The 288358-nt window shown below is 37.7% G+C and overlaps 12 protein-coding genes and 1 non-coding gene across 13 annotated transcripts; 4 read left to right on the top strand and 9 right to left on the bottom strand.

Moving 5' to 3' along the window:
* Positions 1-20049: 20049 nt before the first annotated feature.
* LOC134798251 (uncharacterized) lies at positions 20050-23617 on the bottom strand. Its single transcript, XM_063770643.1, has one exon. It carries the CDS (start codon positions 23197-23199, stop codon positions 20050-20052), a length of 3150 nt encoding a protein of 1049 aa, XP_063626713.1. The 5' UTR covers positions 23200-23617.
* Positions 23618-31017: 7400 nt separating this feature from the next.
* LOC134792128 (uncharacterized) lies at positions 31018-46384 on the bottom strand. The gene is made up of 7 exons (XM_063763341.1): positions 46244-46384; positions 38656-40074; positions 38421-38574; positions 37775-38036; positions 37260-37383; positions 37014-37174; positions 31018-31307 (listed from the first exon to the last, which is right to left on the bottom strand). The coding sequence occupies exons 1-7, from the start codon at positions 46302-46304 to the stop codon at positions 31086-31088; spliced, it is 2403 nt and encodes an 800-aa protein (XP_063619411.1). The 5' UTR covers positions 46305-46384; the 3' UTR covers positions 31018-31085.
* Positions 33519-33622, top strand: LOC134798678 (U6 spliceosomal RNA). The gene has a single exon (XR_010145248.1). It is a non-coding gene; the product is annotated as a U6 spliceosomal RNA (small nuclear RNA).
* Positions 46385-51512: 5128 nt separating the features above from the next.
* LOC134796875 (transport and Golgi organization protein 1) lies at positions 51513-74073 on the top strand. The gene is made up of 13 exons (XM_063769082.1): positions 51513-51720; positions 51792-53750; positions 53980-54179; positions 55657-55948; positions 56503-56699; positions 58618-58749; positions 60110-60258; positions 60502-60603; positions 61768-61979; positions 62398-62551; positions 63269-63451; positions 71837-71952; positions 72781-74073. Exons 1-13 carry the CDS (start codon positions 51624-51626, stop codon positions 72822-72824), a joined length of 3837 nt encoding a protein of 1278 aa, XP_063625152.1. The 5' UTR covers positions 51513-51623; the 3' UTR covers positions 72825-74073.
* Positions 73932-103453, bottom strand: LOC134796851 (xanthine dehydrogenase). The gene is made up of 8 exons (XM_063769064.1): positions 103308-103453; positions 80877-81031; positions 77101-79285; positions 76673-76981; positions 76242-76579; positions 75289-76093; positions 74972-75139; positions 73932-74556 (listed from the first exon to the last, which is right to left on the bottom strand). The coding sequence occupies exons 1-8, from the start codon at positions 103380-103382 to the stop codon at positions 74506-74508; spliced, it is 4086 nt and encodes a 1361-aa protein (XP_063625134.1). The 5' UTR covers positions 103383-103453; the 3' UTR covers positions 73932-74505.
* Positions 103454-107767: 4314 nt separating this feature from the next.
* Positions 107768-118208, bottom strand: LOC134796863 (xanthine dehydrogenase-like). Its single transcript, XM_063769072.1, has 8 exons — positions 118050-118208; positions 113954-114108; positions 111213-113343; positions 110813-111121; positions 110231-110568; positions 109344-110148; positions 108325-108492; positions 107768-107964 (listed from the first exon to the last, which is right to left on the bottom strand). Exons 1-8 carry the CDS (start codon positions 118119-118121, stop codon positions 107914-107916), a joined length of 4029 nt encoding a protein of 1342 aa, XP_063625142.1. The 5' UTR covers positions 118122-118208; the 3' UTR covers positions 107768-107913.
* Positions 118209-120184: 1976 nt separating this feature from the next.
* On the bottom strand, positions 120185-121342 carry LOC134801468 (cytochrome c oxidase assembly protein COX20, mitochondrial). Its single transcript, XM_063774107.1, has 2 exons — positions 121188-121342; positions 120185-120590 (listed from the first exon to the last, which is right to left on the bottom strand). Exons 1-2 carry the CDS (start codon positions 121236-121238, stop codon positions 120276-120278), a joined length of 366 nt encoding a protein of 121 aa, XP_063630177.1. The 5' UTR covers positions 121239-121342; the 3' UTR covers positions 120185-120275.
* Positions 121343-136404: 15062 nt separating this feature from the next.
* Positions 136405-148790, top strand: LOC134792117 (polycomb protein Sfmbt-like). The gene is made up of 11 exons (XM_063763313.1): positions 136405-136757; positions 137102-137319; positions 138346-138576; positions 139125-139297; positions 140615-140753; positions 141522-141859; positions 142244-142381; positions 143377-143578; positions 144026-144206; positions 144767-145158; positions 146445-148790. The coding sequence occupies exons 1-11, from the start codon at positions 136643-136645 to the stop codon at positions 146817-146819; spliced, it is 2502 nt and encodes an 833-aa protein (XP_063619383.1). The 5' UTR covers positions 136405-136642; the 3' UTR covers positions 146820-148790.
* LOC134792121 (protein fuzzy homolog) lies at positions 148782-155504 on the bottom strand. Its single transcript, XM_063763327.1, has 8 exons — positions 155350-155504; positions 155084-155205; positions 152746-153019; positions 151376-151573; positions 150807-151006; positions 150176-150351; positions 149681-149813; positions 148782-148931 (listed from the first exon to the last, which is right to left on the bottom strand). The coding sequence occupies exons 1-8, from the start codon at positions 155425-155427 to the stop codon at positions 148874-148876; spliced, it is 1239 nt and encodes a 412-aa protein (XP_063619397.1). The 5' UTR covers positions 155428-155504; the 3' UTR covers positions 148782-148873.
* An 18436-nt stretch (positions 155505-173940) lies between these two features.
* On the bottom strand, positions 173941-179784 carry LOC134797977 (sodium/hydrogen exchanger 9B2-like). Its single transcript, XM_063770316.1, has 11 exons — positions 179702-179784; positions 178941-178977; positions 178681-178823; positions 178323-178554; positions 177940-178109; positions 177431-177645; positions 177129-177300; positions 176860-177014; positions 176223-176387; positions 175846-176023; positions 173941-174165 (listed from the first exon to the last, which is right to left on the bottom strand). Exons 1-11 carry the CDS (start codon positions 179718-179720, stop codon positions 174101-174103), a joined length of 1551 nt encoding a protein of 516 aa, XP_063626386.1. The 5' UTR covers positions 179721-179784; the 3' UTR covers positions 173941-174100.
* A 7511-nt stretch (positions 179785-187295) lies between these two features.
* Positions 187296-280901, top strand: LOC134797654 (phospholipase A1 1-like). Its single transcript, XM_063769999.1, has 8 exons — positions 187296-187646; positions 219110-219224; positions 220003-220148; positions 222286-222379; positions 222991-223142; positions 274439-274630; positions 274863-275040; positions 280755-280901. Exons 1-8 carry the CDS (start codon positions 187577-187579, stop codon positions 280810-280812), a joined length of 1005 nt encoding a protein of 334 aa, XP_063626069.1. The 5' UTR covers positions 187296-187576; the 3' UTR covers positions 280813-280901.
* On the bottom strand, positions 223727-239959 carry LOC134792108 (aldehyde dehydrogenase X, mitochondrial-like). Its single transcript, XM_063763299.1, has 11 exons — positions 239780-239959; positions 239471-239575; positions 238796-239063; positions 238241-238357; positions 234779-234966; positions 234027-234129; positions 225618-225799; positions 225087-225251; positions 224598-224755; positions 224217-224291; positions 223727-223923 (listed from the first exon to the last, which is right to left on the bottom strand). Exons 1-11 carry the CDS (start codon positions 239807-239809, stop codon positions 223848-223850), a joined length of 1467 nt encoding a protein of 488 aa, XP_063619369.1. The 5' UTR covers positions 239810-239959; the 3' UTR covers positions 223727-223847.
* Positions 248372-268608, bottom strand: LOC134797387 (aldehyde dehydrogenase X, mitochondrial-like). Its single transcript, XM_063769611.1, has 11 exons — positions 268476-268608; positions 264138-264242; positions 263683-263950; positions 263461-263577; positions 263039-263226; positions 254881-254983; positions 254378-254559; positions 250583-250744; positions 250325-250482; positions 249522-249596; positions 248372-248577 (listed from the first exon to the last, which is right to left on the bottom strand). Exons 1-11 carry the CDS (start codon positions 268503-268505, stop codon positions 248502-248504), a joined length of 1464 nt encoding a protein of 487 aa, XP_063625681.1. The 5' UTR covers positions 268506-268608; the 3' UTR covers positions 248372-248501.
* Positions 280902-288358: the final 7457 nt, after the last annotated feature.

Below are 288358 nucleotides of genomic sequence, written 5' to 3'. Positions count from 1 at the left end.
CGCTGGCACTGAATGTGTTAGAGTTACTATTAAAATAAGCTTTCAATAAATGTTAGCCATAGCAAAGAGAAATATAATATTTTAAACTTTCGCGTTTTGAACACATACCCAACTAACATTAGGCGCTAAATATAAGGGTTAAAAGAGATCTACATAAGCGTTTGTTTACTCCTGAGGTTATATTGATGTTCTAAAAATAGGAGTTATAGCTGGCTATAACTCCCTAATACCCCCGGATTGGGCACATTTTTTATCACCTTGGGTTGTAAAATGGCGCTACAATAGAGTTATAGGATGAAATAAGAGGTAGAAGAGCGCTAAAGTAGTGCTGTAATAGCGTTGATTAAGTACTTAGGATTTAAAAGGGTGTCGAATAAGCGACTACTAACTATTTAAGTAGTAGTGTAGCGCCATATAGATGATACTTTCAGCTTTAGATGGTATATTAGCATTTAAAGTCAATATTTGTAACACTCAAGAAGGTAATTGCACATGTTTTCCTTAGCCCTGTCTGCTTTGGTTGCACATGTTTCCATTTTGTATTATTATTCGTAAGCTTGCACTGTGACAGCTTGAAGTGAAATGTAATGGCGGATAAATAAAAGCAAATAATTATTTTAGTTCACTGATGCCAGCGTTATCTGCGGATTTATGATGGCGAAATTAATTACACTGTCAATAACTATATGTATTACTAACAAAATTTTAAAGGGCCTCTGATCCTTTGCATATTTATATGAATATAATATTTTTTTATTTTTGGTCCACCGTATTTAATTTTCGAAAAATTACACAATATACGTGAAGTCCGGTTTTAAATATAACAATACTATCATTATGTCAATATTTTTATTAAGTATTTACGTTCTAATTAATAGTTTTTGTTTTGCTTATTGATTCATCGGTCATCTTAACATGGCGCTATAGGCTTAGGTTTTAAGTACGACTCTAATAACAGTATAAGATGTACTTAGGTATTGAACAACGCTCGTCTGCGACTACATGATATATAAAAGTGACTCATAACTTCTCTTTTCGACTGTAAATGATACAAGAGAGTTAAGTAGCGATTGCGAGTAACAGAGCTATAAAAGACTTTTTATCGCCTGTTTAGAACCTCAAGTGAAAATTGCAGCTACTTATTACTCATATAGATCTTAAGGTGGTAGAGTTCACTTTGAGCTATAACACTAGCTGCTTAAGATGCATTATAGCGGCCAAAACGGCTACTGTCGATCTTAAAGCTATACATGGACCTCTTAAAGACCTTGATGTCACCAGAGCCTGTAAGCTTAGAATATATAGCTTTTCTACAGCCGTTTTATGTCTTTAGGTGATAAAATAAGTGCTAAGTGTCGCCTAATTGTTTGTTGGGTATTAACTCACATTTATAGACGGGTCTAACGCGAATTGTATTCAATTACCTTTATTTACCGACGTTATGCGTAGTGGGTGGTTTGAAAATGTGATGTCTACCCCAAACTTTTCCGTACACTTTTCGTCGGGTAGTTGCACAAATCTCTGTTTTGACATTTTGCTGGGACATCAGTCAGCCGCGACCACGACCAGTGAAACCTGTGTCGAAACGTCGGTAAGCAAAGATAAATAGTTCCGTTTTATGTTTTCTGGCCGTAGAAGAGAAATTTTCCTTTCGATACAAATTGTCTACGCAATATTTTCATCGTGTCTGAATAGAGCCTTACTAGGTATGTGCGAGACCCTTGTTATGATAACGTTGCTAATTTCGCCTTACCTCTCTCCTTGTTCAATGTTGCCGTTAAGAGGATCCGTTGATAATATGTACTTTAACTGGCTGTATAAATACGTGCTTGTTGTTAGTTAAATTTTAGCCATTAGGAAGGTTTAGCAATTTCAGTTTTCAAACTTAAGCTCTGGTACTAAATATATGACATTTTTTAATATCATTCTATCAATAGGCTTAGGAACTATTAAAACCATATACTTAGGTCTAGGGTAAAACTGGAACAATTACCCTAGTTTCGCGAATGAAACACATGTTATTTTCTTTATTTATCGAGAGACTCTGCAACTACAACTAAGTTGACCGTGTTGCATGTCTCTGTGCAATTGCATGGGACGGCTAGGTGCGATCTAAGTTTTTGCGGGATAAATATCCTCTTTCTCGACGGGGCATCTATCCTAAACGTAATTTACATGGATTAGGCATCTATCCCATATAGGGGATAGTTGTCCCAAAATTTTGAGGTCCGCAATAATCGCCAATACTCTGGAAATATCAAAGATAATGTTTATTCCTTTCATAAAATTGAAGATAATAAACCTAAGTACCTACCCGTTTTACAAATAAGGCATCTTGCTTTTTGTCCTAAGAGATAACAAGTAATTTCAAAAAGTGGGGCATCTATCCCACTTTTACCCTACAGTCCCATAAAGCTGTGAAAAAAACAATCTTCTACGGCGTTCTATTCTTATAGCGTTATTCATAAAAGTGTGTTAAATCTAACAAACTGTTGATAATATGTATTTATTATGTTTGTTAGGAAGGGGCAAAATTGACTAAAGGTTTGTAAGAGGTTTTTAAGTTTTATGAAACCCACCCTGGGTATGTTCTGTAAAACGTTAGCTCTGTATGGTGTATTAGTTGCAGAATACAGCAGAGGATTTAGAGGAATTAGAATCACGCAATTTAAAGTTTCAATTTGATACGGTTCCGCGGGAGAAGATGACAGAGACTTAGTGTGGACTCGGCCACGGCGCCCGACTCCTCCAAGTTTGCCTAATTAGTCGCTAATACAAACAAACGCACAGATAGCATCACTGGAAGTGAATATTAATTCTATTTTTGTATACTAAACGTATATTTGCAACACCATTGCATTTTTTCTCAAAAATAAATGAACATTTTACTTTTATGAGAAACATTTTACTTGATTTTACTGAAGATTTTAAACAACTTATAATACTCTGAATTGTTAAACTTAAACTTTATAATACTATGTATTTTAATTCAAGGAAACAGTGTAAGAAAATTAATAAATTAAGAGATTTAAAATTTAATATTTAAATGATCGAGACATCGAAAACAACGCATTTCAATGAGAATAGGTAATGCTAATGAGATAAGGTAAGATGGGGTAAGACGAACATAGTTTATTTGGCTCGGGTCAAGACAAACAGTATGAGGATTTTATACAAGTGTTTGTATTGCCCCGGTGATAGTCTTAGCCCACCTTATATAGTTAGTTTATTTATCAAACTCTTTTTTGATCACACTTGCTCGAAAAAGATTTTATTTCAGGCAGGTGTAGTGAAGGACAAAGGCCTGTTCCCGCGGGCAGCAGGGAAGCTGGTATTTCGATCCCTGTTTAAAAACCAGTTTGATAAATATCCCCAACCGTCATGCAAGCTATTGAATGTAACTACTGTTTTCATCCCGTCACACGGCGAGTCGTGTAAATAAAACCACACTGCCTCTTCTCTTTGACGCTATATGTGCTCTGTTTTGGAATACGAACACGAACATGTCGCGTTCAGTTCACGCCCCTCCTCCGAGTGGGAACCAATATTGCCTTTAGAAACTTCTAAATGAATTTCAGTTATGAACTTGGTTGTCTATCTATTCCATGCAATGTATGATGTGAACTTGATTGTAACTTAGCTTCGTTGTGTGTTATATTCAGAACCCCTAGTGTTCATTCGATTCGTGACGTCACGTACGAGTTTGCGTTAAGTCTCATTTTGTATGGGATCTTGAATAGCGGGACGTTTTGGAAACTCAAAATCCCATACAAAATGAGACAACCCAAACGCGTACGTCATGTCACACTATCTAATGCAATTTACACTAGGGTAAGTAAGTACTGAATCTAATTAGTAAACATACCTATTTAATATACGAAAAGGAGTAAAAAAAATCATAAGACATATAGATTGTCGTGAAAATTAAAAAGACCCTGATTTTATTAATTAGGTTAAGTTGGATTAATATACATAATATCTTATTCACATTAAAAATAAAATATACATACATGGATTACTATATATTTAATTATCCCCGGGTCCTCGCGCCCCGCGCGGGGGCACAGCCGGGATTGACGCCAGGATGATGATGACTATATATTTAATTACAGTAATCCATCTATGTATTTTTTAAACTTGCGATATTTGACATTTTATACAATAGGAAGCTATGATAAATATAATTTCCCCATTTCTTCAACTACCTACTTAGAAATCACTTATAACACACATAATCGAAAAATATTAAATGTGCGTAGCATATTGTGCGAATATATTACGAAAAAATCGAAGAAGGAAATGGAAGTAATATCGGAAGACATGTTCTCGCGCCAGGGCTGAGATCCGGTCATATTCTTATATTTATACAGAAATTGACATCAGGAAATTATTCCCTTGCCGTAATATGAGCGTGGAATCTTTGTTATGACTCATTGCGAGAAAACGTTTTTGCACACATTTACTAAGCTTCACTCCGTTTATATTAAATTTGAATCTTGTAACTTTTTAAATCTTGTAACTTAAATTAAAACTACTTTCCAGTGTCTGATTGAGTTGAAATATGGCGTACTTCCGTAATTTCGATGACAATTCAATAGAATGTGAACATGGCGGTATTCTCATGATGTAGTCGGAAGGTAGCCAAAGGGATGGATATTAGTCATAGAAAAACAAAACACAGTCATTCAGTAAAGGCTAATTAGAAAAACCTCGAGAAGTACTTAATAGACAGGCAACAGAGATGATACAGTTTGCAATAAAATTGCATGTCCAAAAATATTTTAGGCACGTATGTACTCAAACAATATTATTCAGTGCTCATGATTTACAGAACGTGCTTATCACTACACCTTATTCAAACAAAGTCCCCCGCCGCGTCTGTATGTTTGTGTGTTTGTATGTTTGTTAGCAATAAGCTCATAAAATATTGAACGGATTTTCATGCGGTTTTCACCTATCAATAAAGTAAATAAAAATATAAAAATTGATTCAATAGAGTGATTCTTGAGGAAGGTGTAAGGCCGATTTCAAGATATTTCGCAAAATCTTTGCAAATGTTGCAAACGTAACAGTAGGCAAGCAAAATCAAAGAAATGTGGTTTGCTCTCAAGGCTCCCCGGCAGTATGTACGGTATGTTATCTTTGATAACGAAGGGAAGTCTGCTGTTTTAGGTGATACTTTATCTCACTTTGTAAAAGTTTCGCAGCCAACAAGATTAAATGCAAAGTTTAAATGAATTCTAGGATCGCGAACATTTTTGGCATTAAAATAAATCTCGAAATGAGAAACTGTTTCAGATAACTGTGGCTGTCTGATGTTTTTAATAAAACTTTGTTAATACGAACTCGTGAAGCACAATTTATGTTTTTCTAGATTAATATCATCCAAGGTAAGTTTAGAAACGTTTCAAACACAATTTAAATTGCATATACTTACCATTTTCACCAAGTTTTTAAGTATATTAAATACAACATATTACCCGTCATAGCGGAAACACGTTGTGTGAACTTTTGTAAGTCGATAGTCGGCTTTTTGCCTTTTTTTCCCGGTGACAAAACCGAACAATGCCAAATATAATTTCCCTTGTGGTTTTATGTACAGTTTCATCCTGTTTTGAAAGTATTTCATACATAAAACTTGCAGTTTTTGTAAATAAAAATACACAATGACAGAAGTTTGTTTACTTTTTACAAGACAGGTGTCAAAGGTTTGATTGTCATATAAAATTGATAATGTTCTTCGAGCAACACCGGCTTCCGACACATCGGAAGGGAGGGGCCCAAGCGATATCTCACCGTACAAATCTTTCTGCCATTTTTCGCGGGGGGAAAGGTGCACGCAGTCGCACTTCTCACACAATTACATACAAAATCCCATCAAAATCCAATCTGTAATGACGACACAAATACATAGAAAATGACACACGTCAAAGACAAATCTTGCAAACCTCGATCTCTTTTTGTGTACGGACGAGTGACAAGTGTCACAACACGCACACTAACACATTTTTGTTGAAGTATGTTATTGTATTCTGAGAGATGAGAAGTCGGATTTGTCGCTCGACCGATCCGCAATTTGTACTGAGCGAGCAAAATCGATAAATCCAACAATTACATGAGACTAAAATATAATAATTGTGTTTGAATGTAATTAAACGTATGATATGTAAAAAAAATATTACATGTGAAATGTAACACTTTCTTTTTGTAAATTTGATGTCCCCGACCTCTTTTTATAACAAAAAACCGAGCAAACAGGCATTTTTGTGCAGCAGAGTTCACGCGCGCGTCTGGACTCGGTCTAGTGAAAAATCCAAGTGCAACTAGTTTTATTACCCGCGCTAGATTAGATTGACGCGCTAATCTTGTACCTCGGCAGAGGGGAAATAGTGCGAATGCCGCCTCCCTTCCGTGTTGCTCGAAGATAATGTTAGATCAAAGAGTAGTATAATATATATGTGTTAGATCCCGTGTCTATCACGACTCCTCTCTTTCCGCACAAACTCTAGTAAGTTTTATGTTTATATTTATTTACACACCTAGATTATTTTTCCTACCAATCTACCATTAGCCCAGGTTGAAAGAAAAGTACCTTAAAAACCCAATTAATGGATGGGGAATCAATTATGGTTAACAATATTAAAACTCCTCGAATAAGGAGTTATTAGACATTGGCAACTTTTTAATTCAGTCAAAAGAGCTGCTAAAATTTGAAGTTTTGTAATTTCTCCTATTTCAATATTGACAAGGCAAAAGATGCCATTTTGTCAGCTTTGGCGTCCATAATTGGGTAAAAGTTTTCATCTTGTCAATTATGTTTAAACCGATTGCAGGCTTTTTCATTTAAAACATTACAAATAATATATAGAGAATAAACCGTACGTATAGTGGTAAACCTTGAAAAGGTGACGGTAAAGTTTCAAACATATGTAACCTACCCACTACAAACTTCTTCTTAAACTGTCCTTGGTTGACGTTCATGATAAAGATTTGTTAGACAATAGGCCTGATGACAAATTTTGAAAACCCTTATAATATTGTCGGTACACTTGTATTAGTTCCGAAAAACACTATATTTCAGTTATACTCATAAGATTTAACATAGATAATTGCATTTTATTATAGCTAGTTTAAACTTCGCGCGAAAACGCCTCGCATGCCATTTGTGACGTCATCATTTAGTTGGTGGCATGGTCTAATAAAACATGGTCTTCTATTCCCAGAGTGATACGGGCCTACGTCACAATAACATTGCCACTTTATTTCAACATAACATGTTACATGGGTACATTATACCTATGGTTAATACGTTAAAATATTTCTTTATAATTTTATAATTTTCATTTATATGTATTTTATCTTAAATTTTACAATAACACGTCATTTTTAATTATTCGTTAGCAATATCTTCCGATTCACAAAAGAAATTTCAGACGTTCGGGTAATTCTGTTTACATTACTGGCAACACAGGATAGCGCTGTCACATTTGACAATTCGGATCTAGATAACTTCATGCCCTGACCGTCATCCTTGTCGAACGCGTGTTAATTGTTATTTCCTTCTCGCTCAGTGTCAGCAGTCGCAGTGTTTTCCAAACTTTTCACGTCGTAAGCTTGGTAATTAATGTGTAACTGTGAATTAGTTTTTCAAACGTTTGTCTTGTATAGACAAATAAAGTTTAATTTAACACATTAGATTTGTTTTATTTTACTATGTTTCTACATGAATAACTTAAAATTAATGCCGTTAAAATAATTTTCACCGTTGGTTAAAATTCTCCCACATTTTAAAGTTTGAGAACCTGTAAACAGCATGATGACGTAGGCCCGTGTCAGTTAGGTCATACGCGAATCTCGGAATAGAGTACCAGGCGGAGTATATTATTATACCATGGTTGGTGGTAGGGTGGTAGACATTGTTTACATACTTACAGTTACGAATTTCCCTTGAATCCGAATGTGTTAATTCAGCACCATATATTACGATTAGGGATGATAAATACATTACAAAAATTTATCACAATAACTCATTTTACACAAAAACTCTCACACGGTTGCAGTTTAACATGAATTATTTAGATACATGTAAATTTTGAGTGAAAATCACCGAGCACCGGTTTTACTTTTTCATTTTTCATTTTTTCTAGTTTAGACAGCCAACATGGCAATGGTAGTTCCATTCAGCCAAATAATTAAAAAAGTTTGTTGTTGAAATATCGTATTATTTAGCATTTTATTTAAATAATAACAAATAGATATCTACTTTATATCGTGTAATAATATTTTTTGGACGTAATAAATGTTTAGTGGCGAAATATTTTTTTTTTGCACCTTTCGAACTCTTTGGTGAGGACGTATAGATTTCGGTCAATGAGGTTGTCTATGTTGCTCTAAGAAATATGTTATGGATTGATGACGTCACTGTTTAGAACGCTTCTGATTGGCGTTTCAGTTTATTTATTTAATCGTATGGCATAGTATGATAAACAGAAAACAAACAGTTATAAATGCAGATTAAGTCCAATCAGCCACTTGGTGGCCTCGTCATTAAGGACGATCAGGTCTTCAGGAGGTCCGTTGGCATAGCGCGTTATGGGGCAATCCTCTATAATGTGCTGAATTGTTTGTACAGTCTCGCCACAAATGCAAGCCGGGGATTCCACCCATCCACAGCGGTGTTTGTAGTAAGCACAACGACCATGGCCAGTGCGAAGTCTGTTAAGATTGCACCAGTGCCGTCTTGGGAGGTCAGATCCTTTAATTATGGCACCTGGGGTGATTCCGGAGCCCAGCTTTCCCGCCATCAATGAGTTCCACGACTGTGACCACTCACGCTTCAGGTTGAAACAACTATCGACAAGGCCCTTAAAGATACTGTAAGAGGCAGTCCTAGATTTTAAGCGACAGTTGGCTGGGTTCAGAAACTCCGTATGAATTGGTAGGGCTGGGTTCTTTTGGATCCTTGCCGCTTCTCGCATCAGGGCCCCTTTCCTTCTCAAGTCTGGCGGAGCGATCCGAGAAAGCACTGGAAGCCAGTGGGAAGGGGTTGAGAGTAGCGTACCGGAGATGAGTCTCATGGCCCTATTCAGCTCAGCGTCTACTCTGGTGGCGTGGGCACTCCCCAACCATGCCGGTGCGCAATATTCAGCCGTGGAGTACACCAATGACAGAGCAGAAGTTCTCAGGACATCGGCACTTGCTCCCCAAGAAGTCCCGCTTAATTTCTGAAGAATGTTGTTTCGGGTCTGGAGTTTGCGAGCTGTGCCGGTAAGATGTTGTTTATATGTAAGGGATCGATCAAGAGTGACTCCCAGGTATTTTGGGGAAGAATTATGTTTTAGTGTGGATCCTTCAAAATGCACCTTAAGCTCCTGCGTGGCATGTTGATTGGCCAGATGGAAACAGGATACCTCTGTTTTGCTAGTGCTGGGTGTTAGTCGCCATATCCTGAAGTATTTAGCTAGCACCTCCATATCGCCGGTTAGTGAAACCTCTAAGTTTTTAAAGTTTTTGTGCTGATTCACGAGGCAAATATCGTCAGCATATATAAACTTCCTGGCAGTGGTATTTGGGAGGTCGTGGATGTACAGGTTAAACAAAATGGGTGCCAGTACTGGGCGTTTCAGTAAAAATGGCCGATTGGAGAATTTTGCACTTTTATTTTATTGAATATATGAATAATCCTTCAGTTTATACTGAGATCGGGCCATTTTTTAGAATCATATTAACATATATGTTTCCTTGAAACTATTATTTCCATGATTTTTTATTACTTGCAACAGGCCTATTTTTACAAAAGCACGTAGCGAATTTTCACATCGCATTTTATCACGATCGCAAATTTCATTAATCGTCTTTTTTAATGCAGCGATTTTTCATGTAGCGTTTTTCAATGCTCGTATATTTTGCCAGTTGATCATTATATGACAAGCTAATATTTCCAGTAACTTTTTTTTTTAAACTTTAATTGCCATACTGATTTTTTTAGTATAAGTAAAGAGTCTAACGTATTACGAAACTTTCTTTTCAAAAAATATTTCCTTTACGACTTAACTAGACGGAGCCCCGCTGTAGCGGGGCTCCTATTTCAGGGCGGTTTGCCCTTCGGGCATCTGAAGCTACCTAACGAACCTAACCTACCTATTGATTTAGTTTAGTGTGACGTTCGTGAAAATAGTACACTTTGGGGGGAAAAGCCTAGGTAGATAGATACTGGAAATATTTGCTTGTGATATAATGATCAACTGGTAAAATATACGAGCATTGAAAAACGCTACATGAAAAATCGCTGCATTAAAAAATACGATTAATGAAATTTGCGATCTTGATAAAATGCGATGTGAAAATTCGCTACTCGGAAAATATGCTTTTGTGAAAATTGTCTAACAAATCAGTCACCCGCGACACATCTCCCAGTGGACTTTGAACCCTAAACCGGTCCATAAACGAGTTGGCTATATGCACCGGCTCGCAAACGCCATCCACACTTGCAGGGAGACCGGATTTAGGACCTATTTTACCTGTGCGTGTACATTGTGCGTTATAGCGGCAACAGAAATACATAATCTGTGAAAATTTCAACTGTCTAGCTATCACGGTTCATGAGATACAGCCTGTTGACAGACAGACGGACAGTGGAGTCTTAGTATTAGGATCCGTTTTTACTCTTTGGGTACGGAACCCTAAAAAGTAACTATTTCGTATATGTTAGTGTTTTTGGTTTCCAGCTCTGATAAAAATTAAAGTGTAAAGTACGGTTTCGTTTCGAAATACATACTTAATGCCTCGACGACTAAACTATAAAAAAATAGGATTGTTTTTTCTTTTTAATAATTTATGACACCTTTACGTGACTTCAACGAACTTTACATGTTTTGGCCAAAAAACTCAAACTTTATACATTCATAAACATCTGCCAATCTAACAAACCGTTGAAAACCGTTTGTTCCTTTCCACCATTTTGTTATTTCTGTACGTTAGAGAGACCCAAAATTTAAAAGAGGCTTGTAAGAGGTTGCTAAGTTTTATGAATAAGGGGGTTAGAATGTAACGCCTGATGGTTGTTACATGCCACGAAACCCTACCGTTGCGAGTCCGATTGGCTGGTGTTATATCCACATAACCTACTCACTGCTACGAAGGACAGAGTGAGTGATTACCTACCGTATCGTGTAAATTAAAGTACATACGAAAATTAACCCTTTTAATTTTTCGCTTTTAGCGCTGAAAGGAAAGGGAATAAGTCCAGTGCGAATAATAATTTATTCACAATGAAGTTAAAAATATAGATGCCAAAAATTGACACGCTGTTCCCAGTGCGATCATAAACCGCAAAAGTTCGCTGTGTTATAAAAAGTTAATACTTGGCACAGAGCAGCCAATGCAGGGTTGGATTGCGCTTACTTGCTACATTATAAACAAGCCTGTCTGTGACATCCCTTCCTTTATGGCCCTCTCTCGCGGCCAGCATGCATAATTAAATCTCTGCGGTCAAATTAGCAATTTGGACCCCCGACAATAGGATATAATTATAGTTCGGGCTACAAGGACGGTTTTCGCCCGGAAAAAATAAATCTTTCATTAAAGCTTCTAATGAACCCGAGGTTTCTGCGAGAACAAAAGCTATTTCCAGCACACACGCTTCCATTAAAATGTTTTTGAATGTTATGAAAATATTACTTTAGAGTTAGCTAGCGAACAAATTCTTTTGAAAGTTTTACTGATTGTGAGTCTAATAGATTATATAGATGAAGGGATCTTTTGCACGTGCATATTTATGTGTTATATTTAGACATACGATACGGCGCGATTCGGGAAATGAATTAGAGATTCACTTTTGCCGTGGAACATACATATCTTTACTATTTCATATCTAGTGAATCTCTAATTCATTCCAGAATCGAGCCGTTAAACTGTTGAGACTTGGTAATTAGAACGTTGTCAATATCTTAAACTATTAAAATGGATCACTCACGTTTTTTTTAAGCCAAAGATTACTCGACATATTTCGCTCCATAACGAGAAGCTTCATCAGGAGCCACACGCATTGGCGGTCCGACGCAAACTGCACCCTGCAGCTTTCCCGTGAACCTGAATATAAACGTGAAGGACCCGTTGTTATATAAGTAATTATAATTATAATTCGGAAGTATTGTTATTAAAATTGTAGACTTCCACTAATTGTAAGAAAGGGTTTGTACACGGACGACGACGCGGGTGGAGCCTAGTAAAACACAAGCGTATAAATAGTTCATAGTTGCAGTTATTCTGAAACTTTAAACAGTTGGAAAGTTTCGTTTTACTTTTAAAGCAATTTTTTTTTATTCTAGTCTGAAATGTTCGCTCAGTAGGTTCCGGCAAACTTTCCAAAAGTTACAAAAATTATCACGATGCACACCTTCCGTTCCACATCGATTCAATCGATTCGAATTTCTTGATAATAGCATCGGTAAGTACACATAATTTTTCATGGCAGTCATTGGCTTCTCCTGATAAGCGAACCTGTCCAAACACAATTTTATTATGAAAAGCCAGACCAATATATTTGGAATAGATAGGTGGATATACGATAGATGCGCATCAAACATTTTATGACTTAGAAACGAAGACAAAAGTACAGATTTATACTAAAGATATAAAACGTACTCGTTTTCTAGATCTTAATTCGGTAAATCTACTGTTTTATTTTGATTTATTGTTTCCTTGTAGTTATTTTTTTTTTTACGTAAAATATTAATTTCTATTATACATTTTTTTATATCCATCATAACATAACAATATTAGTAAGGTACTAATTTATTTAAGAAATATATGTACATAAATACAAACTCTTTATTGTATAAAAGAAACATAAAACACAGACATTATTGAAAACATATAAAACACAATTTATTACATAAATAAATTAAAATTAAATATAAATAAAAAGCCTTTTATTCTTGAACATTACATTTTTCATAATAATAATATATTTGATTAAATTTTGAAATGAATTATTCAAGAACCCCGTGTTCACAGGTGAAGGCCTCTTCCAAAGCCCTCCATGTATCTCGGTCCTTGGCGACTTGTATCCAATTTATTATAATTATACATATTTTAACCATAGCGCGACTTTTCACAAAACCGAATTTTTGATACTATAAGAGTTAGGAACGAAAACCAATTTCAGACAAATTGTAACAGCTTCTTACTATTATAATATTTAAAGTTTAAAGAAGGATGGGGCAGGGGCTTTGGCTTTATTTATTCATTAAATTTCGAAACTATAATGCTAATATCCACTATATCCAGAGGGGAAAATAGGTTTGCATAGAGACGCGGTCACTTGACGTCGTCTCCTCTTAATATACCTACATGGCAAGGAACTACACTGTATTATATTTTTGTAACATGTTTGAAAAACCGGGCAAGAGCATGTCGTGTCGAGGCATGTCGTGTCGAGTTATGCTCGGTTTAGGGTTTTGTTATTGTTCGACTGTCATAATAGGCATATGTACTTGAAAGAGGGTTATTTATTGTTAATACTTTTATGTACATAACAAGCTAAAGCACTTACGTATTTTTAGTACCATTTTTAAACTTTTAACACTGTCAATCATTTATGTTTCTAAATTTGTTCTCGAGAAGCAATTTGACTGAGATAGGGTTCTATGGATGGCATAGCTGCATTATTACCGAAAAGAATAGCTGCATTATTACTGAAAATCGTAGTTCAAGACCAAAAAAAACTACGATAAAGTTGCAACTGCAATAAATTGTTTGTAAAATAGTAAATTCCTTTTTTTAAATAAACACGCTAAGATAATTTATTTATTGGTAATTTTACTCCTACGATTTAAAAAAGTACTTTAATTTACTTATTTTTACATAAATACAAGACGCGCTAATACTTACTTAAATATCCGTGATTTTTGGTTTCAAAGCTGGTATTGTGCTTGTATCACTTCAGATATTCAAAACATTTGGTGCAATAATTTACAAATAATTACGAACAAACTCTGATGTGTTTTTTCTTACATACTTACATATTAGATCGCAGAATAATAGTGTGTAGCTATAATATAATATAGTAGAGTACTACTCTGTCATTGAAGAACGCAACGTTATAGTATTTATAGCTCGTTAGAATTGTATCAATGTTAGTTGATTGTTGGAAATAAAGTGCAGTCGGCGACAAAAGTTGTATAGTTTTTAACAAAATCTTTTTTATCAATGCCAATATAAAACGAGGATATTAGAAAAAGGTTGGCGAAACTTGAAATGTTTACTTGACAGTGACATAAGTGACATTGACAGTTTTGACAGTGACGAATCTGTCGTAGTTTTTTAGGGTTCCGTACCTCAAAAGGAAAAAACGGGACCCTTATAGGATCACTCGTGCGTCTGTTTGTCTGTCCGTCTGTCACAGCCTATTTTCTCGGAAACTACTGGACCAATTAAGTTGAAATTTGGTACACATATGTAAATTAGTGACCCAAAGATGGATATGTTTTTTTTATAATTTTAAAATACATAGGTTCGACGTTATTTAAGAAAATAGCCAAAAAATGACCATTCCCCCCCTTTTATCTCCGAAACTACTGGGTCTAACATTTTGAAAAAAATACACAAAATAGTTCTTAACCTCTAGATAACAGGAAAACCTATTAGAAATGTGCAGTCAAGCGTGAGTCGGACTTATGTACGGAACCCTAGAAACGCGAGTCCGACTCGCACTTGGCCGGTTTTTTTGGTCTTGAACTACGATTGTCAGTATACACCTAACTTCAAATTTGCATGGCCACTTTATGAATGAATTCATTCATAATGTGCTCGCTGTACGCCAAACTTTATTCGCAACTTCCGAGCGCTTACGCATCGTAAATATGAATATACCAACTTCGGCATGTCATGATTTGAATTTTAGATTGCCTATGAAGCAACACTCGATAATGTGTATATAGGGAAATGCAGTAGGTAGGTAACCGAGTGGCGTGTGCCTCACTGATAATGGTTTTAGGGTGATATCCAATTTGGTAGCGTGGCAATCCTATAAGATTTAAACTCAATGTACTTATAGCGTAAACCTCAATACGTGGAGAATTTCGTTTATTGAGAATGAGAGGTTTAGGTCCAACATAAGATGTACTCCATCCAAAATATAGAATATTATAACTTTTAGGTACGTCATTCTATGAAAATTTTCAGCAATTTGGGTACAAACGATTGCGATTTTTTTGGCTTAGTCCGAAGAAAGAGGACTTTTATAATTTAGTTGAATGCGTGAAATATCGGATAGAAAATTTTTACATGCTTATTAAAATTTCTGTTAAATCTAAAGAGCTGGCGTTATTTAGCCCGTGAGCATAACCCATAAATTGCGACCGTGTAAAAGGACAATGGATACGAAATTAATGTGGACTGTTTTGTATAGAAACGTGAAAAAAAAACCTTATGCACCTTCGATTGCCTTGGAGGCTTGTTAAATAGAGCATTAATTTATTGCCAACCGGATAGACATTGTTAAATCGTCAACAAGATCCATTTTCTACAACAGGCCAAAACATTGTAGATTTTCACTATGGCTGATGGAGGCATTTTTAGACAATGTTTTTTGTTTTCATCATCAATTCATCATCTCTAGCCTGTATACGTCCCACTATTGGTGACTTGTCTTCTCTGAGAAAATGGGATATAGTTCCCAAGATAGAAACACCGCTAACCCTACGAAAACCCACAAATCTTATTTGATTAAAAGCATCTCGCGTTGAAACTAAGAAGTTTGGGAAATGTGACGCTGTATCACGGCTTCAAAGCAGCTTAATGAACCCAAACACCGGCACTGCACCTTATACGTTCGTTTAAGCTGATTAGCTACCCTCCTATAAAGCAAATCAATATCTTGCAAATAATTACGATGCTAGCGCCACCCTGGTTACCAGTACAATTTGACACTGGGTGAACGGTTTAACCGCTTAACCCCGGGGTCAGTGGGATGGTGCAAGTGGCGCTAAGGAGGGAAAACCATTTATAATTAGGAGGCGATTTTCTTATTGATACTGACTATACACTAATCATTGCACTCTGGGCTCTCTTATGAGCAATGCTGCCTTGAGTGTAATGAAATGGTCAATAAAGCACTCCTGTGTCAAAAGGTATAAGTATATTCTACATACTAACACATATATTTATATATTATTAACATAGTTACACTATAAGCTACAAAACATTTTTCCTATGCATGTAGGAAATAACTTTAAACGACTTGTATTAAACCGCACAAACACAAGACAGCCGTAAGATTACAAGTAAACACGTTGCCGCAAACCAGTTTACTAATTAACTAGTGTAGTTATAGGAGCCACCTATTAAACTTTGACGAACTGGTTAATCAGAAGGCCATGAATGGGGACCGTAATCCCGGATTGTCTCATCAAGCTGAGCCATGCGTTTAATTAATATTAAATACTTTATGCATGCTGAATAATCCTATTAAACATCGCTTAATACATTAATTGCTGCTGCTGCTTTTACGAAATTTTAATATTAAGCGGATTCGCATGTTTAATGGTGTTGTTCGTAATATAGGTATGTGGTAGGTAATCCTTAAATTTAGCTACCTGTTTGGTTATAATTTCGCTGTATTGTGATGAACTTTCGTCTACCAAAGTTACTCGTATCACAGAATAAATAATAGTACTAGAGGTAGTTAGGTACAGAAGATTCACTCTCTAACAAAACGCGTCTGGCCGCGTAGCCAAGATGCCAATCGCTTTACGCTCCGTTAGCGATCGAAACGCAACTGTCACTGTCACACTAATATGGAAGAGTGATAGAGAGACATAATGCTTTTCGTTGTCGAAGCGATAGTGATTGTAAGCTTGGCTAGGCCGGCTGTTACGATTAGGACAGATATGACCGCTAGGTGGCGACAGCGCCACGCGCGGCTTTTGGCTAGCCACCAAAATTGGTGTGGGACGGATGTACATACTTGTAGCTACCTGTTGCAAAGCGACGAAATCGCGGAGTGAGCCACGCCTGCTCGTATGGCATTATGTACGGAGCAGTATAGCGCCATCTGCATCGCTGTTAAATTTGAAGCGCATACGTGTGTCTACAATTTTATTTATTATTTTATCTACATCAATAGGCAACATAACCTCCCTATAATATACAAAAAACGGGGAACTAGGCGCGAAGGCGTGAACAATCTGCGAGATCGACGCCACACTCGCGTTCGCGGCTTCGCGTCGCGATTCGGGCACGAGTGTGGAGGGCCCTAATAAAAATATGGTATCTTTATATGGAATGCATACAGAGTTACTGCGTTTTAACTTTGAGTAGCAGTGTGAGATACGAGATTTTTTAAAGTAGTGCCGATATTATATGTATTATGTAAATATATCATGATATATTAAGGTTATTACCGTCTACTCATCCATAAGCTTAGGTTTGGTGAGTTGGAGAGGACATTCAATGCGCATTCCTCTCACAATACGCTACGGTCACGGGTCTGAGTGGTATCAAAATTCCTCTTCGAGGGGAAGGTAAATAGAATTACGGCTGGCCTTCGTTTCATATCGCATGCTTGTGATGTGAAACTTAATAATAAATTCCTTTGTGGTAAAGGAACAAAAAATTAAAATTCCTTTCGTGTGCAAGGGTTTCCCTCTGCGCAGTTTTGTCATTTCGTTCAGAGGGATCTCGCGTGTCGTACGCAATCCCTTGGCTGGGTATACAAAATACTTGATTAGCATTACGCACGTTCCCCATCTCACTTGTCAAAGTTGTGCTTTACCTACATAATGAATATTATCAGACTTGGGACATGTCGTTATGAATGTACAGGTACCCACATCTAACAAACCATGAGTAGGCACAGAGTTAATTAATAGAGGATAAAGCAGGCACGGGTATTATTATGTACATCGTCATTTATAAAGTCCAAATTAAATAGACGTCTTTGTTTTCTGTACCCACCTATGTGTCCATATTGGGTTGCATACAAGTTTAAGTCATATCTTTGATGCGCATAACAACTTGTGTCATAACCATCATTGCGCATACAAATGAAAAGCCATATTATATTGTGTCATACATTTATAGCCATAATATTTGATGACATACTCAGCAGTTTTTATATATTTTTTGTGCATATAGGTTTTGATTATAATGAATCAAATGTCATACCAGCTAAAAGCATATTTATCGATACTTATAAGGTTTTTACGTATAACGTTTTGTTGCATAATAATTTACAACCATAATGATTTGCATAAATAATTTAAGAAAATAATTTTAGCCTCTCTACAACTCCTCGAAAAAACCTTTTCCCTAATCTCCGACCAAACACTTAATTCGACGGAGCCCCGCTCACGCGGGGCTCCTATTTCTGCGTAGTTTGCCCTTCGGGCATCTAAAGAAACGTAACGAACCTAACCTACCTACTATGATTAGTTTCTTTTATAAAACCGTTTCTGCTACTAAACCCGGCTCCTATCCTTCGTAGGTTGCTCACAACCATACATATTTATTATTAATGCTTTGTAACATTATGAAAAAAAAAACATATTGTGACAACTAAACATATGACTTAATTTATGTCTATATTAATACTATGCACTGCAATACTTCGAACGAAAAATACTTATGGATATCAAGCAGCTGACTTAAAATTTTATGCAAATTAAATTATTGACTATAAAAAGTATGACATAACTCATTTATGACAAAAACTCAGTTATGCTCAGGAATAATTCTGACTAAAGATTTTTATGACTTACAATTTTATGCATAAAGTGTTATGACAATTAAAAATATGACAAAAGTTGTTATGCGACCAGAGGGAGTCCCCCCACCTATTTATCTCTATACATTCCTCTTATATTAATATTTTGTATTAATTAACTACATTTCCACGGAACCAACAGGAGGACGAACATAACGTCAAAGCCTAGCAGCGAAAACTAACACCATGTCAAATTTCATGTATTTAATCAAAATGTCGTTTTAAAAAAGGATAACGTAACATTGATTGTATGGCGGCGGCTCGGTCCTGTGACTCTTAATAAAATTGTTCTAAAGTTAATCAACAACTCTTTGTAGTTTTAGGCCATGCAAACAGCCCACACGGGGCCGAGATTACTCTTTACTTATTCTTCTTACCTCGGGGCTGTTTCTTTAAAAGTTTAATTCCGGCTCAGTGAACCGTACTAGTTTCTGCATTTTACTCGCTTTTATGAACAGTCAGTTTCTAGAGACTAAATAATGGGCACACACAAGCGTAAAAAGTCGAATAGCAAATATAGAATTTTAGAGAAAAGCTTTTTATGACGTCTATGTCGTCCATTTGCGATTCTCAGTAACTATTTGGTAAGTATGGCCAACAGTAAAAGTTTCTTAGAAAATATTAAAGTAATTTGTCTTGTAGGTACACAGTATTTTTTATACACTTCTTTGACTGTATGAGACTTAGTTATTGGCAAAGACTGAAGTTTTACTCAGGTCGATCTACAATTTCTGTAAACCGTAGACAAAAGTATCTACAACGAATTCCCCGTTTCAAATACGGTTAAAAATAAACCTATGTCACCATCATTTTAGAAGTTTCCTCGGTTCCTCGTGGAACACAAATGTTCCTTAAAATTAAATTATTTTATCTTATTTTATTAATTATTTTGGAAAAGAGCTGATACTCTTTAGCTAAAACATAGGTTCGATGCTTTGAGTATTTAGTCTGTCTCCAGTTACTAAATACTCAAAGCATCTGAAAAGGTCGTGAACTTGATTCGCAATAAAAACGAGGAAATCTTGCAAAATATAGGTGTAATTTTTCCGAATGACATTAGTGACAGTAAAAACAGTAAAATATAGAAAAAGGTATAAAAAGTATATCGATATCAAAGGAGGCCGTCATCTATACTCCCCACCCTAGTGCGCAAACTAGCACTAATCAGCTAAGGGTACAGGAGCCACGCGCGCCACAGACCGGCGCAGCACGCCGGTAGCGGTGCTGATGTCGACTACCCTGATGCGACCGTCTTTTCCAGGCAGGATACTTTTTATTAGGCCTCATGGCCACACGTTTCGAGGCGAGTCAGGGTCAACGACAAGCACTAGGTCACCGACACCCAGTGGCTTCTGCTCCTGTTGCCACTTCTTTCTCGGTAACAGAAGCGGGAGGAACTCCTTCATCCACCGCTTCCAGTACATGTCGGCCAATCGCTGCGCTATTCGCCATTGCTTCCTTAAGGCTAAGTCTGAATCGTCAAATACGCCATGTATTGGCAACCTGGATGAAGAGCCTACAAGAAAGTGGTTGGGCGTAAGCGCGTCAGAGGAGCCCGGCTCTACCGACACGTGTGTTAGTGGTCGACCGTTGACAATACCTTCTACTTCCGCTAGTAGAGTGCTGAGAGTTTCGTCTCGGGGCGCTCGTTCTTTTAAAATGACACGAAGAGATCGCTTTACGGTCCGAATCAAGCGCTCCCACGCCCCACCCCAATGGGGGCTGGCGGGCGGAATAAAAGTCCAGCGAACTTGATTGTTAAGAGCTTCGGCTCTAAGTGATTCTTCGTCGAGCTCCTGTATGGATCTTCGCAATTCGACGTCTGCTCCGCGTAGGTTCGTGCCGTTGTCGGAATAAATATGCGACGGCCACCCACGTCGAGACGCCATTCGTCGAAGCGCCATAATCAATGAGTCAGTAGTAAGTGTGTGAACGACTTCTATGTGGACTGCACGAACGGTTAGGCAAGTAAACAAAACGCCGTAACGTTTTTCTCGACGTCTGCCTACTGTGACTTCCATGGGCCCAAACAGATCGATCCCGCAAAAGGTGAAGGCACGTTGATGATGCGCCATGCGCGCTTGAGGTAAGTCACCCATCCGAGGCACCTGTGGGGTAACCTTTCTTAACCTGCAGAGCATGCAACGAGACGCAACATTTTTGACGGTAGGTCGCAAGTGAATTATCCAAAATTCTTGTTTTAAATCATTTACTACCGCTTCTTGGTGTCCGTGGGCAGCCTTCACATGATAGTGTTTGACCAAAAGCTTGGCAGTAGGATGCCGTCCATCAAGAATAATGGGCCTTTTCACTTCCTGAGGTACGTCAGAAACAGCATCAATGCGGCCGCTCACGCGTAAAACATTGTTCTCATCCAAGTATGGAGATAGATTTCTCAGCCGACTATCGCGTGGCAAGTCTTTTCCTGCCTTTACTGCTTGTATGTCACTGGCAAAGGAATCTTCTTGAGCTTGCCGCAGGATTAACTGCTTTACTTGTTCCACCAGGGCGTAGTCGTCAAGTGCGATACCTCTGCATTTATTTGTAAACTTGAGAACACAAGCGGTAGATCGCATAAATCGTAGCCACGAGGAGAAGCGCTCAGGGTCAGGAACCGGGAAACATGTACGTGAGTTTTGTACTACGGTCATGCAAGCTTCAGCGCCGACTTCATTTTCGGGTTCCAGGACGTTCGCTGGCCAGCAAGTCTCATCGCTGTACAAAAACTCGGGTCCCTTGAACCACTCATTAAGAAAGGACTGATAGTTGAACGTTTCTCTTGTAGCAATGTCCGCCACGTTCAGTCCTGTTGGCACATATCTCCATTCAGAGGCTTGTGACAGGTCGTCGATCTCGCCTAATCTATTAGCCTCGAAAGTCTTGTATCGACGAGTGTTGTTGCCAATCCAGTGTACCGTACTTGAATCGCACCAAAAGTATCGCCGTGTGACGTGCAAACGATGTGCCTTCGCTATTGAGTCAGCGAGTCGAGCTGCTAGCAACGCAGCTTGAAGTTCCAATCGCGGCACAGTTTGAGGTTTCACCGAAGATACTCGGCTTTTGCTAGCAACAAACGCGACACATATCTGATCTTTACTCTTCCAACGCCAGTACGCAACCGCTGACATTGCCTTTAGTGAGGCGTCACTGAATAAATGCAGTTCTAAGTCACTGTAGCATTGCTCGGTCACGGCATGAAAAGAAGAGCCTGGTAAAGTTGTGGTCAACTCATCTCCCATCTTACACCTGGCAGCGCATGACTGGTACCATCTTGGCAGGCGAATTTCTCCAATAACCTTCAATAATTCCAACCAACTGCACCATTTTTTATACAATTCATCTGGAATAATATCGTCCCAGTCGATATGGAGACGCCAGGTGTCCTGCAGCATAACTTTGCCTTGTGTAGTGAAAGGTGACAAGAACCCAAAAATGTCAAAAATTGACATAATAACACGCAACATGACCCTCTTCGTAGGTCTTTGTTCGCCTTTGATAACGTTGTCGGGAATGCGCTTGAATGACACATCGAACCCCAGTTCATCCTTGGCAGGGTACCAAATCAGTCCAAGAGTGCGCTCACCTTCATCATGTTCGTCCAGTCCAAACCTCACAGCTGTATTACCTAAAATATCCTTAGGTATAGTGTCGAGCACATTTGCGCTATTACACGTCCAGTTGCGGATTTCGAAACCTCCCGCACTGTGAATATCGCGAATATTCTTTACCATACTGATAGCGGTAGCTTCATCCGGCAGACTATCAATATAGTCGTCCATATAGTGCTGGCGGTGTATAGCAGAGACGGCAGCTGGAAGCGTAGACTCGAACCTGCTAGCGTTCTTGTTCTTAATGTACTGGGCAATAAAGGGCGAGCAGTTCGCGCCGAAAATAAGCGACGTCATCGCGTACGTCTTCACTGGGCCTGTGGGGTTCCTACTTCTCCACAGGAATCTGAGGGCATTCTGGTCTACGGGATTAATTTTAATTCTCAAAAACATATCTTTTATGTCATCGGTTACGGCTACCCTATCCTCTCGAAAACGAACCATAATGCCGAACAAGGAAACGAGTAAATCCGGACCCGTGAGAAGAAAGTCATTTAGAGACTTGCCTTGACTTTTAGCTGCTGCGTCATAAACCAAACGCAGCTTCTTCTTGTTCGGATTGTCAACTCCGAAATGTGGCAAGTACCATGTATTAGGCGTGAGTGACGTGTCGGCCATTTCCCGTGCGAAATTGTTTTCAAACAAATGGTTGACACGTTCCTCGTACCTGAGTCCATAAGCTTTATCAGCTAGCATTTTCTTTTCTACACCCTGTAGCCGCTTAAATGCGCTAGGGTAACTATCGGGTAAGCTGACGTACAGATCTTTCCACGGAAGACCCACTGACCACCTGCCATTGGTGAGCACTGCAGACTTCTCTAACATTTCCTGCGCTTTCACATCGTCAGCATTCTCTCTAGGCTTACCTGCAACTCCCAAAGAGTCGATCGCAAACGAGCGGCGTACCTCGTCGTGTAGCTCACGCAGTGCGTGCGCGACGGCGTCTTCCTCAGGCACCACGCAGAGGTTGAGCGTGGCGTGCGCTGATCGCGAGGAGCGTGCAGCCCGCGACGCGCGCGGCACATGTACCGGCCCATGAACACACCAACCTAAGGGGGTGCGTGTAGCTGACGGTTCGTTATCAGGCCCTAAGCATACTTCTAAAGGTACAAGTAAATTATAATTGTCCTGACCTATTAACAACTCTGGCTTAGAAATCTTAGCAAAGGGAAGTTGAGTCTTAAGTTTTTTCAAATGCTCATACTTGTCGCAGTCTACTAAGTTAACATTTTGTACAGGTATACTTAATTGTTGAACGCTACGTACATTTAAACCATGTGTACTACCACTAGCACTAGAAATACGTAAAGTCAGTACAGTTGCTTCGTGCACAACCTCGTCGTCTTTCCAGGCGCCACACACGCGCATGGATTCGTTGCGGCCGGTGAGGCCGGCGCGCGCTGCTAACTCAGAGCTGAACAACGAAACTGAAGACCCGTCGTCCAAAAAGGCAGTCGTACTAAACACGCCGTTCGGTCCGTGAATGTTGACAGGAACTACTTTCAATAGTACGCGCTTTTCAGTATTTATAGAGCACGTCGCAGCTTCTGTTACAGACGATGACTGTATTGTAGAACTCGATGGTGACTCCGTGACTGAGGTTGACTCGGGCTGCGGCAAGGCGCTGACGTTAACGTCAACCGGGCGCGAAGTTGAAGCTTTGCCATCTTTGTTGATGTCTACGTAGTGCAATAGACTGTGGTGTGCTCCTCCGCATTCATCCTTGTCGCACGCAGGCGCAGAACAAGTCTCACGATCGTGGCGTTGCGATATGCATTTGTAGCAAAGTCCGTACTTCTTAACGTGGCGCCATCTGTCTTTACGTAAAGCGCGTTTAAACTTCTTACAGTCAGGCAACTTATGACATTGAGTGCGGCAAAAGAGGCACTTATCGTCCTTCCCTTCGTCGTCGCGTTGGTCAGTTTGCAATAAAATTGCTTGCGCTTTCGGTGCAACTTTAGTAGTAGTATCGTGTTGCTTTTGTTTATTCTGCTCAGGGCGATAACTTTGCAGATGAACGTTGGCGGTCGTGGTAATCTTGAGAGCTTCCATGTTGAGAAAGTCGGACATAATATTCAAACGTGACTTTGCTCCGTCCTTGATTAGTGGATAGCTATAGTCCGACCACTTTGAAACGAGTACTGGAGGTAGTTTCGATATTAACAATGGGACAATGCTAAGCCCTTGCACGTACTCCTCGCGCCCCACTGCCTTCACAGACTCGACGAAGTTTTGAACTTTGACAGAAAAATTGACAATATCTTTCTGGTACTCTTGGGACATGGTCTGAAGCTTCTTAATGTCATGAATGAGTCTGCTTATAATACACTCGGGGTCGCCGTGACGAAGTTCAAGTGTCGCCATAATACGATCAGGAGAGGCGGCGGTCATAAGCAGGGCTGACACGGTTTCTTTGGCTTGTCCTTGCAGACACTTACGTAATCTCCATAAGTTTTCCTTCGGGGTAAATTTACAAACGTCAGTTGACTCCTCAAACGCTTGTTTAAATTGCAGCCATTCGAGCGGATCGCCGGAATATTTCGGTAAATCTCGCGGCGTACATATGCGGCTCAAAATATTGGCATGTGCCTTATCTTTAGTGGAGGCGATCGTCAAATTCTTTACTGCGGCTGCGAGTAGCTTGATAGTACCATTAGAGTCGGCGAGGGGAGGTGCCGGCTGGTTGCGGTCGCCCAGGTTATCATCTTCCTCGGGGGCGGGCTGCAACGGATCAAGTTCTCGCGCGCTACGCTCCATCCAGACTTCAACATTTTGACGAGTGCTCTTACTGGCGTCGCTAATGCGGGAACTGTGACGTGAGCTTTTACTACTCTGGTGTGAACTGTATTTTTCTGACTTTAGGTTGGCTAAGTTCAGCCTCATACTTCAAATCTAACAACTCGTTAGCAATCTTGGCCTTTTCTTTAGCGCGCTCATATTCTAACCTTTTCCGTATGGCAGACGAGGATTTAGATACCATGCTGTGCGCTGGCAGCGGGTGCGGCACGTCGGTGTGCGCCGAGGTTTCCATGTGGCTGCTGCCAGCAACGAACGTCGTGTCTGGCTGGTCGAATAGTCGTTGAGTGCGAGGGCGAAGACTTGGACATCTTATTACCTCAGGTTTTGCATCGCGCTCTGCGCGTGTTAGACTTCTTGTTCTTATGGGAGTGCGAAACATCTCGTAGCTCGAAACTTACTTAGTGCGCGGTTCAAACATAACACTAGGACCGGCTCGAAGACCAATGAAAAGGTCGTGAACTTGATTCGCAATAAAAACGAGGAAATCTTGCAAAATATAGGTGTAATTTTTCTGAATGACATTAGTGACAGTAAAAACAGTAAAATATAGAAAAAGGTATAAAAAGTATATCGATATCAAAGGAGGCCGTCATCTATAGCATCGAACCTATGTTTTAGTAACTGGAGACGTCATGGCTGTTATTTTCTGTACAAAAAAGTCTGCCGATTTTTGCGGGGGAGGGGCACGTCAAATGTATGGCTATTTGTACATGATTTGTACGTAAAGTACAAACAGTCATGTCAGATAAACGTCAGTCCATACAAAAGTTTCCACAGTTGTGCAAGGTTTTCGGCAGAGGGGTAAGCTCTTAAAGGCGACTCCGGTTATTAAATGCTCTAAGGTTCGATGCCACAACAGACAGACAGACAGACATAAATACATTGGCGTCAACCATGTAACACCCCTCTTTTTGCGTCGGAGGTTAAAAACTTAGGGCCACTTACACCAATCCAGGGTTAGCCACTAACTCGGAGTTAACCGTTAACACGGGGTTAAATTGTACTGGTAACTCCGAGTTTAGACCAAGTGGCCCTTACTTGTTTAACAAACAACGAAGAGGATACAGCCTGGCAAAAAAGAGTAGAAATTAAAAAGTGGCAACACTGTAGTGTCGTGCCCTTCAAATCAATTTATATAAGAGAACGGGACGACACTACAGTGTTGCCACTTTTTAATTTCTACTCTTTTTTGCCAGGCTGTAAATCGCCAAACGTGAAATTCATATATACTCGTAAAAAACTCGTATCTCGTAACTTGTGTGTTGCTCATTGCGGGCTGAATTATTTTGTATGGTTAATTTTTTAATTAACCACCGTTTAATGGTTTGCCAGTATTGAATTTTCACACTATATACATACCTACTTTCAAACAAATTTTTAATTTAATATATGGTACAAAGTTCCTTCATGGATAGAACAAAATATTTTCCTTTGTTAATAAAGATCAAAACGTCCAAAACAATTGGGGATCTCCTCAAGCTAAACAAATTATCTCCGTCGTGCCTAAGATGTAGATAATGTGTGGGATGCGCTCTTGGATATTGTCGGATTTCGTGCGTATTAGCCATATTAGCTTGTTATCATTAATAGCAGCGGTAAATTGATGCACAACGACCTCATATAATAGACGTGGCACCATTAATGAAACATACCTAATCCTCAATTCCTGTAAAATAAGTATTTAACATCAGTTTTCAACCGATTTCAATATATTTAATTACACAAACGGGTCTACCGCGATATAATTTCATTGTTTTTACCTTTAATTCCGACGTTTCAGCAGATGGGCAGTCCAGTTGCCCCCGTAATTGCCAACATATGGATGGAACACTTTGAAGAGTTGGCATTACGTTCCGGACCGTCTGTAATTACAATGTGGAAGAGATATGTAGATGACGTGTTCTGCATTTTAAAGGGCAACGCCGACACAGTGGAGCATTTCGTCGGCCATTTAAACTCCATCCACCCAAAGGTAAAGTTTACATTTGAGATGGAGTGCGATAGATCCTTACCCTTTCTGGATGTAAAGTTAAGAGTGAAACCAGATGGAACCCTGGCACACTCCGTGTACAGGAAGCCCACACACACTGACAGGTACCTACAAGCATCTTCCCACCATCATCCGAGGCATCTACAATCCGTGGTCACATCTCTGGTTAACAGAGCACGAGACTTATGTGACGCGGAACACATAGATAATGAGTTAGCCCATGTTCAGGAAGTGCTAAAGAAAAATGGGTACTTGCAGAAAATCCCACGCACGACTAGAAAAAAAGAAAGACATCCGGAGGTTAGTAGGCAACCAGCCTTTTTGCCGTATGTGAAAGGGATAACGGACAAAGTTGGATCAGTACTGAAGAAATTCTCCATTAAGACTGTATACACGCCGTTATCTAAAGTAGCAAGTCTTTTACGCAGCCCAAAGGATGTCATTCCGTACCAGAATCCGGGTGTCTACAAGATAGAATGCAGTTGTGGAAGTGCGTACATTGGCCAAACTAAGCGCAGCGTTCAAGAGAGGGTGAAGGAACACATAGCAGCTGTTAAAAATCGCCATGTAAACAAATCCGCAATAGCTGAGCACTTGCTGACAACAGGAACGAATCACTGGATTGAGCTACATAAACCCAAAGTCCTCTCCAACGAGCGACACTATTATCCGCGGATCGTGAGAGAGGCGATTGAAATTAAAAAACACCCTAAAAATTTCAATCGTGAGGACGGGTACAAATTATCGTCTACTTGGGGACCAGTGATTCAAATGTTGAAACCAGCGGATATATCTTCGGACCAGTGTACGGATACTGTGAGTGTTGCGTGTCGTGCCGTGGACAATAAACATTAAACTTTAACGGGTAGCTGCAATTTCTTTGTCTACCCCGAACATTTTTATAAACTAATTTCGGGTAGTTTAGTGGTGTTTTATTAATATCTCCGTTGACATTTGTTGGGACGTCAGTCTTTCCGTGACCACAGCTGGTGCAACTCAGCTGAAACGTCGGAATTAAAGGTAAAAACAATGAAATTATATCGCGGTAGACCCGTTTGTGTAATTAAATATGTGTACAAAACGCGAGAGTTTAAAGTGTTATATTGCAAACCGATTTCAATATATCATAAAAACGTGAAACCGACTTCAAAAAGGATGAAATAAAATATTATCCTTTTTTATGTCTATGCGTTATCAACTGATATGTTTGAAGTCGGTGCCAAGCCAAATTTTAAAGCATGCCATGACTTTGGTGCGATTCGATAAGGATTTACCTACGTTGGATTGCCTTACACGACGACAATGAACGTACTTTCTGTAGGTACAGTCGACGTTAAAAATATGTTTACACTTTTCGCCTTATTACAAAGGAGTAAGGTGCAAAAGTGTAAACATATCATTGACATCGACTGGACCTAAGGACACACCTCAGAACACACGATCAAACCTTCTTGGCGCAGTCCGTACCATATTTGTCGGCACATTAAAGTAAATATAAATGCATTTTTTTTCGAATTTTTTAAAGAGCATTTCTTACTAATGCTCGAACAGTCTATAGCACGCAAGTGTGGGATTGGGACTGAGTTATTTCCCGTCCCTTATCCAGAGGACTACATTTCTAAATATAAAACAATTCAAGGAATTTACCTTCTTGCCAAATTTCACCTAAAGCGGTTCAGTTGTTTAGCCATGAAAAGGCGACAAAGAGGCAGACAGAATTCTTTACACATTTATAATAGTTATTAGTACATTCTAATGGGATTTATAGCCATAAAGCTGATTATTTTTGACTGGTATTGTTACTACTTGGCTTGGCACCGACTTCAAACATATCAGTTGGTAACGCATAGAAATAAAAAGGATAATATTTTATTTCATCCTTTTTGAAGTCGGTTTCATTTTTTTGTAAAAAGATTTTATTTTACCATTTTTAGTTTTAACGCATTGTTAAGAGCGCGACGCATGAATGAAAAACAAGATCATTTTTAACACTAAATTCGTGTACCTATTACTTTAGTAAATATGTAATCAGGAATTTTCTTGAGTCCGTCTGGGAAATTATAATTCCTGTCAACTAAATCCATCCGCCCGCCCCGCCACTGACCCAATCCCTTAGCCCCCCGATCACTCAACCTCACAGCAGATCAACCCCTGATCCAGGAACCCCTCGATCCTGAACCAGCAACCCTTCAACCGCCATTCCCCGACCCCTTAATCCCTGACCCCTTAACTCCTAACCCTGACCCCCGATCAGTAGCCTTACCAGCTTACCACGAGTTTGACATTGATATATTCGCTAGCATGTGAGTAACTTACTTCCTATGCATCTCGCTCGTACTAACCTTAGTGTGAGCGAGATGCATACAAAGTTACATTTAGATGCATAAGACGTTAGCGAATATGTCAATGTCAAACTCGTGGTAAGGCTACAGTTGCAGTACATCAAATTGGTGGTTTTCGGAAGCAAATGCTCGAGTTACTTTAGAAAACCCCGAAATTACTTAACACGTGCCTTTAAAAATTGAGGAGTTCCCTCAATTCCTCGTGGATACCATCATCAGACCAGAACCAAAAATAATACGGAAACACCTTGGAGATAACTTCTTCCAAACAAAAAAAGAATTACTCAAATCGGATCACAGGTGCCGGAGTAATCGCTGAACATACTTACATTTAAAGAAATCATCATCATTATCATCAAAATAATCATCATCATCAGGTCTACTTCATCAAATTGGTGGTTTTCGGGAGAAAATGCTCGAGTTGCTTAAGAAAACGCCCAAAACACCATGCATGTGCCTTTAAAAATTGAGAAGTTCCCTCAATTCCTCATAGATCCCATCATCAGAACAGAACCAAATTAAAATGGGACCAACTCGGAGGTAACTCCTTTCAAACAAAAAAAGAATTACTCAAATCGGACTACGGATGTCGGAGTAATCGGTGAACGTACACGGAAAAAAAAATAGCCACTACCGAATACAGAACCTCCTCCTTCTATGAAATTGAAGTCGGTTAAAAAGGAGGAGGTTCTCAATTTGGTTCTATGTTTTTGTCTCGTCTCATTAATTTTTCGTTTATATATTTCTTATTTCGTATCATTCTGTATTCGTCACTCGTTCTTTATTCGTCTTGTTCGCTGTTTGACGAACAGGCCTATTCGGATTTCGAGATAATCACAAGATCTTGAGACGATTTAGAGATCAACTAGATCTACATTAGATATCGACTAGATGTGACTTAAAATTGGATATCTAAGTCATAACTTGTCGAAATCGTTCAAGAAGACCTCCAGAATCGCGGAAACGTCAAATTTGACATATCTATCTTACAAATATCTTTAAATTATCCGTATCATAACTTGTTGAAGTCTAGTAGAAATCTAATTAATTTTCCGAATCGAGCCGATTATCTGCTTTGGTCAAAGTCTGTAACATGTCTCTCTCTTACGTGTCGTATTCGTTTTGTAAAAATGCTCTAAATTATTTCTTTAATGTTTTGTGATTGGTGCCGTTACTATGCACTCTATTAGGAATTTATAGTAGGTAGGTATTTAAATCGTGGGTTTTAAATTAATGAACAAAACATTGGTTAACTATTAGTAGGTACTTATCTAATCACCTTGTTACGCGCGCCACGGTAAAATTTATCGCAGTCTATGTTTCTGCCTGATTCATTGCATCTTCTTCTGTCAGTTCTATGATTTATTTGATTACTTTGATTACCGCGACATTCTGAGTATTCTGATTTGAATCCGCACACAATTTTAGTCTCCATGTGCCATAGGTGATTGAAACCGCCAGCCAGATTGATAAAATATTCTCAGTTAACTCAGTTACGAACAAAAACTGAACTACAGTCAAAGGATATATTTAATTCAAAAATTTATACACCTACCTATCAAATAAACAATCAAAAAGTTCTAATCTTCAAAAAAGAAGTATCTGACGTGTTTGGTGCCGGCATCGAAGTAGTCGTTATGCGGCAGATCAAGTGAAGAAAGTGTGGCCTTGAAGTAGTGCCTCGTGAAGTGGATGGCGTCCTGCGGGCGCAGCGACAGCAGGGCTTGCAGGTAGTCGCGCACAGCGTTGGTGAGCGCACTGGACTCGGACGTGTAGCGAGCGCCCTCTGATGACCGCGCGCTCTAAATACATATACATTATCTTTCTTATGACTATTATAGTATTTTATACAATCCTGATATAATAGAGAGTTTTTCAGTCGAGTACCGTGTTTAGACAATGAAGCTTGCTGAGTTGTCTAAGTAAGGTACGAGATTGAAAAGCTTGATTATATCACTATTAATTGTAGGTATACAATACTTTTTCTATGCATATAAAAATAATACTTTAAACTAGTAGAATCATACAAAAAAACAAAACCAAAAGCTAAGATACGCGAGCAGCCGCGATATCTTCATACTGGTACGCGCCCCGGCGGGCTGGTCAACGACACCTTCTCGTAACTCATGAGGCCCTGGTACTTGCTCCGCGCTAAATTCAATTTTTAGACAGTTGTTTTCTCGATTTCGGCCACCGTAGCCTATGGAGACTAACAAGCAACGCTAAGTGGTTTTCGTAGTCTATGGATGTTGCTATAAGGGTGTCACATGCGCGTTTCTGACTTATGAATCAATTGTTTCTACGATACAACCTAAAATATATAATTATTTTGAGCTATGGTTTTGTTTCGTCCTATCGCGGCGAGCTGTGATTGGTCAATTTCATTATAGTTGACTAAACTGTATCGAAATGAATATTATAGTTGAGTTGGGAGCCCATACATTAAAAATACCCAATTGCAGTTTGGTATAAGAAATCTTAATTCAAGAATTACAGTCGACGAGTAGAAAAACAATATTAGTTAACACGAGCCATCGTGATTCCTGAGAATAAATTTATCTTCTTCATAGTTTCCGATTTTCTCATACTGCACTACACCTATTTGGCAACACCACAATAAACTGATGTTTATAGGTACCTATACTACCTATAGCACAGCGCTATGAAATTTTGACTAGTGATCGGTAACACTACCAACGTTTAATTCCAGGGCAACGTGGTAGAGTTAAAAGCAAACAGGAAAGTAAAAATTTTGATAGAGGTGGATAATTAAGGTTCATTTAAAGGATATTAACCTTAATTAATACTCGTAATTTCAGCTGAATTTTACTTTACAGATTCTTTTAACTCAAGAACGCCGTCGTGAAATTAAAAGTTGTTACCGATCACTAATTAATGACTATGATGATATTACCAAATCTGCAATGAAATATAATATGTTAATTGCAGATTTAGCTTCGGCGCATCCCACACGGTCTGAAAAAATAAAAACCGGATTGACATGTACAATGTAGGTACATGATCAATTGATCATTTCTTAAAAATTACCCACACATTGTGAATTCAATGGCATGATGCAATAATTTGTGTTTAAAGCATGATACAGTTTTTAAGAAATTATCAGGTAAATATCATTTCAGAATCGCCCTGCCATCCCTTTTCACCCAGGTCATAGACAAAGCCCCGGTTGACTGTTGGTACAGACAAAGTACAGATAGTACACCATAGACAAAATCTGAATAATTATATTCTGTAACTGTAGCAATTACGGTTTTTAAACTTCAAACCGAGTGGGATATGCCTTAGATAGACGGACTTTAGCTATTTACTGGACTGCGATTAGACCAATATAGGAGGGCTATGTGTTTGACATGTGTTGTGTTCATTTGTACGTACTTACGTACATATATCCGTCCGTCCCTGTATCATCAATCTCATCATAACTACTAAACCAATTAATTTAATAGGAAATAAGTTAGCCTTTTTTTGCGTTCCTCTAATTTGTCCATGTGTGTGTGTGTGTGTGTGTGTGTGTGTGTGTGTGTGTGTGTGTGTGTGTGTGTGTGTGTGCGTGTGTGTGCGTGTGTGCGTGTGCGTGTGCGTGTGCGTGTGCGTGTGCGTGTGCGTGTGCGTGTGCGTGTGCGTGTGCGTGTGCGTGTGCGTGCGCGTGCGCGTGCGCGTGCGCGTGCGCGTGCGCGTGCGCGTGCGCGTGCGCGTGCGCGTGTGCGTGTGCGTGTGCGTGCGTGTGTGTGTGTGTGTGTGTGTGTGTGTGTGTGTGTGTGTGTGTGTGTGTGTAATAACAGTTGACATTATAATACTTAAATGGTGATGTGTGGAGGCATACCCTTCAGTTTTTAAGGTAGAAGCTTATAGACGTGTAGGTTTGATCTGATAAATAACGTGTACCCGCTTAGTAGTCGACGAAGGCCGGCTTCGCGGGGCTTCTATTTCCGCTCTGAGGGACACAATCAAACCTACATCGCTAATGGTGCATTTATTTATGTGGAAAGTGAGTACTTCGTCAGTACATACACTTAAATCTGACTAGACATAGAGAGAGATAAGCATGGCACTGCGCAAAAATGACTTGCAAAATCGTGAAGTATTTCACTCTTTATCTACCTACTCATTTCTCTCCAACTAGATCTTGATTTTGGAAAAAAAGATTAGTTAAAATGTAGGTAGGTATTTAACTAAATAACTTAGCCCTTACTTACAGCTTAAAAGGTTAAGGAAAATAACTTTTGCATGTAGTTGCTACTCGTATATGTGCTTGTGTTATTCTGGATTTAAATAACTCGATTATTAATTCTATACCCAACTACATACACGAGGGTCAATTTTTAAACCTACCTACATAAATAGTACACTTGTAAACGTTTCAAATAAAATCGGAAGCCTGTGACTTGGAAGGACATTAACGATACGGGAATCTTTAGATTGATTCATTGACGAAGACGCGTGCTTTGGTTCATATTGTCAAATTATATAAGTTAACTGTAGAGTTAAAGTTTAGTGTTGGCAAATCTGCGCGTCACCGTGAATGACACTTTCTAAAAGTGCCTGTTAAAGCCTGCGTAAAACCTTTCACCTTGTCGAGCCAGGAACCTGCAACTAAGGGAATATTACCCATAAACTCAGGGTATTTGATTTGAATGATATTCTTAAACCTACGTTACCTCGACTCCGACTCGAATTAAATCTGGCGGACTTCTGGCGTACTCTCAGTTCGGTTAACGATAACAAAGCGTTCAAAATGCCTTTGTATTGTACTACGTATGGGTACTTATCAATTTGTAGAAATAAATAATTAAGTTTTCCAATATTTAAAACACGAAATATAAATAAATAAGGCTAAACTTATGCATATAAATAAAATACCTATGCGATGAGCTACGGTTTGAATTAATAAGTACCTTATTCTTAATAATTTGCACACTGCAAAGAAGAAACTGAATTTTCAGAACTAAGCAATTTCCCTGAAATGGTTTACATAAATTAAGCAATTTTTTGTGTATTTTCCCCATTCCTTTTTGTGTAATATTATTATGTATGTTTATCCTATAAATTTGTATGTATTTGTATCCTTTATCTTTCTGGTACCTTGTAGTACATTTTACTGCATTTGTCACCCTATTTTCACTTTCTCCTCTCATCTACTCAAAGGTTAACTGGAAGAGAAGTACCCAATATTAACTTAGTGTGTGGTGTGTCGTGATAGTGATATAATGAATATTTAAAATATTCGTCTACTTAAAGGTCCTGTCCTTGCTATATTCCTGCAATAGACTAGACAAAAAAATTCAAAATCGCTCTCCTTCTTGATGCGACTGGCAAATCATATTACTTTTAAGCAACCGGGTTTTTTAACCTAATTAGACCCCGCTGAATCCGAATTTGCCGGTTGCTCGATCGAAATCTTGACCAGAAGTGAGATATTTGACATTAAAGGTCCCTTTTTTTAGTTTTTCGTAAATAACTTAAACGGTGGCGCATAGCAAAAAATGTTCTATTACATAAGTAATCTGCATAAAATTGCCTACAAGAAAGATTCAGTACAATTTTTCGCTAGGCTCAAAATTCAAAGAGATATTAACGCGGGAAATTTAATTATAATCACTTCTAAGGTCCCTTTTTTAGTTTTTCGTAAATAACTCATAAATGGTGGCCAATATCAAAAAATGTTGTTAAACGTTTATAATCTAAGTACACAAAATTTTGAACAAAAAAGATTGTGTACACTTTTCGTACCCGGACCCGGGTATGTCCTTAAACTACGTCCAAGACCACCGGTGGACGGGCAACAGCGTCCCTCAAATTCGGTGTACTCGACTGCGATCGCCAACCCGCCTGCCAAATTGCACTGGCATGATCCCGTGCATGGCCCTTTCAGGCTGACCAGGGGCGATTGGCCTATTCTCACGAACTCGCTGAAAAGCCGCTGTTATCAATCGAGCATTGTGTGGATGTCGTCAATTTGGGAAGTGTCTCCTATAAAGCCTTAAGCCTTGAGCTGCAGTTCCACGTGTATCAAAAACTCTCGAGTATTGTAACCCATTTTAGAGAAAAGCTAATACCAGTTTTTCTAATATTTTTTGATTCGTTTTGACAGCCCGACGTGTTGACGACTTTTGAAATTGTCATGTCAAAGTTGACAAAAAAACTCTTTAATTAATGTATTAAAACCTCCATACATGAACCCAATGATAAGGACGACAATAATTTTACGATATTAGTTGTCTCAGTTTTTTACCCTCGTACCACGACATGCCTTGTACCCTTCGAGCAACACGGAAGGGAGGCGGCATTCGCACTATTTCCCCTCTGCCGAGGTACAAGATTAGCGCGTCAATCTAATCTAGCGCGGGTAATAAAACTAGTTGCACTTGGATTTTTCACTAGACTGAGTCCAGACGCGCGCGTGAACACTGCTGCACAAAAATGCCTGTTTGCTCGGTTTTTTGTTATAAAAAGAGGTCGGGGACATCAAATTTACAAAAAGAAAGTGTTACATTTCACATGTAATATTTTTTTTTACATATCATACGTTTAATTACATTCAAACACAATAATTATATTTTAGTCTCATGTAATTGTTGGATTTATCGATTTTGCTCGCTCAGTACAAATTGCGGATCGGTCGAGCGACAAATCCGACTTCTCATCTCTCAGAATACAATAACATACTTCAACGAAAATGTGTTAGTGTGCGTGTTGTGACACTTGTCACTCGTCCGTACACAAAAAGAGATCGAGGTTTGCAAGATTTGTCTTTGACGTGTGTCATTTTCTATGTATTTGTGTCGTCATTACAGATTGGATTTTGTATGTAAGTGTGTGAGAAGTGCGACTGTGTGCACCTTTCCCCCCGCGAAAAATGGCAGAAAGATTTGTACGGTGAGATATCGCTTGGGCCCCTCCCTTCCGATGTGTCGGAAGCCGGTGTTGCTCGAAGCTTGTACCACGTGCGTTAGCGATATGAGTAACGACAATTACGCAGTACACCCACTACATTGCGTGTGCGAATTTTGGAAATTTAATTGAGCAGTTAATTTACATAATTATGATATTTCATATATTGTTGCAATGAATATTTGAATATGTCCGGTGAAGAAAGTTTGAACGGAGCATTTTTCCGTAAAAAGATATTAACGATTTAAGACTTTAGGTATTTACTTATATCCTATTATTATTATTCTTTGGAAATTTATACAATACTTTTTATTTATTGATACTTTATCTTACTGTAAAGTTTTTTCTGGCAGAGGAATTACTGCGGGGTCCACTACCTTTATTTCCTACACTATAGTAGGTACATTCTATTACGTTGTAATGAGCCTGAAATAGACATTGTAGGTTTGCAAATTGAGAGTTCTGAAGCGGAATGCACTAGAACAATTTCTGCATGCATAATTTAACTTTCCCGCAAACCGTAAAACTGAAGCTAGTTACCGATTATTTAAACTGTTAAAAGCCAGCATTCTAGCTTCCAACGAGCTTTTTCTTACCTTAAAGTCTAGGTAATCTGACAAAAGCTGTAAGTCTTCACGCCAATGTTTACGCAGAGGATTGTGCTCCTCAATTAAATCCTTTTCTGGCGTAGTTTTTAAAAGCGGATTAATGTGAACGATGTAATTAGTATCCGCCCACTCATGGCAAATTAAATAACCTAAAAGAGCAAATCAATTAAACTAATTATATCAAAAAGACGCTTTGCCTTCGAAGTAATATTATTCTGTCGATTTCCTATTTACCTCTGAGAGAGAGCACCGTCAATGTCTGATGAACAACACCAGACGCCTCAATGATATGCCGTTCGACTTTACAAACGAACATCGTCTTGCCATTGACGATGGCCTGACTCACGCCATGGCAAACCTGCGAACATTGCCATTATAATAGTACATATGTAGTGCATAATTGCATTCCATCGTATTTTCTCGGAAACGTTCGTATTGTCATGCTGCTTCAGTCAACCTCATTACTTTTTGTACCGAGACTGACTGGAATAGCAAAACACGATGCAAAATAACTATGCACTTCATCTGTAGGTACATTAATTACTACAAATACTACATTATTATGAACACAAGGCCGGTAATTACTAATCCGGCCGAAGTACGTACAGTGTTTTTTTTTTTTTCATAAAAATATGTCGAAATACACCCTGAAAACCAAAAATAACCTACATCTATTCAAAGTAATATTTTCACGCTTATTCGGGAAAATATTATTAAAATGGAAAAAACACACAAATCAAAAATCTTACGTATATGCTTTCGCAAACCACGCCATCGATCAACACAGTGTCAGTTTTTATTTTACCCCTATATCGGGCAAGCGCAAAGTATCTCAATAGGACAATGTTAGCGCCTTCAAGCAAGAACGAATGGGCGTCTTCAAAGCTGTGATAGAACCGCTTAACGACGTGTCGGTCTCCACAAATTTTTGTTATCTTATTATAGTATCCGGTATCACATATCGCCATGTAACTCTTGCGTTCCTTTATCGTATCCTTCTTTTGAATGTGTCTGTAATAAATGTATTTAATTACGAGCCAGCTAATGAAAAAAACGAACTAAAACAATAAACAAATCCAGATTGAGACAGTCGCATCACTATGTAATCACTATCTATCAAACTTAATAGTTATATTATAAACTAGATGACCCGGCGCACTTCGGTTCACCTATATCTATAATCTTTTTTTATACAGTCTTAATTTTTTCCTTCATTAGAACCTTTTCCTGACGATAACCAAGTAAAATAGATATTGAAGTATTGATTTATATATATATATAGATTACAGGTTACAGACCTTTATCAATAGGAATGAGATTATGAACCAGGCAGCTGGAGTAGTACTTTTGGTATATTTTTTACTACCAGCAGTGAAGCAACCACTTAAAACTCACTCTGTCCTATTCTCCTCCATGGTGTGCAGATTGCAATCCAAAATGCCGACTAGCTTAGTTCCAGCTTTAGCTCCTTCTTTTGAGAAATGCGAAGTAACTTGTACCAGAAATTTATCCTTGCTTTCGCCAAGACATTCGACGCCAATGCTCATACCTGGTTATAAAAATTTAATGAATAATATGTAAAATTACACATTAAAAGCCTATATTTTAACTAATAACGACATATACTTACCCCCGAGAGTACTGCAGCAATCTATAGATGGCTTTCTAACATGCTTCTTGTATTCCGGAGCATCAATTTCAATATCAGCAGCACTCGTTTCAGTTCCTCGTTTTTCTTCATATAATCCCAAAATTTTCAATTTTTCTTTCTTTTCTTCTTTATGTGATATTTTATCATGTCTTCCATATTCATAATCAAAGTATGTATGACGGGGATCCACGTCATGGCACCATCTATAATTATGTTTCCCAGCTCTAGTCTTCTTTAACTTTAATGGTGAAAGATCTATCGATTTCGGGTGGCATGTGCAATCTATAGAATTTGTTTCTGTACATGTACATTCTAATAGCTTCTTTGTCTGGATGTCACAAATACAAGGAGATGTGCACTCACAAACAGAAAAGCATTTACAATTTTCAGGATTCTCGCAGGTGCACTGAGTGGGCTTAGGTTCGGGATAACATTTACAGATCCCATCTGGTTCCGCATCACAAGTACATATCTGTGGAACAGGGCAGCTACAAATTGATTTCGATTCTTGTGTTTCACATTTAGGGGGTTCACCGTCTTCTGACTCACAAACGCACGTTTTTCGAATATCACAAACACAAACTATATCACATGAACAAGTTTGACCCTTTAAACAAAGACAACGCTTTTTTGGCATTGGTTTTTGGCAATCGCATGGTATTGTTTCATGTTTCGCTGCATAATATTCTGGTTCAGCTCCTTCGAAGCTACCAAAACTTTCATCATCGACGCTTTGTCCTGGTTTATGCTTGCATGTGCATACTGGATAAGGATCCAATCTTGTAGGATCGCAAACACAGGGAATAACATTGTCGCATGGACAATCCGGTCTAACTTTATCATCCGGATTACACACGCAGGTTTTACTAGGTTTACAAGAGCACTCTGGTTTTGGGTCACCTTCGTGGCATGTACAGATTCTTTCTAAATTGGCACAAGTGCATTCACGTAATACTTTTGCACCGCAACTGCACGGTATCTTCGTAATACATTTGCATTCCATCGTTTTTGGATCTTGTTTACAAACACAAAACTCTATGCCTTGGCGTACATCAGTATTTATTTGTGGCATTCCATCCGGACCCATAATGACACTTGCTTTACTGTTTGTAGGTGGTAAAGGCTTGGAACAGTCCGGAAAAAAAAACGTGTGAAAATCATGTTCGTCGTCGTCTGATTGTGATTTTTTATCAGATTCCACCTCTACTCTGTCCTCAATTTCGTATTCGTGTTCCGGTTTTTTTAAATTGGTCTTCTCTGGCTCGCTCTCAGTAGTTGAGTGACAAGACCATTCAGAATCAGAATCATCTTCAGCTTGATCTTCAGCTTGACCCTCAAAATGACCACATCCTATTAGAAGCGTCTCGCCAAAACATATTTTTTCCTTTATCGAGTCATCTGTAACCGTAGAAAGTAGGATCGTATAGAAGTGGTATACGCGTGCCTCCGTGAGGTACAAAACATACGCAAATGCGACACTGTGATTGGTCGAATTCATTTGTTGCCCACCATAATCCATACTAAATAAATGGTGGGGAACAAATAAAATGTGAGACTGTGACAAGGACGAACAATAAATATCTCTTTCGCTGCTACTCCTACTGAAAGATACATAAGACTATCCTGTTCGGTAACTTCTCCCTACCATCATGCCAGATCCAGTTTTAATACTAGATTCATGTCTGTAACATCAGTTCAAATGAAACCAATAGCCAAACCACAGTTGTACCTTGAATCTACCCCCGCCTATTAGGGTGGAGCGTCGTTGTATGGAAAAAAATTAAAATTTGATTATCAATGTGGAACCGGTACCAAAAGTTGCAGTTTGTCATGTAGATTATAGTGATTATATCAAGTTTCAAAATCAACACTACTTTTAGCCCTCTACTCAGCCACTAAAGAAATTAATAAAGGTAAAATTTTCATAAATTATTAAAATATACTATTTCACTAATATGTGTACATTTTATTGAAATTATATAATGCTTAATAAGCGTATAATAAGTTATTACCACAATTTTAGTGCATTTTTCAATATTTATGAAATAATATAATTTCAAAATTTCATATTAAACAGCAATTTCATGCAAAACAAGGAAAATGCTACAGTGTAAAAAAAATATATGGGTTATTTTTTTTAGACATTCTTGTGTCAAAGTAACGATGTTATTGATTACGAAAAGTATCATTTTACTGCAAAAAAAGGGTTACTTATATGTTTAACCCTTTATAAGGCAGAGACGATTTGGAAACCACTTAGTTAATAAACATTTACGGAGAAGAACATCCTCTTTATTATTTAACTATAATGGTATTATATAGCGAATATATCAGGCTTTCTTTCCTCGTTCATACTTTTTCGGTCAATATTTAATTTTTGTGTAATTAATTAATCTATAGTATGTGGTCAATTTATGCACTATGCCTGTCAAGGGAAGCAAGCTATCGTCATTGTTTCCATTATACTATTAAAAATATACACGTCGCTGTATCTAATAATTTGAATTATAGCTCTTGCAATTCACGATGGCGAGTAGCGAGACTCTTATTGGTATGATGACAAGGTCTAATTTTGATAAATCCACGCTCCATCGTGAATTGCAAGAGCTTATAATTTTTTCAGTGATATTCGTATATTAATCCTACCCACTACAAGATACACAATAATGTTCGATTTACCGTATGTAGTCAATTAAACGCCAGTCTGTACAGAGCACCTTATGTTTGTTATGTCAATGTCAATGAATAGGGGTATTGGAAACAGATCATCTGAAAACTCAAGTGCACTAACAGGCTGAGTGCATATATTGACCACATGTTTTTCTTAATGATTTCGTTTTTTTTTTGGCGTAGATGTGTTCCCCAGTGCATTAGAAACATGGTAGTGTATTTAACTTTCACGTAGCATATCTGTATAAATGGGGCCTTATAAAGGGTTAAATAAGCGTCAAATTTCGCCCTTCGGCGTCGCTTACGCCCTTTTTGGGTCATGTTCAGACGTATGTTAGGCATATATATGTCGCAGTCGGATCGTATAATCCGCCGTATTACATTACGGCTAGCCGTTTTCAAAAACAGGGGCGTTTTGAAATGCGGCGGTTTAACGATTAGCCGGATTGAATGCGGCTGAATGAGAATCCGCCGGAATGTATTCGGCGCCATACGTTCTGTGTTGACGAAGGCTAGCCGTAATGTAATACAGCGAGTCATTAGCCGCCGCTTTGACAGTTTTTAGTTCCCATTTTTAACACCCGTGGCGCTGCCTGACAAACGCTGGGGTGTCCATCAAATCTGGAGTTCGTCGGACTGTTTCTTTTCAAAAAACATTTCTTTCGCAACTTAACTAGACGGAGCCCCGCTTCGCGGGGCTTTCGCGGGGCTCCTATTTCTGAGCGGTTTGCCCTTCGGGCATCTGAAGCTACCTAACGAACCTAACCTACCTACCTATTGATTTAGTGAGACGTCCGTGAAAACATTACACTTTGGGGAAAAAAGCGTAGGTTAGGTTCGTTAGGTAGCTTCAGATGCCCGAAGGGCAAACCGCCCAGAAATAGGAGCCCCGCTTGCGGGGCTCCGTCTATTTAAGTTGTGAAGGAAATGTTTTGGAAAAGAAACACATGTAGTGCGGTGGGACCATGGTAAAAATAAACTAAATTGCAAACATTGTCAAACTCCGGTTACGTAGGCGACCGAAAGAACTGGTCACTCTACAATCTAAAATAGTAGTACGATGCGGCTAAACGTTGGCCGCCTTATTGAAGAACGTATCGCAATGACAATCCGGCTAATCGTCGAACCGCCGCATTTCAAAACGCCCCTGTTTTTGATAACGGCTAGCCGTAATGTAATACGGCGGATTATACGATCTGACTACGACATATATACTTATACTAGTATTATTTTTATTATCTTATCATGTTCAAAATAGTTTTCACGATTCTGTTATGGATTGTAAACTCCAATTTGTGCACAATATCCGGGTTTAAGGGCATTTTCCATAAAACCCCTATTTACGTGGTTTTACCGAGTCATAAAAATATACGTTATAAACAAAAATAAGTATAGGAATCGAGTATATCTGTAAGAAAAAGATGTTATTTAATGAATAAAACTTGTTATCAAAAAAATAAGCATAAATTAAATTTATTAAAAATATACATATATTGCTATATATAATCGAAGAGTAGAGGGCTAAAAGTATATACCAATATTTTTTTTATTATTTTTCCCTTAAATAATAAAAAAATAGACATCCTTTTAGAGGGGTTCCATTGCTATAGATGGTCAAGCAAATCTTGTCAGTAGAAAAAGGCGCGAAATTCAAATTTTCTATGGGACGATATCCTTTCGCGCCTACATTTTTCAAATTTGCCGCCTTTTTCTACTGACAAGATCTGCTTGACCCAGTATATATTCAAGAATTTTGGATTTCGCTCCACCCTACCGCCTATGTGTAAAATAAATAATATAAAATGCGCGGTGCCATCATCGCTAGTCTCATTCGTTCGTTTATTTCTTATTTCGTATCATTCTATATTCGTCACTGGATTTTTACTGTTCCTGTTCGCTTTTTGACATCATCTTCATTGAAATTCTGTAACTTGTTTCTCTCTTATTATCTCTTATTCGTTTTTCGTCACGGTCTTCCTTGGTCTTAATCGTTGTTTGTCTCCCTCGATTTTCGTAACATTCGCAGGTTATCTTTAGTCACATTCGTTTTTCGTCACTCTCTTTTTTGCCCTTTATTGGAATTCGTCTAGTTCTTTTCTGGGCACATTTGCTACTCGTCCCGTTCGCTCTTTGCACTTTTTCGTGATAGTCATCATTGTTATATATTCACTTCATCAAAAAATTGTTGTTGGAGACCCTTATTCGTTTTAAAAGATCTATCCAACGATACCCCACACCATTAAAATTAAATGAAAAATAAAACCTTTCGTAGGAGGAGGTACCTACCCTAAAAAGTTTCGTAATTTTTAGTGTACTGTTCTGTCGCCATGCATGACTAATGTAATTTATATGAAAACGTGTATAGTGACGTCACGGGCAACTCACCTATAATACTTTTTATTTTTCAATCCGATTTATTAAATATAAATTGTGGATAAAAATAACTGCTTTCTATGTTTTTCTAATAATTATCTGGTGTTTAATTTCGTGAACGGTGAGAAATAATTTATTTTAAGTAGGTAGAGGAAAGTACCCAATTCTAGGGATTTACAGGGCAAGCTATGCTGGCGCCATCTGCTAAAATACTTCGACCGGCCAACCCCATTGTGATCCTCCTTCCTTTTTGCCTGGTTTAGATGCGTGGCAAGCCTCAGAGACGCAGTTATGCGTTAGAGGGAGCAAGCGATATTGCTATCTCATTGCACCGCGTAGCTGCGTCCCTTTTAATAAAATAACGAATGAGACAAGCGATGATTACACCAAATGCGCCTGTTAAATTGGCTTGATTTTTATTGAGTCGATCTATCCAATTTTTAGGGTTCCGTACCTCTAAAGGAAAAAACGGAACCCTTATAGGATCACTCGTGCGTCTGTCTGTCCGTCCGTCTGTCCGTCTGTCACAGCCTATTTGCTCCAAAACTACTGGACCAATTAAGTTGAAATTTGGTACACATATGCAAGTCTGTGACCCAAAGACGGACATGTAATGAAAACAAAAGAATTTTGAACATAGAGGGAACTTTTGGGGGGGAAATGAGAAAATTAAAAAACAAAGTTTTGCAAACCATATCGTGTTACATATTAAATGAAAGGGCTTATTTTGAGGATCTCAAATATATTTTTTTTTATAATCGAACGAGCGAGCGAAGCGAACGAAGTTCTTACATTCGACTTGGGACTCGCGGCTGGCTAGGGGCACGTCCCGGCATTTCGATGTTTTTAAGCTGAACTATCAGAGGATAGTTTGATACTCAAGAACTTTAGTAAATTTGTTCTAATTTAAATTATATTAGGTAAACATGTAGTTGAGGGCATTATATTTTAGTCATTAAATTATGAGCAGGCTCGATCACGGTGTTATGGAGCTAGAAGAGCCTAAAAGGCCCAAAAGCTATTTGTGAGGGGTCTTGCTATTTTGGTCAACTCCTTTGCAAGAAAATATGAGTGGCCATCATAGTTTAGATACCTACATTGGTAGGGTAGGTGGATCGTTGTCTGGTCAATTGTGGTGGGTACGCCAGGAAATAGGCGTATCAGCCATCTTGAATTTAAAATTTTTTATTCAATCGTGTCTAAAATGAAATAGACGTCTATGAATCTACACAATATAGTTTATAGCGAACCGCGAGTTCTCCGTTCGGGGCGAACTACTAGTTTTATATTAAAAAGTTTAGAAGTTATTTAAGAAAATTGGCAAAAAATGCCCTTAACTCCGATACTACTGGCTCTAAACTTTTGAAAAAAATACACAAAATAGTTCTTCACCTCTAGATGACAGGAAAACCTATTAGAAATCTACAGTCAAGCGTGAGTCGGATTTAAGGAAAAAAACGCGGTTGTGCTGTTTTAGGGACACAGCCGTAATGGTTTGTGTGTGTGGTGTGAAACATGGTGTAGAGAGCTATTGCGAAGGCCGAAGGCCGAGCTACGCGTATGGCCGAAGGCCCGAAGTGTCTCGCGGAGGCTTTTTGAAACGCGCGGCCGAAGGCCGAGTTGCGGGAGGTTAGTGCTCAAACACAGAACAAAATTAGTACCTACTTCAAGCGTCTGAAACTCATCTGAGACTCAACAGGTGAGTCGGACTTAAGATTAAAAATTGCGGGTAGGCTGTATTAGAGCCACGACCGCAATTGTTTACGTGAAACGTGGTGTGGATAGCTAGTGCGAAGGTCGAAGGCCAAGCTCTGCGTGGGGCCAAAAGGCCTGAAGCATCCGAGAGAGGTGCGCCTCCACGCAAGGTCGAAGGATGAGCTGTAGGAGGTTAGTGCTCAAACATAGAACAAATAATTGGTTTAAGTAGCTAAATGAGAAGACCGAACTGCCGTGTCAGACGTATATCTGTTATCTTGAAATAACAGAGATACGCTTAACCAACGCAAAAAGAATATACGCACTATGCTTAACATAATACTTGAGCAAAATTTTGGTTAAATTAGAACAGATTTACTAAAGTTATTGCGTAACTAACTATCCTCTGACAGCTCATTTAAAAAACATGGAAATGCTTGGCCGTGCCCCTAGCCAGCCGTGTGTTGTAAGTAAGTTGAATGTAAGAACTTCGCTTTGCTCGCTCGTTCGAAAATGAGTGCAGTACCTACGGAACCCTTGGGACGCGAGTTCGACTCGCTCTTGACCGGTTTTTTATGAGGTCCTAGGAGGTAGGTAAGAAGTATCATTACATTTCCCTGGTACAACTACAAATGTAGGTAGTACGGTGCTTACAGACTGGGCTTGGACTGGGACTGAAGCTGGGAGTATGTTGTTTGGTGTATGTTGTATGTGCTGGGTGTATTACACTACAAATTGAAGAAAAATCTTTAATAGCAATGTATAGGTAATTATAGGTACCTTACCTATATAGTAAAAACTTTTAAACATTCTATTAAAATAATCTTACCTATCTCAAAATGAAATTGCTTGGATAAATCAATTAAAGATACTTTAGCGCCAGCAGACATTTTTTGATTTTTGTTTATTTTGTTGTTTTTTTATGATATAGGTACATGACAGACAATCATGTCCACCTATGTCCACGAACGAACTCCACGATGAAATGAAGTAAGCTAGGTATTCTAAAAGCCGTAACAGACTATCGCACCGGACCGCGACCTTGGTGCGGTCAAATATCTATTTCTCTCTCTAACTTATAGCTGTGTCCTTAACGCACTTACGGCGACCACCTTACACACTATCGATACGTGCGCCGCACCGCACCAACGTGGCGGCGCGGTGCGATACTCTGTTATAGCTTTAAAGCCGGAAACACATTATTAAGGCCCCATACGAGCGCTTTTTCAACGCGCGTTAAAAAAGCGCTCACTCTCTCATTAAGTAAAATGTGAGACGCAAATACACATTGGACCAAGAAATTGGACAGGTGAAACACCAACCTTAGCCAGAAATGAGCCAGCAATATTCTAAAAAATAAACGGACGTACGGCGGTCCACGGACCACCTTCCACTCTTATAGTAGGAGATCCCACATATATGGTCGAACTTCACCAATCTGTCTGACGGATGAAACTATGAAAATATGAAAGAAAATATGTTTCAGAATATAAATAAATAGGGTTGCCTAAAGAAATATGGTCAAGGCTATTTTGAATAAATTTTTGAAAAAAAAAATTTTTTCGGCTAATATCACCGATTTGTCTGACGAACGAAATAAGTTTCAATGGAAAGTATACAACTTGTACAACATAAATCAACTAGGTTGCCTATCTTTTTCCGGTTACTATTGGGTGGTTGCCGTGTTTAAAGATGTGATTTTATATCGACAATTGCACTCATCTGTCATCAAATACGGCTTTTTACAAAACATTTTTTGATAAAGAGAATATTTTAGGAAATAATCGCCTCGAAAGAAACAAAATGTACGTGAGGATTCTTTTTTTCGAGTCAACCCTATGCCCCCCCCCACATCTAGCGTCTTTCGAGCGTCGGCGTCTACAACTCTATGGCCGCTGCTCGACGCAACGTCGACGCAACTGCGCAGCGACGTCATTTTCCATAGCGCTTACCAGACGTCGACGCTCGAAAGACGCTAGACGTGGGGGGGCCCTATGGTGTGGGATGTTGTTGGAAACGTCTTTCAAAATGAATAGGGGTTTTAGAAGAACATTTTTTGATAAAGTGAATATTTTCGGAAATAATCGCTTTGAAAGAAACAAAATGTGTGTGACAATTTTTTTATCGTTTCAACGTTATAGTGTGGGGTGTCGTTAGACAAGCCTTTCAAAATAAATAGGGGTCTTTCAACAACATTTCTTGATAAAGTGAATCATTTCGGAAATAATCGTTTAGAAAGAAAAAAAAAAGGTTTTTCCTTCTAACTTTTGAACCATCTGCTTAAAAAGTTCAATCAAATAAAATTAAAACAAACTTGATCAGTTAAGCCGTTTATGAGTTATCGCTAAAAGTCTTCCCTTCTTATTTTAATTAAAAGCCTGGCAACCCTTATTTGTGACCGGATTTTCGCAGACAACCCTATACCATTGTATTTGCAATAAAATTAAAGCCTGACCAGGAATATATGATCATTGTCAAGAGGGCGATATTATTCTCATTTATATGGCAACAGTTCAGTATAGTCTGAACAATGTGGATTGGCAACTCGTTATTTTGACTTACATACTTTTATTCACTCTAATCATAATCAGAATCCAAATATTCGGTGTTCACATTTTTTTATTGTCGGTTTTTACCGTATACAATTCATGTATTTTCTTACGCGTCACACATAGGTCAAAATTACCTTACATAGGATCTGCTATCTTGAACAAAATTGGTCGTCTCCAAAGCCCATAGCAAAGAGAATAGAGTGTATAGAGAATTATTGTCATAGTAAATTTTGTAATCTCTGTAAATTGATTGCCATCTATCGACACAAGATTGAAACTAAAAATGAAAATGTATGTTATGTATATCTTTGCCCATAGTAAATATTTTTCAATTTTTATATCCTCGCTTGTATAACATAACACTACAGTAACCAAGTCGTAATAACCAGACTATAATGACATTTTGATTTGTTTACCTGTCAGCTCTGATGTTAATTTGGAAATGTTTCGTAGCGAAATAGTTTAATTTCCCGAACGGTTATTTTCCAGCAGTTTATTATTTACAATGTTTTGCTCTTGATTATGCATAGTTTTGGACATTTTTTGTCATTTATTGTTTAATATTCAACACTGAAGTATTATTCAAGTAAACCGCCACAATGACACTGACAACAGTGACAACCTATCATTAAAATTATTGCCAGTGTAAGAAATTAGTTCCAATGAAATTCCGCAACATGGCGCATGATCATATATTCCTGGTCAGGCTTTACCATCATTTTGATGTATAATTCAAGCGTCAGACAGATGAGTCCAATTATCGATATAAAATCACCTCTTTAAACACGCCAACCAGATAATAGGGACCGGAAAAAGATAGTGTCACGTGAGTTTTCCTAGCCCAGCAGGGGCTTTGCCCAGAGGAAACTCACGGACAATTAAAGTTACTGAATTAACCAATCTAAATCTTAACCAAAAACTCAAGCAGGTGCCTACACTTATTTCCATCAACTATTCAGGGGTTTCTAAAGGATGTCAAAATGAAATGTTAGTTTTGTGACACATAATTTATTTCTATTCTCACACTGAGGAAGTTGTTCTACAAGTAAATCATTTATTAAGCTAGCATTAAGCACCTTATTCTATAATGTCAGACGATAGAGCCGGGTCGTGCCAAAAATGGTTCTACAATGATTTACAAGCAGACCTATCTAAATTTGTTAGTACCTAATTTATCATTTGCCATCACATATGATTCTACTAAATTCTTTAACTTTAAATTTGGAAAATGCTTCAAGGATGGAAGGAAATCGTACACCAACCTCATAACAATATCGCACCGCGGAGCACCACAGAAAGCCTAAGGCCTCAGCTTGAAGGTGTCGTCTCCTCCACCCAGCAGAAAAGCGAAATTCTCATGGCGAACAGCTCACCATACGCACTTGAAGTTTGATGGATATGGACGGACTTCCATACTCCGAAATAACAGCAACATAACAGTAGCGTGACATAACATAACATAACATAACATAACACCCAGTCAGCTGAAAGAAACATTTCAACATTAACAACTAGAAACATGTGGTATCTTAACCTTTCAAAGGACATTATTATATTCTGAGTTTCTTACCAGCTGGAAATTCCTAGAGTGGATTCATCTCACAGCTCTAACTATCCCATCCCACCACATTGTTTCGCCAGCAGACTGGAAACAAAACGAATGGTCAAATAAGCAGGGACAAAGATTCAACAAGGAGTCAAACCTGAAGACAGTTAAATATTATCATATTCTACTTACTGTCTGTGGCAAAATAACTTCTGCATGAGCTTCCTAGCTCATGGATGCAGCGGCTGCTGCCTAACCAAGACTCGGATCGATGCTACCAGAGCATGATGTATTTAGCTTCACTTTCTAACTTAAAAGATGCCCATCCAGGGCAAAAGCCAACCAGGAAATGATCTCAACCTAACTGTCCATGGGATAACACAATCAAAATAATAGTAACTAATGAAAATCTTGGAATAATTTTTGTATGTAACTCCAACATATAGAAATAAATCATATTTAATTATCTAAACATATTTCCACATTTTTTTGTATTTAAAAATTAAGTTTTGATTTAAATATTTAATTAATACTATTCCATCAATTTAGGATTTAATTTGAAGTAGCAACACCATCAGATTTAATTAGTTTCTAAGTGGCCAAATGGTTGTCATTTGTTTTGTTGCTACATCAATGACTTCCTTGCCATAAAACAAAACTATACTATATTCGAAACAATCCTAAAAACGTTAAACTGAATTATACATGCAAAGTGCAGTGTCACAATAGGCAACCTAGTTGATTTATGTTGTACAAGTTGTATACTTTCCATTGAAACTTATTTCGTTCGTCAGACAAATCGGTGAAATTTACCGAAAAAAAATTTTTTTCAAAAATTTATTAAAAATAGCCTTGACCATATTTCTTTAGGCAACCCTATTTATTTATGTTCTGGAACATATTTTCTTTCATAGTTTCATCCGCCAGACAGATTGGTGAAGGTCGACCATATGTGGGATCTCCTACTATTAGAGCATTTAGTAACTGGAGACGTCATAGCTGTCATTTTCTGTACGAAACAGTCTGCCGACTTTTGCGGGGGAGGGGAGGACGTCAAATGTATTGTTATTTCTACATGATTTTAACGTACAAATAGCCATGTCAGACCATACAAAAGTTTGCACAGTTGGCAAGTTTTTCGGCAGAGGGGTAAGCTCTTAAAGGCGACTCCAGTTATTAAATGCTCCCCAAGCTTCCACTCGATCGAACAAGCCTCGGACAGGACCAAGGTTTTGATCGGTACGCCCGTCTGTTCGAGCTTTCAGAAAATTCCATGCTGGGCTTGCGTTTAAATATTGCTACTGTCCTAAACATGTATGACATCAGTAATATTGTAATTGTTATGCTAATATTGTTACTTTCAGGCCCCATTCGCACGACAGCTTAAAAAGCGTTGCGTTAAAACCCGACGTTGGCGCTTTTTTATCGTTTCCAATATTTGTGTTCATATGAACGCTTAAAAATCACTTGTGAGTCGTACTGCCACGTACGCATCTCAGCAAAGCCATACTTTATTTGCTATTACGACGTATTATTTGAATATAGCTTGAATATTTCAGGAATTTGTAAGCATAAGTTGACATTTTTAAGGTGAAACTAATAATAATCTTGACGATTGACACCAAAAATTGACACTTGACAGCCAACTGACAGCAGCGCCGGCGCTTTTTCAACGCTTGTGAGAACAGATACACGGATTTCCGTATGGTCTATTCAATTTGACGCCAACGCTCAACGCCGAAAATCGAACAGTGCTCGATAAAAAAGCGCCGCGCTTAAAAACCGCCTTCGTGTGAATACATACATGGTTATCCATTTGTGTCATTCAAACGCTTTTTTAACGCGCGTTGAAAAAGCTGCCGTGCGAACGGGGCCTCACAGCTGCAACTACGAATTCCATACTTTTATTAAAAACATTGTGTAATAATTATTTTAATTCGTACATCTCTGACATGTAACGGATTACATTTCATAACCTTCTAAACAGGCTTTCTTGTTGCAATAACAAAACGATCGAACGACTTGACAGATGATGTGGCTAAACATCTTGTGAATTTTTATACGAATAAAATAAAATAATTGAATTAAATGTTCGCGTAGTATGATGCAAAATGATTTTATTAAGATCTCTATTATTTATGTTATTTATTTCTTTGCACCATTGTAGATACCCAGATAAAGTGTACTGTGTTAACAAGGAATGTAGCGGTAAGACTTGTATGAAAGTGACTTTTTTCCATAAATCTGTAACTTTCTTCTCATTGTTTGTTATTTTTCAGAACCGATATCTAAAGCTAAAACCCTCTTGGCTTATAACAGCCCTGATGTGGACCTGATTTCATTTCGAGCGAATTCTGACGCTGTCATTTACATGAAGTCAGCTGGTACAAACCCTGACTTATGGTATGCTAATATAAATGGAAAACTTGGATTTGTCAACAAGCAATTTTTAAGAGAAAATAAAGTATATGTTAAGAACCCAATAGAAATTGTTCCTGTGCAGAAAAATGCAGATGTTCAGCCAGATAAAGTTCAACAAGCACATGAAGTTATTGAGGGCACTACTATATACACCACAGCATCTACAATCAGTTCTGAACAGCCTGATGTCACCACAGAGCTACCTGCAGTTGTTCCTCAACAAGATATCACTCCTGCCTTAAATACTGGTGAAGGTGTTCCTGACCCAAATAAAATAGGCATTGAAGACACTCCTAACCAAAGTAGTAATGATAATTTGTCTGACCAAAGTGCAAAGACTGATTCCTTACAAGAAAATGAACCTGGTGTGGATCTTCCAAGTAGTGAATCAGTGCAGGTGCAAGCCGAGAATAATTTGTCTGCTAGTATAGAACTTAATCAAAATGTTCAGCCCTCCACCGAAAGCAGTACACAACAACCAGTTGATAATACCATTGTGAATGTCCAAAATCCCGAGCTTCCAGAAGCTGCAGAAATTCTTCCCCAACCACAGCAGCTGGTGTCAAGTGCTACTAGCAATACAGTAAATTCTGATAAGATTGTAGACATGACAGACAAAGTTGATTACCTACAGCAAGGTTTAAGCCAGCCTGAGTCTATGGAAAATATGGAACCAAATGTGTCAACCCCAACCAATGGTAATGTTGAAAACACTACTCCACAATCATATGAATTTTCTGAACAAAGTACCACAACGGAAAGTGTAAATATAGATTCTAATACACAACAACCACCGCAACCATCAACTGATGGTGTAAATAATCAATATCCGCAACCTCCACATGTACCTGTACCACCGGAATATAATAATGGTGCTTTTGGCAGCAATAACCAAAATTATGATTACAAGGCTAACCAACAGTATTATCAAGGTAATTTAGGCCAACAACAGTATGGTAACCCTACTACTTTTTCAGAGGGATCAACTGAAACAGCATCAAATGCTGAAGTGCAATATGATCAGGGAAATAGTGCAAGCACGCCGGAAGCTACAACAGTTGCTCCGGTGCACCAAGAAGCTACAACAGTTGCTCCGGTGCACCAAGAAGCCTCAAGCCCGGATCCAACCCCTCAGCCTCCAGGGGCAGAATCAACTGCAAGTAACACTTATCAAAGTTCTTCAGAACAGCTTCTTGTTCAAGACAGTACAGGCAGTTCAAATAATTATCCTAGTTCAACTGAGAGCACATATGTTCCACCAAACCCAGAATCAGCTTCTCAGTATGCTGACCATGCTAGTTCTGAAACAAATACACCACAACAACAAGAATTGAGTACAGAATCTTATTCTAGCTCCGAATTAACCACCCAAGGGAGTCCAGAGACTACAGAATCAACTTTAATTACCACTGAAACCAATCCCGCTAGCATAGAAACATCCACAGATAATAATTACTATGCTAGTTCTGAGGCTACTAGTCAAGAACCATTACCTACAACAGAAGCTGAAAGTCTGGTGACTACCACGGAAACTCCAATGGTGGACTATTTGAAATCAACAGAACCACCTGTAGATCCCAATACAGTATCAATACCAGATACAGAGACATCCAGCACAGGATTTATCTCAGGTTTATTCACGAGTATATTAGATCTATGGCCATCTAAAGCGGAAACTTCAGGAGAAGAAAGTATTTTTAATCCTGATTCGGCTAATGAGGCAGAAGAAACATTCTCTTACTTCAATTACTTTCTTTCAACTTATAACTCTGTTCTGGGAGCCAAATCTCAATCAAATGCACTTTATGCATCTTCTGGTGAGTAATGTTTTGAGCATGTTTAGACTTATCTCTTAAATCCAATAGCCACACTTCATGATGAGATTCAGTTTAAATCACAATTATTATCTTATCTACTTATAATAAATGTATTAGATAAATAAATATCTTTTACCACATTAATAAAATTGTAATCATACCTACATAAAAAAATTGTGGAAATAATTAAAATTTATGGAAGTTGAATGTCACTTGTTCTATTTTACAGGCAACACATGTTTTACTGATGAATATTGTGATGGCACATCTAAGGAGCAAAACAATCGTTTCGTGACTTTCCTTGTCACTACGGCTAGTTCTGTCCTGCTCTTCATACTGGGATTTTACTACATAGATGGCCGTAGACGGGATGGCAAACTTATTGGCACAATCAACACATTGCAGAGAGATTTACTTTTCTCAACTAAGGTAGCATTATTTTTTGTTTTAAATTAATCCAATTGTTATAAATTGATAATGAAATGTTGAAAGTCAATAGTATAATTACAAATTAGCTCTATTGACTAAAGCGTCACGCGTACCGGAAATATAGATCTTTTCCCCAAAATCATTAATTCCGCGTAGCAAATTTTCCATTCGCATTTTTTCCCACCCGAATTTCTACCCATACCCTTTTTTGTCATTTGCTTATATCTCTACAGTTTTATTTCTTAGGTTAAATTTTTCTCATAATTAATACTTTCCAAGTCGTTTTATTCGCATTATTTTTATTTCTTAGGCGATAATATTACCATGGTCCCACCGCACTGTTTCTTTCCAAAAAACATTTAGTTTACAACTTAGCAAGACAGGAGCCCCGCAAACGGGGCTCCTATTTCTGGGCGGTTTGTCCTTCGGGCATCTGAAGCTACCTAACGAACCTAACCTACCTACACTTTTTTCCCCAAAGTGTAATGTTTTCATGGACTTCACACTAAATTAATAGGTTAGGTAGGTTAGGTTCGTTAGGTAGCTTCAGATGCCCGAAGGTATTAATTATAAGACAATTATAGCGTAAGAAATAACAATGTTGCGATAGTTTGAGAATAGAGAAACAAGCGAACGACAAAAAAACGGTTTGGGTAGAAATTCGGGTGGGAAAAAATGCGAATGGAAAATTCGCTACGCGGAATTAACGATTTTGGGGAAAAGATCTATCTATACACTCGTAAAAACCATGCGTACGCTTTTACATTAACCTCCTGAGACTAAATGTACTTTACAATGTACTTTACAATGTACATATTCGTGCAATCTAATTTGAACCTTTCATGAACCAAATAAAGTAGCATTTCTTTTGTTTCATTGCTTTTTAAAACAAACGAAATTCGTTCTCATTTACTTATAGAATAGGGTTCAAATAAAAAAAATGAAAACTTTAATGGTGAGTCTTACGAGGTTAACGCTCCTGTACATTGCAAATTTACCATATACTTGTAATGCTTTTCGCGTCATAATACGCTATGCGAGATGCCCTGTATTTGCACTGTGGCCTAAGGGGCCTCGGCCGCAATATCTGAACATTTCAATAAGCACATCAAGGTGTCCACACCAACGCAATTAGCCCTTCAAGGTGTCCACACCCACGCAGATAAGATACATAATAATATAAGATATTACAGAATGAGCTGTATATTATATTGGTTTATCTGTTACCTTTTCACGGCTAAGCTATTGACAGATTTTAATGAAACTAGGCATGTAGGAGTTGTATCACGGATATAATATGTATAGATGGTCAAGCAGATTTTGTCAGTAGAAAAAGGCGGCAAATTTGAAAAATGTAGGCGCGAAGGGATATCGTCTCATAGAAAATTTGATTTTCGCGCCTTTTTCTACTGACAAGATTTGCTTGACCATCTATATATGTATACTTTATTACATAAAAAAATACATTAACTTTCAGGAATGTGAGATTCTAAAAGAGGAGCTTACTTCTACAAAAACGAAACTAGCTGGCATCGAAGATAATTCTTTCGGCATGGATGACATGGTACAATCATTAAAAGAAGAGATACAAGAATTAAAAGCCCAAAATGAAAGGCTTCGAAAATCGTTGGACGACAATGAGAAACTATTACGGGTCTCGGAAAACACGGCCATGGAGCTGCAAAATACTCTAAGTGAAGTAGAGAATACTCTTAGTGAGCTCTTAGGGGAGAGAGCTAATTCTGAAGAGCATATAGCAGATTTAAATAGTAAGTTTCGTCATGCGTCCTGTAAGGTGCGTCCAAATCTGAGACCCTACCGCAAGCCACGTTCGACAAATTGCCTCTCTGTCGCACTTAAGTAAATTCGTACGTAAGCGTGATAGGGACGCAACACGTCGAACGTGGTTCGCGGTAGGCCCTCTGATCTGGCGAAAGCTGACGCATTCGCCAGATCCTGGACACACCGTCATACTCAACAGCGCTACGTGAAGGAGGGTTATGTGTTCATGTATGTATGTATGTATGTCTGTTCTCTGTTGCTAATATGTGAGCCGATTTTGATGATTCTTACGTAAATCGATTTGTCTTAATTATGCGAATGTCACTTATGACATGCCGATAAAAATTAAACAATAATGGCGACAATCAGAGGCCACATAATGAAAAAGAAAATAATGAATATCGACATACTAAGTACGACATAACATTATTTAATGTTCAGCTATTGCTGTCGGGTTTATATATTTACTTGTTTCTAAAGTTAAAGGAATTATGATGTACCGTCTGCCTGTTTGTTGATCAAATTATATATTATATTTTAGACAGAATCCAGGCTTTTGAAGAAGAATTAATGTCAGTTAGTCGAGAGAGGGACAATTTCCAGCTAAAATATGTGTCTGCTGAGGCAGCTCTAGATGAGTCCAGGAAACAAAAGAAGCAGCTAGAAGAACTCAACACATTGTTGGCCGAGGCCAACAATACAATACAACTGCAAAGTCACGAACTAACTGCTCTGAAAGTGAGTAATAAATTTATCTCATTCTTGCAATTTTTAACTTGATAATAGCTAATGGTTAGCTGGAAGAGACTGCTTAGGAATTATTTTTAACCTGTCAATTAACCTGAGTTTCGTTACCACTGTATATTGTACTATTGCTGCTAACGATTTATTTAATAATAATAATGATAAGGCACCCTGCTGAAGGATTTGGGACTAGGTTGCCGGCTTCGGAGAGAGGGTGAAGTTATTTCTCACCTTCTGTACATGGATGACCTCAAATTATTTGCATCAAATACCCAAGGCTTGTTGGAGCTACTGAAAACCACCGAAGTCTTCAGTAGTGCCATCAACATGGAGTTTGGTGTCGATAAATGTGCGGTTATGCATGTACAGCGGGGGAAGGTTGTAAATTCAACAAATTTACAACTTTCTGAGACAATGTCTTTCAGGTCTATCTCTGAATCAGAGACCTATAAATACCTTGGTATGTCACAGTCGTTGGGTATTGAGGACGAGGGTATTAGACGGTCGGTGAAGGAGCGCTTTTTCAGTCGGCTCACAAAAGTCCTTAACAGTCTTTTGTCAGGAGGCAACAAAGTGCGCGCCTTCAACGCCTGGGTAATGCCTCTTCTCACATACTCCTTTGGCATACTAAGGTGGACTCAGACCGAGCTGGACGCACTGGATCGGAGGGTCCGATCACTGCTCACCACACATCGCATGCTACACCCACGCTCGTCAGTTATGAGATTGTACATCCCACGGAAGTGTGGAGGCCGAGGCTTCCTAAACGCCAAGGATCTCCACAACCGCGAGGTGTACAATCTCAGGAATTATTTCCTTAACAACGAGTGTGGGATGCATCGTGATGTGGTGGCAGTAGACAGGAACCTCACGCCGCTCTCCTTGGCAAACGAGAACTGGCGCAAACCTGTGGTACTAAGTACTGCGGATCGCAAGGCGGCATGGGAGAGTAAGGCGCTACACGGGCGGTTCTACAAGGCCCTCACGGGACCCGATGTGGACCTGCTCGCGTCGGTGAACTGGTTACGATTCGGGGACCTCTTCGGAGAAACCGAGGGTTTTGCCTGTGCAATTGCGGACGAAGTGATGATGACGAACAACTATCGGAAATATATGCTGAAGGACGGTACGGTCGACATTTGTCGGGCATGCCGCCGTCCCGGAGAGTCACTCAGGCATATCATTTCCGGTTGTTCTCATCTTGCTAACGGTGAGTACTTGCACAGACATAATCTCGTAGCCAGGATTATTCACCAGCAACTTGCTCTTCTATACGGCCTTGTGGACCGCGAAGTACCGTACTACAAGTACTTACCTGCGCCTGTTCTCGAGAATGGTCGTGCCACGCTCTATTGGGATCGATCTATCATCACTGACAGGACTATTGTCGCCAATAAGCCTGACATCGTGCTGATAGACCGATCGCAGCGCCGGGTCGTGCTCGCCGACGTCACCATCCCCCATGATGAGAATCTCGTGAAGGCCGAGAAGGACAAGTCCAGCAAGTACCTAGACTTAGCTCATGAGATTACCGCCATGTGGGATGTTGACTCGACGATCATTGTTCCGATAGTCGTGTCAGCGAACGGTCTCATAGCGAAGAGTCTCGACCAACACCTAGAGAGACTCTCGCTGGGTGGTTGGATCAAGGGTCAGATGCAGAAGGCGGTAATTTTGGACACGGCGCGTATAGTACGTCGGTTCCTCACTCTGCGGCCCTGACCACCGGCAGCTTGGGCCCTGCCCCGCTGCCGGCGGCACCCTAGGTTAGGTTTTTTTATAATGTGTTTATATGTATTTTTTATTGTTTTGTAAGTGTTTTTATATTTTACTTTTATATTCATATTATAAAAATACCTAACTTAAGACGAAAAATAAATAAAGATAATGATAATTTTAATTTTGATTCCAGGATGTAATCAAAGAACTGAAGAGTGGATCCAAATCCAACGTTGATGCCGCATCTCTAATAGATCACACTGAAATAAAGGCCAAGCTATCGAAAGCTTTGGAAGAGAAACATACTTTAGAAAGCAAATATGAAGTAAGTATGTTTAAGTGACGATACAATAGTTACCTAGTAACTTAGTAGTTATTTATCTAAAAAGATCATGACCTCGTTTTAGTAGATAATGTAAGTAACTCATCTCTTATCATTTAAACGACGTCTAGTTTTATTGTGGACGTGTTTATGTCATGTACATATGCTTAATATTTATTATTCATATGATCTACAACAAAGAATAGGTAACTCCAAAGATATTGTTTAATGGTACTGACACGTGTTTCTGATACGGTCACGGGATAATGTTCGGTAAATTGTCACAAGTGTGGACCCACCTTAATGTTTGTTTTATCGGAAATAAACCATCTGTTTAAATTTAAACGTAACGACAAAAATACTTCGTTATTACATTAACCTTTGTTGTTATTAAAATTACCTACGTATTACAATTAAATGATATCCAGTATAATCAATGTATAAGGCGGGTTGCATCACGAACAATCAACGAACTAAGCAACGTTAAATATGGCAGGAGCAGAGGGCATACCGCGATCCCTGAAGTTCGCAAATTGCGAGCATCTTTCTCATTTACTCCAGTTAAGGCGCAACTAGAGTGACAGAGCTCTGCAGAGGAAGATGCCCGCAATTTGCGAACTTCGGTGTTCGCGGTAAGCTCTCAGCTGCCATGCTATAGAGAAATGTCAAATACTTCATACAAGCAAAGCTTAAGGAACTGTAGTAACTTGATGACTTTTACTATTCACAAAGCATTAATCATCAATGAAAATAACCAGGTTACGGAGAAATCCCTTTCAGAACTTCGACTAGCGATGCTACAAAATGGTTACACCATTATTATAAAGTTTGCTATATAGAAAATCCGATCTTTTGAATAAATCGGCGTGGATAAAAGCCATAAATTATGTAACGGCCTTGAAGTCCATACGCTACAGTGTGCGCTACGGTAACTATGTAGGAACATAGAGAAAAAAATACATAGATTGCTCACTCCATACATCAGTTTTGGTACCAAAAAGACTATTATTTTCATAGTCGACATCTAGCATCGAGTAGCGGAATTATCAGTAGGTACTTTAAGTAGCAGTAGTAGTAGTAGTACTGTCAAGTGACAATAGATGTAGCACCGACCGGAAAGTCTAACGCTCAAGAACATAAGACTTTCCGGTGGGTGCTACATCTATTGTCACAGTACAGGACAGTACTACTACTGCTACTTAAAGTACTGATAATTCCGCTACTCGATGCTAGATATCGACTATGAAAATAATAGTCTTTTCGGTACCAAAACGGATGTATGGAGTGAGCACTCTTGTCTTATTATATTTCTCTATGGTAGGAACGACCAAGAAAACCGGTATTTATAATTTTGTGTATCTAGATCGAACGTAAAGAACGGACACGTCTGTCAGAAGAGTTGCAAACCACGCAGAAGTCGCTGGCCTCTACGAGCCAGCAAGCCACAGAGGCCTCGACCCGGCTTGAGGTGCTCGGCAAATACTTCCAGGAGAGAGAAAGTGAATTGATGAAGTAAGTTTTGTACTTAGACTTATTTAACCACTCACGTCCCACCGACGTGGCTATATCTGGTCAGCAAAGGCAAAATTCATTCTTAATTTTAAATTCGAATGTCGGTTTTGGCTCGGACTCGGAAACCCCTAGGAGTTAAGGGGTTAAGTGTCGAATTATTATTAAGACAATTTATGGAATTCGCTTAAAGCGCTTTTTTGAGAACTTTTATATTATTCAAAAGTTTTCTTTATTTTATTTCAGAGAGCTTAGTGCCAAAGAATCTCTGTATCTCAGCAAACAAGGCGAGTCGGTGAGCACGGTGGAGAAAATCGAACTAATGCAGCAGGAGGTTCAGAGATACAAGTACGTATATATATGTATATAGTATAAATTGTAATACGGGTACCTATAGAAATATGTCGTATTTGTAACAATGAAGTAGGTAGGTAATTAATTACCTAAGTCCGGAAAACGATTGCAACCATAGTTTTTAGGGTTCCGTACCCAAAGGGTAAACGGGACCCTATTACTAAGACTCCGCTGTCCGTCCGTCCGTCCGTCCGTCTGTCTGTCACCAGGCTGTATCTCACGAACCGTGAGAGCTAGACAGTTGAAATTTTCACAGATGATGTATTTCTGTTGCCGCTATAACAACAAATACTAAAAACAGAATAAAATAAAAATTTAAGTGGGGCTCCCATACAACAAACGTGATTTTTGACCGAAGTTAAGCAACGTCGGGCAGGGTCAGTACTTGGATGGGTGACCGTTTTTTTTTTTGGCGTTTTTTGCATTATGGTACGGAACCCTTCGTGCGCGAGTCCGACTCGCACTTGCCCGGTTTTTTTACTACAGAAAACTGAAATGATAAAGTCAAAGAATGAGCCGCGTCATGAAAACTGTAGTTGCGTGAGCGCCATCTAATTGTGAATGGGCTGTTTTCCACGACATTTTTTTTATTTGAACGGTTAAATAATGTCTGGTGTGTGAGTTTTTAATACCTACGGTCAGCAGCAGGAGCACTTAAAATTGAGAAATATGAAAATACGCGAAATTATTGTAATGATTATGAGAGCAAGGCCGTAAGCGGATCGTTTCGAACATTTCGTTTACTTAAAATACTTAGATACTATTGTCATTGTCACTGAATGTATCTGTATATACTTGTACAATATGGTGTTCTTAAGCATGCTTGGAAATAGCCGCATTAGGTATCAGTTCGGCCTGGCAACTACCATATCCTCGTGCAATCATGTACACGGCGTCAAATAGATAGTGACGGCCAAAGTCGCCAAATAAATCGTGACGCACCTTCGTTACCATAGAAATAAGGATGCGGAGGATATATTTGGCTAATTTGGCCGTCACTATCAATTTGGGGCCGACTGTACCGGTATATTCCCATTTGTCCCCGCCCCACGTGACCGCCGCCATACGTGAGGCCGGAACTTAAGCGCCTATTCCCATCTGTGGCCGGCGCGGCAGGGACATATAGGAATAGACCACTGTACCTAATATTGCGTTTAGGGAGAAATGCGACTTGCTGACGCTGGAGCTGGCGGAGCAGGAGTCGGCGCGGCTGGCGGCGGTGGGCGCGCTGGAGGGCAAGGCGCACGCGGCGTGGCTGGAGGCGCGCGCGGCGCGGCGCGAGGCCGACGCGGCGCGCGACGACGCGCAGGCGCTGCGCCGCAAGCTGGCCTCGCTCACCAGCGCCGAGGGCGCGGCCTCGCCGCACCACCGTCAGTACTACTCGCTTCTCACGCTACATTCATCTTACTTTAGGACTAGTTCGCAATGGAATCTGTGTATAACCAGAACAGATGGTATAATTATTAATCTTATGTATTATGAGCAAAGATACTTAAAGAGTCTATGGACGAATTGTGTATTTTACACACCGTAGCAGCATGTGGGATGTGGGACCGCATAATGTATTTATATCGACAACGAGGGTTTACCCATTCCCCCCGCCTGGGTATTTGGTGATGGGACGAGAAATATGTAACTCCTGTCATTCCTTTCAAACATTAATCCGAAGTGAATCACCCCGAATATTTTTTCTATTATCGGTGGCCATTACCGTAAAAAAGTTTTAAACTAGTGAGACTGTAACTCTTTAGAATCCTATATACCTAATGATTTTGTAAATTTTTGCAGAAATGTCTTCGCCGCTGGACAGCATGAACACCGAGCCCGGGTTGGGCGTGGTGCCGCCGCCGCTGCCGCCACTAGCCTTCCTGCCGCCGCCGCTGCTGCCGCCGCTGCCGCGTCCGCCGCCGCTCGGCCGCCTGCCCTCCCCGCACCAGCCTAGGTGTGTATTATGTAAACAATAGACTTGAACGCGAAAAGCGATGAGGCCACTGGCGTTCACCTAAGCGCGGACGTCACCGTCTGACTGTTAGGGCCGCCATACACGGACTGCTTTGAGCAGTCAGTGCCAACAGCTTCAAGCGGTCGCCGTTGGGTGATCTGCAGTTTCAATACAAAATCGTCATTCGCAATACACGAACCGCTCAAGCAGTTGCAACTGCTTCGGGCGGTTGGCTGCGCGGTGAAATTTCATCATGCGGTCAAGCTGCAAAAGCAGTCCGTGTATGTTGATCACTGGGTTACTGCTCGAGCAGTCCGTGTATGGTGGCTCTTAGTCTTTCCCACACTAGCCTGAGAGCTTATGACTTTAAATTCTAGCTTTACCAAGTAGTAAGCATCGTTTTAAGGACAGCGCTATCTAGTGTATTTGGTCGATCGTTTGAATTCATTGTACTCTGCAGTTAGCAATGTATCGAAATTGCATGCAAGTTCTCGCGCCGTGTAAATTCATCTTAAAGCTATTTAAATAACTACAATAAAATATTCAAACAATTTTTCAATTATCGAATTTAAACTGTTGTGACTCTACGCTGCTTGCACTGTTAGTGCTTGAGAAAGGAGACCTAGGCGCTCCGAAACATGTCGCGCGAGTGACTAAAAACAAGTGAGTCTAAACCGTAAAATTATTCAATTTTTCAATTGTTTTTTTTTTGTACAGATACGACCGGCGCTATTCGCCAGAGAGCCGGTACTCGCCAGAAAGCCGATATTCGCCCGAAAGCCGGTATTCGCCCCAGAGTCGGTATTCGCCGGAGCGCATGAGGCCTTCGGAAAGGAAATATTCGCCCAACAACCGCCGCAAGGTTTACTCGCCGAGGTCTAGGCGACGGTCCAGAGATAGGTAAGGAATTATTTGTATACGTAGTAGATAAGTATGTACAAACAGCAACACCCTAACTGTACATCGGTGGACCTTATTACATAAGGCGTAAGGTCCACTGATGTACATACAGTTAACAGTGTAGACGATGGTACTAATTTCCGACTTGCTTATTAAGCACTTGCTAGTACTTGAAAATGACTGAGGACGTGAGGACATTCGCCAGAGAGTAATAAATCTATAGATTATCTGACTGACAAAAAAAAAACTACAACTCTGACATTTTATCTCGGTTTTATGTCCTCCTTACCTACTACTACTTTTATACATTTTTGACTATTTAACTCTTAAGAGGCTATGACCTAAAATATTATTTTCAAGATAAACAGAAACAGACATTCTAGTTCTAGATTACCTCGCTCATTTTGTAATAACACAATTATGTTATTATCAAACATACTTTTGACCGAGCGAACTCGAAGCGCAAGCAAAGTGTCCCCTTTTCAATTTGGGCAAATTTGCTTTGATATAATATGTATATCCGACTGTACTCTCTTTGGTTACTGCTAACCTGCAATCATATATAAACATGGATACCGCCTTTAGGAACATTACCGTTCAAATTCTCGGGCCAAATTAGCACACATACACAATTACGCCTACATTCAAATAAGACGACGCGTTTACAGTGCCTGTAATCAAAGCTCGTAAACAAAATAAGAGTCATCTTTATTACACTAATGGTACATAGCTAAGTGTAGATGAAATGCATATAATGTCAATAACTACTAATCAGCGACATTAATCCGCGAATAACCTTCTTGCTGTACGTACTGGCCGCTGAGAGTTCGCGGTTCATATTTGATTAGAATATGACTTGGACAGGGATAGGTTTATGCCATACAGTGAAGAACCAGTCAAATAATTCACTTATAATAATTTAATGCAGATTAAAAGATAACTAGTTAAAATGTTGTTATGACATGACAGACTAACTCAACATAAGTAAATATATCATTGTTGTATAAATGTATTCCGCTATAATAAGTATTTTGTATATTTTATTATCAATCTGCATGGCAGTGCGAAGTCACGTTCAGGTATAGTCTGTCCGTTTTTCTAAGATCAAGTACGCCATAGTAAATGTATGGCGAACTTGATCTTAGAAATCGGACTGGCTATACAGTCTGCAAAATTTACATGGGTACACGAATCGGGTCAAAAATATTTGAACAGGCGGAGTCACAATAAATCCCCACTTTCAGTTCAGAATATTTTATATGTATGACGGATCAGGAGGGTCGAGTTCTTCATCGGACATAATTATCAAAATTAAAACTCAAGAAAACACTGTTATTATTTTATTAATGAGGTATCTTTGAACAATTTAATTTTAATGTTACGAGTAATCACAAATCAATAGGTAGGCTAGGTAGTTCTGACGAAACGCGGTACAGTTCCTAAGAGACTAGCGCACTGTTCCACTGCTGGAAGTAGAATGATCTCTCGCCATTCTCGTGCCCCCTCTCCTAGACTCCGTACAGCGCCACAGATGGCGCTTGCGTTCCGCAGCAACTTCCGACGACTTTCGACGAGTCATTAGTACGGACTCATGACCATTTGAGTCATTTCACCATCCGTAATCATGACTAGGATGCGACACGGCCATCCTACGTGTCACACGTCCTCGTGTTAATCTGCAACAGTGAAAATACACGAACAGTATCATCATCGTTCGGTCAATCCTGACCAAAAGTAATTGTCTGAGATTCCGTTTTGAACAATAAAAACTCCAAAAAGCCATTTTCTTTTATTTTTCTTATCCAGTTCATTATCTTCACATTATTTCTATGATTTATTTTACACAATCAACTAATACAATGCATACACGTTATGCAAAGAAAATAGTTACATTTCTGGATACAAAAGTAATATTTCGAGCACAAGCACCCATCAAAACAAATCATCGTTTTTTTTTTACTATATTCAAAATAACTATTTGGATAACAGTGTCTCTTTTGTCCGGCTATCCCTGTAGCCTATACAACCAACCCTGTGGTCACTCCACATATAACCATCCCTGTGGTTTTATGCGATACACGAAATCATCCCTGTGATTTTCATGACTGCGACTCAAGAAGACACTTACCCATATGGTAAAGTTATTAATCAGATTCTTCCAGTTCAGATATTTCAGAATCACTGATGTTAATGGGTGCTTGTCCCTCGGGCATTTTTCTTAGCCTATCATGAGCATACTTGTAGGTGCGCTTTGAATTTAGAGCCTTCAAAAGATAACGGTCACCTTCAAGTACCTCTATGATTTTAAAGGGTCCTTTAAACTTAGGGTCCAACTTTGTCTGATTGCGTTCTTCGTTCTCAATCAAGACAAAGTCGCCCACAGAGAACTTATTAAGTTTTGCCTTGGTTTTGTCAAATCTTTGTTTATTATACTGAGCCGATTTTTCTATCCCTTCTGCCGCGTTCTCCCTGATTTCCTCTAAGTCTACATCAACATCAATATCGCTTGCCATCAGTGACAACGGCCTTGCTACCTTACCTATCATCAACTCCAGAGGAGAGAACTTTGTGACCCTATTAACAGAACAATTTATCGCCAGTTGAACATCTCCTAAAGAATCCTGCCATGATCTCTCAGTAGCCTCTATCGCGGTTAGCATAGACTTTATCACACCCATTACCCGTTCTACCTGCCCGTTAGCACGCGATGAGCCAGTCGCGATTAAATGCAACTCAATGTTCTTGCTATCACAAAACTCACGAAATTCCCTATTAGCAAAACATCTACCCTGGTCTGCAATTATACGCGCTGGAGCGCCAAAAAGTTCTACACTCTTAGTTACAGCCCGAATGCTACCCTTAGTGTCAATATTTTTGGTATGGTAGAGCAAAACAAACTTCGTAAAAGCGTCAATAAGGACAAATACATACTCCTTGCAATCGTTCTTTCCACTCAGCTTACCTGTGGCATCAATGTGTATTGTATGCCACGGGGTTGTTACTTTTCGTATTGGATGCAATTCGGCTTGGACTTTACCAGTATGTGATTTTGCCACTTTGCATGTCACACAATTGTCCACAAACTTTTTAACATATCGCGACATGCCCTCGAACCAATAATAATCATACACTTTCTCAAGTGTCTTTTCGTACCCAAGATGGACTATGGACTCGTGAATGTTGTTTATAACGGACCATTTTAAAGCATGTGGAACAATTGGGAGACATTTTGTCCTACCATTTCGCTGGATTTTTCGGTGTAATACTCCTGAACGAAGCACGTAGGTATTAGCGAGGTCTCTACTTATTGCTTCATTACTTAAATCTTCGACAATTTTAGCAATCTCTGTATCGCGTTGTTGTTCTGCCAAAAGCCAGTTTGAAGAGAGCTCGGTAATATCCACGCGCTTTTGTTCAATTCGCTTGACGGGGTGTTTCTGGCTGACGTCTGCTACTGGTAAAGGATTACGTGAAAGAAAATCTGCGTGAGACATAAGTCTGCCCTCCCTGTATTCTACATCAAAGTCAAATAGCTGGAGATAAGCCCACCATCTGTGGACCCTTGGGGTAAGATCTGCCTTATTGCGGGAGGCCTTCAAGGAGTTACAGTCAGTTACGACACGAAATTGAAGACCATGCAAATACTGACGGAAGTGTTTTATAGCGTTCACTACAGCAAGGGTCTCCAACTCGTAAGAATGATACCTGGCTTCTGCGGAGGTGGTACGTTTACTATAGTAAGCTACTACATGGCGCTTTTTGTTAATAACTTGGATTAAGACTGCACCATATCCGTCTGAACTCGCATCCGTGTGTAATTCAGTCGGATATTGAGGGTCAAATATCACAAGGACTGGATCGTTCGTCAAGATTGAAATAACCTCTTTGCGTATCTCCTCATGATCAGGTTTCCAAACAAAATTACCCTTCAGCGACGTTAATTTGTAAAGGGGTGCCATGAGGGTAGAGAATTTTGGCACAAATTGACGGAAGTAAGAAGAGAGACCTATAAATTGCCTTAATTGGGTCACGGATTCAGGAGGAGGCAGCGTAGTTAATGCTTCTATCTTACGTTTATTTGGCCTTATCTCACCGGACTCTACCTCGTAACCCAAAAATACTACCTTTGTTTTAAGAAATGAGCACTTTTTCAGGTTAAGAGAAAAGCCGGCCTTTGTTAATATGTCGAGAACAGCATTTAAACGTTCAAGTCCTTGCTCTTCATCTTTAGAGACAATTAAAATGTCGTCAACATACACAATGACGTAATCATGCGCCAGATCACCGAGAGCATTGATAATAGCCCTCTGAAAGACCGAAATTGCGTTTCTTAATCCGAACGGCATTGCTAAGTACTCATATGTGCCATCAGGTGTTATGAAGGCTGTGCGTTCGATTGAGTCGGGGCTGACTGGAATTAAATGAAAGCCACTAGCACAATCAAGTTTTGTAAAGAAATTAGCTCCGCGCAGTCGAGAAATTTGGTCCTGAATCAAGGGCAGCGGGTACCTATCTGGGACAGTATTATTGTTAAGCTCCCTATAATCTATAACCATCCTATCAGAGTTATCTGCCTTTTTGACCAGTAGTGCTGGGCTAGAAAAGGGAGAACGGCTGGGCCTAATAATGTTCGCTTGCAAAAGCTCATTAACCTTACCACGCATTGACCTACGTTCGTCCGCAGAAAGCCTATAGGGACGCCTCTGCACTGTACGATTAGGATCTTTGAGTCTTATTTCGAGTTCGCCGGTTGTCACGCGCGTAGTTGGCATTCCAGTCGTAAAATAGCCTGAATATCGTTCTAAAACCTGCAAAAGTTTTGGCTTGTCTTGCGAAGAAATGTCCGTGTCAATGTTATCAAAGTTAGGTAGGGTATTTGCAACATCGCAACTATTCACGACATTAACTCTATCTAAGGAGAAATCAGTAGCCGTCATATACGCAGAAATGCCCTGCCCTAAAATATCACGACCAATCACAATATCATCGCGCATATAAAAGTCAGGCAAAACATGTAATAAGAGCTCTGCTGAGTAATCATTAATTTTTACAGTACACAAAATCTGTTCTGTTGATTTTATACAGCCTTTTTCAATCCTGGTAATCGAAACTACATTAGAAATCCGTTTGCCACAAAATTTAGGCGCTACACTTTCTTTAATTAACGAGCACTCAGCACCACAGTCGTAAAAAAAACAAAACGACTCACCACTATGTTCAAGTGTCCCTAATGGAGGTCGAACTTCACATATTTCGACACGACGCTCGGCAGGCACGTCGCTGCTGGTCCGGGGCCTGCTGGTACAACCGCTGGCAACATGTCCCTTGTTTCCACACTTGAAGCACACGATGGAGCTTGACTTGGGTGACGGTTGTTGTAGCGCTGGAGAAGCCGAAGCTGCTGTAGCCGCTGATGGTCGGAGTTGCTTAGCATCTTTTCCTTTCTGTCGACAATCTGATCGCTTGTGGCCAACCTTGCCACAATGAAAACATTTTAGAGAAGTCGAAGGAGTAAGCTTTAATCGTTTATAATCGGAAACAGCTTTGTTGTCACTATTATTTGCAATTTTACGTTTAAGAAACGAATAAGCTTGTAATTCTTTTTGAAGCTGTTGTCGTGACGTAATTTCTGTTGTAAATGCTAGCCGTTGTAAGCGCGAATCATATCGCGAAATATGCGCAAGAACTGTCGATACCGCAATCTGTTCTTTAGTTACATCTTTCCAGCGAGTCATTAAGGAGGAAATAAGGCGACTAGCGTAAGCCGACAACGATTCGTTTTCATTTGGATTGTCATTAGAAAAATTAATGAGGGTACCTGCATTTGTCTCTGTGCAGACAAACCTTGCGATGAACAAATCCTTGAACTCTGGCCAAGTCATGCCAGGATACGAGATGTGAGCCAGCCATGCCGATGCCGAACCCTTGAGCGCCTTGCTTATCACCACGATAAGCTGTCCTCCGCTTAGTGGGTTGTCAGCTAAACAAAGGTCAGCGGTCGCACACCATGATCTTGCATCCACTTCCGCCTTGTCAGGGTTGAATTCCGGCAGCACAAAGTGTTGACTATTTGACGAGCTCGATGCCGATATTGCTTTGATTAACTGTTGCATGTTTTCATTTTGCCGCTCAAATAGTTCACGCCACTGATTATCTTTATTACGCGTATCACTTCGCGATTGTATTAACTGTGCGTTTCTATTTGCAAAAAAACCTCGCTGGGCAACACGGGGAGATCCCACATCTGATGACGGATCAGGAGGGTCGAGTTCTTCATCGGACATAATTATCAAAATTAAAACTCAAGAAAACACTGTTATTATTTTATTAATGAGGTATCTTTGAACAATTTAATTTTAATGTTACGAGTAATCACAAATCAATAGGTAGGCTAGGTAGTTCTGACGAAACGCGGTACAGTTCCTAAGAGACTAGCGCACTGTTCCACTGCTGGAAGTAGAATGATCTCTCGCCATTCTCGTGCCCCCTCTCCTAGACTCCGTACAGCGCCACAGATGGCGCTTGCGTTCCGCAGCAACTTCCGACGAGTCATTAGTACGGACTCATGACCATTTGAGTCATTTCACCATCCGTAATCATGACTAGGATGCGACATGTATATAGCCGGTCAAGCAAGTTTGTCAGTAGAAAAAGGTGCAAAATTAAAATTTTGTATAGGATCACAGCCGTTCGCGTGCTTACATCTTCTAAATTTGCCGCTCTTATAATATTTTAAACTTTCGCGTTTTGAACACATATTAACTCACATTATACGAAACGAAACTGATTTACGTCGGTAATCAAGGTAATTGAATATAATTCGCGTTAGACCCGTCTATAATGTGAGTTAATATGTTTGCCGCTCTTTTCTACTGACGGAAATGGCTTGAGAGAGAACCTACATATATGTGACAGTAGAGGGTGGATTCAAATGATCAACATTTTCAGATAATGTGTGTATTTGTTAAATTAATTCAGTGAAAGCATGATAGGAAAAATTTATCTACATATAGGAGACCGGGTATGATTATCTCACGGGTTATATCTCATGAATAGAACATATTCTAGATATCTTGCCAGGCATCCACTCAATTTCATGTCTCTCTAATTGGACAGCTTTTTTCCATAGTTCTCTGCGAATAGCATCTTGTGGGAATCTGAATGGAAAGTAATGTAAAATGACAATACCAAATTTGATTATTAATTTGAAATAACTAGGTAGTTTTTTTATAGCTCCATCTCATGAAATAAAAAAGGAAAATACAAATCTGTAAGAAGGAATTTATTACTACATTTATAATTATATAGAAAATACCTAAACCAAACACAAGTTAATAAAATAGTCTACTTCATTTAGCATAACACCATCCCTATTATCCTCGCAATTTAAAAAGTCGTATGTTGTTATGAAAGTCGTATGCAGTTGTTACGTTTTAGCTTAGCACGGTAGTATTGAAAACAAATCGTCACGTTTTTTCCAAATTCTACTGAAGTTATCTGTTTACTACAAGTGAAAAGTGATTCCACTGTCCTTGGTATGAACTAAAATAACTTCTGCACCACTTCACGACACATGAATATATTTTTAATTACAAAAAAACGTTGTTTTTATAAATCAATTTAGCCATTTGTCACTGACTGTCATCTCGGTGGTACTGAGATTGCCAATCGAGCAGTTTGTAAGTACCGCCTATCGCGGGGTAGTTTGCGTTGGGTCATAATTGAGCGGAAAGAATACTTCCATGTATAGCATTTCGCTGCTGCTAACTAAGTACGAGTGAACAAATACTTCTTGTCGAACATACACCCGATTGTGTTCCTCGTGCTATTTTCGTGATCTTTGTGAACTTGACTGTACAAAATACGAGGCCTCAATTTTCCATACGAATTTACTTTTGTGTAAACTCTCGCTTGCTTGCCTTAAGATAAAGTTCTCGAAAACCGAAGACTTACGCATCGCTCGACGATTGTACGAGTATGATAACATCGGCATTGAGATGTCGTCACTTCAATAACAGTGATAGCAATTGTTTTACTAAAAGATTGGCTCATGAGATGACCTCTTGTTATCGCGCTCCAGCAGATGTTGTGAGCATGTGATCATTACAAACAAGCTATTATTGTATCCCAGGCGCGTAGGAAATGTAGCTTAATTGATAATTTTCTCGTTAAATACTTTCAAGGTCTTCTGTTTGGATACCTGGATCTTTAGCATTATAATAGCAATAGCAGCAGCATAGCATATAATAGGCTGCGAAGCATCATGCTGTAATAAAATAAAAGGCGCCGGCAACGGATTTTCATACAACATTGCCGACCAGACGGCTACCCTCGGCCGTTTATAACTACTTCGTAAGCAATCCTTAATGTACTATTAATGCACAGATATGAAGAAGGGCGCAGGTCTCGGGCGCGCAACGGCCCCGGCGACACGGAGACCGAGTACAACTCCGACAGCCCGGCCCGGGAGCGCGTCCGCCGCCGGAGATACTCGCATTCAGGTATGCTTACAATCCAACTTATGTCACAGTAATCTTCTTAAAACGTTACCCGCGACGGACAGCGTGACGTGACAGGCGACTGACATACTGCCCGCCGCGGGTGCCTGGATGCCTAGCCAAGATGCCAATCGTTTACGCCGTAGCGAACGATACGATGTCTCTCTTGTCGCACTAATATGTGATAGAGATATATTACCATTTTGTTCGCTACGGCACTTACGATTGACATCTTGGCTAGGCTCTGGTCTGCTGAACATACGTCGTCCGCGGTGGACGATTGCCAAGTATCATACCTACATACAGTATAAGTTGGACTTAACTCATAAGTAGCCCATTTTTTTTCCTTGGTAATCAGCTGATTTTTAAACATGTATGCGCCGCGGCGGGTGAATGCCATATTACTATACTATATTTGAATACCGGTCGCCGTCGGCGGCGGGTGACCTTGGTCCGTCACAAGTTTACGCCGCGTGTGGCGGGTGAACTAGACCGCTCACATCCATTTACGAACATACATATCAGTCGCCCGCCGCGCTGCGGACGGCGTCTGGTCATGGTCAAACTGACCGCAGTCAACCGGCAACCGGTCATTCTCATTATATTATCTACTTTTCCTTCCTTTAATATCCCCCACGGACGAAGTTGTCAATAGCTATTGAACCTTAGCGGAACGTATGAAGGTTCATCTTGAACTGTACGTGCTGTCACATGTATCCAGTGATACTATAAGACAACACTTACAGTTTAAGATGCCCCTCGGCTGGCCAAGTGGCCACGGTCAAAATGTTGAAGAAAATACAACGTAATAAGCAAGTTATTTTTTTCTAGGTCCTAGTTCCGGGTCGGGATGTTCGTCGGAATCGGACAAATGAACAGGTATCAGAAATTGTAAGGTGCATAGATCACTTTGCTGCGTATAAAATGCCAAACTGTACTTTAATCATATTTAAGAATTGCTCACATAATTCGAGACTTATGTGAACTAGGTGCCTAGTTATTATATTAAAATTTTATTCAGCCAGAATTATGTGTAAAAATCAGTTGAAATTGAAGGTCTTGTAGAGGTTTCTGGTTATTTTATCTTAGTTTAGTTTGGTATTATGTGAGCTTCTTCATTCAAAGAATAAATGAATTAGATAAATACAGAAGAGGCTGAAAGGTCAAAAGGTAGGAATGAATATTAATTAGGTGTAAATATTTTTATTCACTTTAGCGCATGTAAGTATTGGATTTATACGGTCGTGACACTACGATACCCTGAGCAAATTTTATATTGAATTAATTGTTTTATATGCATCAAAATATGCTTCGTGCACAAAAGTGAATGAATTTATGTAATGTTGACTAATATAGGCAGTTAAACACACACGTTCTGTGAATTAGATGCATCTTCATTAATTAATAAAAATGTCATTGATTTTATTTGATATATTATTAAATTACGAATTAAAATGCTAGTAGACCACAAATTATACAAATTATGCAAAAAGTATAATTTAATTGCCACTTATGAACCGTAAATGCAGGTTGCTTCAAATTGAAGATTTCTGTTCTTGACATCTCGATTTCTTTTTTTATTATTTTATCTAATCAAATGTCATAACTGCATGACATAAGCAGTGGTAAACCTTAATCGCCATATTTCTACCATATCCATTAACTAGTCGCTTATCCCACATGGATGAATTTGGTTAGGTATATTATTCTTTCTACTTACTTTCACTACTTACTCCTGTACTCGAAGCTGTTTACTGCTTCTTCTTCGTAACTAAAGTGGCGCAACCACCATTGTTACACCTTTCAAGTAAAAAAAAATATCCAAAAAAGCACTGGAGTATTTTATTCAACGAAAACATTATCAATATTAGCATGCATAAATATTAAAGATTTTAATAAAATAAAAAGTATACCGCAATATACGAATGCATTTAGCCGCACTTAGCACCGGTTTTTTTTTACAGTAGTAAAGCTCTTTAAAATTTGATATTTTCGCTATTGTTTATCAAAATATTCCATACTGAAGCAATAACAATTTCCTCAAAAATCAGTTTAGTCTGATTTTGTAAATTATTGTTTTGTTAGTCATTTAATTGTATTATAATAAATAATTTTATCTATTAATCGACTGAGTTTTATTCTACAATACAACCTTTAGCTAAATCGGAGTAGTTTTAAGAAGTTTGTGTTAATCGTAATAGGGTATTTGACTGTATTTAAAATAAATTATTTTACACCATGCATGAAATAGAGCATCAGAAGATTAATATAGAAACGTAGACAGCAGATATGTTTAGACACTATTTCTATTTTAAAACCCGTATAAAACTATAAAGAGTAGGTAATTTGATTGTGACGTCCCTTGCTAGTGTTTCACATAAATTCCATACTGTCAAATACCATATTGCGAAAATCATAATGTAGTCAGAAGTGCATAAGCCGACAAAGCGTCAGTTACCAGATCAATTTGAAAACAACATCACTGAGAAAATCAGAAGATATATCGGTAGGGCAAGTCCTCGTTCCCCTTTTAATGTAATTCCGTTACATTGCATTTTAAGGTACTACGTTCCACGGCACGAAGCTACCTTTCTTGGGTTGATCAAGCTGGAAAAAAAAAATCTAAATTAGTCCATATATATCTTGGCTAACACAGTTTCTAAAAACTACCTCACTCAATTACCTTGTATTGAAGCACTAGAAAGTGTTGTTCATTTACAACTGTCTAATCAGATTAATTTGACAGTATTCGGATTTGAAACAAGGAAAAAGGATCATTTAGAGCGCACAGTGCTCCAGTAGAAAAATTGTAAGCACGTATTGCTAAGCAGTGTTATTCATTGTGAAAGAGATACTTATAAAGTAGATGGCGCTTCATGGCTCCATACATTATGCTGTAACTCTAGTTGTTAAAAGATTCCATTTGACAATCCAAGAAGCTGCTAAGATGATACAATTACTGGTCATTACTTTTATATTATCATTCAAATATTTATAAGGTCCTTTGATTATTTAAAAGTACCTTCTGTGTGATATGATCTTCGCAAGCCATCCGAATACGCGCCGAAGTCGCCGGCGCATCCATGTAGAAGTCCACCGGGACGCCCGCGTCGGCGCGCGCCGCGCGGATCGCATCCTTGATCGCGAAGAACACCGATGACGCCAAGAACAGTGGAGGCTCGCCAACGGCCTGAAACAGGGAATACTATAGATAGACCATAGTTGAAGTCGCGCTTGATGTATGGAGTCGCGCGCGAGAACGCCTCATGCTAGACCGCCTGATACGATACACCTATGCAATGTCGTTATTTAAAATGCACCTAATGTGATCTGACTCACCTTTGAAGAATAGACAGCTCGGGGATTTGGAGCTCCTTTCAGTAACGATACGTTGAACTCCAGCGGAATATCTCCAAAACCAGGTATTTTGTACGCCCCAGGACCTCGTGAGAACAATGTTCCATTAGGTGAGTAAATCAATTCTTCGATAGTAAACAGGCCTTGGCCTTGCACAAAACCGCCTTCAATCTGTCCGATATCTATAGCCGGGTTCAGACTTTCACCCAAATCCATGACGATGTCTGATCTAATCACCTGGTGATCGCCACTGAGGCAATCGATTTCAACTTCCGAGCAAGCCACTCCATAAGTGAAGTAGTTGAAAGGTACTCCCTCGTTTTTCTGGAAATTGTATCCAATACCGGGTGTGGCATGAAAACCTGTAGATGATAAGCTGACGCGATCTAAATAGGCAGCTAAAACCCAGTCTTCCCATTTTCCTTCTGGTTTCTTCTCCTTGTAGGGTTGAAGACGTTTCATGATGGTTTCACAAGCTTCCAGAACAGCCATGCCGTTAAGGTCAGAGCCAGCGCTAGCTGCTGTGGCCGATGTATTAGGAACTTTATCAGTGGCAGTGTCACTAATATGTATTTTAGACACATCGATGCCTAGAGCTCGCGAAGCCACTTGTATCATTTTGGTGTGAAGACCTTGGCCCATCTCGGTGCCTCCGTGGGACAGAAGCACTGACCCATCGACATAAACTATGAGCAGAGCACCAGCTTGATTAAGTAATTTTTCTGTGAATGCAATTCCGAATTTAGTGGGTATGATGGATATGCCACGTTTTCTCCAACGGTGCTGTCTGTAAAATTGAAAATATTTTATTCTATTTAAATGTAACAGAGTTTGATACATATGTACATTTACAACATTGATTTAGTAAACATTAGGTACATCGCACGGGCACGTGTTCATAATGTGGCCTGAATTTGTAGATTTGTTATACTCACTTGTTAAACTTTTGAATATTTTTCTTCCTTTCAGCTAAGTTACTTTTTTCAACACATTCGTCCCAACATCTCTGCAAAGTGCAGTGCTCTAAAACTTGCCCGTAGTGCGTGATCTGGTTTTCTGTGTACAGATTCAGTCTACTAATTTCTTCCACGCTCTTTCCAAGTCTCATCGCCAGGTCTTGGACCATGTTTTCGGCGCCAAACATTCCTTGTGGCCCTCCGAAACCTCGGAATGCTGTGTTGGATGGTAGATTAGTTTTACATACATGTCCCGTAACCTCTACATTGGGAATGTAATACGCGTTCTCATAATGGAACATGGCTCTTTCAACAACCTGAAAAGTAAACATTCAATTGTGTTTAAGAATACCTAAAATATTATTGGAACACAAACAAATTAGATTAGCTTTGGGTTATTTAATACTCACTGGTCCTGATAAGTCAATTGAGTATCCTCCATTGTTGTAAATATTGACAATAGCTCCCATAATTTTTCCCTCCTTCGATGCTGCAACTTTGTACTTGATCAAGAACGGGTGTCTAGTGCCAGTCATCTGCATATCTTCGTCTCGGTCGAGCATACAACGTACTGGCTTCTGGAGTTTGTGGGCAGCCAGGGCCACAGGCAGTGCTACCAGCATACCTCGTGACTCTTTGCCACCGAAGCCTCCACCCATCCGCTTAACACGACATGCGATCCTATTCATAGGCACGTGTATAACATGACTAACCAATTTCTGAAATTAAATAAGCGAGTAAGTAAGTAATTTTAATATATGTAGTACCTACGTAACTAAATAATTATGTTTTGTCATTTATGGATCAATTTAAAACAAAAAGTAGTATGGTTACATACGGCTATTTCTGATGGATGCTGGCTGGAGCAGAATATTTCCATCTCGTTATCTTCTTTTTTAGGAATGGCAAAGGCTGCATGTGTTTCCAAGTAAAAGTGTTCTTGTCCTCCCATTCGACACTGACCTTCAATAATAATGTTGTTTGGGTCTGCAAATACTTTTTTCACGTCACCTCTACGAATTGTTTTTGGGAACTGCGGGTAAAATGATTTTTTCTCAATTGCATCTTCCATTGTCACAATTATTGGTTGGAGTTCCTCGTATTCTACTTTTACTTTTCTGGCAGCATCTTGAGCTGTTGTCTGATCTTTTGCTACAATCACTCCAATAGTTTGGCCCTGACTTATAACTTTCTCAGTAGCAAATAATTCCTCATCGTGAAATATTGGTCCAATTGTATTCTGTTCAGTAGTTACGTCTTTAGCAGAGAAATATGCTACAACTCCCGGTTGTTTCAGGGCCTCCTTCGGATCTACTGATAATAATTTTGCATGTGCTTTCGTACTGAGCACAAAAGCCAAGTATAATTCACCTTCCGCAAGAGGCATATCATCGCAATAAATTGCTTCTCCGGCAGCTTGTTTGTAAGCTGACATGTGAGTGATTGGTCTACCCACGGCATCACTTGGAAGTTGCTTCTCACCTACAAGATCAAAATATTGGGAGCTTTTGGGCATGACACCATGAAATTGCTCAGCACCGCTACTGTGGTACGGTATTATGAGTTCTTCCTGTAAATAGTCTTTTGTCATTTCCTTACTTATTGCTAAGTATGCTTTGAAGAACAAACTCATGGTTAGAGCTCGTCTGAATTGAATATTTCCTCCAGGTGCTGAGGGAGCCAGTGGTAATTCTTCGATCATGTGTGAGTACGCTTTTTCGAGCATGTCTTCATTCCATATTAGTCCATTTAATGCTTTACTTGTCTTAGTAGCGATCGTAGTAACTGGGGCCATGCCACCAAAAGCCATGTTCATACGCTTTATAATTTTGGTGTTATCTTCAAATTGAACGTTTATTGAAGCTGTCACGATAGATATATCATCCTCTCGTCTTTTAGCTTGCTTGTATGCCTTTACATATTGAAACCGCGAGGAAAATGGAATTTCAATTGACAACAATATCTCGTCTGGTTTTACTACGTTTCTCCTATATCCAGTGAAAAACGTTTCATCCATTAATACAGAACGATGGCCTTCTTTCTTACTTAAGAGGTTAAGTTTTACCTTTAGTGACATTAATATCGGATTTAGGTCAGAAATAGGACTTCCAGTCATTATATTGCCTCCTATAGCGGCTACATTCCGAATCTGTTTGCCCGCAAACCAATTCAGCATATTTATAATGGTTTTAAGTGTTCTAGTCTTGTACTTCGGTAGGGTGTCGATTACTTTTCTGAAATTGTTTTCTACTTCCATCAATGTTACGGCAGCACCAACAGTAAATCCGTTTTCAGTTTCAATAATATTGTTCATTTCTGGGACGCAGTTGGGCATGATTATGACTGGATACACAAAATGTTTAAACTTAACTTCTACACCAACTTCTGTATTACCAACAACTATTTTGGCATCAGGGAACTGTTCTTTTAGTTTCAATATTGAATTTAACGTTGTTGGGCGATACCATTTTACGCGTTCACCTCTGAAAATTAGGTATTGATCGTCGTAAGCTGAGGATAATTTCAGTTCAGGTGGAAAGATTGGTTCTTGGCTAGAGTCATATGGCAAGAAAGATGATCTCTCAAATATAAACTCGGTTTCACCTTTGTATTCCTCTTTGTCTTTATTTTTGCAGCAGGCTTTACCCATGGCACATACACCATTTGAAGTTCCATTCGAAGTTGCATGAGGCGTACCGTTAGCAATTCTCTCTGACTCCCAATCTTCAATGAACGTTTTGTATCCCTCTATAATGGCTCTGTACCCCGTGCATCTGCATAAGTTGCCCTGGAAGGCGACTTCCATGTCTGAGTATTTTATTTTGCTGCAGCTTCTGAGTAGTGCATACATGGACATAACGATGCCTGGTGTACAGAATCCGCATTGGGACCCGTGTGCTTTAGCTATTCGTTCTTGGACGGGGTGCAGCTTTGTTCTAGTCGAGCCTATCCCTTCGACTGTCGTCACTGCCAGCCCGTGCATTGCGCATAATGGTGCTAAACAGGCGTTTACTGCCAAGTGACTGAATCGGAATTAAGGTTTTCATGTTAGGTACAGATAGGTACTAGATGACTATTGTTTTGGACACATATTTTTATAATCGCATGCTATGGTATCTGATCAATGTAAACTGCTACTTTTTTATTCTACATAATATCTACTAGCATTGCCCGCGGCTCTGCCTGCATATGATTTGGTTCGTACTGTGACATATCAAAAATAAAGTAACATTATACCTAATCGTCTCCGTCCTCAAGGATTAACAGCAACACGTCAACAACACTCAAAAACTAACAATAGATTTGTCAGTTATCACTGTTATCAGTGTGGATGATGGAACATGCTACAAAAGTCATAAAAGGTAACGTACATACAGAGTTATAGATTCATTAAATTATACCTAGTATAGACGGATAAATCTATCATGACTATGGGTACAGCGATAACTCATTGTCTTGTTTGCAAGTAGGACAGTACTCTCAAACAAAACTATCGAAGGTTAAACTGTGTAACATAGATAAGTAATTTATTTATTTATTTAAACCTTTGGGAAACAAAGAGGCAAAAACACCACACACTGTAAATCAGATAACACATTCACAAGCCACACAGTTTCCACTAATGAATAATAACAGTTATGTTGCTCAGAAACTAACATTAATATAATTTAAACTTAATTTTACTTTACCTAATACAATTTACAACATGCAAAACTCAAATACCCAACTTGAATTATTAAAAATAACATTTAAAAACGTTGGCAAGTATGTTGTAGGTACTTAATATAATTACTAATGGTTATTATTTTTATTATTAGCTGTACTTTTTATTGCAGAAACAAACAGTTGTAATGATAAATGGAATATATCAATATCAGCAAATTTTTCATTATAAGTTCTACATGCTCTAGCTAAGAACCTATTTCTTGCATATGTAGTGCGCCCAAAGTGAATGGCAAAAAGGTTTGTGGAGCGAGTTCGCCGATTAGGACACCGAATCGAAATTTTAGAATATTTAAGCACCTAGGTAGGCTGCTATAGTTATTGGTCACTCTTAAGAGCCAACGGGAGTGGTCATTTCTCCATACAAACGTACTCCTCCTTTTCCTCCGTGGTTTTTGAAGCTAGAGCAATGATTTTTTCAACACAGATTAATATTGTCAATATCTGTGTCGGACCGTTTTGCTTTTTTTAATATTTACGTTTTTTAAGGCGCTAGAGCCCTTCAAAAATGGCCAAAATGGCCTAATTGACTATGCCGCAATGAGAGGCGTGGCATTCAAAACTGATATCAATTAGCCAAAAAAGCAAAACGGTCCGACACAGATAATTTCATAATCATTTAGATTTCCAAATTTAGTTACGATTGGTTAAGTTTTGGAGGAGGAAACAGAGGAGTACGAAACCTCGATTTTTGAGATTTTTACGCAGGATTTTTCGCCTTGTCCTTATCGCACTATTTTTAGGTGCCGCTTCCGTTAGCGAGACAGGTATATTTACCTAAAATATTTAAAAGTCAGCTCCTGTTTCGTCTTAACAATAAGACTTCTATCGCTACACGGTTGTTATTATGAGCTTACGAGCTAGGTGTGGTTGTTCGACATAAAAGGATACATGATTTTTTTCTCGGTGCGATTATATTTGGAGACCATGACAGTGCAGGCGCCGCAGCCGCCCTCGGCGCAGCCCAGTTTCGTGCCCGTCAGGCGCAGGCGCTTGCGCAGGTACCATAGCAGCGTCCATTCCGGGTCTGGGTTCGGTTCCACCACCTGAAAATTAATTTAATGTTTTGTAAGCGTGGTAGATATGTATTTGTATGTATTAGGTATCTGATATATGTTGTATGTGTACCTATATCTACATTTTATGATTTAGGAGGCAAACGAGCAGGCGAATCGCCTGATGGTAAGCGAATACCGTCGCCCATAGACACCCGCATCACCAGAGGGGTTGTAAGTATAGTGTGAATCAAGCGATCTGAGCTAGTTTACTCAAAGAGTCTCAAGAATAGGTACAATACCATTGAGTGGTAAACCACAAATTAGGATAATCCCCTCGTAGTAAAAGCAGATTATAACCGCCTTGAAATGTTAGTATAGATTAACGACTCTATTTCTTTAAACAATAGACTTCAAAATATAACTAAATAATGGCTAACCCAACTTTTTTTGCATTTAACAACCATCGACACCTGTCGTGGCTAAGGTGCATGTGACTTTCCAAAAGATTGAATATGATATTATCTTTTTAGACCATTTTAACCCCATTCAACAAGAAATAAGATTTAGAATTCAATATACATGCAATGTACTTCTAACTTATTTTGTAAGTAAATTGGTTGGCGCCTACGAGAACAAAAGCAGATAATAGGATTGTAATAGAACAATGCCATTGTTAGTACAGGTAAGTGAACAAGCTCAGTTGAAAGAATTTTATCTATACCGGCCTTTAAGATAGGAGTACGCCCTTTTTTTTTCTTATACCTAATAATGTTTGCATTTGCTTTTCAAATGCATCGCCTACAATGATTTCTGCTTTGCTCTAAGGTTGACTGGTAGAGAAAGCCTCATGGCATTAAATTCTCATGTTTGGGTACATTGAGATTTTCTTTTATGCAATAAAGTTTAAATAAATAAATAAATATCTCGACTTCATATTCATAAATAGTATGTATTTCATTTCGTGTCCATAACGAGTAGTTAAATATGACTGTTCATAAATGCCTAGCATCTTATTTAATTATTTTAAATTTGATTGTTTACTTCGTTCATAGGATCGGTCAATAATTAATGGCACTATTTAATGTTCAGAAACATTTACTTAACGATCTATTATCTACGGGTGTGTAATGTTTAATATAATTATAAAAAAACTATCATACATTTGTTATAACGCCATTTGATATATCATTATATGTTATAATGTAATTTTTATTATACGTTTCCTTTATTATATTGTGATTTCATCTAAACTGTCATTGATATAACGCCTAGTGTAATATAATTTACAAATAGTATATAGACATGTTTTATAATGACATTTGTTATATTATATTTTTGTATAACGTAATACTTCATACAATTTTATCAAGTATAAATACATATATTGTATAACATTTTTTGTCATATTTAATTTACTGATAACGTAAAGTTTTACATACTTTTTATAACGAGTACGCAGCCCTACTGCTTTTGCTAGCTATTTTATTCTAGGGAGGTCGCAGTTCTAACCTAACCTAACCAATTTTTTCACGGTTTTCGTTCTACGGGGGCCGCAGTTCAAACCTAACCTAAACCACTTTTTTGCCAGAGTATTTTATTCTACGGAAGGTCAAAGTTCTAACCTAACCTAACCCTCCTTTTGTTAGGTGGTATTCGTTTGTGTGGAGTCACAATTCCAACCTAACCTAACCCATTTATGTCATTCAACTATTATGCCACATAAATAATTATGTGTAGTCACTTGTTATAACAAATAATATGCTTTAGAGTATGTAATAATTATGACAATGTATATTAGACGAAGTGTAAAGATACCTTATGACCATTATACCAATAATAACATTATGTATACCGTTAATTACGTATTAAGGTAGTATGCCATTTATTACGTTATTCAATATAACGATATATCAAACTATAATATATGAAAAGTAGTTATAACAAATGTAATGCACCCATTATCTACTAATATCAGAGTTATTAAGTAATCAATCAATAACTCTTTGTTAATATTGTGTGTGTAACCTACTTTTATAGGTATATGGGTCGTTCTCTCATTTCGTGCAAATCGGTGATGTTCTCTCGATTTGTAAATTTTCTTTTAAATGGTAAATTTTTGGGTTTTCATGCATTGTGGATTCATTTATTGACACTTTTATGCTAAAGGCACCTTCGTAACCTTATTCCTTTTCATTTAATAAGACTGGTGGTAATGAACTGCGCGCTGGTAATGAAATGGGCATGGATGGTAATTTTATCAGTGGAGGGTAATGAAACAAACTTATGAAATCGCAATAAAAAAACTTTAGTTAACGAAAATTAACACCATTAATATAATGAATAACATTAAAATCACGTTTCTTAAGCGCTGTGCAGACGATCAAGCCGACTTAACAAATACTCCGGCTTGACAATCGCGACTTATGATTTACCACCTAGCTTGTAGCGATTGTCAAGCACAATTTACGTGATTGAAGACGTATTTCGTATTGTTTATTTATTCATTGATCACACAGCACTACATCAGTCTTGACTCAGTCACTGAGAAACTACATACTTTAATTTAAAATTAACATCCAAATACACTCGACTGCCAATCCATCCACCGTAGCTCCATAAACTCGCAAAATCTCAAGCACTCATGAGTCAACAGGAGATGCACCAGGAGAAGCCTAAGGGTTATATTTCTAATGTCCGGTACAAAAAGTCTTACAAGCCTCTCTACTAGTTCAAGGCAGCCAGAGTCTCCACGAAAAGCCCAACAAGCTAAAAGTAGTAGGCTTAAGTTGTGCCTCACCTCCAAAGAAATGAAGCCCAAGGTTCCTAAAATAAATATTTTTTGGTAATACACCCTAAGGAAATTCCTTTGGACCTTTTCCAATAGTAGAATGTACGTTGACTCGTAAGGGATCCAGGCTAATGCTGACGCCTCCGACTTGCTTCTGACCAGAACATTGTAAAAAACTTTTAATGGGGCAAGGGTCACGGAATTCTCTGACGTTGCGAGTGACAAAGCCTAATCTACTGAAGCTACAGTACCAAGTGCTTTGATATGGTCGTGAAATGTTAGCCGCGTATCGAATATGACCGCAAGATCCTTTACTGAGACGACTCTTGTTATTACAAGAGTCTATTGATCTAAGAGTCTATTGGCTCAGGTCCAAGAAAAAATTGAGCATGTGTAGGAAATAGGGCTTGATTAAAACTACACACTTGACACTTAGCCGCATTGAAAGTCAGTTTGTTATCCCGACTCCATTGGAACAGAGATGAAACATCCTCCTGCAGCAACTTACAATCCTCCTCCTTCTCAACTCAATATACCAATTTAAGATCGTTGGCGTAGAGTAGACAACGAGCGTTATGGATAACCGAGGGCAGGTCATTGACCATTATTCCAAATAGGAAAGGCCCCAAGATTGAACCTTGGCTGTCACCAGAACGAGTATGGTACGGATCCGGTACGAAGTGGCCATGCTGGTCGTTGCGTACTGCGGTTGATCACGCAGATAACTGGCAAAAATGTTAAGCAAATGTGGATTGAACCCAATAGCGTCTAGTTTGTGTAGAAATACATCGTTACCCACACGATTGAAGGCTTTTCGGAAATCATAATACAGGACGTCTATCAGGATACCCATATCCAGATGCTCTGAGATGGTGTCAACCAAGGTCAGGTTAGTTTTCACAGACCGTTTCGCTCTGAAACCATGCTGAGTGTTGCACAGGAATAATGGTTGCACTTGTTTCGACAACGTGCCATGGAGTATGGACTCAAACAGCTTTGCTGAAACTGAAAGAAAAGAATACCTTGACTTTGGGATCGGTCTTATCCGTGAAATCTTCCAATGGTGAGGATACACAGCATAGAAGCCCGAAAAACTTACTTTGGTGTTAAGACCCCTTATGCAGGTACCTAAGTAGTCTGGACCAACAGCATAGAAGCACGAAAAACTTACTTTGGTGTTAAGACCCCTTACATTTTGGTAAATTAGATCCAGTGAAGGTTTCAAATCAGGATTCCGAACTAAGTATTACTGGTTGGTTTTTGTCTGACTCCCATTGACGTTGGATTTACGAAATGACCACAATTATCGGGCTACATAGTTGGAAATAAACAGGATTCATACATTTTCGAGGGTACTCCTATTTTGAAAGTCTTGGAGTCCCCTTTGAGCTTAAGTTCATCGACAGTGCACCATGAATAACAGCAGATATGCCCGTATGTCCTCCGATCCTCAAGCTATATTCCACAGATGGATGAACTTGCGATGGTCCACCGCCCTGAGAGGGATTTTACACCGCTTTTTACTGCTGGTATCAGTTTTCTGAGATTTATCACGCACGGATTGGGAATTGTCGCTTTTGACGGCGGAGGCACTATTATTGCTTATCGGCCTGTGTTTATATTTCTGTAGTTTCTGCCCTTTATTCCAAACATGTGCCCCGTTCTCTACCTTATCGTCGACAGGTATCAGATGATTCCAACTCACTTAGTCTCTTAGTAACGTGTCAAATTTCTCAGCACAGTCCTTGAGTGCGGTCTGGTATTATATGTAGAGCGCCAGATTATGTTAATCTACTGCGCTCTAGTTAAATCCAAAAAATCACCAGTTGGGCTGTCCTATATATTATTACAGTTTACAGTTTTAAATGCTTATACCAACATTCTATTTATAATAACTTAACCCTCTTTCCATTAAATGCACTGCCTCAAATACATTATCATTACCTTCTAAATTCGTTCATTACCTTCCCTGGCAAAATTGGAAGGAAAAGAAATGAATGAAACAGATATGAATGAAGTTTTGGAAGTTTTCGTCGCCTAGGTCGGTTGATATCAGACCTTGATTTCGCAGAATAAGCCACACGAAAGGCAACCCTAAAACACATCAATTAGGTATAATTTTAATAATGTACAATTGGTACTTACTGTATATATCACTAGATGGCGATGACGATTTATCTGAACCACACTCCTTCCCGACACGAGAGAACGTAGGTATTTTCGTCAAAAGCAACATACGGACGACCGCTGTGGTAGCACGCGGCCAACTGACTGACGAACAATGTGTTGTATCCGCGGGAATTGCTATATACCCTTGCTATATAGCAAAATATAGCTAATCCATTTCTCGCGTCGGTAATGAAGAAATTGCTTGGACCATCACTTATAAAGCTGTATAGTTTTATTGTTAATTTCTTAGCGTATAATATTATAGGATATAAAACATAACTAAATTACTTGTTTACTGAACCAACAACAAGTTTTCTATTTTTAGTATCTTAAGGTTCAAATGGACGTCAAAGTTTAACTTCACGCGTTACATGCAGAGAGGAATGAAAATAGTGGGGGTTAATTGTAAATATAAAGAAAATAACCACCTTTTTAGAATTGTTCATGGCGGGCCAATATACTTTAGGTCCTATGTTACAACCTTGCATTAACAGATATTCGAAAACACCATCACATTTTTGGTAAATTGCAAATAGTACCGATTTGCACGAAATGCGAGAATGACCCATCTATCGATACACCGAATAGATTCGACCGCAAAATTGTATCGAAAATGATTAGGAACTGAAGTAGTGGAGAGTATTATCTTTGACACACAAACCTATTCTCATGCATTTTCGATAACCAGAACGTCTATTAGTTAATTCCATCTCGCCTTGCGCTATTTACATAAAATGATACATATAGGTAATACAGTAGCAATGGAAATTTTAATAGCTATGCTATGCTACTTAGCGCCTTCTATCCAAGTGTATCAATCTAAAAAACTTTACAAGCACATTGTTTATTAATTGAGTTATTGTTATTGTAAGCACGATTATAAATATTATAATCAATACTAATATTATAAATCCGAGGGTGTGTCTGTCTGTTACCTCTTCACGCTTAAACCGCTGAACCGATTTGGACAAAATGGAGATAGTTTGGGCCCCGAGAAAGGATAGGGTAGTTTTTATCAATCATCATCATCGTCATTCCACGCAGACGAAGTCACGGGCATAAGTTAGTATTTTATAATTACATAACGGTTGTATGATACATCATAATCATAACTTTATCGACATCGACATATCCTAAGATTTATTTAGGTATACTAATTATTTAAACGCCAAACCCCGTTGAACGGAACGCAAACTTTAGAATTCCAGTCCTTTTTTTTTTCAAGTTTAATTATCTCGATGAATTAGTTGACTGTTTAGTTTAAAGTAAAGGACAGTCAACGTTAAGAGTTTTTAGCAAAAAATATTTTTTGAAATGAAACTTATTTACACGTCCACGGGTGACAGAAAAATCAAATTCAAATTTTACTTGACGCATTTACCAATTGTTTAGTTAGGTACTTAGCTACATACATGGCACGTGAATTATGCGCCATGAATTTAAATGGATTACCTACTTTGCATGGTAATATGATAACGCATATACCTACTTATACTTACGTATTTCATCGCATTTGTTGTGAAATTAGTATCCAATGTAGACTGCTGACAAACAAATATTTAGGGGCCCGATTCGGATTTTGAAATAGACATCTATTAGATATCTTATAGACATCACCAAGATACGATAACGATATGTTTAAGATCTAACCTGTCAAATTTGACATTTGCGCGATTCTGGAGATACTCTTGAACGATTTCCACAGGATATGACTTAGAGATCCAATTCACATCTAATAGATATCTTACTCTATCTAACGTAAAAGTGACATTGGTTGCCGGAATTGCGCTGCAAAAGAGAACTATTTGGTATCTAAATTATAACGTATCTAGAATGGATCTAGTACGTGTCGTCTCTTGTGAATATCTTGAAGTTCGAATACGGCAGTAGGTAGGTACTACGATACCACACATAATATTACATATAGGTACATAACGCGATATATATTTCACAATCCCTACCTAAAACAATTAATTTCATGGCGATATTGATTACAATTCTTAAAAAAAATAATAGTTTCAGGATTCGGTGTCAGGTGCAAATATACCTACCTAAGTAATATGAACCACTCCCCTGTTCATATTTTCCCTTCTTACTCGTATTATACCTAATTCCATTTTCATGCACAAAACCAAGCGACTGTTATCTAAATAATTTTATTCAATCACGACCGCATTTTCAATGCAAATTGAACAGGGAAATTCTTCCATTTGGGTACTTAGTGCATACGATCTGAAGATTTAAGAAGTTACAGTAGGTAATAGACGGAGAGCTAGACACGGAAATAGGTTTGCAATTTATAGAGCAACAAAATCCCTGTAGGTGTGTGCCATACTATCATTATTAATTAATTCGGGCGCCTGGCAGCTGTTCAGCGCTGGGTGTGAGAGGTGTCAAATAAATTGAAGGTGTACAATTTATAGAGCTCTGATCTGAGTTTGGTGGTGGTTTGGTGTGATATAATAGCTAATTATGTATTTAATTCGAATATAACATTACCAGGCGTTTTAATTGGTTTTAAAAGTAGTGCCAGGTGACGTCCAAGATGCGCGAAAAAGTGCCAAGTCATCTCATTTACTGGGTCCAATTTTATCGTCTTTCGTTACCCAAAGGTGGGAAAGGCACCTTATTACTATAAGGTCCCGTTTTCGGTCCCCTCTATGTATAAATTGCACACCTTCAATTGTTTTTACAACCCTTTTGTTGCCCAACCACTGTCACACTGCTGGACAGCTGTCAGGCGCCCGGATTAATTAATAATGATAGTATGGCACACTATATAACTAGAGGGATTTCGTTGCTCTATAAATTGCAAACCTATTTCCGTAGCTAGCTCTTAGACCATAAGGCTATTTTTATTTCAACCTTTCTGGACTTAGCTTATTTACTTAGGGTGGTATTTCACCTATCCAATTTTTTTGTCCAATATGTCCAGCTGCTCTCCTATACAATACAGGCCGTACTTCTCACCTGATATTCGTGAGTGAGTTTTTGGGATTTTTCGAAATGACAGACCCATGGAGGCTCGCAAGATCTATAAATTTAGGTCTAAGTATTTGTAAATTTGATTGAAATAGTTGGAGCCTTTTTTAAAACTAATAATACAATTCAGGACTTTTTTGTGGTTAGGGTTAGTACCTACGAGTATAGGATGGTTGGAAAATACTAGGTACTCATGGAGGAATTTCGTGTAAGAAAAATCACATGCATAAGTAGGTACGTATAAAATTACTTAGGTACTTACCGTCAACTGGGGTGAATAGGGACTAAACGTAAAATGTGATTTACCTGACAATTTCTTAATAAATACCTACACAGATTGTATTGTTCGATTTAGAATGATAGCAGATTTGTATTATACAATTTCTGTGGGTATTTTTTAAAGAAATTGTCAGTTAAATCACATTTTTAGAGTTGTCCCTATTCACCCCGTCTAACGGTACCTACCTATTATCTTGCGGTTAGTTCACTTGCATACTAACATGCATACATGCATATAATTATGTATGGTTAGCATGACTAGCACGCTACACTTGCCATGCTACGGTAGAGTAAGTAATAATGTTGCGTTTGTAATGTAGGTAAATACTATGTATGTACCTACCTATGTGCGAGTGAGATACTGAAAGTTTTTAGAATAATGAAAGCTGCAATAATTAGGCAATCAATATTTTTTAGGGTTCCGTACCCAAAGGGTAAAACGGGACCCGCTGTCCGTCCATCCGTCCGTTCGTCTGTCACCCAGGCTGTATCTCGTGATCTGTGATAGCTAGACAGCAGAAATTTTCACAGATGATGTATTTCTGTTGCCGCTATAACAACAAATACTAAAAACAGAATAAAATAAACATTTAAGTGGGGCTCCCATACAACAAACGTGATTTTTGACTTTTGACCGAAGTTAAGCAACGTCGGGCGGGGTCAGTACTTGGATGGGTGACCGTTTTTTATAGATAATGGTACGGAACCCTTCGTGTGCGAGTCCGACTCGCACTTGCCCGGTTTTTTATGTTTGCATTAACTGTTTTAAACCACGTGATTATTTATTTCTTTAAATGAATAACACTGACGAAAGCTAGGTTTCATTACAAAAATTAATGTAATAACTGAAGCGTACCTAACTTTATTGCCCAAAGTGAGTCGCATTTAATCACGCGGCGAAAATATTGACAACCGAATGAAATACACTGTATACTAAATATCTCAGCTAAATATATATATAAAAAGTTGATATTTAACAAACGATGTAGGTACATTTATGTATATTCCTCTTTTTGTCATATCATATAACTCAAAAGTGGCCCACTCTAAGAACTTTCAGTGTTAACTATTTATGTTAGAGTATAAACCGGTAAAAACTAGTTTTTCTAAATGCCATGCTTAAAACGGATTGTTTTGGCAAGTACATGACATAATAATAATTTTTAAGAAAAAAAAACCGACTTCTATGGGGCCCGGGAAAGATCCGGATCTGGATCCGAGTCCGGGTCCCAGTCCAAGTCAAAATTGAAATTCGAAATCACCAAACGTGTACTATGCGTCGTTGAAGAGTTCTGTTCTGATCATCATCAGCAGTTCCACTTCATCAAATTAATTAATGTTTTATTTTATGATGAAAATACAGAAAATTCTATACTTACGTATGCCTTTAAGATTTGAGGAGTTCCCTCGATTCCGGATCCCATGTTCAAAACTTGAGCTTGACATAAATATGGCTTAAAAACCTAACTTGCGTAACAAACATAACGAAGAGGAAAAATCGCCAAACGCGAGCTATGCGTCGTTAAAGAGTTTCGTTCTGGTCATCATCAGCAGTTCCACTTCCTCAAATGTCACTTTTTTTAATGTATATGCTTGATTTGTTGATAAAAACACAACAGTCGCTATATGTATGCCTTTAAGATTTGAGGAGTTCCCTCGATTCCTTATGGTTCCCATCATCAGAACTCGAGCTTGACAGAAATGTGGCTTAAAAACTAAACTTGCTTAACAAACATAACGAAGAGGACAAATCGCCAAACGTGAACTATGGGTCGTTGAAGAGTTCTGTTCTGATCATAATCAGCAGTTCCACTTCATCAAATGCGACAGTTTTTAATGAAAATGCTTGATTTTCTGATGATAATACAAAAATCTCTATACGCATGCCTTTAAGATTTGAGGAGTTCCCTCGATTCCTCATGGATCCCATCATCAGACCTCGAGCTTGACAAAAATGTGGCTTAAAACTTAACTTGCTTAACAAACATAACGAAGAGGACAAATCGCCAAACGTGAACTATGCGTCGTTGAAGAGTTCCATTCTTATCTTCATCAGCAGTTCCACTTCATCAAATGTCACGTTTTTGATTGTATATGCTTGATTTGTTGATAAAAACACAAAAGACACTATATGTATGCCTTTAAGATTTGAGGAGTTCCCTCGATTCCTCATGGATCCCATCATCAGAACTGGGTTTTGATAAAAACGGGACCAATCTGTATGCATCTACATACAATCAAAAAAAGAATTTTTAAAATCGGTCCAGTAACGACGGAGATATGGAGTAACAAACATAAAAAAAAAACATACAACCGAATTGATAACCTCCTCCTTTGGGATTTGGAAGTCGGTTAAAAAATTAAGTACGTTTACGCATACAATGTATTTATTTAAATAGTTTGTATTGAAATCCTAATGGGCCATATTAAGTTACCACTTCCTTGGCGAAACTTACGTCCTGATTTATTTGAGAAATTGATTGTGAATTGTGCTCTTTAATAAAATTTATTTATTTTATAGGAATGTATAATATTTTATAAATATATATGTAGGTACCCAATGTACCTATACGTTTACATATAGATACCTCATATGTACAGTCAACTGTAAAAATATGGGTGTACAAATCATCTCAAAAATATGTCCCATAACTCTTATGTCAGTGAATTAAGAACTATGGGACATATTTTTGAGTAAGTATTTTTACAGTTGATTGTACATATAAATTTCATAAACAAAAACTAAACACTATTTTTTACTAATAAGTAAACAAAAAACATCAAAATACCTATACCACGTGTCCCAAAATTCAACGATAAGCTGGCACCAGAAGATGGACCTGCTCATGCTCATGACTACTCGAGGAAAAATAAAATAAATAATTTTTAAGAAAAAAAAAACCGACTTCTATGGGGGCCGGTGAAAGATTATTGTAGATTGTGCACTATGTAGAAAATGAGGTAAAACCACCCACTTGTCTACTAGCATTTCGCTTCCGTAAGGGTCGTAGTTCTAGCCTAACCTAACCCACTTCTCTGATAGCAGTTCGGTTCTGTGAGGATCGCAGTTCGAACCTAATCAAACCCACTTTTCAAGTAGCATTTCGTTTCTGTAAGGCTCGCAGTTCTAACCTAACCTAACCCTTGTTCGGTTCTGTGAGGATCGCAGTTCAAACCTAACCTAACCCACTTAACGGTGCATGCGGTGCGGTGTACGGGGGTTTAAGCGGGAGGGGCTAGTAAGATTGGCATCATCATACTTTATACCTACATTTATGGTAGGTAATCATAGTGGTTTATTTAGTTAAGGTATCATAGTGGTTTTCCGGGTCAAGGTCCGGGTCCGAGTCTGGGTCCGAGTCAGGGTCTAGTCCGGGTCCGAGTCCGGGTCAAGGCCCAGGTCCGAGTCCGGGTCCAGTCCGGGTCCGAGTCCGGGTCAAGGTCCGGGTCCGAGTCCGGGTTCTGTTCTGGTCATCATCAGCAGTTCCACTTCATCAAATGCCACAGTTTTTAATGTAAATGCTTGATTTTATGATGAAAATAAAAAAAAATCTATACGTATGCCTTTAATATTTGAGGAGTTCCCTCGATTCCTTATGGATCCCATCCCATCATCAGAACTCGAGCTTGAAAAAAATGTGGCTTAAAAACTTAATTTGCTTACAAACATAACGAAGAGGAAAAATCGCCAAACGTGAACTATGCGTCGTTGAAGAGTTCTGTTCTGATCATCATCAGCAGTTCGACTTCATCAAATGCGACAGTATTTAATGAAAATGCTTGATTTTCTGATGTAAATACAAAAATCTCTATACGCATGCCTTTAAGATTTGAGGAGTTCCCTCGATTCCTCATGGATCCCATCATCAGAACTCGAGCTTGACAAAAATGTGGCTTAAAAACTTAACTTGCTTAACATACATAACTAAGAGGACAAATCGCCAAACGTCGTTGAAGAGTTCCGTTCTGATCATCATCAGCAGTTCCACTTCATCAAATGTCACTTTTCTGGATGTATATGCTTGATTTGTTGACAAAAACCCAAAAATCACAATATGTATGCCTTTAAGATTTGAGGAGTTCCCTCGATTCCTCATGGATCCCATCATCAGAACTGGGTTTTGACAAAAACGGGACCAATCTGTATGCATATACATACAATCAAAAAAAGAATTTTCAAAATCGGTCCAGTAATGACGGAGATATGGAGTAACAAACATAAAAAAAAACATACAACCGAATTGATAACCTCCTTCTTTGAGATTTGGAAGTCGGTTAAAAATATATCTCACTTTATTATGGAATTACAAAAAAAATTAAAATCGACACCCCTAGTGGTATTTTTAACGACCATGTCTGCAATTTTTGAATTTTTTTTGTTCAATTTTTGGGGTTCCGTACCCAAAGGGTAAAACGGGACCCTATTACTAAGACTCCGCTGTCCGTCCGTCCGTCTGTCACCAGGCTGTATCTCACGAACCGTGATAGCTAGACAGTTGAAATTTTCACAGATGGTGTATTTCTGTTGCCGCTATAACAACAAATACTAAAAATATAATAAAATAAAGATTTAAGTGGGGCTCCCATACAACAAACGTGATTTTTGACCGAAGTTAAGCAACGTCGGGCGGGGTCAGTACTTGGATGGGTGACCGTTTTTTTTTGCCGTTTTTAGGGTTCCGTACCTCAAAAAGAAAAAAACGGAACCCTTATAGGATCACTCGTGCGTCTGTCTGTCTGTCCGACCATTCCCCCCCCCCCCCTTTATCTCTGAAACTACTGGGTCTAAAATTTTGAAAAATAGATGACAGGAAAACCTATTAGAAATATGCAGTCAAGCGTGAGTCGGACTTATGTACGGAACCCTTGGAACGCGAGTCCGACTCGCACTTGACCGGTTTTTGCATTATGGTACGGAACCCTTCGTGCGCGAGTTCGACTCGCACTTGCCCGGTTTTTGAAGTGAAAAGTTCTTTAGCGGCGCTGGGCACTTTTTGAGGTGGGGAAAAAATGATAAACTCGAGACAGCGTAACGCGATCACGTGACCGTAACGTTTAGATGGCCACTCATTTAGATGGCATTTAAATCAAGAAAGAAAAACTCAATGACATTACACGAAAAAGGTTCTAATCTTGTACGGGTTGAAATACGAGGATCTCACAGTTACATTCTAACTTTATATCACTCAAATATAATTCAATAAAGCTGCATCTTGATGAAATCGCTAATAAAAGTGAATTCTAGTACTGGTGAATAAAACTCAAAATATCATGACCAAATATATTTAGATGCGAGGTCTGCAAGGTAACTTTACAATTTCTATTCGAATTATAAACAATTAGCGCTACAAATTTGAATTTCGAATTTTAAACAAGCTCACTGACCAGCAATTTCGGAACTAAAGTTTTTCAATAGAAAGGAGGATGGGTCAATTATAGATAGTGCTGCAGACATTTTGGACTAGTCATTGAGTTTTCACTTCTGTCGGCACTCCCGGAGTGCAACCCGTTGTATTTTTTTTTTCCTCGAGTAGTCATGAGCAGGTCCATCTTCTGGTGCCAGCTTATCGTTGAATTTTGGGACACGTTGTAAATACGTTTAATCGCAATTTAAATAGAGACATATAATCCAGTGAAATTGTAGAATTTTGTAACGTGGCTCTTCTGCGTCAAATTCGGTAGTTCTGATTTCATGCAGACTTATTTATGATGTTGGCCCAATTAATAATCCAAGTTTGTGACCTTGAGCGCCGAACGCAACTTTGTCAAAAATCTAAAAACCTGCGAAAATTTCGGTTTTTGTTTAGTTTTGGGCGATTCTAACCCTAAAGGACTAGTTTTTGATAGTACCTTCCTTAGACGTTTTTAAAGAAGACTAAATTTGCTACAATACGAGATTAGAACTGTCTCTGTAGATTGATTAGTTTCTGAGATATAAAGGCTTTCAAAATTTAGATTTTTTTGAAATTGAGCTCGTAAGCTAAGTGAGTGCAGTGAGTATGCACTTTTGACTCAGGCGATGCCGTTTGGCACGATTGTTCCTAAGGTCAAACAAAGCTGATTTGGCCCAGTAGCTACGAGATCGTACCGTGCATACCCCCCAAAAAGGGAGGGGAAATGTCGGATCCCCAGGTCCAATCTTTGCTATATTTCTTCCTACTCTTAGGAGCTAGGGCACGTTATATATCATTTTCATATAATTTAGGGATGAAAACATTATATTCATACTTTTAAATCGCCAAGTTAAGTGTTTTTTTAAGGATTTTTAACTTTTGACTTTGGCCATAATTACATTTCAATGGAAATCGTCACTCAATCCGCTTCATATTTTTACAAAAAAATGTATGAATGCCTGCTTTGAAGTGATACTTTATAGAATAAGGAATCCCTAAATTATATGAAAATGATATATAACTTAGTGATGGGTCAAATCGAAAAAAATTCAAACCGAATAAGTCGAATCCGATTGCAACCCAAATCGGTTTGCAAACCGATTTGGCCAAGTCGATTTAACTTCTATTGTTTTTAAGTATCAGTAGTTCAAATCAAACCGCTCCGTAGTCACTTGGCTTTGAGTAGAGGAAATCGATTTGTCAATTTTGCGGTTTGTTCGACCATTAGAATCCTTAGAATAACACAACAGCAAAAACTGACTTTAAACTTTTGTAATATTTTTTTACTTTCCGTTGCGCGGTAGATCACAATTTCATTCAATGCTCAAGCTAAAACGGGAAAGCATTATACGAGCAAACAGGAAAGAGTGTGCGGTCTCGTGCGTTTCCGTGAGTCATTGTGTGTTGCGTGTGTCAGTTCGCAAATCGACGCGGCGCAAAACTGCCAAACCGATCCAAGTCGATCTCTTTAAGCCCATGCGAAATGGAGCCTTACTACTCAGATAATAAGTTTCATTTTGCTTTATCTGTAGATTGGTATCTACAGATAAAGCAGTTTCGACTTGACTCGACTCAATAATGGCGGCAATGTGCATGGCAATATTTTTCTTCGTGATTTGAAGTCGCTTCGCGTACATCTTATTCCTCAATATGTCAAACGAAAGTGAGGCAGCAACAAATCGAAAAGTTTGCTTTTAGAGCGGATGAACGTATCTTAAGTCGACTTACGGAACAGTCACGTCGATTTAGTCGACTTCAGGTGTAAATCGGTTTGAACCGATTTATGAAGTCGAATCGTAACATCGCTAATATAACTTGCCCTAGTTGCTAAGAGCAGGAAGAAATATAGTTTAGATTGGCCCTGGGGATCCGACCCTTTCCCCTCCCTTTTTGGGGGGTAGGCACGGTACGATAACATGGCTACCGCGCCAAATCAGCTTTGTTTGACCTTAGGAACAATTGTGCCAAGCGGCATCGCCTGAGTCAAAAGTGCATACTCACTGCACTCACTTAGCTTACGAGCTCAATTTCAAAAAAATCTAAACTTTGAAAGATTTTATCTCGGAAACTATTCAATCTACAGAGACAGTTCTAATCTCGTATTGTAGCAAATTTAGTCTTCTTTAAAACGTCTAAGGGAGGTACTATCAAAAACTAGTCCTTTAGGGTTAGAATCGCCCAAAACTAAACAAAAACCGAAACTTTCGCAGGTTTTTCGATTTTTGACAAAGTTGCGTTCGGCGCTCTAGGTCACCAACTTGGATTATTCATTGGACCAATATCATAAATAAGTCTGCAAAAAATCAGAACTACCGGATTTGACGCAAACGCTAAATGTATAATTTTACTGTATTAATATGATATGACAATGAGTAAGTAGACTTCATTCGTTCTGAAAATTCACCTATAAATCCATACTTAGTAGCCACACCACGCCGACCAGCACAAACAGAGCATTACCCGACCTGTGCCAATCACAATACAACGTGCTCTTGAATGATATCAGGTTCAATCTGTGCGACCTGACCTTAGCCTATTCACACATTGATCAGATCAGTTTTTAAGTTCACACATACATTCACTTGCGTTGAGTAGCAAAGTGTGTAAACATCCCGCACACATTTTGAATCCAATCTTAAGAACTGCCTACTTCATTATTAGATAAGTATGTATCACATACGAAGAGACATTCCCGATGCGTTACTAAAAAGTTTTATGTGACTTTAAAATCATAAAAACTTTTTACAAAAAAAAGTAAACCGACTTCAAAAAGGATGAAATAAAACATTATCCTTTTTTAAGTCTATGCGTTACTACTGATATGTTTGAAGTCGGTGCCAAGCCAAATTTTGAAGCATACCATGATTTTGGTGCGTTTCGATAAGCATGTACCTACGTTGGATTGCCTTACACGATGACAATGAACGTACTTTCTGTAGGTACAGTCGACGTTATAACTATGTTTACACTTTTCGCCTTATTACAAAGGAGTAAGGTCATCATCATCATCATATCAGCCAGAGGACGTCCACTGCTGGACATAGGCCTCCCCCAAAGAGTGCCACAATGACCGGTCTTGCGCCACCCGCATCCAGCGGAAAGGAGTAAGGTGCAAAAGTGTAAACATATCATTGACAACGACTGTGCCTGAGAACACACCTCAGAACACACGATCAAACCTTCTTGGCGCAGTCCGTACCATGTTTGTCGGCACATTAGTGTTAATCCAATGCATTTTTTTGCCGTCGTATTGTTTAAAGAGCATTTCTTACTAATGCTCGAACAGTCTATAGCACGCAAGTGTGGAATTGAGACTGAGTTATTTCCCGTTCCTTATCCAGAGGACTACATTTCAAAATATAAAACAATTCAAGGATGTTACCTTCTTGCCAAATTTCACCTAAAGCAGTTCAGTTGTTTAGCCATGAAAAGGCGACAAAGAGGCAGACAGAATTACACACATTACACTCATTTATAATAGTTATTAGTACAGTTCTAATGGGATTTATAGCCATAAAGCTGGTTATTTTTGACTGGTATTGTTACTACTTGGCATGGCACCGACTTCAAACATATCAGTAGTAACACATAGACTTAAAAAAGCCTAATATTTCATTTCATCATTTTTGAAGTCGATTTACTTTTTTTTGTAAATAGTTTTTATTTTTCCATTTTTAGTTTTAACGCATTGTTAAGAGCGCGACGCATGAATGAAAAACAAGATCATGTTTAACACTAAATTCGTGTAGCTATTACTTTAATAAATATGTAATCAGGAATTTTCTCTAGTCCGTCTGGGAAATTATAATTCCTGTCACTACAGTAAATAAATCCATCCTCCGCCCCGCCACTGACCCAATCCCTCAACCGATCACTCAACCTCACAGCGCATCAACCCCTGATCCAGGAACCCCTCGATCCTAAACCAGCAACCCTTCAACCGCCATTCCCCGACCCCTTAATCCCTGACCCCTTAATTCCTAACCCTAACCCCCGATCAGTAGCCTTACCAGCTTACGACGAGTTTGACATTGATATATTCGCTAGCGTGTGTGTAACTTACTTTCTATGCATCTCGCTCGTACTAACATATTATTGCGAGCGAGATGCATAAAAAGTAAGTTACGAAGACGTTAGCGAATATGTCAATGTCAAGCTCGTGGTAAGGCTACTGATCGGGGGTAGTGTCAAACTCATGGTAAGGCTGCAGTTGCACTACATCAAATTGGTGGTTTTCGGAAGCAAATGCTCGAGTTACTTTAGAAAACACCGAAATCACTTTACACGTGCCTTTAAAAATTTAGGAGTTCCCTCAATTCCTCATGGATTCCATCATCAGACCAGAACTAAAAATAATACGGAAACACCTTGGAGGTAGCTTCTTCCAAACAAAAAAAGAATTACTCAAATCGGATCACAGGTGCCGGAGTAATCGCTGAACATACTACATTAAAAATCATCATCTTTATCATCAAAACAATCATCAGCATCAGGTCTACTTCATCAAATTGGTGGTTTTCAGGAGAAAATGCTCGAGTTGCTTAAGAAAACACCCAAATCACCATGCATGTGCCTTTAAAAATTGAGGAGTTCCCTCAATTCGTCATGGATCCCATCATCAGAACAGAACCAAATTAATATGGGACCAACTTGGAGATAGCTCCTTTCAAACAAAAATAGAATTACTCAAATCAGACTACGGATGTCGGAGTAATCGGTGAACGTACATAGAAAAAAAAAAAAGATAACCACAACCGAATACAGAACCTCCTCCTTCTATGAAATTGAAGTCGGTTAAAAATAACACCGTGGCACCACGGCCGATACTTGTTTTGCCGCGGAGAGCAGCGGGTCAGAATTATCGGGGTCAGCGGCAAATAAACATTCCTCTTAAATCGATTGATGTAACATACTTACAAGTTACAATGTTTTTAATCACGGAATACGTGATAATCGTAATATGAGCAAATATGCGCGTATAAATTAAATAGGTAGGTATGTATTGTTTTGGTTTAGCATAATTTTGGGTTGAATGCGATGTGTTTTTGTGAAATAAATATCTTAAATAGTTATGGGTGCCTGCAGCATATGATTTCCCTCATTAAATACTCATGTAGGTACTTCCATAAACGCTAACACCTGCGAAGTAATAGGCATAGGGATACGGACGGAGTACTCAGTTTATACTTATATATGTAGGTATAAGTACCTACAATTATGTAGGGGGTAAGTAGATAATTACATCTGCAAATGTGAAGCTACTATAAGTGCTGAAACCATAATTTTGTCGGTGTTTAATAAGTAAGTAATCCAACGTAGTTTTAAAATAAAATGAGAACGAAACTCCATTTGTATGGGAAGGTGAAATTCGACCGAGCTTGCTGGGGACTCTTTAAGATCCCGTCAATATAGCCAACTTTGCCCGTTTTTTTTTTCGAAAAAACACGCATTCTCAAAAAAAATATATGACATCGTATGACTTTTTTTTGCTTAGCACGTCCATTGTAATCAACCGCGTCAGTTTATTTGAAGAAAAAATTTTTAAATCCTGTTTTTACCCACTTTTTTGGCGTTTTAGATGGCGGGCAAAGATATCCGGGGTTGTGGACAACATTGCCCACGTCAATTTGGTGCTGAAATACAGCTCTTATGATGATGATGTCTAAGAATCACAAAAAGTTTGGGAAATCCTACCATTCCCTGTTAATAACTTATCGATAAGTATGTAAACTTTTGAATAAATCGGGTGGGCAATGTTGCCTACCCGTTTTTGCCCTTTTCCATACAAGACTCACCTAAGCATTTTACAAAGGCTAGGGTTGTCACTTTAGAGAAAACCTGTTACAATAGTTTAATGGCCTAAAATATGAGTTTTGCTGTATTTTTCATGCGTAAAAGGGATAAAACATCTAAATAAAGGATAATAAGACCAATCAAATACAGTATATATTTATAAATTTACTTTAGTGTACTAACATAATCTTCTTTTACTTGCGAAGTTGGGTAAATTTGTCAAAAGTGACAACCCTAAGCCGTTTTTGGTGGTGGGCAATGTTGGCATCCGTAGGTCTGTAAATTACCGGATTACATTGCCCACCGCCAAAACTTTTGTGTCTTTAGGCCTTTTTAGATTAAACCTCAATGGACATAATCCATGCTTCATGTTTTATAACTGAAACCCGGAAATATTTGTCAAAGGGTTCTCAATTTTTTTCTACATGCATTCATTTTTTAACAATTTTTTGCCCGCCGAAATATACCATTTGACAACTCGCTGAAAATTCCCAAGTCAAGTTGTGTACATGTTTGGTGTATAGTTTTGTCACAAATTTAACCTATTTTCTGCTAAAAATTGCAGGGTGGCCATAAGTATTTTAAATTTTTCTACATTAACGGATTTGCTTAAAATTGTCCTTTTGGGCAAAGTTTCCCCTGGTGGCAAAGTTGGCTATATTCACGGTCCGCTATTTAGGCTTTCTTCTCTAGAGTGAGACCAAGAAAAGTCTGAAGAGATTTTGACACCACACGCAGTGCCAGTGTTATTTATACGTCATAATTTCATAGAAGTTAGACGTTTAAAATAACACCTGCACTGCACTGCGTGTGCTGTCAAAACCTCTGCAGACTTTTCTTGGTCTAACTCTAGTCAGTTATTTGACATTGACAAAAATGAATATAGCTAAAGCTGCCATGGAGAAGATGCCATACGTGAATAATTGTTAAACAATGCGGTAAGTGGTCCATTTGTTGGTAGGTACTTTCTTGTATTGTGCACTAGGTACATAAAGGTTAAAACCAATCAATACTATTTATTGTTGGTAACTAGGTACTTTACAACGGACTAGAATATTATTACAAGTACATATTAAAATAGTACCTACCTACTATCTATTTTGTATATTAGTACTAGCGGTTGACCAAAATCAGCTGCTAATGGTGTTAAAGGTATGAAAATCGGCACGATTAATCTTTAGGCCATTTGAATCAATTTGACCCATAGCACCAAAAAAAAAAAACACAAACGGAAAGGAGTTATGACGTCATCTTTTTTTTGTATGAAAAAAAACAATTTTTTGTTCAGGAACCTATCGTGTGTGGTATTATATGAAAGGGCATATTGAGCCGGTTTTAAAAATATATCACATTATTATATTTCCGTCACTTGCATTCAATTAAAATTAAAATAATTTTCAAAACATACCAATTTGGGCTGGGCGCCTCCAGATACGAAACCGTTGAATTATTTTTTGTAAAATATACCTCAAGTAATACCCAATATCCTCATATCTAACCCCATGAAATTAATTTCGAAAATATTTAGTTTTATTATTTTCTTTTTATTTTATTATTATTACAAATTGTGATCTATCAATGAAACGGCCTCCTAGCCTAGTCGATAATGACCCTGCCTATGAAGCAGGAGGTCCCAGGTTCGAATCCTGGTAAGGGCATGGTAAGGGTCACTATTGACTAGGCTAGGAGGCCGTTTCATTGATAAATTGATAGATCACAATTTATAATAATAAAAACTAAATATTTTCGAAATTAATTTCTTGGGGTTAGATATGAGGATATTGGGTATTACTTGACGTATATTTTACAAAAAATAATTCAACGGTTTCGTATCTGGAGGAGCCCAAACTTGGTATGTTTTGAAAATTATTTTTATTTTGATTGAATGCAAGTGACGGAAATATAATAATGTGATATATTTTTAGAACTGACTCAAAATGCCCTTTCATATAATACCACACACGATAGGTTTCTGAACAAAAATTTGTTTTTTTTTTCATACAAAAAAAAAGATGACGTCATAACTCCTTTCCGTTTGTGTTTTTTTTTTGGTGCTATAGGTCAATTTGATTCAAATGGCCTAAAGATTAATCGTGCCGATTTTCATACCTTTAACACCATTTGCAGCTGATTTTGGTCAACCGCTAGTACTAATATACAAAATAGATAGTAGGTAGGTACTATTTTAATACTTGTAATAATATTCTAGTCCGTTGTAAAGTACCTAGTTATGCTAGCCATTTCATTTAATACCACACACGATAGGTTTCTGAACTAAAATTTGTTTTTTTTTTCATACAAAAAAACGTCATAACTTCTTTCCGTTTGTTTTTTTTTTGGTGCTACGGGTCAAATTGATTCAAATGGCCTAAAGATTAATCGTGCCGATTTTCATACCTTTAACACCATTTGCAGCTGATTCCCGAATTTCAGGCTGTACCGCTATCACTATATCCACATGTGTTGTTTTTACATTTCAGTAGGTATTACAAAACTACCTATTTAATATTTTACATTATATGGGGGGTCTCGCGCGAGGCACCTTCGGGCACAGTGAAAGAAAAGGGCCTCGCAGATGCGACTTCGCCCACGGCTAGATTAGTTCACGCTACGCCACTGATTATCAACAACGACAAATATTTGTAATACGTAAACAAAAAAGAAAACGAGGCAATTGTGTGATACTTAATTAAGTATCACGATTATAAGTATTACAATACAATACAATACAATACTCTTTATTGCACACCTCACATACACGTAGTTTACAATAAATGAACAATAACATAAACAAAGACAATAGAGGTAACAACAGGCGGTCTTATCGCTTAAGAGCGATCTCTTCCAGACAACCTTTGGGTATCCTTTGGGTAAGTATTATAAATATTATATTAAATCACAGCATTCATCAAAAACATACCTTCTTTCCATTAACGTAAAACACTAGCACCGTGCTGACCTCATCAATTTCTTCATCGGCATTCAATAACCCCATATTTCGATCAACATTTACGCCTGCGTTTCGATAAAGATTTTTAATGAAAATTTATCACGTGTGATACGTCTTGGCTCTTTAGTAAGAAACTACTGACTGACGGACTGTATCATATTATGTCGACAGCAATGGAAATAAGTAGGTAATAATAAATTGCTATCTAGCGGAAAATATGTCATACAAATCCCGCTCTTATACTAGGCTACAATTAGGGCCATATTTTCCTTATCTCGCTCGCCAATAAATTCAATGCACAAACAATGTTGATACAATTAGTTATGGATTAAGGTTTCTTTTTGCTTGGCAAAATCAGCTCAAGATGCGCTTGAGTCGTGCCCCTCAGCAATCAAAGTCTGACATTACATTTGACGTTCGCTATCGGAACAAACAAGTGTCGTTATCTTTCTCTACATGTAAATTTGATATCATATTTGTAAGTATGAAATAAATAAACAATCCTAATCTATCTAATTAAGTCGTCGTGGGGGAGAACTTAATTTCAAGATTTTGAATAAATCCTTACCTTATTTACCTACCTATTACATAATAATGTAATAAGACTAATAAGTAATATTTATTATAGTATTTTTATTGGTATATTGTTCTACCTGGTCTATGTATTAAATGACGTTTTTCAGTTGTAATAGTTCCAAAAAAATATTTCTTTTTTTTCTCCTTGTACCATACTATTTTTCGGTTTCTGTTTATTAACCCTATGGTTGACTGGTAAAGAATGCCATTAGGCATTAAGTTCGCCTTTTGTACCTTTTTTTGTATTTTGCGCAATAAAAGTAGGTATACCCTATATAAATAAATATTTCTCTAGTCAATAATATGGACATGTTTGTAAACCCAAACATGACAATAACGTACTGTCGACGTCAAAGATAATGTTTACACTTTTGCACTTTACTTGTAATAAGGTGAAAAATGTAAACATAATTAATTAGGTATATTGACGACGACTGTACCTACCACCACTTTAGAGCTGACGATATAAAGCCCAGATAATTATGTAGTTATAACATTTGCAAAGCCTATTAATAAATGCGTAAGCAGTAGGACTAGTATGTATGTACAACTAAACGGAATAACTGAGGACAGATGGATAACATAAGAGACTAGGGAAATACTCACTGAATATATTGAACGCGCCTGACAGTCCGTACTGTTTCCCATCTTTAAATTTGGAGATTGACCAGCCCTCAGATCAGGGTCAATCTTTCGTCTAGCTACAGTAGCTACATTGGGTCATAGTAAAATGCTCCTTGTCCCGAATTACCCCATTTGATGGTAAAATAATATTTGGGTGAATCAACTTTTAAGCGTTCAACGTCACACGTACAGAGTCCCTGATCGATAATACAAATTTAAACAAAAGTATGAGTTTTTTTAGTATTCCGTTATGTTCCTATTAATATTTTCTAACATTTTATTACAAAACATTTCATTTTGTTTACAATTTACCTACCCGTTCTTTATTGGTTGTCCAACAGACCAAAAGTTGGTTTTCCATAGTAGAGCGGATTGTCCCCTTGCAACAGTGCACCGTAAAACTTTGTATTATGAAAAAAATACTGGTGTGGAATTGATATTTAAACACATAATCATTTTTATGGATAAGTATCATCAATAAAATATACTGATTTGTAATATTTGCATGTAAAGGTTCATGAATTTCTTGCGTTTAAATTTTGTCCCTTGAATTATCCACGTCATGCAGGTCAACTGGACAACCATAAATTAGTTATGAAATCTAAATATATATAACGTAGCAAGATACTTGACGACAAGTTCAAGTTTCTAGTAAGCAGATAGGCCTACTCGCCATTTTGATTACACGAAACTCGCGGCGTCAGTCGGTCGAGTACTGTTGGAGAGTGTGGGTGGCTTTATTATATGTCCATCGGACCACTGGCATAAATACATAAATACTTAACATATTACAATAAATTGTATTGTACCAGATACTACTTCACATATATTTTACCGTAAGGGTGAAATAAACACAAACGATCTTTAGAATTTATTATACGGGTCAAAGTTTTAGATAAGTCCCTCTGACAACTAGTCACTTGGACAACGGAAGTGGTTGTCCATAGGACATTTTGGTTGTCTCTTGGACTTTTTAGATTTTTATAGGGTCTGAAACAAATTCAATAAAGTATCAGAAAGCACTAATATACATATATGTGTTGGTGCTTTCTGATATTTTATTAAATTTGTTTCATTTAGTACCCTCTTTAAGATTTATTATTAATATTTCCATTGGACAACCAGATATGTCTATGGGACAACTAAGTTAACACTTTAAACTCTCGCGTTTTGTACACATATTTAATTACACAAACGGGTCTACCGCGATATAATTTCATTATTTTTACCTTTAATTCCGACGTTTCAGCTGAGTTGCACCAGCTGTGCAACGTCGGAATTAAAGGTAAAAATAATGAAATTATATCGCGGTAGACCCGTTTGTGTAATTAAATATGTGGACAACTAAGTTGTCCCTAAATTGAAAAACAGATATCTTTATTTTTTTCTTTGTAAATTAAAGAGCAGTGCATATTTTTTTTAAAGGTACAATAATACAATATAAAACAAAGTAGCAGGAGCAATTTTCTTACACCACTATAACTATTTCGCGTTTTAATTCAAAAAATCCGATTATGTGAAATAAGAGTTGTCCAGGAGATACATTTTAGGGATATATTGTGAAATTTCGTGAGTATATGCCATATATAAAGATAAAAAATTATACAGCATTGTTTAATTAATGTAATTAAAATAATTGTTTAAACAATAATTGATGTCTAGTATGTTTAAAAATACTTTTAGATAGTGATCCAGGGGACAGGGCAGATTTGGGCCGGTGAATTTTTTTCGTCATATTTACTAATTTCTTAAAGAAACAGCTCTGCTTTATACATAATCATAAACTAGAGAAACTTATCTTTTAAATAAAGTATATAAATATGGACAATAACAAATAAAAATAAAAATCCATAATTTCATCATGTGGACATTTAAAAGTTGATTCACCCATTTAATGATTCTCGACCAGCTACACCTGTGATAAAACAAATTTAAACGAGTGGTTTTTTGCTAATTTAAAACGTCCGTGGCCACTGTAAAACAGTAGGGGAAAGCAGGTAGGGTTCGTACACAAGGAGCATTCGTACAGTGGAGATATCTAGGCTATCCAATACATGGCCGTGTTCGTGTTTGTGTGCGTGATTCCCGTTTATACGCGCCGGGTACCTGCGGAGCGGGGAGACACTGCGGCCACCGGTTTCGATGGAGCAAGTCGATACGTGTCTTCGCTCTGCGTAAATTTGTTTTGTATTCATCTTCGAGCACGCTTGGCGGGTATAAATAATTCTCAAATTATACAAGTAATTTATTATATTTTGTGCCTTAGAATCTTGGTTTAATATTTAAATGGTTATTTTAACCTAACTACAACGGTAATTTTATTCAAATTTTTGTTGTTGTTTTTTTGGGTTGGGGTACTTTCGTGCAGTATGAGTGCAGCAAGGTCTTTCGCCTTTAACAGGACTGCCGTAAATGATTTCTTCGAAAACCTTGAAAATGTATTCAAGAAATATAAATTACCTAACTGCTGACCGAATATACAATTTTGATGAGTCGGGTATATCAACGGTGATGAATACGCCTAAGGTTCTAGCTGAAAAAAACCAAAAACAAATAGGCCAACTTGTTTCGGCTGAGAGGGGTGAACTTGTTACATTTAGAGGAATCATCTCGGCTAGTGGTAATACAATTCCCCACTATATACGAAAGTATCCCACGCTATGTACGAAGCTACCCCATGCATGGGGTTCTTTCGCACGTTTCTCATTTTTTAGAAAAAACTTCGTAGCTTCTCCATACTACTTTATATGAAAACTACACTTCACAGTTTTAAAGCCAGATATATGGGTAATATAGCGGTATCAAAATCAATTTGTAATAGCTAATAGATATATTTTTATAAAGCTCAGAGTAAAAAGTGTACAAATCCTACCTGCTCTCCCCTATAACTTTTATACTACTACATCTTCAACTGGGCTGAATCCATGAAGTCTGAAGTTTTCTTTTTTTGGTCCCACTTCTCCCTGGCAAACGTTAGGTAATCCTACTAATACATAATTATTATAAAAGTAAAAGTTTTTAGGTTTGGATGTTTGAAGTAACTCAATCTAGCAAACACGACTAAGTAGGTAAGTAATTTAATTGGATTTCACTTAGCACATACAGATAGTTTATAACCTGGATCCCAGAATCCAACCTGTGGGAGACATTTGGGTTGAATGAAACAATTAACTGTTACGAAAATATAGTCGCGAGAAAAGGCTAGTGCGATGCATTGAGAGAAAAACCAATTAAGCAGTTAAAACAAAAAGTTTATTCAATCTTATACATGTGCTTGGACAATAGCTACCTAACCTACGTAACGTATGTATAACGAGTCATACCTATGTAAATAATTTAAGAAATATATATATTCAATACATCTTATATTTAAATGCTATGCGACCACGTTCCAAGGCTTGCCGTTCCTCGTTATTGTAGGTTTTACCTGTAAACGAATTACATAATTAAAATACACAGGTGTAAAATTTGCGTGTAATTTTCTTTAAAATGGGTATTAACATCACTCATTATAGATAGCAATTATATCGTCTGGTTGCAAACGGCTTAGAAAGATACGTCTTCATTTAAAATGAATTATTATCATTCTACACTTAGGCATTAAGGGATCTTTTCTCCCAGTGTCTCATAGTTCATAGGTTGACGAATTAAAGTTACTTTTATTTACGTGGGTCGATGAATTATGGTATGGCTGGTATCCGTCCCATCCATCCAATTTTAAAAATTGGATGGATGTCCCTCTAGTCCTTTTGATTAGCCATCCACAAACATGCGACCAGTAACCCACCTGTTTCGTTATTTCGTCTTCACAAGCCATCCTTATTCGCGCGCATGTCGCCGGTGTCTCCAGCACAAACTCGGGGGACACGCCGGCGTCCACTCGAGCTGACCGGATAGCTTCCTTGATTGCGAAGAAAACTGATGCGGCGAGGAATAGTGGAGGCTCGCCCACAGCCTGGAAAATTCAGTGATCATCATCCAGTAGGTACGGCTATTGAAATATATCTTGTGATGCTGGTGCATTTTTTAACCCGCTTCAAAAATAAGATGAGAGTGATGGGAGAGGGTTAAGACTATCATGTTTTATTACGCAGGTGATGATGGTGTATTTTTTAACCCGGTTCATAATTTTAATACGGTTAGGTATAGGTATCGTGTTTTATTGCGTAGGTAAAATAGCGACTGACATTATATTATGCGGACGGCGAATTGAACGTACGTTTGAGTAGGTACGTCTCTACTTGACCAGATTAGCGTCGCGAAGAATATCCATGTCACAATAACATAAACGTTTGCTCGGACAAAAACATTGCTGTGATGGTAGATGAAACTTGTGCTTAGAATAGGGGGTATTACTGCAATGTTCTGCCGCCAGAGTGCAGCACTAGCGCCTATAGTAAACCATAGAGTAACTTATACATACTGTGTGTTTTTTGACAAGTTTTAACCGACAAGGCGGTTTGTTAACAAGAGCCTACCGGGAAACGCGAATTCGAAATTTAGTAATCTGACTCTTTATCGCTCGAATATGCAAGAGTGATAGAGAGGTTAGATAATGAAACTTCGATGTTTTTGTTTCGCGGTAGACCCCCAGATTGTGATGGATTGTGGTAGTGGCGCCCCCTACGCAGAGTTTCACGTAATATTCCCTATTGACTATTCATAATTATATACCTACATTGCAGCGTCAAATCAGAGACATAGGTTGAAAATCACGCATCACGCATTTGTATAAAGATGGCGTTGACTAAGTACATATTCGACATGTATTCGACGCATGATCAATTTGTTTGTTCTTTTACTCACCTTTGAAGAATAGACGGCGCGGGGATTAGGTGCTCCTTTTAACATTGAAACATTGAATGTTTTCGGTATATCGGAAAACCCAGGTATTTTATAAGCACCCGGACCACGAGATAGTAATTCACCAGTAGGTGAAAACACCATTTCCTCTATCGTGTAGTATCCATAGCCCTGTGTGAATGCCCCCTCAATTTGACCTATGTCAATTGCAGGGTTTAAACTTTCGCCTAAATCCATAACAATATCAGTTCTGAGCACAGTGTGATCCCCCGTCAAGCAATCCACCAGAACTTCTGAGCATGCTGCTCCATAAGTGAAGTATTCAAAAAGATTGCCAGTATTTGTTTCGGGGTTGTATTCGATTTTTGGTACTACGTAAAAACCTGTAGCTGACAAATGGACCCTGTCAAAATAGGCCGACATGACCCACTCCTCCCATGTTCCAGTGGGATCCTTGGTTCTGTACGGCTCCAACCTTTTCGTTAGAGCAGTGCACGCATCAACAACTGCCATTCCATATATATCAGAACTCATGCTAGCCGCTGTCGGTGAACTGTTTGGAATAGTATTGGTGGCCATTTCGCTAATGTGAATTTTGCTGATATCGACTTCTAGAACTCTGGATGCAACTTGAATCATTTTTGTAAATAAACCTTGTCCCATTTCGATACCTCCGATAGATATAAGAACCGATCCATCTGTATATATTAAAACCAACGCACCTCCTTGCATAAGGAGGTTTCCTTGAAATGATATTCCGTATTTCGTGGGTAATATTGAAATCCCCTTCTTCTTCCATCTGTTACACCTGTAAATAAATGATGGGGCATTAAAGGCAAGAACATTGAATTAATTGTAATTCTAAGAAGTAAACAATATTTGATACACACCTATTAAATTCTTCAACACTTTTTTTTCTTTCCCAATAGTTTGAAGTTTCAATGCATTCTTTCCAACATCTGGAAATAGTGCAATATGTAAGGCACTGGTTAAAATGTGTTAGATGACCTTCTCTGTAAAGATTTAGATCTGCAATTTCTTCATAGTCCTTGCCGAGGGCTGCAGCCACGTCTCTTATCAATGTCTCTGTAGCAAACATCGCTTGTGGACCCCCAAATCCCCTAAAAGCTGTATTTGAGGGCATATTGGTTTTGCAAAGGTATCCTTCAACGTCTATGTTTGGTATGAAGTAACAATTATCTAAGTGCATGACTATTCTCTCCATCATCTGTAAATAGAAATAAAAGAACCTGTTTCATTTCGATTCTCTTTATTTAAGAGAATAGTGGACGACCGTTTATCCATACAAACTTAGTCCTCATTTTTCTCTCTAGTTAGATTATTATGTTCTGTTTTTTTTTTTGTTACACCAATTCATGTATATTTACCAGAGCTGGGCCTGTTTTAATATAACATTTATATAAGCCTATTGAGGGACTCGATAAATTTAAGTAAGATTTTAAATAACTTACAGAACAGGATATGTCCATTGAATTTCCTGCGTTTGCATAAATCTGAAATTTAGCAGCTGTAATTCTTCCGTCATTATCAAACGTCGCCTGATATTTGATCAAACATGGGTGTCTGTAACCTGTAGCTTGCATATCTTCATCTCTATCCAGAACAGCTCTAACTGGCTTCTTCAATTTATAACTGGCTATTGCCACGGGTATAGCGAGTATAGTTGCTCGAGTTTCCTTGCCACCAAAACCACCTCCTAACCTTTTTACTTTCGAAACAACTTTATTATTGGGTATACCAAGAGCTTGTGATGCCAGGTGCTAGAAACATAATTAAAGTTTATTAGGACTTAATAATTGAAAATGTTTATTTAATTTCGTTTCAATAACTAACTGTCAACTAGGCACTTACTCCGATTTCAGCAGGATTTTGCGTAGAAGAAATAATTTCTAACTCATCTTCTCTCCTTATGGCAAATGCAGACATCGTTTCTAAATAGAAGTGTTCTTGTGCGCCACTTCTTACATGGCCTCCAATTATTCTGTTAGGCTTTGTGTTTTTAAAAACATCGACAACATCTCCTTTTTTGAGTACCCGTGGACTTGAAAAGTATGACTTGTAAGCAATCGCATCTTCAATGGTCACAATGACTGGATTAAGAGCGTTGTAAGTAACGCTGACTAAATCTTTTCCCTTCCTTGCGGCACTTTCAGATTTTGCAATCACAGCGCCAACAACACAGGACCGACTTGTCACCACTTTTGAGGCAAATATCTCTTCATCTTTAAATATTGGACCTAATTTGTTACGATTTTCTTCTAAATCTAATGCTGACAAAAAAGCCACTACCCCAGGGACTAACAGTGCTTTACTTGTATCTATCGACACAATTTCCGCGTGAGTTTTCGTACTGAAAACTAACGTCAAAAAAAGTTCATCTTCATAATGTGGAATATCATCACAGTACAAAGCTTCACCGCAGGCTTGCTTGTAAGCAGACATATGTGGCACAGGTTTGCCTACACTATCCGATATCTTTCTGTTATTGTCATTTATTTCAAAATACTGCGCACTGTTCCATGATATTGACTCTTCAGTGGCAGCACTTAAATACTGCGGAGGTATAGTGGTACCATTGTATTTTTGTATTTTACTATATACGTCGATATAAAATCTAAAAAATAAACTTAAACAAAGCGATTTTCTGTATTCTGCCATTCCACCAGGCACCGAAACGTCTAACTCAAACTCTTGTAACAGATTTTCGAAAACAACATTTAACATATTTTGATTCCAACGTAGGTTTTGCATTGCCTTTGATGTTTTAGCTGCACATTTAGTAGTCGGTCCCATTCCACCGTAACATAGTGTGGCTTCTTCCACTACAATACTGTTATCTTTAAATGTTATATTAAAAGCCGCTGTGACTATAGATATATCGTCTTCCTTCCTTTTAGCTTGTTTATATGCTTTGAAGAATTGTGATTCTTTCGTGAATGGAATTTCAATGGACATAAGTATTTCTTGGTCTTCTATTTCAGTCTTCCGATATCCTTTGAAAAAAGATTCGTTCATTACTACTTGCCTATGTCCTTTATCCATACTGTACACGTTCAAAACAGCATTTGATGCCATCAATATAGGGTTTAAATCCGATATGGGACTCGCAGTTATGATATTACCTGCAAGTGATGCGACATTACGAACTTGATTGCCGGCAAACCAGTGAAGCATGTCTGTAATGGCTTCAAAAATATTACATCTCCCAGGATTTTTTGTAGCGACGTCCCGAAGGAACTTTTCTATTTCCGTCAATGTAGTAGAGGAACCGATTTCAACACCTTTATTCGTCACAGAACAAAAATTCATTTCTGTTATCAGAGATGGAGAAAGTAAAATTGGGTAAAAAATTTTCTTAAATTTCATTTCTACTCCTATCTCCGTGTTCCCTCCTACTATTTTGCTATGTGGATAATATTTCTTTATAGACAAAACGTCATGTAAATTTTGTGGCCGGAGCCACAGTACGCTTTCGCCTTTAAAACACAGATATTCTTTTTGATACGTCGTATTAATTTTCAGCTCTGGCGGAAATATTGGTTCTTGTGTAGGATCATAAGGCTGAAAAGATGATTTGTCGTATAGCATTGATTTTTCTTCATTCGTTTTCTTATTTCTACAGCACTCTTCTCCCATCATACAGCTATCACCTTTATTACCATTCGCGTACTGTGTTTCCCAGGCTTCGACGAAAGTTTTAAATCCTTCAATAATTGGTCTGTATCCGGTGCATCTGCAGAGGTTACCTTGAAGTGCACTTTCGATGTCTTTTTCTTGTATTTTGGTTTTGTTTCTTAATAAAGCGTACATGGACATAACGATGCCGGGGGTGCAGAATCCGCACTGTGATCCGTGAGACTTTGCTATCCGTTCCTGTACGGCGTGAAGCTTTTCTTGACTAGAACCAATTCCTTCAACCGTCGTTACAGCTAATCCGTGCATTGCGCACACGGGTGTCAAGCACGCGTTTACAGCAATATGTCTGTTGAACTTTGTTAAGAAACTATTGATGTACAAGAATTACAAGTCAAACAATTATATTTTTATTTTAACAATTAGATACCTAAATATTATAAATTGTTTGTAATCTTACACAAATCGATCTAGTCCCACAGTAAGCTCAATAAGGCTTGTGTTATGGGTACTAGATGACGATATATATGTATAATATTAAGTATGAATATATTTGCCATTACCAGCGGGCTCAGCTCGGTTCCATTTTTATCGACTATCACTATGCGCGACCCTTTCGCACTTACATACTTGTTAGAACGTGACAGGCATGGTGACAAGGGATAAAAACGCGACCGTGCTAAGCCGCCAGGATTCGAACCCGGGATCTCCTGCTTCGTATGCAGGGTCACTACCACTACCGACTAGCTAGGCTAGGTACATATGTAGGTTATTATTATTACAATACAATACAAATATTCTTAACTGCTCACATATATCAAAAGAAACATTGCATATAAATTACTATGGTAGACAACAGGCGGCCTTATCGCTAAAGAGCGGTCTCTTCCAGACAACCTTATATGATATTATTTTGTTGTTTTTTCTTTTTTCAATTGTTCAGTGTTTAAAAAGGATACTTGATGTTGTCATCCCGTGCGTTGTACTGGGAGACCATAACAGTGCAGGCGCCGCAGCCGCCCTCCCCGCAGCCGTACTTGGTGCCCGTGAGCCGGAGCTTCCGCCGCAGATACCATAGAAGCGTCCATTCCGGATCCGGAGCGGGCTCCGTTACCTGGATCAGTACAAGACGATCAATTTATAACGATGCCAGAAACTAAAGCTTTTTCTTCTCTGCCTTCACCTGTTAAGCAATTTTTGCGAAGCAGTTTAATTGACACCGATCGATTGATTGAAAATTGAAAGGAGTGGTTAAATTATTGCCGTAATTTCAAGTCTAGTTTCATTTCATGGGATACCTTCCATTTTTTACAGAAGTGATTTTATTAAGTGTGCCTACATGTAGGAAATACCTCTGCATAGGAGCTGGCGACTGTAGTAGGGTGTCATGTCATGTCATAGCAGGCTATCAAAATAACCCATCAATAACATTACATGTAAAGAAAACACCCATGCTTAATAATGTGAGCTGTTAGACCTCGCGAACCCCCATAGCTCAGCCATTAAATAAAAATACCGAATACTGTATCGACAAAAAAAACCGGGCAAGTGCGAGTCGGACTCGCGCACGAAGGGTTCCGTACCATAATGCAAAAAAAAAAACAAAAAAAAAGCAAAAAAAAAAACGGTCACCCATCCAAATACTGACCACTCCCGACGTTGCTTAACTTTGGTCAAAAATCACGTTTGTTGTATGGGAGCCCCATTTAAATCTTTATTTTATTCTGTTTTTAGTATTTGTTGTTATAGCGGCAACAGAAATACATCATCTGTGAAAATTTCAACTGTCTAGCTATCACGGTTCGTGAGATACAGCCTGGTGACAGACGGACGGACGGACGGACGGACGGACGGACGGACGGACGGACGGACAGCGAAGTCTTAGTAATAGGGTCCCGTTTTACCCTTTGGGTACGGAACCCTAAAAAGATATTTAAGGCCCCGTAGGTTCGTGTTCTTCTCTCATTCTCACTGAGAGTAAGCGTGAGTTAAATGGGTGTGGGTGTGCGTGCTCGCCGGGACCGCGGAAATCATGTTTTTGAATTTTAATTTGTTGTAAGTTTAAAAAAAGAAAAAGTAATCACTGAGTTCCCATTAAAAATAAATAATATCCTTTATATGTACTTAACAAGCAAAAGGGAGTAGGTACCATTGCAGTTGGTACCTACTTTTACTAAGAAGGGAAGATTTTTTGCAAAAACTTACCTACAAACGACTCAACCGATCATGTTCGCTATAATTTTCATTGAAAATATTTACTAAGCTTTAAGCTTGCATTTTTTTCATAATTTTAGGACCCATGGTTCAAAAATTAGAGTGGGCACAATCTGTTTTTTCTTTCGGAGCGAATATTTCCGAAAATATTCTCTTTATCGAAAAATTGTTTTTAAAGACCGCTATTTATTTTGAAAGACCTATCCAACGACACCCCATATAAACCCCATATAGGGTTAAAGCGGGAAAAAACCTTCTTTTTGTAGGGGAGGAAGTAGGGGACGTAACCAAAAAACATTTTTTGACATTTTTAGTTTACCATTTTATGTATCCATGTCAAATTGCAGCTTTCTATCACTAACGATAACGGAGCAAAGCCGCGGACGGACTGACAGACGGACACGGCAAAGCGGTGCCGTACCTACAATTTTAAGAATACCTACCTACCTATGGTACCTACGTAGTACCTCATATTGAACAAAACCTTGACAAAACTAAGCGCCACTTGCACCATTCTACTAACCCCGGGTTAACCGGTTAAACCTAGAGTTACCATGGTTACCAGTACATTTTGACACTATAAGTTAACAGTTTAACCGCTTAACCTCGGATTAGTGGGATGGAGCAAGCGGCCCTTAGTCGTTATATCTCAGGTTTTACCCCAACATACCTAATTTACTTAAATTCTCAGATAACGCCTTTCGAATAACACCGTATCAGTTTACGCGTAGGTAAGGTAGGTTATTGTATGCCTATATCTCGCGGTGGTCTACATAACTTCCGACAAAGTATTATGTTAACATGACCTACAAAGAAGTCATATTTTTACGTCAAAAGTATCATGCACCTTTTGCTATATGTACCTACAGTCAGCAAAACTGTTAGCTTAGATTTTAGGTACCATTTTTGTAAGCGGGGGTAATGCTAATCGTTTTGCTGACTGAACTTAATTTAACAAAAAAAAATATGCAAGGTTTATAGTAATAGTAGTAGTAAAACTCTTTATTGTACAAAAAACAAAACAGGAAAAATAACATTCGTCATTAGTACAAAGGCGAATTTATCCCTTTAAGGGATCTCTTCCAGCTAACCTTTCAGCAATTGAGAGAGAAATGGAGACGGTAGACATCTGTACTGTATCAACGGCGCAAAAAAAGCAAAGAAAACAAAAAAATAAACGAAAAAACACATCACATCACATCTGCACTGTGTTCCAGAAATTATTTAGCTCCTTACTCTAGATGTAAATCAACTGACTGATACATAGGTATTTCTGCCCTCCTAAGCTAATATTAAGGCCGTATTTTCAAAGAAAACTATATGCAAATACCGCTTTTTAGCTTAGGAGGGCAGATTTATGATCTCTACCTAATCCATACTAATTTATAAATGCGAAAGTGTGTCTGTCTGTTACCTCTTCACGCTTAAACTGCTTAACCGATTTTGATGATATTTGGTATGAAGATAGTTTGACGCCCGAGGAAAGACATAGGAAAGTTATTACCTAATCATAATCGTCATCCCATCACAAGCCAGTTTATAATAAAAATGGCAGAAGCAGATAGGTACTTAAGTGTAATTATTAATTAACAATGTATGTAGGTACCTACCTAACGTATTGCAAGAACAAAACATAAACATATACTTATAGGCACAGTCAGCATCAAAAGTAGCGGATAAGACTACCTACTAGAGCTCCCGATACACGTGTTACACGCTGACACGGGTACCCGTGTTCTTAAGCCCGCCGGGCTTAAGAACCCGAACTACACGAACCCGCCCGGATTCGGAAACGTTTACACGGGTACCCGTGTACACGGGTACACGGATACCCGAAAGAACGGATCTTATTTACCCGCCGGTTCGACCCATCACTCTCGTGTAGCGGAGATTCGTGCTATGAAGACATACGATTGAATATGTGGGAGGTTAGGAAGATTCAATTACCTACTTTGCAGTTTTACTGGATTGATTGGTAATGTCAATAATAGGTAGGTAAGTACACTTTGTTTCAATAATCATAATATTAAAATTAACAATATCTTAATAACCGTTGACTTCATTGATAGGTATTTCATTTTCTTAATTGATGTAGTTTTTTGATAATTAAAGTAAACCTAAATGATTATCTAATACAAAAGTACATAGTTATGCTTACTGAAACTATCACGAACGGAATATGTTATATTTTCCTTTAGCAAAATCGCATTTTGCTCACTGTTTTTAAGTAGCAAAGTACCCTTGTTCGAGCTGCTGAGGTGAAAAAACAATTAAATTGGTACAACACATATCAATCACATTGAACATCCGATAAAATAAAACTGCTAAACAATCGGAGCTCCTGAACCTGAACCTTTGTTTTATTTAAAACTTTATACATTACTTCAATCTCCGCTACACGCCAAGGACGGGTTAGGCCCGCGTGTATTTGGTCCGTTTCGCCGTGTACACGGGTACACGGGTACCCGGATACACGGATCTTAATTACACGTGTACCCGACTACACGTGTAGAACGGGTCAGAAAACCGTGTACGTGTAGTTCGGAAACGGGTACCGAACACGTGTACACGAAACCCGGACACGACCGCGAGCCCTACTACCTACGCGTCAACGTCAAAACTGTCAAAGGTATCTACCATTCTCAAACAGTGTATCATAAAGAGATATATCGCTCTGTGTAGAAACAATTAGATTGTAACAAATACTTTTAAACGCAACCTGGCAATCTATTTGGAAAAGTTATCTAGGGTGGAAGATACTTTTGGCGCGTTGTATCATCCGCTACTATTGACGTCGACTGTCCCGGCTGTACCGGCACAAACAAAATAAACAAGACTCACCTTCTTTCCATTCACGAAAAACACTAGAACAGTTTGCGCGTCCTTTGGAATCAACTTTTGTATCTCTTCCATACTGAGAACTAAATTCAAGGATCTGTAAACTGGGACATAACTGGTTAATACAGTTAATATCAAAACAATATAAGGGTGTATGTGTATACCATTAGAATGATCCGACCGTCTTGGACGACCTTCCTCGATTGACTGACTCGACTCGACTAGACTTGAGACTTGGTTCAAATATTATACTTATAATAAAGAAGTTAGCTCTTTCGATTACTCAATACAATGTAAGGATTGATTAATTATTAATCGACTTAAGGCAGACAGACATTAGTTAATGAACATTAATGTTATTAGCTATCAGTAAATACCTACGGGTAACATGCATTACTGCATTGCATCTGTTTAGTTAGTGTATCGGACAAGTTGATAATTATCTTGTGTTAATAAGTTAGTATACCTATACCCGCTTAGATAGCTCTTTTATTAAGGATCGCTACGCGTAAATATACTGGAGACAATATAATAGATAGTACCATTGAAATTTGAAAGATGTATTAGGTAGGTATTTTTCAAAAATGTTGTTGAGCTTCACTGAGAAAGGATTTGTGAAATTAAACTCCAACGCGACATCGGGTTAATTACCTTTTCGCAATTACATTGCAGTTCGCAAGTGTATTGTACATACATTTAACAACGTTTTACAGTAGGTACATGGCGCTTTAAATTATCGACATACGCACGTATAGTGCTAGTTATCGCACTAGAGCGGTAAATTAATTAGTACCATATGTACTGTAATCTTACTGTAATAGCACATTACGATATTATAAGTGCGAAAAGTAGGAAATCCGCAACGAGTGGCGATAAATTGAAACACGACCGAAGGGAGTGTTTTAAATCGACACGACTGGCGAATTACCTTTTCGCTGTTTGATTGTTTGACATAGGCACGTCACGTAGTGTCGTTATATAATCCCGCCCTAGGGCAGTAAAGTAGCACCATATGTACTGTAATAGCACATTACGATTACGATACAAGTGTAATTGTAACATGCTAGGTAGGTAATTATTAGAGATGCACCGGATATTCGGTTACTATTCGGTATCCGGCCATGATTTTAATATCCGGCCGGATACCGGATATTAACCTACTATCCGGCCGGATACCGGATAATAACATTGCTTGATTTCGAAGTAAACTAATTTGGATTTAAGAAACAGTAATCGTACTTGTGTATTATTTTAAAACAATTTAAACATTCCACTGACTTGCACGCGCACTCATTTCGAACCTAGAAATGTGTCCGCGCGAACGTTCACTAGTAAACAGGTCAGACCTGCAGAATGCGCACCTGAAAAACCGAAATGTAGGTATAGTTCCGCTGGCCGGATATTCGGCGGCCTGATACCGGATATTCGGTCGAAGGTCAGGCCGAATATCCGGTATCCGGCCAAACAACTATCCGTTGCATCTCTAGTAATTATCGCACTAGTGCGGTAAAGTAGCACAATATGTAGGTAACTGTGTTTTTTGTCCACTTGCCGCCACTGAAACTCGAGTGCCAACTCGAGTGACGTGTGAATTGGATCCACGTGCTAAGCGCCTTACTTAACACTAACTACCCTAACTACACACAACTATGTGGCTTGCCTTGCCATTCCATGTTTTACCTGTATTGTGTAATATGTATATACATAGGCAGGGTAATTCACCAGTAACTGGCCACTGTTAGTAATTGGCCACCCTAAACTAAAAATGAATTCTATTCACCTATAAACAGAATTCATTTTAGTATAAGGTTTCAATAACTGGCCAGCCTTCAACCGCTACTAAAATGAATTCTGTTTATAGGTGAATAGAATTCATTTTTAGTTTAGGGTGGCCAATTACTAACAGTGGCCAGTTACTGGCGAATTACCCTATGTATAATTAGATTTTTAAGATGTCAAAATGAATTGAAAAAGTAACTTTCAGAGAACTTAAAAATTCTAACTGCATCAGCTGTTGTAAAGTCTAACCCGCTTCTGCAAACAAACTAACTCTGCAGGGAGGGTCTGGTAAGGGCTGTCTGCAGCTGTGTCAGTGCAAACACATAAAAAAAAAGGAACATATTATTTTATTTATTTACATATACTTACACTGAATGTAATATAAGAGCTATACTTAATATGCATTACTAATCTAAATGAAATAATTTACACTTGATTGTTATTGGTAAACTATGCTGACTTTAGAACACCTTTTTGCTCTAATTCTCTTTCTACTGCAGTGCCCTCATACATAATTTTATCTTTCAGAGCATCCTGCAAGAGTTGAGCATCAAACCTCTGTTTGGACCATTGATATCTACAATATGACCAGTATAATAATGTGGACATAGCAAATGTTCCCACTCCAACATGTTGTGATAGCATTGGTTTTGAAGTTTTTATAAATGAAGCTAGCCCCATGCCCACTCCTGAAGCTATGCCGTAGAGGAAGCTCTCCCTGAAGCAAGGAATTTTGGATACATCTCGACCCATTATCATGAGGCCCTGAAAATATAAATTGTTTCATAAGATTCTTACCGCTAAAAGAATAAGTCGTATTTTAGTTTAAAAGACAGATTGCTTGCCTCTAGTACTTATTATCTTGCTTTGTCGTTTTTGACCTAAACAAGGTAAATTCTTTATACATTTTTGTATAAGTGTTCATAAATTCAAGCTTTGCTTAGTTTGGGGCTAGGTTTGATCTGTGTAAGATGTCCCCTAATATTTATTTATTTATTTGTAAAAACTTTAATATTAATTTTTAAAATGTACTTGTGAGTTAACATAACCCAAAATATTCAAATGACAAATCTAAATTAAAATGAAGATTTTCAAGTTACTATAGAGTAGTTCGAGTTCATATAAAATATTTATGTACAGGCTAAGGTTATGTGTTAGGGCCAATGCATTTATAATTGATAAAAATGATCCAAATAGATCATTGTATGCCCGAAAATTTTCAGCCCACCTAATACTACAAAATATTATCCTATATCAGCTTTAAAATACCTACAGATATATATTTTTATTCTAATGAATTTAAGTACTTACGCACTTTAAGATTGAAATAAATCTATATACACTTCTCAATACGACACTTACCGGCTTTTCTTCGGGATCATCTTCAAGCATACTTTTTACAACTGTATCCATATTTGTAGATGTAGATTAATAAATAATATAATGGTAATTTGCCTTTATCAGATAATTACAATTGTGTTTCAAAAATAAATATCAATAAAATTCTAATCAAATTTTTAATGTCAATATTGACATAATTGACAGTTGCAGAAGTTAAAGAAGCGTTCAAGAAAACTACAAATCTATAGACGACCGCACCGGACCGCGATTTTGGTGCGGTCCGGCGCACGTTCGATCGTGTATAGCCCGCTCCACAATTCGCAAATCTGCGATCTCGACCAAGGCCCCAACGTTTTCTATTCACTTTGACGGCGCAGCAACTAGTATCACTTGTCTCTCCTCGCTCTTTTAAAAATGCCATTTGTCAAAAAAGGACAACCATACTGTTGACAAGATGAACTTCAAATCAAAGTGTTGCCTTTTTTGGTGCATCCAGGCTGTGTATGTGTGCGTAAAAATGTGTATGTGTGCTCTTTTAGGGATGTGAAAATTCGATTTTAATCATGTTATATATCGATAAACGCTACACAGCTGAACGAAATACTATTAATTGAAGCTTCAATATCTTCGTTAAACATAAACATAATTGAAATGCTAATGAATAATAAATATATCAGAATATAATAAAATAATTCAATTATTGCGGAACACATATTTTAGTAGGTATTTATGTATTTTAATTAAATATCTGAACTTTCCCTTGGTTCCTGCTGGAGCGTGACGATAAAATTGTGATCTGATAACCACAATAAAGAATAAAAGCGTTTTTGTACATTTTAGGTATCGTTAAACCTTTAGCCCCCTCCAGACTATGCGCGTGAATCGCGGGCGAAGCCGCGAACGCGAGTGTGGAGTCGTGTTCGCTGTCTGCGAAAATCGACTGTGGAGGAGGCTTTTTGAAGTAAAATTAAAATTGCAAGAAATGGCGATAGTTTATCGACATGGCTATAGCAACGTGGTTCCACATTGTTAATCGTACACATGAATCTAGGATATACCTGGATCTGGCATGAGTGGTGGGGGTAACTGACAGAACGGGATAGTCTTATGTATCTTTCAGTAGGAGTAGCAGCGAAAGAGCTATTATTGTTTGTCCTTGTCACAGTCTCACATTTTATTTGTTCCCCACCTTTTTTTTGTATGGATAATGGTGGGCAACAAATGAATTCGACCAATCACAGTGTCGCATTTGCGTATGTTTTGTCCCTCATGGAGGCACGCGTATACCACTTCTATACAATCCTACCTTCTATGATCGTACACTAATCAAAAGTGGTCCCAGTGACAGCTCGCTCAGACGTAATCTTTAAGTATATTAATATCTATGGGAGTGAGCTTACCATAGATTTAATATATAGAGATCCCGTCTCAGCGAGCTGTCACTGTTGCCACTTTTGTTTAGTGTACGATTAACAATGAGGCCCACCTTGCTGTAGCCATGTCGATAAAGTCATATCGATAAACTATCGTCATTTTTTGCAATTTTAATTTTACTTCAAAGGTTTAACGATACCTAAAATGAACAAAAACGCTTTTATTCTTTATTGTGGTTATCAGATCACAATTTTATCGTCACGCCCCAGCAGGGAACCAAGGGAAAGTGCAGATATTTAATTAAAATACATAAATACCTACTAAAATATGTGTTTCGCAATAATTGAATTACTATATTACATTATAATATATTAATTATCCATTAGCATTTCAATTATGTTTATGTTTAACGAAGATATTGAAGCTTCAATTAATCGCTATTTCGTTCCGCTGTGTAGCGTTTATCGACTTTTCACATCCCTAAAAGAGCATACATATACGCACAAACTACTAAGAAGATACTACGTATCAGACAAACGTCTGGCCTACTTGTGGTTTAGTCGTTAAGTATCTGTGGTCAGTACAACTCGATACTGACGTTTGTTTTTTTTTTAATGCAAGTGGCGGGAATAATCAAGGAATTTGAATTCTACGCTTCCCACAGCGCGGGAATTTCAAAATTATATTTTACCATAATTTCATAAAAAGGTTATTTTAATAGGGAAAGTTATTTCAGTTTATCCAGAATCTTCCCAGATAAACTGAAATAACCTTTTAAATGAAAGCACAATGTAATATTTGTTATCATTTATTCCTAAACCTTTTTTTATATTTCCTGTAAGCCTGTGCTTGCATAAGAGGCAAGTTTTTAATATTCAATCTTGACACATCGGTGCCTTTTAAAATTTTATTTATTGTATTACACCAGTTAAAAATACTTAGTGTTAGTGATACAGAAATGAATGTCTGCTTAGCCAAATCACGGTGAATTTCGCATTTGATAAAATCAAAAGAATATTTGGACAATAAAATTTGAGTAATTTGTTTTTTTATGTTTGATTTATGCGCGTTGTGTTCCAAATATTCATTTGATTGTTCGACAATGTTGCCAAAAAACCTCACAGCATGCTCCGAGGGATAGGTCAATTTATTTTTTTTAATTACATTATACTCTCTCTTAGATATCCATTTATGGATATCTGTTTCTTCTGTTGTTAAATCTTTTTCACAGTTTTTGCAAGCAAGTATCTTCAGTACTTTTCTAGTGACCCATCCCGCGGTATATGCCCGTGAGTGTACATCTAGACGCTCCCGTGTGGCTTGAACCAATAGTTGTTCTGCGCCGTTCTCACGATCGTTGGAGGTCGAAAATGAGGAAGGCGCAGAATCAACCGATATGGCAGTATTCTCGTCCATTGTACTGGTTTCTTCGGTGTGCGAAAACAATGATTGAATTTTAATAACTTGCTCAGCACAGTCTTCTTCACAATTGTAAGTGTTTTCATGAAATTTGATAAAATTTGTTATAAGTAATGACTTAAATGTGCACTCAAAGGCGTGGCAGGTCGGGTCATTATTTCTGGCATTGTATGCCCGTACTCTTCCAAAGAAGTTTTTGATCGCGTCAGAATTAAAATACCGCGGGCGCATTATCTTTATGTTTTTATCTTTCATGACCTGCCACAGCCTTTGAAAACTTTTTAACGTCGTCACCCAATTTCTTAAACTCGGGACTGTGGTCATTTTGCCATTATGATCGAGTAGTTTCATATTTTCGACGACTGGTATGGCCTTCGCCCAGAAGACGTGATGTTCAGAATTGTCTGTAACAGCAGTCCGTAATTTCTTCCCCTTGGTGTGCTTGTGGTGGGTGCTGGCACCGTTGACGCTGTCAAAGAGGTCGTCGAGGAACGCCACCAGCTCCGCCGTGTTGGCCAACGTCGCGCTCACCGGTGTGCCGTCCGCGTAGTGCGCTGGAAAATGTTATAAATATCGTTATGAAACTGTACAGCAAATTCTCTTTTATGATAAAGTCTGTTCAGAAATAGAAGAGTCGTGGAATGTATTGGGCCCAATACATCGACGAGCACAGACTCTACAGTCTATTGTTACGACCGTGATGCTCACATTTGAAGTCTTTTGTAAGTGGATAATCTTTAAAATTTGATGAGCTGATTTGGAGCTTATGTAAGAAATATCCCTTAATATTAATAATAATAAACATTTGGGGACAATATCGTTTTTAGAAAAAAGGTCAAACAATCTTGACATGTCTTGGAAAAACACTTTTGAAAAATAAGTCACGGCAAATATGTAACAATTATGAATCATATACAATTATTTAGATTATTTTGCTTTCATAATAGTTACTGATTTTTAAAAAGAGTTTTTAGGGTTCCGTACCCAAAGGGTAAAAACGGGACCCTATTACTAAGACTCCGCTGTCCGTCCGTCCATCCGTCCGTCTGTCACCAGGCTGTATCTCATGAACCGTGATAGCTAGGCAGTTGAAATTTTCACAGATGATGTATTTCTGTTGCAGCTATAACAACAAATACTAAAAAGTACGGAACCCTCGATGGGCGAGTCCGACTCGCACTTGTCCGGTTTTTCAATTAAGACACGTCAAGATCTCGTAGACTTTTTCTAATGCTAAAATAAAAAAACGAACTATAAGTAAAGCTTATACTAGGGGGCTATTCATAAATTACGTCATTTCAAATTAGGGGGGGGGGGGTCTGGACATCGGATGACGGTAGCATGAAGTAGGAGGAAATGGGGTCATTTGAAGCATGATTTTTGGATGATTATAGGGGGGGGGGGGGTCCAAAATCGTCAAAAATCGATGACGTCATTTATGGACAGCCCCAAGGGCGCTCGGCGACGATATACATAAAATAAAATATATACTTAGATAAATAAAAAAACCGGGCAAGTGCGAGTCGGACTCGCCCACCGAGGGTTCCGTACTTTTTAGTATTTGTTGTTATAGCGACAACAGAAATACATCATCTGTGAATATTTTAACTGCCTAGCTATCACGGTTCATGAGATACAGCTTGGTGACAGACGGACGGACGGACAGCGGAGTCTTAGTAATAGGGTCCCGTTTTTACGCTTTGGGTACGGAACCCTAAAAACATTCATGATCATGACTCAGGTACAAATATTCGCGATAAACACACAAATAAATGCCCGTACCGGGAATCGAACCCGGGACTACTGACTAGGCTAGGAGGCCATACACTTACACGTACGTTCATTACCAATGTCTTTTAGATGAAGGTAAACATCGTGAAGCAACCGCACAAGACCCAATAAATCTGCTTAGTATAAAATTAATGAAGTACCGGGGACATTGATAGACATTATTATTTGATTACATGTACTCACAAAATGAAGCTGTGTAGGATAAAGCTCCTGCCATGGTTTGACTGAAAACACGTACACAGTTTTTCACCTGAAACACGACAATAATAAATATAGATATCTATCGTCCTGTCGATCGGGTTTAAAAATTTGCTTAGTCCCTTATATAAACAATTATACCTTCATTTTCTTAATTTTCTCCGGGAGTATGTGCTCGTCGTTGAGCTTGTGCAGCAGGCGAGCTTGCGCGACGCGCGTGGCCGCAGTCGGTGCGGTACACGTCCACCAAGTCCTGCCACTTCGACACTTTGCCCTCCATTACAATATTCTTCGTCAAGAAGTTATTCCTGACTCCTTTAATCAAATGTGGCGGGTCATACAGCACACTAAGGGTTTGGCCATTTAAGTGTATAGTGTCATCTGAAAAATATACAAAAAAAATACATATATGATATAAATAATACAACCTAAAGTTACTGATTTATCGACCTTAATGTAAAACGTTTTATACTGTTTGGTACGAATTTTAAATTGTGAAATTACAACATTAATTTTGGTTTGATAAATCAGCGCAATTTCAAGTGAAGAAGCACAAGCTGGTCTGCGTAGAACTACATAATGAATTTCAAAACCGTTCTGTCATAGGAGTTTCATCCACACATATAATCTTCATAAAATTAAATAGAGTTGGACAAAGATAAGTAAGCAACGATTTTGATAGCACACGCAGTGCAAGGGTTATTAAAAAAAAATTAAACGTCGTACGTCTCTAAAATTATGACGTACCTATAAATAACACTTGCACTGCGTGTGCTATCAAAATCGTTGCAGACTTGACTTGGTCTAACTCAACACAAATAAAATTTCGTAAGAAACTAGAAATAAATAGTTTTTTTTTCTAAGAAATTAAGATATGTACGAGATATTTACCGGTCTCCTGGCCTGCTATGATTTGTGATCTTCTAGTGTCCTCTTGAAGGCTTTTGAAGGCGCTTTGAAACGAAGTCCCCTGGTCGCTTATCAAAGCGATAGGCTGGAGCCCCGTCTCGCACACGGCCGCCACTATCTCCTTGATGATGGCCTTCATCTGCGGACCCGACGCGGCACCTTCGGAGAAGTGATACGCCATCGGTTGTTGCCACTTATGAACCGCGCCTTTAATCATAAATGCTAGAGCGTGGTCGGCCAAGTGGTTGGTCTTCTCAGACAATTCAACGAATCCATTAATATTGTCGTGTTTCCGTGAGTAATGGACGCCAGCCTCCAACTTCATCTCATCAAATATTATGGAACACATTCTTTTGGCCTCATTCCATTTGCAGACCTGAGAATAAAACAAATGTTAATTTCAATGTTAGGCCTTGCTCATTTTAGCGTCGTCCAGGGGCCCGTTTCTCAATAGCTTGTAACTTTTATTACAAGCGGAAGTCACTTTTTTACAGCTTTTGTTAGAAGTGGACTTCCACTTGTATTACAAGTTACAAGCTTTTGAGAAACGGGCCCCTGGTTGCATCTTAAAGCAGCCTAGGGTTGAATTTGATAACATAATCCTACTAATAGGAGCAGGCACTAGTTTTTCGTATTATGTTCGTATATTTCGTACTTTAGCCCCAGGAAACTCACAGGCACGAGCTGCAGTGCATGGTTTATTTCTAATGTTTGAAAATACAGTAAATTCATCGCTTGCTTTTATTTATCCCTTTTACAATAAAATACTTGATACCTCATAAAATAATGAATAAGTAGATGGCTCTTATTGATACGTACCTCTTGTTTAATGACATTAAAGACTTGAGTATTAATGCCAGCTTCAATGTTTACGTTTAATAACAACTTATTAAGTGTCGTTTTGCATGGCAGGATGAATATTCTCTGCAAGAATCTGTAGCATTTTGGGCTTTGCTTCATAATTGAAAGTGCGATAACTTTTTCCTCTAGGCTAAACCTTCTGCCTTTTTTACTCGTAGTACAGAGTTTAATCTGCATCCACAGAAATTTTCTTGCCACAGAGTTCATTCCTGCCACTAATTGTTTGAATGAAGCCTCTTTTGACAACTTAGAGGCCATCTTGGCTCGTCTGAAGTAGTCCACTTGTTTTTTGGCTTTTTTGTAGTGTTTGTACAACGCCTCGCACTCTGGCGACAGTTGATCGGCGTGAGATACAACTCGAAGTCGCTTGCGACATGCCCATTTCGGAGTCCGTTCCTTTCTCGTGTTCTGTTCTTGAACACCCGACGCCCGTGCGAGTTCTGTAAATAAAATTAATTTTACTGTACGAGTTCATTTTAATTGGGATAGAGCCCGAGATATACGGGCGAGCAAGAATATATAATAAAGAAAAAGAATATGCCTTTAAGATGCAATAACCCATTTAATCTATAATAGTACCCAGTCATCTTACTCAATAAACTAAATTCACGCTCATATTTATTGCCTTCATATTGTTTTCAATTACAAATGAGTATAGTAAATTCTTCGATTACCGCGATAGTTACTCATAAAATAAAACTATTTTGTCCAACGCTGTAAAACTTCTGTTCGGAACGACGGTATGTATTTTGAATTCATTTTGCGCGATATAATCGGTAAAAAGTTTTGTTATGGCTCCTCTACACGATGGGCCAGCGCCGGCCACTCCAAGGGACGCAGCCATATGGTAGAATGAGATAGCAATATCACTTGCTCCCTCTAACGCATAAATGCGTCCCTTGGAGTGGCCGGCGCTGGCCCATCGTGTAGAGGAGCCATTAAATGAGAATAGTATGAAGAAGTAATATGTGCCTTGGATTTAAACTTTAAGCATACTCGTATTATTAATTATTATGATATTGTTACCTGGATTTACCGCAGTTGACTCAACTGACGGCCCTGGAGCAGTGATGTACGCCTGATCATCGCAGATCATGGAAGAGGAGTCGACAACTGAAATTTATTTTTAAAAATGTTTTAATTAAGTTAGGTAAACACGAGCCTATTATCGCTAATATTGAAGACACTTGTGATAAACAATAGCCAATTAAATATATACCTGCAATTACAATTTAGGGATCAAACTGCATGTAGGAAGCATGCAAAAAAAAATATTTAAAACCATTTTCTAAAATCAAATATTAAAATATGTATATAAAACCTTTTCGTAATATGTAGTAACATTCGTTACATGTCACACATGGTAAGACGTACGATTTTCAGTCCGTAGCACGGATAATATATATTTCTTACACAAACTCTTAAGAAATTCATTTGTATGGACCCCGTACAAATGAGTTTCTTGGAATTTGTGTAATAAATATTTACATTTGATCATCATAATCTTCCTCGCGTTGTCCCGGCATTTTTTGCCACGGCTCATGGGAGCCTGGGGTCCGCTTGGCAACTAATCCCGAGAATTGGCGTAGGCATTAATTTTACGAAAGCGACTGCCATCTGGGGCCTATACCACGAAACTTTACAAGTGTACAATTCGACAATATTGTTAAATTGTAAACAAAAATACGTACCACAGTCATTTTACATATGTCACATGTACAATTCTACAATTTACTAATATTTTGCATTTGAGGACCGTAACACAAAACAGAGGGTATGTCAAGATAACATACATAATTGTGACAAATGTAAAATTATATTTATTACAATTTAGTTTTTAGACAAATATGTAATAATATAGTGACATACGTAGAATTGTATTTATTACAATTTGACAAATATGTATTAATATTCCTCACTTAGTTTATGTTGAGAGTATTTCATTTTTATCGTTAAAAATACCTTACGAGCATAAATAGTATATCTTTTTACGTTGTCATTAAAATCGGCTGAAAATGTTTATGCAAAACAAAATTACAGTTTTATGCTTTCGCTGTACGTCCTATGACGCCTAAGGCCTCAGTTACACTTGTAAGTTTTACTTACGTAAGTAGGGACACGGCTATACTACAGAATGAGAGATGAATATCGTTATCTCATTCTAACAAATAGATTTGTCCCTACTTACGTAAGTAAAACTTACAAGTGTAACTCAGGCCTAACAACTAATTCTTCTTCGCTACTACTATCACTGGTACTGAAAATATTAACGAAACAAAAAGTACTGCGGTAGAATGGATCTACAATCATTGTATTATGCTCTTGCAGCTCTTCACACACGCCGAGAGAATTGTCAACTTTTATTTACATTTCCACATATATGTATGGTTCTTCTACAATTAGTTGTAACACAAATCTTTTACGTACAATTGTCAATTACAAAGTTGTCAAATTTTCCGGAAAATTGCTTGTAAATTGTAATATTTGGTGATACGCGTAATTGTAGATTTGTCGCGACAATTTACATATTTGTATAAATTTTCCATTACAATTTTGTCATTTGTAAATATTGTGATATGCCTAGTTGTACTAAATACATATTTGTAACTTGTCACTTGTAAATTGTAATTGTAAGTTTCGTGGTATAGGCCCCTGACTAGGGATTGCAATCCGGTCCGGCGGATCCGGTAATCCGGCCGGATCCGGCACATTTTAGAAGCTACCGGATCCGGTTGAAATCACCGGATCCGGACCGGATCCGGGAAAATAGAAAAAAAGACCGCACACAGCACCCACTGCGCGTTTTAAGTGAGATAAAGGCGACGGATAGAAGAAAGAAGTTAAACAGAATAAAGAACGAATGAAAAAATTCAAATTTGGTAAAATAAGAAGATATTTAATATGACGATGATTGAGAACAGAAGAGGATTTCCTCTTCTTTCATGTTAGTGGCACGAATCGGCACGATACGACGATTACTTAAATAATTAGAAGTAAACATTAAAGGATGGAGATGCCATGGAAGGTATTTGTAACGACCGGTCTGGCCTAGTGAGTAGTGACCATTCAGTGACCCTGCCTATGAACTATGAAGCCGATGGTCCTGGGTTTGAATACCGGTAAGGGCATTTATTTGTGTGATGAACACAGATATTTGTTCCTGAGTTATGAGTGTTTTCTACGTATATAAGCATGTATTTATCAATATACTATACGTATATATATCGTCGCCAAGTAGTACTACCTAGAGCTAGCTAGTACCCATATTACAAGCTTTGCTTGGTTTGGGGCTACGAGTAGGTCGATCTGTATAAAATTGTCCCCAAACATTTATTCATGTATTATTTATTTATTTAGGCTATAAAACTATTTTCACGGATATAAAATGAAAGCAAGATAATATTAGAATGCATTTCATACAATTTTGGTTAAAAGTAAAATATCTTGTTACTAGAATGGATGTCAGCGTTACAAATAATTCCATCAAAGAACAGTTACGAAAACTTGTCCTTTCAAGGAGTTCCATTTCCCATCCCATAATTATCCCATTAACAGGCTTTGGAATCTAATCAAATTTATATTTTTATTGTAAACGTATAAATTTGAGCAGAATGTGAGTGATTAAATATAATAAAAATAATAAATCATATTTTATTTTTAAATTGAGATTGACTATGTGACACTTTTTAATACTTAGATTTATTTTATTGTTAAAAAGTTATTTCTTATTAACTTCAAATTGTTGTTTTATGAATACATTTGTAAAAATACCCTTTGTTTCTCATATAACGCATAAAACTTGAAAAATATGCCATTTAATTAACTTTAATATCCTTATACCTAACCGGATCCGGTCCGGCCGGATTGAGGCCAAAATCCGGCCGGATCCGGCCGGATTGAAAATCAATCCGGTTTGCAATCCCTACCCCTGACCTTCCAACCCAGAGGGTAAACTAGGCCTTATTGGGATTAGTCCGGTTTCATCACGATGTTTTCCTTCACCGAAAAGCGACTAGTAAATATCAGATGATATTTCGTACATAAGTTCCGAAACTCATACGAGCCAGGGTTCGAACCCGCAACCTCCGGATTGAAAGTCGCACGCTCTTACCGCTAGGCCACCAGCGCTTCTACATTAATATTTACATTTGATATTCAATAAAATTACAACTGGCTTGTCGGTGAAGGAAAACATTGTTAGGAAATCGAACTCATTCGAATAAAGCTTATTAGCTTCTCCGCTACTAAAATTAGGTCGGTACTAGTGGACGTGTTGCTCTTAGTTACGAGAGAGATATATCGCGAAAAATATAGCCTGTCAAGATTTATGATGCACCTTTGTGTTATTGTTACCTGCATGTGATGAAATTTGCTTAACTGATGTGTCTGCTACCGTGATGCAGGATTGATCAGCGGAGACCGTAGAGGAGGCGTCCACTGAAAATAATTTTTAATATATATTTTTAAATACATGTTAGATAAATAAATATTTATTAGCATTTTTGTTAGACAGAAATTCAAACAGAACAGTCGGGATTCAAACCCAGAATCACCAGCTTCGTAAAGCAAGTCGACATTAGACTGGCTAGGCGTCCGTATATATTAATATATTCATTCCCTAAATCTTATACAGTTTCATCTAGTGCTAGATTCTAGCAGAATAAAAAGTTTTGTCGCCAGGTAACCAGGTATCTAAAGAACTAGAAAGATTGTAATATATGTACTGTACACTTGTACAGTACCCTCTTATAATGTTACAATATCTGGGCGACCGAGATTTGCTGGGAAAACATATAAAAACTCTCTAAAACGCGCATTTTCCCAGACATAAGACCTAGCTTGATTGATTTGTTGCCCCCCTTAACCCCTATCTAGCAAATTCCATCGAAATAGAGCCGTTTCCGAGATCCCCGAAATATATATATAAATAAATATACATGAATTGCTCGTTTAAAGGTATTAGATGTTATTTTAACCCTTGAAGCACTTATATATAAATAAATATTATAGGACAATGTTACTCAAATCGACCTAGTCCCACGGTAAGCTCAATAAGGCTTGTGTTGTGGGTAATAGACGACGATATATATAATATATAATTATATATAAATACTTATTTATACATAGAAAACAATACATAGAATATATGTACAGTCACCTGCAATAATATGTTACTCTTCGAAGGCCGCAAAAATATGTGACACACTCTTATGGCTCTACAAATAAGATCGTGTCAGATATTTTTGCGGCCTTCGAAGAGTAACATATTATTGCAGGTGACTGTACCTACATAGAAAATGAATGTAAATCAATAACAAATATTCATGTATAAAACACAAATAAATGCTTGTTGCATGCATTCATATAGTGCTTGTTGCTAGGCCTACATGAATAAAGTATATTTTGACTTTGACTTTTGAAGGTTTAGTAAAAAAAAGCAAGTCCAGCGTTAACCTATGAGGCACACAAGAAGGAGAAGAGCAAATATCCTTATATAGAGCAAATATCCTCATATTTAGACAAATGATTGTGCATTTATTAAATGAACTGTCACAAATTTATGATGGACTTTTTCTGCAATACTTGGCCTGCATAAGTGGACGTCTTGTTCTTAGATGCTAAAGCGAGAGAACCTTATTAGCCAGCCTCAGTCCTAAAAATGTAGCCCTTTAAGATCTGATTTACATTCATGTTATTGTTACCTGTTTGCGGTGGAGTTTGCTCAAATGACGGGTCCACAACCGCAATGGAAGCTTGATCTGCAGACGAGACGCGCTCTGAAAAAGATTTATATATTTTTTATTTTACAAATACACATATTATAGTAACTGTTTGTTTGCCAGTAGTATTTAATTTTGTGTATAAATGATGGATTAAAAAAGAGAATTCAATCTATTTATTGTGTAGTTACACAACAATTAGACAGGAACAACAAATTTATAGAAATAGACTGAGGGAGAGTAAATATTACTGGTACATACCTGAATTTAGATGAGATGCCTCAATCGACAGATCCGCAATAGGTGGCATGGATTCCAGTGAAACATCTGCTGAAAACATAAAATGGAACATAAATAAATTATTTTCCTAATTAAGTCATTATACTTATTATATATGTATATATTTCTTGCACCTATTACTATTTGATCTCTGTTTGACCCAAAGGTTAACTGGTAGAGAATGCCTTCTGGCATTAAGTTCGCCTTTTGTACAACTTTTACTGTGCAATAAAGTTTAAATAAAAAGTATGGGATAACTTTCCACAAATCATCCCAATCATCTATTAAGTTCAATAATAAAAAATAATATATATATAAAGTTGCTCAAGCAGATCTTGTCAGTAGAAAAAGGCGGCAAATTTGAAAATTGTAGGCGCGAAGGGATATCGTCTCATAGAAAATTTGAATTTCGCGCCTTTTTCTACTGACAAGATTTGCTTGACCATCTATATATAAGATATTTATAAGGCTTTAAATGAGAATTTTCTTGTGGATCACTGACTAATTAGATGACAATATTGACAATCCAAGTATATCAGCTGGTAAAAATATCAATAGGTCCTGTCCGATTACTAAGATTCAGTTCGCCATAGTATTACTATGGCGTACCTACTTGATCTTAGAAAAGCAGACATATTCATTACACAGAAATTTTCTTACCAAGATTCAAACACAATACAAGCTTTGCAGCCAGTATTAGGCCAAGAGTAAAAACAATGATGACCGTTAAAAAACTATTATGAGATGAGATATGTGATGATAAAGAGAAATTATAAAATTACCTGTATCTGGTACAGTTGTTATGTGTGACGGTACGAGTACAGCATCATTTGATTCATTCGTTGCGGCACTCATAGCATAGGTGTGGTCATAATGGCGTTTTCTTGCATAAGAGTGGTCAGAGTTTCCCATGCTTTCAAGTTCCATGGATCCTGATAAAATAAAGACCCATTACATATACATAATAAATCTAGTGGTACTAACAATAAGATAATAAAAATAAATACCATGCCTTAAAAATAATTAACATAAAATACAATATAGGTATATTTTTTCTGTTTGAAAAGGTATTCAATAAAAAAAAATACTTTTTTTAATACAATGATGTTAGTGAATGTTACATATAGGTATAATGATGTACAGATGTAGTGCATAATTATTTTGTATCATATTTTCACTGAAACATATGAACATGTCTTGCTATTTCAGTCAGTCTCGGTACAAAAAGTACTGATGTAGACTGAAGTAACATGACAAATACGAATGTTTCATACGTCTGTATCTATATAAGATTTAAGACCAATACTAAAAACTATAAAATATGACAAACATTAGTACACAGATTGACTAAGTCTCATGGTCTCAATAAGGCTTGTGTAGTGGAAACTTAGACAACAATAGATATATGTATAATAAACATTAATAAATATTTATATTCATAGAAAACACCCATTACTCAGGAACAAATATCCATGCTCATCACACTAATAATAAAATTGTACCCACTAGGCCAGACTAACACTGAATGTAAATAAACGTAACAAACTTATATGAACAATACAAATAACGAATACACGAACCATGTAGAAAAAGTAAAAAAAACATTTCAGCGGCGGCATCGACTGGGAAAACTTGAAGTTGAGTCCATTTTAACAATTCCGCGTAGAACACTAAACTTGAAGTTGTGTCCATTTTAACAATTCCGCGTATGAACCTATAAACTGTAACAGAATTATAATTACAAATAAATACCACGTGGTATTTAAAAGATACCTATTAGTCAATGGTTAAACTATATCAGCATTAGGTACATACCTCTTTCAGCAGATGAGTGAGCAGGCGTTCCAGTGGTGATTTCTTCGAGGGTAAACAATGTTGGACAGGCATTCGGCCTTAACCGCATCTTCGAAGACACGTATTTGGCCTCGAAGTGATTGTGGCAAACATGTAGTTTACTAATTTCACCCGATGTCAAACCCTCAAAAATGGTTAATGGAACTGCTGAAATTGTTTTACGCCACAATAAAACTTTTTCACTGGCCGCTGGCATTCTGTGCAGCATAACGTCCTTTCGTTTACTATCACAGCCGGGTATACAGCACTTGCGAGGCATTTTGAATATCAAAATGAAACGTAGCACTGAATATTACAATTATCACGGAGAAATAAAGGTACGGAAATTAATCAACGCAAACACTTCACTACTCGACGCGAAAACTGTAATGGCGTAAAAATAACGGCGGCGGGATTTGACAGTTCTGAGTGACAGTACGAATAGCGGTGGGGAGTTAGCCAATAGCAAAGGACTTGAACGTCAATATCGAATTAGCCCTACCGTTTCAAGGCCATCTCTACGGCTACGTTTCGCTCTTCGTAGATAAACGCCCGTGCACATACGCTTTCACGCACGCATACACAGCCTGGGCGCATCAAAAAAGGCAACACTTGATTTGAAGTCCATCTTGTCAACAGTATGGTTGTCCTTTTTTGACAAACGGCATTTTTAAAAGAGCGAGGAGAGAGAAATGATACTAGTTGCTGCGCCGTGAAAGAGAACAGAAAACGTTGGGCCCTTGAGAGCTTACACTTGTCTTACACCGCTTCGTGCGGTACGGTAGTGTGTTACTGCTATTAAAAAAGTGATGTGAACGAACTTCATGTTGATACAAAATGAGTTAAAATGAAAGATGGAAGATTGCCTGCTGTTCTGTTCTGTTTATTAAATAATCTTTTCTAAAATTTCTAACGTTACGCAAAGATAGTATTCGCTTAGAGGTGCTTTGATAAATAAAAAGCGCGTATAGAAATTGTATATTGAAGTCTAAAACCGATATTATCTACAGTGATCCGGTAATTTTAAGTCATGACTATTGTATCAGTGTTTACAACTAGAGTGTTAGTTTTCCATACGGCCGTCGAAATAATATGGCTTATTATAATGCCGGCGGCGAATTGAATGCAACTAGTACAACCGATATCGTAGACGAGGACGAAATCGTTGATGATCTTTCTATAGTTCCTTTAGATAAAGATAGCTTCGGTAAGTTTCCAGCTTGCAAAAATGCAACATGTATTTTTTATATAGCTTTAATTTATATTAATATATTAGCGTATATTATACGCTAATGTGCTCAAAAGTAGAAATGTCTAGTAACATTCATTCAAATTGAATTAAAGACAGTTACATTAAGTTACTTCTTGATTTAGCATAGTTATTTAGTTTAACCACATCTTGTTAAATCACTTGTGTATTGTATATTTTTTTTCAAGCCACACAGTAAAGTAGCAGGTAGTCTCATTAAGATACTCATTTCCTGAAAAACTTTTTAATGATAATTTAATTTAAGTCTCAAACTGCCTATAAAACTAGATATCCATTTTTAGCAATATGTGAGTTATGTGGTCGCATAGGGCGCCGCAGACAGTTTTATCCGCGCAACAACAAGTTCTGTTCCCTGCGATGCCACGCAAGTAGGACAAGACGGAAGCATTGTAGCTGGAGATTTAAACTCATGGAGGGTGCCGAGCACATGGCGGGGCTCATCCCCCTGGAGCCCCTGCCCCAGCTGCAGCAGTGGCATGCTACACTTAATGACATTCAGGTACATATTTTACTTGTGTCTTAATCTGTCTTGATGTTCATTATTTTACTATCTGTGGTGTATAAACCATATAACTATAAGGCCCCATTCGCACGACAGCTTAAAAAGCGTTGCGTTAAAACCGGACGTTGGCGCTTTTTTACCGTTTCCAATATTTGTGTTCATACGAACGCTTAAAAATCACTTGTGAGTCGTACTGTCACGTACGCATCTCAGCAAAGCCATGCTTTATTTGCTATTACGACGTATTATTTGAATATAGCTTGAATATTTCAGGAATTTGTAAGCATAAGTTGACATTTTTAAGGTGAAACTAATAATAATCTTGACGATTGACACCAAAAATTGACACTTGACAGCCAACTGACAGCAGCGCCGGCGCTTTTTTAACGCTTGTGAGAACAGATACACGGAGATCCGTATGCTCTATTCAATTTGACGCCAACGCTCAACGCCGAAAATCGAACAGTGCTCGATAAAAAAGCGCCGCGCTTAAAAACCGCCTTCGTGTGAATACATACATGGTAATCCATTTGCGTCATTCAAACGCTTTTTTAACGCGCGTTGAAAAAGCTGCCGTGCGAACGGGGCCTAAGAGTTCAGTATCACACTAACTGACACAGATAGGAATCAAATAATCAGGGAGAATTGACAAACACTTAAAATAAAAAAAAATGAACATCAATCGTTAAAAAAAAACAAGTGCAGTGATATACACGCATCAGCTTTCAGCTGCTAGTGTATTAAACAATATAATATAATATCCATGCTCATGACATGATACAAGTGCAGCTGATACCAAGACTCAAACCCAGAACCACTAGCTATGCAGAATCACTAATATTGAACCCTTATAATTGTGCAATAGTTACTCTGAAGTGTTACTATTTTTAACCCCCACTAAAAGAGGGATGTGTGTGTCTGTCTGTGGCACCATAGCTCTGAAACAGGTCAGCCAGGTGTCTAGTGATGGTTTATAGAAATGTTTTATCAAAATTGGTTCATCCATTTCATCATGTTTTTCAGGCTGGTCCTATTAAGCAGCCAGCAGCACAAGTTGCCAATAGCTATGAATGGAAGGATGAGCTCTTTGGGTGTGACTTCCTCGCAGCCCCAGTCAGTCTGTTCAAACATGCTCCGCTGCATGAAATGTGGGATAACACCTTTGAAGGAATGAAAGTGGAAGTAAAAAACACAGATTGTGATAACTATTCGGAAAAGATTAATGATTTTTTCTGGGTTGCTACTGTATTGAAAGTAAGTTTGATTCTGCTGTTCCATGGGTAAAGGTATGTTATGGCAGTTGGCGCTTAGGCTATTGTTAACGACGCCCCAATACTAAATTAGTATTGGATGTATTAAATCCGGTGCTATGTGACGTAAGCGCCGACCGCTATATGTCAACGGTAAAAATATGGGTGTACAAATCATTTCAAAAATATGTCCCATAACTCTTATGTCAGTGAATTAAGAACTATGGGACATATTTTTGAGTAAGTTGTCTACAAGTTGTCTTTTACCGTTGACTGTACCTTTACCGTGCATTTTCCGTCCATCTAATTCAATCTAGTATGGAGTACAAGTCATACAACTACGTAAATTTTACCTTTACCTGACAAAATATTTAAAATTTTTGTTCCTTATAAACTACATATTAATATTTTACCACTTCACGTAATATTTCGACCATCCATATAAATTAAAAACATACAACTCTATAGTTGACCATGACCTACCTCCTATGACCTGACCATGACCTGACCTGACTGACTGCTACATGAAATAACATTTTTTTATTATTTAAGGTTAAAGGTTACATGGGACTTCTTCGATATGAGGGATTTGGAAGTGATGATTCAAAAGACTTTTGGGTGAACCTATGTTGCTCGGAAGTGCATCCCGTTGGATGGTGCGCAACTCGCGGCAAGCCACTCATACCTCCAAGAAGCATAGAAGATAAATACACTGATTGGAAGAAGTAAGAGATATTATCTTTATCGTTTCGAATAAGCCTATATTTCAATGCTTATGTTTATGTAAAGATCACTCTATAAAAGCACATGGATGTAGCATACATTGCCATATAAATCCATCATATAAATAATATGGAACAAATTTTACATCTTATCATGGGAGCTCTGCAGATAAGAAAGCTATAATAGCTATAAAGTATTTTCTCGCTCAATAAACGGTTGTGTAAACGTTTATTCCGTGTGTATTAATGAGATGTAAGTTATGTCACAGATTATATAATAGTTCTTACGAACAGATACTTATCTCTCAAAGAAAACGCAAATACCTACCGGTTTGATACCTACACAAAAATACAATGGAGTGACCTTCAACGCGCCGCTCCCCACTAGGGTTGCTGACGCTTAGAAATGAATGATAAATAAATACCTACTTATCAGGAGTGAAATAAAAGGAAATCTAAATCTTAAATTATACCTAATATTCCGTTTATGCGTTAGTGTTTGCGAAATACTCATTTTAAAAGGTCATATGTCCCTGTAGTAACCGCGCGATGATCCTAGCGAGAATTAGTTTTAAAACTTCGTGTAATTTCAAACCAGATAGAGATTAATGTTATCATCATCGTCATCATCTCAGTCATAAGACATCCACTGCTGAACATAGGCCTCCCCCTTGGACCTCCATTCGTACCGGTTGGAAGCGAATGTTATACAATAAAGAAAAACAGAGGGGCTACCGCGAAAACCGAAATTCGCAAATTGCGGGGATCTTACTCTTTTACTCCAATGACGGCGTAATTAGAGTGACAGAGAAAAATGCCCGCAATTGACGATTTTCGGTATTGGCGGTAGCCCTACAGGTACTTAATTAATTTTAAGTTAACCAGAGCATAAATGAGTAGGTACTTTCCGGTGTAAAGTTAACTTACTGTCGTTTAAATAAACATTTACCAAAATAAATTAAAAATTTGCTACCTATTTCAAATAAATAGATATCTAACTATACATTTGTCATAATAAGCACTACATGTTTAATTAAAGAAATTCAATAGTACCTACGTAGCTTGTAACTATCGTCAAAATTGACAGGGCGACGCGCGGCGACGTGCGTGCGTGAGCGCGTGTGGCTTGCTTTTCTACCGTGAACGGCAGCAGATTCGTAGGCATAAATCAGAGCTCGCGCGGAGAGTTCCATAGGCCTGGTTATGTTAAATGCTAATTCCTGCCCCCAAGTTGCTTCTAGATAATCGTCGTAACATCTACCTCAGAATATTATAATTTTATTCCAATAAATTCATCAGTATTTATTTAACCTGTTTTAGATTCCTGGTAAAGCAATTAACAGGTGCCCGTACATTACCAGCCAACTTCTACACCAAACTAAATGACAGTCTTAAGTCGCGGTTCAGTATTGGCTCCATAATGGAAGTTGTGGACAAAAATAGGATATCACAAGTAAAGGTAAGGAGTCAACACCTTCCAATCAAGCTCTCCGAACTAAAATTCAGTTGGTTTGATCTCTGAACTCTCAGAGTTTGAAATTTGCCAGCCAAAAACCAACCTTAAAATTTGAAAGCTAGATTCAAATTTTGTATTACATCATGACATCACCAACTCGATATCGCGCCCGTGGGATTGGGGAGTTAAGTGTATGCCTCAGCAACTCTTCATTTTCTTTCCATCCTGTTACCCCCTGCTGGGGTGTAGGGCTCGAATCTTTTTCTTCCACTGACCCTGGTCCTGGGCAGCTTGGGTAGCCTCCTCCCACCCCATCCCCAATACACCCAGCTCTTGCTCCACAGAACGGCGCCAAGTAGATTTAGGGCGACCATGTTTCCGTTTGCCGGGCATCTTCCAGGTCACGGCCACTTTGGATAGGTGGGTGTCAGGTTTCCTGAGGATATGCCCAATCCAATGCCATTTCCGCGTCTGGATCTCCTTGTGTACGGGTGCTTGTCCGGTTATTCTCCATATGTGAGCGTTTGTGATCCATGCATGCCTCAGCAACAGAACATTTTATTTAATAATATACAAAATGCACAATAGGTTAGCAATGTCAATACAAAATATGACAAGGAACTAAAGTAGATTACAAAATTGTAAGTGCGTCTTTTCCGAAACCATACAATATAAGCTAGAACAATTCAACATTCGCAAAAGTATAAAAAAGTAGACTTGTAAAAGTAAAGTTGTTGATAAGTTGAAATAATTTAATTATTAATCTTTCAGGTTGCTAGTGTAGTTGAAATTATTGGTAAACGGTTACATGTGAAATACTACGACAGTTCTCCAGAAGACAATGGTTTTTGGTGTCACGAGGACTCTCCACTCATCCATCCAGTCGGCTGGGCCTTCAGAGTCGGCCATCCGCTGGACGCCCCCCAGAGTTACTGTCAGAGGGTCGCTACTGCGCGATTTTTGCCAAATGATACGACTGCAGATATGTTTTACAAGTACCCTACAAATGAGCCTCCATTGTTTGTGGAAGGGATGAAACTTGAAGCCATTGATCCTTTGAATCTCTCAGCTGTGTGTGCTGCTACGGTTATGCAAATTTTGAATGAAGGGTAAGGGTAAAAATAATAATACATATTTATATTTCAGACAAATGCTATTTCCCATACAATGACAGTATAGACAACAAACCTAGATTTACTATTTAGTTTATATGCATATGTAATAGTTAAATTTGAACCACATAAGTGAGCAATCTTTCGATCTCACATATGGTATAGGTATGTAATAAATTATGTAATCTTGCTTTGACGTCCAATTATAAGTTGGTGTGCCTTGATCTTGATTGACTTTCGGTCATTTAGTAAATAATGACAAAACCCAATAGCATTTTTTATAGCAAAACTAAACTATTAACTAACTAGCTTTGATTAAATTACCTGTTTTTATTTTTTTATTACTTGCAAAAGTAAAAAGCCTTATTATGTTTTTCTCAGATACATGATGATCCGAATAGACTGCTACCCAGCTGATGCGTCGGGTGCGGACTGGTTTTGCTATCATCAAAGATCACCCTGCATATTCCCTGTGGGATTTGCTCTAGCTAACAATATACCACTGGTGCCGCCCGCTGGGTATGTATTACAGATTAAAATCTTGTTCTCTACCTCTAGAGTACTCTAGACACTTTAAGAACATAGGGTATTTGACTATAATTAAAATAAATTATTTTACAACATGCATGAAATAAAGCACCAGAAGATTAATAGAAAAACGTAGACAGCAGTTATTTTTAGACACAATTTCTATTTTAAAACCCGTAATTTATAAAACTATCTATAGGTAAAGTACTATTTTGTGTATTTTTTTCAAAAATTTAGGTCCAGTAGTTAGAGATAAAGGGGGGGGGGGGGGGATGGTCTGACAGACAGACAGACGCACGAGTGATCCTATAAGGGTTCCGTTTTTTCCTTTTGAGGTACGGAACCCTAAAAATAACTGCCGTCTACGTTTCTCCATTAATCTTCTGGTGCTTTATTTCATGTGTGGTGTATAATAATTTATTTTAAATACAGTAAAATACCCTATTAGCCTTTAACAGACATTTCATAAAATACCTACTTCCACATATAAAAATACCAGCGTAAAGAAAAAACATACCTAAATAAACAAATACATAGACAAATAATCAGAATAAATAAATTCCTACGAGATGCTAGGAAGATTACGATTTTACGGTGACAGAAGGTCTATGAGTAGATGTACTGATAATTATTTACAGAACACCGCGTTATCCGTTTGGGCCTTATGAAGGTACATAAACATAGCTAGGTACTCAAACGGTTAAATTATAATACCCAATTTTTGAAGTCGGCGACGGTGCCACACCGCGGGTTTCCGAATAGAAACATTACTCAAAAACTCTTTAAAAATCCCATTTAAAATAACACTCAATAGAATTACTTTTTCGAACAAGATTGCGGCATTTGAGTCATGTTCATATTAAGATTTTGGTTCGGAATGCCGCGGTGTGACACCGTCCGTGCCAATCACTGGTTATAACATAAACAGCTTGTGATTGTGTTAAGCCATTTGCAAAACTTGTATAACACAGTTAATTTGTGAACAGTTACACGGTGGAAGAGTTCAACTGGGAGGAGTACCTCTGCGCGTGCGGCGGTCGAGCTGCGACGCGCGCCCTGTTCGCCGCTCGCGGCCACCTCGTGTCGCACGGCTTCGTGTGCGGCATGCGGCTCGAGTGCGCCGACCTCATGGACCCGCGGCTCGTGTGCGTGGCCACTGTGGCGCGGGTCGTCGCCGACCTGCTCAAGGTAACTGTCGAGGTTTCCCTGTAGAACTGCAGACGACTCGAAGACGCTGAGGGTGGTATTCCATCTATCCAATATCTTCGTCCAATGTGTATTGCGTCTCACATTTTGCTTAATGAGAGAGTGAGACGCAATGACATTGGGCAAAGAAATTGGACAGGTGAAATACCACCCTGACCAGAAGTCAAAGCATGTACTTAATTAACTGGTTTCTAGTCTACTTGTCTATTCGCTTCGATCATGAATTAATCTGATACAGCTACGTTGCTCTATTACGAATCAGTAATGGACGTGCCTACATAGCCACAGCCAGCATTGTATGTGTCATTAACTCATTGCTTCAGACTTTGTCTCGCGCCTCCGAGTTTGATAGCTGAAGTCTTAAATCTCAATATTGTACCATTTAATATAGAGAAAGTGAGTAGATAAAATATAATTTTGACGGGTTAGGTCCACTTCGACGGGTGGGGCTCGGAGTACGACCAGTGGCTGTGGGCGCACAGCACGGACATGTACCCGGTGGGCTGGTGCCGCGCCGTGGCGCACCGGCTGGAGGGCCCCATGCAGCCGCCGCCGCGCCAGGCGCGCAAGCCGCCGCCCAAGAACCACCGCCGCCGCCGCCGCCACCACCGTACGTATTCAAGGCGTTCAGAGGTCGCGTTGCCCTTATATCCCTTTGACCGCCAGAGACGTCAACTGCCGCGTGATACCGCTCACGCGCTCAGATGACGCGCCGCACACGATAGGCGTGGCGTTAAGAGAAATAAGTGTATGCTGGCCATATCAGTAGTCCTATACCTATTACGACACCTATTTAAATGTATATAAACAATTTGTTTATAATTTTGTACTATTGTCTGTAATGTCACTTGCAAACTAACTTGTTCTAACTATTAGACTGCATGGACTCTGCTTCTTCTGCTCTGCTGAAACCCCAGATCTTTAATGTCCTTCATTATTAATATGGTACCTAGTGTACAACTACAATGTTTTTTCCAGTCTACTTCGTGATTAACTGAGGGCCTACCGCGAACCACATTCAAACTTGTAAATTCGTACGTACGAGTAAGTGTGACAGGGAGGGAACACGTCGAACATGACACTCTGATTACTGACAAATATATACATATAGAGTATAAGTATTGGAAGACTATTTCTTTTAATCGACGTTATTTATTTTCTAAATTACAGCACCGAAAGCCCAGCCACTGCCGCCAAATATAACTGAAGACAGCTCCCAAAATTCCGACATGGGCGACGCAAAAAGTTTGTCACCCCCCACTAGCGTGTCCGAAATCTCCGCCGACGTAGAGTCGAGACACGACGACACGGAATCGAGACCCGACGACACGGAATCGAGACCCGACGACACGGAATCGAGACCCGACGACACGGACTCGAGGCCTGATGAGACGGAGGCGAGACCTGAAGAGTCGAGACCTGACGACATGGAGTCGAGGCCGGACTCGGAGGCGAGAGCGGACGAAGGCGAGTCGAGACCTGACGATAAGATGGATGTGGAAGAGGCGCCCACCGAGAATTCGCATGAGCGGTTGAGCGATGAGACTAATCAAGAGTCTATGGTGAGACCTTTACTATTACATGTTATCTTTGCGCTTTCTCGGTTGTAACTTAAAGAAGCTTAGCAAAACTCTAACAATTAGCACACTCGTTTTTACGGAAGCGTGCTATCTAACCTTCCAACCCAGAGGGGAAACCAGGTCTTCTTAGGGCCCCTTTGTTTCCCATAAAGTTTTAAGTCATAATGTATTGTTTGTCATATTATCGTTAGTCATAAAACTGAAACCGTTAACTTTTCAGGATTTTCGTAAGGTTATTCTATAGATAGGTTAGGTTAGGTTTGTTTTATGACAATCCTGAAAAGTTACGCGTTTCTGAGATAAACCAATTATGACTTAGGGGCTATTCATAAATTACGTCATTTCAAATTAGGGGGGGGGGGGTCTGGACATCGGATGATGGTAGCATGACGTAGGAGGAAACGGGGTCATTCGAAGCATGATTTTTGGATGATTTTAAGGGGGGGGGGGGGGCTCAAAAATCGTCAAAAATAGATAACGTAATTTATTATGGTCAGCCCCTTAACGAAAATTCGGACAAATAATACATTATGACTTAAAACTATTTGGGAAACAATAGAGACCCCTTATTAGGAATTGTCCGGTTTCCTCTTGATTTCCTTCACCGAACGGGTAAGACGGCCCATGGTGGGCTGAAAATCGGCCTCCATAGAAATAGAAACTTAGTCTTAAATTTGAACTTTTTTTTATTGGACTAGCTTTTGTTAGGTTTTATTATGTCCCAAAATTAATCTTAGCTAATTTGGTTGAAAAAATAATTAATTATTTTTTTTTTCCAAAATCTTTGTATGGCGCGTATCAGAAAAATCTCTCTCTTTCCGAAAATAAAAAGTTAACCGTAATATCCTGACAGATGATTTTAAAACCAATTATTCTTGATTTTTTCACATAATTAGAATTTTCCATACAAAGATTTTGAAAAAAAATTACAATTAATTATTTTTCCAACCAAATTAGCTAAGATTAATTTTGGGACATAATAAAACCTATTCCAATAAAAAAAAGTTCAAATTTTAGACTTCGGTTTCTATTTCTATGGAGGCCGATTTTCAGCCCACCGTGCGGCCTTTTGTATGGTATTATATAATTAGCTGCACGATCTAGTTACGTCGTTTTGTTAGACCAGATTATAAAGTGACCTAATTTGAGGTATTTTGCTCTGAATTTAATTGTGAGTATCAGTGGAATGAATGCCCCTATTAATTAAATACGCGTTTACAAGGGATTTACACTGAGATACTAGTTTTCATGTAAGCATTTCTTCGCAGAGCATACCCACGGACGTGTCGCAAGACTCCAGCGTGCACTTAGGCCCCGTGTCGCCCGACACATCCAGCCAGTCCGCATCCGACAAACTCATCCCGCGGCTGGTGGACGCGGCCGTGCCGCGCGACCAGCTGTCGTCCGTGGAGCCCGAGAACTGGACGCCGGCCGACGTGGCCCGCTTCCTGGCCGTCAACGACTGCCAGCCCTACACCGACAACTTCACCAACGTCACCGGCCCCGTGCTCCTCCAGCTCTCCAAAGACGAGATCATAGAACTCCTCGAGATGAAGGTCGGACCCTCCCTAAAAATATTCGACCTCATCCAGCAGCTCAAATGCAAAATTAAACAACCTCAGTGTAGACTAAACTTCAAGTGAGGCGCGGCTTCGAACCGAGGATTCGGAGGTGGCGAAAAACTGTGGCCTTTAATGCACTCCCGGGATGCACTTACAAATAATCGTGGCTTTACAAGTGTGTGGTGAAATGGGTCCCCATTTGACGATTTATAACGGCAGCAGACTTTGGCATATTATGTCACTTCGCCTTCATATTACAAAGAAGTCTGAATAGGGCCCTCGCCTAATTTTTTATTGTCATAGGCAATTCAGATGTACAGTTGCAAAATAGGATTATGGCCAGTGAGGTTTGAGACGCCATGGGCGGGCCTTTACTATCCCCCCTGTACAGTTTGCCGCTGAACAGTGTACATTATATGTAATCAAATAAGCTGTCGCAAGTTTTATTGCATTATTTATAGACTGGTCGATACTGTCATTTTTCTTGTATCTTTACATTTCAGAGTTAAATTCCGGAGGTTATTGCGGCGTATTTTAACATTCATTATCGAAATGAATGATTAGCTAGCAGTGAATTTGCCAGTACAGACCGCTTTACTTTTATACTTGTGAACCATATTTATTTTAAACATAAATCGGTTATTTTAACGTTTACTAATTTGATACGTGTAAAGAAAAGGGGATAGCATTGTTAGTTTGCCGAGATCTGTGCCCTGTTTATCAAAAGCTTGTAACTTGTAATACAAGTGGAAGTCCCTTTTTGACAGCTTTTGTTAGAAAGGAACTACCATTTATGTTACAAGTTACAAGATTTTGATAAACAGGGTACCGGTCGCCAGTCACACGCTGATGTCCTTGCTTGTAAATCATAAGTATTCTACTAGTATTTTATGGTAAACTACCATTTGTTGGCGCCCGAAATATTGTTAACACCAAGTTTTTACATAATTGCCTTGAGATGTGGTTGTTAGTGCCTGTGGCGCCCAAACAAGTAGGTTTACCTTTTATAGACTAGTATAGAGGTCATTTAACGGTGAACGGGAAAAATTCCATTTCGGCATTCAGAATCATGGTAAAAAATGAGAATTACATCCCCTTATAGGATTATACGAATATTTAGTCATCTCTTTAGTTCATTAATATGCATGCCTAATTAGTTTCTTAATCAAGTATATACATTATGAAGTGTATATAAATATGTGATAAATCCCATTTTGCTAAGAAGCAATAATAGTTACGGTGCTTAGTGTTATTCTTATTAGCTTTGCTATTTTAGGGGTAGAGGCTTACCTCCTAGGGTAAGTGGGCTGTGTTAGGTGGTGTCTTTATTTGAACGTATCTCAGTAATTGTGTTGTGTACTATAGTAATATTTTTGTATGTAGATTATGTCTGCCATATCAAAATACTGCCAATCAACGCAAGGGATATTGTATTATATTTCGTGTGAGTCTCTCGAATATAATTTAAAGCTGCGTGTCAGATGTAAATTCATCCTACAAAAATATTTACACAATAATACAATGAATTATAAGTTGGAACCACCCCAGTACCACAGGAGTTTGTCTTGTATTGAGCAATAATTAATCGATACTGAGCAATAGTAACTGATAATTATTCATTAAACGAACCTGACATATTGACAAAGTATTAACTATATATAATCTTAATCAAATTACAGAAAATTGTATGAAGTACATTAACAATGACTTGCATGGTGTAACATTCGTTTTTACATAAGGACAGTATAGGCAAATACTGCTCATATTCAGTTTTAATACGAGTAGTACATTCTGCTCAGACCCACTAAGGTCAATTTTTGTAATCTAATCATTTCGAAAACTGCCTTATCGTAATGAAATATCATATGAATTAAACATTCAACTCTTAGCTCGTGGTCGTCTCTTGCCAAAGTTTTGTCTAAGTCCCCGTGATTCACAGATTACTAAATGTAAATAATTCATGGATTTTATATGTTGTTTACCAGCATTATATTTTGTGTGTCTAAAAATGGGTTTGAACGATTTTAATTATAAATAAAAGCATTTAATAAATATGGATATTTTATTTGTATGGACGGAATACAGGGCATAGTGTTTGCTTTTCTCTTAGCTGGTTTAAAAATATTACCTGCTGATTACCAATGAATCTCCTTATTTGTAGAGATATCTTGAAGCATTTGGTTTGTTATTAACCTGAAACAAGTTATAGTTTAGCATTATCATTTCGATCGTTATTTGAAACATAAAATACACACAATGAAATGCAACTAAGACTAGCAATAGGATGGTGTCAAAAACTACAATCTCCAAGCAGATGGGTCCCGTGTAAATGCTCATTGATAGATCAGAATGTGTCAGGGTTTAGAATACATTTATGGTGAAAATGACTTGCCCAATCGCGACCTTGGGTTGTGTTCATATTCTACATGTTCGTTCGTGTGGAATACGATCCGCCGTACACACTATAATATCTCTTTCTCACTGCAACCCATAACTGCGTTCTAATCGGACATACCTAGTACCTAACTAATGTCGGGGTTTGGTACGTAGGTATATCTAGTTTATTATTATTACTTAACAAATTCGTGTACGAATTTGTCAGCTAAACTAGAGGGTGTAGTATGGTTCCGTACATTGTGCGGTAACTCAGGTACTCAAAAGTAAACTTGACAATTATTCAGAACAGCTCCTACGAAACATACCAGCCAGCGCCATCTTTGTCAGCTGTTAAATTTTGAGGAGTTGTGATTTAACCTTTTGAGCGCCATAGAATTTGTCATCGAGCGTGCTCGTGTCGCCGGGGGGCACGAAGTTATACGAAGTTTTGTCTTATTTATCAGACCGCGGCGAAATGAGCCCGATTTTGTTTGTCGTGTATATCAGACTACGGCGGTCAAAAGGTTAACTAAACTTTATTAACAGTATGTAGCAGTAAGGATTACCTCATTGTGTGACTGGGAACTGAGGATGAATAAAGCGCGCAGCAGAGCAGGTTTCCAGATCTCCGGGCGTGGCATTTGTGGTATTCTGACACCCACGTAACCTCGCACATTCCGTCTAATTCTTCTAATTCATCTGTAATTTCAACCAAAAGTGTAAGTAACCTACTTATTGTCGGTTTTCAATAGGGCGTTATGTGATTATCGAATCGAATCACAATGTTGATTGTCGAAATAATAAAATATGAAGCTAGTGCCTTTGCCATCTGCCATCGACGACAAATCAAAATCTTGTGTAATCCAATAGGGTTAATAACTGCCAATTGCTTATAACAGAGGGCGCTAAATAGGTTTCAACTTCATTAGTCTACAAAGTATACCATAGACTCCATGGTTTCTGCTTTCCGGTGTTTGTTTTTAGTTGAATACGCAAAACATGTTACAATGATTGCAGCGCCACGCCATCTGCGTTATACTTTACATGCAGGACAACCCTACCTTTTTCCCCACTTCGTGATTTGTCCTCGCGGGCCAGCTCCCTAGCCGCAGTCACGTAAAAAGTTCTCAATATGTCCACCTTGTGAGCGCCGGGCATACCTCGGGTCTTCTGATTGGTGGCGTGAAGGTGACGAGAAAATACGCATCTTTGATTGTTAGTGTTAACTAATAGAATTCTGAAAAAAAGACGGCCAGTAAAAATTAACATGTAGACATACTAACATAAATTTCTTATTATAATCTTTCTTTACTCGCAGCTCTCTGGCTTGACCTTCTAATTACAAACCCCCTTATTCATAAACGTTTACTAAAGTTGACAAGCCGATAATAATCGTTTGTCCCTTTCCATCATACCAATGCGTCGGAAAGGGACAAACGATTATTATCGGCTTGTCAACTTTAGTAAACGTTTATGAATAAGGGGGTAATTCTTTACTTGCAGCTCTCTGGCTTGACCTTCTAATTACAAACCCCCTTATTCATAGACGTTTACTAAAGTTGACAAGCCGATAATAATCGTTAGTCCCTTTCCATCATACCAATACGTCGGAAAGGGACAAACGATTATTACCTATCGGCTTGTCAACTCTAGTAAACGTTTATGAATAAGGGGGAAAGACGATAAACATACCCCAAAACACATGGTTCGAAACTAATGCTCATCGGAAAATTCCTCGGATAGGCAATCTTCGCGTCCTTGATAACCTGAGCGAAGCCTTCCCAGCACTGCAGCACTATCTCGTCGATCTGAGAGAGCGCCGGCGTCGCCCCGCACACCACTAGTATGTAAACATCTGCTAGCAGTTTGCAGGTTACAGCTCTGAATGCAACCTGGAATAATAGCGGGCCGTAAGAGTCAGTGATCCTGATGCATTTTGTTGAAAGCGACGCTGCTTCGCAAGATTGTTTCTTGACGTTAATCAAAGTAAACTGTCACCTGGGCAGCTTCTGACTGCCCCCATTAAAAGACGGCTCCAGCCCCAAATGGTCAACACAGCGTAGGTACCTAGGCGTGTACAACCCCGCTAGGTCAACAATTTTTGAGGATCCGCTTATGTAACTAGAATAGTATTGTCTCGTTTGTACGTGTGATATTCAGACGGAGCAGTGGACCATGCAGTGAACTCAATGATGGGTTTAGTTACGCCTACAGTCATCTAAGTATTAGAGTTACTTTAAAAAAAGTTGTTTTATACTTGCATTAGGACTTATCTGCGGCAAGTAGACAGGCGTCTCCCTTAACGGAGCTCCATCTTGCGTGGCAGCCAACAATAGCAACAGTCTCGCCTCCCGCGGATCTAATTCACTGAAGTCCGAACTAGTTGCCACCAAGCGACCGTGGATGCTGAGGCACGCCCAGCGACCAGTCACGCTCTCTGCGTAGTTGTCTAATGCTTGCTGGAACATGTTTAAATTAGTTAATCGGCGTGTCCTACTTAGCTCCGCTTGCTTAGACGTTTGGTGGAAAGTTATTAGGGTTCACTTCGTATGTAGATATTTAAAAAATCGGCCAAGTGCGAGTCGGACTCGCAAACGAAGGGTTCCGTACATTATCATTATCTATAAAAACGGTCACCCATCCAAGTACTGACCCCGCCCGACGTTGCTTAACTTCAGTCAAAAATCACGTTTGTTGTATGGGAGCCCCACTTAAATCTTTATTTTATTCTGTTTTTAGTATTTGTTGTTATAGCTGCAACAGAAATACATCATCTGTGAAAATTTCAGCTGTCTAGCTATCACAGATCACGAGATACAGACTGGTGACAGACGGATGGACGGACAGCGGAGTCTTAGTAATAGGGTCCCGTTTTACCCTTTGGGTACGGAATCCTATAAAATTACTTATACCTATGTTCGTATATGAAAGCCGCCACCGGGTTGCAACTTATTACTTGGTAATGGTGTACAATTCTAGAGCAATTCATTCAAGGAACCATATATTTTTAGAAAAGGGTGTCAATTAAAATTAATATACCGGTCGAGAAACGGGCCCCAAGATATTTTCGTCAGGTGACAACCAAAACTCACTAATTACTAAAAAAATAATTAAACAAAAATCAACCTTATTGCAGTACTAATATGGTTCACTATGGCTATGAACTTGTGGTGGTAATTAGTGAGTTTTGGTTGTCACCTGATGTTATATTTCATGCATTTTTCAAACTAATAAAGTAAGAATCTAAGAAAGAAGCTTTTAGTAAATTAGTAAACAAAAGAAAATAAGTGCTACAGTAAATGTCCCCCCTTATTCATAAATGCACTGTAAGCCTCAATTAGTCAATTTATGTTTTATCCCTTTCTTACAAAAGCATAATAAGTCAACATGACAGATTAAGATTAACGATTATTAGCTAATTGAGGCTTGTAGCGTGTTGATAAGGGGATTAGATATTATCGTGACTTGCACCTTATACTTATACCTTGACCATAACAAGTTCAAGAAAAACACCTTTAGCAAGCCTTATAAATCGGAGAAGTTGAGAAGAATTGTTATCTAATAGAGATTAGTAATCCCCAGTCCTTTTACCCGTAAACTCCAGTGCCATAACTAAAATACGTAACTTCACCTGCAGTTGCTGAGCTTGAGGGCACAATATACTCTGAATCAGATCCAACACCAATGTGGGATGAGGACTAAGCACCGCTTCTGGATCTAGAGACTCCAGCAAATAGTCTAGAATCGGGTAACACTGACGCAAGTCTCTCTTTATCTGATCAATGTTCTTAAAACTGTCTAGCTCTTTCTTACCAATGCTGAATATCATTAGATTATGGACAGTGGACAGTAGGAGCTCCAAGTCACACTCTAAACCGCCTGTTGCAACTCCAATTAGTGTGACACTGTAAGAAATTGAATGTGAGAATTATATTGGCCTGGACTAGCTATAGGTACTTAAAATACCTACATACAAACATGAACGCTGAAAACAATACACTCTTTTTTTGGGCAGTCGTGTAATAAAAACCAGTCAAGAGATAGAGACCATTGGGAAATAATCAACAGAATCAGGCATTACTATGAAGAGATCCATATAAATGAAATAAAAATATTACTTTGCTAATCCACAAATTTATAATGTGCTAGTAGATATGAGCGCCGCGCCGGCGCGCCGCCGCCGCCGACAAAATTTTCGCGCCGCCACCTTGTTAGATACTACTACTTGCAAAATCAAAAAATATATAAGTTATTGAGTTTAGATCTTTAACGGCGCCACTCCGAATAGTTTATAGACATTCAAAAGGCATTTTAGGTCCATATAATTCAAAAATATCGATGAGAAATGCAAACTTTTCTTGCTGGTAGCCGCGCTAGCGCTACTAGTCTTAGGGTAACGACACTAATATCAATAGATATGGGACTTTGTTTAAACTGAATACGATGGTCAGTTGTTGGTGGATTCGGGAACTTATAGATTTAATTAATTGTAACATTTCAAATAATTTAATTTTTTTTTGATGTGCAATAAAGTTTAAAATAAATAATTAAATAAATGTTCATTATGGCGCTCAGCGGCGGCCTTTGGGAGTGGCGAAAGGAGCAATCGCCCGAGGCTTGCAAAATAAACCGAGCAATTTTTCTTAATATTTTTGATCTGGAATTAAGCATGGTTTAACGTTTTTAAAAGGTCTAAAAAGGAGTTAAATTTTTGCCTCGCCTTTTAAAACCCTTGGTTCTTGTCCGATCTTAGCTCCACTCCACCTCGGCCTTTGGCCTCGCACGAATGCGCCCGCACTAAAGCTCCATTTCTTCAATATGGCCTCGGACTTTATCGGCCTTTGGCCTCGCTTACGCTGGACCCCTAGTTCAATTCCAAGCTCTGGTCTCTTGCAGCTTGGCCTTCGGCCTCACACAGAAGCGCGCCTCAATTGGCGCTCCAGGCTGACCCCATCTTTGCAGAGTTCAACCGTCACCCAAGCTCACACTTGGCATTCGATTCTAAGCTTTATGCCTGCAGCTGATGCAGCTCAACCTCTGGCCTCGCATGGGGAGGTGTCGGAATCAGGTCTTCCGAGCTAGGTGGTGCTCGGCTTTGTCCACGCTTTTAGACATAAATCGGTTTTGTTGGATCGATATTGGTTAATGACGGAGCTCGATTTTCCTCACTCTGGCTCTTTGGACTGTCGAAGTTTCCCTGATACAGTCTATCCTTATTTTTTACTTAGCACAAAGGATAAGGGCCTCGCAAAGATCTTTTGGCCGGAGCATCGCCAAGATTAAGACCGCCTCTGATACCGTTTATCTACAGTTTATGCGATATAAAATTTTTTTTCGTACGGTCAGCCAAGAAAGTGTTAAACCACTTTCTAGGCTGACTGTACCATTATTTAATAAATTTTCCTTGAAATTAAAAAATGCACCCGTTTTATAACGTTCTTATGGCAAAAACGTGTTTTTTCGGTAAATTTTGGTTTAAATTTTTTTTTCATTAAACAAAAGTCTTTCAAGGCCACGCCGCCGATACGCCGCCGCCGCCGATCGATTTTGACCGGCGCGCCGCCGCCGGCTAAATGCCTATCGGCGCTCATATCTATGTGCTAGCATGGTGCTAGCCAATCAGCTCCAACCTGTTATACACTTGCGTGTTTTATTTCATGCAATTATGTTCCCGTAGCGAAAATAAATATAACAAACTTGTGCTACGAGGCATCATCATGAGAGGCTAGAAATGCCAGACTGTCAACATCTCATTGCATGCAAAAAATATGGAAGTAAGTATACTGGTTAGTAAGTAGACACTTAACACATTCACTGCCAAGAATGCGCTAGGTGTGCTCCTTCTGTATTGGAAATGGTGCTTGGCACTGAAAATGTTAAAACCAAAGTGAAAATCTACAATGGTAGCAATAGCTAGAGAAATTATGAGCTAAGATTGACTACACAAGGATAATATTTAAAAAAATTACCTTTTGCTATATTCCTTCCACAAAATATTTCCATTGTCTACTTGAGTGTTGACCATTAACAAGTTATGGCATTTGCTGAACATGTTGATTCCATGAAGAGATGCTATTGTTGAGAATTGAATCTAGAAATAATTATAATAAACATAAATTAAAGGTTTTGTCATTCATTTTACTCATGAAAATAGATAATAACCAATGACCTTATATTTATCAATTTACTTACATCTATGATAATAACTAATAAAACTAGTCAACGGCTAACTTACATTTTCACTGTTCCCTCGTTTTCTCGAATATATGGGTACGCCACTTTCTGTAGCTACGGCTATAACTAAGACAGACATTTTTTAAGTTAGGTATTATGATTGTAATTCATGGAATTCATGGATTAATTTAATAACTTCAAAACTTTTACAACTTTGTTGGACGATGGACGATTAACAAAACAAATAATTGACACTGACCAAAGAGAATATAATCACTACGTTTTAAGAGACGGGACTTCCATACTAGCGACTTGATTGGTCTGTGTATATGTTTGGTTATCCAATCATTACCAACATGTACGACAAAGAACTGTCAAAGAACAATAGTACCAACATAACATACTTAAATAGTAGTATCCTACACGCTTGCGAATTTTATCGATATCGATAAATTGGGGAGGGTTGAAACATGGGCCCCTGTCAACAAATTTCGTACTCGAAATCAGGTTAGAATCAAGTCCACGTTTAAGTCGTATGTTATATTGTTATATTGTTGTTCTTTGAGTGGACTAATACATGGTTGGACTTAAATGTGAACACGACTTTTATTTGTAAAAATAAAAATATGTAAAATGATTTTTTAAATAATTTAATATAATTAATTTAACATATATCCCGACGGTTCGACGGTCCACAGGTAACAGAGGAAAATGTGTGTTCACCTGTTTTTTATATGTATTATATTCTTGAATAATAAAATTAAGTCTTCCAATGTAACTTATTTGACCCACTGCCTGCATCTGAAAACATTTAATAATTTAAACAGACACACATACATTTTCTTATATTTTAGGTTAAAATCTTAAATAATAGGGAATATTACGCAAAACTCTGCGTAGGTAGCGCCACTACCACTATCTGTCACAATCTGGGGGTCTACCCCGAAACAAGAAAATCGAAATTTCGTTATCTAACCTCTCTATCACTCTTGCATATTCCGGCGATATAGAGGCAGATAACTAAACCTCGATTTTCGCGTTTACCGGTAGGCCCTTGTTAACAAACCGCCTTGATGCATCAATGTCATAATTTATAGTCTGTGAAAACTTGTCAAAAAACAGTTTAAGGCAGAGTCTGTATAAAGCCCCCCATTCACACTCCTACCGTGTAGGCCGCCTCGTAGTCCGCCTCGTTGGGTAGGATTGTGTATGGGGGTTGCGGACTACGAGCCGTCCTACAAACGGCTAAACGGTAGGACGGCTCGTAGTCCGCAACCCCCATACACAATCCTACCCAACGAGGCGGACTACGAGGCGGCCTACACGGTAGGAGTGTGAATGGGGGGCTTAAGTTAGTCTATTAATTTTCTAGAGTTGGTAATGCTGCACTCTGGCGGCAGAACATTGCAGTAATTATTACTAGATTCCAAAAATATATATTATAATGTCCATTCCATTAATACACAGATGATAGATAATTTACCACTAAAAATATTCGGAGAAATAATTATAGTCATGTTGTATGCAAGTTACCAGGAAATTCACTCATTTTATTTTATTTACTATTTACATTGATAAAAAATTAGGCTGCAGTCGATATCGATACTTCGTATCGATACTTGTAGTACATCCCTAGTTCACAATGAAAGTGGATATGAAATATCTAATTTTCGATGTGTTTATAGCCTGCTACACCAAAATAAGGCTAAAAGTATCTAAAGCAATACTTACCGGTCTTCATCTAATGGAAATTTCGCCATAAACTTCCTTTTTTGCGATTTTCGCGAGTGTATCAATTTCCACATATTTCGCACTGAAACAACTTAGTTTTCGGTGGCATTTAAACAAAATCTATAGACTCACTGTATGTTCTTATCACGTTTGACTGTTTTGGAAAATAACGAAGGCTTTTAAAAAAGAAATTGCAAGAAATACGTAAGTAAAACCTACGAACCGCCATGACAAGCAACAAAGCAATGTGGCTGACAGTTGACATGACAGATGAATAGCACTGACGTTTTATTTTGTTTTTTTGGCTATGGCTAGGTCACTATAGTCCATACAAAACCTTTTTTTCTTCCTAGTTGCGTCAGCCTGACACTGACAGTGACAATGTCATCACAACATAGATAGTAGGATCCTATAGACGTGCTATACGCGTGCTTCCGTGAGGGACAAAAGATACGCAATGCGACACAATGATTGGTCGAATTTATTTGTTGCCCTCCATAATCCATACTAAATTACGGTGAATAAAAAAAAGTGATACTGTGACAAGGATAAACAATAATAGCGCGTTCGCTGAAAGATATATTAGACTATCCCGTTCGGTCATTTCCCCGCACCCCTCGTGCCTGATCCAGTTATAACTATACTAGATTCATGCATCACAAGTTCAGCCAGACGGGACATAGACACAGGATACACAGGATGATCAAATCAACCGATTTGATCAGAGAGAAATTGGCGTCAATCTCCAATTTTTGATTTATGATGATATTTGAGCCCTCTAAATAGCTGCACGAATTGCTATTCTTCAGTCTGCACTTCCATTTTATCGGTAATATCGGTCATAATCGGCGGTCAAAATCGTCGAGCCAATTTGGCGTTTGCGCCCGCACGGCCTGATTTGATCGGACAATTTAATCAGATTGGCGAAAAATTGTCCCGTCTGGTCTGGACTTGATTGTCCTTTGAACTTGCGTACTAGTGGCCAGTATTTGCTATAGTCTGTCAAGACATTTCCGTCAGTAGAAAAAAGCGGCAATTTTAAAAATAGTAGGTGCGAAGGGTAAATTGAATTTCGCGCCTTTTCTACTGTCAAAGTTGTTTGACCGGCTATATTTAAATAACTGAAAATATAGTTGGTCAAACCAAATTTGTCAGTAAATAAAACAAAAAAAAAAAACTATACTCATCCTTTTCTTTTGTGTGCTAGTACTAATGTAAGACAAAGATAGAATGATTCTCTCTGTCTATGTTTGAAATGAGACAGTCTATTGACAAACTATAAAACTTTATACCTTTTTAGGGTTTCGTACCCAGAGGGTAAAACGGGACCCTATTACTAAGACTTCGCTGTCCGTCCGTCCGTCAGTCCGTCCGTCCGTCCGTCTGTCTGTCACCAGGCTGTATCTCACGAACCGTGATAGCTAGACAGTTGAAATTTTCACAGATGATGTATTTCTGTTGCCGCTATAACAACAAATACTAAAAACAGAATAAAATAAAGATTTAAATGGGGCTCCCATACAACAAACGTGATTTTTGACCAAAGTTAGCAACGTCGGGAGTGGTCAGTACTTGGATGGGTGACCGTTTTTTTTTTTGCTTTTTTTTTTGTTTTTTTTTTTTGCATTGTGGTACGGAACCCTTCGTGCGCGAGTACGACTCGCACTTGCCCGGTTTTTTCTACTCCCGTACTTTTATTTGTCATTTAAAGGGTCGTGCACACACCTTTAAAACCCTACCTTATAGTTGTCAAGACAAGTCTTTAGTCTATTCCCCAAAAAAGAATTTGTGCATACACGCAGTATCTTTTTGACGATTTTACGCTTAGAGGATATAACCAACGGAGACGCCATGTCTAAAATTTTCGGTACAAAATAGTCTGCCGTTTTTTGCGGGGGAGGGGCACATCAAATGTATAGGTACGTCATGTCAGATAAACGTCAGTCCATACATATGGTTGACAAGTTGTTGACCATTGGCCGCCTATTTTCGACAGAGGGGAACGCCTGTTAATGGCGGCTCCATTGTTAATTACTCCGAGATTTTACGATACTTCGTGTAATGACCATTTAAAAAATATTGAATGAAATACAGTGTTGCCAACCTTAATTTAAATGTCATCTCTGACAAATAAGTGAACCATAGACATTTTTTTTTAATTTTATTCATTCATTCATTCTTTTCCCGCCCGTACCCTCCCTTTTGCTACTTCTTGATTTAAAAATATTTGTTAAATTTACAATTTTATTTCAAAGTAAGTGCGCCCATCGACACCCCATACTATGATAAATTAGGAACGTACTTGTTACCAACATTGAGGCATAGAAATAATCTTATCGAATTAAAATGACTGCTGTTGCATTTTGGTAGCACATACCATACTTGCTTTTAACATAGGCGTATTATACTTACTTTTCTTTAGGTTGGTATGATCGGTTAAAACGTCAATAACGTCATTTTTAATTGTCGTGAACGTGGAAATACGTTTTATTGTGATTTAGATAAAATAACTTTAGCTGTTATTTAAATGGGGGCCAAATCTTTAAGGAAATGTGAAGTTTGTGGTGGGCGTGTAAGAAGACTAACTACTGACGTATTTTTGGCCAGATTTCCACTTGATCCGAACAGGTCGGTAAACTGATGTTTGTATGTAATATTTTCATTTTTTACTTTGAGTCGTTAACAGTTACTAATTTAATTAGTTCGAATTAGTTTTAGTCGTGTACAATCCATGATCAACACGAAAATATTTTGTGAATGAAGAGTAAAAAACTAAGTAACCCACGACAAGCCTGAGGGGCTACCGCGAAAACCGAAATTCGCAAATTGCGTGTACCGACGTTGATACAAAATGCTAAGATAAATTGATTGCCTGAATTCAAGTAACTTAAAGATTCTAAGACCTTATTAAATTAAACATGAGTTTACCATCAACTTGACATGTATACTTTTATCTTAAAGAACTCATTTCTGCTTCGCTTATATTATTGGGAGAGAGGTCAGTTATTCTGTGGATAATATGGTTCATACCTTATTATAGTGATGAGTATGGAGTAATTCTCCCTGTTCATGAGCTCCAAGCGTAGCTGCCAGCTCTATCAGATCATATGCCACCACCTGTGTAGAAAATAGATTTATGACCATGGGTCACTAAATTATCCCTAGCCTGTTTCATATTATAACACATATATAATATCTCAAGGCAAATGTAGAACATTGTAACATGTAGGTATATGTAGGGATAGATAGCCAGAAATTCATATTCATAGTAAGATACCACATTGTCCCGCAGGACTCAAATATACATATATATAGGTATGCAAGTCTGCATAAGATAGTCACAATTCTCTATGTCTCAGAAAGTCTCATAAGTTAAACCTTTGCACCAGATAAGGGGTGCAGTGACCTGGTCGCAACCAGTCACATCTATATACGGATCTGACGGCACACAGTTCTATCTATGTTCGCAAACCTAGCCGCGCTAGCCGCTACCAGTCGGATCCACAGCCCTAAGGTATATATATGCATCCCAGTCGCAACCGGATACATCTATATCGATCCCTTGGCACACATTAGGGGTGTTCGCAGCCTAGCCGCGCTAGTCGCTAACCAGTCAGATCCACAACGTATATGTATCCTGGCCTCAACCAGATACATCTATATATTGGCATTAGTTGGGGGTGTACTTGTCCCTCGTGAAGGGATAGTGGTGCTTAGTCGCAACTAAGCACCCCAAGCCTATTGGTAAACTTTTAGACCATTTTCTATATAAGGCAAGGCACAAGCCGGCAGACGCATCTCCGACCTGTCCTGAACATATGCAAGTACACCCTCTGCCAGTAACACAGCTATATAAATAAATATATGAAAATATGTGCATGGGACTAACCAGTCCTCTTTTAAATACATATACTTAGCTTTGAAAGACGATGGTCTCACTGTACGAAGCTGGCGTCCAGCACACGTACCACTTTATACAAACCACTTTATATTAAGGACTTTTATTTAATGAATCAATCATAAGTTCACAAACTAACTCGCAACTTTCATACGAGCGAAAAAAGGAAGTGTGGTTTTCTTACCATAGACAATATAGAAGCTGTTGCCAGGTGTAATATATAATACATCGCGGAAGTCCGCGACACACCAACCGAGGCGAGCTATTGCGACGTAGTAAGTGTCGACATTAAATAGCGAGTCCATTCCTGAATTCTCTTCATTGCCTGGATCGCCGCCGTCCTTTTTTGCCTTTCATTATTCTCGTTAACAAGATCATCTGCCGTTCGTAATATATGCATCGCGGAAGTCCGCGACACACCCGCTGAGGCGAGCTATTGCATTGCGAAGCCTCAAGTTAGGGTAGTCATTAAGTCTTAACTCCATATCTAATTTTGCTGTATCTACATTTTCATTAGTAACATCAGTGTTCTCCTTTGTCCTATTTATGCTATGTGCCGTGTCCCTGTCCATGTTATCAGTCTTATCCATATTCCCATTCGTTTAAATATTGGAATAGTCTTCCCTTTGTATCACTGGTAAGTCCGAATCTTCATCAACTTCCATTCACTCACTCGTTGAGTTTGGTTCTAATTCGGCTTCAGATCGGTGACCTAAAGGGTACTATAGTGCAATATAGACCTTGTAAATATACTGTCATCAACACATGGTTCATCGTGAGATCTGACTCTTTGTAGTTTAGTTGAATGTTTGTAACGTTTCCTTAGACTTCCACGAGTACTGATCCATGAATATGTCTCTGTATTCCTTCATGATAGTCTCACCTCGTCTCATCCTTCTATGAGCTGTTGTTTAGTTGCAGTGGCTGTAACTGGTGCCTTACGCACTGACATCTGGAGTTCGAGACATCTTCCTGGTGTTAAGAAAATGGCTGGTTTCAATACATGTTCCAAACCAGTACTCACATAAGTCAAATCAAGGGTCTTGTGTTCACGACACTTTCCACTTTTCTTTGATGATGGTCAGTAAATTGGTTATTGTCAAGCAGACGTTTCTGTAAAGTTCGTTTTAGACAGTGTTTGACACTACTGGTACTAAACTATGTCCAGGATGTGAGGTACTCCCTCATGGTAGTTGTTTTCATATGCTTTCTTTGTGGTACATACTTGTGGTAAAGTCACAATCCTTTGGCAAAAGAATCGGATGTTTCGCGTCATATGATAAATCAGAGTGCGTCAAACGACCGCTACATCTAAGGATTCTGTAGACATCTTTGAATAATCCTAGATAGCGAGTAAGATGTGTCTCCTTACCATCGACTTCATCCAGGTAAACTGTCTCTATGTACTTCTTATTTTTTGTACTTCTGAGCTTATTCTGTTATCCTCACTTGCCTGTGTTTCTGAACAGACTTGTCCGGTTTCCGTCTGATACTTTGACTCTTGCTCAAGTCAATATTCTTTTTAAGCTGATTTTTTCCGTCCGAGTTCAATCCAACTTTCTGTATGATGTTGTTCGACAGACCCTCCCCCGCTCGAAGAGTAACATCTCTTGCGGGTCGGCATGGCCAGTTGTGAGAATCTTCTGTCAGAAATTCTTGACCGCTGAGGCATCGTTGAAAATCTTCTGTCGAATTAGTCTGTCTACATCAGCTGAGTTGTATTCAGACGGGACATATCTTTCAGTCAATTTCTTATTTTTCTTGATTCTTTCTATATCTGGAGATGTTTCATGACATATGGATTAGTCTGCTACCTATTAAAACTCCTAATAGTTCCAATTTAGGAATCTTCAGATTATCTTGATCTTTTATGGGTATTAATCCTGACTTGCCAATAACGAAGTTCACCTTGTCTTCTTGAAGTAAGTACTCTACGGCTGCATACGTTGACATAGACGAATCTGTGAAACAGTGAAGTTGGCCGTCTTGGCTATTCGCCATGTTCTTAGGTAGGCATATGTGATGAACTTGCTTAAGGTCTTCAGAACACCTCTCTTCGTATAAGCATTCGTAGTGTTTTTATCTTTAGGCAAATCGTATCCTTTTTTAAGTCCCATTTTAAATCAAGAGTTTTACAGTTTAACCTCTACTAGCATCTGTTATGTTCTTCTGCATAAGCTCTTTAGAGTTAGAATCCATATCATTTTACTGTCTTTATACTCCGACTCCGTTTGATCCTGTCAAATATTATGTACATAGATGTCACTGGCTAGACTCTTTAAACGTTCATCATTGATACTAGATAAGTGATGTTTGATGGTAGCATTATGGGTAGGTAGATTTGATTACAAAGGGTACACGTATAAATCTGTAATGTATAAGATTCTCTTCTATAGCTGGTTTAGATATATCTTTCAGGCACAGGAATCTTGTGACGATGACGTCTCTGTTACCTGGAGCAATTTCGTAGGGCACAATGCTCTATTATGCTGATTCCTTTCACCACAGTGATGGCAGGTATGTATCCTTCTACAGGTAATTTGTTTATGACCAGTTCTCAAACAGATGTAACAACAGTTAGGTATTTTACCTTTCCTTTCAGCCAAGGTCTTAAATTTCGTGCAAACGTCATTGTAATGATCCCCTTGACAAAATATACATTCTAATTTCCTTCGTTTATCAGATGCCTGCGCATTATTCGATTCACTATTAGCCTCGTATGTTCTTTTCTTAGGCGTGAATGTATTTGAAAAGGTTGATGTGTTGTTTCTAAATTTATTTGGTTTTTCCCTCATATTTATAACTCTATGTTTGATTCTCCTATCGTTGGATTTCTTCGCATGTTTATCTCTTATGTGTAAAGTTTCAGTAGTAAAGGTTGTTTCCATATCTTTAGTCTCAACGCTTATCCTCTTGGCATCTTCTTTTGCTGATATGATAGCGTTTAGTTGTTTTCTTATTTCTTCGATGGATTCAGTCTTCAATTTTAGTTTCATTTCATAAATGACGTCTTCAGGGAACTTTTCCATGAAAAGAAATCTTAAATGGTTTTGATTTGTGTCCTCTCCTAGGGACTGTAAGACTCTTAGATGTCTCTCGAGTTCATCTAATGTCTTTCTGCAATCTTCTGGCTTCGTGGCCTTCTTAATCTTATATAAGGAAGAATAGTGAGCGTCAACAATCTGCACTCTGTTGCCGTATCTCTCTCTCAGAGTATCTATGGCAATCTTATAATTGTCATTCGTGGTCTCTAAACCATCGATTATGGTTTTGGCTTCATCCTTTAATGATGCTTTAAGGTAGAGTAGCTTATCAACGTCTCGTATATTCCTTTGATCAATGTTGGAACTAAATTGGTCCCAGAATTGAGTCCATTCTAGAACGTCACCATGAAAAGATATTAAATCCAACTCTGGTAACTTGCTCCTATTTTTTGTAGGATCAGATTTGACTTGTCTTGTATCCTTATCGGCTTGAATTCTTGTATTAAGTTCAGCTAAAACTTCATCACCCTCTAGCTGTATGGCAGTTAAATTTGAAATCTCATCGGCGTTAGGATCCTTAGATAGATTGAAGTACTGATAGAGATCACTTTGAAATCTTCCCAGTATAGATTGTAGTTTGGATGCGATGATAGCAGCTTGCTCTAACTCATCCTTTCCCCATGGACGACACGCACATAGCTCTGATGCTTTTACTTGATGCTCTTTGATGTTTGTAGCAAATGTGGACAGGCGATTCAGCAGGATAGCTTCCATAGTGTTCTCACTCTCGTTCTGGAAACGCATTTTTAAACAAGTTATCACAACAGAACTCAATAATGTTGTCAAGTACTTTATAAAATTTTCATATTTCCACCGAGTGTGAATCACTGTACCAACAGGAATGTCATCATATGACAGATAAAATATATATGTAGGTAGTTGTTATATGAACATTATTCAAAATGAATTCAACTTTCTAATAAGTACAAATAGTACAACATGACTAACATGATGATGATGATGATGATGATGATGATGAACATAGCATCATGTGTATTGATAAATTCTCAAATTACTCATGGAATACACCAAAATTATTTATTATTATATTAGTTTCATATAAAATACCACACACTATGGCATTATTCAAGTATACAACTTGTTCTCATTATATCAACTAAGTGTAGTTCCCACTTACAGTACAAGCCTGTACTGTATGTATGGGTATCTGTACATACATACTCACATTCAGTATTTACTTTACCAAATGTGTAATTTACCTGACACATTCCATATGTTTAAAACACAGACTTCATATCATCAAATATTTATCATAATACTGTGTAGTTATTATTTGAATATCACTCTATTATTTCATCATCACTGTAGAACAATATTTAGTACTTATTGTCATATATGTTGCAAGCGCCATCTATATCTTAGAGATGTAAACACTGTATAAGGTTAATGAACTTAGCTGGACACGGTCTAAATTTTACGAGTAAACGATTCAACCTTTGATGAATGCAATTTGACAGTAATAATACACAATATTATGGGCTGTATACCAAGTTAACACTATATTAATCGTGTTTACATACCTTATGTCTTTGGTATAACAATCTTTATCCTCCTCCTCATGTAGAGAAGTAGCTTGGCGTAGAGACGCCTTGGTTTCACGCTCGACTCGAAAATTGTCAGTTCGTACGCTGACTACGCTGTATTTCTTGAAATTCCTATTTCATAACAATATATTAGTTGGGTTTCGTACTCAAGTGCAACAAACAATAATTTTGACCTCTGACCCAACGATAAGTACCTAATTCCTCTCAGGTATACGAATTAGTGCTTACGCATTAAATAATATAAACATGTCAAGTCACATAGAAATAAGCCATATTTCCTTTATGTAAGATCACATAAATATCTAATTATTACGTAAATTATCACTGTATTTATGATCCCGTGGGTAAGCCCTCACGTCTTTATTTATTTATTTATTTACGCGTCGTAATGGCGTAATTTCTTGTAACGAAGTAATTGCGTGACGATTTCTTTGTTATAATAGTGCATTCGCTCACAATCACACAGGATACCTAATAATCCTTGTACACAGGGTTTGTTTAATTCACATAAAAAGAAATTATATAGATCGATAATTAAAATCGATGATTCAAAGTGGATCCTATACCGCATAGGTATTTACCTGTCACGTACTCGATTAATCCACTTCCTCAAAATTTCACACATTCACAAAGTACTCACCTTTGTTTTATTAATAACTTTTCACTTGTTTTATTACTTTTTATCACTGTACAACAAACACTCATTAAAACGTTCTTCAGTTCTCGCACTTGTTCCGCCATCTTGTGAAAACGAATGAACTACGGAAATACGCTCGCGCCGAGCTCGCGACACTCATATGAAAAATGGCGCGACAAATTGAATCATCAAGTCGTATTTATTTTTGAGTCATAAAACTCATAAAAAATGCTACTTTAGATTAATATTTTAAATCATAACAATAATTTTGACCTCTGACCCAACGATAAGTACCTAATTCCTCTCAGGTATACGAATTAGTGCTTACGCATTAAATAATATAAACATGTCAAGTCACATAGAAATAAGCCATATTTCCTTTATGTAAGATCACATAAATATCTAATTATTACGTAAATTATCACTGTATTTATGATCCCGTGGGTAAGCCCTCACGTCTTTATTTATTTATTTATTTACGCGTCGTAATGGCGTAATTTCTTGTAACGAAGTAATTGCGTGACGATTTCTTTGTTATAATAGTGCATTCGCTCACAATCACACAGGATACCTAATAATCCTTGTACACAGGGTTTGTTTAATTCACATAAAAAGAAATTATATAGATCGATAATTAAAATCGATGATTCAAAGTGGATCCTATACCGCATAGGTATTTACCTGTCACGTACTCGATTAATCCACTTCCTCAAAATTTCACACATTCACAAAGTACTCACCTTTGTTTTATTAATAACTTTTCACTTGTTTTATTACTTTTTATCACTGTACAACAAACACTCATTAAAACGTTCTTCAGTTCTCGCACTTGTTCCGCCATCTTGTGAAAACGAATGAACTACGGAAATACGCTCGCGCCGAGCTCGCGACACTCATATGAAAAATGGCGCGACAAATTGAATCATCAAGTCGTATTTATTTTTGAGTCATAAAACTCATAAAAAATGCTACTTTAGATTAATATTTTAAATCATAAATACGTAATTTGTTCATTACATAATATTCAAAGTCGTGATATCGTAAATATGACTTTCGCGAAATAATTCGGTATAACTTTCAAACGCAATATTCATCCTGTAAAGTTCAAAATGGTTTAGCAATATACAAACATCTAAATGTACGATATGTCAATTATATGTGGCAGCGGCAGCACTGTATGAACAACACTATCCACAGGGTGACCTTTGACCTCTTAAGAATTTGTATTTTATTATTACAAATACTACAATTAATCATGATTATTGAATATTCATGCAGTATAATACTAGATTATGCACACTTGAACATGTTTTAGTATGTTTTGATCAGTTTATTTTACCATTTCTTTGTATATTTTAGTACAGATTTGGTAAATGATTTATAAGATAATTTCATGAATTTATGTGGGTTTAAATCAAATCCAAGACACTCTTCCACCAATTTTTGTACCGACGTTGATACAAAATGCTAAGATAAATTGATTGCCTGAATTCAAGTAACTTAAAGATTCTAAGACCTTATTAAATTAAACATGAGTTTACCATCAACTTGACATGTATACTTTTATCTTAAAGAACTCATTTCTGCTTCGCTTATATTATTGGGAGAGAGGTCAGTTATTCTGTGGATAATATGGTTCATACCTTATTATAGTGATGAGTATGGAGTAATTCTCCCTGTTCATGAGCTCCAAGCGTAGCTGCCAGCTCTATCAGATCATATGCCACCACCTGTGTAGAAAATAGATTTATGACCATGGGTCACTAAATTATCCCTAGCCTGTTTCATATTATAACACATATATAATATCTCAAGGCAAATGTAGAACATTGTAACATGTAGGTATATGTAGGGATAGATAGCCAGAAATTCATATTCATAGTAAGATACCACATTGTCCCGCAGGACTCAAATATACATATATATAGGTATGCAAGTCTGCATAAGATAGTCACAATTCTCTATGTCTCAGAAAGTCTCATAAGTTAAACCTTTGCACCAGATAAGGGGTGCAGTGACCTGGTCGCAACCAGTCACATCTATATACGGATCTGACGGCACACAGTTCTATCTATGTTCGCAAACCTAGCCGCGCTAGCCGCTACCAGTCGGATCCACAGCCCTAAGGTATATATATGCATCCCAGTCGCAACCGGATACATCTATATCGATCCCTTGGCACACATTAGGGGTGTTCGCAGCCTAGCCGCGCTAGTCGCTAACCAGTCAGATCCACAACGTATATGTATCCTGGCCTCAACCAGATACATCTATATATTGGCATTAGTTGGGGGTGTACTTGTCCCTCGTGAAGGGATAGTGGTGCTTAGTCGCAACTAAGCACCCCAAGCCTATTGGTAAACTTTTAGACCATTTTCTATATAAGGCAAGGCACAAGCCGGCAGACGCATCTCCGACCTGTCCTGAACATATGCAAGTACACCCTCTGCCAGTAACACAGCTATATAAATAAATATATGAAAATATGTGCATGGGACTAACCAGTCCTCTTTTAAATACATATACTTAGCTTTGAAAGACGATGGTCTCACTGTACGAAGCTGGCGTCCAGCACACGTACCACTTTATACAAACCACTTTATATTAAGGACTTTTATTTAATGAATCAATCATAAGTTCACAAACTAACTCGCAACTTTCATACGAGCGAAAAAAGGAAGTGTGGTTTTCTTACCATAGACAATATAGAAGCTGTTGCCAGGTGTAATATATAATACATCGCGGAAGTCCGCGACACACCAACCGAGGCGAGCTATTGCGACGTAGTAAGTGTCGACATTAAATAGCGAGTCCATTCCTGAATTCTCTTCATTGCCTGGATCGCCGCCGTCCTTTTTTGCCTTTCATTATTCTCGTTAACAAGATCATCTGCCGTTCGTAATATATCGACGCTGGAAAGGAGAAATTGGATAAGCGACACGCAACTAACTTTACGGGGGAGCCAAAAAACTGCAATACTTTCTAAAAAAAAATCATTAAAATTCCTAATGATGACGAATTTCCAAAATGAGAAATTTTATATGGTTATAGTGATGTATTCTACATTATCCTATTATTATTTTACCTTCAAATGAGCTATTTAAGAATTTAGTGTCGCTTAAGCAAAATGGTCGTTAAAATAAATTTAGGTAAATTTATCTTACCGACATGTTTCACAAGAAATTAGTCAGGTAAAAAACTCCAAGCTAAATTTGTTGTCAGAATTGATCGAGTAAAAACTATCTTATTGCAAAGTATGCTTATTTTATAGTCAAGCAAAAAAGTATATACGTAAAATTTGACAAAAAACAAATCAAAATAAATTATCTAATCACTATTTAAGGAGCAATTTCAAACTCGGTAAGCTGCTTATGCGACACATTTAACCTATGATACATCTACATTCTATGAGTTTTATAGTTATCAACTACAAGGAAAAGATTGTCATACCTACGCATATAAAAAAAAACACCCTTTGAGGAATTTTTATAACTTTATTTCAAATAAGAAGTTATGTAACGAGTCTCAAGATAACAATAAGTGTACCATTTCTATTTGAGATCAAAATTGCTCAAAAAGGGTCAACTTAATTACGAGGTACCAGTAAGAATGGGAAATTTATATTATTTGAAACCAAAATAGGAAAAAATATTATCTCGTGTTTTCATACCTTAGATTAACATTATTTTATTTTATTTTATCTGTTTATTTCCCTCGCTTGGCATTTTCTGATATTATGAAAAATAACAACAAAAAGAAAAGTACTTAAGTAAAAAAAATACTAGGTAACTTCCAACAAATTTCAGGTAAAATGAAATAAACGACAAAATTTTTATATCTGAAATTAGGTAAATGATGATAAACGCCAATAGTTCACATTTGACAGTTAAGTAAATTTATCCATATGACATTAAAACCTATTATTCAGTCAGGTAAAATTAGTTAACCGACAGTGAAAGGTTAGTTGTCATAAGGAGAAATTATCCAAGTTAAGGTTAAGCTGAACTGGCAAATAAGTAAAAAACTCTAAGGTTCATTACATCGAATAACTTTTTATCTAATCTCCACTTTTCGAAAATTTGTTGAAAACTAAGTCGTTTAGTAACTTAAATGTACCAGTGATTCTCCAAATCACCGACTGGATAAGCGACACTAAAGTCGTCAGATGGGTACGAAACCTAGTCCATTCGATGCAGAAAAATCTGGCGATTCCAACGATGTATATAACTCAATATCTCTGAAAATGTCGCTTATCCAATTTCTCCTTTCCAGCGTCGATATGCATCGCGGAAGTCCGCGACATTGCGGGGATCTTACTCTTTTACTCCAATGAAGGCGTAATTAGAGTGACAGAGAAAAATGCCCGCAACTGACGATTTTCGGTATTGGCGGTAGCCCTACAGAGTAAGACACGAATAGTGTACGACCAATTTATCGATAATCTCTTTATTTCAGATGTCGATTATGGGCAAAGCTAACAGGAAATGAGGATTTGGCGTATTTATTTACCTATTCAAAAGCTGAATGGAAACAGGTTCATTTGTGGAAATCATTCTCCATCCAGTGCCTTGAATAAAAAGGGACCAGATTAAAAAAGAATGCGCGCGAATTCAGCATATTGTAATATGCTTACTTGAATAATAAACTATGTTATTTTTATCATGTAAAATAAAATTGTTTATATAATGTTTTTTTTTTATTTTATTAATCCACGTGATTCTCAAAATGTACTGTTACGGGTAGTACAGTAAATACAGCAGCACGTATCGCACATTTATCGATATCGATAAACCGTAGGTACTAGAAGTGTCGAGCCCTAGCGTTGTTTTTTTTGTGTTGGTAGTATTGACATTGTATTTGGTGTGTTTTTTTTTTAACAATTATGGCCTGGATGAGAGTTATTTAAGCCTGTATTTGGTGTGTTGGCACAATGTACGTTCATAATTCGGTTCAAGGCTTGTTCGAGAGTGCCGACTCTTAAAACGTAGTGATTTAATACTCTTTGGTAAGTGCTTGGTCGTAGAAAAAGTATTGTATGCAACGTTGTTTAACTGAGTCAAAAAATACTCGTGGCGTCTTTATTAACAATTTTCGGCTTCGCCTCAAATTGTTACTCACGCCTTTCGCCTTTTTTGACCCCTCTTAAACAACGGTTGCATAAAATACTATTTTGTTACGTTAACTGCACACCAAAAAAATTTCCACACAGCCAGCATCGAGTAGGTAATCGATATAGGTACTGTAGAAAAAAACGGGGCTAGCACGACTCGACGACATCGATATTGCATATTTCTTTATGGGCACTCATCCAGACACTTTCTACTATATTGTCGCTAAGAGGGGCATGAAAACATATAATACCTTTCTTTGTCTCTCCCAGCGGAAAGTTTTATGAAAAAGGATAAGTAGTTAGCTAGTTAGATTTAATAACCCCAATAGTAGGCGTCACAAACCCGGTTTCACCGAAATCGGGTTTACAGCTAATTGCAAAAACCGGGTTTTCATTTTGATAAAACCGGTTTTTTCGAGTTTTTCGATTTTACAGTTTTATATTACATAGTTTATTTATTTTAAAGGGCATTTAAAAAAAAATACATTACATGCACTAATTGTATAAATGAACAGCTTTTTAGTCTCCAGCGTTATATCTATTTGCCCAGTTTTGCAGATAGGCTGCTTAGGTGCTCCTTGAAGTTAAGGCTTCAATCCAGGATGCTTCGGAGATATTTAGGAAGGAAGTTGTGTCGGCGAAGATCTCCCCTGAATTTTACTCTCAGTTCCTTATTGGTTAGTTTGTTTCACTGGTGAAAGCAGGACACCTCAGTCTAGGAAGTGCTGGGGCACAAATGCCACCGAGAGAAATAGTCTTCTAATAGATCCAGGTCCTTTTCCTGGGTATTTTGTTCCATTTCCAAGCTGTCTTCTTGTGTCACAAGGGCCAGGTCATCAGCATAAGCAAACTTCCGCGAGGCGGTGTTAGGCAGGATACGACTCAACCATCGACATCGGTATTTACTTTCGGAATTTACTTTATCGGTATCGGTATACCATAGGTATTTTCAGACCCATAGGTCTCCAGGAGGAGGATTTTCCACACTCTCAACACCGCCTAGTATTAGTTATCATAATAACTAATACTAGGCGGTGTTGAGAGTGTGGAAAATCCGCTAGCAAGTACAGCTCGGCGAGCACTGGGGTACCATCTATTGCTCTTGTGTGAAGACTAAGGTCCGGGTTGTGGTCACTTCTCCATTAAGCTGATTTGAACGTTCCTTTGCCTTTGTTAGATACAGTGTTATTCCTATCTGCCCAGGATTTCCTATATCCCCAGCTGGTATTCAAGTCTCTAATGTAAAGAGATGGATGTTCCAAGTAAGGAAGGGGTGGAGTAGGCCAGCAGCTACGTGGAGGCTTATGTATGTTGCATATACGCGTTTCGCCGATTCGAATAATCGTTGTGGCGATGTTGTTGCCATCGATTTGAAATCACGTTGACCAGGGCAGTAAGAGAAGACCGGCCGTATGTCGAAGTTCTATATTGTTCATGGTATAATGCCGCTACCAAATCAAGTCCTGAGGGCCTACCGCGAACCACGTCCGAAGTGTTGCCTCTTTGTCGCACTTATAAATTCGTACGTAAGTGTGACAGGGAGGCAACACGTTAAACGTGGTTCGCGGTAGGCCCTCTGATATTTTACGTCGTTTATATCAGTGGTGTGTGTGATCCAGAAGGAGGACTATTTTTGTAACGGTGCGTGTAACGAAACGTTACACTATCAACCTTCATACTATTTCTGGCACCATACAAATTCTAAATTCCCTTTTCAATTTCAAATCCTACTCCAAATTATATTCAATGATTTTTATTTTCAGTTCGATCACATACTCCGATCGATCAACATCATAATTTATTGTAACAGACTGTACTTCAGTTTTCTAAATACGACCGTTAAATTGTGATTTTATTAAGTGTAACGTTTACATTAAGTGCTGTGCGGTACTAAGTGCTCGTCTAGTGGCCCTGCACACCTTCCAGACACCTACATTATTATCAAGGCACATTATTGTAAGTTATAGTAACTTTTAACCCTCTATGTAAATTACGAGAGTGTTTTTATACATAGTTAACACGTGACCTGTATTGTTACAGGTGCTTTTATATTTAAATTAAATAAATACCCACTCGTCCTGGATCCTGTCTTTGATTCCCGTCATCCCAGTGAGGCTCCCCCATCTGCCCCCTCACAATTTTAACACCGTTGTCATATAATATTTTGCTTAGGCATTCCGTTTTAGAATTGCTGACTTAGTTCAAAACTTTATTGGTGGAATTTGATGGTCTTGGTAAAGATAAAGTACTTAAATAGAAATGTCGTGGAAGACTAATATTTTAAAGCATTGAACCTAAAAATACTTGCTTATTTTACAAATTATACGTAAAATCGAAATCACCGAAAAAACCGGAAACCCGGTTTTACAGTTTCACAAAAACCGAAAAACCGGTTTTCTAAAATACGCACGGTTTTGTGACCCCTACCCAATAGGTTTCTCCCGCGCGGGTCAAAAAACCTACCAGCCTGCGAACAAGCCGCGAAGTGATAGTGAAATCAAGCGTCCCCATTCGTGTGTCAAATTCCTATTTCACATAACATCTTTAATTTTATTATATTTAGGAAACTAGATTTTATCGCGCACCTACATCCTACATTCCACGACTTCAATAAGAAAAAAATACCTATCAAAAATATGATTTAAGTACTTACAAAAATATTTAAAATATATTTACTTATTTCAGCCGCTTACATATATATGTTCTTAAATAAAATTTCTTATCCTATAATACAGATCTTTCTGCACCAAGTAAAATCAAGAGGTTTTAAGAAAGTAGCTTGTCTGGAAGTTAATTATGGGCTGAAGAGGAACGAGCACTTGCCATCTTAAAGATGTATTGACGATAGCTCCGTTTGACGGCGGTTTTCTTCATCTGAAGATGTTGTTGTTTCTGTAACAAAAATTATGTGAATTTTGCAGCTATACTAAGCTGTATGCCCTTGATGTATTTGTTAAGCTACTTTATATTGATAGATTTAATAATCCCTTACGATATATTTTTTGCTTGGCATTACGAGATCTATTAGACCAAGCTAAGTTGGCAATGATTTTGATAGCCCAGACTGTGCAAATGTTATTTTAAAGGTCAAACTTCTATTAGCCAGTTTAGACTCGCGGCTCGCGGCTCGGCTCGCGGCGCGTCTCGTGGCTCGCCTCGACACACTCGCGTTCGGCTGTCATTCGGTTACAAACCTTATGCCGTGCCGTTAGTGTTTAAATTATATTAGCTCGACGAGCTTACGAGCCACGAGACGAACCACGAGCCCACCGCTCACACTCGCGTCTCGTGGCGCGGCTCGCGGCTCGTCTCATGGCTCGCGCGAGAATGTAAATCGCTTGTATGAAATGATGACGTTTAAAGGCCGTAACACACTATCGCACCGCACCAAGGTTATTGTGCGACGCACCGATAAGTAAGAGCGAGAAAGCGATATCTCTTTCTCTTACTTATGGGTGCGTCGCCTTGGTGCGGTGCGATAGTGTGTTACCACTATAAAAAAGAACACTTTTACTAAGTAGGTAATGACGTACGGACGAAAAAAGTATCATGCTATCTAGGTGCTAGGGGAACCACAACCTGTAACTGTTTAGGTAGACAGCTATAAGTAAGTAAGTACCTACTTATTATAGTAATTTTTGCGATACGTACAGATGTAGTGCGTACTTGTTTTCTTTCGATTTTCTCGGAAACGTTCGTATTTGTCATGCTACTTCAATCACCCTCAGTACTTTTTGTGCCGAGATTGACTGAAATAGCAAACACGTTCGTAACGTTTCCGTGAAAATAGGTACGAAGGAAAATAATTATGCACTACATCAGTATTTAGTTATTGATCTGAGTTAAATTATAATAATTCCAATAGGGGATATTACTGCAATGTTCTGCCGCCAGAGTGCAGCAGTGGTACTCTAGTAAATTCATAGACTAACTTATACATACTGTGCCTTAAACTGTTTTTTGACAAGTTTTCACAGACAATAAAATATGACATTGACGCATCAAGGCGGTTTGTTAACAAGGGCCTACCGGTAAACGCGAAAATCGAAATTTAGTTATCTGCCTCTTTATCGCTCCAATATGCAAGAGTGATAGAGAGGCAGAAACCGAACTTTCTATTGTCGTGTTTCACGGTAGGCCATGTGACGTATGATGTGTCATTGATGTTTGTTTACTGTATGTGTACTAGTTACGCCACCTACGTAGAGCTTTGCCTAATATTCCCTATTCCTAACATAGTTCCTAACAAAACTATGGCGTGGAAGTGCTTGTTCAATAGCAACATTCGTAAACGCGAGGCAGTGTTTTTTTCTTAAATTTGACATCAGTCACTGAAGTATTTGCCGCGCTTCAACGAAACGAATTTAATTTAATTTTATTTAGGCCATATTTAGGCAAATTAGAAAACAGATTAGGCAGAACAAATGTAAGGAAAGTCTACGAAAATGTAAACTGTATTTTCATTGGGTAAGAACCTAGGTAGGTATATTGTTACATTACAAAAAGGATGCCAAAGGTAAGTTGGATTTTGCATAATACTTACACTTATTGTAGTTAAATAACTTTACTTACCATCTTTGGTCAATAACCTGGGGCCGGTCAGTGCGATGAAGATGGCTCCCATAGGAGCTGAAATGACGACGCTAAGGACGCTGACAGTCAAAAGTGCTTTAGCATAGACTAACTCCTCAGGACCACCAGAACTATTTCCGCTGTTTATTATGTCTAACGCTGCAGGGCCAAGTGCCGCCTAAAATGGAATGGTAATTATTTATATCAACATTATTTATACAAGGTAAAATAATTGTAAATAGTCACCTGTAACTTGAAGTATCAGTAAGATCATTCTTTTTAACTTCTATAAATATTCATTTTCTTTGTGAATATTTTTTTTACATCTCTTTACCAAGCTCTGATGGCATGGCATTTATAGTGACATTAAAACTTGCCTGAACAGTAGCCTTAGCCATCCATGCTAAGCCAATAAATAGTTTCTCCTTTACGTTCAGCCCACAGCCAAAGCTGACCAGAAGTGTAGAAATTAATCGCAATACTAGGCAGATAATCAGGCAGACCGCGCCCATGGCTACCACTTGTGGGTCCAGAGCACTTATCTGAAAGTACGGGCAATGGTACCTAATTGATACAATGTGTGTTGTTGAGATCTGGTGAGGGCATTTATTTGTGTATTTATCACAAATATTTGTTCTTGTTATGGGTTTCTTTTGTAGGTATGTATATGTATAAGTTTATATTTTATATATCGTCATCTAGTACCCACAACTCAAGCCTTATTCAACTTACTGTGGGACTAGTTCAATCGGTGTAAAATTGTCTTATAATATTTATTTATTTATTTTACTTAGTTGTATAATACTTATATAAGGTTGTACCTATTCGAATTGGTGAAGGGAAACATAGTAACAAAATATACACAGCATAGCATACCTTTAGAAATTCGATAGTTGATGTGAAGTAGGTACTCAACTCTCACTGAGGAAACAACGCCCCACACATAGCCAAGCCAATGTATAAGAGGAATTTCCTTAAAAAATCTTTAACATCGAAATTGTTAATGATACTTGCCGTTATTTGGGCTCCAGTAAACGCAAAGAGTATTGGCTCAAAGAAAATCCATAATATTCTGAATATATTGCTTACTGGATTCTTGTTAACGGGCCAACCTTGCTTTTCCCAATAATACGCTGCGATAAATCCAGAAGAGACAATGGCTAGTGGACCTGGAAAAACATAAGTGGTTATACAATAGTAGCAATTCGTGTTTAACTTTAGCCAGCCAATCAAGTAAGGAATGTACCCATATAAAAACTCGCTGTCTAATATCTATTAGATACCTGAACCGCTCCATCCAATTAGACTTGATATGAATAATGAGAACAGCCCGCCCAGAAACAAGGCCAGAAATCTTAAAGGAACCACGTAAACGTCGTCTTTTTCCGGAATAACGGAAGTCATGGCACCCCACAAAGATCCGAGTAAAACGCCAGCGACGATGGATAATGGGCCCTGAAAGAATATTACTGGTTTGAAAGTTGTAATTTGTGACACTGGTGACAGAAATACATGAGGATTCCTGGGATGACGTCGTGCCTAACAGTTGGTGAAGAACAAATTTGATTTCTGCAGTCACATATACCTTTATGATGTTCCAAGTAACGGACCCAGTGGAAAACATGGCATTAAGTATAATTGAGAACACAGCTACGCTGACCGAGTCGTCGATAGCAGCAGCCGCGAGCAGCAATGTCGGTATACCTTTAGCGACTCCATATCCTTCATCCTTTAATCGGAACAGGCATGGAACTACAACGGCAGGCGACACTGAAGCTATCATAGAGCCTAGGAGGAAACCTGAAACATGAAAAAAAAAGGCTTTTTATCTTGTAAGTACTCAATGAATTCTAATAGAATTCTATTTTTCTCTTGGTATTATGGTCTGAATTTTCATAACCAAATGAAAATGACACTCTGCTAAAACAGAATCATCCGTTATGCGCTGTTCTATTCCAACTTTGTTATGGTTTCCAGCTATCTTGATCAGATGGTTAGACCGATGCTTTGCTACATTAATTATAGATCTACATATCTGCCCGAGCGACTACCACTCGCTACTGTCTGAGCTATGTCAAGAAAATGATTACTTACCCCAAATCCAAGGCAATGCTAGAAGGTAGTGTGTAGTAATGGCGATACATATGCACTCTACTAGCCAAGGTAAAAGGCCTAGTTGAAGAACTGCTGCGTAGTGCTTCCGTAGGACTTTAGCATCCAAACCGAGCCCAGCACGCGTTAGTATGATAACTAGAGCGACTTTTCTAAAACAAATAGGAATAGTATAGGATTTACGTGAGAACCGATTAAAATACTCTAAAACGCGTGGCCGTAATAAGTATTTTAGTAACAATGCGAAACAAAATTAGATTGCTTAACAAGGGTAGATTGATTGATGAGTTTTTTTACTAAGTTAAAAGTCATTAAGAATTATCTAAATACATTTGAAGCTAAATTGTCTACAGAACTTAACTAACCGCAAATCCTGGTTAAGTTTTCTATAATTATCGGTCATATGCACAAGCCCGGCGTTTTGAAATATGATCCCGGTCAGCAACATTCCTATAAGTGCCGGCAATGTGGTAATTTTCAGCCACAACCACCCGATTAAGTACGCCGCGATGACTAGCAGTGTCATGCTGAGAATTTCTCCGTTTAAACTTACCGGTTCCCCTATTTCTGCGTATAATATTCCCCATGACAGGAGAACTGGAAAAGAACAATTTATAAATAAGAAGGAAGCATTTAAGGCTGATATTTGCTTGTAATTTCATACAAAATTTTAAGGACAGTGGACCTTATTAACCTTAAATACGGGAAGGCTACTATACTTACAGAACATAATAATTAAAAGTTGCTGTGCACTTTGCCTATAAGTGGAGAAAATGGGGAACGGGAAAACCCTTCCCCACCACGCCGGTTCCCATGATGGCGTTTGGTCTTCTTGATGACACCGTAGGCAGAACTTTTGCCACCACCTTGTAAAAGACAAATTTCTATAATTGACCTCTTACTTGTCTGTATTAGCTTATTATTTTCATTACATATCTAATAAATACATATGTAATAAGAAATGTAGAAAATTCCAAACTTACTTGTCATAGGATTTTTGATGATTCTGATAGTTTGCACCTGCAAAAACGTATTAATATCTGTCAAAATATTTGTAGCAGCAGTGGTGGCCGAGTGGATATGACGTCTGACTTTCAATCCGGAGGTCGCGGGTTCAAATCCTGGTTCGTACCAATGAGTTTTTCGAAACTTATGTACGAAATATCATTTGATATTTACCACTAGCTTTTCGGTGAAGGAAAACATCGTGAGGAAACCTGCATACATCTGGGAAGAAATTCAAAGGTGTATGTGAAGTCCCCAATCCGCATTGGGCTAGCGTGGGGACTATAGCCCAAGCCCTCTCGCGCATGAGAGGAGGCCTGTGCCCAGCAGTGGGACGTATATAGGCTGAAATGATGAAAATGATGATGATGATGAAAATATTTGTGAAAGGCAAGGAATAAGCAGAAAAAGTATAGCCAGCAAACTTTTAAAAAAATCGGTAAAGCGTGATTTTATTTTTTGCAAAATTATTATGGCGATATAGCAACATTGAAAAATGGAGACTACCTATCTTAAAATTTGATGATATCGAGATTGAAATCGATAAATAGTTTATTTACGCTACGCTACGGTGCAATTATTAAGAAATCTAATTCGGTCGGTGCTAATGAAAGTTTAGGTAGGTATAAATAATCGGTGACACTGCTTAAAACTACTTAATTAATTATACCTAGCAATATGTCTTGAATCAACATCAACAAATGTGAGATCAGAGCGAAAGACAATAAAAGATTATTACCTGTGGTTATGTTAGTCATGGTGTTGATCAGATCGCTTCCTCGAGTTCTATTTACAGTTGTTTATATTATATTTATAATATAAACAGTTGTTATCAATGTTCAATATCTTAAAGCAATATAATGAAACACCATAAGTACCTACTCGTGTCACTCGTGTTCAATGTTCAAATACATTATTAATTTGAAATTTAACGCATTCACTGCCAGGGGGCGTGGCCTAGGAACAAACTTGTATGGCGGTGAACGCACATGCGCGTCGGGGGCAGTGAATGTGTTAAACTATTTTAACAACTATTCGTGACGATAATCTTACTACTACTGAACAGTGAGCACAAGTCTCTAAATGATAACACGTTAAAAACTAAAGTAAATTTGTTTTCACAGTGCGGCTGGCGACCGGCATAACGTACTACTTGGGTGAATCAACTTTTATGTGTTCAACATCACACTTACCTACAGAGTCCCTGATCGATAATACAAATTTATATAAAAGTATGAGTTTTTTTAGTATTCCGTTATGTTCCTATTAATATTTTCTAACATTTTATTACAAAACATTTTCATTTTGTTTACAATTTACCCGTTCTTTATTGGTTGTCCAAAAGACCAAAAGTTGGTTATCCACAGTAGGACAGATTGTTCCCTTGCAACAGTGCACCATAAAACTTTGTATTATGAAAAAAATAATATTGTGGAATTGATATTTAAACACATAATAATTTTTATGGATAAGTATAATCAATAAAACATACCGATTTGTTATATTTGCAAGTAACGGTTTATGAATTTCTTGCGTTTAAATTTTGTACCTTGAATTATCCACGCCATGCAGGTCAACTGGACAACCATAAATTAGTTATGAAATCTAAATATAGGTAACGTAGCAAGATACTTGACGACAAGTTCAAGTTTCTGGTAAGCAGCTATTGGCCTACTCGCCATTTTGATTATCCGAAACTCGCGGCGTCAGTCGGTCGAGTACTGTTGTAGAGTGTGGGTGGCTTTATTATATGTCCATCGGACCACTGGCATAAATATGTCAGGGATGCCAACTTAGTGGTTTTACCACTAAATCTAGGGGGAAATGAACCAGCTAGGGGTTTTTTTAGGGGCTAAATATTTTTAGTGGTTTTTTTAGGGATTTTTCTATACCATATTTGAGTAATATGGAAAAAGTTTTCACGATGTGAGAAGCTACATACCTACTATACTGTGAATGAAACGTTATCGATACCATAGGGCATAGTGTATACTGAGTGTATACCACCTGTGTTGCTTGAACTCGCAAGTTCGACTGACACGGAAATACACGGCTGAACGTTCGGATTTACGCTACACAGTGATTTGTAACGTGGTTGTATGATCTTTCGTCGCTTTAAAGGCGGTTTAGACCATACTTTTGGTCTGGCCCCCTTGTCGGGTCGGGAGGTGTTAGGCCGGCCACATACATACGGAATTTTTACCCGGTTTCCTTACGAAATGACCTGTGTGAACGGGATGTGGGACGTCGCTATACACATTCGTAGAGCTGTCTCGTTTGCACATGTCATTTCATATGGAAGACGAATGGAAACTCCGTATGTATCATAATCATAATCATAATCTTTATTGTATAAGCATATGTATAAGCAATAATTAAAAGCAAGCAAGTACGGCGGAGCAGGGAGAGGCAGGGTACTTCTATACGTGCGGTAGTCTATTACGGCTATAAGTTTGATCTAGGTGTTGGGCTCCTCCAAAAGTGTCGTGTAATTCGTGTAATCTTGCGTGACATTTACTACAACAAATAAAATGTTATAGTAAATTGTTAACCAACGGATGAAAGCACTCATTTCTGCCGAGGTAGTTTGGCCGAGGCTGAAATGATGCCTTTCACCCGAGTTAAACACTCTACTTTTCATTTCGAATACGAGGAAAATAAAATGCATGTATTTTTTTAAAAACATGACTAGTATACATTTTTATAGTATTTTTTGAGGGTACTTTCAATAAATTATTTAGGCAAAAGTATCGTTATTTATGGAACGGGGAGTCAAATATCAGAATGGAAATTGTATAAGTAACAAATCCCAAATTTTATACCCAAATTTCAATTGCTTATCGCAAAAAAAATTAAAAAATTTTACTTGGATTGGAACCTAAAATGCTCTAGTGTAGAAACGTATCATTTTCTGCACACCTTTTAGAACAATAAGGCCCCATTCGCACGGCAACTTTTTCAACGCGCGTTAAAAAAGCGTTTGAATGACACAAATGGTTAACCATATATCTATTCACACGACAGCGGTGGCGCTTTTTATCAAGCGTTGTTGGATTTTCGACTTTAAGCCTTGGTCGTTAAATCGAATTTAGATTGCAGACAGATTCAAGCGCTTTTTTAACGCGCGTTGAAAAAGCTCCCGTCCGAATGGGGGCTATTGATCCTCTTTCAGAACATGAGAAGTGAAAAAACTATTTAACGTTCATATGTATGATCATAAAAATGTCGAACCGGTTGAAAATCATAATAATGTACAAAATTCTGGAAAATGTATAAATAAAGAATTAATTAAACGTATAATTTCTTTTATTTTTATTTAGTGGATTTTCCAAAATAATAGTACAGTTTTAGGGGTTTTTAAGTTGAGCTCTAGGGGTAAAAAAAAATTGGAGTTGGCAACCCTGAAATATGTACATAAATACTTAACATATTACAATAAATTGTATTGTACCAGATACTATTTCACATATATTTTACCGCAAGGGTGAAATAAACACAAAAAATCTTTAGTATTTATTATGCGGCTCAAAGTTTTAGATAAGTCCCTCGGACAACTAGTCACTTGGACAACGGAAGTGGTTGTCCGTAGGATGTTTTGGTTGTCCCTTGTACAAAAACGATGTGATAAGATTTTTATAGGGTCTGAATCAATTTCAATAAAGTATCAGAAAGCACTAATATAAAGCCTGACAACAGCTTATTTAACCCTGAGATAGTGTCGCTGCAAACAGCTTACGTATGGTAATAATGTGCATACGTCATGTATAGTCGGGGTAGTGGGCATTGGCTTCATGTTGATACTCGTATAAAGTCAGAAACATTGCTTACAGAAAATTCGGTTCATTCAATTTACCTATTCGTCAAAATCTGATTCTAAATATTCAATATAATATATATATATTCTTATATAATATATTCTTCGTTTTCTGACTCTGATGACGAAGTCTAATTTCCATCAGATGTTGTGTCGCTTTCAACCACCAACCTCGATTATAAAACGTTCAGTTTCTAATTCGATTATAGGATTTTTATCGTCGATCTACATAAACCTTAAATGAAATATTAAAGTTTAAACCAAACAACTAACCAGGTCAATAAAACCGCACTATAAAATGTCAATACCGGTCATGTCAACAACCAACTTCAAAACATTGTTTATTGGAATGCTATGCAATCCTTCGTCTTTTTTAAGCTGTAAGTATTTGATTGCATTTACTACAATTTTTTCGCTTCTTTGGTATTTTTTTTTGGCATTTTTGTAATAAAACCGTTTATATTTGAATATATTCGTAGATCTTTTCCGTTTGTTTACATCGGTGACATTTGATGACAGCCAACGTTCGTTGTCAAAGAGTACTTGTTGCCAGTAAAAGAAATTAGTACCATTGAAAATCCGGAAAATGGCGAGGGTCAAATAAACTGTTGTCAGGCTTTACATATATACTGGGTCAAGCAGATCTTGTCAGTAGAAAAAGGCGGCAAATTTGAAAAATGTAGGCGCGAAAGGATATTGTCCCATAGAAAATTTGAATTTCGCGCCTTTTTCTACTGACAAGATCTGCTTGACCCAGTATATATGTTAGTGCTTTCTGATAGTGTATTAAATTTGTTTCATTTAGTACCCTCTTTATGATTTATTATTATTATTTCCATTGGACAACCAGATATATATGTCTATGGGACAACTAAGTTGTCCCTAAATTTAAAAACATATAACTTAATTTTTTTTCTTTTTAAATTCAAGAGCAGTTCATTTTTTTTTAAAGATACAATAACACAATATAAAACAAAGTAGCAGGAGCAATTTTCTTACATTACTATAACTATTGCGCGTTTTAATTTAAAAATTCCGATTATGTGAAATAAGAGCTGTCCAGGGGACAATTTTTAGGGAAATATTGTGAAATTTCGTGAGTATAGTTATGCCATATATAAAGATAAAAAATATACTGCATTGTTTAATTAATGTAAGTAGAATAATTGTTTAAACAATAATTGATGTCTAGTTTGTTTAAAATACTTACTTACTTTTGAATTTTTTTTCGTCAAATTCAGTAAATTCTTAAAGAAACAGCACTGCTTTATAAATAGGTAATCATAAACAAGAGAAAATTATCTTTTAAATAAAATATATAAATATGGAAAATAACACTATAAAATTAAAATCAATAATTTCATCATGTGGACATTTAAAAGTTGATTCACCCACTTGTATTTGCAGCGAGGCCGCTAAGTCAAAAGTCAACAAGATAGATTTGTTGATAACAACATACCACGTGACGGTCATTCATGTGATTTTAGCCGAGTACCTACATATTAATAGGGGGTAAGTATTACTGCAATGTTCTGCCGCCAAAGTGCAGCACTAAGCTAGCTAGTAAACCATAGAGTAACTTATACATACTGTGCCTGCTTAAACTGTTTTTTGATAAGTTTTCACAGACAATAAAATATGAAATTGATGCATCAATGCAGATCAAGGCAGTTTGTTAACACAAGGGCCTACCGTGTTATTTTAAACGTCAAACTTCTATGAAATTATGACGTATAAAATAACACTTGCACTGCGTGGGCTATCAAAATCGCTGCAGACTTTTCTTGGTCTAACTCTAGTAACTAAACGTTTTTATTGCGTTTCTCTAAATTAGTCCATGAGTGTATATTAAGGGTCGGTTGCACTTTGCACCAGACCGTCTCGTATGTCACCGTTATTATAGCGTTCGCAAAACTTTATTGTAAGATTTGTAAGTATGAGAAATTTCATACTTCACTGCAGTGTTGATCAGTCCGCTAATTGTGGTCGGTATAGCCAAAGAGAATAGAGTGTAGGTATAGAGAGTTACTGTTATAGTAAATTATGTAGCCACAGTACATTTACTGCCATCTTTGCCATTTGACTTTGCTCCTTATTCTTTCACTGAATATGTGTTAATTTGTCAAATATTTAAATTAACGCCATCTACTCGACACTAGGCCAAAGGAATGGTCGAATATTTTCGAGTGATGGCGCCATAACCTTTGGCCTAGTATCGAGTAGATGGCGTTAATTTAAAGATAATTTATAAGGGTAAAAAACTTCTCAATAATGTTGCCAAATAAACAAATAATTGTGATTACTTTTTAATAGCACCATCATTTACACATTTACGTCGATTGCCCCATACATAAGAAAACGCAAAAAGAGACGTTTGCTAAACATAACCCAAGGGCCCAACGTTTTCTGTTCTCTTTCACGGCGCAGCAACTAGTATCATTTCTCTCTCCTCGCTCTTTTAAAAATGCCGTTTGTCAAAAAAGGACAACCATACTGTTGACAAGATGGACTTCAAATCAAGTGTTGCCTCTTTTGATGCGCCCAGGCTGTGTATGTGTGCGTAAAAGCGTATATGTGTGCTCTTTTAGAGATGTGAAAAGTCGATTTTAATCAAGTTATATATCGATAAACGCTACACAGCGGAACGCAATAGCGATTAATTGAAGCTTCAATATCTTCGTTAAACATAAACATAATTGAAATGCTAATGGATAATGAATATATTATAATATAATTCAATTATTGCGAAACACCTGTTTTAGTAGGTATTTATGTATTTTAATTAAATATCTGAACTTTCCCTTGGTTCTGGCTGGGGCGTGACTATAAAATTGTGATCTGATAACCACAATAAAGAATAAAAGCGTTTTTGTTCATTTTAGGTATCGTTAAACCTTTGAAGTAAAATTAAAATTGCAAGAAATGTCGATAGTTTATCGATATGACTTTATCGACATGGCTACAGCAAGGTGGGCCTCATTGTTAATCGTACACTAAAAAACAAAAGTGGCAACAGTGACAGCTCGCTGAGACGGGATCTCTATATATTAAATCTATGACATAACCTAAAAATACATTAACAATAATTTTTATGCCAAACCCGTCTAACAATTAAGTACATCTTACCTACTTTCTCGGCAAGAAATGGGCTTGTTGCACTCATCGTCTTGTATTTAAAAAATGTATAATTAAGTATTAGCTTCAAGCTACAAGATAAAGAAATATTGGGCAGTATTTGTTTGTTCAAGGCATGACGCAGACTGTCACTATTCATACTAAACACTACAGTGTAGGTTCCGAATTTAGTTTTGTATGTAATTCATAAATAACCTTGATTCCTAACATTATTTATTTTACATCAGGATTATGTTTATCACGATGAAAAATAAATGTGTTATATTTTGTTATACTATACGCAACTGCCGTTGTTTTACACTTTTGATTTGGCTACGGGCGTTCTGTCATGTTTCTTAAGCGCCTGCTAATAAAGTGTCGGCTAAGTTGCGTATTTGTGGACAGAAAAGCAGAATTTGTCCAGTGATTCAGTTCAGAGGAGCAATAATTTTAAGAATAAGGAAATTATTCTTTACTTAGGTTCTTAATTTTTATGTTAAATTTTTGTGAAAATCTGTTTATCCTTAAATGAGGATAAACGCACAAAGCTTAACACAGATGGCGCTGCATTTATTAAAAAAGGCATTTAGTAGGTACCTTCGTTAAATCTAAAAAACCGCTTTTGTGGGCCCGAGAAATTGTGAAGTCTTAAAGCGCATACACACCAGTTACGAATGTAACTGGTAGTTGCTCTAGATAGGTAATAAGGCAAGTTCAATGCCGAGCAACAAAAACTGGAGGCGTGACAACGATTAGCTGAGGTGATTAGATGAAGCGACCGTTAACTGGTTCCGTTGAGGAATCCAGTTAATTTGGTAAAACTACATTTCGTTTCGCTTATAAAAGAGAAATTTAGACCTAAGAATTACAAACGAAACTTTATATAAAATTTCTTAAATAAATAAATATACCTATCTAGTGAAATATAGAGCTTATTTAGGTATAGGTACAGCAATTCAAGTAGGTCTGTTTTCTTTTACAAAAATGTCGAGTGCACTTTTTCATTCTTGAAAGCATTTTTGCCAAAGATGGAACAATACCAAACTCTCTGATCACCTTAAATATCGATAGTGCGAATTCTTATTGACCCTACATGAGTTTCTTCCTTAGAAGATTTTCTTATCTATCTGTATCTGCCTGGTCTGCGACAAACCAACGGTTATGACCAACAAGTAAGAATATTTGGGAATTATTATGTATCTATTTCTTATGATTACACCAACAGCTTTTACCTTGTCCTATAGACACTACCTACATCTAAATGCACTCATAGACAGAGATACCTCCAGTCCAGATACCTCCTTGAATTATCTTGCAGAAGTAGATTGTGGAATGGCTTTTCGAAGTTTTCCTTCGCTGAAAAGTTTGTGGTAACCATAAAATAAATAATAAATTGTTTAATTGGATCTTGCAGAATTCTTGTCTGCAATATTTTGTTGATACTTCAATTAAAACCTACCGGTTAGCGGGAAGGTAGAGCATGGTCACGGTTGCGATCTTGAGCATTTCTCTTCGGTGGCTGTCGCCGCGCACGCGCCCCTTCTGTTGCGCGTCATTAAACTGTCGTTCACTTTACCATGTTCACGCGGTATGCATTCGAATCTGGAACATGCTTGCGATTTTTTTATGAATAATAAATATGTCTATAACCTTTAGAATTTTTTTAAAAGGACTGACGGTGAAGTTATGAGTGTTACAAATATGTGTGTGTTTAAGTGTGTTCTAGTGTTATTCATCTTAATGACTATCGATTTTGGTAAGTTTTTTTAATAGCCTATAGTGTCCCACTGCTAAGCAAAGGCCTCGATCCTCTCTAGACTTCCAATCTTCACGATTAATTGTAGCCTCCGTGCAGTTGCTGAGAAATGTGTCCAGGTCGTTCCGCCATCTCCTCTTAGGCCGACCATTTCGGCGTTTACATTGTGGCACCCACTCTGTTAAGTACATTTATTTTTGAAGTGAAAACTTCTTTAGCGGCGCTGGGCACTTTTTGAGGTGGGGAAAAAATGATAAACTCGACACAGCGTAAGGCGATCACGTGACCGTAACGTTTAGATGGCCACTCATTTAGATGGCATTTAAATCAATAAAGAAAAACTCAATGACATTACATGAAAAAGGTTCTAATCTTGTACGGGTTGAAATACGAGGATCTCACAGTTACATTCTAACTTTATATCACTTAAATATAATTCAATAAAGCTACATCTTGATGAAATCGCTAATAAAAGTGAACTCTAGTACTGGTGAATAAAACTCAAAATATCATGACCAATAGTAGATTGTACAACAAGGGCATAAAGTGACCCATTTTACCAGAGGCAATTTTTTGGTCTGAGCGAAGCGAAGACCAAAATAGTAGACGAGGGTAAAAATGGACATTTATGCCCTTGTTGTACACTCTGCTTTTCACTTCGATTGCGAGGAAAATAATTATATTTTTCACGGCAATTTACACCACGAAATTGTCGTAAAGCGAAAGAACATACTACATAACCAATTCCCGCCAACTAACTATTTAATTATTTTTTTTTAATTTTCAACATGTGATCAGAGTTTCAGACGCTTGGTTTTCTGCCAAGTCAAACATTTCGGAGCATTTTTGAACGATAATCGACTCCTATTTTATGTGATTTACTAAATTTAATGACAGAAAATACGGATTTCTAATAAATTGTAGCAAAAATAAAATAATATAACAAGTTTTGTCATCTACACAATTTTATTGCTCAGTAAAATTGTGCAATATGTTTTAACTGTTTGTCTGTTGAGACCGATTACCTTAGTCTTAGAAGAAAATTTTACTTTTATGCTCTAGAGCATAAAATGCGATTTTATGTCGTCTACGCACGACATAAAGGTGCACTTTTTGAGCATGAAAAGTGAAAATATATTTTCTCAAAAATGGACGGCAAAGTCGACTTTGCCGTTTAAAAAATAGGTTGCGAAGCGCGTAGTTTATGGTCAGTCAAAAATTAAAAAGTTAAAAACATTGCAGTCTCGATTTTGGGACTGCAATGTTGCATACAAATTCCATTATTTGTCGAGTTCCAAACTTTTTAAAAGTTGAAATGGCCATATCAAATGAAGGCACAGGCCCATTAAACAGCCAAACAGATGATTAGTACCGCGACTATTTAGCTGTCTCAAATAGGTTGGCGTATTTTCGTCAGTAAAATACACTTCTATTTTTTTATTAAAAAAATAAAAAGGCGGCAAAGCTAATTTTTTCAATTGTTTCTACTTTTTTCTGTGAAAATATATACGTAAGAAAGTTGCTTTTGTAAAATATTTCTATGATATTTATATTTCTTGCACGATTTTTGAGAAAAGCACTATATATGACTCGGCTGGAAGGCTACTTGCTGGCTTCGGATTCAATTAAACGGACTCCCAAGGTCGTCCGTTTAAAACGAATCCTCAGCCTGCAAGTAGCTACTTCCGAGCCTCGACAATAATGTACTATTAGATGCGAGGTCTGCAAGGTAACTTTACAATTTCTATTCGAATTTTAAACAATTAACGCTACAAATTTGAATTTCGAATTTTAAACAAGCTCACTGACCAGCAATTTCGGTACTAAAGTTTTTCAATAGAAAGGAGGATGGGACAATTATACATAGTGCTGCAGACATTTTGGACTAGTCATTGAGTTTTCACTTCTGTCGGCACGCCCGGAGTGCAACCCGTTGTTTTTTTTATTTAGATATCTACTAAACTTAAGACCATAAAGCTGTAATTACCATACCCATCCTATCACGTATACACCTAGTGTTTTTTAAACACGAAACTGAGGGAAAATCTGAAACTTCAGAATATTAGGTAGTAGGTAGGTACTATAAAACAAACTATTATCTCATTAATCTCATTATTGTGGAAAAAAATGTTGGTTAAGTGAGAGTTGTTCTTGAACGGATTCTTTCGCACCGAACCTTCTCCTTTTTTAAAGTCGGTTTAAAATGTAGCCTGTGTCATCCGAGTCATAAAGAGGAATCGATTGACATCCCATTCATCAAAACTAGCTCAGTAGTTTGGCAGAGACGTCAAAATAATAAATAAAGAATCCGGTTCTCATTATAAACCTTATGGTACCTATTATTGCCAATAATTAATGCTTCATTCCAAACGAAAACTAAAAGTGCTTATTAATTATCCATTTTCCGAGTGAAAAGATCGCCGCCTTTTCGCTCCATCGATATCTCTGACGTTAATCTCGTGCTTGACTGTTTTCTAATAAACACGCATATGCCGGTATTTATGCTATTGCTGACCGTGCGACTCGTATTAGATCGAGTAGGTACGAGTAGCACTTTCCCCATAATAAGCATTAAACATTCAGAATCCAGTGATCGAAATATTGCATTAAGGCTAAGATCGGACGCTTTTTTTCAATTTTTGACAGGGTTGCAGTTATAATTTTTTTTCATACCCTACGACTATTTTCTAAATGTGCTGTTATTGAAAGTAATTAACAATGAAACAATGAATTTGGTCATATTTTATTTATTTCGATAAACGCAATAGTTTCTGTGAGACACGCCTTCAAAGTGACGGATTTTTTTTTCTGGATACGTTACACGAAACTCTAGCGTTGCCGAAGTTCGGACTACTGCATAACTTCAACTCTGTTGATGCGGCATTAGAGTGCATAACAGGAAAGTATCCGATCTTAACTTAACAATAACATTTCACAAAATCATCCTGATATTCCGCGTGGTGTGACTAGACCAACTAGTTCTTTCTTTTTTGCGATTTTTTAGTCCGATCCATAGACCTACCATCCGCTCGCGCTTGACAGACAGCTGAAGTATGCGAAAGGGAAGCCATCACGTATATGAATATCCCATGAGTGCGAAAGAGTCAGACTACCAAAGAGAAATCGTAACCACTTTTGAGTTTGACGACGGCCGCGGACGGCCAAGAGCTTATCACGGTAATTTTCAAATTGAAAAATATACACGGATTAGGACGAAAAGTATTAAATAAAGTAATTCAGTGAAGATGGTGTCTTGTAGTGTGCCGGATTGCAGTGTCACAGGGCCAAATAGTCCAAGCAAATAATAATTTGAGAGGATTTATGATATTCCGAGCGAAATTTTCATAACGATATTTTGTCAAATTAACAGCGTAAAAAGCGTAAGAAGCCGGTTTATACACTTCATTATAAGTTTGTCTTCCTTTGTGTGCTAATATTTTATCATACTAGTCTATAATTTAAAATATTTTGTGTAAAAACATAATCTGTTACTTTACGCTAGGGCTTGACAAAATGTTCATATGACAGTATCGATAACTTGTCGGTATATTAATAGCTATGTAATTATTTCTTCACAAGACATAATTAAGATATTAGCTTTTATAACCGACTTCAAATAATAACGATTGTTATACCTTTTTGAAGTGTTCATGTATAGCGGTAAACTTAAACTTCACTTTCCAACACAGTAAAAGTTACATTAAGATAAGTCTGCAACGATTTTGATGGCAAACGCAGTGCAAGTGTTATTTATACGTCATAATGTCGTAGAATTTTAACGTTTAAAATAACACATTTGAAAAAGTAGTCGATAAAGCAATCAAACATCGACAGATTATTAATATGTTGTCACATGACATCACTATTTTTGATCTCACATTGACAATTTACGCACACACTTGCATTTCATTTTCGGTCACACTTTTGAAGATTGACAGTTGTTCTTTGTCATCTAATTCTATGGTCCGATCTTACCTCCTCAGGCAAATTGGAGCTAAATTGAGATTCTCAAACTTTAATAACTCAGCCTGGGAGCGTTCTAAGATGGTGAATTAAGACGATATACATTGGTTATTTGTAAAAAAGGGCTGAATTCACGTAGATATATTGTCTTGTCACGTATCACGTTTTTTTTATTATATATTATATATCCCTTTATTACGATCCGAAATTTTGAGAACCGCTGAGTTTTTTAAGTGCCTCAGTGATTAGTCCGATCTTCGGCAAGGGGAGGAAAGTCCGGATCTTTTCCTACAGACGTCCTAGGCGTAATCAAAGTATACAAATCTATAGAGAATTTGCTAAAACCACGCAATAATTAACTTAAAAAGCAATAAAATGATAAATACTTACCATAGCGTGAAAACAAACTCAAGGAGGGAAGACCGGATCAAGGTGAAATTTGAAAAAACGGCAACTTTTTTTTAAACGTCCGGTGTTCACGTGCTGGTCGTCGCAGCGCCGATCGCGGAATGACGGGAGGGGCGGAATAAAATGGCGAAGCAAACTATGTTGCCATCAGAGAAAAATATTGCTTCGTTTACGGTAAATTCTATGCATACGATCTTAGGTCACATCCGGTCTTAGGCGACCCTACTTATGTAATAGTTTGTAAGAAATAAAATATGTACTTAAGTAGGTACTTATCTTGGTCCACTTCATAATCATAGTCCAAGATACATTACATAAAACTACATCTCATACGGCACATTGTACTAAAGCACATACCTACCCAAAAATCCTTTATACAAATTAATGCAAACAATGGGCGACGATGATGAGAAAAGTTTGCTTCGACTTGTTACTTTTTGGATTAGGTATCTAATCCAGCTTGATCTCGTAGAGATTCTAGATAGAATATCCTCAAATATCAAAAATCGCTATTATAATCTCCTAATTAAAAAAAAAACTGCCATCACTATGCATCATCTAATAGAGAGGTAATAAGTGTAATAACCGAACTGTACTAATGGCATTTATTTATTCCCAGTTGTCTTCTTCTTCCTCGCGTCATCCCGGCATTTTGCCACGGCTCATGGGAGCTTGGGATCCGCTTGACAATTATTCCCAGTTGTTCCAGTGGTAAATAGTAAGTGGGATTATTTCATTCCAGTTGTCCGGCCCAGTGGTAAAAAGTGGGAATGATGTCCTATTTATTGCCATTGGGTACAAACGGGTGGGACAAATGGGAGTAGGCCCTGACTTGTATCATTTGATGTGTCGCTTTTAGAACCAACAATCTTCAATTGAACCTTAGATCTGGGATTCAGTTAGATGATCTATTTTCTTACTTAAATACAAATCAGCTTTATGCAGCCAAGCCTTTAAGTATTTCGTAGCTGACCATAATAAGTATATCGTTTACAGTACATATGGTGCTACTTTACCGACCTAGGGCAGTAATTGGCACAATACGTGCAATACGTGCATATGTCGAAAATTTAAAGGGCTGTATGCATTGTAAAACGTTGTACAATACACGTGCGAAAAGATAATTCGCAATTCGTGTCGATTTAAAACAGTCCCTTCGGTCGTGTTTCAATTTATCGCCACTCGTTGCGAATTTCCTACTATTCGCTCTTGTATCGTAACGTACTATTACAGTAAATCTGGTGCTGCATTCAGGGACCGGAACCGGTTACCTTAACCGGGGTTTTTCATAGGGTTATTTTAGAAGTGGTTATAAAAACCCCTACCATAACGGTAACCGTCTGTTAAGGTAACAATTTGATTCGGTAACCGTATCAGATCGAGTTAACCTCTGTTACCGGTAACCGAAATAAAAACCCAGTCTATTCAGTTACCTCATTATAAGGTTTTTGACCTGTTCAAACGATTGTAATCTTTACGCACACTTAAATTCAACTTATTATTGAATAACCGAGGTTGGCATGGGCGGTCTATGAAGCCTCCAGCACAAACAATTTTTTTTGCCGTTTTTTTTGTTTATCTTTATACCTACCTGTGTGGTGTAGTATTATAAATCTTATTATATTAAGCATAAATAAAATAATTGAAATAAATATAATAAATAAAGTACTTAAAATAAATAAAATAAATAAAGTACTTAAAATAAATAAAATAAATAAAGTACTTAAAATAAATAAAACCAATAAAACGAATAAAACGAATAAAACGAATAAAACGAATAAAACGAATAAAACGAATAAAACGAATAAAACGAATAAAACGAATAAAACGAATAAAACGAATAAAACGAATAAAACGAATAAAACGAATAAAACGAATAAAACGAATAAAACGAATAAAACGAATAAAACGAATAAAACGAATAAAACGAATAAAACGAATAAAACGAATAAAACGAATAAAACGAATAAAACGAATAAAACGAATAAAACGAATAAAACGAATAAAACGAATAAAACGAATAAAACGAATAAAACGAATAAAACGAATAAAACGAATAAAACGAATAAAACGAATAAAACGAATAAAACGAATAAAACGAATAAAACGAATAAAACGAATAAAACGAATAAAACGAATAAAACGAATAAAACGAATAAAACGAATAAAACGAATAAAACGAATAAAACGAATAAAACGAATAAAACGAATAAAACGAATAAAACGAATAAAACGAATAAAACGAATAAAACGAATAAAACGAATAAAACGAATAAAACGAATAAAACGAATAAAACGAATAAAACGAATAAAACGAATAAAACGAATAAAACGAATAAAACGAATAAAACGAATAAAACGAATAAAACGAATAAAACGAATAAAACGAATAAAACGAATAAAACGAATAAAACGAATAAAACGAATAAAACGAATAAAACGAATAAAACGAATAAAACGAATAAAACGAATAAAACGAATAAAACGAATAAAACGAATAAAACGAATAAAACGAATAAAACGAATAAAACGAATAAAACGAATAAAACGAATAAAACGAATAAAACGAATAAAACGAATAAAACGAATAAAACGAATAAAACGAATAAAACGAATAAAACGAATAAAACGAATAAAACGAATAAAACGAATAAAACGAATAAAACGAATAAAACGAATAAAACGAATAAAACGAATAAAACGAATAAAACGAATAAAACGAATAAAACGAATAAAACGAATAAAACGAATAAAACGAATAAAACGAATAAAACGAATAAAACGAATAAAACGAATAAAACGAATAAAACGAATAAAACGAATAAAACGAATAAAACGAATAAAACGAATAAAACGAATAAAACGAATAAAACGAATAAAACGAATAAAACGAATAAAACGAATAAAACGAATAAAACGAATAAAACGAATAAAACGAATAAAACGAATAAAACGAATAAAACGAATAAAACGAATAAAACGAATAAAACGAATAAAACGAATAAAACGAATAAAACGAATAAAACGAATAAAACGAATAAAACGAATAAAACGAATAAAACGAATAAAACGAATAAAACGAATAAAACGAATAAAACGAATAAAACGAATAAAACGAATAAAACGAATAAAACGAATAAAACGAATAAAACGAATAAAACGAATAAAACGAATAAAACGAATAAAACGAATAAAACGAATAAAACGAATAAAACGAATAAAACGAATAAAATAAATAAAATAAACAAAATGAACAAATTTTTTTTGGATTTTTTTAGTTCTGACGGCACATCACTAAAACTACTTTAAATGTAGCAAACCAATAAGCAACCGATAATAAAGGTTACCATAACTGAATGAAAACCTGTTAGAAACCCTTGACAAAAACCCTATCGCCATGGGGTTTTGAGATTAACTCGGTTAAAGGTTAGGGTTAGGTTTCAATAAGCTTACCATTACAATCAGGTAACAATATGATAGGGTTACCGAATGATAAGGTAACCGAATCGATTGGGTTACCGAATTGATAGGATTAAGCGTAAAGAGGGGTTTTCCGGTCCTTGGCTGCATTACGACACCCTGTGCTACATAAGCACGTATCTATATTTAAATGGCCATATGTACTGTAAAACGTTGTACTCGTCGCACTCGTGTCGCTTTAAGACACTCCCTTCGTTCGGTCGTGTTTTAAAATTCGCCGCTCGTTCCGAATTTCCTATTTTTCGCACTTGTAGACATATAACTATTTACCAATCGCTTCAGTTAAACGTTTGACCTACTTATAACCGATTTAGTAGAACTGCACCATACAATGTCAGTCTGTACGTTCGTTGGTCCGTGCAGTACCAACATCTAATTTCAAGACCTCGTTTATCAGAATGCTTCTGTTATTCAAAGAAAACGTAATTTTACTACGACAGGTAGGTATTATGGTTTAGATAGTTGGGATAAATAAAACAATATGCAGAAAGTAAAAGTGAACTGCGTAATCGTAGTACGATGCAGTTCATTGAGTGAACCAATGAGGTTTAACCGGTTGTTATACTATCTCTTCTGCATTCAATCATTAAATTCTTTCAGTTTCTTTACTCTGCGCTCTGCGGTAGGTTACCTAACTTTCCACCTTTTTTTACCGATATTTTTGTGGAACGTTAACATGAACTGGACATTTAACATTCTGCAAAATGTATGCATACGATATATTTTTGGGTTGCGGAAATATGACCACATCTCCGACTTCCGTTCTCAGCTCGGTTGGCTTCCGATCCGTCGGCGCAGGGACGTACACATTCTGACACTGCTCTTCAATGTCCTGTTCAATCCAGCCTCCTCACCATATCTTTCTGAAAGATTTACTTACCTGGCGGATGGTAGTGGTCATCGCTTGAGATCGAGTGCGAACCTGACTCTCGCTGTACCGTGTAACAAGACTCGGTCATACTCCAGGTCCTTCACAGTGCGCGCTGTGCAGTTGTGGAACAAGTTGCCGTTATCCCTCAGACAGTCCCAGACGGCAGCATCACTCAAGACTAAATTGCATAAACTATGGCTATTGGCTATCCAATGACTTGTGTTCTGGTTGAGTACTAAGTATTTTTATTTAATTATGTTTATGTATATATTTATTTCTATGTATGTATTTATTTTAATATGTATTATATATGTATTTTTATATTAGAATGTAGGCTAAAGGTTTTAATTATTTACTTGGGTAATAATTGAACCATAATTTACTTTTCTGTACATGTGTTCGTTTGTCTGTCATTTTCATTTGTCTACTCTCAATTGCTCAAAGGTTGACTGGAAGAGATCCCTTATAGAAATAAGTTCGCCTTTGTACATTGTATACTTTCTTTTAATTGTATCTTAACCTGTCTTATGTACAATAAAGTGTTTATATACATACATACATTCGCCGTTTGTCGTTCACGTGAACAAGATAAATTAGTACAATGGCACCCAATCGGCGTGAAGTTAGCAGCCTAAAGTTATCTGCCTATGATAACCCGACCAAATAAAGAAGTCGAGTTTTATAAATTATACAAAACAGTAAAATATACGGTTTCAAGGTCAGGGACAAACCTAAAAAGCAAATAATGACTTTTCTGATGTCCTGGCTAAATGTGTGAGATAAAATAGGAAAAATATTGCAACAATTACATAGGCAGCTAACTTCACAAAAGGCAGCCTTACAAATACGATCAAATTTCCACATGAAGCTGTCTAGATTACACTTTGTGTTTGGTACCAATAGAACCGCCTTATTACCAGCTATAAACAAGGTAAGTTTCATAAACTTTGAAAGAAAATGACTAGCCCAAACTGACTGAAAATACATATCTGCCTAAGTAAAAATGACAATTTTCTGCAATTTCCACATAAAGCTGTCTAGATTACACTTTGTGTTTAGTACCATTAGAACCGCCTTGTTACCAGTTGTGAACAAAGTAAGAATGATCAAGATTAAAAGAACATGACTACCCCAAACTGACTGAAAATACATATGTGCCTAAGTAAAAATGAAAATTTTCTGGAATTTCCACATGAAGCTGCTCAGATTACACTTTGTGTTTGATACCAATAGAATTGCCTTGTTACCAGTTATAAACAAAGTAAGAATGATCAAGATTAAAAGAACATGACTAGCCCAAACTGACTGAAAATACATATCTGCCTAAGTAAAAATGTCAATTTTCTGCAATTTCCACATAAAGCTGTCTAGATTACACTTTGCGTTTAGTACCATTAGAACCGCCTTGTTACCAGTTGTAAACAAAGTAAGAATGATCAAGATTAAAAGAAAATGACTAGCCCAAACTGACTGAAAATACATATCTGCCTAAGTAAAAATGTCAATTTTCTGCAATTTCCACATAAAGCTGTCTAGATAACACTTTGTGTTTAGTACCATTAGAACCGCCTTGTTACCATTTGTAAACAAAGTAAGAATGATCAAGATTAAAAGAACATGACTACCCCAAACTGACTGAAAATACATATCTGCCTAAGTAAAAATGTAAATTTTCTGGAATTTCCACATGAAGCTGTCTAGATTACACTTTGTGTTTGATACCAATAGAATCGCCTTGTTATCAGTTATAAAAGAGGTAAGTTTCATAAACTTTGAAATAAAATGACTAGCCCAAACTGACTGAAAATACATATCTGCCTAAGTAAAAATGACAATTTTCTGCAATTTCCACATAAAGCTGTCTAGATTACACTTTGTGTTTAGTACCATTAGAACCGCCTTGTTACCAGTTGTAAACAAGGTAAGAATGATCAAGATTAAAAGAACATGACTACCCCAAACTGACTGAAAATTCATATCTGCCTAAGTAAAAATGTAAATTTTTTGGAATTTCCACATGAAGCTGCCCAGATTACACTTTGTGTTTGATACCAATAGAATCTGCTTGTTACCAGTTATAAACGAGGTAAGTTTCATAAACTTTGAAAGACAATGACTAGCCCAAACTGACTGAAAATTCATATCTGCCTAAGTAAAAATTACAATTTTCCGTAATTTCCACATAAAGCTGTCTAGATTGCACTTTGTGTTTAGTACCATTAGAACCGCCTTGTTACCAGTTGTAAACAAGGTAAGAATGATTAAGATTAAAAGAACATGACTACCCCAAACTGACTGAAAATACATATCTGCCTAAGTAAAAATGTAAATTTTCTGGAATTTCCACATGAAGCTGCCTAGATTACACTTTGTGTTTGATACCAATAGAATTGCCTTGTTACCAGTTATAAACGAGGTAAGTTTCATAAACTTTGAAAGAAAATGACTAGCCCAAACTGACTAAAAATACATATCTGCCTAAGTAAAAATGTCAATTTTCTGCAATTTCCACATAAAGCTGTCTAGATTACACTTTGTGTTTAGTACCATTAGAACTGCCTTGTTACCAGTTGTAAACAAAGTAAGAATGATCAAGATTAAAAGAACATGACTACCCCAAACTGACTGAAAATACATAACTGCCTAAGTAAAAATGTAAATTTTCTGGAATTTCCACATGAAGCTGTTTAGATTACACTTTGTGTTTAGTACAATTAGAACCGCCTTGTTACCAGTTGTAAACGAGGTAAGTTTCATAAACTTTGAAAGAAAATGACTAGCCCAAACTGACTGAAAATACATATCTGCCTAAGTAAAAATGTAAATTTTCTGGAATTTCCACATGAAGCTGTCTAGATTACACTTTGTGTTTGATACCAATAGAATCGCCTTGTTACCAGTTATAAACGAGTTAAGTTTCATAAACTTTGAAAGAAAATAACTGGCCCAAACTGACTGAAAATACATATCTGCCTAAGTAAAAATTACAATTTTCCGTAATTTCCACATAAAGCTGTCTAGATTACACTTTGTGTTTAGTACCATTAGAACCGCCTTGTTACCAGTTATAAACATAGTAAGAATGATCAAGATTAAAAGAACATGACTACCCCAAACTCACTGAAAATACATATCTGCCTAAGTAAAAATGTAAATTTTCTGGAATTTTCACATGAAGCTGTCTAGATTACACTTTGTGCTTGATACCATTAGAATCGCCTTGTTACCAGTTATAAACGAGGTAAGTTTCATAAGCTTTGAAAGAAAATGACTAGCCCAAACTGACTGAAAATACATATCTGCCTAAGTAAAAATGTCAATTTTCTGCAATTTCCACATAAAGCTGTCTAGATTACACTTTGTGTTTAGTACCATTAGAACCGCCTTGTTACCAGTTGTAAACAAAGTAAGAATGATCAAGATTAAAAGAACATGACTACCCCAAACTGACTGAAAATACATATCTGCCTAAGTAAAAATGTAAATTTTCTGGAATTTTCACATGAAGCTGTCTAGATTACACTTTGTGTCTGATACCAATAGAATCGCCTTGTTATCAGTTATAAACGAGGTAAGTTTCATAAACTTTGAAAGAAAATGACTAGCCCAAACTGACTGAAAATACATATCTGCCTAAGTAAAAATGTCAATTTTCTGCAATTTCCACATAAAGCTGTCTAGATTACACTTTGTGTTTAGTACCATTAGCACCGCCTTGTTACCAGTAGTAAACAAGGTAAGAATGATCAAGATTAAAAGAACATGACTACCCCAAACTGACTGAAAATACATATCTGCCTAAGTAAAAATGTAAATTTTCTGGAATTTCCACATGAAGCTGCCCAGATTACACTTTGTGTTTGATACCAATAGAATCGCCTTGATACCAGTTATAAACGAGGTAAGTTTCATAAACTTTGAAAGAAAATGACTAGCCCAAACTGACTGAAAATACATATCTGCCTAAGTAAAAATTACAATTTTCCGTAATTTCCACATTTTTATTTATTTATTTATTCAGGTAATTACAACACAATATCTAAGCTTAATTACAAAAGTATCGTTAAACCAGTAAGGTTTGTCTCGATACTCCATCCGCGGTAGATTTTATACAACAATAGAATAACTTTTAACAACAACTTAAGAAACTACTTACATATTCATATTCATAACATGCTCAATTTAATCTATCATTTAAATTACAACAACCGACACCACTGCACTGAGCGCTAAATAAATAACATTTTTTCCTTATCCTATTGTTCTGCCGACCGGCCTGCACTCGCTTAAGTACAGGATGCTCCAAATTTGTTTGAGTTTTTAATTATCTTATTACGTATAGTTAATAATCCTACCAATGATTTCAACTTTTTGTAGTGTAGTATTTGGAATTATTTACTATTATTACTTATATAATAATATAAATACCTATAAGTGCGAAGTTAACTCTGACTCTGTCTGTCGGTCTGTCTGTCAAGTCATCACGCTCTAACCACTGAACCGATTTTGATGAAATTTGATTATTATGGAACCTATAATTCTTATGGCTGGAAGCAAAGGGGTGGAGGGGGGGGGGGGGGGGGAGGGTGCAATACGAAAGTACTAATTCTAATTCTACAACTACTTTCCTTACAGCTGATTCAATATTACTCTTTTAAGATAGTTTGTAATATTATTAGGTGAAATTTCTGCCTTCCATTCAGTTGGGAGTTTATTTATGAGATCTGGTAGTATAAATTGCGATGTTCGTCGTCCATAGAAGTTTTTAAATTGAGGTTTCTTTAGCACGCTATTTGAAACCCGCCTGGTCGTTTTGGGGTGATCAACTATATGTTGTATTTCGATCCTAAAATATTGTTCTTTCAGCATTTGGTATTCAAATTTCGTGTGTACTGGTAAAACTTTGCACATTCTAAAGAGGTTTTTATCAGATTCACGATTATTTTTAACATTGAGAGGTACAACAAGCTTAAGTAACCTAACCTGTAAATTGTATATTTTGTCAAGATAAGACTTAAAGGTGCGACCGTACCTACTTAGACCGTATGAAATAATGCTTTCAACAAGCGCGTTATAAATATCTAATCGTATTTTAAACGGGATTCTATTACGTAAGATATACATTTTTGCCATAACTGCCCTTAACTTACCACATACGAGGTCAATATGAGCATCCCAATTAAACCGGTTGTCAATTATAAGGCCTAGATATTTTTGTTTTAGAATTTGTTCCAATTGTGGACATTTGCAGCTATTTGTTGAGTCTATCTTTCTTGAGTGCAGACAGTCGTGAACATGACCAACAACGTGAACTGCGCGCACCGTTCTCGATTGGCTAGAATGCACATGTAGAAGCTTCGTTTTTTCGGCATTTAAGACGAGACCTGCGTCATGAGACCACATACAAATCAGGTTAAAGTCGTTTTGCAGGTTCCTTTCAGCAAGCCCTATGTCTTTGTCTGCAGCTACAAGACACGTGTCATCAGCAAACTGATAAACACTACAGTTTTGGACACAATTGTTCATGTCATTAACATAGGTCAAGTAGTGGAGTGGGCCGAGCACAGACCCCTGTGCCGTGCCCTCTGTCACCAAAACTTTGTCACTGACGGTGTCTCCTATTTTTACACGGTAAGACCTATTACGTAAGATTAAAAGAACATAAAGCTGTCTAGATTACACTTTGTGTTTAGTAACATTAGAACCGCCTTGTTACCACTTGTAAACAACGTAAGAATGATCAAGATTAAAAGAACATGACAACCCCAAACTGACTAAAAATACATATCTGCCTAAGTAAAAATGTAAATTTTCTGGAATTTCCACATGAAGCTGCCTAGATTACACTTTGTGTTTGATACCAATAGAATTGCCTTGTTACCAGTTATAAACGAGGTAAGTTTCATAAACTTTGAAAGAAAATTACTAGCCCAAACTGACTGAAAATACATATCTGCCTAAGTAAAAATGTAAATTTTCTGGAATTTCCACATGAAGCTGTCTAGATTACACTTTGTGTTTGATACCAATAGAATCGCCTTGTTACCAGTTATAAACGAGTTAAGTTTCATAAACTTTGAAAGAAAATGACTAGCCCAAACTGACTGAAAATACATATCTGCCTAAGTAAAAATTACAATTTTCCGTAATTTCCACATAAAGCTGTCTAGATTACACTTTGTGTTTAGTACCATTAAAACCGCCTTGTTACCAGTTATAAACAAAGTAAGAATGATCAAGATTAAAAGAACATGACTACCCCAAACTCACTGAAAATACATATCTGCCTAAGTAAAAATGTAAATTTTCTGGAATTTTCACATGAAGCTGTCTAGATTACACTATGTGCTTGATACCAATAGAATCGCCTTGTTACCAGTTATAAACGAGGTAAGTTTCATAAGCTTTGAAAGAAAATGACTAGCCCAAACTGACTGAAAATACATATCTGCCTAAGTAAAAATGACAACTTTCTGCAATTTCCACATAAAGCTGTCTAGATTACACTTTGTGTTTAGTACCATTAGAACCGCCTAGTTACCAGTTGTAAACAAGGTAAGAATGATCAAGATTAAAAGAACATGACTACCCCAAACTGAATGTAAATACATATCTGTCTAAGTAAAAATGACAATTTTCTGCAATTTTCACATAAAGCTGTCTAGATTACACTTTGTGTTTAGTACCATTAGAACCGCCTTGTTACCAGTTGTAAACAAAGTAAGAATAATCAAGATTAAAAGAACATGACTACCCCAAACTGACTGAAAATACATATCTGCCTAAGTAAAAATGTAAATTTTCTGGAATTTCCACATGAAGCTGTCTAGATTACACTTTGTGTTTTATACCAATAGAATCGCCTTGTTACCAGTTATAAACGAGTTAAGTTTCATAAACTTTGAAAGAAAATGACTAGCCCAAACTGACTGAAAATACATATCTGCCTAAGTAAAAATGTAAATTTTCTGGAATTTCCACATGAAGCAGTCTAGATTACACTTTGTGTTTAGTACCATTAGAACCGCCTTGTTACCAGTTGTAAACAAGGTAAGAATGATCAAGATTAAAAGAACATGACTACCCCAAACTGAATGAAAATACATATCTGCCTAAGTAAAAATGTAAATTTTCTGGAATTTCCACATGAAGCTGTCTAGATTACACTTTGTGTTTGATACCAGTAGAATCGCCTTGTTACCAGTTATAAACGAGTTAAGTTTCATAAACTTTGAAAGAAAATGACTAGCCCAAACTGACTGAAAATACATATCTGCCTAAGTAAAAATTACAATTTTCCGTAATTTCCACATAAAGCTGTCTAGATTACACTTTGTGTTTAGTACCATTAAAACCGCCTTGTTACCAGTTATAAACAAAGTAAGAATGATCAAGATTAAAAGAACATGACTACCCCAAACTCACTGAAAATACATATCTGCCTAAGTAAAAATGTAAATTTTCTGGAATTTTCACATGAAGCTGTCTAGATTACACTATGTGCTTGATACCAATAGAATCGCCTTGTTACCAGTTATAAACGAGGTAAGTTTCATAAGCTTTGAAAGAAAATGACTAGCCCAAACTGACTGAAAATACATATCTGCCAAAGAAAAAATGACAACTTTCTGCAATTTCCACATAAAGCTGTCTAGATTACACTTTGTGTTTAGTACCATTAGAACCGCCTAGTTACCAGTTATAAACAAGGTAAGAATGATCAAGATTAAAAGAACATGACTACCCCAAACTGACTGTAAATACATATCTGCCTAAGTAAAAATGACAATTTTCTGCAATTTTCACATAAAGCTGTCTAGATTACACTTTGTGTTTAGTACCATTAGAACCGCCTTGTTACCAGTTGTAAACAAAGTAAGAATAATCAAGATTAAAAGAACATGACTACCCCAAACTGACTGAAAATACATATCTGCCTAAGTAAAAATGTAAATTTTCTGGAATTTCCACATGAAGCTGTCTAGATTACACTTTGTGTTTGATACCAATAGAATCGCCTTGTTACTAGTTATAAACGAATTAAGTTTCATAAACTTTGAAAGAAAATGACTAGCCCAAACTGACTGAAAATACATATCTGCCTAAGTAAAAATTACAATTTTCCGTAATTTCCACATAAAGCTGTCTAGATTACACTTTGTGTTTAGTACCATTAAAACCGCCTTGTTACCAGTTATAAACAAAGTAAGAATGATCAAGATTAAAAGAACATGACTACCCCAAACTCACTGAAAATACATATCTGCCTAAGTAAAAATGTAAATTTTCTGGAATTTTCACATGAAGCTGTCTAGATTACACTATGTGCTTGATACCAATAGAATCGCCTTGTTACCAGTTATAAACGAGGTAAGTTTCATAAGCTTTGAAAGAAAATGACTAGCCCAAACTGACTGAAAATACATATCTGCCTAAGTAAAAATGTAAATTTTCTGGAATTTCCACATGAAGCTATCTAGATTACACTTTGTGTTTGATACCAATAGAATCGCCTTGTTACCAGTTATAAACGAGGTAAGTTTCATAAGCTTTGAAAGAAAATGACTAGCCCAAACTGACTGAAAATACATATCTGCCTAAGTAAAAATGATAATTTTCTGCAATTTCCACATAAAGCTGTCTAGATTACACTTTGTGTTTAGTACCATTAGAACCGCTTTATTACCGGTTATAAACGAGGTAAGTTTCATAAACTTTGAAAGAAAATGACTAGCCCAAACTGACTGAAAATACATATCTGCCTAAGTAAAAATTACAATTTTCTGCAATTTCCACATAAAGCTGTCTAGATTACACTTTGTGTTTAATATCATTAGAACCGCCTTGTTACCAGTTGTAAACAAGGTAAGAATGACCAAGATTAAAAGAACATGACTACTTCAAACTAGACGTGCGCGGCGCGGTGGAAAAAATACGGGCGGCGGCGCGACACGAAAAAATCCACGGCGGCGGCGTAACGCCGGCGGCGTGGGATTTTCAACTTTTCAATATACGTACGTATAATGAAAAACCAAGATTAACTCTAAATCAACAAGGGAAAAAAATCTCAAAAAAACTGTGTTACATCATTTTTTTAGGGTTCCGTAGCCAAATGACAAAAAACGGAACCCTTATGGATTCGTCATGTATATCTGTCTGTCTGTCTGACCGTGTATGTCACAGCCACTTTTATCCGAAACTATAAGAACTATACTGTTGAAACTTGGTAAGTAGATGTATTCTGTAAACCGCATTAAGATTTTCACACAAAAATAGGAAAAAACTTTTTTATTGGGGGTTTCCCATACAACTGAATCTAAAAATATTTTTTTTTAATCAGACCCATACGTGTGGGGTATCTATGGATAGGTCTTCATCATCATGATATTGAGGTTTCTAATATAATTTTTTTCTAAACTGAATAGTTTGCGCGAGAGACACTTCCAAAGTGGTAAAATGTGTGTAGTCCCCCGCCTGTAACTTCTAAAATAAGAGAATGATAAAACTAAAAAAAATATATGATGTACATTACCATGCAAACTTCCACCGAAAATTGGTTTGAACGAGATCTAGTTAGTAGTTTTTTTTTAATACGTCATTAATCGTAAACCGCAATTTTATTATGTTACTTGCTGATACGGAACCCTTCATGGGCGAGTCCGACTCGCACTTGGCCGCTTTTTTTGGTTTATTGTAGAAAAATCATGAAAAATAATCTAATTATAATGTTGAAAAAACATATGTCAAGTATGTTGCACGCTGCTATGATCGGTGTAAATAAAAAGATACGCCGCGTAATGAAAAGACGTCCAGTATTTTGGACCTGCAGTGGCGTAGCTAGAGGATATGGCGCCCGGGGCAGACACTAAATTTGCGCCCCCCCGCCCCCCGCCAAACGAAATGAACTAACGAAACGAAAGGGTTATTTTTTTGCTTATTAAAGTTTACTTTTAATTTAGACAAATACAGTGTACCTATATGTTTTTTTAGTACATCGGTAGCTAACAAGCTTACGACCCACCTGATGGTAAGCGGTCACCGCATCCTATGGACGTCTACACTTCAGGGGTGTTACATGCGCGTTGCCGACCATTTTAAAACTTATAAACTTCTTTTTTGGAGATCTCCTTAGACTTAAAGGTTCAATATCGCTTGTGAGTTTGGGATCGTAGACTATTCATAGGTACAGCGCGCCTTTGGACTGATTTGAAGGGTCCAAGGTGGCATCCAGGTGCTCCTGTCCAAAGATGACAGCAGTACTCAATATATGGAATCAGTCTACCCCAGAGTAATGTATCAGTAGTGTATTTATAGGGGTTCTGGCGCACTTTAGGTAAATAACTTTTGGGGCCATTTCTGGGCTTGTTTTGTATCGGTACATGTTCTGTATCACATGTGATGTACCTCTACTCATGTGCAATAGAAACAGCTCACTTTGAATATATGTTTCCATACAAGATTGTTCGTTTATTAAGGTAAATGTAAGACGACTACCCTAATTATAGGTATTTACTCATACGTTATCAGTACATGTTCCGTGTTATGATATCTTTGTGGTTTTCCTGTACTCGCGGACAATTATAAAATAATTAACTTTGAATACTTATTTCCATACCAGATGGTCCGTTTTTGTTGCGTTCAAGTGTACCTTTGTTTTAATCAAATATAGCGTGGGAGTGATTTGACCTATTCTGTTATCAGTTACTACAGCATATTTTATTCGCTATTATCTAATTGCGTAATTGGGTCACTTGTTCCTCTATTTGAATCGGATGTGTTTTAACAATTTATTGTCTTCATTATTTTATAGACCAGCAAATACTGCGAACGTTTAAATTAAAATACATAAAATAAAATGGATTACACTATTGCATTGTGCGTTAGATTATGATTCGATAACGAAGGCATTACTTATAACTACAAACGTGCTGGGGATGGAACAGAAAATAACATCCTCTTCATTTCGAGCGTCGAGGCGCTCGCCCCCGACATGGACATTAACAAATGGAGTGCGGCGCGGAAGGAGCTGAAAAAGGTTCTGAAGGAGCAGCTAGCTGAGCATCCGGCAGTAACGTTGCACTCGGATTACCACGCGGAGGGGATCCTGCAGGAGATATTAGTGAAATATCAAATTAGGACATTCCTTGCAGTCCCGTGCAAACAAACAACAACCATATGGAAAGAAGGGGCCATATGGTTCATGGAAGTGAAAAATCTCCTAATAACGAAGAAACTCTATGTTGTAGACTGTTAGTGGGTGTGTGTGTGTGTATTTGTATAATTAAAATAAAAGCGTAATAGTTTTTTAGCATTTATTTATTTTATAATGCCCCCATGCTAGGGTTTTGATACCATCATCTAAGATGAATCTCTTTTCATCTCTGCCACAGAGAATTTTTTTTCTTTTAATTTGAGTAAACACGTTATGCTTATCACTAATCAAGTTATACAAGTCATCATACAGCGGTTTTTGACTTAAATCTAAACATTTGAAGTATTTATTAAAATTTAATCGCCTGACAGCAGCGGCGCTGACACCTTTATTCTTTTTTATACACTTTCTTTTATTGTCCTTGGTGTATTCGTCTAATATATAAGCATACATTTTCGATCTTAATGCTACAAATTCTCTCACAATTATGCCTTTGTTTTCATCTTTCATTACGCCTACAACTTTTTTATTCACCTGTGGTAAGCCATATACATTATTTTGCGGAAGGTCTGAAGTGTCAAATCTACTTTGTAAGTCTGGCTTAATGTCTTCATAAAAGTTCTTTGTTTTTATATCATAAACAAAAGAATCTGTGTCTGTGTATAACAGCCTCACATTTTCACCATACTTAGGTAGGATATAATCATAATGAAAATTGTACATTAAAGTTTTACTTAATTCTAGCACGGTAAAACCAACATAAATGGGTTTGTTATAGACAATTCTAGATTTCTTTAACTGCACTGCCACTAGCTCTTCGGAGAAAATAGAAGCGCTGTGGAAGTTTGGTTTTGAAATATAACGCTCAAGGCCATATTTACATTTTTTTCCTGTTTTTACACTGTTCCAACGGGTACACAACTTAACATCGACCCTTTTTTCAACATTTTCAATTGTTTTTCCAAATATAGAGTTATTCATCAGTTTGAAAAAATCCTTTTCAAAAGTGTTTTTCGCCTCTGTTCTCATTTGGGAATTCAAATCAATGTATGATCTTAACCAGGGTGATTGATTGAAAGTGAGTACTCTGTGAATTTTCTTACATATCAAACCTTTTTCAATACACTGTTTGAGGTTAGCGCAGTGTATGACGTAGTTGAATTTGTTATCTAAAGTAAGTAATAATTTTTTAATTTTGCCCCCAAATGGTATTTTTGTTTCGGCACAAAAAGGATAATCATTGTGATAATCATGTAATATGGATGGATACTCTAAGTCAACTTCTAATATATATCCAATATCAGAATCTATCTGATGTGACAATATATCAAACTGCTTAATCTCTTCTTCACTCATCCACCTGAAGTTATTGATTGGGAGTGGGCGTCGCATAGCATCGCCGTAAAGATTGTTTATATCTAAATATATGATAAAACTGCTATCCTAGTTGACATCATAGTCTTCCATAAATTTATTATTAGCTTTACCGTAACGATTAGACGCCTGGCTAAGACCACCTCTAATACCTTTCTTTATAAATTGTATAATTTCGTAGTCGGTAAGCAATTCAAGACATACATTAGTATGCTTTAACATTGCATCCCAACTCAAACCTGGAGCTGTGACATATTGGCAAGGATCTAGTTGGTAAGTATCTATACACACCTGACGAAAGTTTTCAAAGACTTCTGCTAACAGCAAAACATCTGTTTTGAGGTATAGATCAGCGTACTCTCCGAAAGACTTTATGTTGAATTCGCGCCATACATTCAGCGCGTGTTGATAATCTTCAATGGAGACGTGTGAGTCGGTGAGTTTATTATAGAATGCAGAAGGCTCGGGTAATGAAGTTTCTTCCAACTTGCCCCAGTCGCTTACATACTCATAAGGGAAAACCCCTTTGCGTGTTAACAGTTTCATATGTTTGTCTTGTTCGCTTTGATCGTGAGACGGCAAGAAATTCGGTAGTATCTTGAACTGTTCACGTGAAAGGTTTTTGACTAATTTATCCAAGCTACTCGACATAAATTTATACGAGTCTATAAATCTTAGCGCGTAATCACCAATTCGCTTATCGATTGAAATGTATTTTTCCTTGTTGATGGGGATGCAATCTAAGTTTCCATCGGCCTTGGCTAATTCTTTAATGAACAAATGGCAATCGTAGCCACTCAGATTATGGAAGATGACCGGTATAAACTTTGCTATTTTAAAATTTAGATTACACGCGTTATGTGCTTTTCCCCTAACTTCACCTGTCAAGTGACAATGATCAGTCACGTGAACCTCATCTTTTTCTATTGTTTTACTGCAGATGTGGCAAATGTTGGGGGCAACACCCCCATCACCCGAGCTATTATTATTTATAGGTATGACTTTTTGCAAAACTTCTATAATCCTCCTCGCGTCTTCATAAATGCATTGTATGAATCTCTCTACACAGTCTTCACCGCGGTAAATAACAAATTTTGATTGGTTCTTATCAAAATCGCAATGAAGGTAATAAGAAAAACTACACGGCACGTGTTTGTGGGTGTTATAAGTAGTAGCGGTAGTATCACTGTTCCTATCTAAGGGAACTAAAATTGACTCAAAGTCAGCATAAATTACGAATGGTACTTTCATCATATTTTTAAAGTTTTGAAAGCGCAAGATTTTGTCTCCTTCCTTAGGTAGCTCTATTAGCGAATGCCCACAACCAATCGTCTTGTGAAGTTCAAGTTTGTTTTCACTCGGGAAGTGTTGTAGACATCCGCGGCATAGCCAAATTTTATTTTTAGATTGAGTTATTTGCGAGCGCACTAAGCGAGATAAGCTCTTGATCCAACAATAATGCGACAATGCCCCCTTCTCATAATACAATAAATCCACATAACATTCACAAGATACTTCCGAAATTCTTAAAGGTACAATTATCAAATCTCCGCCGTCCTTTTTAGAATTCTTTTTCTTAGAGTCAATACCGTACACATTCACACTGATCTTGTTCAATTTTTCAAACAATTTTTTAAACTAGTAGAATCATACAAAAAAACCAAACCAAAAGTTTACAGCTAATATACGCGAGCAGCCGCGATGCCTTCATACTGGAACGCGGCCGGGCCGCCGCGGCCTGGCGGGCTGATCAACGACACCTTCTCGTAACTCATGAGGCCCTGGTACTTGCTCCGCGCTAAATTCAATTTCTAGACAGTTGTTTTCTCGATTTTGGCCACCGTAGCCTATGGAGACTAACAAGCAACACTAAGTGGTTTTCGTAGTCTATGGATGTTGCTATGTTAAGGGTGTTACATGCGCGTTTCTGGCTTATGAAGCAATTGTTTCTACTATAATGCTACTATACAACCTATAATAATTAATTAATATGAGCTATAGTTTTGTTTCGTCCTCTTGATCGCGGCGAGCTGTGTGATTGGTCAATTTCATTATAGTTGACTAAACTGTATCGAAATTAATAGTATAGTATATAAACAAATAAAGGATATATTTAACAATAAAGTCAAAAACCTAAGAAACTAAAACGCGTTCTGGGCCATGCCGGGTCCAAAGGTCCCCATCACACTAGCAGCGTTACCCCGCTCTATGGCGATGGAGACCTGTAGAACAAACATATTATTATAGTTCAGTTGGGAGCCCATACATTAAAAATACCTTAATTAACTTAGCAATATGGAGGGTAGAGGTCAGGAGAATGCTTTATGACTTTATGGGAAAACTTCGTTATGGGAGAATATTTGCAAAAGGTGGGCACGCTCTCAGCTATTATAATTGTACCAAATCTCTCCAGAGTAGCGAAAAAGAATTCATAAACCTAGTTTTTCATTGTGTCAATACCGTACTAAAAATCATGGAAAATATTTAGAAGTAAATAAACGTTTTCTCTTTTTGTATGAACGAGTACGTATACTTCCTTCCTTCCTAGTATACCTACTTCCCACTTAAGGTTTTTGAGGGACACTCGGCTCGATTCGGAAAATGAATTAGATTTCTACTAGACTTCAACAAGTTACGATACGGTTAATATAAAGATATTTGTAAGATATATATGTCAAATTTGACGTTTCCGCGATTTTGGAGGTCCTCCTGAACGATTTCGACAAGTTATGACTTAGATAGGCAGATATGTATTTTCAGTCAGTTTGGGGTAGTCATGTTCTTTTAATCTTGATCATTCTTACCTTGTTTACAACTGGTAACTAGGCGGTTCTAATGGTACTAAACACAAAGTGTAATCTAGACAGCTTTATGTGGAAATTACGGAAAATAGTAATTTTTACTTAGGCAGATATGTATTTTCAGTCAGTTTGGGCTAGTCATTTTCTTTCAAAGTTTATGAAACTTAATTCGTTTATAACTGGTAACAAGGCGATTCTATTGGTATCAAACATAAAGTGTAATCTAGACAGCTTTATGTGGAAATTGCAGAAAATTTTCATTTTTACTTAGGCAGATATGTATTTTCAGTCAGTGTGGGGTAGTCATGTTCTTTTAATCTTGCTCATTCTTACCTTGTTAACAACTGGTAACAAGGCGGTTCTAATGGTACTAAACACAAAGTGTAATCTAGACAGCTTTATGTGGGAATTGCGGAAAATGTACATTTTTACTTAGGCAGATATGTATTTTCAGTCAGTTTGGGCTAGTCATTTTCTTTCAAAGTTTATGAAACTTACCTCGTTTATAACTGGTAACAAGGCGGTTCTAATGGTACTAAACATAAAGTGTAATCTAGCCAGCTTCATGTGGAAATTCCAGAAAATTTACATTTTTACGTAGGCAGATATGTATTTTCAGTCAGTTTGGGCTAGTCATGTTCTTTTAATCTTGATCATTCTTACCTTGTTTACAACTGGTAACAAGGCGGTTCTAATGGTTCTAAACACAAAGTGTAATCTAGACAGCTTTATTTGGAAATTGCGGAAAATTTTAATTTGTACTTAGGCAGATAAGAATTTTCAGTCAGTTTGGGCTAGTCATTTTCTTTCAAAGTTTATGAAACTTACCTCGTTTATAACTGGTGACAAGGCGATTTTATTGGTATCAAACACGAAGTGTAATCTAGACAGCTTCATGTGGAAATTCCAGAAAATTTACATGTTTACTTAGGCAGATATGTATTTTCAATCAGTTTGGGCTAGTCATTTTCTTTCAAAGTTTATGAAACTTACCTCGTTTATAACTGGTAACAAGGCAATTCTATTGGTATCAAACACAAAGTGTAATCTAGACAGCTTCATGTGAAAATTCTAGAAAATTTACATTTTTACTTAGGCAGATATGTATTCTCTGTCAGTTTGGGGTAGTCACGTTCTTTTAATCCTGATCATTCTTACCTTGTTTACAACTGGTAACAAGGCGGTTCTAATGGCACTAAACACAAAGTGTAATCTAGACTGCTTTATGTGAAAATTGCGGAAAATTTTCATTTTTACTTAGGCAGATAAGTGTTTTCAGTCAGTTTGGGCTAGTCATTTTCTTTCAAAGTTTATGAAACTTACCTCGTTTATAACTGGTAACAAGGCGATTCTATTGGTATCAAACACAAAGTGTAATCTAGACAGCTTCATGTGGAAATTCCAGAAAATTTACATTTTTACTTAGGCAGATATGTATTTTCAGTCAGTTTGGGCTAGTCATTTTCTTTCAAAGTTTATGAAACTTACCTCGTTTATAACTGGTAACAAGGCGATTCTATTGGTATCAAACACAAAGTGTAATCTAGACAGCTTCATGTGAAAATTCTAGAAAATTTACATTTTCACTTAGGCAGATATGTATTCTCAGTCAGTTTGGGGTAGTCATGTTCTTTTAATCTTGATCATTCTTACCTTATTTATAACTGGTAACAAGGCGGTTCTAATGGCACTAAACACAAAGTGTAATCTAGACAGCTTTATGTGGAAATTGCGGAAAATTTTCATTTTTACTTAGGCAGATAAGTATTTTCAGTCAGTTTGGGCTAGTCATTTTCTTTCAAAGTTTATGAAACTTACTTCGTTTATAACTGGTAACAAGGCGATTCTATTGGTATCAAACACAAAGTGTAATCTAGACAGCTTCATGTGGAAATTCCAGAAAATTTACATTTTTACTTAGACAGATATGTATTGTCAGTCAGTTTGGGCTAGTCATTTTCTTTCAAAGTTTATGAAACTTACCTCGTTTATAACTGGTAACAAGGCGATTCTATTGGTATCAAACACAAAGTGTAATCTAGACAGCTTCATGTGAAAATTCCAGAAAATTTACATTTTTACTTAGGCAGATATGTATTCTCAGTCAGTTTGGGGTAGTCATGTTCTTTTAATCTTGATTATTCTTACCTTGTTTACAACTGGTAACAAGGCGGTTCTAATGGCACTAAACACAAAGTGTAATCTAGACAGCTTTATGTGGAAATTGCGGAAAATTTTCATTTTTACTTAGGCAGATAAGTATTTTCAGTCAGTTTGGGCTAGTCATTTTCTTTCAAAGTTTATGAAACTTACCTCGTTTATAACTGGTAACAAGGCGATTCTATTGGCATCAAACACAAAGTGTAATCTATACAGCTTCATGTGGAAATTCCAGAAAATTTATATTTTTACTTAGACAGATATGTATTTTCAGTCAGTTTGGGCTAGTCATTTTCTTTCAAAGTTTATGAAACTTACCTCGTTTATAACTGGTAACAAGGCGATTCCATTGGTATCAAACACAAAGTGTAATCTAGACAGCTTCATGTGGAAATTCCAGAAAATTTATATTTTTACTTAGGCAGATATGTATTTTCAGTCAGTTTAGGCTAGTCTTTTTCTTTCAAACTTTATGAAACTTACCTCGTTTATAACTGGCAACAACGCGATTCTATTGGTATCAAACATAAAGTGTAATCTAGACAGCTTCATGTGGAAATTCCAGAAAATTTACATTTTTACTTAGGCAGATATGTATTTTCAGTCAGTTTGGTGTAGTCATGTTCTTTTAATCTTGCTCATTCTTACCATGTTTACAACTCGTAACAAGGCGGTTCTAATGGTACTAAACACAAAGTGTAATCTAGACAGCTTTATGTGGAAATTGCGGAAAATTGTCATTTTTACTTAGGCAGATATGTATTTTCAGTCAGTTTGGGCTAGTCATTTTCTTTCAAAGTTTATGAAACTTACCTCGTTTATAACTGGTAACAAGGCGGTTCTAATGGTACTAAACATAAAGTGTAATCTAGCCACCTTCATGTGGAAATTCCAGAAAATTTACATTTTTACGTAGGCAGATATGTATTTTCAGTCAGTTTGGGCTAGTCATTTTCTTTCAAAGTTTATGAAACTTACCTCGTTTATAACTGATAACAAGGCGATTCTATTGCTATCAAACACAAAGTGTAATCTAGACAGCTTCATGTTGAAATTCCAAAAAATTACATTGTTACTTAGGCAGATATGTATTTTCAGTCAGTTTGGGGTAGTCATGTTCTTTTAATCTTGATCATTCTTACCTTGTTTACAACTGGTAACAAGGCGGTTCTAATGGTACTAAACACAAAGTGTAATCTAGACAGCTTTATATGGAAATTGCAGAAAATTGTCATTTTTTCTTAGGCAGATATGTATTTTCAGTCAGTTTGGGCTAGTCATTTTCTTTCAAAGTTTATGAAACTTACCTAGTATATAACTGGTAACAAGGCGATTCTATTGGTATCAAACACAAAGTGTAATCTAGACAGCTTCATGTGGAAATTCCAGAAAATTTACATTTTTACTTAGGCAGATATGTATTTTCAGTCAGTTTGGGGTAGTCATGTTCTTTTAATCTTGATCATTCTTATCGTGTTTACAACTGGTAACAAGGCGGTTCTAATGGTACTAAACATAAAGTGTAATCTAGACAGCTTTATGTGGAAATTGCAGATAATTTTCATGTTTACATAGGCAGATATATGTATTTTCAGTCAGTTTGGGCTAGTCATTTTCTTTCAAAGTTTATGAAACTTAACTCGTTTATAACTGGTAACAAGGCGGTTCTATTGGTATCAAACACAAAGTGTAATCTAGACAGCTTCATGTGGAAATTCCAGAAAATTGTCATTTTTACTTAGGCAGATATGTATTTTCAGTCAGTTTGGGCTAGTCATTTTCTTTCAAAGTTAATGAAACTTACCTCGTTTATAATTGGTAACAAGGCAATTCTATTGGTATCAAACACAAAGTGTAATCTAGACAGCTTCATGTGGAAATTCCAGAAAATTTACATTTTTTCTTAGGCAGATATGTATTTTCAGTCAGTTTGGGCTAGTCATGTTCTTTTAATCTTGATCATTCTTACCTTGTTTACAACTAGTAACAAGGTGGTTCTAATGGTACTAAACACAAAGTGTAATCTAGACAGCTTTATGTGGAAATTGCAGAAAATTGTCATTTTTACTTAAGCAGATATGTATTTTCAGTCAGTTTGGGCTAGTCATTTTCTTTCAAAGTTTATGAAACTTACCTCGTTTTTAACTGATAACAAGGCGATTCTATTGGTATCAAACACAAAGTGTAATCTAGACAGCTTCATGTGGAAATTCCAGAAAATTTACATTTTTACTTAGGCAGATATGTATTTTCAGTCAGTTTGGGGTAGTCATGTTCTTTTAATCTTGATCATTCTTACTTTGTTTACAACTGGGAACAAGGCGGTTCTAATGGTACTAAACACAAAGTGTAATCTAGACAGCTTTATGTGTAAATTGCAGAAAATTTACATTTTTACTTAGGCAGATATGTATTTTCAGTCAGTTTGGGGTAGTCATGTTCTTTTAATCTTGATCATTCTTACCTTGTTTACAACTGGTAACAAGGCGGTTCTAATGGTACTAAACACAAACTTAATCTAGACAGCTTTATGTGGAAATTGCAGAAAATTGTCATTTTTACTTAGGCAGATATGTATTTTCAGTCAGTTTGGGCTAGTCATTTTCTTTCAAAGTTTATGAAACTTACCTTGTTTATAGCTGGTAATAAGGTGTTCTATTGGTACCAAACACAAAGTGTAATCTAGACAGCTTCATGTGGAAATTTGATCGTATTTGTAAGGCTGCCTTTTGTGAAGTTAGCTGCCTATGTAATTGTTGCAATATTTTTCCTATTTTATCTCACACATTTAGCCAGGACATCAGAAAAGTCATTATTTGCTTTTTAGGTTTGTCCCTGACCTTGAAACCGTATATTTTACTGTTTTGTATAATTTATAAAACTCGACTTCTTTATTTGGTCGGGTTATCATAGGCAGATAACTTTAGGCTGCTAACTTCACACTCGTTGGCACCCATGGCACCTAATAAACAGAACTATCGTACGCACCTACCGTACCAACCTACCGGTTACCTACCTAACTTTCCACCAAGACTTAAATATTTTAGTTGTTGCTAGTTACGGATGGACCTAAGACAGGACAGGCGGAGAAAGTGGTGAGGTAGCTTTGGCCCCTTCACCCGTTTGATCCCGAAGAACTAGGTACTGCCAATTATAGCAATTTTGTGTACATACATATATGGATGTGGATCCGATTAATATGATTATATTTCATCACTTTTAATCTCTTGTATAGGATGGTAAATATTTAGACAGTAGGTAAAGTTGATTATTGTCCGTCTAATCTAAGTTTCCACCGATTGGAACAGAACATGGCGAGGGAGTGTCATTATAAACGTCATATATTCATAGAAATTTGGCGTTAATGGTGATATTGACATTGCCACACTTTGCCATTGCTTTTGGATAGAGTTTAGCTTGGTGCGACTCTACTCGACTATGATGAATTTACTTATTCAAGTACATTTAATTATGAGCTTTTTCAAGAATCATGTTCATTAGCGGTCATATTTTAAATGCCATTGGTGAAAAGAATTAAAGCATAAAAAACCGGCCAACTGCGAGCCGTGCTCGCGCACGAAGGGTTCCGTTACGCAAAAAACGGCAAAAAAAATCACGTTTGTTGTATGGGAGCCCCACTTAAGTATCACGGTTCATGAGTTACACCCTGGTGACAGACAGACGGACGGACAGACGGATAGCCAGACAGACGGACAGGGGAGTCTTAGTAATAGGGTCCCGTTTTTACCCTTTGGGTACGGAACCCTAAAAACTACCTTACTTTCGTTATAGTATGTTATGTTGTATACCCACTATAGGTAAACATAATATTCTATGATTCTATCGCCTGGAATGGAAACATAAATTTTATAATGTAAATTAGCTCATTTCGATGCTGGTAAACTCGTAATACTTTCACCTTCGTACTACGCACTTCGAAGCCAAGCCTTAAATTCGACTGAACTTGATTTCCTTTTTTACCGATATTTTTGTGGAACGTTAACATAAACTGGACATTCCAGTTAACATTCGCCGTTTGTCGTTCACGTGAACAAGTTAAATTAGTACAATGGCACCTAATAAACAGAACTATCGACACGCATAGAAGTGGGATGCGCAAAAAAAACAACGGGTTGCACTCCGGGAGTGCCGGCAGAAATGAAAACTCAATGACATTGCACAGCGCCGCTAAAGAAGTTTTCACTATGTTTAATTGAGGTTAACGCCATCTAGCGTTATTTCGTCGCTTTACTTGAAACCCCTAAGCACATTACGTTAATACTCGAGTTATATTAGTACCAGTTAGAGGGAAACTCACTAGATGGCATTTAAATCAATAAAGAAAAACTCAATGACACGTGACGTCACGTCTTACGAATCTTACTTACGCTCTCGCGAGTTTAACATTTTTTACCCATCACAAAAAGTGCACAGCGCCGCTAAGGAAGTTTTCACTTCAAAAAGTGTTGGTAGAGTTGTCTGTCTGTCTCGGCCTAGTTCATTCTTGACGAAGCGCAAAAGGAAGAAAGCAACATGGATTGGTTTCCATAGCGTGTGGTAATTATAAAAATATTCCATTCTTTAGTCGACTGCACATTCGCTTTGATTGATGGATGCGTTGTGAAAGAATGGGATTAAGCGTCGCTTTTGATTCGAATTGCTTATCAAGTTCATATTGTAACTTTGTAACAATTATTAGTAGGTAGTTGGAATTGTCTCACTCTTAACTAAAACGTGGATAATAGTTTTTCTTCTTAAGATGATACGGATTTAGATGTACATTACAAAAAAAAACTTTATTACACATATTATCACATCAAAGTGCCTTATATAGAGGCCTCTCCTGGCTGGCCAATATTTTGCTCAGGGGATCAGCATTGCAGCGGGGCAATGCGGCCAGCCTTCTAGGCACCTACTGAGCGACCAGGATTTAAGTCATTTTTTATTTATAATTTTATATTTAAAGTGCTTTGTATTATATTTTGTCTGCTTGTATTTCGTTGTACCAATAAAAAATCGACTAATCTATCTATGTATTATCTACTACCTACTATGAAACCTCCCACCCTCAAACTTATAATGAAACCTTCTAGGCAACGTAAATAAATTATATACTGAACATACTTCACTATACAAGTGTCTGTATCGCACTTGGCCCATTTTTTTTGCACGCAGTGTTCTAGATTTTAATTTGTTCTTGTTGGTACGCATCTGTGAGTTCTGTGACCATACTGACCATGCATTTTGTCAACAGTGCCACACGCCGAAGGAGACCTTATGTCGATGATCGACTTTCGCTACTGGCGCTGTGTTATGAAACGAGAGTGGAAGTGTCCGGATTCAGAAATCAATTTCTTCTTGTATACGCCGTAAGTACAACAAGTGAGTGGCAGTAAGACGAGCTGTCGGTATCTTTTTATGTCGAACTCTTTTATTGTAAGCAACTATGAACTTACAAAAAAAGAGTCGTGAAGCTTTGTCGTCATTTTGCAATATTTTGTTATTTGAAACAAACATAGGTACCTACTTAACATTCGTATTAACTAACACACAACATATTATGCTTCATTATTTCATTAAATAGGAACGTAGAATGGTAATCGCTGCAATATAAATATTGATTATTCAGTAAGTACCTATCTAAATACATAGTCTTATATGAACATACTCGTAGGTATATTTTAATCAGATGGTTTTCAATCGTAAAGCGATCGATTCAATGACCGTATTCAGACTAATTAATATTGATACATTTAATTGTTTCATCAGCAATCAGATAACTGAATGCTTTTCAGTAAACAAATGTTTATAAATTATCATTCATGTTAACACCATTATTACCTATAATATTCAGTATTCAGTATTCATTTATTTCTTGCTTCCATACACTGATAGCTTTTTTATTTTATTATCTTTATTCACGCCATGTAAATCGCTTTTATGTTGAACATACCTAAGTAAGATGTTGAAATGATGTAGACATCGATGTCAAAATTTTACTACTAATCGATTTTTTGGCCCATTCCCTTAATGCCTATTCTGACAGAATAGTAACTACGGAACCCTACACTGACCATGACCCGACATGGTCTTGGCCGATTGTTGCAGAAGTAATTAATGTATTGTACGTCAGTGTTTCGTGAATAGGGAGCGGCCGTGGAAGCAATGGATCGACGTGCGCCACAAGGACCTCCTGGACGTATACGGTTGGAAACGGAGCAGGAAAAACGTGCTCATCATACACGGGTTTAACGGGACACATTCCAAGAATCCCATGTCGTTTTTACGTGATGGTAAGTAGAAATCCCATTCACTGTGGTTGAAAATGGTCTTCGCAATTAGTGAGCTATCATCCAAGAAAGGCTGTCTTCACAGTGGATGCAGATCCGTATGACCAGGGGTGCGAAACTCCTGACTTCGGCTAAACTCGGCTCCGCTCGGCTCAGCATTGCTCCGAGCAATTATTAGGGTTGATACTACTTGACGTCCCTTTGCGTGCACGACCACAGATAATATAATGGCTTGAATTTTGACAACCCTAAATAGCCGAAAGGGATAGTGCCATATATTAGAAAGGGACAGCATGATTCGACCCTGAACCGCTGTCAAACTTCGGTTTTGTAAGAAGTTTCCTTTGTGTACGGTACTTAGTAGGTATGTCGTAGTCAGATCGTATAATCCGCCGTATTACATTACGGCTAGCCGTTTTCAAAACAGGGGCGTTTTGAAATGCGGCAGTTCGACGATTAGCCGGATTGTCATTGCGATACGTTCTTCAATAAGGCGGCCTACGTTTAGCCGCATCGTACTTTGTAGATTGACCAGTTCTTTCGGTCGCCTACGTAACCGGAGTTTGACAATGTTTGCAATTTAATTTATTTTTACCATGGTCCCACCGCACTACATGTGTTTCTTTTCCATAACATTTTCTTCACAACTTAAATAGACGGAGCCCCGCTTCGCGGGGCTCCTATTTCTGGGCGGTTTGCCCTTCGGGCATCTGAAGCTACCTAACGAACCTAACCTACTTACCTACCTACGCTTTTTTCCCCAAAGTGTAATGTTTTCACGGACGTCTCACTAAATCAATAGGTAGGTAGGTTAGGTTCGTTAGGTAGCTTCAGATGTCCGAAGGGCAAACCGCTCAGAAATAGGAGCCCCGCGAAGCGGGGCTCCGTCTAGTTAAGTTGCGAAGAAAATGTGTTTTGAAAAGAAACAGTCCGACGATCTCCAGATTTGATGGACACCCCAGCATTTTTCATAGTTTGTTGTTGTTAGGTCAGGCAGCACCACGAGTGTAAAAAATGGGAACTAAAAACAGTCAACGCGGCGGCAAATGACTCGCTGTATTACATTACGGCTAGCCGTGTTGAAGAACGTATGGCGCCGAATACATTCCGGCGGATTCTCATTCAGCCGCATTCAATCCGGCTAATCGTTAAACCGCCGCATTTCAAAACGCCCCTGTTTTTGAAAACGGCTAGTCGTAATGTAATACGGCGGATTATACGATCCGACTGCGACAGGTACACTAGGTACTATTATTTATTCAGTGGTATGACGCTCCAGGGTGCGAGGGAGTGTCGCGCGGATCTGCAACAGTGTGATAACAGCGATATATATGGACTCACGTCCATTGTGAGTCGCAAAAATGTCCTAAACGTATTGGCAGTGAATGATATGAATGAGCGCTAGAGACCCAAGTGAAAACTTCCTTGGTCTGCAGGCAAAAGTGCATACGAGTAGGTTGTAGGTAAACCTAAAACTACGACCACGCAAGTCATAAAATAACTAGTGTGGCTGATGACCGTTACACATATAGCTGATATATATTCTAAGAACCCCGAGTCTTTATGACGTGACAGTAAGAAAAACTGGCTCCTGTTTATCGGGGTTGAAAATAGCTTCACAATCGTCCAAGTAAACGATTCGCATTACAATTTTACAAAATCGTGCATAATTGCTAGAAAAGACGCTGCGAGAACGTGCTCATCCGTGTGAGGTGAGGTAATTTTAACATGTGAGGGAAAATCTTGAAAGCGATTTTCTAAATTGTGAAAATGAACACAATAGGTACTTATTGTTATTGCACACGATGTCCATTGATCCTTCATAAAGGAATATACAGGCTGTTAAATTATGTGTAGTGTCAGGCTGTAAAAATCTATTCTTTTTATTTATTATTAGTCTTAGACCAAGATAAGCCTGCAATGATTCTGATAGCACACGCAGTGCAAACTAGTGTTATTCTAAAAGACAAACTTCTATGAAATTATGACGTATAAATAACACTTTCACTGCGTTATGCTATCAAAATCGTTGCAGTCTTTTCTTGGTCTAACTCTGCTTTCCTTACCTCCTTTGCCATTTCGGCGCCCTTTACGTTTAGGAACTTTTGGTTTAATGCATAATGTATATAATGTTTCGCAGCATACCTGTCCCGCAAAGACTACAACGTGTTCATGGTGGACTGGTCTCCGCTGAGCAGATTTCCATGCTACCTCTCGGCGCTGTCTAATCTGAGGTAAGTTGATCAACAAAACGATCATCTTTATTTTGTTTTTCGATTTAGCCTTTATCTTACATATCCACATTTTGTATCTTTAGCTGCCGATAGTGACGACAAATTGTCGGGGGACAGTCCAAAAGTATGTGTATCTTTTTTATGACATAAACATACCTGGGGTCTTCAACCACACTGTATAATAAATGCATACTCGTCACGGAAAAGGGAACTAAATTACTCATTCTGAAGAAATATGATGGAAAGGTCATATTTAACTAAGCCTTGTTTTGATATCCCGAACTTATCCTGAATTATAAAATAACAGTCCGATTGGTTAATTTATTATCCAATGATTTTGTACCAATTTGTACTAAAGTGATAGATCGGTTGGAGAATATGTAGCAGGTGAACTGTCATTTTAGTATCTCGGATATAAAATAAACTTGTGTACCTATTTCTAATGTTTTAATGGAATAATAACCACATTCTGATGCTTGAAGGCTGAGAAACCATGAGATCAGAGTAGGAAGGCGAGAGAAATAGAAATTGTTACAGCAATAAGCAAATTGCTGTAACAATGTCTATTTCTATTGCTGTAACAATTTCTATTTCTATTGGTTGCATTTCAGATTAACAGCCCAGTGCACAGCACAGCTGTATTCATACATAACGCAAGCCGGCGCCATGGCCAAGATGATTACCTGCGTCGGACACTCGCTGGGCGCCCACGTCTGTGGCATGGCGTCCGAACATCTCACCAAGAAGCAGTACAAGATTATTGGTAAGTCATAACGAAGAATAAGAGCGAGTTTAACTGCGCGAGCGTACCTATCCTGGCATTAACCGAACCTTACATGGAATGTCATTTGATATAATTATATTCAACCACTGGAGATGCATGAGCATTTAATGAGCTAAAAAAGTATATAGATAAAAGGCATAAAGTTGGCAACTATTAATGGCGCAATATGGGGGTTATACCCTAGTCCCTCAGAGGGATTACGGTTCCTTGATAAAAGAGTGAAATGACCAGGAAGTAGAGATATTCGAAGAAAATATAGTCAAATTTTCTAATTTGACTATATTATACTTCTGTATGAACGGGCTGTCATCTCTAAGCGCCCATTTTACCCACGTAAGAAACGCGCGTAGGTAATGAATTAACATAGTGAAAACGTTTTCTATAATTTTTTTAATGATAACAGGTTTTTCTTTGATTTTACTCCATTTTAATATATTCTTCTTCTTCGAGATTCGAAATTTTAGTCAGGTGTTTTATTCATGTAAAATTATTAAATGATAATAACTGGCGGTATGTACCTAGTGTAGTATTTAATATTAATGGCGGTTGATAAAAAAAAATAGTAGAGATATAAAAATATATTAATAATTTGATTATAATTATGTATATCGGCATACGTATTTAAGTACCTATACGTATGGTTTTCCGCGCAGTTAACTACATAATGTTGTTTTTTGATTAATCTTACAATTGTGGGATTTTAGGTAAAGCCATCGTAATAGTTTTCGTTTCTAAATATTGGTTGATACCATCTTCTCCCCTGAAAAAAAAAACCTGTGTTAGAGTTCGCTTAATATTCCTACCAGACCACAGCGACGGTTGAAAATTGTTTTAATTATAAATATAATTGGAGGTTTTATTACGTACCTACATAAAATACTCGTTTCTAGATTCGTTAAAAAAATATTTATTTTGTGGGTAAATGCTTATCTTATTGTTTCTTTGGTCCAGTCTTTAAAGACTTAATCTTAGAAATAGTTCGTGCGGAGTCTATTTCTTTCTAGTAAGTGCAATGCATGCTAGAATAAAAAATAGTAACGAAAAATAACTTACATTTCCCGCCCAAGCCCAGAATCCTTGAAACCACCAAACGGAGTTTGACTCGTAACATGATCGTAAATGTTGATCCTGAAAGTAAAAAGAGATGTCTTTGGAGTGGTAAATATATATTTGAATATACTGTACTCTTAATAGAGTCCGTCTAACTCTGCAGCGACTTTGACGTGAAAAAGTGTAAAAGTGCCATTGTAAAGTCAATTTTCATAGTAATTTTACCTATAACGTGTACAGAGTAAGGTTGATACGATTCTAGTAATGTTTTGTGCTGGATTGTTAAGAATGTTTTGACAATAACAGAAAAAAAAAAATTGAGTGAAGGACCAGCGAATTAATTAAATATGTGAGGTACCTAATGTAGACAAATGTTGTACGTACCAAACCGAACCCGCCCTGGCATATTTAGCGAACGTCATTGCGGTGGTGATATCATTCGTGATGACCCCGGCGCCTAGACCGTAGTTGGAATCGTTGGCTCTGTCCACTACTTCGTCGAATGTTTCGAATTTAAAGATGCTCTGTACTGGGCCGAAGATCTGAAAATATTTGTGAAAGTAGATTTGCGAATGGACATTACACCGTGAATGCTTATCATTAGTCATTACTATTAAGATGAGCAATCGATAGAATGGTGAAATCCGAACGGATATGAGATTCTGGAGAAAGCAAGTAGCAACAGTTGGGTGTTTCTCCTGGCACTATGTCCATTGTAGTCGGATGTTGTATTCAATGCAGCCGAATATATGAAGAGAACATTTTGGTACGGGTTTTTAAACACACCATAGTTGAGTAATTTGAATATGCCTTTTAGCATTCTATCAGATCTACCAGATGCCAGAATCTCTTTATCAGGTTCGTTGCACTCACTTCTTCTCTAGCGATCTTCATGTCATCTTTCACATCTGCAAAAACAGTGGGTTGGATGTAGTAACCCTTGCCTCCTAATTTGTCGCCACCGGCCACGCATTTCGCCCCTCCTTTCTTGCCTGCCTCGATATATCCAAGTACTTTAGTATACATTTCTTTATCAATCTGAAAACAAATCAGTTATGAGTTAATAGGTAGGACTTTGTTCCGAACAATTGAGGTTAATACTGTTCTTATTTCGGATAATCGATTTGGTGCGTTCCATGCGTTACTCGGAACTTTTAATTGACCGAACGAATTTGAATTTGTTTTCGCTCAGTTTTCGGAAAATTTTCAACATGGCGGAGCGTTATATTTATGGAGTTTTAGGCAATGCTCGCGAAGTCTACATGCAGCCACTAGTAATAATGCCAGGTACGAAATAAAAGCATTTGGTTTTGCGTTTGAAAATGTCGCCATACTGAGCATAAATCGTCGTGCGGCCACACTGGCCGCCGTTGCTAAACCGCGATAAGAAAAATCTCTACTAACCTGAGGGCCCTGTTGAACATCATCAAACGGATTGCCAACCGATCTGCGCTTAGCAATCTCGGCAGCCTTCTGGACAAACTGATCGTAGACTCCAGACTGGACGTAGGTCCTGGTGCCGGCGCAGCAGCATTGGCCGCCGTTGGCGAAGGCAGCGGCGTGGGCGATTTGTGCGGCTTTCTCCACTGTTATCATGTAAAGTAGATACAATTTAAACACGTTCACCGCGGTATCGGGTCGATTTGGTCCCTCGCATATATATGATTAATTGTGATGCTTATTTTATTGCCACAGCGAAAGTGTTTAGTTAAAAAGTAATCTAACGTTTGTAAAGTAAAGGAAATATCCCCAAGTTCGTAGTATTGTAATAGTATAAAACATTTATTACATTAAATAATACAATTTTAAACGTAATTAAAAACAGTTGTACGGTAGAAAGAAGAGAAATCTAATCTTCAAGGATGGGTATACCACAGCCGTCTTCAGATCCAAATCTTTCTATCCTTCTTCTCGTTCCTCTAATTCTTAGAGAGACCGCTCTGATGATTGATTTAGATTAAGATTTATTTATTTCATAATATGAAATTACAATATAAATTATTTTACACTAATCTATACGAATTTATATTATGATCGTCAAGTAGGAAAATAACAATTGATTATAATTATACAAATGTCAAGCAATACACAATTTAAAAACCATTATAAGCAATCGATTAATTAACTAAATTATTAACAATGTCAAATAATATAAAAGAAAAACAATGTCAATATGGTTAAGCTAAGCACGGATATCTCATAATGATCGTCAAATTTAAATAAAATAAAATGAAAAACAGGTTAATAGAAAAATGAATTACATTCAATTTGGTTTAAATATTACATGTCATTTCCATATATTCATTTACAGAATATAATGGAATATCCAATAAAAAGAGTCTCAATTGGCGTTCAAATGTTTCGTCAGATAGTTCGGTTCGCAATTTTGTGAGTAGACGCTCATAATACGTTGGCTTGGCACTATCACCCTCGGATTCTTGACTGGAAGTGCCATGCGACGCGGCACTGTGCGTAGTCTCCCCGTGGATCGGAGCTGTTTGCCCGCAACCTCAACGCGTTTAAACATGGTTAAATTGTTTCTCACAAACATCAATATTTGAAATATGTATAAAGGAGTAGTGCGTCATAATGCGATGTTGTTTAAAAAGTTCTTTACACGGACGCACGCACGGAAGGCAGACGCCTTGGACTCCTTGGACTCCGGCCAGTAATCGAATAGCTCTTTTTTGGAGTATTAAGGCTCGCTTGGCATCGGTAGAATTTCCCCATATCAACGTACCATAGGATATTAAGGAGTGGAAATGGGAAAAGTATACAGCTATTTGCAATATAATATTTTAAACTTTCGCGTTTTGAACACATATTAACTCACATTTATAGACGGGTCTAACGCGAATTTTATTCAATTACTGGAGAAGAATGGATACCATGGGAGGATGAAACGCAAGCCGAAGAGAACGGAAAAACATCCAGAGGTCAACAGACAACCAGCGTTCCTACCATATGTGAAAGGGATAACGGACAAAATTGGAGCAGTACTTAAGAAATTCTCCATCAAGTCTGTATATAAGCCGTTATTCAAAGTAGCAGATCTGTTGCGCAGTCCAAAAGATGTCATTCCGTACCAAAATCCGGGCGTTTACAAAATAGACTGTAGCTGCGGAAGTGTGTACATTGGACAAACTAAACGGAGCGTGCAAGAGAGGGTGAAAGAGCACATAGCGGCAGTTAAAAATCACCAATTACACAAATCCGCAATCGCCGAACATCTTCTTACATCTGGCACAAATCACTGGATTGAGTTGCATAGACCAAAAGTTGTCTCCACTGAACGCCATTATTATCCTCGAGTTGTGCGAGAAGCAATTGAAATCAAGAAACACCCCAGGAATTTTAATAGGGAGGATGGTTTCAACTTATCGCCAACTTGGGAACCAGTGATACAAAAGTTAAAGCAAAAGGATCTATCTTCGGACGGGTGCGTGGATATTGTGAGTGTTGCGTGTCGGACTATTGACAATAATTAACATAATGTGTAGTGGGTGGTTTGAAAATGTGATGTCTACCCCAAACTTCTCCATACACTTTTCGTCGGGTAGTTGCACAAATCTCTGTTTTGACATTTTGCTGGGACATCAGTCAGCCGCGTCCACGACCAGTGAAACTTGTGTCGAAACGTCGGTAAATCAAGGTAATTGAATAAAATTCGCGTTAGACCCGTCTATAAATGTGAGTTAATAAGTATATGTACAGCTATCAAAATTGTGGTGGCCTTAAGTCTAAATTAATTGATGTTCGTTTGAATATTTTGCAATGCGACTATGACGTCATAGTATTGACTGAAACATGGTTTAACTCTGGAGTAAATACTGCCGAGTTATTCGATAATAAGTACAATGTATTCCGACGTGATAGGGACCTGGTGGGAACTGCGAAAAAAGGCGGCGGCGGGGTTCTAATCGCTGTAAAGTCTAACCTCCTCGCGACCCGCAGAACCGAGTGGGAGTCAGCTAACGTCGAAGATGTTTTTGTTGTCCTTACCCTCAATAAGCGTATGTTTATAATAAATGGAGTCTATCTTCCCCCAAAATCGGCCTTTAACGTTTATCAGTCTTATTGTAATAAATTGGAAAAAATTAATAATCACTTCCATGAGACTTATATTTGCGTGTTAGGTGATTTCAACCTACCATCTATCAATTGGGAGCTCAATTCGGCAACACAGGAGCTAGCGCCCTCTGGCGGCGAACTCTGTCCGATAGGAAAGCTTCTTTTAAACACTACTAACTTATTAGGTCTGAAACAATATAATAAATACCTTAATATTAATGACCGAATTTTAGATTTAATCTTCTATGATGATAAATGTGAGGTCTCACTTCCGGATACTGTACTATCGAACATAGATAGGCATCACCCAGCTGTCCAATTCGATATCGACTTAGAATCACCCCCGCCTATCCCCTTAAATTGTTTACCTTCGTATAATTTCAGAAAAGCTGACTACTTGCGTATATCCACGGAGTTGAATAGAGTTAACTGGGAATTAGAACTAATTAAATTGCAACCTAACGAGGCCGTTGAACGCTTTTATTGCTTAATTTTTAATATTATTGACGACTGTGTACCCCTAAAAAAAATTAAAGTGTCTAAGTATCCAAAATGGTTTTCTCCGGCTCTTATAAATGCCCTTAAAAGGAAAATGAAGGCATGGCGTAAGTGGAACACCTATAAGGCTTTAGCTGATTATCGTGAATTTGCATTACTTCGCTCCCGTTGCAAAGTACTCCTCTTAGAATGTTTTAACAGCTATACCCATAACACAGAGATATCCTTAAAACAGAATATAAAATCCTTTTGGTCTTACGTCTCATCCCTTAAAAAGGATTCCTCGGGCTATCCTGCTACAATGTTCTACGAAGACAGGCCAGTTTTTGGAGGTAAACAAATTGCCAATACTTTTTCAGAGTTTTTCTATTCAGTCTTTGAGCATAAAGATAATGTACAATTGAATGACCTCATAGCTCTCCCAACTTCAGAAAGCGCACCAAATATTTCTAACTTACACGTTTGCAAAACAGATATTCTAAAGAAACTTATAAATATTGATGTTAATAAGGGAGCTGGGCCTGACAAGGTAAGCCCATTTTTTATTAAAAACACTGCCACCGCTCTAGTGATCCCGCTATATATAATGTTTAATAAATGTTTGCATTCAGGAACTTTCCCTGAGAAGTGGAAAGTATCTCATGTCACCCCGATTCACAAATCTGGTTCGCGCTCCCAAATAACTAACTACCGCCCGATTTCTGTGCAGTCCTGTATTCCAAAAATATTTGAGGCGCTTGTTCGTGATCAAATGTTTGCTGCTCTTGAAACTTCCATCTTGTCGGAGCAACATGGATTCATGAGAAACAGATCAACAATAACAAACCTTTTATCCTACACTAACTTATTGTTCGAGTCTATGGATAAAAGACAGCAGGTAGATGTAATATTTACTGATTTTAGGAAAGCGTTCGATAAAGTTGACCATCTGCTTCTTCTTAAAAAGCTCGCGTTCAATGGTATCCGCGGTAATCTTCTGCGATGGTTCGTTTCGTACCTCTCAAATAGGTCTCAAATTGTTGTCGTCAATGGCTTTGCATCTCAGCGCAAATTAGTCACATCAGGAGTAATCCAGGGATCCATATTAGGCCCACTCCTGTATACACTGTTTATTAACGACATCAAACAGTGTTTTAAGACTAGCCATTTTCTTATGTTCGCCGACGATCTGAAAATATTTAAAATCGTCGAGTCTATTGACGACAGTAATTTACTTCAAAATGATGTAAATGTTTTTATTGAATACTGTTCTAAAAATAAGCTGCAATTAGCAAGTGATAAATGCTTGCAGATGACCTTTACAAAAAATAAAAAACGAATTATCAACTCTAAATACAAAATAGGTAACGAGAATATCAAAAAAGTGTCAACGGCACGCGATCTAGGAATCCTATTCGATGATAAACTAGACTTCCAATTGCACATAGAGCGTATTATTTCAAAAGCGTATCAAATGCTAGGTTTCGTTCTGAGAACAGCAAAGGTCTTTAAAAAATCTTCAAGTTATCTTCTACTGTATAAATCACTGATTAGACCCCACTTAGAATATGGCTCAGTAATCTGGAATCCACTGTATAAAAAATATGCAAATGCAATAGAAATGGTTCAAAAAAAGTTCCTGCGGGCATTACACAGACGATTGACAGGGAAACGTCTATCTTACGTTGATCTGTTGCAGTATTATAAGTTGCAGTCATTGGAGACCAGACGCAAATGCTGTGACGCAATTACTCTCTATAATATCTGTAGAGGGCAGTTTAACAGTATGGAATTGCTGGAGCGGATACGGTTCAGAGTCCCAGCTCGATGCAGCTCGCGCTCTAATGCTTTGTTCTCAGTTCCCACCGCCTCTAGTAACGCCGGGTTGCGAGCCCCCTTGCGTCGTATTTGTAACACTTACAATAAAGAATTTACTTCCATCGATATTTTCAATGTCACTAGGCCCAAATATCGTAACCAAATACTCAATATCCTCAACGACCAACATAGTGTCCGTCAGTAATGTGTCGTCATCATCGCTACTATCTCTGCTGTCATTGTACTTAATAATTATTGATCAGATTGGTTGTCAGTATTTTCAACTTTCTCTTTATTTTTCTTGTTTAGTTAATTTAAAATTTTAGAACCTCAATAATAAATATTATATACAATTCACATAAGAATACAACACTTGGTTAACTTGTATGTAAAGATACGTTTTAGTTAAGTCCGTTTATTTTAAGTATGTTTTAGTGAGAGCGTTTAAGGAAGTAAGTGTTCATCTCAATAATATATGTACCTATCAATGTAACCTATTATCCTGTCGCATACTTCTGTTGTTTCTCCAATAAATAAAAAAAAAAAAAAAAAAAAAAAAAAACTTTTAGTGATTTTCTCGTTATGAGTGGCTGCAGTTTTTTAATGGCAAAGACAGCACTACTCAACTTATTACATAATTGGTCAACATGACACTTCCAGCCAAGATTCGAGTCAACTGTAAAGCCCAGGAATTTGCTCACAGTACATAAAGGCATTGGACCATTGGCAATACATAAAGACACCCTAGTGTCACGACCCGAAAAAATCATGACCATAGACTTCGGGACGTTCAAGAGTAGGCCATTTGATGAGAACCACAGTTGCAGCTGCTCACATGCATCATGAATTGTCTCCGCAAGCTGGTCATGGGTTTCGGCCCTCACAACGACTGTCGTGTCATCCGCGAAAAGTACGGGAGTGCCACTTGTGATTGCCGACGGACGATCATTAACACATTCGCTGCGTTACGGGAAGCAAGTGCCGTATTTGACTTTCCGTCGGTGCGGCAGCTATCTGCGCTTGTCTTACCCCCGGTGCGGCGGTGGTTTTTCTATGTTGTCGTGTGAGTAAGAAGAAGATGACTATACTCCCGATATTCTTACTTCAAGTATATTCTATTTCAAAAGAAATAAAAACCGGGCAAGTGCGAGTTGGACTCGCGCACGAAGGGTTCCGTACCATAATGAAAAAAAAAACGAAAAAAAATGCAAAAAAAAAACGGTCACCCATCCAAGTACTGACCACGCCCGACGTTGCTTAACTTTGGTCAAAAATCACGTTTGTTGTATGGGAGCCCCATTTAAATCTTTATTTTATTCTGTTTTTAGTATTTGTTGTTATAGCGGCAACAGAAATACATCATCTGTGAAAATTTCAACTGTCTAGCTATCACGGTTCGTGAGATACAGCCTGGTGACAGACAGACGGACGGACGGACGGACGGACGGACGGACGGACGGACGGACGGACGGACGGACGGACGGACAGCGAAGTCTTAGTAATAGGGTCCCGTTTTACCTTTTGGGTACGGAACCCTAAAAATGTACGGGAAGTATTTTTGCGTAACGCACTAAAAGGTATTATTATTTCTTTAGCGCGGCACGGGTACTATTTGTCCGTAATCTATCACCCCGTACCGCACCGAAAGGCGGGTACGCAGCGCTCAGATTGGTCATAGTGCTGAGCATTGTTGACGTTTCCGCATCGATACGACATTTTATTAATGCGACAATTCAATACTATGACATCTATATTGAAAATTACCTACTCTAAAAGTCCGACACCTTTTTATGATTATATGAGGATGAATAATATTTAGTTTGAACACAGTACAGACACGATAACGATAATAAATATTTTATTTTAGTATTTATTTATTTTATACTTTATTGCACAAAAGAAATAACTTAGTGTACAAAAGGCGAACTTAATGCCATGAGGCATTCTCTACCAGTCAACCTTAGAATATTTTGTCGATTATAAAAGTCGTTATCGATTCCTTAGTATCCCATCACTAGTGTTATATACGGCCTGTGCGGCAAGGGAAGTATATTCCCGTAAAATTAAGGGTTTTGAAAAATGCCTATAATTTTATAATTTTATACAGATCCGCAGGGGACGGCAGCTGTATATACACAAGGATATAGTCTATTGATCAGAAAGACTTTTAGTTCAAATCAATAACATTCCATGTCTGTAGGGACCTTTAAAGTCAGGACATGGTACGGGAAAATGGAGGTCGTGCCGCAAATTTGGCTTTCTCAATACGGGAAGTATATGACTCGTAACGCACTGGCAGTAAGTTTGGGTTTTGCGCTGCCGCACCGAATGTGTTAGGTAACGAATAATAAAAATAACGTATTTCCAATCGCTGACCCCTGAGGAACACCTAAGTTGACGCTACCAGCATCCGATGTCATTATTTTTCCATTCGCTGTCACTTTCACAACCTGCTTACGGTCAGACAAAAACGAAGTGAACAACTAATGTGCAGAATCTACGATACCGTACAGACTCAGCTTAGTTAACAGCCAATTGTGGTTAATAACATCAAAAGCCTTAGATAAGTCGCACATTATGCCAGCCATCTTGTGCTTCTCATCAAGGCCCGTGATAACAAGATCAACAATTTTGTGTGCCGCCATCGTGGTTGACCGTTTCTGCCGTACTGGTTATCAGAGAGCAGGTAATGTGACTCTAATTAAGCCATTAAACTAGACGACAAGATAGACGCGACGATTGATATTTGTATTTTGACTTTGATCCAGTTGATTATTTGTGAGTATGGTTTGGACCATTTTTCACGGAGCTTAAGGGATGTTCTTTTTATGAAGGATTCATATTCCGTTCCGACAGCGCCATCACAGGAGACCACAAGGGGAGTGAATGAGGCTCTGAGATCTTCTGCAGCCAAGTCGTATTTGCGATGTTTTTCGCGAGCGTGTATATGGGCAATCGTGGGCCATGTGAGTAGACCATACAATGCGGCGTCGGCATTTAGGTACAATGCGAACGTCGAGGAACGCCTTTCTCGCTGGCTCCCATACACTTTCCAGTAGTAAGTCGCTTATTAGCCCTGGTTGATCTAAGGTTGCGGCTCGCATTATTGGCTCAGTAGTAGCCGAACCCCATGCTGGTTCAGCCCAATTTTTGATATCGTTTCTGTGTTGGTCGTGGCCTCTTTTTATGAGCCCTTCCTTCTTGCAATTAAGTGCATGGTTTAGGTTGAAATTATTTTCGCCACGTTCATCCAATAGATGTTTTGTTCAAGTTTTAAGATCTTCTCAAACTAATTTGATAAATCTTTTTAATAAATCATGCCAATCAATCGTCATCAAGATTAATCGGGAAGTTGGTCAAAGTTAGCTTCCAAGAATTGACCCACACTAATAAATTAACAGGTCAAGTTAAATACAGGCTTGTAAAAGATAGCGAATAATTACGTACCGTCGGCATCATTGAAGACAACTAGAGGACTCTTTCCGCCCAATTCGAGCGTAACTCGTTTCAAATTTGCAACAGTCGCTGCACCCAAAATGATACGGCCAATCTAAAACATAAATTGCGCATAGAGATACAAAGACAATGACTTGTTTAATAACATGTAATATAGATACATTGTTAAATACTCTCGTCTAAGACACAAGTAAACGTAGATGTAATCAATTAAGACGACTTGTCTAATCAATATGTAACATAAATACTTAATACGCAACGCTTGGTGCATGTAGATTGCTCACTAACATGCTAAATATGCCATCTTTTATGCGAGACATACCATTTTAGTTAAGAGGATACCAAGGACACTAATTATGCATTACGTCTCAAAGGAGTCTACGCTTAGCCATTTTTTTTTCATTCTAAATGTCTCTGTGGCACTTGTGTAAATAAAATCGGTATAGTTACTATTTTACATTCATCTGGTTTTGCTAGGCTGACTTTCCACTGTGCAACACTCAGAGTAGACTTTTGGAGATCTAGACTTCCGAAGAAAAGTCGTCCTCCTTGATTAGTACATCAACGTCTGCTCTGCTCACATCACCTTTACGACAACTTCGAAACTAGTAATTAGTCCAGTAAATGCCGCAGACGACTTTATTGACGTATGTATGGTTAGTGAGCGAGTGAAGAATCTGACCAAAAGTCAGTCTGCTATTAGCTTCACGATTACTGTAAATACTTAAAGCAAATCTCAGTACCTCAGTAGAGCCCGTGAAGGCAACTTTGTCGACGTCCGGGTGGTGGGTGAGCGCGGCGCCGGCCGTCGGACCGTAGCCGGGGACTACGTTTACGACTCCTGGAGGGAATCCGGCCTCCTTGATGAGGGCAGCGACGGCTAGAGCCGTAAGCGGGGTCTGTTCTGCGGGCTTGACAATGATTGTGCAACCTGTAAAACGTTTAGAAAACGCATAAGAAATAGTCGGTGACTATATAGGTATGCGAATGTGAAAATTCGTTTGATGCATACGGGCATTACCCAAGTAACACACAAGCAGGATAATAGAGTAAAATTATCATCTTATTCAAATTAAGATTGCATACATTTTGTGTATAAGCGGTGGAAATTACTAAATTCGGAATAAGAAAATATGTGGGCCTAGTGGGGCCTAAATGCTGAATAAATTTTGCATAGTATCGGTTTTGCATATTAAAGCTGAATAATACTTATTTCTTACACAGTTAGTCAGACATTATTCAGCTTAAAGCATTTGTGGTTACTAAAAGCTGCGTAATAGCAGCATTAGCAGCAATTAGCTGTATATATTTTGTGTCGTGAGATATTAAGCAGACAATATTAAGAAAAATGTGATAGTGGCTACTAAATGCTGAAAAAAAGCGTCGGTGAAGACTTTCAACTGTATAAAAGCGGTTGCAGTTTCTGTTTTAATGCTAGTTTTTGAATAAAGGTGGACGCTATTACTGGAAGCTGTAATGAAATCCACATATTATTTGTTCTTCAGTAGCTGCATATATGGGTTAGTTATGGCTTTTATAGACATAACGTCTGAATAATAAATACTAAAACAACACTTATACTTAAGTTATAGCGATTTTAGTACACATATACTATCTTTTCTTGCTAAAAGCTGCAAAATGAACGCAATGAGCAGCGCTATTCAAACTACTGCTTAGTATCAACAAATGCGCGGTGGAGAGGGTTCCGTAGCTTTATAAGTTTATACACGGTCAACAGTGCTACTTGAGCCTGTTTGCTTTGAGCTTGAGCGTGTTTTTATTTTATTTTGAACGCATCTTGCGTATTTATTCTTTAATCCAACCATTATTAAAAAAATCGAGGTTTAGTTTTTTTAACAATTCTCTTCGATTGGTTATTTTACACAAGATGTATTGTCGTTTTAATGACGTAAAACAATTGCTAGCTACCATCGTAAACACTGTTAACTGACCATTTGCATACCTTACTGCAACGAGATAAAGTTTACCAATGGCCATTTAAGGTTGTTGCTAGTTTGCAAACGAGGTGGCAAATACTAGTTATTGATATTGTTGCATTAAAAACTTGTAGACTGGACTGGGTATGTGAAAAATAAAATAATCACCCCCATTAAAATATAGCGAAATCGGTTCTCCTGTCGATTTTGAACGGACTGTTTTTAGGTTTCAAGTGGGTCTACTCATACCCATCCCACACTATACTCGTACTCATACCTAAACAATACTGCCCATACCAAACTATACTTGTACTCATACCCGTGATACCCGCTACTAATATACCCGCACCTTCGCACCTATACCATATTCATATTCATACCATACTCGTAACCACACCATACTCATACTATACACATCTTCGTACTCACTTCGTACATCTTTGCGTATACCTTTACCTACTACATATTTGTCGGAACTGATAACGGAAAAAATAACTGTGTAGTCTGCCGTGCCCCCAGATTTATCATATAACTTAAATATTATATCGCGTTTATAATATTAGTAGGAAGTAGGATTGAATATTGCCCGTGTTACATACCTATAATGTTTCTCATCAAACTAGTGAGGATCTATGTGGTTTTTACCATTTGTGTATAGAACCCTAATATGCTTTAAGATTGCGAAAACAATTACTATTATACTGATGTTATTCAAAACTTGTTGTTCTAAAACCATTATTATCTAACATGTAGCTTAGTAACGCGAATAATGTGAATGCCTATTCAGAAATTTAGCACATAATAGCTGTGGCAGCAGCTTATATTCAGCACAGTCGGACGCCATTACGGTTGCTCATATTCTAACCTCTAAAATTAAATAGGAATTTAAAATGAACTGAAAAACCCATTTATATTAATTTATAAAACTTTTAACATTTTTTTTATCGTAGCATAACTTGTTAAAATACATTTTCTATCACTAAAACATCTAAACACCGCAAAAAAATTACAAATTTAAAAGTGGAGTACTACATTTTCTATATTTACTTTCTAAACAGTGCATTATTTACGCGGCGCTTTAAAATTTTAAATAAAATGTATATATATATATTAACAGTAAAGCCGCATGCGCAATGAAATTGATGTTATGTAAACATCAAATCAATATATGGGTAATGTCCTCCTTATTTTGTATTCACTTCAGACACTACACTTTGACACGAGTTCACAAATTAAAATGGAAGACAAATCATACACAAATAGCTGAATATATTTTCTGTAACAATGCACTTTTGAACCAAAAGCTGCATAACGTGTGACTAACTGAGTCATTCTATACAAAGCTGGATAACTTTGGTTTAAAAGCGGTATAGAAGCTTTTGACAGCCTCTATACAAGTGTTATTCAGCGATTCAATGTGTGGGCACACACGTATACAGCTATTACATTACTGTTATTCAGTAATAAGCGGCGTGGGCTAGCCCACTTTGCGCCCAAACCTTCTGTATAACGTCTGTATAAGCGCTTATACAGACGTTATACAGCTACCTTATTCAACATACAGTACGGAATGCTCTATTATTCAAACAATATTCAGCTACTTTTGTGTTACTTGGGTAAGGACCGACTATTATACACTATAGAGTCTAGGTGCAGTTGGGGTTTAAAGATCCATCCAACCCGACTTTCTGTCTTCAATATCTCGTCGGGTGAGAATACATTTGTGCCATACGCCAATTACTTACATTGGTTTGCAGGAGAGCGAAAAAAGAAGCAAAAAAAAATATTTTTCGAAAAGTTTTACATTTGGGAAATATTGGACTTATTTATCATTTAGGCACATTTATGTTTACTATTTATAGTACCATACAAATATTGTGAATATACATAGTGGTAATCATGCAATAAAACCATTTTTATTATTGCTATATCCGTTTTTGATGGGTAAATAAAATATTCTTTTGCCTATGACACCATACATATTTACATACCTACCGTTTGTAAATAGTTTTATAAAAAAGCCAGTTTATTTTTATTAAATTAAGATAATGCAGTCTTTGTAAAGTAAATGTCAAACATTGTAAAATACGTCATAAGAAGAATCTAAATACAGCGTATTACGGTACGCGAGTACCTACGGTTGACCGACACTATCAGCGCCTGACGTTTCCCTGACTATAGAAGAGAAAGATTGCCGTTAGCACATTGATACCTAATCCTGGTACCAGGTAATAGTTGTGTATTATTAATTGCATTGCAGGCACCTACCCGCTGCCAATGCTGGTGCAATTTTCCACGTCAGCATCGGTATGGGATAATTCCATGGAATAATCTGAGCACAAACGCCCACAGGCTCTTTGAGCGTGAGTGATAACACGTCACCGTCTGAAACATAAACATACACATTAAATTGAATAAAGATAAAGTTAAGCAATGACTTAACTTGACCTATTTTTCTCATTAAGCGTTGATCACGCATTGTAGCATAGGAAATCTCATGACAGCTACGTCAATTATATTATTAAGCGATAAGAAAAGCTTCACCACGAGTTAATGGTAAACATGTGTGGATTACAAAGACATCAAGATGCAAATTAACACAATAAAAGTAGAAGGAAATCATAGAGATAAGATAATTTTAAGAAAAATCATATTTGCTGTTGTTTACTATGTAGGTAGGTACAGTGTGCACATCATGTTATTTGTCACTAAATCCATCGCTAAGCCATTTAGTTTTTAGGTTTTACCAGTTATCGGAAAGTAAATGTAGGTACCTAGTTTAGCTAATTATAATCTACTTAATTTAAAAAATGTAGCATTTACCTGCGGGTATAGTATTGCCCAGTATTTTGTCGGCTTTGCCTGCGTAATATCTGAGAACACTAGCTGAGAAATAAACTTCTTCTTCGGATTGCTTGACTGGCTTCCCACAGTCAAGGGTCTCCAGTTCCGCCAAGTACCTGGCCTGGGACTCGAGGAGGTCAGCCAGCTTGAGGAGCAGCAGCCCGCGCTGCGAAGCATCCATGGTACGCCATGCCGAATACCGGTGGAATGCCTTCTTTGCTGCCGCTACAGCCAAGTCTATGTCAGCCTATAATTGAAATACCTAGATTAAAAAACATACTGTTGCCCATGACTAAGCCATATTTAACAATACCTCATACACCAAGAGATCTAAAGTTATAAATATAGGTACCTAGTCATAGTCAATTAATCACACATTTACAAATATTCGATAAATATTACCCTCCATTCCTTCCTTATCAGTCAAGTATTAAAACTATCACTATGAAACATTAAAGTCATCTAGGTATAATAGGTTGTATAAACCATAAGTTGTTGCCGGCTGAATTATATAAACGATAAATTTACCTACCTATTGTTGTTATCATAAACAAATTTGCAACTATTTTAATAAAAATGATGATCTGAACTTTGATTCCATTTTATGTGATATTATTATTCGAATTACAACATATATTTCTAGAAAAGGCTTACCTTATCGCCTTCGGCGACCTGTGTAATGACCGACTCATCCTGAGGATTGATGGTCGGGAAGGTTTTTTTGCTGACAGCGTCTACCCACTCGTTGTTAATGAACAACTGCACATGCCAAATTAAATACACATTAGATGCTTAAAATATGAATTTAGGTAAATTTATTTGGCTAGATGTCCCTTTCAATACAAAGTGTTTGTTATCGCCGGTTTTCAGTCATTCAACAATTATTAATTGAAGTCAAACTACTTATGGGTAAAAATACTCTTCTTAAAACTAATGTTATACGAAAATGCTGTTTTCTCTTACCTTCGTGTATTTGACGTCTACTCTCACCATTTTGGTGTTTATTTTAGTAAGAGACCGGCTGTTAACGACGCTGGCGTATCGTCCGGTGTCCGGGGCAACACTGTATTCAACGTTAACTATATCAGGAATCTCTCCCTTTTCCTTTTAAATTCAATCGTCTGACGCGTGTATTAAGGCTCAAATTCGACGCGGCAGTATTTATATCAAACAATATCACGTGGTGCTGTAGATCGATCGAACAAATTTGTATTTGCTTACATATGTTCTGCTGATGTGCTCTTTTGCGTTGGAATAAGGTTTATGTGGGTGGCAACACTATTTTGCCGGGTTGCAGACTGTGATACATATACATAGGTATACTTAAGACGTGTCTAAATGACTGTGACTGTGTGATAAACGCATGTGCAGATCTTTAGGTATACATGTGGTTCTACATGAGTAGTGAGTAGATTTATGAGCATAGGAAGGAATATCTGCTTGATTATATTATATGTAGGAAGTAGTATCTTACAAACAGACGTTAGTTTAATAACTGTGTTAGATCGATGTAGATAAAAGTAAAAAAAGTAGGTCGTGTCGTATCAAAAAGTCAAAAAGCTGGCGCAAGATAGGGAATGCTGGAAGATACTCCACTGACAAGAGAATAAGTCTTAAATGTATGATGATAATGTTTTAATACAATTGATTAGTAAATCAAGCGCCGCGGTCTTACGGTCTTTACTTACCATTGAATACTCTGGTAGTATAATACATTAGTATTATCTGCTTGGGGATCATCCATTAATTACGTCACACGAATTTCTAGGTTTTTTTACCCCTCCCCCCCTCCTTGTCACACTTGGTCAGATTTGGCAAACCCCTCCCCCCTGGTGTGACGTCACATTTCTTCAACGAAATCGGCAATTATTCATTTAATATTATATCAAAATATTTTTGACAAAAGAAATATTAGTAATTTTATAACCCAAAACTGATCAAGAAATAAAATTAAACGAATAAAAACGATTATCGTTTCAAAAACTTGTTATTTAAATATATTAGAGTATAAAATAATTTAAATACATTTTCGGTTACTGATGAAGTTAAAGTGACGTCACAAAGTTTGTGACTCCTCCTCCCCCTTGTCACAACATGTCACATTTTCTTGACCCCCCTCCCTCCCCCTAAACGTGTGATGTAATTAATGGATGACCCCTTGGGCGTAACATTAGATATTTAAAGTTATCATATTAATCTGGAGTACGAGTATACCATGGGTGCTAGTTAAACAAGTTTCTTCAATACCTACTCGTATTCGAAAAACCGTTTTATCATCATTTATTATTTCATCATCATCATTTATTTAACTGTGTGGATGGAACAAATTATGTAGGGGGCCTAGCCAAGATGACCATCGTTTGCAGAACGAAACGAAACGCCAAGATAAATAATGTATGGAAATGATAGCGTTTTGTTTCGTTTTCTGCAAACAATTGTTATATTGTCTAGGCCCCAGTTTTTCGTATCCTTTATAGGTAACTCCACTTAACATCTCAGTACGCTCTGAGTTAAACAAGCACCGCGTCCCTCCATGAAATCCTGCATTTTTTTGCTCGCTTGAAATCAATCAATCAATCAATCAATGGCCTTCGAGTCGATTAAGCCCCCCATTCACACTCCTACCTTGTAGTCCGCCTCGTAGTCCGCCTCGTTGGGTAGGATTGTGTATGGGGGTTGCGGACTACGTGCCGTCCTACAAACCCAAGTAGGATGCCTCTTGGGTCCTACAAATCCTACAAGCCCCGCCCACCGCTGTAGTCCGCCGCGTAGGATTGTGTGTGGGTTGTCGTCCTACGTTGCGGACTACCGTGTTTGACATATGATAACAGTGCGCGCCATTTTTTTTAAATTTATAAAGAAAATCGCTGTCTGTGGGACCAAAAATCACCCAATCACTCCAACAAACAATGGAGAAATAGGCATTGCAACAATTATTACCAATACTTAAGAAATATGACGCTCTTTGGCGAATTTTTAGCAGTTTCTTTTTCCACACTTTTTTTTTATTTTTATCCAATAACAAGAAAATACATAGCAGAAGAGCTATTTTCTTTTTTTTTAATTGCACGTAACATTTTCAAGAGTAAGTAGACCGACACTTGTGAGAAACGAAGCAGTACTGATGATGGACGGCAAGTACCGTGTGTGAGCTATTTCTTGCTCCGTAGCCCTGCGAGGCGGACTACAAGGTAGGAGTGTGTGTGAGCTATATCCTACGCCGTAGTCCTGCGAGGCGGACTACAAGGTAGGAGTGTGAATGGGGGGCTTTACAAACAGGGTACACCTGAGTCTCCTGATTTTACAAGTCAGGAGACTCAGGAGACAACGTTTTTGATGCAATACTATCTAATACCTATTTCTAAGGAGCCAGGTAGTACCTGGCTACGAGCTACAATTACGAGGCCTTAACTACCATCGTCCATATAATTATAATATAATGTAACTGGAAATTCGTATAACTTATTGTAAAGATTAAGTTAGTTAAGGGTGTTGCAATTGGTACACGAAACAGGAGACCGATTCGAACTTACAATTTGATCTCATTTTGACATTAATCGCCCATGTAACTCATTCGTTCGTTTATGTACTTACCTATAATGGTTCGAGCTAGCATACAATAATAGCTCCTCTTGAATAGAATCTCAAGAGGAGCTATTATTGTCAATACATAAATAACATAATTAAATTAATACCTATTTACTCTATTTGTATTAGTCGTACAGTCACCATCAAAAGTAGCGGACCAAACTACGCATCAAAAGTATTCATCATCATTATCTAACAGCTTAACAAAAATATGTATGTCTATATAACAATTAGACTATATCAGATTTGGACAGCGAATAATGGAGATTTATCTCTATTTGGAAAAGTATTCGAGGATGGCACTGGCAGCTGCCACTATCTAGATACTTTTGGCGCGTTAGGGCTTGTGCACAAATCACGCGAGGTTCAATAGGGGGCGGGGGGGGTCACGAAAAAATCACGATAAATCACGTTGGGGGAGGGGGGTATAAGGAAACCTCACGTGTATTTTTCTACAGTGAACGAAACTGAGAAAAAAAAACCTACCACATGAGTAGATACTTTTACTCGGTTTCGTTAAACATAAATCTTCACTCTGCACTTCAAAGTAGCGAGTCTATTTAACGGAAATAGAAAAATAAACAAGATTTTCTACATACAATAGGTACTATTTATCTTAAAATTAGGTCGAATGAAAAAATTTCAAAAAAATATAATTGTGTGGGGGGAGGGGGGCTAGCCAAAAACCTCACCAAATATCACCAAGGGGGAGGGGGGGTCAAAAAGTAGCCGAAACACCTCGCGTGATTTGTGCACAACCCCTTATTTCATCCGCTACTATTGATGCTGATTGTACATTCAAATTTAATTTCTCTTGGGAAGGAAATTATGTCGAGAGAGGCACGAGGGATAACTCTATCCCTTTCTAAATGTACAGGAAGAAATTCTTATATGGTAGTTAAGTATTTTGCATACTCGTAAAAGTAAAAAAATATCTATTTTTTAACATATAATAATAATTTTATTATGTTTATAATTATAACTCCCACTTGTTATTACTTGATATTCTGAAGTGGACAAAATAAGTATATAATGACATTTATATTAATGAAAATGTTAGAATTTTACTTAGCTGTAGCAACATTCATTCAACAGTCGCCCTAAAGAAAGAAAGACACAAAGGTCTTCCTCGAGCTATCTGGCTCGGCACTTTTTTTGAGGCTGCCCTTTTAAAAAATCGCCTTGGGTGCGAGCGAGATGAGCTGCGACTAGTAACGTAAAAACAAGATTCCAAGGTTATCAAGACTTTAAACGTTGCTCATAGCCAAATATTTGTATGTCGGTTGAGGTTTAGTAAAAATACTATTTTGATTTGTTTACTACATATGGTACTGAATTGTGTACGTTGTAAGGAAACTTTTTGCTGGCTAAACTTTTAAAAGGGAAAGCTACGTTTTAACACCAAGGCTTAGGGATGCAATATATATATGTTACTGTTATACTCGATATACTGCTGTTTGAAAGGCTAAGGGATCGAAAACAAACCAGCAAGTACTGTGATGCGGGGTCAGCGGGATGAACACTAATGCCAACATTGCCAACAGATCGCTTCGTGGTTTGTTATCGAGTCCGGCTAGTTGCTTCACTTCATTTTTCTCATTTTGTGAAACGAAAGTGACGGTGCTGACGCAGCGGCGTAACGGAAAAATTCCGAAGTGAGTTTGGCTTAAGAGCGCTATTACATTTCGGCGTTGAGCGAGTTTAGGTATTTTACGCGCTGCGGCAGGCCGTGCGAGCTCAGTACGCCGATCCCTTCTACCACACTCGCACTACAATGATGGATTAAACATTCTTGATCCTTCGCGAAGCATATTGAAATCAACCATAACAACACTAACTGTACTTAACTTTTAAAGTTCTAAAACTGTTATTTGGTAAGTACGAAAATACTAAATGCAGTGCAAATGTACATAGGGGCTGTTCATAAATTACGTCATCTATTTTTGACGATTTTTGACCCCCCCCACCCCTCAAATCATCCAAAAATCAAGCTTCGGATGAATCTGTTTCCTCCTACGTCATGTTACCATCATCCGATGTCCAGACCCCCCCCCCACTCCTCCCATTTGAAACGACGTAATTTATGAATAGCCCCATACTCGTACTTATGAAGGTATATTACTCGAAAGAAATTATAGGTACCTACTCGCTTATTTACATGTTTCGTCATTGCATTTGGTACCTATAGGTTGTAAAGTTTGTATCAACGAGGGTTTAAAAACGAACTGGTACTGAGGATCTGATGATGATTAAGGTGGTCACGGATACCAATCAACCATGTAGTAACATGATTAGGCTCGTTTGATTCGTCTCAACAAGATCTTTGACACTGAAGATACACAGGGTCTGATGATGGAGCTGGAAGGTGGCCACGGGTACCAGTCTATCATGTAACTAAACAACTTCGTGTTTGGGCTCGTTTGATTCGTCTCAACAAGATCTTTGAGACAAGACAGTACTCAGGGTCTGATGATGGAGCTGGAAGGTACCATTACCAATCAACCATGCAACTAAACCACATCGTGTTTAGGATCGTTTGATTCGTCTCAACAAGATCTTTGACACTAGGTGATACTCAGAGTCTGATGATGGAGCTGGAAGGTGGTCACCGGTACCAATCAACCATGCAACTAAACCACTTCGTGTTTAGGCTCGTTTTATTCGTTTCAACAAGATCTTTGACACAAGATAGTACTCAGGGTCTGATGTTGGAGCCGGAAGGTGGTCACCGGTACCAATCAACCATGCAACTAAACCATTTCGTGTTTAGGCACGTTTTATTCATCTCAACAAGATCTTTGACACAAGGTAGTACTTAGGGTCTGATGATGGAGCGCGAAGGTGGCGACGGGTACCTGTCAATCATCATCAGCTCCATCATCAGACCCTGAGTAGTATCTTGTCTCAAACATCTTATTGCGAGGAATCAAACGAGCCCAAACACGAAGTGGTTCAGTTACATGGTAGACTGGTACCCGTGGCCACAGTCCAGCTCCATCATCAGACCCTGAGTACTAACTTGTGTCAAAGATCTTGTTGCGACGAATCGAACGAAGCCAAACACGAAGTGGTTTAGTTGCATGGTTGATTGGTACCGGTGACCACCTTCCGGATCCATCATCAGACCCTCAGTACTACCTTGTGTCAAAGATCTTGTTGCGACAAATCAAACGAGCCCAAACACGAAGTGGTTCAGTTACATGGTAGACTGGTACCCGTGGCCACAGTCCAGCTCCATCATCAGACCCTGAGTACTAACTTGTGTCAAAGATTTTGTTGCGACGAATCGAACGAAGCCAAACACGAAGTGGTTTAGTTGCATGGTTGATTGGTACCGGTCACCACCTTCCGGATCCATCATCAGACCCTCAGTACTACCTTGTGTCAAAGATCTTGTTGCGACAAATCAAACGAGCCCAAACACGAAGTGGTTCAGTTACATGGTAGACTGGTACCCGTGGCCACCTTCCAGCTCCATCATCAGATCCTGAGTACTATCTTGTGTCTAAGGTCTTGTTGAGACGAATCAAACGAGCCTAAACACGAAGTGGTTTAGTTGCATGGTTGATTGGTACCGGTGACCACCTTCCGGCTCCAACATCAGACCCTGAGTACTATCTTGTGTCAAAGATCTTATAGAAACGAATAAAACGAGCCTAAACACGAAGTGGTTTAGTGGCATGGTTGATTGGTACCGGTGACCACCTGCCGGCTCCATCATCTGACCCTGAGTACTATCTTGTGTCAAAGATCTTGTTGAGACGAATCAAACGAGCCTAAACACGAAGTGGTTTAGTTGCATGGTTGATTGGTACCGGTGATCACCTTCCGGCTCCATCATCAGACCCTGAGTATTATCTTGTGCCAAAGATCTTGTTGAGACGAATCAAATGAGCCCAAACACGAAGTGGTTTAGTTGCATGGTCGATTGGTACCGGTGACCACCTTCCGGCTCCATCATCAGACCCTGAGTACTATCTTAAGTCAAAGATCTTGTTGAGACGAATAAAACGAGCCTAAACACGAAGTGGTTTAGTTGCATTGTTGATTGGTACTGGTGACCACCTTCCGGCTCCATCATCAGACCCTGAGTACTATCTTAAGTCAAAGATCTTGTTGAGCCGAATCAAACGAGCCCAAACACGAAGTGGTTTAGTTGCATGGTTGATTGGTACCGGTGACCACCTTCCGGCTCCATCATCAGACCCTGAGTACTATCTTGTGTCAAAGATCTTGTTGAGATGAATAAAACGAGCCTAAACACGAAGTGGTTTAGTTGCATGGTTGATTGGTACCGGTGACCACCTTCCGGCTCCATCATCAGACCCTGAGTACTATCTTGAGTCAAATAAATACATATAGAATGTCAGGTCGTTTCAAATATTTTTAATCCTGTCCGGTAGTTTATTAAACTGTATCATTATAAATTATAATACTATAAAAACAGTGCTAGGATCAAAGTCTCTCGTTGCGGTTTACACGCACACAGTATAGCGTTTTACACGGCGCCCGCCGCACACAATGATAAAAAACCTCGTCGTCGCCGTTGAAAATGTGCGGAGCCGACCGACACACGTCCTGCCTCTACAAGCTCTGCCGCGGCACTGAGCTGGCGCAGCGCGCGTCATCGGTAATATAGAGTAGTTTTCAAAAAATTGCCAAAAAATTATAGTAGAATTTCATAAACACTAATGTATACCAACAGTATAAGCAAACGTTGCAGATTGCTTGAGTATGAAAATGACTTCGATATTAAGTAGATTTTCGTAGGAATTGACACTTGTTTCGGAGAGAAAATCGAGTTCGTTTTACTTTGATTTTCTCTTTCTCAAAGGTATGTAGGAAAAATATAGTTTGATATGCCTAAAGTACAGGGTATTAGCAATACAAAATAGCCAGGTTTAGCAGAGTAAAATTCTCAACATTTCCAAATAAGAGCTCGCCATTCAGTGCTTCACGGGGTTTTTCGGAAACGACCATCAGAAAAAAAATCATTACTAATTGAATAAGTCCTTTTTCTAATATTTACAACGATATTTATAAAGATAAGAAGACGCTTTTACTGGAACAAGTACTCATTGTTTCTAATAATGAGCGCAAAGTCCTGAATTTCGTCGACTAGTATCATCAATTTTGCATTATTTCGACTTTTCTTGTAAGAGCGCTCTTAATAGCTATTCGAACGAGCATAAGCATACTTACTGAATACAAGCGCCTTTGGCAATGAAATGAAAACTGGGCTTTGTTGTAAACATATTTCCTAGAGCTATTTCTAAAGATATAACAGACTTGAACATGCAACTTTTGTAGTTTGAAAAACAAAATGTAGAGGTAAATAATATAAGCGTGTGTAATAGGTTATAAATATGAATGCATTAAAGTGACACTGACACATAGAATAGGGTGGTCAGCGTAGGTATATGAAAGTATTTATCTTTTTTATCTAGGACTTTATTAATTTTATTATTTATTACAATCAGAATAGGGAATATTAGGCAAAGCTCTGCGTAGGTGGCACCTTTGTGGCACATACAGTAAACAAACCACATTGACACATCACACGTCACGTCAATCACACACCACATGGCCTACCGCGAAACAAGAAAATCGAAATTTCGTTATCTAATCTCTCTATCACTCTTGCATATTCGAGCGATAAAGAGGCAGATAACTAAATTTCGATTTTCGCTTTTACCGGTAGGCCCTTGTTAACAAACCGCCTTGATGCATCAATGTCATATTTTATTGTCTGTGAAAACTTGTCAAAAAACAGTTTAAGGCACAGTATGTATAAGTTAGTCTATGAATTTACTGAGTCGGTAGTGCTGCACTCTGGCGGCAGAACATTGCAGTAATATCCCCTATTGTCTCCGGCGTGGCGGGAACAACTGTGACACAGAATAAAGTACAATAGTGGGTCTGCCATGGGTTGGCCTGGGACTTATAATATGTAATAATAAAAAAATATTTAATTAACGTTATGAATTTATTTCAAATATAGGTTAATCGTAATATTTTACTTTGCGAAATATTCCTTAAAATAGAATTTAAGTGCTGATTACATTATTTTGTTTCAAAGAGCATTTTCTCCGCGGTCTTATAAAAGAGGCTTTTTCGGAAGGCTCAGGGTTACAGTCTTGATTTCGAGGTATTGTAAAATACCATCCTCTCCCCTGCAACAAAAAAAAGTTATAATAAATTAATTTTATATCAAGGAGAAACGTCTGCGAACGATGCTATTAAGCTTAGAAACAAATTAAAAGTAGAAACATTTGGTTGGACTCTTGAACAGTACTCACGACCACCGGATCGCTAGCCCGGTGCTCTTCCATCTGAGCTATCAAGACCGTACCCAATACAGCGAATATTTCCACCATATAATTATTATGACCCAAGACAGTGAATTTTTCCTCTTTTAATTTGTTTCTAAGTTACAATAGTTATTTTTATTCCTTTTTTTATTTATATGTTTCTGAATACTCGCTACACTTTGTATAGGTAGTAATTTTTTTTAGCATTAGAAAAAGACTACGCGATCTTGACGTGTCAAAAGTCAAAACGCTTTTAAAAAATCAGTAACTATTATTTCTGAAAGCAAAAGATTGTAAATAATCGTATATGATTCATAATTGTTACATATTTGCCGTGACTTATTTTTCAAAAGTGTTTTTCAATAAAAAGACACGTCAAGATTATTTACCTTTTTTTTAATGCTATAAAAACGAACTTTTATGGTGGAATAAACTGTTTTACAGTCATTTTACAGTACATATGGTCCTATTTTCCCGCACTAGTGCGTAAAATAGCATCTTTTCGTGCGTATGTCAAAGTTTAAACTAGTTTAAAGGGCCATATGTACTGTAAAACGTACGATACACGTGCGAATAGGTAATTCGCAACTCGTGTCGATTTAAAACGCTCCCTTCGGTCGTGTTTTAATTTATCGCCACTCGTTTCGAATTTCCTCTTTTCCGCACTTGTATCGTAAATAACTATTTTCTATGACCACAAATTTTGTTTTTCCTCTTTTGCGCATATCTGACAGAAGCAGGCATTTTCTCTCCTTTTAGTATAATCAGGAAGCCAATGTGAAAGTACATATTATAAAACGACTTACAACTCGCGTCCGATACCGGATTCCTTGAATCCGCCAAACGGTGTTTGAGGGGTGACGTGTTCGTAAGTGTTGACCCTGTAAACATAAACTCAGTAATGTACCTATATTTATTATGCTGCATTTATAAAAAAAAAAACATCTCATGTGTTTTTTTTAAAGTACACATGCGATGAGTCGTTAGGCGAATGACGAGGCATACTAGTATAGCTAATAGCGAACGAATAATTTTATTATGTATGTGGGTGTTAAAAGACATCTTTCGCTATTCGCGTCGTAAAATCACCTCGCTACACATATGTAATGGATATAAAGTATTTGTGACGGCGGGTTTTGATAAGCCCGAAGCGAAAATACACATTATGCTCGTTAAACACGTAGGTAGGTATTGAATTATACATAGTACCTAATTAGCTTTTATTACTACTATAGGTCTTTTGTTTTTACGTAATGGCTATAGAAATACTTATCGTAATGGAAAATCTAAATTGAGCACCCGTTTTAAATATTAAGCTTTACTCGATTCGTTTAGAAACTTCGGAAAATATGCAAGCGGATCTTTTAGCACCTGGCTTTAGGATTGTAGCACAACACTGTTTATAAAAATTTAACAAGAAACATCAGGCAACGCAAAAAATTTAGGAAATATTATAGTATACATTAGGCACAAGAATTCGTGGAGATGTTGATATCTCAGCTCAGACGGTAGTTGGAATTGTCAGTAGATATATATGGCCGACCATCCTCGAGTTTCGAATTTATGAATACTCTGCATGGGAATAAATATTTAATACAATATATTTTACCACACGGAGCCGGCTCGCACATGGCGGACGAATGCCAGGGCAATGTTGACGTCGTTGGTGACCACCCCGGCTCCTAGGCCGTAGTTGGAGTTGTTGGCGCGATCCACCACCTCCTCGAAAGTCTCGAATTTGTGAATGCTCTGAACTGGACCAAATATCTGAAATATGTTTAAAAAGTAGACGGTGACTTAAGGTTATTAGGTGAAATAGTCGCAGCAGCTTATATAAGCTATGAATTGAATTCAACATATAGTTCACCTCTTCCTTGGAAATCTTCATGTCATCAGTAACATCTGCAAACACGGTTGGCTCGACGAAGAAGCCTTTGTTACCGTGACGGTTTCCACCGGCAACACAACGCGCCGACTTCTTCCCTACTTCAATATATCCCATCACTTTGTTAAACATTTCCTGGTCAATCTGAAACGCAGGTATAATATATATTGTCAATAAACTTCATGTACTTACTTATTAGATATAAGTTATCAAACTGCACAACGGGACTTAATCGCGTATTTAAGTTTTAAGATTTACCTCCGACGTTTCGAGGACGGCGTTGTCCCCGTGGTCTCGGAGAAGACTGGCTCAAGTTGACATCAACATCTTCTAGCCGCGCGAGTTTTTCGAACTACCCGCACTTGGTCTTGTTTATCAGTTTGAACGTTTTGCGCACTAGGGATGTCACTCTGTCGACACACAACACTAACGATATTCGATTTATCGACTGTCGATATTCGTTTCCGCTTACATTTACTAATGACTGGATTCCATGTGGATGAGATCTTAAAACCCTCGTCCCGATTAAAATTGCAATGTTTTTTGATTTCAATGGCTTCCCGCACTTTTCTACTGTAGAAATGGCGATCCGTGGAGAGGATTTTAGGGTTATGCAGCTCAATCCAGTGGTTTGGTCCTGACTCCAGCAAATGCTCAGCCACCGCAGACTTGTTGACCTGACGATTTTTGACAGCTGCGATATGTTCCTTAACTCTTTCTGCTATGGTGCGCTTAGTTTCTCCGATATAGGAACTACCACAACAGCAATCTATTTTATAAACGCCAGGTGACTGGAACGGAATAACGTCCTTCGGTGACCTTAGGCTCCCTGCTACTTTGGATAAAGGTGTGTACACCGTCTTTATAGAGTACTTTCCAAGTACTGTGCCAACTTTATCCGTTACCCCCTTTTACATACGGCAAAAATGCCGGCTGTCTGGAGACATCAGGACGTTTCCGCGTTGCCTTTCGTCTGGGTTGCCACTTTTTTACCTTGTACCCGTTCCTCCTTAGTACCTCCTGAATATGCGACATCTCACTCTCTAAATATTCAGGGTCACACAGATCATGTGCTCTGTTTACTAGCGAGGTAACCACCGATTGTAAGTGACGAGGATGGTGGTGAGAAAGGGCGTTCAAATACCTGTCAGTGTGTGTAGGTTTCCTATAAACAGTATGAGTTAGGGTTCCATCCACTCGACCAATCACTTTCACGTCCAAAAACGGCAAACTGCGCTGTGATTCCAATTCATACGTGAACTTCGTCTTCGGATGAATTGAATTTAGATATCGGAGTAATTGCTCCACCTCCTGCTTCCCACCCTTCATAATACAGAAAACATCATCCACATAGCGCTTCCACAACTTCACCGCCCAAGGCTGCAAGTTTATACTGGCTTCGATATGCTCCATCCAGATATTTGCCAAAACCGGTGCTACAGGGCTACCCATGGCTACCCCATCAATCTGGAGGTAATGCTTTCCACAATACAAAAAGTAGCTTCCTTCCAAGCAGTTCCTCAGCAACACCATTACTGACTCCGATATACCCTCATCGCTCAGTTTCCTTCTGACTACCTCTAGACATTCTTTAACGGGAACATTGGTGAAGAGCGACTCAACGTCAAAGCTCACCATTACCTCATCTGGTTCCAGCGTTATTCCCTTGAGAATATCCATAAAGTGACGAGAGTCCTTCACAAAAGACGACGTCTTACGACCCTACGGCTAGGGTCTCTCGTCGCATTAGGGCTGTCATCAAAGACAACAGGGAGTTGTTCGAAGAAGACGTGTTCGATCGGTTGTACAAACCCAAGATCGTACTGCCACCTAAACTGTACGGATTGCCAAAAGTACATAAAAGGAATGTGCCTTTGCGGCCTATCGTGAGTCAAATCTCTTCTCCCACTTACGATCTTGCAAAGCATGTTGCGTCGGTGTTGCAGCCGCTTGTGGGTAGTACGTCGTCTTTTGTGAAGGACTCTCGTCACTTTATGGATATTCTCAAGGGAATAACGCTGGAACCAGATGAGGTAATGGTGAGCTTTGACGTTGAGTCGCTCTTCACCAATGTTCCCGTTAAAGAATGTCTAGAGGTAGTCAGAAGGAAACTGAGCGATGAGGGTATATCGGAGTCAGTAATGGTGTTGCTGAGGAACTGCTTGGAAGGAAGCTACTTTTTGTATTGTGGAAAGCATTACCTCCAGATTGATGGGGTAGCCATGGGTAGCCCTGTAGCACCGGTTTTGGCAAATATCTGGATGGAGCATATCGAAGCCAGTATAAACTTGCAGCCTTGGGCGGTGAAGTTGTGGAAGCGCTATGTGGATGATGTTTTCTGTATTATGAAGGGTGGGAAGCAGGAGGTGGAGCAACTACTCCGATATCTAAATTCAATTCATCCGAAGACGAAGTTCACGTATGAATTGGAATCACAGCGCAGTTTGCCGTTTTTGGACGTGAAAGTGATTGGTCGAGTGGATGGAACCCTAACTCATACTGTTTATAGGAAACCTACACACACTGACAGGTATTTGAACGCCCTTTCTCACCACCATCCTCGTCACTTACAATCGGTGGTTACCTCGCTAGTAAACAGAGCACATGATCTGTGTGACCCTGAATATTTAGAGAGTGAGATGTCGCATATTCAGGAGGTACTAAGGAGGAACGGGTACAAGGTAAAAAAGTGGCAACCCAGACGAAAGGCAACGCGGAAACGTCCTGATGTCTCCAGACAGCCGGCATTTTTGCCGTATGTAAAAGGGGGTAACGGATAAAGTTGGCACAGTACTTGGAAAGTACTCTATAAAGACGGTGTACACACCTTTATCCAAAGTAGCAGGGAGCCTAAGGTCACCGAAGGACGTTATTCCGTTCCAGTCACCTGGCGTTTATAAAATAGATTGCAGTTGTGGTAGTTCCTATATCGGAGAAACTAAGCGCACCATAGCAGAAAGAGTTAAGGAACATATCGCAGCTGTCAAAAATCGTCAGGTCAACAAGTCTGCGGTGGCTGAGCATTTGCTGGAGTCAGGACCAAACCACTGGATTGAGCTGCATAACCCTAAAATCCTCTCCACGGATCGCCATTTCTACAGTAGAAAAGTGCGGGAAGCCATTGAAATCAAAAAACATTGCAATTTTAATCGGGACGAGGGTTTTAAGATCTCATCCACATGGAATCCAGTCATTAGTAAATGTAAGCGGAAACGAATATCGACAGTCGATAAATCGAATATCGTTAGTGTTGTGTGTCGACAGAGTGACATCCCTAGTGCGCAAAACGTTCAAACTGATAAACAAGACCAAGTGCGGGTAGTTCGAAAAACTCGCGCGGCTAGAAGATGTTGATGTCAACTTGAGCCAGTCTTCTCCGAGACCACGGGGACAACGCCGTCCTCGAAACGTCGGAGGTAAATCTTAAAACTTAAATACGCGATTAAGTCCCGTTGTGCAGTTTGATAATGTTTAATAATCGTGAAAGTTTAAATTAGATATAAGTTGTTAATCAAAGAGATTCGGACTTCGCGCCACTATTGAAATTGAACTAGGTTACAAAAATGCATATTTTAATCAGTGGCAAGGTCCCCCCCCACCCCCCCGCTCTGCGTTTATCGGTTTGATTCGTATACCTAGTGTTTATACATTTTGCTACTAACGCAAGTAGCAAATGTGTAAGTTCACTAAACACTAATGGCTGGTACAGACGGACTGCAACTTGTATGGGAACTGCACGCCGACGTTGCAGTTTCCACTTCATTTTCAATCACTTACCTGAGCACCTTGTTGAACATCTTCGTAAGGGTTACCGACGCTCCTTTTCTTCGCAATTTCAGCAGATTTAGCGACAAATTTATCATAAATTCCCGATTGGACGTATGTCCTGGTACCGGCTACGCAGCATTGACCAGCGTTCGAAAAAGCTGCCCCGTGGGCAATCTCGGCTGCTTTCTCAACTTTGGAATAAAACAAAACAATTAATGCATGAGTGAAACAGTTTTTAAGTTACAGTTTACATGTAAAGTCATTACACCGTTACCGTTTTAAAAATTGCCCTTGATTTTATTTTCTTCTACGTTATACAAGTATTGAAGCGGAAAGATAGCATTAGTTTATCCCAAACGTGTTACTTGCGTCTAAAGTATCTTAACATTCCATAAATACGAGTCTTGTTAGACAGCTCTGTTTATGCATGTACGGATACGTAACATTTAGCGGTAGCTACCTATATACATAGTTAAAAATGGTGGAATCCACAGGGTCATGCATACACTCACCATCTGCATCGTTGAAGACGACCAGGGCACTCTTGCCTCCGAGTTCCAAAGTGATTCGCTTAAGATTCGTCGCGGCTGCTGCCTTCATGATGATACGTCCAATCTATGATAACAAATAAAATAAGAGTCTTATCTATCTATACAATAATAGTAGTTTATGTGACTGCTACATAATGAAAGGCATTAAAATACGAGTGTGGGTTTATGAAACGAATGAAATGAGTTTCATAATAGTATCACACGAGTGTTTTAATGCCTAATTATGTACATTTACATACACTGCTTTATCTACACACATATTATAAACTTTCTATGATGTATTCACTAACCTCATATTACAGCCGACATTGGGGCACTTTCCTCTCTGGCGGAACTCGCGGATATGAGATGGCGTCTCCGAAATATCTTTATCGTACATTTTACACGAAACTTTTGTTATAGTTACTTTAAAAACAACAAAACAAATTATTTTTTACTTACAAACTAATTAAAAGATAAACTGTACGTCAAATGGCGGCAAATGAAAACTTTTTTCACGCATGTCACGCATCCGCAGTTTTTTTTAATTCAAAGACAAACTAGAGTCGGGGTCGATTACCATATCGTCCGATACCAACTTACAAGCGAGATTTGTCAATATTGTATGCAATTGTCATTTGATTTCGAATAAAACGTCATCTCGACTGATATTAGAATAGGGGTCAAATCAAATTGCCTTTTTTTCCAGAGATGTTCGAAATTTGAATGTCATAACCAAATCGATTTTGATATAGTAATGAAGCTATTACCACATTTTCACAGATAAGAAATTTGCTGTAACAAAACAGTTTATCGTAATGTGGGCCATCATTTACGGATTTTGAAGGTATCATAGAGAGTTTATGATATGTGTGTAGATAAATAAATAAAAGTTCATTTATTTAAGAAAATTAAATAAATGGATCTAATTAAGATGATTTGTGTTAGTAATTTTATCAAAGATGGGTTAGGTTAGTATATAAAATCAATATTATTACCTACGATGAAAAAAAAAACTAACACTATGTATAAGTACTTTGTATCTTTAGGTACATAAATAAAAGCAAACAAATAATTTGTAAATTTTCGGGTAGTTATAACTATAACATTTATTGATTGACCAACCAAATACAAAACCACCTGGATCTGTCACTGAACGACCTGACTTTAACCTACATTATTGGATCATGTAATGTTTTCATCTACCCTCAACTGCCTTAAGAAGCCATTTGAGGGTAGATTTTGTTCACTCTTTTTTAAATACTTAAAGATACAGACTATCATGGTCTAATAAAACATGGTCTTCCATTCCCAGAGTGACACGGGCCTACGTCACAATAACATTGCCACTTTATTTCAACATAACATGTTACATGGGTACATTATACCTATGGTTAATAAGTTAAAATATTTCTTTATAATTTTATAATTTTCATTTATATGTATTTTAGCTTAAATTTTACAATAACACGTCATTTTTAATTACTCGTTAGCAATATCTTCCGATTCACGAAAGAAATTTCAGACTTTCGGGTAATTCTGTTTATACTACTGGCAACACAGGATAGCGCTGTGCACATTTGACAATTCGGATCTAGATAACTTCATGCCCTGACCGTCATCCTTGTCGAACGCGTGTTAATTGTTATTTCCTTCTCGCTCAGTGTCAGCAGTCGCAGTGTTTTCCAAACTTTTCACGTCGTAAGCTTGGTAATTAATGTGTAACTGTGAATTAGTTTTTTAAACGTTTGTCTTGTATAGATAAATAAAGTTTAATTTAATACATTCGATTTGTTTTATTTTACTATGTTTCTACATGAATAACTTAAAATTAATGCCGTTAAAATAATTTTCACCGTTGGTTAAAATTCTCCCACATTTCAAAGTTTGAGAACCTGTAAACAGCATGATGACGTAGGCGCGTGTCAGTTAGGTCATACGCGAATCTCGGAATGGAGTACCAGGCGGAGTATATTATTATACCATGCAGACTATAGATTTGTAGTGGAGGCACCGTGAGTTTTTTCTAACATAAGGAAATAAATTACTTGCGCCGTATTCGTGGTGTCACCCACATTAGCAATTCTAGTTTGGTTCGGCGGTTGGATAAATAAAACGTATTGACCTTGACATTGATGCTTTTAAATGAATCAGACTTGACGTACCTAAACCACTTATAAAATTATTCAAAATATTGTGTTAGGGTGTGCTTTAGGTACTTTTAAAACTGTGTTATAAAACATAATTGTAAGGTCAGGTGGGGTAAGAGAAACATACTTTACTTGTTGTTACTTATAAAACGATTTTACTCAGTTCTAAAGCATATTTTCGTTTTTTAATTAAGTGTTTCATAATGGTATAATATTAAGCTTAACGTACCCTTTCATCTAAATTTCCACATGCACTGTATAAAGCTGAAATTACCAAGTAAACCACATAGACCCAATTAGTTTCTCTTTCCCTTGTTTTGGGGTAAGAGAAACTGTTTTTATTACTTACCAATCTTTAGCGATAGCAGAATATCTCGTGGAACAACATTTTAAGGATAATTATCTTAGTCCAAAATATTACTCACTGCATTGATATAGGATCTAGTTTCCCTACCAGAGGTGACATTACCAAAATGGGGCAAGTGAAACATATAGGTCACAATCAGTCGTTTACAACAGTTGGTAGTGTTTTTTATAAATAAATAGTTGAAGTCCTTATTTAGAAATATATTACGAGAAATAACGATTGATTTTGCAAATCAGGGTAAAGATAAATAATTAACGCAATTATTTTTGTGAAAATACACCTGTATTACGTTTTTATCATTAGGTTATTATAGTAAGTACTTACGTAGTTACTTTAATCGTCATCTTACGGAGAGTAATTGGTATGCAACATGTAATTTTTTTTAAACATTCTGAATTCATACTTGCATACTTAATGGGAAATAAGTTTTATTTTAAATACTTTATAGGTTTTATGTCGATAACAAATACTAATATCAAAATAACGGTACATTATTGAATGTTATATGTATCAAAAGACATTTTGAAAATGATTTGTCCCCGACGACCAATAACTGGTTTTGGCAGTTTGATAATTATGTCTTCTGCATGACGAACTTCAGATATGTCATCTACATTAGGAAAAGTAAACACATTGTCGTATATATTTTTTGTCATTGTTTTTCTGACATATTTCACTACAGGGCAGCCATTAGTATTTACTTCAAGTATCACGCCGATGTAGTGTTTGACAGTTTTCTTCGAACAGAATTTAACTAGAAGCCAGTCCCCTTGAGCAATCTTAGTATTCATGATGATGTCATCAAATTCGTGAACTTGTTCATCAACAGACATTTGGTCGCTATTTTCAATATGGCTTGTCTCACTTAAAACGCTTTTCAGATACTCATTGTAATCATCGTCACTTTCATCCTGTAGTTCAATCAATGTTTCGCTTTCACTTGTTGAGGTTGAAATTTTTCTTTTACGCGACTTGCTTTTATTTTTTTTCGTTACACATTTCTCTGTTTTCATTTTAAGATTCTTAGTCACTTTTTGCTTCGATGTACTACTGACCTCTTCGTCTTCAATTATATTTTTCATCGAATTATTAATATTTGTTTCGTTTTCTTCTATTATATCAAGGTTCTTATATTTGCTGTCCCTTTTAATCAATTTTGTTTTACTTTTAGGTTTATTATTTTCATTTTTCGCAACACATTTTTTGTTTTCTTGAGCATCCTTTTTTGCATTTACTTTATCTTTCTTTTTTTCTTGTTGCTTTAATTTTTCACCTTTCTGCAGCTCGATTAATTTAGTTCGTTCGTATACGTCATCATGTGTTATTACTTCAGCCCCACTTGCTATTCGTTTTTTTTTTGTTTTAGTATTTATCCCTGCTTTTACTGACATAAGAAGTAACTCTTCAAATGTCACTTTACGGTCTTCGAGAATCATAATTTTTGTTTTCTGTTTTTGATTGCAACTACAATCTTTCGGCGCTGGCGGTATCTGCAAAGTGTTTTCAAAAAGCATTTTCTTCTGACATAAACTTGCGTTAACAGCTGATAATGTTAATTGTTTAAGAGATTCTGGGATCAACATTTTTGTTTTGAATGGGTTTATTTGCTTTTCGCCAGATGAACAATTTAATGGACGGTGTGGTGAATAGTTTTGTGTCGAATCGCTGAATTGATGCAACATGTCTGGCTCAACATCATGGCGGTAGTCACTCTGAGATTGTGATTCACAGATCCTACTGTTTGCTCCTATCTGGCTACTAATACTAAGTCCAGCGTTTGAGTTAGGTCGTGCAATGGCATCAACATTTTGACGTTTCCATTCCAGGAGTAAATTTTGGTTAAATTTTTCTTCTGGTACAGCTTTTTCGTTGAGAGGGTAAATACCTGCTTTCCGAAAACCCACTGCACAAATATCAGGATTCAAATCAGCCCATATTTGTCCAAGAAGCCTGGCAAAATCTTGTTTTGGTAGAACTTTTCCGATATTTGCACGTTGCCATTTAACCAATGCAGCATCCCATTTGTCCTTAAATGATTTATTGACGGCTAAGTCTAAAGGTTGTAAAACATCGCTTGTGTGAGGTGGGATTTTCAAAATTGTAACATTAGCGGCTCGGGCTTTCTCTATTATATTTATGCCTACGTGAGTAGCATGTCCATCATAAATTAAAAGAATCGGACGCCTTTCTCCCACTGTCGGCAAAAACACTTTTTCAAAAAAGCTTCGAAAACCTCTGTCTCCATCCAAACATTAGAAGTAGCTGCGTATGCTGTTCCGGGATAGCCTTTGTCAGTAGTCCATTCATCCCATACATTTTTCCCTTTATAGACAATCATAGGTGGAGTTTTTTCTCCAATTGCATTGCAACCCAATAATACAGTAGTATTATCTTTCCCGGGTGATGATATTGTTCGTGTAGCTGTATAACCTACAAGGCCTACAACCTTTGATTTAGAAGGATCTTTACTGAAGCTCGTTTCATCTAAATTCCAAATATGTGATGGTTTGTCACGGAGTCGTAGATTATCCACCGTTTCTTCAAGCAAATCAAAATACGGATATATAACATCCGGTCGGCAAGCTCTTTTTCGAGCGTATTCAACTGGCTGTGGCTTTTTCACTGACAAATTATGTCTTTTTTTAAACGAAAGAAACCAATCTTCACTAGGAACCCCATGTTTGAAAGGATTTTCTATCATATTTGCAGAAACGTATTGTCCCACTGTTTCTAAAAGTTCCTTTCTTGTTAGGCCAAATCCATACTTTTCCATAATATGAAGATTTACGACAAGTTGATCTTCTACTTCCTTGGAAATAACTGTGTCCCGTCCCAAAGTTTTGGACTTTAAGCCTCTGCGTTCATAAAGCCTATTCAGTATCGTTGATCTTGGAATCCCATAAGAACTAGCAGCCGCATATCCAGACAAATTACCGCTTCTAACAGCCTCAACCGCCTCTTTCAGTTTTTCTTCTGGATAAGATGCACGATCTGTCTTTCTTTTATAGTTTCGTACCATGGTTGGTTATTCTGTAAAAATTATTTCTTTTTATTAAAAAAAATGTATTGTTGTATTATTATCAATGATTAGCGTTTTCCACTACCTACCAGAGATAAATGGGAATATGGATACGCTACTAATTAAACTGCTTTTTTTTAAGTTACTGGTTGCTGTTTTGTAATTCAGCTAATGTCATGGTTATGTTACAGATCGACGTTATTTTAACCTCATTTTTCAACTGTATATTTTAAATCTAATTATAAAAATAAAACGATAATTAATATTATGCAAAGAGACGTTTTCCTAAAACATCTGCTAAAAATATCCTGGCACATCTAAAAATATCCATAAGCTCAAAAATATTGAATCTCTTTAAATTAATGTTGCTACCATTATAATTTCTAAATTATTACGATTTGATTATAACAGATTTAAAATTTATTATATTTTTTTACAGGCAATGAAAATGTTTGTTACATCTGATACAGGGAAAGTGGGACATATGTTTCTCTTGACCCGGTATTACTAGACCCACTTCCTCTGCTTGATATATCATAGGTTATATTTTTTCCACTATCAATAAAACTACAAATCAACGGTATTTCAATAAAATAACGCCAAGGAAACGGAACACTAACTATAACCTTGCACTTACCTTTAAAATCAGCTCCTAAGCACTTTTATTTATTATATTTACAGCAGCAGGAATATTTACACTGATTTAAACTTTCACGATTATTAAACATTATCAAAACTGCACAACGGGACTTAATCGCGTATTTAAGTTTTAAGATTTACCTCCGACGTTTCGAGGACGGCGTTGTCCCCGTGGTCTCGGAGAAGACTGGCTCAAGTTGACATCAACATCTTCTAGCCGCGCGAGTTTTTCGAACTACCCGCACTTGGTCTTGTTTATCAGTTTGAACGTTTTGCGCACTAGGGATGTCACTCTGTCGACACACAACACTAACGATATTCGATTTATCGACTGTCGATATTCGTTTCCGCTTACATTTACTAATGACTGGATTCCATGTGGATGAGATCTTAAAACCCTCGTCCCGATTAAAATTGCAATGTTTTTTGATTTCAATGGCTTCCCGCACTTTTCTACTGTAGAAATGGCGATCCGTGGAGAGGATTTTAGGGTTATGCAGCTCAATCCAGTGGTTTGGTCCTGACTCCAGCAAATGCTCAGCCACCGCAGACTTGTTGACCTAACGATTTTTGACAGCTGCGATATGTTCCTTAACTCTTTCTGCTATGGTGCGCTTAGTTTCTCCGATATAGGAACTACCACAACTGCAATCTATTTTATAAACGCCAGGTGACTGGAACGGAATAACGTCCTTCGGTGACCTTAGGCTCCCTGCTACTTTGGATAAAGGTGTGTACACCGTCTTTATAGAGTACTTTCCAAGTACTGTGCCAACTTTATCCGTTACCCCTTTTACATACGGCAAAAATGCCGGCTGTCTGGAGACATCAGGACGTTTCCGCGTTGCCTTTCGTCTGGGTTGCCACTTTTTTACCTTGTACCCGTTCCTCCTTAGTACCTCCTGAATATGCGACATCTCACTCTCTAAATATTCAGGGTCACACAGATCATGTGCTCTGTTTACTAGCGAGGTAACCACCGATTGTAAGTGACGAGGATGGTGGTGAGAAAGGGCGTTCAAATACCTGTCAGTGTGTGTAGGTTTCCTATAAACAGTATGAGTTAGGGTTCCATCCACTCGACCAATCACTTTCACGTCCAAAAACGGCAAACTGCGCTGTGATTCCAATTCATACGTGAACTTCGTCTTCGGATGAATTGAATTTAGATATCGGAGTAGTTGCTCCACCTCCTGCTTCCCACCCTTCATAATACAGAAAACATCATCCACATAGCGCTTCCACAACTTCACCGCCCAAGGCTGCAAGTTTATACTGGCTTCGATATGCTCCATCCAGATATTTGCCAAAACCGGTGCTACAGGGCTACCCATGGCTACCCCATCAATCTACCTTAAAACTTAAATACGCGATTAAGTCCCGTTGTGCAGTTTTGATAGCAGGAATATTTGTTCGACAACTCGATGTTAGACGGGCAGCTGACTGATTTTTTTGGCATACCCTCCTTTCTCACATATGTGATCTACCCTCATATTTTTCAGAAAAAATGTATCCAGCCTATAAGTACTATCTTACCGACTGGGTAACATCACGCTACAATGTTTAGTTTTTGATTTCTGACGTATAGGTTCACTTATCCCGTAGACCCAGTTACCCCACCTGACCTTATTCCATTTGTTCTTTCAAAATTTGAACTCCTAAACATTAATATTCCAAGGTCATGTGATCATTCAATCGTTCCATTGAACTTTTATCTATGGATCAATTATTTTTGCTTTGAAAGTCGTATACTTTTTAGTTAGTTTAGCACATTATCTTGAAACCGTAGGTAAGTAATATAACAAACTAAATAGGTTACTGCTGTAACTTAAGGGGCCTATAGATTACCAGTTCGCCGGACGATATCAGCCTGTCAGTTAATCGCAAAAGGTGACAGTTCTGAACAACTGACAGGCTGATTTCGTCAGACAAACTGGTAATCTGTGGGCCCCTTTAGTTTCTTACCTCTGTAGAACCAGTAAAGGCAACTTTATCGACGTTGGGGTGGTGGGTCAGGGCAGCGCCGGCCGTCGGCCCGTATCCTGGGACCACGTTCACGACTCCCGGCGGGAAGCCGGCTTCCTTTACTAACGCTGCTGTTGCTAACGCCGTAAGTGGAGTCTGCTCAGCAGGCTTAACTACGACGGTGCAACCTGGGGGAGCGCAAGTATAATGTGGAGATTCTGTAGATACAAGTAAACCCAAAAGATAATTTATTTAAATATAATAGTAGACTGTTCGACAACAAGAATTAGCATCGACTTTGCACTAACACTTGCATAGTCTGTGCTATCAAAATCGCTGCCAACTTAGCTTGGTCTAACTCTATGTCTGTTGTGTTTCCCGTTTTTTTTTATTTGTAAAATATTGTTTGTATTAACACTTACCGGCAGCTAAAGCAGGCGCAATCTTCCAAATAAGCATGGGGATTGGGTAGTTCCATGGCAAAATTTGTCCGCATACGCCAACGGGCTCCTTGAGAGTGAACGTCAGGACTTCACCGTCTGTAACCAAAACAATGAGTCTAATATCGTAAAGAAGGCTTTAAAAGTGTAAGGAGTATATACGTTCATATATCACTGATATCTACGCATCAGAAGCCAGCTCACCTGCAGGGATAGTGTTTCCGAGAATCTTGTCAGCTTTGCCACCGTAGTACCTCAAGATACCCGCAGACCAAATAATTTCATTATAAGCCTGCTTCACTGGCTTTCCGCAGTCCAAAGTCTCCAGTTCACTTAAGTATGTGATGTCTCTTTCCAGTAGGTCAGCCAATTTGAACAGGAGCCGACCTCTTTGAGAGGCGTCAAGGGTGCGCCATTCTGTATAGCGATGGAACGCTTTCCTAGCGGCTTCGACAGCGATGTCTATGTCAGCCTTAAATTTTTTTTTAATGTTAATAATAATAGTTTTTGATTACACAGGTCTAAGTTTATTCATTAAAAATACGATACATTTTATGCTCATATAGAGCCCACATAACTGCAATAGCAATAGGTACTGTAGCTAACTAGCTACCAACTCGCGGGCATGCATTATAGCTTATTCTAAGTAAATACTATACCTTATCTCCCTCAGCTACTTTAACTATGACAGACTCATCTTGAGGGTTGATCGTAGGAAAAGTTTTCTTGCTAACAGCATCCACCCATTCGTTGTTGATGAACAACTGTAAATAATGTTACATTGAACAATAGTTCTTTACGAAACAAGCGTGAAAAATAAAAATTCGCAACGAGAGGCGAATTTTAAAACACGACCGAAAGGAGTGTTTTAAATCGACACGAGAACTTGTTTAATGAGATGTTATTGAAGTGGTGTAAAGTGATTGCATAGTTATTATTAGATAAATATATTTTAAAATAATTGTACTTATCGTGTAAGTACCTACTTATGAAGTAGATAAGTATACTTAATTATTCATTATTACTTACTTACATTATTACTTATTATTATATACTTATTCATAGTTGAATACATATACATATGTCTGCACATCAGCTGTACATACTCGTATTATATTTGTACAAATGTAGGTTGGGTCGATTGAAAAACAAACAAAAAAAAATGTCTGGGAAAAATATTCACGTAAAAGTGACTTTGGATTTGATGTGCCTAATTAAGTGCTAGGTACAACTATATCTAGTTACTCGGAGCCGACTTCCTACGATTGAAAATCAAAGAAATATACGCTCGTGGACGGAATAGTCCCTATGACGGAATTAGCCACATTGACTTTATGGAAAAATGCATACCAGTTCTTTTCGGAGTTAGATACTTTAATCCGTCGTTGTGCTTGATGTTGATGCAACCGGTTGGTGTTAGTACGTATTAGCTATTTAGGATTAGTTTTCACGTATTTAAAAGGATACACCGTTACCTCATTTTCCTCTCTGGATATTGACATTATGGAAAATGTTTTGACACAGTTTGTTGTATATCAACCATAACTATGCCCCTATGTTTGATTTTTTTTGAATCTTTAATTATTATAAAGTTAGCATTTAAAAATTTGTATGTAATCTGTTTGTTGTTGTGTGTGGCGTTTGTTTGTTTGTCTGTTTGTGTGTTTGTTTGTTGCTTGTAAAAATTTACACAAATAAATAATCGAAAGAAGTCAAACATTCCCCTATGTTTGACTTCTTTCGATTATTTATTTAGCTACGATTAATATACATTAAAATAATTATGTTAATATATTTTTTACCACACCAGCTCGGAAAGGCTTACTTTGCACTTTAAAAACTGATAGCTAAGTTGCATTTTATTAACATGTGAGGCAAAGTAATCAAATGCAAATTTTGAGTTGTTTTCTTATTGATTGCTGGTAGAATTGACTTGGTGATGATTTTGGATGATGATTTTGGATGATAAATATTTAATAACATTAATTTGGATTTGATTTGGTTTGATTTTGTTTGATATTTTACATTTAATATTTGCTTCGGGTTGGTGTGGTGAAAATTTTTGTGTTTCACTCGAGGCAAATTTTGATTAACCCTCGTGCTTTGAAACCCTCGCAACGCTCAAGATTCCATGTTTCGAACCACTCGCTATGCTCGTGGTTCAATTTTGGAATCTTTCGCTTGCTCGGGTATCAATATTAGCACGAGCGGTTAAACAACAACTTTGCCCCCTTGTAAAACAAATAACTATTCCATAATGCCAATATCCAGAGAGGAAAATGAGGACTACGTTTGTATGGAGAAGCGGCCGCAGTGTATACGCTTAAGTAATTACTAAAGTACGTACATATTAGTAAAATTAAGCAGCTTCACATCGGTAGGAACACTAGCAGTAGCAACGGAAGCGGCTATGTATGCTGTATGCTCTTTTAACCTTTTAACTGACTGATATCGCGGTCTGATAAATAAGACAAAACTTCGAGTAACTTCGTACCGCCGGCGACACGAGCACGCTCGATGAAAAATTCTATGGCGGTTAATGGGTATTGCGTACGTCCAATCAAAAGTTTATCTAGATGATCGTCTTGGCCTTGAGTACATATGTACCTACATACATGCAATAGTACATATATAATCGTAAAATATGCAGTAGGAAAGCGTAGCGGGCAAATTATACGCATAACTATGTATCTGTCAAGCGTAGTAGGTACCTATTGTTAGGGTTCCGTACCCAAAGGGTAAAAATGGGACCCTATTACTAAGACTCCACTGTCCGTCTGTCTGTCTGTCACTAGGCTGTATGGTACGGAACCCTTGATGCGCGAGTCCGACTCGCACTATGCCGGTTTTTTTTTACTTTTATCAGGGCGCTGGACCGCCGCATACCGCCTTTCACAAAATGTACCTACATTGTGCATTGGTAGAAATTTAATATTGACTTAGATTAAATTTTATAATTTTAATGCACCTGAACCTACGCCCTACTGTACTGAATACTTGTGAATATTTTATAAAGCGGGGATCTTAGTCCGAAGTGGCAGTTGTTAACAACAATGACACCATTATTCTGGTCATCACAATGCCGGAACCTCGCTGTATGTAATTTCATCTGCGACTCAATACTTGATGCCATACTGTGAATCGTGTTTTGATTGCCGTAGTATGTATTGTATGGGCTCTGGGCAATCAACAAGATCCGATTCTAGAGGTAAGTAGATACACTCATTATCACGATCATAAGCATGATTACACCTACCTGTACAAAAACGCTGCCTTTTTGTATGGGGACAAAAAGTGAGCCTTCTCAGGGTAACGTACAAATTACCAGTACGTCTACCACCAGTTTTGACATTGACATAACGCTCACGTCTACGTAATTTACTTTCTGTACATCTCGCTTGCACTAATATGCGAGTACGAGCGAGATGCATAGAAAGTAAGTTACGTAGACGTGAGCGTATATGTCATTGTTAAAACTGATGGTAGACGTACAGAAACAGGACTCTTAGTTTCGTCATACTCGTAGGTATTTTACCTAGAAACTGTACTTAGCAGGATGTTTCTTGAATCCTTAGCCATACTTTACATAGGTACTGAAAGACTTTTACCATGGGAATCTACAAAACTAAATTGGCTTTCCCAAATTAATTTTTGTATTAGGGCCATTTTAGTTTAAAGTTGTCCCTTACCCTTTTTTTTTTAATTGGGGATTTTTTATGTTATTTCTATTCAGAATCATGAGCTCTTTTGATCCTAATAGGAGAAATAGAGTGTCCCACAATTTCCACAGATTTTTCGATCTTTCCATTCCGTGACCGCCATACAAAGTCTATGAAAAATGGTAACGGAATGGAAATAAAACCCTTGCGACATTTTTTTTCTCCTATTAGGAGAGAAAGAGCACGTGATTCTGAGTAGAAATAACATAAAATATCACAAATAAAAAAAAAGTTCAGGGACAACTTTATAAAAATAAAATGGCCCATTAAGCAGAAACGTCTGCAAACGATGTTATTATTAAGCTTAGTATTAAGTAGTCGCGGAATAAATTATAAAAAAACCGTCGAAATGCCGGAAGGTGCTCCATAGCATCGAAGTTGAATGTAAAACTTCGCTTCGTTTCGCTAGCTTGTTCAATATAGGTGCTCCTATTGATTGCCACAGAATAACCCAACCGGCTCATTATCTACATAAAAAATTGCATTATTTTCTTTATATAGATACCTACCTATTATTATTTAAATTCTAATATTATGTAAAACCTATGAATATTTATTTATAATATATGTTGAGGCGAGAGAGGATGGGTGACCGAACAATTATTCAAATGCATATCTTATACCTACCTATTGTATTTTTATTAAAATGTATGCAAAGTTAGTTGGCAGAACCCCGGAAACACTGCTTGACAGGGTGTCTTCAGGGGGAGTTTAACTAAAGGGGCCCACTGATTAACAGTCCGCCGGACGGTATCGGCCTGTCAGTTAGAACAAAATTTTGACAGTTTCGAACAACTGACAGGCCGATACCGTCCGGCGGACTGTTAATCAGTGGGCCCCTTAAGAGCACAGAATAAGTAATAGTTTTATCATACTAAGAGATACGCGAATGGTCGGGACGTCGGGAGACACTGATGTCTGATGTGAGGGATCTCAAAATTATATATAATACGAGAGTTTGCAGTTGTTTGCAGCAAAAATATTTTATTTTCACATATTAGTAGTTTAGCAAATTAACTTCTTATTTGTCTAAGGCTTACAGTAAAAAGAAAAAAACAATAGTTCATGCTCAAACTACATAAAGTCTATGCGGAAAGAGAAGAGTCGTGGAATGTATGGAGCCCAAAACATTCCACGATTCTTCTGTTTCCGAACAAACTTTACAAACAAAGTCTATTTTCAGTCGCCGATGATGTTGATTAAATTTAAAATAACGTTTGATAAATATTCATAATATGTATATGTTTATTAAAATAGTAACTTTAATAAATTCCTTACCTTAGTATACTTGATCTCGACGTTGGACATATTGAGGTTAGTTGTTAGTTCCACACGTGCGCTGCCGGCTCGGGTCTCCCGCAGAGTGTTCTGATATATCGCTTGTTAGCTACGACTGGTTATGACTATCGACTGTTATTGTATTGTGTTTATACAGGATGTCCCACCAACGCCAATACTTAAAGAGCTTATAGAACAGCGGATGGGATAAAAGATTTAGCAAATTTACCCTTAATGAAAATCATTTTTGTTTTTAACATTTATTTTAAAAGGTAGCTATATAAAATGCTGATATCTCAAAAACTAAGAGATTTTCAGTAAGGGTGTATTTTTGATTTCCGTTCATTTCAAGGGTGCATTCCTGACCTTAAAACAAGTAACTTTCAGCCGTATTCGAACAATGAGATACGTCAAATACTAGATATTGAAACGATATGGATTGGATATGTCAGTGTCAAACAAGTGTCAAATTAAAGTGACGTTTTTGTTTGAAGAAACGTAAATTTTGACACTTGTTTGACACTGACATATCTAATCCATATCGTTTCTAGATCTATTAATTGACGTATCTTAAAGTTAGAATCGGGCCGTTTCTCAAAGAAACCGGTATTCTAACTAACTCCATTTCGGAGATAGATAAAGCCCTAGGGTACACTTGTTTTAGGGCCTGTTTACATATTGATTAGTATTTAGTACGAAGTTCGTACATTTGCTACTAAACTTAAGTACTATCTCGGACGATCGATGTTCGAAATGACATTGCTATGTCACAGTTTTCAATTGTTTTGTTGAGTTGAATGTAGCGACCGTGTTGTATTACAACCACGCTATATGCAACATTTATAGTACATTACTACAGAGGCTGGGAAGTAAAGGGTTGCCGGCCGAATGCATATAGACAGCCGAACGTAGTGAGGTCGAATAGTTATGAGGCCGACAACCCCTTTTCACGCCGAGGTATGTATAGAGATTTTCTTAAACATGCAATGAAATAATAATAAAAATTGATGATGATGATGATTGTTTCATGTCCTAATGTGATAGGTTATTCAGTACGTGGGGTTCTTAAGGGGAACGAAAATTTAATTTAATTTTGCGGTACGACGCACGGTTTAGGAGAAATGCCCTATAAAGGGTTTTTTTCCTTTATTAAATATTAATTAGGGGTTTCGTAAAGAGGAACGAAATTTTATTATTTTTGAGCTACGACGTACGGTTTAGGAGATAGAGCCTTATAAAGTTTTTTTTATTTAGTTTTTTCTTTTTTGCGTTTTTTTTTTAATTAATTAGGGGTTTCTTACAGAGGAAGGAACATTTTATTATTTTTGCGCTACGACGCACGGTTTAGGAGATACAGCCCTATAAATATGAAAAAAAAAAGAAATGCACCATAAAGCAAATACTGCCTATAGTTTTTTTAAATGGTTGAATGCCACGATGCTGTGTCACAAATATCTGTGAACTGGAAATTAAAAAAAAAAAACTTCTCGACTTACCACTTCCATTTTGTATGAAATTCCTTTACAGTTCTCTCGAGTTGCTCCGCCCGAAACGTGATACTTCGAAGAAGCTTGTTATAACGCACGTAACGACGACATTTCATTGCATGTTGGAGAAAATTACTGTTTATAAAAAAAAGTTAAAAAATATTTTTTGAAAATTAAGTAAGTATGCCATTATTTACTTTTCTTAAACGTAACTTAACTTAACTTAACCAAACCCCGAAGTTAACGGAATTCAATAAAAACACAATGTATAAGCCCTTTAAGTCTTGGCGTTGGTTTTACGGACACCCGATATACCTAAGAGCTATTGATAAAACTACAAGAACTTGCGTTTGTTTTACTGATAAAAGACTGAAGCCACTATTCTGCCTAAGGGGCGTTGTTGTTATATTATATAACATCGGTGCTTAAGCTATAATTATTATGCAAGTTTCAGAATTTGTAGGGTTCTGTACTTCAAAAGTAAAACGAGTCGGACTCGCCCACCGAAGGTTTCGTACTTTTTAGTATTTGTTCTTATAGCGGCAACAGAAATACATCATCTGTGAAAATTTCAACTGCCTAGCTATCACCGTTCATGAGATACAGCCTGGTGACAGACGGACGGACGGACGGACGGACGGACAGACGGACAGACGGACAGACGGACAGACGGACAAACGGACAGACGGACGGACAGACGGACGGACGGACGGACAGCGGAGTCTTAGTAATAGGGTCCCGTTTTTACCCTTTGGATACGGAACCCTAAAAACGGAACCCTTATAGGATCACTCGTGCGTCGGTCTGTCTGTCTGTCCGACCAACTACTGGGTCTAAAATTCTGAACTAAATACACCAAATAGTTCTTTACCTAAAGATGACAGGGAAACAAACCTATTAGAAATGTGCAGTCAAGCGTGAGTCGGACTTAATTACTTAGTTTTTGATCCGATCCCTACAGATTTTTAAAACATTTTATTTCACGTTCCACATAAAAGAATACATTGTTAATTATGGTGGAATAAAGAAACTCACATACAAACATGAACCCTGAAAACAATACACTATTTTTTTTTGAGCAGTCGTGTAAAAATTGGGTAATGTACGGAACCATTGGAACAGGAGTCCGACTCGCATTTGACCGGTTTTTATAGTTTTTATTCACATATCTTCTTGTTCAGTGTCTGGATAATCAAACATTAGTAAATAAATATTAATTGGCCTGATGACAGTAACAAAGAATCATGGAAATAATGGTTTCAAAGAAACGTATATGTTAATATGATTCTAAAATATGGCCCAATCTCAGTATAAACTGAAGGATTATTAATATATTCAATAAAATAAAAGTGCGAAATTCTCCACTCGGCCATTTTGACTGAAACACCAATCAGAGGCGACGTAAGAGTTGACGTCATCAATGCATGACATATTTCTTAGAGCAACATAGACAACCTCATTGACTGTAATCCATTACGTACTCGCCAAAGAGTTTGGAGGTTCAAAAAAAATATTGTTTCGCCACTAAACATTTATTACGTCCAAAAAATATTATAACACGATATAAAGTAAATATTTATTTGTTATTATATAAATAAAATGCTAAATAATACGATATTTCACCAAAAAACTTTTTTAATTATTTGGCTGAATGGAACTATCATTGCCATGTTGGCTGTCGTAACTAGAAAAAATTAAAAATTAAAAAGTAAAACCGGGCTCGGTGATTTTCACTCAAAATTTACATGTATCTAGATAATTCATCTTAAATTGCAACCGTGTGAGAGTCTTTGTATAAAATGACTTATTGTGAACAATTTTTGTAATGTATTTATCATCCCTAATCGTAATATATGGTGCTGAATTAACAATATCATTCGGATTCAAGGGAAATTCGTAACTGTAAGTATGTAAACAATATCTACCACCATAATTTATGACGTCACAAATGGCGTGCGAGGCGTTTTCGCGCGAGGTTTAAATTAGCTATAATAAAATGCAATTATTTATTTTAAATCTTATGAGTATAGCTGAAATATTGTGTTTTTCGGAACCAATACAAGTGTACCGACAATATTAAAAGGGATTTCAAAATTTGTCATCAGGCCAATTGTACCTATCATCAATCAAAGTGAGTTATTATAAAAATACGTAGGTATCTATGCTTAGTTCTCCCCATAGTGCATTACAAATAGATATAGTTAGACCAAGAAAAGTCTGCAGCGATTTTGATAGCCCACGCAGTGCAAGTGTTATTCATAATATGTCATAATTTTATAGAAGTTTGAAGTTTAAAATAACAGTTGGACTGCGTGGTAGGTAGGGCTTCCAAATACCGGACTTCTTCCAATACCGGTATTAATACCGAAACTGACTTCATCAATACCGGGATCCCGGGATCCCGGTATTGACTATGCATCGCTTAAAATCTTTGAGTTTTATTAAAAAAAGGCTCACTGTAACACCAGATATGTATGTCTTTAGCTTAGGATATTAAACAATAATCGCCGTCTGCAATAATAGGGAATATTACGCAAAACTCTGCATAGAGGGCGTCTCTAACTCAATCACATGGCCTACCGTGAAACACTACAATCGAAAGTTCCGTTTCTACCTCTCTATCACTTTTGCTTATTCGATCGATAGAGAAACAGATAACGAAATTACGATTTTCGCGTTTAGCGGTAAGCCACCTGTAAACAAACCGCCTTGATGCATGAATGTCATAGTAAAACTTGTCAAAAGGAAGGCGTAGTATGTATAAGTTACTCTATGGTTTACTAAACAAATTAGTGCTGCACTCTGGCGGTAGAACATTGCAGTAATACTAGGGAGTATTACTGCAATGTATTATCATTTCACCCTCCAGGTTGGCAATCATTTTATCCGCCTTGTTAACTTCACCACTGTTACCAGTCACATTTTTAGTTCAACCTTATTAGGTTGGCTGGTTTATTAACCAGCCAACTATATTCAAATTTGCCACTAAAAATTCGTTTGCCATACTACAATTCCTTGCTCATTAGTTTCCAATCATAGATATAATTTTAAGAACTAACTATATTAATATCATATCCTGAACATCAGAATTCATTACCAAATATTTATCTATGCATATGCACCGACCTTGATCCAATTGAATGATCTTGTTTTCATTAAATGGGCAAGTAATATTCTTGATACAGCCGAAGTTACTCATTTTGATGGATTTTAAACGGTATAATCGGCATATTTTCCTTGTTTTTGAAAATACCGGGATCCCAGTATTGCTTTAAAAAATACCGGTATTGAAAAATGCGTTTTCACAGACGGGATCCCGGTATTTCGGGATCCCGGGATCCCGGTATTGGAAGCCCTAGTGGTGGGCTATCAAAATCTCTGCAGACTTTTCTTGGTCTAACTCTAACTACTCAAATTTTAAAATATAATTATTTCGGTGTGCAGATGTCAAAACGATTTACGGTTACAATCACTACACTCGAAATATTTCGTCTAGAGCCTTGCCCAAAAATAGCGACATCGCCTGAGACTAAAGTGCATGCATGCTGTTCCATACATTTGTGTTCCTTACTAAACCTGCTATAAGTACCTAGCATGTCTACACTTAGGTACCTAGTCGATAAAAAAGTTGAATAACACATTGTAATCACTTGTTTACGGTCTCCATGTTCATTAATCATTATATTATATTATATTAATTAAAGAATATTTATGAATGTTTGCCTCGATATTATCGAAAAGCTTGACAACATGGCAGGTCGAACCAATTTACATATTGGTCCCTGGTATACCTAGACTTAATTATAATTGCAAATGATGATGAGATTATGTAATTTCCTTTCGCAGAGTTGGTCCTTTCTACTAACATTGATTTAAAAAGGGGAGTTGATCAATTTATAAATGTAACTTTAAAGTTGGAGGTAGGGATCACTACCCCTACACTAAAAACTTACTTAACCTCGTAAAACAATCTAACACATTCTCGTAAAATGATCAAGCACATTTTAAACTTTGCTTATCTGATAGTTACGTCTGTACTGTACACGACAAAAACGTGCAATTCACCATAGTCTAATAAAACATGGTCTTCCATTCCCAGAGTGACACGGGCCTACGTCACAACAACATGGCCGCTATATATAGCGCTAGCGCATATTATCATATAGCGCTGTCGCATGATGACGTAGGCCCGTGTCAGTTAGGTGACCTAGAAAAGACGGGAATGGAGTACCAGGCGGAGTATATTATTATACCATGCAATTCACGGCGTTTTATCCCGGTCGTACGACCATAGTCTCTTATCAATTAAAATGAGTCCAAAGATTTTACCTTATCGACAAGTAATTCACATCTTTGTACTAATAAATGTAATTGTTAGAAGATGCTTTACGGTAGTAAATAATTTTAGTGGCATTTCAGTGAAGTAGGTTTTTTCTGTCAAAGATTATGAAATATTGAAGTCTGTTACTTTTTCAGGCTTAGACCCAGCGCGTCCGCTAGCATCCGCCTACGGCTCCAGCCAGTACCGTCTGACACGGCACGACGCGCACGTAGTACAGGTGATCCACACGAACGCCGGCTTCCTGGGCGAGTCCGGCCTGATCGGCCACGCCGACTTCTGCGTCAACGGCGGCAGGACCCAGCCTGGCTGTCAGGGACACTTTATGCGTGAGTAAACGTTGTCTGTCATACCGGCGACCCCCTAAGATAAAGTACAGATTGATTTACAACTGCAGGCACCGGTACAGATCTCGCTATACGTTATTATGTATACCTACATGTAGGTACATTAACATTGGATCAATGGAATAGTAATAAATAACGTTGAAATATTGATGTATCGTTTCATCTTTTTTTTATTACCACATTGATCCTAAGTCTGTGTTGTTATTTTACACAGGGATAGCCCGATGCAGCCATTTCATGAGTTCCTGCTATTTTGCGGCGAGTGTGCGACAGAACAGGAGCATCCGATTGGTCGGGGTGCCGTGCGACTCCAACTGCCCGAAGGATCGCGGCCGCTGGGGCATCCGTTTTGATAGGCGGGCCGTGCGAATAGGCGAAGCCACTCCGGATACGTGAGTATCCAGTTGTAATATTTACCGTCCCGGTGACCTACAGTCGAGGACATAAATATGTATACATTTCATCACCTTAACCCATTGAAATAAGGTGAAAAAATGTATACATATTTATGTCCTCGACTGTACATGGCGTGACCTTTATGTATCTTGACTTGACTGAAAAATATAATGGCAAAGTTCTTTGATAGTCGTTTTCCTTTTTTATTCAGGCACTCAGAATATAAAAGAAAATACGTCTATATTAAGAAATACAATAAGAAAACTTCCGTAGGTACAACTAAGGAACAAATCAAATTATTTTATGAAATATTTCGGGTTCGATTCCCGCCTCGGCCACCAGGGGACTTGGTCACTTTTTCTTTATTCTTTATTCTTTATTCTTTATTCAAACACTATGTATAAGTTTACAGCTCCAGCCAAGGCACTTATACTGTTAATTAGGTACATATATGTTGTCAGTATCAGTCAGTATCATAAAATTAGTAGGTACACTTATTGTATTACACACTTATCTTTATAATTGAACATACATATTATGTATTACTAAGTTACATAGAGATAAAAAAAAGAATCTAATATTAAATAACATAGGTAGAGTTTAAAAAAATCCTGATACTACGTTGTAGGGACGGCCACTTGTCTGCGAATATGTCTGCGTTTTGGACTGTAGCTATGAAGTTATTTAGTAATTCTATTGCTCGGTACGTGGGTGCGTTTGAACCGTGATAGGTGCGAACATTTGGATATGCAAAAAGGTTTCTGGCTCTACGTGCGCTACGCCCTACTGCAGCTATGTAGTTGTCTGGGGTAAAAATACGCATACGCTCCAGAACGGATGGGTTGTCAATACGATTTCTTAAAAGCAGACAATAGTGTAAGGCAAGCGTTTGCTTACGCCTTAGCTCGAGAGACTCTAACCCTACCATTCCCAATACAAAGGATGACGGAAATAAGTATGGGTAGTATCCGTAATACCTTTTGTAAAGATGTCTAGCAAATTTACGTTGGACGCGCTCGACCATTATGGTATATTTTGCTTCCCGAGGGTCCCATGCGATAGAATTGTACTCAAGCTTGCTGCGAACATAGGCATTATAAATAATTATTGCGATTTTAGGGTCACGAAATTCAGAAGTCGTTCTAATAATGAACCCTAAAATTTTGTAGGCACTTTTGCAAATATTTATAATGTGTGAGTGCATGTTTAGCTTAGTGTCGAGTGTTAACCCTAGATCCTTTATTTCTGTTACTCGGTCAAGGGGAATGTTAGTAAGAGTATATGTCTGGAGGATATAATCTACAGACCGGCTAAAACTTATTACTTTGCACTTAGATTCATTTAGGTACAAGCGGTTTGTTTTACTCCAGCTGTCAACCATGTTGATTGTTTGTTGGAGTACCGTACAGTCGGATGGATTTACGACCGGTTGAATTATTTTAAGATCATCCGCATAAAATAGTGATTCCACGCCTGATATATTACTTGGCAGATCATTGACCATGATTAAGAAAAGAGTAGGCCCCAGAGTGCTACCTTGACTAACCCCGGAACGAGTGTAATACCTTTCAGATTGGTAAGAATTTAATTGGACATATTGTGTGCGATTCCTGAGGTAGTCAGAGAAGAAAACAAGAAGTTGAGGGGTGAAACCTAAGGCTGACAGTTTGCATAGGAGAGTATCGTTGTCAACTAAGTCGAAAGCTTTCTTGAAGTCGAAATAAACAACATCAACTTGTCGTGCAGTATCCATTTGGCGCAAAACGCTATCAAAGAAGCAAATGTGGTTGGTAGTAGTGGATCGTGAAGCGCGGAATCCATGTTGACAATCTACTAATTTACGATTTATCTGATTAAGTAAGCAGTGGTTTAGAATGGTCTCAAACACTTTTCCAAACACGGACAATACAGCAATGGGCCTGAAGTTTGTGATATCGGAGGACTTACTTATCTTAGGAATTGGGGTCACTCTTGAGACCTTCCATTGGGATGGATATACGCCCAGCTTGAGTGATAGGTTGTATATGTGAAGTAACGAGTGTTCTAACAAGCATACACAGTCCTTGACTAGAAACGGGGGTATACCATCAGGCCCAGCTGACGACTTAGGTTTGAGTTTCCGAATAGCGGCTCTGATTTCTGAAATACTGATAGTTGGGATAGCAATCATAGATTCATTGTTGTTACCAGCCTCCAGTTCCGCTTTTTTGGGATCTAGTTGCGGAGCTTCAGGCTGGAATACGGAGCTGAAGAAGGACGCAAAAGCATCGACTGCTTCTTGATCAACGACTGTTTTACCTTTATATATGTATTCAGATATTATGTTTCTATTCTGTTGTTTACTTTTTACATATTTCCAAAATGCTTGAGGGTTTTTACTTATATTACATTCAATATCATGAAGATATTTTTTATAAGATTTGTTAATTAACTCCTTTACGAGAGACCTGTAGTATTTAAACATTTCGAGGTTAAATTGTAGGCCTAATGATTTAAATTTCTTTAAGTGATAGTATTTTAGTTCGATATATTTTTTGATTTCCGGTGTGTACCACGATGGATATGTATATACTTTAGTTTTGGGTAAACGTTTGGGCACAGTAACATTGAAAACGCCGTAGAGTTTTTTGTAAAAAACGTCTACCGCAGAATCAATGTTATTTGAATTAAGAACATCAGACCAGTCAATAGACTCTAGTTCTGTATACAAGGCAGGGAAATCAGCTTTAAAAAAATTCCATCCGGTCGGAGCATCACTATGTTCAACACTACGTGACGGTGAAGATAATGTGGTCCGTCTTGCCTGTCCTCTTGGCAGGGTGACAGTCACTCCTAAAGGTGGGTGATATGGATCTATTGGTATCAACGGCTCGACATCGCTACCCACGCACACGTCACTGAGACTAGTTAAAACTAAATCCAAAATGCCTCCATATTCGTTACAAATTTTGTTTAATTGCCTAAGTTTGCAAAATTCGGTGAAACAGTTAAATTGGTCAACTACAGTTTTTGTGCATGAGGAGAGGTTGAAATCGCCAATAATAATGGATTTTATGGTAGAAAATGTACAAATTGCATTCTCAATACACGTTAGTACGCGAAGATACTGATCTCTATTATAATTTGGCGGTAGGTATGCTACACATATAAGAATTTTATTATTTTTAATATGAAGTATAACAAATAATATCTCCATGTCTGGTGTCAAGCCATCAATTTGCATTACTAACTGAGGTTTGTAAATATCTTTCACTGCTAGCAGAACTCCTCCCCATCCCGCGTCGCCTGCTCTATCCTTACGGAACACGGTGTAGTTCGACGGGAAGAGCTCAGCATCTTGTATCGAGCTAGTTAGAAATGTTTCAGTGAGCGCAAATATGTCACAGGCACTTGCGAGGGCATTTCTATAAAAGAGCGAGGTTCGGCTACGTAGTCCCCTAACATTTTGGTATATTATTTGTATTCTAGTAAAGCGGTTTTTGTTATGTATTGTTTTTGTCTGCGTAATTTTGTCGAAAGGGCTGATTCCAAGGTTTGACACATACGTCTTTTGGCCAGTTATCAGGGATCATAATTCTATCTAACAGACTCGATGGCACAGTAAGCTTAAATGAAGCATATTGACCGCGGGATTTAAGACATTCATCTTTAAATGTGTCACAATCATAACCTGTAATAACTTTTAAATGATTTTTAACTACATCATCGGGGGTTCCCAACTTCACATAATATAGGTGAATTTGTCTCATCCATTCAGACGCTTGGAGTTGAGAAATGCAAGTGGTAGCACAGCCCCGTGTGATTCCCTTTAGTGACTTTCTATGGTCGTTAATTTCTGATAGGCCATTTTGGGTTGGATTTGTTTCGCGAGATGTTGATGGTGGTACCTTAAGCGGTGCGGCAGGAGTAGTAGACACTTGATTGTCTTTGTTGTTGTTAGGTTTGGAATCGTTGTTTGTTCTTGCCTTGGGACTGGAGCGAATAACGGGCTGGACTGGTAGTAGGATAGGAGAAGCTGGTGCTGTGGTGGTGGTTACAGCGGCGGCGGCAGCGGCGTAGGATGGATAAGTATTGGTAGTTGCGGTGGTGGTAGCAGAAGCGGCGACGGGAGCAGCAGGGGTGGAGGTGTAGGCAGGTGCAGATGTAGCGACGGGAGCAGCAGGGGTGGAGGTGTAGGCAGGTGCAGATGTAGCGACGGGAGCAGCAGGGGTGGAGGTGTAGGTAGGGGCAGATGTAGCGACGGGAGCAGCAGGGGTGGAGGTGTAGGTAGGGGCAGATGTAGCGACGGGACCGGCAGTTGCAATGGGAGCATTGTGCTCACTTAGTCCTGTAACATTGTTGTGTAGTACGGCAGTAATCTTATTAATAAGTGTCGGGATTAATTCATCTGACACCCTCTTGCAAATTTTATCTATTAGACGTTCATTAAATGATTCTTCAATTTCCTGGCGTACAATAGATCGAATACTTTCAAAGTAAAGAATGTCGTCGCGGAAAGTCTCATTGCAATACTGCACACTAGTATTTAGTACATTTGGAGACCGCTCTCGCCGTGTTGTGATGTTTCCAAACATGGAGTTATCTGCTTCGTAGATAGGAACAGAAGGAGCGTTGGAAGTACTGGGATTCGGTATAGGAGTAATTGACTTCTTGGTTTTATTAACGATATTCGTCTTTCCATAATTTTGGTTACAGTGACGGCATTTCCAGTTACTTTTATTTTCTATGGTCATAAGGGTAAACCGTTTAAAACTTACGCCCATTTCTTCTAGACAGTCTAGGCAGTACCTGGAGTGGCAGGAACAACAATCCAGAAAATTTCTGTGGGTCACCGTGCTACATTTACTACACAGAACCATTATCGAATAGTATTTTAGCAAATTTATAAATTTAGTGTATTATATCTATTTCAGTTTAAAACTTCGGTACCTGTATATTGGTATTTACTTGAATTTGTAGCCATTTTTATCTATCGCGGATTTTCAAACTGTTTTGACATAGAATATCAAGCTGGCATGCAGCAGGAGGCTTCATTAATTTAGGCACACTTACATATAATATATACCTAGGGCTCGTCCAGAAACTTGTCCTTATGATCCCAATTAGGTACAGTCGACGTCAAATATATGTTTACACTTTTGCACCTTACTCCTTTGTAATAAGGCAAAAAAATGTAAACATATTTTTGACGTCGACTGTACACATCACCAACGTAATATAACAGCCCTCATTACACACACACATGCACTAGGTTAATACACTTGAAGTTGCTAAGTGCTCTTAAATCGGTTTAAAGATCTTTATTTTTCTCAAAAAGAATAACAATAATTCACTTACTTGAGAAAAGAAAACATGCATAATTTACCAAGCATAATAAATAAATAAGGAATAAATGTTACCAAGCATTGATGCTTTCATGCGCGTTATCACGTTTTTCTATTTTAAGAGGTATCGGCAGCAGAGATAAAGTCACATTTATTCAAGTTACATAATTATTTAACTAAAAACGATGTACTTAGTGCGTTTAAATCACATTCACATTAATTCGTACATTTATCTACCTTTTTGATTTTTATAAGCGTGTGTGTGTGTAATACACTCTCAACTCTTCTTCCGACACCTATAACTTTGTATGAGTTATCAATTATCATACATTTTATTATGCATTTTATGTCTGAGTGTACATAATGAAATAAACATCTTTTTGCAGGTGTCGAGGCATGTACTGCGTCAGTCTAGATCACGAAGAAGCATGCCCATTCGATTAATTTTATAAATTAGTAATTTATGCGTTATTTAATTTAATATTTTTAATTGTACATAAAATATATTTAATAACTTATTTGGTCATACATATTCGTTTTAAGAAGTAAATGTGTTTAATTAATGCATTGTTTCTCTTGTCCAGAATGTGACTCTCATAAATTTACCTACTGTTGCAACTATGAATTCATATAATAAATGAATGGCCTGCAGTGATCAGTGATCTGATCGACATGATTGTTTGGCCAGACAGGAGCGAGTCCTGCAGAATTCAGCGTAACTCATTACAAAAACTTATAACAAAATAAACCGGCTAAGCGCGTGTCCACCAAACACGATGGACCGTTCCGTGCCGTCATGACTGTACAAAAATCCATACTTACAAGCAAAATTGTATTGAAAAAACTCATTGATGGCTCAAACGATCGTATTTAAAATATAAGTGGGAAGTATTGTGGGAAGTATTTATAAAGCTTTTTTTAAAATTATTATAATATTTTTGACTTCCGGTGCGATTTTTTCCAGAGACGTGTCATTTTTGCTTACGCTTAAAGACAGCAAGTGTGCGAAAGCGAAGCCATCACGTATTTGAACATCCCATGAGTGCGAAAGAGTCAGGCTACAAATGAGAAAACGTGACCATTTTTGAGTTTGACAACGGCCGCAGATGGCCAAGAGCGTATCACCGCAATTATTAATTTGAAAAATATACAGAAGACGGCGTCTTGTAGTGTGCCTGATTGTAGTGTCACGGGGCCAAAGAATCCTAGCAAATACTCATTTCACAGTAATTATGATTAGTATTCCGAGCGAAATTTTCTTAACGGATTTTTGTCAAATTAACAGCATAAAAAGTGTAAGAAGCCGTATTTTATCATATTAGTCAATAATTTAGAATATTTTGTGTAAACTGTTACTTTACGCTAGGGCTTAACCAAATGTTCATATGACTGTATCGATAACTCGTCGGTAAGTATATTAATATCTATGTAATTATTTCTTCACAAGACATCATTAAGATATTAACCTTTATAACCTCGGTTTATAACCGACTTCAAATAATAACGATTGTTATACCTTTTTGAAGGTGCACATGTTTAGCGGTAAATTTAAACTTCACTTTCCAACACAGTAAGAGTTAGACTAAGATAAGTCTGCAACGATTTTGATAGCACACGCAGTGCAAGTGTTATTTATACATAATGTCGTAGAATTTTGACGTTTAAAATAACACATTTGAAAAAGTAGTCGATAAAGCAATCAAACACCGATAGATTATTAATATGTTGTAACATGATATCACTATTTTTGATCTCACATATACAATTTACGCACAGTCGCACACACTTTTGATCGTTGACAGTTGTTCTTGTTCATCCTATTTCTATGATTTTTTCTAAAAGTGCAACCTTCATTTTATTTTTAAAGACATATCGAATGATGTGCTACACGTTGAATTTGCTTAGGGCCGGCACACATACCCACGATACGACATCGTATCGTGGGACGACGCGGCGCCGTCTCACGTTGCGACGTCGTGTAACGTTGCGACGTCGTGTTATAGAAATCTACGACGTCGTATCGTGGGGACTATACGACGCCGTGTCACGTTGCGGCGTCGTGTCGTAGAAACCTATGACGCCGTATCGTGAGCACTATACGATGCCGTATGACGTTGCGACGTCGTGTCGTAAAAACCTACGGCGTAAACAGTGAGTAAACTTTCTTAGAGGTAATAGCAGCAAAACAAGAACATGTCTGTTGCAATCCTTATTACCTGCGATAGTTTTTTACATTTTCAAAGTCATGGAAGTAACATGCCGTAAATGTTACCATGGTTACCAGTATAATTTGACACTGGGTTAAAGGTTTAACCACTTAACCTCGGGTTAGTGGGATGGTGCAAGTGGCCCTTAATGGTAGAGTGTGCAGATAAATGAAAATAGGTAGGTACTTACTCCTGTATGAAGAAGATTTAAAGCTTTGAAAACAAAAAAATACAGTTGTCTATTACACAAATATTGAATTACTTGTATTAAACGGTTTTATACAAATAATTCAATATTTGTGGAAAATTCTTAATCAATAATTTTCCACGATTCATATTTTATTGACATATATGGCGATACATATGTTATGAAAGACGTGACAGATAGACGGACAGACAGAGTCATAAGGGTTTTTTGTACGGAACCACCTTTTTTGTACGAAACCCTAAAAAGCATAATATGTATTAAGAATAGCGCTAAAATATATGCATGTAGTGACTGTTTACAGTGTTTACCGTCATTGCCATTATCTACTAGAGCCTTTGCGAGCTGTCTTGCGAGCCCAATGGTCACGCCATTATGAAAAAAAAAGTGCATGGACTTGTAGTATGAAGGCATATGACATATAAGTATAATTATTAATTTGTTGTGCTAACGGTACTTTCGAATCGTAGTCTGATTGTGGTCGACTAATACTACGATACGCTATCGTGTCGTGAATTAATCAATGCATATCGTAGATTTCCACGTTACGGCGCCCAACGTAACACGACGTCGTAAAATGTCCAGACACGACGTCGTATTGTGCCGCGACACGACGTCGTATCGCGCCATGATACGACGTCGTAACGTTACACGACGTCGCAACGTGAGACGATGTCGCGTCGTCTCACGATACGGCGTCGTATCGTGGGTATGTGTGTCGGCCCTAAACAATTTGTTTTCCACTTTTAGTTACAGATGTTGTGAACAATCCTTCGTATTTGTCATGTCAGTTAACCTCATGACGCCTCATTACTTTTTTAAGGTACTGAAACTGACTGAAATAGCATAACACGTTCGTGCGTTTCCGTGAAAATACGATGGTAAAGGATTATTCACTACATCTCATCTGTACATGTAGGTATCCGGAGTTTCTCTTACACGTCAAATCTGTGATTTCCGAATGGTAAAGAAATGTATATAAGAAAAACAACAGTCATATATTTTATTTAAGTACCTATCCATGTGGCTTACAAAAAAAGAAAAGTGCGTTTTACCCAAAAATCGCAAACCCAGGTTTGGTGTAGCACGGCAGAAACACGTCAATCTATTCCTTCGGTGTCAGTGAGAGTTTTAAAATTACACATGCAAAGTTGCAGTCGTCATTATAATACTGGGCTCGAAGCGTGAGGTTCCCGTAAAAGAAATTGCCGGCGAAGTATTCGCTAGCTATACGCCCAACATCGATTGTTCTTGAATAATCGTTCTGAAATCAATATAAAAGCATTGTTAGGAGCCCCATGATGATCTTCGCTGTTTTATATATCTTTTTTTGTAGTTTAAGTACTAAGTAGGTATATGAACAACATAAGTAGGTTTGTAATAGTACATTACGATACAAGTGCGAAAAGTAGGAAATTCGCAACGAGTGGTGATAAATTGAAACACAGGTGCAAGTGCCACTTAAGTGTTTAGATTTAATAATAATTTAAAATTAGTACTTAAAAATACATGTGTATGTAGAGACCCTTACCTGCAGGCAAACTGTAAATACAGTTTTGCAGGGACCTGTATAGGTAATTATAAGCTCTGTACTGTGTATTAATAATAATAAATAAAAAAAAGCCAGTCACCGTTAAGTCGCTAGAAAACACAATCACTGGAAATAAATGAACTTACTTCTAATACTTCGCAGTTTTTTGTTAAATTGAACAAAGAGTTGAACAGAGGGCGGAGAAACAGATGTTCACAGGGTTTATTCATTTGAAGTCTTGTTAGTTCCTTACCATTTGGCGCCAATGAAACAATTTTCCCCTAGAAAGATATTATTTTTTAAATTCTTATTCCAAAGGCCGATTCTGAATTAAAAGGCCGTTCTGTTTCAAGGTTTGGATCTTGTTTTGATACGACCTTGATAATAGATTAGTGTGTGTGAAACAGCATCAGAGTCCTGTCCACGAATCAATAAACTCAGTGGCCCTGTCATTAGGCATCTCGCTCGCACTAATTGGTGCGCGTGAGACGAATTTCCTAAAACGAATTTATTGTTGTCAGCAGTTGTATTGTACAAAAATTTCTTTTGCCTCGTTTTCTTGAGCGATTTTTGAGTAGGTATTCCAAAATACTTAAAGAGGAAAGGGGACGACTGCTTCTCGATACAAACGTAGTCACCATTTTCCTCTCTGTACATTATAGAAACTATGTTTACACAATTTGATGTATTTTATTTTAACCAAGTAATTTTTTTTTATTTTAACAGTGATTGTTGATTTAGGAGCGAAAAACAAATTCTTCTTATACAATTTCTGAAATATACATCAAGTTGTGTCAAAATATTTTTATTAATGTTAATATCAGAGAACAAAATGGAACTTTCGCTTCAATATAAAAGTGTGTGTCTTACGTTAGTTACGTCCAAATCCTTAAATGCCTCCACTATATCTTGCGCAAGTTGCACGGTGTGCGGGTGACCGCCTATTGAAAAATAATATGCGGAACGCAAAGTGGCGCGGACGCGTGCGACGAATTTTATCTGCGATTATATCGCGGGTTTGCACCCGCTCCGTGCACCCGAGCCAGATGGTTTAGGTTGGTTATGTACCCGTTTAAGTAAGTTTTTAAACTTTACCACCTAAAAGCATGTCGGTCACGGAAATATTTACCTTGGTAGGTGAGCACTTTTTTAAAACTTGAAAGTTCGTGTAGATTGTTGATTCTCCTGTTACATTTGCCTCCAGTTTAGTACAATTTCTTAGTTTTGGTCCGGAACAGACGGTAATGGAATTTATTCGCATTTTATATGGGCCCTAAAATATATACATAGTAGGTACTTGATAAAATTTAGGATATTGTCTTCGATCTATCGTGGTAACGATAGTTAAGTTACTCATGAAACAACTATTTTAACGGATTATATCGTCATTGTCTCCTGTCTCCCATTGAGCACGAACGCTGTAAAGAGTTCGAAACGTCGGGATGTATAAATTCATTATATACTTACACGATATAATCCGTTAAAATAGGGTTATGTAGTACATATTTCATTACTGGTTTATGAAGGTAGGTTGATTACTGTAGTTATTGGCTACCTAAAAACATAGAATAGGTAATATTATTTAATATATAATACATAAAATAGCCACACTCCATTCCGACCCCGAATGAAATTACCCTTATCCCTCAGCGGCAGTTTGGCTGAAACTGACTGCTCATGAGTCAATTGTTATTGGTTTTAATTATGTAAAACCATTCTTATGGCCATAGGCACTTGAAGTCGCGCTTGATAATACAAGTCATGCCTAAGCGATCTGTACCGAATATCGTTTCGATTGAAAACGCGATGACGGTACGTTCAAAAAGAGGGCAAAATGGTTTTCTTTTTGAAAAATTTAACGTATAATCTGCATTAATCTTTAATTATAATCTGCAACGTATAATCTCCTGAAATTTAAATCAGAATAATGAACGCTTTGTATGTCGCAACACAAATTATTAACTCAATGAGACGTGCAATTTAAAGACCCATTTGGTAATACGCAGACTCAGCCAAAACCAAAGTATTTATAAGTACTGCATTCTTCGTAGCAGCGATTGAAAAAACTTCTTATAATTAATCATTCTCTTGTTTTTTTTAATAAAAGTTAAATGATAGCATAAGGCAGTCATTCTTTAGCCAGTTTTACACATTGATGCTGATTTTTGCATTTTTTATTAACCACTAATTATACTCACAAAGTTCATGTTAGGTTTACATAAAAAGAACGAAACTAAAATATTAAGAATTATGATGACTTGTCTCAGCATGTTTACCACTTACTATATATTCTGAATAAATAACCATGTAATCAATATAGGCCTTTTTGTTATATTGACTGGTCAATTAATCATCAAACATAATAGGAATATTTAAACGATAGATATGCAGTAACCGCTATCATTACATTCATTATGTATTTAAAGTTCTAAGTATGGCCTTCCTACAGTACGAGTAGGTACCTATATAATGATGTTCTACACTTATTAGTGTTTCTATTTTCATCACAATTGCTGTATTTCACGCAAGTTTAGCTGGAGTAATAACAAAATAAAACCCTAGGGAGGTAATCAGCCTACCGACGTAAACCAGTAAATAAATGAAATAAATGTACAGTAGGTACAGCTGCAGAGAGGTGACCCCCCCCCCTTCTTCATCCTAGCGTTTCCCCCGGCCTAGCACCAGGGTCCGCTTTCCTGCTCAATCTTCTCCACTTTGCCCGGTCTTCGGAATCCTCAGGTGTGAGATTGTTCTCTTCCATCTCCACTATCACGGCGTCCAGCCAGCGCTTCTTAGACCTACCGCGGCAGAGTGATCTTGGGCCTTGGATAGTGAGGTCGAGGCATCTACTTCCTACGTAGTCTACCGGTCTGCGGCTTATATGGCCATACCATAGGATACGACTTTTCTGCAGCAGCTTATCCGCTACGTCACGGATTCCAAGTCTGCCAAGGATGTGTTCGTTACGCATGCGATCTAATCGAGTAACGCCAAACATCCATCGCAACATCTTCATCTCCGTGACGTGAAGCTGCTGGACATGTCTTCCGAGGACAGGCTAGGTCTCGCTACCATAATAGTAGGACTGGGCGGATGATGCTCTTGTACACAAGGCCCTTTAGCTTCACCGGTATCCTGGGTCGCAGAGGACACCGGTTACTTCTCGCCATTTTGCCAAAGCAACACTTATTCGGGCTTGGACGTCGTGATCGATTTCACCAGATTCGTGCAGCACGGACAAAAGGTATTTGAATTTATTCGTTTTCACGACAAATTCGTCTCCTACCTTTATGGGGTCGGGGTCCGTGCCGCCACATGCCATGTACTCGGTCTTCGCAACATTTAGTTTCAGACCGCCGTTCTCTACGCTGAACAGAAAAGGACTCGGGGCTGAGCCTTGGTGAACGCCAACTGTGATCGGGAATGGGTGAGTATCGCCAACGGCGGCCCTTACTATGGATTCCGAGTCAATATAGGACTATAGGTGACCCCCCTGCATAATAATTTATTTACAGGGGGGCGCCTCTCTCTGCAGCTGACTGTACAGTGAAACCTGAATAGTTGAAATCTTAAGGGACCGGCAATTTCGTGTCAATTAACCAGGGTTTCCATTTAAGCAGGTCGTACCCAAATATTCATGATCAGATTTTTTTGTGTCAAATACATAGAGGTTCTCGTTAACAGAGATTGCCTTCATTTATGGAGGTGCAATTAATATAGTACCTTATATAGGTACATTGTGCAACGTGGGGGGTAAGTGAAATTTTGGAGGCGATGGAATTAAAGCCTTGAGTTCGCAATTTTGGAGTTACACACAATGTATTTCATCACACTTGCGAAGAAAAAATTCACGGATTTCGTGCCTCACACGACTATCGAGCACATTGGAAATGAATCTACGGAATTCAAATAAATATTGTCGCTGAGCAACGCTTATCCCGACTTATAAGGAAAAGGTTACATAATAAAACTACAACGTTGAATGATAATTATTTTATTCTTAGATCAACACAAGTATCCTGGACATAACGCCTGTGAATAAACAAA

The sequence above is a fragment of the Cydia splendana genome, chromosome 1 (genome assembly GCF_910591565.1).
Source record: "Cydia splendana chromosome 1, ilCydSple1.2, whole genome shotgun sequence".
Classification (NCBI taxonomy): Eukaryota; Metazoa; Arthropoda; class Insecta; order Lepidoptera; family Tortricidae; genus Cydia; species Cydia splendana.
This window is presented reverse-complemented; position numbering and strand designations above follow the sequence as displayed.

What these genes read in the sequence shown, in the direction of transcription:
- LOC134798251 (XM_063770643.1), bottom strand. Translation starts at nt 23,199, where the DNA reads ATGTTAGAGAAGTCTGCAGTGCTCACCAATGGCAGGTGGTCAGTGGGT.
- LOC134792128 (XM_063763341.1), bottom strand. Translation starts at nt 46,304, where the DNA reads ATGTCTGCTGGCGCTAAAGTATCTTTAATTGATTTATCCAAGCAATTT. An exon ending in ATGGAGGAGAATAGGACAGA is followed by an intron (nt 38,037 to 38,420) that starts GTGAGTTTTAAG and finishes CATTTATTACAG; the next exon opens with ACACATTCAAAAGAAGGATA. An exon ending in TGGTTTGCGAAAGCATATAC is followed by an intron (nt 37,384 to 37,774) that starts GTAAGATTTTTG and finishes CAATGTTCGCAG; the next exon opens with GTTTGCCATGGCGTGAGTCA.
- LOC134796875 (XM_063769082.1), top strand. Translation starts at nt 51,624, where the DNA reads ATGATTTTATTAAGATCTCTATTATTTATGTTATTTATTTCTTTGCAC. An exon ending in GCATATAGCAGATTTAAATA is followed by an intron (nt 55,949 to 56,502) that starts GTAAGTTTCGTC and finishes ATTATATTTTAG; the next exon opens with ACAGAATCCAGGCTTTTGAA. An exon ending in CTTTAGAAAGCAAATATGAA is followed by an intron (nt 58,750 to 60,109) that starts GTAAGTATGTTT and finishes TTGTGTATCTAG; the next exon opens with ATCGAACGTAAAGAACGGAC.
- LOC134796851 (XM_063769064.1), bottom strand. Translation starts at nt 103,382, where the DNA reads ATGGGGTTATTGAATGCCGATGAAGAAATTGATGAGGTCAGCACGGTG. An exon ending in AGCATCCATCAGAAATAGCC is followed by an intron (nt 76,982 to 77,100) that starts GTATGTAACCAT and finishes ATTTAATTTCAG; the next exon opens with AAATTGGTTAGTCATGTTAT. An exon ending in GAGCTGTCTATTCTTCAAAG is followed by an intron (nt 75,140 to 75,288) that starts GTGAGTCAGATC and finishes TCCCTGTTTCAG; the next exon opens with GCCGTTGGCGAGCCTCCACT.
- LOC134796863 (XM_063769072.1), bottom strand. Translation starts at nt 118,121, where the DNA reads ATGGAAGAGATACAAAAGTTGATTCCAAAGGACGCGCAAACTGTTCTA. An exon ending in AGTGTTGAAGAATTTAATAG is followed by an intron (nt 110,149 to 110,230) that starts GTGTGTATCAAA and finishes ATTTATTTACAG; the next exon opens with GTGTAACAGATGGAAGAAGA. An exon ending in AAGACGAAATAACGAAACAG is followed by an intron (nt 107,965 to 108,324) that starts GTGGGTTACTGG and finishes ATTCGTTTACAG; the next exon opens with GTAAAACCTACAATAACGAG.
- LOC134801468 (XM_063774107.1), bottom strand. Translation starts at nt 121,238, where the DNA reads ATGGATACAGTTGTAAAAAGTATGCTTGAAGATGATCCCGAAGAAAAG. An exon ending in ATGATCCCGAAGAAAAGCCG is followed by an intron (nt 120,591 to 121,187) that starts GTAAGTGTCGTA and finishes TTATATTTTCAG; the next exon opens with GGCCTCATGATAATGGGTCG.
- LOC134792117 (XM_063763313.1), top strand. Translation starts at nt 136,643, where the DNA reads ATGGCTTATTATAATGCCGGCGGCGAATTGAATGCAACTAGTACAACC. An exon ending in CCACTGGTGCCGCCCGCTGG is followed by an intron (nt 142,382 to 143,376) that starts GTATGTATTACA and finishes ATTTGTGAACAG; the next exon opens with TTACACGGTGGAAGAGTTCA. An exon ending in CCGCCGCCGCCGCCACCACC is followed by an intron (nt 144,207 to 144,766) that starts GTACGTATTCAA and finishes TCTAAATTACAG; the next exon opens with CACCGAAAGCCCAGCCACTG.
- LOC134792121 (XM_063763327.1), bottom strand. Translation starts at nt 155,427, where the DNA reads ATGTCTGTCTTAGTTATAGCCGTAGCTACAGAAAGTGGCGTACCCATA. An exon ending in AACGAGGGAACAGTGAAAAT is followed by an intron (nt 155,206 to 155,349) that starts GTAAGTTAGCCG and finishes AATTATTTCTAG; the next exon opens with ATTCAATTCTCAACAATAGC. An exon ending in CTCAAGCTCAGCAACTGCAG is followed by an intron (nt 151,574 to 152,745) that starts GTGAAGTTACGT and finishes AACATGTTCCAG; the next exon opens with CAAGCATTAGACAACTACGC.
- LOC134797977 (XM_063770316.1), bottom strand. An exon ending in ACTTTTAATTATTATGTTCT is followed by an intron (nt 178,555 to 178,680) that starts GTAAGTATAGTA and finishes GTTCTTTTCCAG; the next exon opens with TTCTCCTGTCATGGGGAATA. An exon ending in AGCATTGCCTTGGATTTGGG is followed by an intron (nt 177,646 to 177,939) that starts GTAAGTAATCAT and finishes TTCATGTTTCAG; the next exon opens with GTTTCCTCCTAGGCTCTATG.
- LOC134797654 (XM_063769999.1), top strand. Translation starts at nt 187,577, where the DNA reads ATGAGTGTTACAAATATGTGTGTGTTTAAGTGTGTTCTAGTGTTATTC. An exon ending in TCGGCGCTGTCTAATCTGAG is followed by an intron (nt 222,380 to 222,990) that starts GTAAGTTGATCA and finishes GTTGCATTTCAG; the next exon opens with ATTAACAGCCCAGTGCACAG. An exon ending in GGCGAAGCCACTCCGGATAC is followed by an intron (nt 275,041 to 280,754) that starts GTGAGTATCCAG and finishes ATCTTTTTGCAG; the next exon opens with GTGTCGAGGCATGTACTGCG.
- LOC134792108 (XM_063763299.1), bottom strand. Translation starts at nt 239,809, where the DNA reads ATGGTGAGAGTAGACGTCAAATACACGAAG. An exon ending in AGGTCGCCGAAGGCGATAAG is followed by an intron (nt 239,064 to 239,470) that starts GTAAGCCTTTTC and finishes TTTCAATTATAG; the next exon opens with GCTGACATAGACTTGGCTGT. An exon ending in TGCACCAGCATTGGCAGCGG is followed by an intron (nt 234,967 to 238,240) that starts GTAGGTGCCTGC and finishes AACGTTTTACAG; the next exon opens with GTTGCACAATCATTGTCAAG.
- LOC134797387 (XM_063769611.1), bottom strand. Translation starts at nt 268,505, where the DNA reads ATGTCCAACGTCGAGATCAAGTATACTAAG. An exon ending in TGCGCCTGCTTTAGCTGCCG is followed by an intron (nt 263,227 to 263,460) that starts GTAAGTGTTAAT and finishes GCGCTCCCCCAG; the next exon opens with GTTGCACCGTCGTAGTTAAG. An exon ending in CGTCTTCAACGATGCAGATG is followed by an intron (nt 254,560 to 254,880) that starts GTGAGTGTATGC and finishes TTTATTCCAAAG; the next exon opens with TTGAGAAAGCAGCCGAGATT.